The sequence below is a fragment of the Psittacula echo genome (assembly GCF_963264785.1).
Source record: "Psittacula echo genome assembly, chromosome: 3".
NCBI lineage: Eukaryota > Metazoa > Chordata > Aves > Psittaciformes > Psittacidae > Psittacula > Psittacula echo.
Genome location: NC_137736.1, coordinates 31,758,306 through 32,003,222, shown reverse-complemented (window position 1 = coordinate 32,003,222; position 244,917 = coordinate 31,758,306). Strand labels below are relative to the sequence as shown.

General features: G+C 38.9%; 2 protein-coding genes across 2 annotated transcripts; one reads left to right on the top strand and one right to left on the bottom strand.

Annotated features, from left to right (window-relative positions):
- Positions 1–26,380: 26,380 nt before the first annotated feature.
- On the top strand, positions 26,381–147,018 carry HLCS (holocarboxylase synthetase; the record flags this gene model as incomplete). The annotated part of the gene is made up of 11 exons (XM_080612191.1): positions 26,381–26,605; positions 29,509–29,661; positions 35,822–35,984; positions 38,023–38,969; positions 41,971–42,153; positions 68,472–68,743; positions 138,078–138,145; positions 139,124–139,284; positions 142,360–142,474; positions 146,086–146,299; positions 146,850–147,018. 11 exons carry the CDS (start codon positions 26,381–26,383, stop codon positions 147,016–147,018), a joined length of 2,670 nt encoding a protein of 889 aa, XP_080468317.1.
- A 7,893-nt stretch (positions 147,019–154,911) lies between these two features.
- Positions 154,912–214,414, bottom strand: SIM2 (SIM bHLH transcription factor 2; the record flags this gene model as incomplete). The annotated part of the gene is made up of 11 exons (XM_080614038.1): positions 212,508–214,414; positions 203,705–203,787; positions 200,814–200,903; positions 193,440–193,548; positions 177,931–178,016; positions 175,446–175,645; positions 171,606–171,712; positions 166,156–166,303; positions 164,091–164,259; positions 162,550–162,958; positions 154,912–155,639 (listed from the first exon to the last, which is right to left on the bottom strand). Exons 1-11 carry the CDS (start codon positions 212,680–212,682, stop codon positions 154,912–154,914), a joined length of 2,304 nt encoding a protein of 767 aa, XP_080470164.1. The 5' UTR covers positions 212,683–214,414.
- Between the last annotated feature and the right edge of the window lie 30,503 nt (positions 214,415–244,917).

The following is a 244,917-nucleotide window of genomic DNA, read 5'->3' as shown; positions in this document are numbered from 1 at the left end:
GAAAAGAAAAGAAAAAGCAACATGGCATCTCAAATGTTATTTCAGTTTCTAGACATGAAAGTGATGCCCTTGCAGGAAGAGAAAAAACTTGTTTCAGCAGTAGTGAAATGGAGTTGTCTTTCTCCTTGAGATATGCAGGCACACTTGTGCTGTTACCTAATGCATTCTGAAGGTACAGGCTGTCTTAAAAATATTTAAAGCATACTGTGGAATGCTGTCAGCTTCATTTGATGATCTTTAAAGTAATCATTGTTTGTGATTGAGGGGTATAAGCAGAAAGGTAAGTAACAAATTACTCTAGATACTTTATGGGAAAGTTCAGATACCAGTAAGTGCCATCAAAGACTGTCTCATATGAATCAGAAAGCTGTAAGGTTAGATATTGTTGCTGCAAGCAGCATTTCTGTAAAGTTAAAAATTGTCCTGAATCGGGCGGGCTCAATACTGCCCATGAAGCGCGTAGTGTGCCTGAAGCTTTTCTAAGAGTAGGAGCAGGGAAAATGTATGTTTTAGTTCCATAGTGCAGATCTCTCTGGTAGTTCATTGGTACACTTCCACACGAGGTGGTCTATAAACATTAAAAATGCAACTCTACCTCCAACAACAAGTAAAGTGTATACAAGGAATGATGGTAAAGTAATAGTAATAGGTTTTTGCATTCTTTTTAGTGGAACTTGAGATGCTGTGAGTTAAATTAGGAAAACTTAGCTAAAAATATACCTTAAGGAGGAGAAGCCGTTACTGTAGAAACAGTGAACTTCCCAACTCTCATTCAAGATGAGAATGGAGGTAATGGTGAGGTAGTCTAAATAGTGTTTGACTCTTCTTCCTCTTCTCCCGTGCTCCAGCATTCTGTGCCATGAGAGTGTAACATTGATATCTTAGCTGGATCTCTAGCAATTCAGTTTGATAAGTTTCATTAGAGTAATAAGAAGTTATGAGATTTTTGCCTTAATACAGTGTTTCTCTAATACCTAATTCACATTCATGCCAAAGCTCCCACCTACGGAAACTTACCACTAAAGCTCTTTTGAAAAAAAGCTTTTTGAGTACTTGCTTTCTTTACCAGGCAGTTTCTATGGACCTTAGTTTCATTTTTGGGTGTAAATGATAAAGCATTTCTGACTTACAAACAGGACAGTTAATAAATGATTTTGTGTAAATATATTTTAATATATGCATCTTTATTAAAATAATGCATCTTTTCCATCGGCATTTGAGTCTGAGTGGCTAAAATGTTTAACTCAAAGTCCTGCTTGCTGCTGTACTATTAGATCTCCAGTCAGCTCTAAAACAACTGAGATGAATGGGGGTTTTTGTATGCCTCCCTCTATTCATGAATGGAAGTGTATTCTGAGGAGAAAGTTTTGGAAGCATTTAGTCTTGTTCTGCCAGTTCCCTTACAGAGAAATTGCCAAAGTAAATTTTGTTGGCATGCTGTGCAGTTTCTGTATCAACTTAAATCTCAGCCTTTTGCTAAAACCAGCTGATAGTTTAACCCAGTCTGAAAATCACAATATATTGAATGTAATTTTAAATAGTAGATGTTTCAGAGAAGGGGGTGAACGTTTAGTCTGACCAAGGACTTTCTGAGTCTCATGCTCTGCCAGGGAGGAGGGGAAGCCGGGAGGAAGCAGAGACAGGACACCTGACCCAAACTAGCCAAAGAGGTATTCCATACCACAGCACGTCATGCCCAGGATGTAGAACTGAGAGTTACCTGGAAGGGCACTCTCTGCTCGATCGTGCTCATTTTGGCGAATGGTATCGTATTCTCTTCCCTTGTTATTTCCCTTATCATTATTGGTGGCAGCAGTAGTGGTTTGTATTATACTTTAATTACTGGACTGTTCTTATCTCTACCCATGGGAGTTACATTCTTTCGATTCTCCTCCCCATCCCTCCAGGGGGGATGGAGGGGGGGGGGGGTGCGAGTAGAAACTACGTGGCTGACTTGCTGACAGGGCTTAAACTACGACAATTACTAGTAATAATTTAGCATTATTTATGAAGAATATTCAAAGAACTTAAATGTCATGCAAAGATATTATTCCCTTGGATCTATGTATCCTCCAAGATCTTGTCTTGGAAGATCTTAGAATTCAAGACTGTTTTATGAAAATACTTTAATTTTGATTTTTCGCATGAATACATGCAATAGAAATATAAAGGCATAGGCATTGTCTGGATAACTCCCCAGCATTCATGTACAAGTGGAATGTGAACTTGTCTTTTGCTCTTGTAATTTTAGACAAAGGTAATCAAAAGGTAGTATTTGCTGGAAGTGTTGAACTACTAAGTAAAGTTGTGTGGAACAGAGATCTTGAGCCAACAATTTAATTTGTAAAATGATGTGTTTCTAGTCTTTCAAGTAGTAAGCTCATGATGAACTCACTATTTGGGGATGCTTTGTTATCTTTTTCCTGTAAATGATGGATCATTTTGAGGTTACTGAAATCTTAGCAAAGTCAAATTGCAGATGAAGTAACAAACCAGAACTGAAAGCTGAAAGATAACTCCAGCCAAATAACAGAGATGCTATATTTTTATTAGTTCACTTTTAGTCTTAATTATTAACAACCTGTAAGGGATCACAGTGCATATTTTATTTAGTGTGCAAATAAGGTTACTTTAATGTTGTAACACGAAAAGACATTTGACAAAAAAAAAAAATCTGGCTTGACAGGAAAAGGATGATACAGGTTTGGCTTCGTCTAATGATTGCAGTTAAATATTGCTAGTCAGGTAAATAGTACAGTAATATTACCTTAATTTGAAATGGAATTTGACAATAACAGGAGAAACCAAACACAATGTGTAGGAGAGACTGAGAAATAGAGTCAGTTCAGACCAATGCAGTGTTGTCAGACTTAAGCAGTTGTGCGAGGTGATTTTTTTGAATATTTCTAACAGGCTTTGGCAATATTGTCATTCACTATCCAACAGTATTTTTCTAATAACAGTGTCTGTTCTACTGCTTTAAAGAACACATTTTTATTAAGATAGTTTTTTCTGTTCCAGAGGTGTGGATTTTTAACAGCACTTGCTTATGTCATCTACATCTGATGCATCCGGGATGTAGCCCGTTTGCGAATATTAAAATGGCTGTTTCATGGGAGACCAAAGAGAAATATAGCTAATATCCTGCCTCCAACACTGGCTAATGATGCCTGCTATGATAGTAACAGCAAAGATTAGAGAAAGAAGCTAGTAATCTTTCCCCAGCATGCTTCCCCAGCCTGCAACAGTATACAACATCTGCTTCAGAAGTTTCGTCTTTATATATGTTTCTCATGAAAGTCTTTAATTTACTTTTTATAAGTAGATAAACTCAGTTTCAACAACATAGCGTAATCACAAGTCGGGTTAAGTATTACTTGCTTTTGTCTTGAACTTGCTTCTTACTACTTAAATTTCATATTCAATCATTCTCTCCAAGCCACTCAAGATAGTATAGACTATGTTTATCATAGAATCACAATCATAGAATGGTTTATGGTTTCCATGGGCTGGAAGGGACCTTAAATATCATCTCGTTCCAACCCCTTGCCATGTGCAGGGACACTTTCCACTAGACCAGGTTGCTCAAAGCTGTGTGGCTCAAACCTGGCCTTGATATACTTAGTCACATCTTCCAGGCTGATAAGTTCTGATCTGTTTTGTTGTTTGTGTAATCTATGTACTTGATCATCCTTCCCCCCCCTCTTTATTCTGTTCATGTCAGATATAAATATAATTTTCCAAGACACAGCAGACCTATTGCTCTGATTCTGGGTAGCTGGTCTGCACTTTCTCAGTGGCCACTTGTCTGGGATTTGCTGTATCTGGAAATTCTGAACAAGTTAAAAATGTTCAGATTCTGCCTGAACATGTTACCAGGAAATTTGGAATAAGATGCTCTATCCAGTATTGATGTGGTTCTGTTAGTATGTACGGCCACGGCGTACACTGTATCTTGTGTTCTTGCATTGCTTGTTTTACTAGTTACCCCACTGGAAGCTGCTCCGACTGACCGACACTCCTAGAAAATAGTTATTACACTGAAGGCAGTGCTTTCTATTTCTCAAAATACTCAGAAGACTTCATCAACCGAAAACTGACTTAGGACCTGACAGTGTTCTGCCATGCTGCTGCCAGCAAGTCCAGAAGGCTTTTTCGCACATCTCAGTGAGCCAATTGCTGGTGCAGACTGGTTGACCACCAGCTGTCTGGAGTTAATAACCAGCCCTCAAGATCAGCACATAGTTCCACCTGTTGATACTTATCCCTCCAGCTCCAAAAATCTCTCCTAAATGCAGGAAGATCAGTCTCAATTGCAGGTGAAGCTGGCCTCCATTTATGTCGTGTGTTCCTACAGCTGTTAGTTCCTCATTGCTATCCTGCAACAGTAGTAACACCCACTCCTGCCATGCGTCTGTGTCTGCAAGCATGCACTGGTCAGAAATGGTTAGAAAACTGGTGCTTTCTAAAGATGGGACCACAGCCCACTGCTTGGCATCTGCAGGGCAGGCACTGAAGCTATAAAGGAGGAAGTAAGAGGCAGCATGGTCTCAACAGAAAGGTAAGGGTTAGCAAGGAAGAACCTACAGAGTGTTCCTTTTATGTAATGAATTCGTAAATGGTGACAATGTCTGTGTAAGGCAAATGGCTCTTTACTGTTGTGTGTTGGGAAGCACTGTGCTGTGTGGCGATTTTGTGGTAACTGCTGTTTCCACAGGGCATGGAGTTGGTTCCTTCAACATACCCCTCCAGGTTCCAGTAATCCTCATGAAGGCCTGAGAAATTCAGCAGTAACCAGGTTGGTTTGGGGCATAGCACAGATTAATAGAGCTGCACAGGTATCTTAAGAGGCGAGAAAAAGCCCTGTTCAGAGCTCTAAGGTGAGCATGGAACACCAAATGTCGAGAATGAACTCATCTGAGCACTGATGGAGACAAGAGCTTCTTGCAAGGAAGAAGTTGGGGCTTTATGTACAATTTGACTGCTGTATAGAATATGTCATCACCAGCCTGTTAAGTGATCTTTGATGCTTTGCTGTTTGTGCTACAGATTGAATAATGATGAAGCTGGGGCATAAGTAATTTTAGTATACCGTACAAGAGAAGTGAAAGACCTTTAAAATATCTGTATTTTAGTTCTGTATGTTGGGACATGAAGATGTGGAGATGGTGAATGGGTGAAATGTGAAAGTTGAATTTTCATGTGTCACACCAGGGTTTACAATTTCAACTGGTTTGTGTAATTTCATATGTTATAGGATGTTGTCATCTTGTGTAAATTTAATTAATATATCTACTTTTTAGTATGTAAATTAAAATTGTAAAAAAATCCTCTCTTCTAATATGTTAATTCATTTGGAATCTGAATTTGCTATGCTAAGAATTTAAAACACTATCACGTTGTTTGATATTTCATTGTACTAAGAGGAAGACCTGACACACAGGGTAAGTGGCTCTGACAGCCATCTGACCTACCAACAGTAGCACAGAAAAGATCAAGAATCTTGGATTCTGCCTTTGCCTTGTCTCTGGAGAAACTATGGAGGGAGCTTAGTTAGAGATAAGATACCCAAAGCATAGTAATTATTGAAACATAGCAGGGCTAAGTAGCTAATCCTTGAGCTAAATAAAAAATGCTGGCACAGCAAGACAAGTACTGGCAAAATCTCTGAGCATACACAATTAATGCAAACAAAAGGTTGACTGGACCAGGTTATACCAATTCTCTGAATGAAACAAACTGTGCTGAAAAAGCAGGTTTTGCTAGTGAAATAACAGTGTCGGAATAAATATGTCTATGTTTACTGTAGATAATTATGAAAATCAGTAACTTAAGTCTTCCTGAACATTAATTTAAAAGAAATATCAAGGTAGGAAGATACATATTTAAGCCCCACCAGATGAGAATGAGCAGTAGGTCAATTTTATTAAAATCATAGATTCAGGCACACTAAGCTATAGAAATAAGATTTGAATATTTTGGTGAAGACAAAAAGGTAGCACATAGTGGTTTAACATGTCGTTCATAGTTTTTAATAATGACTTTTTTCTGACTGACACTAAGGCACTTCTCTGATGACAGGGAGGAACCTGATGTCAGAATAAACAGTCCCCCAGAGCTAATAAGCAATAGTCTTTGCATTTTAACTAGTTTCTTCCTTAGATTCAAACATTGTGTTTCAAAGCTTTTGGGTTATTTTGGCTCTGTACATTATATTATTTTGCCCCATAATCAATTCTATTTTCATTTTATCAGGACTGCAATGTAAAAAATAGTAACTAACTTCAGTGCTCTTAGTGTTCTTAATCCATGCTACATCAACCAACCTGATTCAGACCTTATAATCTTCTGTTCAGCTTCAGGGTTTTATTTAAAAGTCTCTGAAAACACAAAAGGATTTCCTCTTAGTTTCCAGTTGCATTGACTCATTCTTGGTAAGATAGTTATAAATACTTCAAGCTTTGATGTATTTCTTTGTTTGGTCAGATGTTTGTCCACATGTTTCTGACAGTTCTTTTTTTATCTTTTGATTTTTTTCATTTTTATTTTGTGTTTGTCAAGGCTGACCCACTGCTCATTCTTAGGCTGAACTGATTTCTTCTTCATCTTCCTCAGAGTCGGTGTCATCATTGTAGAAGTGAATTGTGGCTTGTACTGGAAAACTTGCCAGAACCTTCTCTCCGATGTTATTAAGAAACTTTTGGGATTTGGACTTGGGCAAATAAAGTCTAGTAAGAAAACATATTTTAAAGAAAAAAAGTAAAACTATGTGATGCTTTCGCAGCTAAGCTAAACTAGCCTGAGTGTTAAAGTCTATTTTTATCTTTCTTTTGAGAGAGAAAAATCCTAGGGTTCCTCGTCTCTTAAAATAAAGTTGCTTACTAAAAGGTAATGTTGATTTTAAATTATCTCAGTTGCTTTGGGCATATGGCGTATTGGATTTATCTAAGGCCCCACCCTCGTAAAGTGTTGCCAGGGAGTGATGCATGCTTGGGATTGTTTGGTTTGGGTTCTAGCAGAGTTCACAATCGAAGTGTCCCATGCAATGGGTGAAGTTTGAGGAATGTTTTGGGATTCTGCAATAAGACACCAGGTTAAGATTGGGGTGAGCTGCCCACTGCACAGCAATTGATCTTAGTGAATTTTGTGTCTCCAGGTGGAGGAGGAGGCATACACTGAGAGAGATTTCTTTCAAAACTCATATTGTTTTGTACTGAAATCATAAACGTCTTAATTTACATTTCAGGTTTTCACCAGCTTTCTCAGTAAAGCAAAACTTATGTGGTCTGTACACATATGCATTTTTGTGTGCGTAGGTATCCACTTTGTCCCTATTTCAGTTAAATTTTACAGTGATAAAGGTTACACAGATTTTAAGGTTCTACAACTTGTTTACAAGTGCATGTAAAGAAGAGGGATACTCTATTAATTTTCCTCCTCTAAACTAAAGTCCAAATCATGAGTTTCTACATAATTAAGCCTTAAAGAATCCAAATGTTAGTGGAAACCCTTATAAATCCCCCAAGCATAGGAAAAGTTTCACCTGCAATTCAGCTTTTATTCAAGAGCAAATTTAAGCAACCTCAAGACATGGATCTGTAACAAGTCACATTCCATTAGCAGCTGCTCACATTAATTATTTGGGCTTTGTGGGCTTCTTATCATATTAATAAATGTAAATATAAATTAGATGAGGCAGAAGAACATCATTTCTTTCCAGATTACTTTTTTCTTATTTTTATTTTTACCATGTTGTTTCGGGTTCTGTTCAGCCTAGGCATCAGTCCTCATGGAGGGACAGAAAAAATCCATGGAGTCTGGTGAATAGATAAACTCCATTATTAAAAAGAGATACTCCAGGAACAAGGTAATACTTCTCCTGAGAAGAAATATATCTTTTCTTGGAAGGTGTCACTTTTCCTGTATCTGGTGATAGGATTTAACTCACCTCACTGGATGTTGAAATCCCAGGGCTCCTTTTGATCTAAAATTTACTAGTTGACCATCCAGTTCTGACTGTAAAGAGACATATTTATTACTTAGAACAGGCTAAAAATGAATATTTCACTTTTTATTTCTACAGGTAACCATAAAATTCTACAGCAGTGTTGCCTTTTTTTTTTTTTTTTTTTTTTTTGCTGTGCTGTGTGGTGTTTTACTCTGGCTAAATGTACTTCAGAGAATAAATGTGTCCACAGTCTGCTAATAGTTGTACATTTATCAAAGGATTTGAGCTTGTACATCTTATGAGTCATGAAGCTGTACATTTTGCTGAAGTTCTTATGGAATACTGTAGTGACTGGTGAGCTAATAACACCACCAAATGCAAGTTCAGTGACTGGAAAAGGAAAAAACTATTTTCAGTCAGTTTAGAGGAATGGGAAGTTAGGGTTTGTCCTGATTTCAGATGGGATAGAGTTAATTCTCTTCCTTGTAGCTGGTGCAGTGATGTATTTTGGCTTTAGTATGAGAATAATGCTGATAACATGCTGATATTTTAGTTGTTGCTAAGTAGTGCTTACTGTAAGTAAAGGACTTTTTTATTTTCTTGTGTTCAGTAAGGAGGAGCGCAAGAAGCTGCTAGGGAGCATGGCCAGGACAGCTGACCTGAACTAACCAAAGGGATATTCCATACCATAGAACATCATTCTTGGTATATAAACTGGGGGGAATATGCCAGGAGGGGCCAATCCTTGCTCAGGTCGGGCTGGGTATCAGTCAGTGGATGGTGAGCAATTGTACTATGCATCCACTTGTCTTTCTTGGGTTTTATTTCTGTCTTTCTCTTTTCATTGTCCCCCTTTTCATTACAGTTGTTATTATAATCGTTATTATATCTTATTTTATTTCAATTACTAAACTGTTCTTATCTCAACCCATGGGTTTTAGCTTTTTTCTTATTCTGCTCCCCATCCCACTGGAGAGGGTGTGGGAGAGCTGCAGTAAGCAAGCAGCTGCGTGGTACTTAGCTGCCAACTGGAGCTAAACCACAAGAGAGTTTTATAAAATACCTCTTAACTACACTGACTCATAGTTTGGACTTGGAATGTTCAAGCTTAATTGTAACCAAAGATCACACGAGCATGTTAAAGAGTCTAAACAGTTAAAATCAAGAGACAACTGGCATCTCATATTTCTATGCAACAAGCAACAAAAAGCAAGCATTTGGATACAATAGGGAAGGTAGAAACATATTTTAAGTATCAAATTTTAATTTAGCACAAAATAAATTCATTCAAATTAAGGTCAGAATAAAACTCAATAATTTGTAATTGTTAATGTTAATAAATCCTGTTAGGATTGTAAACCTGAAAGCATCTCTTAAAATCACAGGGCACTTTCTAGGATCCTCTTCTAGGCATGTATTTTCTTCTGTATCTTAAACCAAAAAGACTTCTTTTTTCCTCCTATCAAGCTGATGTTGCATAAAATACAGAGATTTAGCTATGCTGTAGTAGAACTCCTGGTGAACAGAATCTAGAAACCATCCACTCTACTACAAACAAAGATGACTTTTGCCAATGTCAGAGTAATTCATCTATCTTTCAGTGGAAGTAGGCTTCAGCATGTATATTTTGGTTGGCCCCCAAAAGCCCCAGGCTATGGACTGAGCAAGAGATCTTACAGAATTATCTCTGCCTTTTATGTTGGCCTGTTGCTCTCATAACCACCTGTTTGTCTTGTAGCCAAAACGATTTGTCTTTGGGCTATTAGGGTTTTGCTTAAGGGTTTTTTTCTGTTTAATCAGGAGACTTATTTACTTTGTTTCCACAGTACTAAGTAAAATGGACTCCTGATCTGGCTGAACACTGTAGATGTGATCATAATGTCTGTGGTAAATACCATTTTTCTTCTTTCATATTTACAATAAAATTAAACCAGCCTTTTTTATTGACCTGTATTTTTTACCCTCTTCTCTTTGGAGTATATATTATTTTCTAATAATTCTATACATAATAATAATATTTATTAAACACACATTATATGCTTTTTCTTCTCATGCTAAAATAGACCATTTCTGAAAAGCAACTCTAATAAAAGCCAATTGCAACATCTAACTCAGTTTCTCTACAGCAGAAAATGTTCATTTATGTTATGTTGTAGATATACAATAGTAAATTTAAATTACTTTGTCATTTTTATTTGGTCATAAATAATGTAACTGAATTTAGGTAGCAGGAAAAATGTTACTTTTATACAAGGAAAAGGATGCTATGTGTAGGTAACTATAGGGAATATTGTAACACATGTTCTAGGCAATAGAGGTAATATTGTTTATTTTTTAGCAGTAGTTTCATATTTTATCACTTTTCTCTTGAATCAGTTTCTCAGGTTAGATTCTTATATGTATATTCTTAAATATTATTTTTGTAACTACACAGAGGATATTGAAACTTCTATTTGCTTCACTCCAGTGTTTGGAGTGTCTACTGATCTGTAAAGCATTGGCATTTGTATGTATGCACTGCAGAAAATAACAGCAGCCAGCATGCAACTAACTAGCAAACTATTGTGTTTAATCCATCTTTGAAGGCCACCACACAAAGTATCTAAGCATCTTTCCTCTTCTGTAACCCAGTTAAAAACCATAAGGGCTTCCTAAAGCCCTCCTTCAGTCTTCATTAGGTCCCAAGCTACAGAGACATCTAGGATGCTGGAGCAGTGTGGATGTGCCATGAAGTGTAGTTGAGAAGGATCTGAGAAGCTTCTGGCAGGAAGGAGAAATGTTAAAAAATTGAAACCAATTGTTACAGTTAAGCTTGGCTTGAAACAATGCCACACTGTGAGCACCAATGTGGCCAACTTCATATGTGGTTTGTTTTTCTCACTCAAGTGGGTGGAATCCTGAGTGTAAATTAAAACTTTTGAGCTGGTTGAATAAAATTTTCTCCAAAACCATAACCTCAGTAATAAATCACAACTTCCTGATTTCAGAAACTTTAGTGTCTTGAAATCTTCCTTGTAAGCATGTGCTCTCATGAGTCAGATGCCTTTTATCCACAGCAATTTACAGGTGTCTCTGGCAAAACTTGGAACACTGCTGGGAAAGGCATTCTTCCTTAGGCTTTCCTAAGGCGCCTGCAGGGAAGAGTAAGTCACTCCTTCAGATCTGTACAGTTACAATCTCCATCATCAGCAGATAAAAAGTGCAAGGTAAAAAGGTGCTGCAGGTGTTAGAATATAATAATAGAAATTGGGAATTTTTAAAGACTTGCACTAAGGAGGCTTTAATATGCTGAGCCTTTGGTAAAAAGTTGAAGATGTAACTGTGTATCAAATGCAACAAAAACTTACTCAGGTGCTTAGAACTAAGCAGGGGAGTAGCACCATTTCAATAGGTTCAAAAGTTTGGGACCTAAGTTGAATGTGCTTCAATCTGTATTTTTGTTCTTTGAGCCTAACAAATCTTCCTGGATGAATAAATAAATTTAACAATCACAGTGCCTTTCAGAGGCTCTTGGCAATTAAAAGCTGCTTTAAAATCCAATTTTGTGTGCATTTCCTAGCTGGTTTAGCTATAGCAATATCCCTCCAAGAAAAAACAATCAATAAAATTGTGCACCTGAAAGTATGGGGGTTTTTGAAATTCATCTTAAAGTCATTTTCATTCCAACTCCCCCTATACACAAAATAGCACTACAGAATAGGCCTGGAAATTTCAAACTGAAGATACTAGTATTTTTTATAATTAAGTAAATGAAAACTGCTGTTAAAATAAGAGTTGAGTAAGCAGTGCTTTCTGCAGCTCTTTAAGAACTGATAATGATTCTATATGTGATACAAAACTAGAGATACTCCTAGCCGTTATCATGTGCAGAACACTTTAATTTGAACCGTAGGTTCAAATCACTTCCTGTGTTCAAATAGTTTTGATTTCTGCACCTGTTTTCTATAAGGGTTATTTTTTTCAGAATTTAGTCTCACCATTTGTTGGTTCTCTGTCATCTCACTGTCACTGGCTGTGAGCGTCCAGGGCCTCCATAAGGCAGGGCTGCTGAAAGATTAAGATAGAGTAGTGCTCCTACAGTTAATTCTTTTGGAAATATCCATACAGTACAGCTTCTTTTGTTAGAGTCTGCTGGCATCTTTTGAAATAATGTGATTTTGTCTTTTCAACACATTTTGATTTGGTAAATCTGATTTCTGTGGCAATGTTAGTCTCTCTTCTGTCCACAGTGATTAAACAAACTAGACAATTGTTTGCACATTTTTAACTAAGGTGTTATTTCACAACTAAAAGCAGCTGCATTGAATTCCAAATGATGATGTAATTAATACTGAAATCTTTTTATTTATGCAGCACTGCTACAAAATAAAAAGTATCTGTCCCTCTCTGACAGACTGTCTAAGTACAGATTCCATGTTGGCATTGAGTGGCTGATTATTTATTGAGTAAGCAACTCCAGCATTCAGCTGATATGGGCAATCCGATCTAATTAGTTTAAGACAGCATGTGCAGTGGTGGATGCTACATATGCCTCTTGTTTGGCAGCAGGCACTTACAATTAAGGATGCTCTTTTTAACACTGTTTTCCACCTCTGCTGCTGTGTAACAGATCCATACAGTTGGGGAAAGATGCGAAGGATAAATAAACATAATAATAACAACAATATTTTGTTAACAATAACAACAGTAATTTGCTATCACAACCTTAATTTTCATTTACTTCCATTTATAAGTTCTGAAATATTTGACTGAAAAGGATAAAATATCAGCAAAACAAATAAAATACCTGTTCCAGGTGAAACATTTTCAGGAGCATTTTGCCCTTCTGAAATTGGAAATTATTTTCTGTCTATTCAACGCTGAAATTACAGTCAGTTTTGAAAGGAAGCTGCTGAAAAAAGGTCTCCCTGTGCCTGCCTTACCTCTCTGGGTGCTCCCTTGGCCGGGGTGGTGGGTGCTGCTGCTGCTGCTGGGTGCCCTGGGAGCCATGACAGACACATTGCACTGTGGTCTGGAGCAGGAGACTTGCAGCTGCACCTTCCATGGCATTTGATGGACTGAAGCCTAATGGTTGGGCTCTTGCCTGCCTGGACCTTTCAGCCCCTCCTTTAACTTAACTTACCTAAAACAAACACGGCCTCAGGTAAAAGGGGAGAAACTGTCCTTAATGAGATTTCTTTTGACTCACTGAAAGAGTTCAAAGATAGGGCTCTCAGGTTGGTAGGCTGTCCTGGGGACAGCGCTGCTAGGGAAACAGAGGCTTTTTGTTAAGTTTGGTTAGCAAATCACATGGAAAATAATCCATGCCTTTACCTTTCTGTCTGTTTTACAAACTCTGTATTTGCTTTATATGAAATACACGATGTAAATACACTTTTTGCATGTTCTGAGAAAACTCGTCCGTACCCTGTCCTAAAAAAGTGTAACAGAGACTCAAAGAGAATTTAAAATGTAATTTTTAAATTACTGAAGTATTTTCCACATCTTAAGTTTAAAAGAGAAAAAGATACCAAAAATTAGTGAAGGTGAGAGGATTTAAAGGCATGCCTAGTGACTTTGTCAAGACTACAGGGATATTCCTTTAATTTGATTGCTATCTGTTGGATGGAGTAGAAAACTTATGTCAAGAAAGATTACTTTGTTTATCAAAGAATCAGAGGTATGAATGCAATCAATTTGAGGAATCTTTTCTTTTAAAGTATGCAATATATGTTTTAAGCCTACAAAGACTGAATAGAAACAGACTTACAAACTTTCTTCCCACTGTTTTCATTCATAACATGTATTACTCATAGCCTGTTACACTGTACAAGAACAAATATTACCTGGTGGCTGACATCCAGTATCTGAAGGGGGCCTACAAGGATGCTGGGGAGGGACTCTTCATCAGGGACTGTAGTGACAGGACAAGGGGTAACGGGTTCAAACTTAAACAGGGGAAGTTTAGATTGGATATAAGGAAGGAATTCTTTACTGTGAGGGTGGTGAGGCACTGGAATGGGTTGCCCAGGGAGGTTGTGAATGCTCCATCCTTGGCGGTGTTCAAGGCCAGGTTGGATGAGGCCTTGGGTGACATGGTTTAGTGTGGGGTGTCCCTGCCCATGGCAGGGGGGTTGGAACTAGATGATCTTAAGGTCCTTTCCAACCCTAACTATTCTATGACTATCTGGTTTTTATTGTGATGGTTCATTGCTACAGTTCACTTTTTTTCCTTTATTTCCCAACAGCTGCAGATATGTGAGTGGATTATAAGAACCTAAAGCTGAATTGTCTTTCCATTGCTGCTAATATGCATTGACATCAAAAGGAACAGATTCAGCTCCCAAATATAATTGGTTTCTACTGTGAACATTCTTCCCAGAAAGGAAAAAAAAAATTTGTTTACTGAACATAGAATGTTCGTTGATTTTTAGTATGAATTAGGTCCCTTCTAGCTGATGTAGCTGAAGAAACCATCAAGTCAGTCAGTTTGAGAGGACCCTAAAAATTCTCGATGGGAGTCAGATCCCTCTGAGGTAAGCTCTGTGGGTCTCTCTCAAGTTGAGATCCAGCTGGAAGGAACACATGTTCAGTCAGCAAGAAGGAAAGGAGTGGCCAGGCTCACAGATGAAAACCACTGGATACATTCTCTTGGAAACGTTATTTTCCCCTGAAATTGTTTTGTCAGGACAACAGCATATCTCATGCACAAGGGCCAGCTTTGCATGTAGGGCATAGAATCATGGAACAGTTAGAGTTGGAAAGGACCTTGAGATCATCTAGTTTCAACCCCCCTGCCATCGGCAGGGACACCTCACACTAAACCATGTCACCCGAGGCCTCATCCAACCTGGCCTTGAACACCGCCAAGGATGGAGCATTCACAACTTCCCTGGGCAACCCATTCCAGTGCCTCACCACCCTCACAATAAAGAACTTCTTCCTTATATCCAATCTAAACTTCCCCTGTTTAAGTTTGAACCCGTTACCCCTTGTCCTGTCACTACAGTCCCTGATGAATAGCCCATCCCCAGCATCCTTGTAGGCCCCCTTCAGATCCTGGAAGGCTGCTATGAGGTCTCCACGCAGCCTTCTCTTCTCCAGGCTGAACAGCCCCCACTTTCTCAGCCTGTCTTCATACGGGAGGTGCTCCAGTCCCCTGATCATCCTCGTGGCCCTCCTCTGGACTTGTTCCAACAGTTCCATGTCCTTTTTATGTTGAGGACACCAGAACTGCACCCAATACTCCAAGTGAGGTCTCACAAGAGCAGAGCAGAGGGGCAGGATCACCTCCTTGGACCTGTTGGTCACGCTCCCCTTGATGCAGCCCAGGATGCGGTTGGCTTTCTGGGCTGCGAGCGCACACTGAAGCTGGCTCACGTTCATTTTCTCATCGACCAACACCCCCAATTCCTTCTCTGCAGGGCTGCTCTGAATCTCTTCTCTGCCCAACCTGTAGCTGTGCCTGGGGTTTCTCTGACCCAGGTGTAGGACCTTGCACTTGGCATGGTTAAACTTCATCAGGTTGGCACCAGCCCACCTCACAAGCGTGTCGAGGTCCCTCTGGATGGCATCCCTTCCCTCCGGCGTATCAACCGAACCACACAGCTTGGTGTCATCGGCAAACTTGCTGAGGGCGCACTCAATGCCACTGTCCATGTCACCGACAAAGATGTTGAACAAGACCGGTCCCAGCACCGATCCCTGAGGGACACCACTCATCGATGAGACACCACTCAATGTTTTCGTATTAAAAAACATTGTATATACATATTTGCACGTGGTTTTTGGGCATTCTACCGATCTTGCTTAAATCTAAGTATCTTTCTTCTGACAAGGAGGAGCTTAAGTCAGATTTGAAAGTCATTGTCTTACACTGGTTCAAGTTATGTGGCAGTGTTGGGTACCTGGTGCTCCTAAGACCACTAAAAGCAACAGTGTGAGATGGGTTCTGATGTTTTTGAAGTGGTCTTCAGGAACAGAGTTTGGAATTCAATTTGTTGAGGTCTAATTCTTACATCTTGGGTCATTTCCCGAGGTGAGCGGCTCCAGAGAGGAGCCTTCAGCACCGGAGCGAGGGGAAACCCTGCCTCCCGGAGCCTCAGCTCTGAGCGGCGAGAGCCAGCGACGGAGCTTCGAGCCCTCGCCAGGCCTTGCCCAGGCGCCGCAGCTCCGCTGAGGCGAGCAGGGACTCACAGGGGGCGGTGCCAGGAGGGACGGCCCCGCCCTGAGCGGGGAAAACCCGCCCCGGGGAGCGAGAGGTCTCCTTAAGGCCGGGGCCCGCTCGGGGAGCTCTGCTCCGGCTGCGCCGGCGGGGGCAGCGTCGGCACCGGACAGAGGCGGTGAGAGGGGAGGCTGCAGCGCGGAGCTCGGGGTGCAGGAAGTGCCTGCACTGCTCTCCTGAGGCGAGGGTGCGCAACGGGCAGGGCTGCTCTCGGTGCTCTGGTGGAGGCCGTCCCCCAGCAGGGGCTGAGCTGCGGGACGCTGTCAGCAGCTGAAAGATGTCAGGGAAGCTGAGAGGGAGCTGGGCTGCTTGCTCCGGGACCAAACTGTGCAGGGGCCACAAGCGTCCATCACAGCGCATACAGAAAAGGAGGAGGGCAGGGAGCTGGGAGCTAGTAACAAAAAAAAGGGGAAGAGGCGATTGTCCTGCTGTAATCAGTGCTGGTGCAGGCGCACCTTGAGTAGTGGGTACAGTTCTAGACCCCACCATTTAGGAAGAACATGAAGGTCCTTGAATGCATCCAGGAGGGCAACAAAGCTGGTGACAGGGCTGGAAGGCGTGTCCTGTGGGGAGCGGCTGAGGACACGGGGATTGTCTGGTTAGGAGGAAAGGAGGCTGAGGGGTGACCTCATTGCTCTCTACAGCTCTTCCCAAGGAGGGGAAATGGAGAGGGAGATGCTGATCTCTTCTCCCTGGGATCCATTGATAGGACGTGTGGGAAGGGTTCAGAGCTGCGCCCGGGGAGGTTTAGAGTAGACATTAGGAAGTCAAGGGGGTTTCAGCACATAAACCGCTTTCAAAGATACAAATCAGAAAGGTTACAGGTGGAAAGTGTATTTTATTTATTTGTAAATAAAGTTATTTATCTTATTTTAGTTTAGTTAATTTTAGCCTAGTTTAGTTTAGATTATTGTTTCTTTTTCCAAATCCCTCAGAGCTGATGCTCACAAGCATTAACACGATGCACATGCGTAGCCAACAGCAGGATGACGCATCCCTTGCAGCCTGACAAAGGAAAGCCAGGGCAGGAGCAGTGCTATGGTGGTGCGAGAGGAGCGCAAGAACCCATCCAGAAAGGGCCAGGGAAGACCTGACTGGGGGTGGTGCTCAGTGCTACAGAGGACAGCAGCAAGTCCCGGGACCACACTGGGGCCACCCTGGGAGTGCAGAAGGCTGCGTCCCCCCGGATCTGGGGCACGAGGGCCACCTGCGTGGAGCACAAGCAGCTGCCTTTGGGCCACAGTAGCCCAAAGGAGCCCCATGAAGGGGCTGCGCTCGGCTGCAGAGGAAGGCAAAAAACCCCGGGGACACTTGATAGTCCACCTGGGGGCAAAAAAGCCTTTCCCCCCCCAGCTGCAGGACACGAGGGGCCACCTTCGTGGTGCATGAGCACCAGGCGATAACCCAGAGCACCAGAACCAGAGGAGCCTTGACAAGTGGTCATGCTCAGTGCTCAGAGGAAGGCAAAAAAACCCCGGGGACCGGTGCCAATCTGCCCCGGGGAAAAATTCCTTCCTGACCCCAACACTGGCGATCGGCTACTCCCTGAGCATGTGAGCAAGACCAGCTCCTGGTCCACGGGCTGGTTATGCCTCTAAGGGGACACTGGCTCTGCCTTTTCTGCCTCCACCTGGAGCCATCTGAGGGGCTCCCAAGAACAGCAAAATGCTGCTGGCCTGATCTACCCTGGGGTTGAATCCTTCCTGTGCCTGGCAGTGGGAGCTCCAAAGCACTGGGGGAGGGCACTGGGCCATCTGTGGATCCTATTTCTTATGGCTACTGCCACTAACTCCCCAGAAGATGAGGGCAGCGAGCTCCCCAAAGACTGAAGCAGGATTTCCATCCTCAGATGAGCTGTGAGCATGGCCCCTCCAGGAGCTGGAAGTGCAGCAGAGAACCTCCCACAGCTTCAGGCAGTCTTCCCCCCTCTGCCCCTCCAAGTAATTCCACCAGTGCCTCAAGGACTTCCTCTTGGATGCCTTCAGGCTGCCAGCTCTGTCCTGGTGGCAAAGCCAGGCACTCTGGCAGTGGGACACGAAAGGACGCTGCCTTATACTGCCCCAGAGCATTGTGATGCTGTGTTGCTGGGTGCTGGCACTATGACACGGGGGTGACAGGGCCCCTGCAGCCCTGTCTGCTGCAGCCCTGCTGCTGCCCTTTTGCCCAGCATCCCTTGGAGAAAGGCCTTTGGGATGCTGGCCCTGAGGCAGTGCCTGTGCCAGGAGGCCCAGGGAGATGTCCCGCCCATGGTGGCCACACACTGGGCACCGCTGCAGGGTGTCCCTGTAAATTAATCTCTATGTTCAGATGTGTCAATAAAGGCTTTTATACCACATACAGTCATTTGACAGTGGCAATTGCAGAGGTGAAAGAAAGGGGGTTTGGGTTCCTTGGCATGATCTTTGCAGAAAAGCAGAGAGCATACAGGATTTCCTCACCATTCGTTATCAATACTCCAAGCGGCATTTGCTACTGTGCTGCTTATGGTGAGATCTTCTTCTTGGAAAGAAGAATTTAGGAAATCTCTTCTGTGTTTATTACACAGGGTGTTTAGATATTTGCTTGTGTTTGTTAACATTCATGTGTCTAGTTTGGGGGTTTACCTCTTGTATTACTACATGAATGCAACACTTCACTGACTGCTGCCTAATTCCATGTTTTGATAGCTCAATAAAGTGTTTTGATCCCAATTTGGTTTAAACCGCATGAGCAGCTTTTCCCTGCAACAATCAGGAAACACTAGTAACTGACCTAGTTGTGTAGAACAGTTTTAAAACCCTCAGCTAAGTATCATGTAAGGGTACTGTATAGAGGGCAGAGATTTAGAGATTGACAACAAATCCCCCCAGCACATTTGTTCAAATCCCTGAAATGCAGAATGACCGCTGGTCTCCCTCCCATAGGCTTATTTCTTGAGTGATCTACCGGGGGGGGGGGAGGAATGGAAAGTCACTGAGTTTATTGGAGATGTTAGTGTAGGCTGCAGAAGACAGCCCTAGCTGGGTTCCTATCTGAAGTGAAGAAACTTCTGTGTTTGTCTGAGCAAACTGTTCTTTTAGGCAATACACCCATGTTTTTCACAGGCAGTAGTAGAAAATGCTACTGCCTCTGCCCAGTTCTGGTAGAAAGTGAGCTTAATCACCTCTTGGAAACACACCAGACACCCAGACAGAACCAATGACAGGGGAGGCTGCAGCGCAGACCTCGGAGTGTAGAAAGTGCCTCCACTTGTGTCTTGAGGCAAGGGTGCACAATGGGAAGGGCTGTGATTGATGTGCCTTGGTGGAGGTCCTCCTGCAGCAGGGGCTGATCTGCGGAACACTATCAGTAAACTGAAAGATTCTAAGACCCAGTTAGAATTAAAGCTGGCAAGTGACGTGAAAGATAACAGGAAGGGCTTGTATAGGTATGTAGCAAACAAGAGACAGACTAAGGACAATGTGGGCCCTCTCTGGAAGCTATTGGGAGAACAGGCTGCCCTCGATTTGGAGAAGACTGAGGCTTTCAATGACTCCTTTGCCTCAGTCTTCACCCACAAATGCTCTGACCACACCACCCAAGTCTTGGAAGGCAAATGCAAGGACTGTGAGAATTAAGACCTTAGGCCCACTGTAGGAGAGGATCAGGTTCCAGATCATCTTAAGAACCTGAACATGCACAAGTCTGTGTGACCTGATGAAATCTATCCGCAGGTCTTGAAGGAGCTGGCAAGTCAAGTTGCTAAGCCAATATCCATTATATTTGAAAAGTCATGGCAGTCAGGTGAAGTTGCCGACAACTAGAAAAAGGGAAATATAACCCCCATTTTCAAGAAGGGGAAAATGGAAGACCCAGGGAACTACAGACCAGTCAGTCTCACATCTGTGCCTGGCAAAATCTTGGAGCAGATTCTCCTGGAAAGCATGCTAAGGCACATGAAAAACAATGAGGTGGTTGATGACAGCCAACATGGCTTCACTAAGGGGAAATCCTGTCTGACCAATTTGGTGGCCTTCTATGATGGGGCTACGGAACTGATGGATGGGGCAAAGTAGTTGGCGTCATCTACCTGGACTTGTGCAAAGCATTTGACACTGTCCTGCATAACATCCTTGTCTCTAAACTGAAGAGACATCAATTTCACAGGTGGACCACTCGGTGGATAAAGAACTGGCTGGATGGCCACATGCAAAGAGCTGTGGTCAATGGCTCAATGTCCAGTTGGAGACCGGTAGCAAGTGGTGTCCCTCAGGGGTCGGTGTTGGGACAGATCTTGTTCAACATCTTTGTCAGCAACATGGACAGTGGCATTGAGTGCATCCTCAGCAAGTTTGCCGACAACATTGTTATGTGGTTTGGTTGACATGATGGAGAGAAGGAATGCCATCCAGAGGGACCTTGACACACTTGTGAGGTGGGCTGATGCCAACCTCATGAAGTTTAACCATGCCAAGTGCAAGGTCCTACACCTGGGTCAGAGCAATCCAAGGCACAGCTACAGGTTGGGCAAAGAAGAGATTCAGAGCAGCCCTGCAGAGAAGGACTTGGGGGTGTTGGTCAATGAGAAACTGAATGTGAGCCAGCTTCAGTGTGCACTGGTGTGGCGTATCAAAGACAAACTCCAGTTCTGGTGAAATCTGAAATCGTTTATTTCGCATCTCACATCCCTTTTATAGTCTACTAGGCGCTAAGCAGTAACTTTCCACTCTTCTACTCCCTTATCATCCCGATTTAGCAAAACTACTAAGGGTTACAAATATTCACACTGTTTAGTCTGCCTTTGAGATGCGCATCCTGCTTTATCTTGCAAACCGCCTGCTTTGTTTTGCTAACCGATCTTTACGCATCATTGTTCTCTTTACAGTTCCCAAGGCTTAGGCCCGAGCAGGGCATTAACACATGGTATTTTCTTCCCGTTCCCAGGGCTCAAGCCGGACCAGGGCGATAATGCCTGAATCCATTTTGTTAACTATTTATATCCATCGCCCACACGCTCACAGCCCAGAAAGCCAACCATATCCTGGGCTGCATCAAGAGAAGCGTGACCAGCAGGTCCAAGGAGGTGATCCTGCCCCTCTGCTCTGCTCTTGTGAGACCTCACTTGGAGTATTGGGTGCAGTTCTGGTGTCCTCAACATAAAAAGGACATGGAACTGTTGGAACAAGTCCAGAGGAAGGCCATGAGGATGATCAGGGGACTGGAGCACCTCCCGTATGAAGACAGGCTGAGAAAGTGGGGGCTGTTCATCCTGGAGAAGAGAAGGCTGCATGGAAACCTCATAGCAGCCTTCCAGTATCTGAAGGGGGCCTACAAGGATGCTGGGGATGGGCTATTCATCAGGGACTGTAGTGACAGGACAAGGGGTAACGGGTTCAAACTTAAACAGGGGAAGTTTAGATTGGATATAAGGAAGAAGTTCTTTATTGTGAGGGTGGTGAGGCACTGGAATGGGTTGCCCAGGGAAGTTGTGAATGCTTCATCCCTGGAGGTGTTTAAGGCCAGGCTGGACAGAGCCTTGGGTGGCATGGTTTAGTGTGTAGTGTCCCTGCCCGTGGCAGGGGGGTTGAAACTAGATGATCTTAAGGTCCTTTCCAACCCCAACTATTCTATGATTCTATAATTTTTTCCTGTTCTTTAAAACATCCCTTCTTGCTGTGACAAATAGACATGTTTTAAACTCAAACGCCAAAGCCATTAGATGCTGTTCTGGGAAACACTGACAATCTGTAATAGAGGATTTAAAGTCTAAATCTACTGCCTTCAATGTTCAAATGCTGTGGGGTGTTTGTAAAGTTGTAACTAAGTAAAAAATACCCTATCTAAAAGAAGAAAATATATGCATAGTCTCAACAATTTTAAACATCTATATATCAAAGTCCGTATAATTATTAGAATGAAGAATATGGTGAATTATAGTCAAATAATAAAATTATATTAAATAGCAGCATGGGTCCTGACAAAAAAATGCAGACTTCTTAAGTAATATAAACTGTAATTAAATACCTTCCTGAACTTCAGTCTGAAATACACGTATATAATTTCATCAGCTTAGTTTTATTTAGATCCAATTTAACTTGATAGTTGAAAGGGAAGCGTGCATTACACAACTGATGTCTATAGTCCTGATCTTGCAATCAGATCTGTAGGTGAGGATAATTGATTTATACCTCTGGATAGAATCTGCCAACATGGATATTTGTGCAGGACTCAAGCCCAAGCTACTAACATAGAGCTGTCCAGAAGATACAAATTTATCCTCAATTAAGTCTGTTTTTAAAGCCCTGCAACACCAAATTTATTATGGAATTATTGAAAATATTATTTTGTTAATGAAGCTATAAGGTCATGTAATAGAATTACATGTGACATTGTAGAAAAAATGTAAGCCAAAACTGGGACAGTATTACATTATTGTACTCATTAATTGAAGTACACAACTTTAACTGGCATTTTTATGGAAAGTGTTAGCTAAAATCAGATCTGTGGACTCCAGTAAAACATAAGCAGCTGTAATAATGTATTGACTGTTGTTTCTAAAAAAGAAAAAAAACCAGTAGCAGTTAAGCCAGTCATAGCTGTCTCATTTTAACAACTATACTACTATAGTTCTTAAAATTTTTGCAATATTCACTTTTTAATACAAGGTGCTGTACTTGGTGAAGAACACTTCACAATCAGAAAACACTGATTCTATTACAGTTGCTCATCCATTTTTACCCAGAAGTCAGGAGTATTTTTCAGACTTCTGATACAACTTGAGATAAACTTTGACAAACTTGGTTTTCTACAGAGACATAAGCTATAAGATAATTATTTTGTGTTAATTGGAAGAGGTTTATTATCTTTGTGGGAAACCTGTTTTACTTTTTTTTTCTTGTGAAAGCACTTGTGCATTTGCAAGAATAATGAGAATTCAATATAAATTGGCATAGTCAAGGAACAGGATATTTCTACAGCATTTATAATTTTGAATAATACCTGGTATTTAACAATGTGACATAGGAATTTTTAGCCACTAATAGCATGCAAAGGTCCTCAAAGAGAAATTGTTGGGAAAGCTTTTATGGAATAGATGGAGGAGGAAATTGAGCCACTCCTGAAGCACAGCAAAGCCAGTCTCATAATACTCCTTTAATGTAAAAAAGAAACACTCATCTATGCTGGGGTTACATGGTACAGTTGTCTCACTGTTCTGAGTGGCCCCCTTTGGGGGCCTTCCCATGTGGACTGTTTGAAGAGTTAAGGGAGATTTCCCGCCCTTCGACTGAAGCTAGCCTTTCACTCTCACTGGGTGGGGGTAATTCTCCAAGTTTGTGGGCAGAAATGCAAAACGTGGCCTATTCACTTTCTTCCTCAAGGTTTTTCAAATTCTCTTTAAAATTTTGTGTGTGTGTGTGTGTGTAGCATTTTGCAACATCTTTCTGTAATATTTTCTCTACGACAAAACCGTAAGTGTTCTGGGAAGTCTGAAGGCTAACATTACTCACTGTTTCTTTCCAAGGCTTCCTTCCACCCTTCTATAGAGAGGAACTGATTGACATGATTATTTTAGAACACCTATTTTAGTAAACATCCTGGTGCAGACAAGGCTTTTCCTTCACAATAATAATAATAAGAATGTTTCTGAATCTAAAATTCTTGACCTTTTAATCACAGCTTGTCATGATTAAGTATCAGCTATACTGTAATAGAAACTAGAAAACCTACAGCAACTTTATGGCTTCAAAATATTCTAATTGAGAACATGCCAACATACATAGAAACTTGTCTTAAAATGGTGTCTGCTTTTCCTGTATATTGTTCTGCTTTAGATTCCTTTGCATCGTGAAGTTTTGATTCAGTTTTCTCATTTACATATAAACTTTTCCAGGTGAGGGAACCTTAAAATCAAAAAGGCTCATAATATAGTTAACTGTGCTCGATGCCACTACAGGATTAAGCAAAGCATGTTCCTCATCGTGCAAAGGTTATATAAACAGTTGGGTTCTGCACTGTGCTCTAAAGGTCAGCAATGCTTGTGCTGTTGAACTCTTACAGAGAAAGTGAATTCCGAAGCTGAAAGCTTTCTTTTGAGGTTGTATACTTTGCTTGTTTTCTTTCTTTTGATGTGCCTGGGTAAGTATTTTGACTTCCTGCAGAAGATAAGGTCACACAAAGGAACAGTGTATAATACCAAGTTAGGACTACTGGAGGCTTTTTTCTTCTCTGTGGAATATGTACAGGATATAACAGCAGCACAAGGCTGGTATTTCTTATGCTTGGGATGGAGAATTATTTGGATGATTTGACCCTCCAAATGAAACTGTCACCTGTTTCTGCATGCATTGTGGAAATCAAAATTATGTGAGTGATTCCTACCATTTTGGATAAGCTTCTGCAGACTTAAAGAAGTAAAAATGGCTGGTGGTGTTTTTCATATTGATACCTGCTCCAAAACGCACAGGGTCAATATTTTCCTTGTTTATCTACAATGAAAATGTGTTGTTGTTGGAGATCCATTTAGGAAATTCTTCTTTTAGAATACCTATTACAGTAATTTCCAAGTGCAAACAAGGCCTTGAGTTTGGAATATCAAAAAACAACGTGGCTTCATGCCCTGTTCAGGAAACAATTACCACGTATAAGCCAGCTGCAACTCTAATGTATGTGTTGGCTTCTTTCTTCTAGCCTTCTTGCATTTTTCCTCTTGTGGTTTTTTTTTTTTTTCCTCTCCTTTCACTCACCCACTAAAATCTGCTGGGATCAGAATGATACATGTGTTCTTTTCACAGAGTTCAATGTTGTGAGTACCTTCCATATAGAATATAGAAATTATGTAATAACTTGCATGCATTAATGTACCAGAGGACTAAAGGGTACCTCTGTTTCATCTTCTATAGTGGCAAGATGTGTTTGCAGCACACATGGCACATATAAATCCTACAGTTTTATTGCCTGACTCCAGGTTCAGTGACCATTCTGGCTGAGCCCTGACTCTTTCTTGTTCTGTGAATCCAATTAATCATCTGAAACCAGATGCGTCCTTTTGCACCCACTTTGCCCTCTGGTGGCTGTGCTGGAACACATGTGAGACCTGGAGTCTGGTATCTTCATCTGGGTCTGTGTTGGAGGGGATGCAGCTCCTCTAGGAACCATGGACCCTGAAATAAGGTCAGGCGGCAGTTTGAGGCCATTTCTAAGGAAGATGATGCCGTTCTCTCTTGATGCTCGGAAAGAAGCAACGAATACTCCAGTTCTTACTGTTTTGCTTACTGCTTTACTGTGACCCTTAACAGCGAGGTCAAATGCAGCTGATGGAATAGCAAACAAGTCTCTGTAGTGCAGATGTGAGTCCAGCTCCCTGTACTGCATCCATGCCTTAGATGGCTCCTTGTGTGACTTACAGAGCTGAAGGGCAGGTCCCATGAGCCCTGACCCTGTGGCACTGAACTGTTGCATTCATCCAAAAACGTTGCCGGTAAGGACTGTGTTGGCTTTGGAAAGCAAAAGCTGTAAGATTCCCTGAGGAGCCAAGCTGTGGTGCCTGGGGCAGCTGGACATAGACAGCTTCTCCTCACTGCCCTTCACACTGAAGCCTGAGAACAACTAACATGGTGCAAAGAGACAAGTCCTCTGGCCAGCCCTTTTCAATGATAGAATAGTTTGGGTTGGAGGACATTCAGAGGACATCTAGTCCAACCCCCCGGCAATGAGCAGGGACATATTTAACTAGATCAGGTTGCCCAGAACCACATTCAGCCTGGCCTTGAAAGTCTCCAGGGATGGTGCACCCAGTGCCTCTCCAGGCAACTTGTGCCAGTGTTTTACCACCCTCAGTGTAAAGAATTTCTTCCTCACATCCAGCCTGAATCCCCCTTTTTTTAGTTTAAAACCATCACCCCTTGTCCTATTGCAACAGGTCCTTGTGAAAATGCTCTTCCCAAATTCCTTATAGGCTCCTTTTAATAATCTTAACGACTTTTTGTCCCTGTACACGTTGTTTCAAAGCAGAACGTTGTTTTTTACGCAGCACCAGGCGCCCCTTCGCCTCAGCGGTCACCATCACACATCAAACCATCCTCCCCTCGCGCTACGATCGTCCGTAGCGCGAGGCTCCTCAGCTACCCCTGCCGAGGCTTAAAAGGGGCGGGGCGTCGAGGGCCCGAGGCCGCCAGCCAATCAGAGAGGCCGGCCGGCTCACCCAACCGTCTCTCCCCTTTCTCTTTGGAGTGGGCGGGGCTGAGGCCGGGGGCGGGGCGGGGCCGCTCGCCATGCTGATCACGCTGTGCTACCTCTACCTATGGGTGCGCTGGGGACCTTGCTCGGCAGCGCTCATCCGCCGCACCGTGCACCGCCTACACCACTCCCGCTGCTCCTTCACCTTCTGCTGCTGCGCCGGCACCCCGCCGCTTCTGCAGCCGCGCAGGAAGGTGCCGCCAGAGGAGCGAGTCTGCCTCAGGATAGGGAACAAAGTCTTTTTCACGGACGAGACGCAGGTACTGCCCTGCGCCGTGGGGCTGAGGCTGGGGAGGTACCTCGCCTAGCGCTGCCCGAGCGGGGAAGGTGCCGTACGGGAAGCGGCCTCCCGCGTTACCGTGGCAACGGGGAACCGCCTACCCCTGCGGACCGGTGCCGCCGCTCCTTGCCCCGCGGCGAGGAGGGAGCTGCGCGTACCCCGAGGGCTGAAGTGGCGGAGCCCGGAGGAAAAGGGGAGCCGCAGCTGTGGGGTTTGGGGCTGTGTTTTCCCTGTGGACGTGTGACAGCGAGCTTGACAGTGGCGAGCTGGGGCTTGTGACCGGCAAAAACAGTAAGTCGTGTAGCTTCCCAGGCCTGTCACAGCCCTGCTTGTCAGGGGAAGGCCTTGGTAGGAAACCTTAATACGTCTGCAGTTGCCTCCCTGCACTATTGAGAGGTAACTGCATTCAGTTTGTGGGCTGAGGAGTGTTTTTTCCTATGTAAAGCGCAGCTTTGTAAGCACAGCTATGGCAATAGGAGCACTTGGCTAGGCTAGTACTTCCATAGCACTGGAAATACTAGCACTAGGCTAGTATTTCCATATTTGTAACATTCTTTTAGCACATATAAGGCTTTAGTCTAAAAATAAATGCTGTGTTAATGCACTCGAGGTTTGCGCCGGACGGTTAAAACGGAGCCGATTGAGCTGCTGGTTACAGAGAGCTGCTGCTCCCGATACAGAACATTGTTTCAAGTGAGGAAAATGACAGGAAAACCACCATCCATGAAAAATTACCTCTTTTTTTTCCCCAAATGGCTGGTGCGGGAGGAGGGTGGGGTGAGGCTGTGGTAGCCTGTGACAGTGGAAAAATACTGTACATGAACCACGCTTCACTTGCCATCATATGAAGTAAAACTGAAAGCAAGCTTGCTTCTGACTTTCAGATTTAGAAGCAGAGCTCCTGCAGCACTTCCCGCCAGTCATCTGAGTTATTTAAATTAATGTTGGCTTTGTCTAGTTTTGTTACAAAATAACAGAATTCTTGTGGACAGGAGTCTTCTTGATCTTTCCTTTTTGTTATTCTTTATATGTGTGTTTGTGGAAGTTATTTCGATGGTTAGACATCTTACTTAGACGTGTGTTACTGAAATGTATTTATGAAGCATGTTGTTGACTAAGTGCTACTCTTAAGAAGCAGAGCTTTTCATAAATTCAGTGGGTAAAGAAGATGTTTTCAGTGCAGTGAAAACAAGATCACGAATGCTAATGGAGTTGGTTCAAAAATAGTGTTTTTGCTCTCTAATGAGCAGATTATTTCATACTTCAGAATCTCTCACAGCAAACTAAAATACTTAATTCAGATTTTGAGAAAGCTCATTGTCCTGGTTTCAGCTGGGATAGAGTTAATTTTCTCCCTGGCAGTTCATGTAGTACTGTGTACCAAAACATCACTGTGTGTTTGCTCTCTAATGAGCTTCAGTAGTTCAGTCCACTTTCCTGTGAAAGATAGCGATGTTTACTCTCACAGCTTCTGTGCTCAGTAAAGCTGGTTGAATTGGCAAATTATCCACATAGGCTTAATACTGTGCAGTTTCATTTTAGATGTGGAGTGAGGTACACATTTAGTGTGTTATAGGGAAATTCTCCTATTTCCACATAAAATTACTGAAGACATGCAAACCATGTGTTTCTAGTATAGTAGTAGCAAAATACCTATTTCTGATGTTTGCCATTTTTAAAATATGGCAGAAAAATTAAGTTCAATGCAATATCTACATCCCATAAAAGTTAACATATGGGAACAGATTACATATTGAGAAGTTTTGAGGTTATTAAACCTGTTCTTGGTCTACTGATTCCAGCTTTTGAGCTTTGTTTGCTCCTTTGTGAGGACAAGAGAGGAAACACTTTTATAATTTAATGAAGGAAGTGTTTGCCCAGTGGTCTGATAAGTGGATAGACTACCTTATGGATGAATTTATTTTGAATGAGTTATTTCTTTAAGCTTAGTTACATACTGAATTTGTAATTTTGATGCAAATGCATGGGGACTTAATATATTTAAAAAAAAAAAAGTACCCTCTTTTTTTATTTCAAATAATTTTCTTAGTCACTTTTTTTTCAAGTCACTTTTTAAAGAATTTGTCCTGAGGTTGTACATGCCCACAAAATAGAAATGTCTTTCTATAACTGGCTTTACAAAGGAAGTCCTGAAACTTTGGAAATTAGGTCTAAAAATCAGATCTATGTAGTATATAGTTCTTGGGTCACTTATGGCTCACAGGTTGGTTAGTCTTTTGTCAGATGGCTGTAGAAAAGGTGTATATGGCTTAGCAGTGGGACTGTACATTTCCTGGAGGATTGTTACCCAACTGGAATGAATGCCACCTTTACTATTGTCCAGTTAAAGGGGCTGTAGTATCTGATCAGGCAGGTTGTGCGTTGTGACTGCTTTCTCACTCCCTGCCAAGCAGCAGACAGTGCCCTTCAGCCACCAGAAGTGAGGCAACAGGGCCATGAGTTTGTGTATTTGGGGGATGAAGAGAGAAGGAAGGAAGCAAGAAGCAGGGTGAACTGCTGTGTGAATGAGAGAGGAGGATTGGGTTGAATGAGGGATGCTGCTGGTGGCAAATGGCCCACAAAAGCCACAGCGCCAATGGTACAGTGGTCCTGTGGCCCACTCACTTTTGCGTTCTTTTAAAACTGAAAGCTGGAGTCTCAATTAGCTTAAAAGCTGAGGTTGTCGCTTCAGTTTTACTTCTGATATGTTCCTGCTTAATGGTTCAGACCTTTATCCCTATTTTTCCTCATGGGGAATGTGAAATGGTTCATGTAAGACTGAAGGGTCAGATTTGAATTTAGGCTGGCCATAATTTAAAAATGAATTGTTAAATCAGATGCTTGCTTTACAGACTTATTTTTCTTCCTTTTTCATTTTTTCAGTTCCTTGATGACTTAAACAGGTGGAGTCTACTTTTCATTTCTCCTTTTATTTGTCCTGACAAGTTACTTAAAGCAGGACATATAGCTTTTGTGACAGAAAGCGTTTCAGCTCAGGCAGATAACTTGCAGAAAGTACCTGACTCTTCAAAAGAGGTAAGTAGTTCTCTTTGTTTCTTGTATAGAAAGTGGTACAGATGGGCAATTTGGTTGGAATAAGCATAAAACAATTGAAGGTAAAAAAAATCAGTGGCAGATTTTTTTTTTTTCTTTTTTGTACGTTTATAATGTTGTTGGAAATAAAGAGGTAATATTTCCATTAAAATTAAACACTTTTAATACTCTAGTTACTTTTTATGCTTCAAAGAGACCAATAGACATTCTACTGTGATTGTTTTAGTAGCATGCTTCTCTGGCTGGGGATGGGAACTGTAGAATTCCATTGTGACTTTGCGTAAGGCATGTAGGGTTACATACACTGAATATGAAGAAAAATGCTTGAAAGCTGGCATATTAAGACATATCAGAAGTCCATTTATCTGAGTATCCTGTCTCTAACACTAGCTGAAACCAATGCCTCAGTAAGAAGCAAGCATATGTTATGATTCCTGAAGAGCTCTTCAAGCCTTCACCAAGTGATGGTGAAAAGTTGTAAGTGAAATAGAAGTCTGTCTTGGAACCTTTCTTTCACTGTGATTTATAAATACAAGTTAAAGTATTACACATTTGGATTATTTTGTCAGCCTGCAGGAGTAAGACCAAAATCAAGCTTTCAATCTTTTAGCTTTTCTATAAAATGCAGTGGGGGAGTGGCAATACTTCTTGGTTGGAATTTATAAATTGTGTTTGCTTTTTAATGGATAATACTTATAAAATAGTTTTGAGGTGTCCAAATTTAAATTGAATTGGTATTGAAGTCCTTATGGGAAGCATACTTATAAAACATTCATATCCTGGATACTCAAAAAATCAAAAAAGTGCCTTCTCCACTGCTTCTCCCCTACTATTGAAAGTCTGAAGATGTGGATTTAGAAGATAATGTTCTGAAACTTGAATTACTGAATATATAATATCCCTAAACCAATTATGCATAAGAATAGTATCCAAACCCTATCAAAACATACTATGAACTTGAGATAATGTCTTTCTCTGCCCTGTTTTTTTACTGCTTTTTTCCTCACATGAGGAATGCTTGCTGCCTAGGCCCCTCAGCTTGGATGCAGGTCTGAAGGAGGAGAAAAGTTGTAACCCAAAGCAAAAGATAAAATTACCTTCCAGGGTGGAAAAATCTTCCAAGTGGTACAGGTTGGCCTAAATCCTTCCTAAGGCAGACAGTTGTGTGAGCTATATGTTCTCCTTAATGAAGACGGCAGAATGGACCCCGTTGCCTACTAGAAAGAGGAGAAATGGAAATACACGTATACTAGGATATTTCTGTGTGGGCAGTAATAAAACATTCAGCCTGATCTCTAGGGTACCATAAAATCGACAGAGCCTCCACATTAAACAGGCTATGCCACAAGCTGGGATCACCGTCTAGGGGCAGTCCATAAGGTGTCTTCCTAAATGGCCCCTGCCATCCCCTGTCATCCTTGCTTTCTGGCATCAGGTTTCAAGCTTCTTAGAGTTAAAGGAAATCTGTCACATACACAGATGCTTGCTGCCTGTCTGTTTCCCTGGATGAGGAATATATATTTCCCAGCTCACTTGTTCTGGGAGATAATCCAGGAGTCCTCTGCTGGAGTGAACATCAAGAGCAAAGTGGTTGGTAAATAGACTTACCTAACGAGTGCAGGAACAGAAAGACAGATTGGGAATGGGCACGGTGCCTGCAATAGAATTTTTAGTACCTTCACCCACATTGGATGCCTCTCAGTTCTAGAACAGAGCATGTTTTTGAAGCATGTTAGACTTTGACCTCTAGAGGAATGATGTCCAGGTGAAGTGGTACATCAGGCAAAATCATTATCTCTATGCAGTTCAGAGTGTGAGGACTGCAGGCACTGAAAGCTTGTTGAGAAAGCTGACAGCTTTTATGCTGAAGTCTTCTGACTCTGCTTCCACTGGCCTCATTTTTCTTTGGGGCACACAGGAAGTAGCCACACTGGTTTGTAAATGTTTTTATTGCCTTTGATATAAGACTGTGGAATCCATCCAGGTGGGCCCTGCTGCTGGGAGACAAATTAGACAGGATGTCTGCTGTGCTCTATATATTGTTTTAGAATGCACCTGGAGTGTGCTGGACCAACTCATAAGGTAGAGTTGTTTGGGGTTTTTTTTGGGGGGTGATTTTGTTTGTTTGTAGTTATTTTGTTGTTGGTTTTTTGTAGTGTGTTTTTTTTTGTGTGTGTGTGTGTTTGGTTCTTTTACTTTTTTGTTGTTGTTTTTATTGGGAGTTTTGTTTGGTTTTTTTGGAGGGGGATTATTTTTGGTTTTGTAGCAGAGATATCCACAAAAACATCTGTTTTGAAGCTCTAGTTTGTTCTTTTGAGGTTTTTTGTTTGGTGGACTTGTTATATCTTGTCAGTTTTGTTTGCATTTTCTTTAGCATATAAAATGTTTGCATTCTTATGTAGATATTAATAATTAATTTGATATATCAACTTCAAAAGTGATAGTCCAGGCAAGAGACCAAAACTATTGTTTTATTTTGTTTGTTGTTCCTCTGTGTACACGTCACTTCTAGTGAGGTGCTCTGAATTCTGCTACGTCTGGCTGTCAACATAGACAGGGACTGTAAGAGTAGGTTGCTCCTGTGACCTATGAGAATTTTGAAACAGAAAGCCCTACAAAGAATGGCTTATCAGTGATCTGTGACTGGATTCAGCTGTGCTGGATCCAGAAAACTGGAGTATAAATAATTGCTCATCTCTTGCTAGGAGCTGGCCTTTCATTCTGTATTCTGAGAGAATTTTGATGATTTCTAGTCATAGCGGGAAAGCTTGTCCTGTTTCAAAATATTCTGAGGATTTTTGTTCTGTTGTGAAGCAAATGGATCATTGCATGAGCAGGATTACAGGTCATATGTCTTGGCAAAAGCCTTACTTTGTGAGGTTCTTCTGTGCATTCACTTTGCTTGCACTAGACAGCAAAAACTAGTTGTTGTGGCTTAACCCCAGTTGGCAGCTAAGTACCTTGCAGTCGCTCACTGGCTGCCACTCCTCCATGCTCCCCCCAACAGGATGGGAGGAGAATTGAGGAAAAAGATAAAACTCATGGGTTGAAATAAGAACAGTTTAATAATTAAAATAAGATATAACAAGAATTGTAATAAAAAGAGACAGCAAAGAGAGAGAAATAAAACCCAAGAAAGGCGAGTGATACACAGTACACTTGATCATCTGCTGACCAATACACAGCCCGAGACCCAGGCAGAGATTGGCCCCTCCCAGCCAACTCCTCCCAGTTTGTATACCAAGCATAATGTTCTATGGTATGGAATATCCCTTTGGCTAGCTTGGGTCAGCTGTCCTGGCCATGTTCCTTCCTGGTTTCTTGTGCCTTTCTTCACTGGCAGAGCATGGGAAACTGAAAAGTCCCTGACTTCGAGTAAGCACTGCTTAATACATTTATGTTTTAGTTGTTTCTATGAACGTTATTCTCATGCTAAATGCAAAACCCATGACACTATGCCAGCCACTAGGAAGAAAATTAACTGCATGCCAGCTGAAACCAGGGCACTGCTTTTTACTTGTTAGCATGTCTCATGTTTTACTTGGTGCTATGAAAAAAATCCGTTGCCCTCCACCACAGAGAGTGGCTCAGAGTTATGTGCTGAGTAAAATGGAGAAGGAAGCTGGTATCTTATGTCATAAATGTGTGTCATGTTTGTCACTGGTGATCATGAATTGCCAACACTTAGCAGCAGGCCCTTAGAGTTTTGTGCCTTATGACTGCAACTGAAGAGTTCCATTCCAAGCTGTGGGTGTTGTACCAATAGACTGAGCGCAGTTGGGAATACCTTCCATCTGGAAAGTGATGGTGTTGTCCAGGTCACCACTTAAGACAATTGGCTGGGGCAGTTCTGGCTGACTTGGTCAGACATCCACAGTGACGCTGCGGTGAAGTCTTGACTGATGTTGAAACTACAGTGATTCATATATATATATAGGGGTTTGCTATAACTATCTTTCAGAAGGAGAATTTGTTCTGCTTCAGAACTGGATAACACTAGTGTGCTCAGAAATATATCCTGTAACTTCAGAGGTGGTATTTCTTCGTGGTACAAACATGGAGATGACCTTTTTACTTTTACTTTTACAAGTGAGTGGTTTTTACTAATGAGTGATCCAGACATTCGGGACCTGAGTGATACATCTGTCATGAATTTGAGGGCTGTCTCTCACCAACTGTGTGTTCTGGAATGTCTGATTTTAAGCTGTTACTCGTTCTTGTGTTAGAGTTGTAGTGTAACCCATAAGTTAAAGCATGCAGCTGACCTTGTGGTAAACACAAACACACTGCCTATGTACTGTTATCTTTTTCTCTTTTTGAAACTGAGTTTGTTCACTAAGGGTTAGTGTAGGTAATGTATCAGAACATACCCAGCCAGATTTCTTGTGAGGTATCCAAAGGTCACCTATATGAGTATGGCCTGGATGGTCTCATTTGGACTGTGCTAATCAGAAACTGTTTTCGAGAATGGCTTAGAAAGGAGACATGACCATTAAGGTTATATGAAATCTCAGTTGCTTCTTTCTTCTTGTTCCCTTGGGAAATATGTGAAGTCAAAAGTTGGAAATAGATTCTTTTGGATATTATGTAAACCACTTAACAGCAGTAGGTGAAAAGGTAAATTTAGCTGATAGTCTGATTCTGAAAAACTAAAATACCTAAGAGCTCTTTCTCATTTTGTGCATTCATAAGAAGCATTTTTTCTTACTGTGTTTAATCAGTATTCCATGTTGTGTATAGTGATAAAAGAGTGAACTTCATGAAAGTGGTTTGGTGATGACAGTATCAAAGTGCTGGAGTTGCCATGTGGGAATTGAGATTTGTCTTCTAGTATTGGAACATATTACATGGCAAAAGCTAATTTTTCTTTAAGGTCATCAGAACAGGTGGTGCTTAATTGTCTCTGAAAATGCCTTCAAAGAAGAACAGTTGGTCTGTGTATCCTGTAAAGGATAAAGACTGAGATATCGTTCACAGTTTTCAATGAAATTGGGGCTTTACTCAGTTTTTGGTTTCAGAATTGACTCAAATCACTGTGTTTGTAAATTACCGGAATGTTGTTTTGTTTGGTACTGTTGTTTTATAAATGTAAGGTTTAGAAGGGGTCACTTTCAGTTATGAGTCAGTAGATAGATTTGTAGTCTTTATTAATGTGTCTGCCTTTCAGAAGGAAACCAAAACTCTTTTCACTTTTCCTCCACCTGTGTCTTATGTAGCTGAGCTTGTTCTCAAAGGTAGCACAGCTGTGTAGTTTGGGTTTAACAAACGTTCTTGAAGAAAATAATCTCAAGTGTCACATCTTCACAATGCTTCTTTTCTGAAGAATAGAATTTTTTGAATCTTACATGTCCAGTTATGCTTCTGATAATCAATGTGTACTTTTAATAAATCATATAGTTTACTTTTGCTCTTTTTATCAGCATTTTTTTTAGAATTTGTGCTGAAAGCCCTGTCTTGGAAATAAATACAATCAGAATTTTACTTATAGAATGGGGTAATGCTGCCCTGCCATTTTCTGTGTTACTTGAAGCTTTTATAGCCTTGATCTTTAGGAAAGATGTATTTGTACTCCCAACTTGCTATCAACTTGGTGTGGATGTTGCTTTGTTTACTTCTGTCAGGACTGAATCTTGTAGCAGGCATTGCTTTCTACATGATCCTTCCTCAGCAGGTTCTTTTGGTTGTATTCAGTCTCATACATTGACCCTTGTAGTCATGAAGGGTGCACTTTTTTGTGAAAGGAACTCTCAACTGAAAGCCTTCTCTACTTGAGATGTGTTGTCTTATGATACTATTAAATGCAGTAGTTGTTTTAAACACATCAAGCATCACAGAAACAAGTCCTAAAAGTGATTCTGCCAATTTAGTATTCTATAATCCTAGTAGCTACACTTTTTTTTTTTTAAGTACTTTCTTTACAATTACTTCCAGTCCTTGGGTTTGCTAGTTGTACTGCTTTGGCTTGATAGTGTCCCTCTCTTGGTTCTGCCTACTGTTGTGCTGCTTTTCAATAGCAGAATCCTTTGGGAAGGAAGAGCAGTTTTTATTTGCAGTTTGTCTTACAGACTCATAATGCTGTTGGTATTTTGATATTTTTCTGTAACCTTTTCAAACTGAAAAACATGCATATGCTTTATTCTAGATTGTGAAGTGGTCAGACTATTGCTCACCATTGGCCTATAAACCTGGTGAGCCCTATAAGTTAATTGCTGAAGCAAGTGTAGATAATTTCAGTAACCTTGGAATAGCATTCATGGAAGACAGACTTCAAATGGATAATGGAATGGTGCCACACAAGATTGTTTGTAAGTATCTTCATGAATTGTTTTTAATGGTAGAACATGTTTGTTTCATAGCTATTTTAGGACTGTGCATATAGTCTTTGTACCATGCGTTTATTTTGACACAATGTTTGCTTCCTGTTGTCATTCTGGGCTGTTGATTACTCTGTAGCACTATTGTATTTTATACTGTCAAATATAGAGATCCTTGAAAAGTTAGACCACTTTTTGAGTGAGTTGGTCTCTTTACAGATCTCTACATCTTTACAAATGCAACAACAGAAATAACAGAAAAATGGATCAAAACAGTTTTGGAATAACCCCCCTCTTTTTATTTAATGCTGCATAAGCTACTGCCAATAGTTAATTTCAGTATGATGAGATCTTTGTTTCATTCATCAGCAGTCTCATTTTTCCTGCCTAGTTGTATCTTCTCAGTTGTCTTGATAAAACTTTGGGTCATGTAGAATAATAAAATAATGATTTTGGCTACAAAAGGAAACCTCTCCCTGTCCCCAACCTCCCCCTAAATAAGGCATATCAATAATGTAGGTCATAATGCTTTGGCAGAAGTCAGGGAATGCCAAAATCAAGAGCAGCTAGACAGTGTGCAAGAGGGTAGGAATATGCTCACAAAGGTATATGATGTGAAATTTTGTCTCCTGGTGCTTTTCTGCAAAAATATTCATGCAGGAGCAGGTAGAAGCTGAGTGTCGCGGTCATTTACTTTTCAGAATGCTTTCTGGCTCATTTGGCTCAGGTACTGTGTACTGCTCCAGTAGAACAGGCTCATGCAGGCTGGATTGATGGAATAGGATATAGGCTGATGGCTATGAAATTCTCCTGGGCTGTGAAAAAAATCTTGCTTCACATTTCTGCTCCAAACTAGGCAAAGGGAATATAGTTTCAAGGGAATACGAGTGTTGTTAAGTGAAGAAGGTGATTAAACTTGTATCTGGTGTTGTGTGCCAGTTGACTGTTTTGTTAATAAAGTTTCTCACTGAATTTTTTTGAGAAATCAGAAATAAAGCCATAGTAAGTTTCTTTGGCCTTATGGGAGCAGAAGGAGATTCAGTGAAATTTTGCAGACTTTGACTTGAAATATTTTCATGGCTCAGCAGCTGAAAAAAATTACCCTGTGAAAAGTATATTTTTTTTCTCTCCCGTTATGAGTTTGCTCTGCAAGTTTCACACTGTTAATAATCATATTTGCCCTTCTTTTTTCACTTGTATTTGCCAGAAGTTTTTTGTCTTTGCATTTCCATCCTTTTCCCGGGGAAGAAAGAGGAAGGTTTAACAGTTTTTCCTATTTGCTAGTTTTCCCTTGGATTCTCAGCTCCCAAGTCTTGCTATGGTGGGTATGTCTCCCTTTCTGCAGACTGAAAGCTGTTCGGATTTTTTTCATTCCCTTTAACTTGTTCCAGGCTTTTATCCGCAGCCTTCAGCAGTGCAAAAAGTGTAGTTCAATGTCTTTATCTTACCCAACATAATTTTATTAGCTTATTTCAAAATAGTTCATTTCAAAATAACAGCAAGCAATTTTTGCACCCTGCCCTCCTTAAGAGGCCAGCATTTTTTCCAAAGGTTCTTTCGTTGCTTCATTATGTTCTTTGTTGGGGACAGAGGGACAGGCAAAATAACAAGCTGGTAAATTGATGCATTTCTGGGAACTTCCTCACCTTCCCACCCATTGATTATCATTCTGTTAAGAATACATCTTCATTGTGTGCAGTACTTGTCATGTTTTACTTTTGTGCAAATATGTTTGTACTCACAATAAATGTTACTTTGTTTAAATGTGCCATATAAATGTTGACTATTGTGCTCTCAGTCAGACTTTCCTGAAACAAAGAGTCATTAGAGTAAATGACTTGTGTAATGAGTGCAAATTTATTATGTTTTTGGGGGACAGGATTAGGATTTGGTGTGTCAAACAAATTCTTGCTGTTATAGATTTTTTGTAGTGAAATTAAATCTAAATCCTGCCACAGTATTGATATTCATCATAGCTCTTTTAATATCACCTTCATAACCCATTTTTCTTATTATTTAACTCTTTCAGCTGTCCATCTACAGGAATCTACTCTGAAGGAGTTGGCGGAGGTGGAACCATCTGTAAAAGAGCAAAGTGTAAGCAGTACACAAATGGATGAAGTAACTCCTTCTGCTACTTTTGGGAATACTCTTAAATCAGGATTAGGAGTAGCAGAGACTTCAGGACAATGGGAAGAGGAGAAATCCAAGCTGGAGAAGGAAAGTGAGCCTGAAGATGAATACAACAGTTTGTCTGACCAAGAGACAGGTGCTGGAGAACATCATCACTTGCATCTTTCCAGCTGTCATGAATGCCTGCAACTTGAAAACAGTACCATTGAATCAGTCAGATATGCCTCTGCAGAAGACATTCCAGAACTTTCTGATGATTGCAATAGCACACTGGAAGAGAATGATGGTTTTCTGGCAAAAGGAATTAAGAGAGTAAACCTTGCTGGAAAGCCCCCTAATATACTGATTTATCTTGGCTCTGAAACTGCAAAAGTGGAATTTGAGCAGGTAAAATCAACCCTTCAAGAATGCATTGATGCAGACAGCTACACCATCTACCAGCTGCACGAGGAACAAGTTCTGAAAGCTCCCTGGGTAGAAAATTCACTGCTGTTGGTCATTGCCACAGACAAGCCTATTTCTGAGGAGAACCACAAACAATTTATGAAGTTTTTATCTAAAGGTGGAAAGATTCTAGGATTTTCTTCATCTTTTACATTTGATGGCATACAAATAAAGAGAAAAAACAAACTGAAGAAGGCTGTTCATGAATTAGTAGTCTCTAAAATGGACAGCACTGAAATGAAGTTAAATCTCTTGGTCAGTGGCTGTATTTTTGAGGAAGTGATGAAGGAAGATACAAGCAAAGTGAAAATACTGAGTCAATTAAATAATGCTGATAAAGACACAGTTATTGTTCATCTGTCTTATGGAGACAGTGGAGGAGAAGCCATTCTTTCTCAGGTACTGCATACAGAAGCATTAATTTGCTGAAAAAGTTCACTTGTTCCCATTGCATGCTCTTGGGGATGCCTGTCAAAGGGAGGTGTAGGTGGATGTCTCAGTGAATGAATAAGGACTCTGCAGAATGTCTTTCACTTGATCCTGAGGAAGCTTAAAGAATGTTAGAGAAATGTCACTGCTGTTTCACTTCCTCCTTTTCACCATGTACCTACGCACATGTAGATCATGCAAGACCACAGTTGGTGGCAGAGAGCAGATTTGCACAGTAAGCAAGCATCTCCAAGAGCAGAGCTACCTTTTTCTGCCTGCTAGAGGTTGTGCAGTAATACAGCTGTGCATTTTGCAGATTTTGGGAGGTGGGAAGAGGAAGAGCTGACTTGGTGGACTTTGGATGAAAGCTTATACTGGCAAGATAAAAAAGAGACATCCTTATGAAAATATGAACTATGGTGAAGCAGAGAGTAAGGAGAGGATGTAAAATAAACCTTGCAAGAAACTTGAAAGATGTCTTTTCTTAAGGTTTAAGGTTATGGTAGCCAGCACTTCTGGAAATCTGACTAGTGAATGAGAAAGTCCCAGCCTTTATTATTTGTTGCATGCCATATCTAGGAAAAACTGCCCAACAATTCTTGCTTGAGCAAGTAACTACACAAGAAAGGTTAATCTCTGACTGCACTGAAACGCTGTTGTTGATCTAGGTCTGTTGGGTCTCTTTCTGCTAGCACTGTCAGGTATATTCTGTTTGCGTCTCAGTGTTATGAATGAAGTGAACCAAGCCATTGGTTTCTTTATCAGCACTTTGATTAAGGCTAATTTTTGGATGGATGTTAGGTTTATGATGTTGGCCTTGCTATTCTGTCATTAAAAAAATCCACAACCCTTTATTAATCTGGAATGTATTTTTTCTGTTTACTACCAAAATTAAAATTCTAAAACTTGGGTTTTTTTGTTAACTTCAACACGTTTTCAGCCAGTAGTATATGCTCCTTTTTTGAGTGGGGGTTGTGGGGGAGAATCTGGTCTGCTGGAAACCTGCTTTTTTGTCTTCTGAGTCTTCCTTCAAGCTTTAAACTTTCAAATGTTTAACATCCTGCACCTAACAAATAGTTCAGAGCACTTGGGGGACAGAAGTGGGGGAGTCTAGAATAAGCCAAAATGTTATTCATTCCACTTTAATAATAATAATGTCCCAGCAAATAGGTACCTCTCCAGTGTTATGGTATTGTGATCTCTGTTAAAAAAACCAACACCCCCTCAAAAAGTTAAACAACAGATTAAGTTCAAGTGTTCATAATCTTTTTTTGTTGTTACTCTCTGTCTTCTTGAATAATGGGTGAGAAGCTTCCATGGATGTGTTAAAGGTAAATGTTGGTCACTGATTATATAAATAGTCACGAATAACCTAACTAATGTTTTGAGTGACAGGAAAGCTGTTAAGAGGTACCATTGAGTTTAGAAAATAAGTCTATGCTCTATAGTATGCATCTATCTGGGTGTATAACCTGTGCTGTTAAACTTAGAGAGATTTCAGCCATTTCATAGAAAAACTTTTAAAGTCAGCCTGAAGGCATCTTGCATGTTTTGAGTTGGCCTCAGTGGTAGCAGAGGTAAGTATTTTATTTTTAGCATGGCTGTTCACAGTTATATTGCTTCATTTACTGTGTCTTTATCCCAGCACATTGAGAAAAACAGAGCAATTACCAGTGTTTAAGTAGATGAAGAATATAATGGAGACACAGTTGAATGAACTTTATGGAAGATTCTAGGACCCTTTTTTACCAATATTTTAATTACAAGAGAACTTTCTCAGGAGCCCATAGCACTCAAATTTAACTGCTCACGTATCAGGTAGCATATACTCTTCTAGCAATTATGTAACGTAGAAATATTCATCAGGTTTCTTAGAAGTGTTTATGTCTGTTTATCAGATTAAATCTGCTGGCTTTTTGGAAACTCTATTATACATAGTAGCATGTTTATAGCTTTATGTAGGAAGCTGTGCCACCCATGTGCTGTGTGCTTGTACTAGAAAATTGATTAGCTACTGTTGCTATCCATTTCTGCAAGTTCGTGGTGAAACCTGCTTTGCTCTACCGTTTAAATTGACCCTTCTGCTGCAGTAAAACTCAATACTGCAGAGGTTTTCCACAGAAAAAGGGCATTACAGTATAGCTTCAAAAATCAGATTAACAGGATTAGTGTGTCATTTTATAATTTTAAATGACTTCCAGTCTGGATTTGAAACGCTTTATTGTTTTCTCTTCAGAGGACAGTGACATCAGCCATTAAATATTCTGTCACAGTCTTGTTGTTTCCCTTTTTTCTGTTCTTTCCTGCCCCCCATTTTGGCATATTTCCTGAATTTCAATAAAGTAGATCAAATATGAAGAACACAATTAAAATGTGCAAAATTGGAGAAATTAACAAAGATAATAGCTTGCAATTTTCATTAAATTATATGCATATAGTAGGGTACAAAGGCTTCTAAATATCACAGAACGGTTGGGGCTGGAAGGGACCATCTAGTCCAATCTCCCTGCTCAAGCAGGGTCACCCAGAGCACATTACTCAGGATTGTGTCCACATGGCTGTTGAATATCTCCAGGGAAGGAGACTGTACAACCTCTTAGCATAACCTATTCCAATGCTCAGTCACCCTCATAATAAAGATGTTCTTCCCTCATGTTCAGGTAATACATCTTGTGTTTTAGTTTATGCCCATTGCCTCTTGTTCTATTACTTGACACCACCAAGAGCCCCATCTTCTTGACACCTTCCCTTCAGTTGTTTATACACATTGATCAGATTGACCTTTCGCCTTCTCTTCTCTAGGCTGTACAGGCCCAACTCCATCAGCCTTTCCACTAGTAACTGGATAGTTCAGCAACCACAGTCAGGACAAAGCTGCTTTTGAAAATACTTAGCTCTAAACTAAAACGTGTAATACCAAATACCAACAGATTTTTTTTTTTTTTTATTCCCTCTGCACATGTCCTGCCAGGCACACTTGGAAGTGGATATCAATTCTATGGATGTCCAAACTGAAGAGGACTTTAATTTGCTTAAGATAAGCAATGCCAAGAGATATGAAGTTCTCAAGGAGATCCTGAAATCACTTGGCCTGAATTGTGAATTAAGTAAAATTCCAATGTTAACACCTATTTACCTTCTCTCTTCTGATGAGGTAAGGCTTTTGCTTACATTTCAGTTATTTGAGATTTACGCTACAAGACAAATTCAGTGTTCACTTAAATACACCTTGTTTCTTATGTGGTATTTTTGTTTGGAGATGTTTACTTATGTACTACAGGTAAGCATAAAGTTTAATTTCTACTCTGTCAGTATTTTGTTACCTGCCAGCAGTAGTTTTGAATTTAAACATGGGAATATTGTGCAGTTAACTTATCAGGTATATTTGCTGTATTTCTGTTAAGAGCTTTTATACTTATTTGCATGCTTCTCCAATATCAAAGCACAAAGCTGTGGTAAGCTACAGAAAGAACTTATTTAAAAGACAAGATTTGGTTTTCTTTTAAAATGAGGCAGAAAGTTCTGTATAGGCTGGTAGGAAAAGGTCAAGCTGAAATTATGGAGAATGGTGTGGCAGACCAAAGCTGAAAGAGCTGAATGAGTAGGGAAGAGTGTATGTGATTACAGAATGAACAGCTTTACTCCTGTGGCTGTTGTAATGTTTCCTGGAAATAGAATAGGTTCTTGTAATTCAAATAGTCAGATGGCTATTCTGGACTTCTCAATTTGAGACATTTTCACGAGGAATTGTGAAGAATATATAAAGCAGTAATTTTAACTTTTTTTTTTTTTTTTTTTTTTTTAACATGACTTCATATATGTGAGGACTATATTATATTGATCTGAAGGGGTGAAAGCAGTAGGTTACTAATAAGCAATGCAGGTTACTCAGGCTCCTTGTTGTTGTTTCCAACCCATTTAGCTCTGTCAATACTTGCTCTTAGTGCACTTGTCTGATTTCTGCTCCTTTTCTGTACCACTCTTATATTAGCACAGAAATGCTAATGTCTGTCTTTAGGGGAATTCAGCTACAGAAGCTCCTCCTTGGGTGCCTGTTTCCAGCAGTATCAAATATCACATCCTTTTTTGGCTACAGGATCAATCAGTGAAACAAGTGACATTATAGCTGAAATGTTTTTTAAATAAATTATGATCTTTCAGATTTAGATTGTACTTTTCAAAATACTGTTTTTTAATCTGAAAGGTGGGTATGATAAGCATTGCATGATTTATAGATTGGGAATATGTGATTTTTTTTCTTTTTTTTAAGTTTGTAAGAGACAAATTAAGTTTTGAGTAATTAATCGGTGACTGTTGCTTTGGGGTGCTTTATGGGTGTGCAAGGACAGAAACAGTACAAAGTTTTCCTTCACTATGGAGAGGAGGAGGATGTGTGCAAAAGGTTGCCCAAGGAAGCTGTGGCTGCACCATCCCTGGAAGTGGTCAAGGCCAGGGTGGATGGGGCCTTCAGCAACCTGCTCTAGTGGAAGGTGTCCCTGCCCATTGCAGGGGTTTGGAACTGAATGATCTCTAAGGTCCCTTCCAACTCAACCCATACTGTAATTCTGTGATACGTGACTTCATTGCATGGCAGGCAAGTCAGTTGCAGATCCAAACTGACTAAGATACTATTAATAGATGTATCTGTAAATTCAAATCTGTATTTGTTTTCTGTGTCTCTGAAGATATTGCCAATACTTTTTACTGGTACATTAAGTAATGCCCTCGTCTAACAACTCAGATTGGATGTAACAATTGATAATAATTAAGCAAAATGCAGAGAGCTTTATTTCTTTTTTTGTTCTTTTTTTTTTGGTGGTTTTTTTTTTTTTTTTTCTGCTTGAATGATTGCTCTTTCATGTGTGTTAAACTCTGCCAGATCCATCTCCACTTTACAATGGTGAAAATACTATTGGAAGTGCTCCTATCCAGCCTTCTGCCTGGAGCAGAGCTGTTGCCAACACTACATTAGATCAGCCATGCCCTTTGGTTGAACCTTGAAAACCTCCAAGCGTGCATGGTACAACCTGTCTGTGCAACCTATTCCAGTGCTGCTGTTCCATTCTATCAATTTTTTTATACTTCTTCCCTGATGTCCAGCCTGAACCTCTCAAGCTGTAGTTTATGGCTGTTATTTTATTATATTGTCTGGCACTATAAAGTAGTATTTAGCTCTGTCATTCTTTTAACTCTCTTAAGTAGTTACAGGTTGTTAGTAAATCACTGCTTAGCCTCCTCTTTGCCAAACTGAATGAACCCAGCTTTCTTATTCTCCTTTTACAGATATGTTGTGTAATTCTAACCCCTTTGTGGCTTCTAACTACCAATTGTTTGCATAAGCTGAAGTCTGCTTTCCCAAGACCTAACTGCTGGTTCCCTTTCAGCCTTCCTCCAGATTTTGTATTCTTGTAGTTACTACAGCCAATGCTGCTGTCTGTGGCCAAATATGAAACAAGTTCTTCCCTGTCTGTGAGCAGTATGTTCGTAAGAATTGATTATCTATTTGTGTGACAGATGTGAAAACAAAACCCTTTTTGCCTAATATTAAATGTGCTCTATACAGAGGACTTGTAGTTTATTTAACTGTTCCTTTTTTGTTCTCCACCTTCACTCTTTTACCATGATTGTTTCTTTCCTATGCACTTGGAATTTGCATGAACAAAAAGTTAGCTAATTTCTGTCCAAACTCGCCATCTAGTGGCGTATCACAGGGTTGCAGGCCATCTATTGATATTTTTGCGATGTATGCTGTATAGTTAAAGTTTATACCTATTTTTCCACAGATTTTTTTTTTTTTTTTTTAATGGTAGTTTTTCTATGTTGGTGTGTGTAGTTCATTTTTAAGATGTCTTTCAGTTTAGCCACAACATGCTTCCAGAATATTGTGTGAAAGGAAGTTGCAATGTGTGTGTAAAAACTTCTGTTAATAATAATGAGGTAGCATATTAAAATAAAAAATGAGTATATAATAGTTTAGCTATATAAACAGTTATTTGTTTTTCTTCGTATATCATGTTCTACATAGGTCATCTTGCTTTCCTAGAGAGCAACAAGGTAACAGAAATGTACCTGAAAGGTGAATAATTTGAAGGAAATACTTAGATTTGTTTAATGTCAGAGTGAGTAAAGTAGTGCTGGAAATGGAATAAACTGGTTTACAAAGTGTAGTACTTTTGGACTTCTTTATTTATGACTACATGAAAAGCTTGTTCTGTACAAGTCACTGGGGGTGTATTAAATAGTATATTCCTTCCCTCAGAGATTATCCAAGGAATGCTCATTGACTTGAGCAAAAATTACTTCTTTTTTTTTTTTTTTTTTTTTTTAATTTTGGACTATTATGCTTTCCTGTTATAAGAAATTAATGATGATTGAGCAAGCTTGATGGGTTGTTTGCAGTTTCACAAATGGAAGAATGGCAAATTTTCTTGTTTCTTGAAGTTGGCAGTTCAGTAATGATTCCTCATGCCCAAACTGGAGGTTGCTTCTGTACTGTTACGTTTAAAAAAAAATGCTGGTAGACCTAACCTGGTCAGATTTTTCTTATTAATTTAGAAACTACAAGCTCTTTTTGCTTATGTGGAAGAAATAATAATTTATTTTGCTCTGCATTTTCTAGTCCATTAAGAAAAAATACAGATTTTCTTTTTTTTTTTCCCTCATTTTAAAATTCTTTAAAGTGTTAATTTGTTTTGTTTTGGTTTTTTTTTTTTTCTTTCTGTTTCTGTAAGCTTCGATTTACAGTAGAGCTGTGCCCTGTTCTGTGTGATTTCTTTGGTTTCTCTTTGCCACCCTCTTTCCTCCTTTGTTACTTCAGAACTTTTATCAGAGATATTTTCTACTATATTGTGGACATGAAATAAAACTTCAACTTTATTATGTGAATAAGTAGCTTCTCTTATCTTTTCCTCTGCCGACAATTCCTGAACAATGTGTCTTTTTTGCATCATTGTTGTGATGCTTTTAGTAATCCCATCAAATCTATTACTCCGATCAGTGTAAATTTGGTTATTAAGACTTTCAGGTCTTCCTGTCTGCTCTCTGGGTCTTGGATGGTGCCTTTTGCAATGCATTTTTGAGCTGCTTCTGAGGGGTGGATTTAATTTTTTTGATTTTTTTTTTCCTCTCCTTAGGATTCACATTTTGAAGGTTTAGTTTCCAGTTTATATGGTTATCATGTATCTTAAAATCTCAATCTTACTACATGGATTAAAAAGAAGACCATAAAATATGAGCAGAACTGCCATTATTATGGCTTCAAATTCAAATAAAAGCTCTAGTATCTGAATAATGGATGATAATGTCCATCTGTTAAGAGGTCCAGATCTTGCCATGTAGAATTGTACTAGTCGAACCTCAGCTAGTGCTTGCTGCTGTTGGTGTTGAGTGATCTCTGTCACAGTGTGCACTTTTTACTCCTAATCATCTTTCTTGTAAATAAAGCATAAGGTAGGGAGTCTGGAAAGTAACAGCACTTGCGGCAACTCTTTCATCACAAGACTTTTTGCACTAAGGCTTGCAAGAATGTTTTGCTCCAGATACATACATAGGGACATTTTCAAGTTCGATTAACTGGGGAAAAATCCATATTACATCGATAGAGTGCTGCAACAACAATGAAGGCAGCGTTTGAACTAAGAGCAATATAGCATGAAAGGCATCTTACTTGTTAATAGTTAGAGCTGCACAACTTGTTGGTTTTAGATGTAATTTTAGAGAAGTATTGGTATTGAAACACAGCATCTTTTATTTTCCTTTTCCCTTCATCTGATCTGAAGCAGTTAAGCAAATTGTAGACTTTAACACTGCTGTAAAAAGAAAATTCTGTGTCAATGTGGTACAGGGTGAATTCAAAGTGTTTTGAAACAAATGGTGATCACTGTAAGCCTGTTGTCTGGCACCCATATGTTCAGTGGCAGCTTCAAGCATAGAGATCTGATTTTTTCTGCAGCTTTGCCTTTAAACGCTCAGATATTTACTCTCTTACATTGCCATCTTAAAGGATAATTTTTCAGACGTAAATGCTAGGATTGTATTTTATTGCTGTAAGTTTCAGCATAACATCTTTGAGACTTCAAAACAAGAATTTGCTTCTTGAAGAGTGAGAGAGATTTGTCAGAATAGTGATTATTTCCATTAGGAAGTGTATTATGCCGACATATTTACCGATCTGAAGCCTCTTAAACTTGACTACTAACTCCTCAAGCTGTATTAGGCTGAGTCACTTCTATCAGCATCTTCCAAATGAGTGGTGGCCAAATGTAGTCCGACTTTATTACTTTGGCTCAGCTAGTAACCATCTTTTAAACAGTACATTTTTCCAGAATAATAAACAGTTAATACAAACATATTGGCTGAAGCTTGAAGTTGGGGGGTTTAACTCTTGTTTGTTGGGGGCAGAAAGGATAATTAAAAAGTGCAACTGAATGTACCTTTTGAACTTCAAACTTTCTTTTAAAGAACACTTTAGGATACAGAATACTGTGCTCACAAGGATGATGCAGTGTGAGGTCAGCTTTGTGTATTTGAATAACTGAATACAGTACAGCACAATCAGAACTCAGTTGGACCAAATTTACGTTTCTTGAGCTACAGTTTTGACTTTGTGATGGCATCGGCTGTTTTTAAATTCCAAGTCTATCACGTCAGCAAAGAGAGTATGAAGTTGCTTCATACTGACTAAATCTTTCTTTGAGGATGGGAAATTTGAACTCTCAGATAACACTATAATGAACCTAGATTTCAGGGTACATTTGGAGACAATTGTTGCTGAAGTATTTCCATGCGTATTAACGTGTATTGTGGAACTTGAGATTCAACTGTGCAACTTCAGAGTTGTCTTTAAATTTCCAGTGCCAGAATCATCTGTAGTTATACTGAAACCCCAAAGCCCTATTTTTATTGTTAGACAAGTTTTCATGCTTAAAAATGAACCAAAAAAGTATATTCTACAAAAAAGGAGACTTGCTTATTTTCTCCTATCATCCTCAAAACGTAAGGATTTAAGCATCGTCCCTGCCTCTTGAGCCGGTAGGACAAAAAGCAGGAGTCCTTTGGAAGTGTTTATTCTAGAAAGGAAATTTGCTCTTTGCTCTAGCAAAAGCAGTAGCCCAAGTTATTGCTGAGAAAAAAGTAACCCAAGAGCTGAGAAAAAAGTTGAATGAATAGCACAGTCTGAAAGAATTCTGTGATCACTGATAAGTGGTGTCTAAATTTTTAACTTTTTTTAACATTTTGTATGTATGATTTCCAGCAAACAGTGCATTGTTGCCAGAAAACTTTGTCTGCACTTGAAAACTTTGGAAGTTTGTCTCTTGGCTAGGAATGAAAATGTCTTTTATGGCAAGTTGCTTCAGGAAAATAAAAAAGGTAGATACAGCAATGTAAATGCAACTGTACCAGTAAAAATGTGTATTCACTGGAACAGCTTATTCTTTTTGGGAAACAGATTTAGGGTATGCTGTGTGTGGAATTCTTTTTGCTATTCAAAGCTGTGTTTCTGCTAGACTGGTTAGGCAATGAAATGCATTTGGCAAAACATTTACCTTCTGGCAGGTAGCATGCTTTTTCTCTTAAGTGGCTTCCTGAAGAATTTATATCTAAAACATAACCCAAGGACTTATAACAAAGTACTATTAATTAAAAATATTTATAATTTAACTCCATATGTTTAGGTTTTTTTCATAATAAATTCAAAGTTACTTGTTGGCTTCCAAGGCTTTGAGTTGCATGTGTGTGCAGGGAGGGTTAGCATGCTTTTGTTCGGTTTGTATTGTTCCACCTCCCCTCCTCAAATTAACTTTTGTTTCTTTGTAACAAAACTTGCAAACCACACAGATTGTAAACCAAAACTATTTCAGTGTTGTTGTCATTAATTGAAAAGCTCTTTGTATCAATGTCTGGATTCTAATACTAGCCCCTACTGCTTCCTGGTGTTAAAGTGTGTGGTTCTGAAAGGAATGGCTCTTTGAGAAGGGATGGTTTGGGGTTTTTTTGTTGTTTTTTTTTTTTTTTCCTTTATTTTGTTTTGCCCTCCATCAGCACTTAAGATAATGAAGGGGCCTTCTCCTGCTGTAATGGTTCAGAGCTCTCTTGGTCAGAGGAAAGCAGAAAGGGTGGCATTAGCTCTCAGAAGAATGGCTGACTGAGGTGTGAGTGCCTGAAGGTTCCTAATTTGTGCCCACTTCCAGAGGTAAGAAGTTTGCCAGCAAAATTCTCTGCAGTTTCAACATGGAAAAAGGCCTGTCGTTGAAGTGCTTAAGCTGCACACGGACTTCTTGGACACCAGCTCAGTCATACTGCTGCGCGTATAAAGAGAACTCAATGGCACGACAGAATAAATTGTAGAGATGATGTATTTTTACCTCACACTTGTGAATGGCTAAATGAGTTATTATGGTTGTTTACTGTGGCTTACTAAGCACAGGGTAATTTCTTGATCTGTGTTATTTTAGTAGAGTAAACTAAAACTGAGAGGAAGGACACTTCTCTGTTTTCTGTCCTTACCCTCTGTAGCATACAGAGGGAGGATGAGCTACTTGAAGGTATGCGCAGTGTGAGGATGGATAGAAATGGAAAGAGAAGGAAATCTGCAGATGGTAACCAAGATACTGGTTCTTGTATCTCAGTGATATTTCCTCTTGTACCTTAGTGAACAGTTTTATAACACTCATCATACAGTCATGTAGTAGATGGAGGTGGAATAAGATGATATATTTTACTGCCTCTTTCTTCTTTCCCCACAGTCTTCTGTTATTCTGCATACCTTTATTAGTGCAGTTTCCTAATAGATCTGTCATTTCTTCAGTAAAAATTTTAAACTTTTGAGTTCAAGCTACTTGATGGAGGTAAAAGCTTGAAAGTTGAGTTTCTATAGCAAATTGTATAGCATACGGTCCAGGGCAGGATGCTTTTCTAAGCTAGTTGTATGCCAAGGCAGCCTGTTAGTCTTGCCTGGCAATAAAGACTGACAGGCTTTGTTGTTGTAGTTTTTACTACAGTGGAACTGCCAGTCTGCCTAAACACCACTCTGACAGAAACAGCCACCATCTTCTGCTCCCCTCCAGCTGGTAGGGCAAGTGGTAGTGAAGAGGCAGGAACTTTTTAGGGCCTTCTTGTAACACCTCATCACCCCCATATAAGGGAGTAGCACAGGGGAGGGCAACTATATCTGAATTTTTGGGTTTCTGCTATTGACTGGAGCCTTACTGGTCTCACTGCCTACAGAAAGGAGCAGCCCTCCCTCTCCAGAGGCTGAAAAGTGTTTTTTCTTGCTTCTCTTCAGATACAAACAGCTTGCTTGGATCAGGGAGAACCATTACATTGACATCTTGCCTTGAAAAATTGTTTTGTTTTTTAAAAAAACATTTTTCCTATGCTGCTGAGAAGCATTTATCTGGTCCTGTTGAGAAAAGCTCAGGGAGAGAGAGAGAAGAGGAAGTGTGAGAGATACCAGAAACAGTAATATTGACTGTATGTAGAAGGCATGGAGGAAAAGACAATGAGGGCTATTGAAGTTAAACTATGAGGCACAGTTAAAGGAAACTAGGCTTATGGTTTCCTATAGTTAACTAATCTTACAGCGCAAAATTACTATGACAGTATAAAAGGTTTTTTACTAACTTTTGGGACAAAATTAAAGCGTTTACTAGAGATTGTTTTTCCTGGGTGCTAACTCAGTGGTCCAGGCTCAGGATCTGTCTGACAGTTGAGCTTTGTTCATGCTGGCTTCTGCATGAATTAGAAGGCCAAATTATCTCTTGATTTGTTCACTCATAAAAGTTTCTTCAGACTTCTACCTGGAGCTGTTTATTGAAAAAGGCTGGCATGCTGCAAGTTTCACTGCACTCACCAGTAAGATGAGACTCCAGTATTGATCAGGGACCCTTCCCAGCTGAGCTGTATTAGTGTTGGCATTATATTAAAATCACTGTGGATCTCTGTTGCCCTCAGAAGCTGTATGTTGTTGCTGCTTTTTTTACAGCTCCCTTAGTGAGAGGAAGGTGTCTTAACACTAGGGGTCACTTATGAGCTGGGTGTAGAGATCACACAGTTAAAGCAAAAGAAAAGGGTGGAAAACTTTTTATGCGTAGTATGTTGTCTACAGACTTGCATTAAAATATCTTTGCATGTTTGCAGTGGCTGTCCTGTATAGTATTTCCTCAATTTTAAAACGACATTTTAAATTACAGAGGAATCAATGGTATGTAGTATCAACATATAGTAAAATATTTTCATTTAAGAAATGTTGATGGGAGATGAAGGGGACTCCAAATGCAGTTGCTAAAGCTACCTTTTGCTTTTCTGTTGTTTATCTTCAGGGAATATTTACCAAATATTTGTGGGAGGGAGAAAGAGAAATATGGCAAACATTTCCTTTCTTTTATACTTATCTAGTTAAAAATGTGTTTTCCTTCTTGCATGATAGCAGCAAGCATGCTGCTAAACATGTTAAACCATGAATCACATTTGTAGGCATGTAATAATGAATAGCATACTTGTATTAAGGTTTGTAAACAACTTTTTGGCTATGTATTGATTTGATAAATGTTTTTGACAATCATTTGGAAAATGCAAGAAGCTTTGAGGAACAAAAGAAGATATCTTGTTTATAGCAGTCTCAATAAGAAGGGTCTTTATGCTCCTGTGAGAACTAGAAGTTAGTGCCTTTTGTACTGGGTAGCATTTAATCTTATTGTAGAGTTAACTCTGATACGGAATTATTATGTGCTGGCATCTGACCAAAGTGCCACTCATTGAAGTGTATTCTATCATGTTTCAAGGCTTGCTTCAAGTCCGTGTGTATGACACTTCACAATCACTTTCTTCAGTGGGCATGTTCTTTTTGTACTTTAGAGAATGGAAAATTTTATTATCCTTTCAGAACGGCTCATGTAATATATATTTAAAACATTTGTGAGCTTGGTTCATGTCTTATGCTAACTTCTCACTCCTGTAATGATAGAGAATAGCCTTAGAGTTGAGTACACTTTCTTGAGTATAGGTCACTCAGCAGAGAGCATTGCCAGTGTGTGAGGCTGAGTTTTCTTAGTTTCAGTTTGTCTTGGGAGTTTGAAATAGGAATGTAAACAAGAAAAGTAAAATCCACAGTGACAGACTAATCCAAATTCATGTTGCCTCTGTGTCTAACACAGGTACACATTCTATCTTAATGTGAAGGCTGTAATTAAAGTGACTGGTCTTGGATTTTGTTTCAGCACTCAAAAGTTGTAACTGATAAACCTTTTTAGAGTCAGGGTTCAGGATACTGCCTTTGAGCAGATGGGTGGTTTTTAGATAGCAAGAATCCATAACTTGTGACAAACGCTCTGGAGATCCGTGGCAATTTGGCATTAATTCGTTTAGTGTGACCTCACTGGTAAAGATCTGACAAAAGTGGAGTACTTCCAAACATAAAAAACTTGAGATTCTCTGACTATCAGTGGGGCCTGTGGCTAATTTATGTAAGTGAGACTGGGGAGATGAGAACAGGCTTGGCATCAGCTGGAGTCCTGTGAGATGCTATCATGTTACCATTGCTCAGAAATGACGATACATTTCCACAATGAGAGATCGTTATAATGGTTATCTAACAATTTAATTAGTGCTTCTTTTGTATCTTTTAAGCAAACTATGGCTAGATAATATGAGATTATATATTATAATCAAAGGGAGAAGTCAAATAAAAATATATAACCAAGAGGAAATAGAACTGTCTTTTTATATTTCTCCTCAAAAAAGATAGAACTGCAAACTTCAGCTGATTTTTTGAAACAGTGCATTTACCACATTGAGGTCTTCTAGATATATTTCTTTGACTCTTAACGTTCTTTGACAATTCATTTGCACAATAATGTCATCAGAGGAAAAAAAAAAAAGACTGCAAAAAAAATTTATCAGGTATGACTTGTGTCAGCAGTTGATAGGGAAGGGACTGACTTAGAGAATTCTGTTGTATTTATCATTTGACAGTTCATTTTAAGAAATGATCTGGGGTTTCTGATATATTGAGGAAATCCTGAAATTCCAGGTGCAGTGGGAACAGCATTTGGCATGTGACTATCTGGCCAACATTATGCAGTTCTTGTAATGAAAAGCTGATTAAAGAACAGCTGTTAGCTTAAATCAGAAAGTTGCTGTAGTTTTTACTACAACTCTTATAGGAAAGGTTTTTTGGTTTTGGTTTGGGTTTTTTTTTTTAATTTTGGGTTGTAGTTGGTCTTCACAAGTGGAATGTGTTCCAGTTCAGTAAATCGCTGTACTCGGTTACTTGGCAATTGTAGTGGTGACATTAATTACAAAGGATTTACATGAATATTGAAGCAAGGTTTTCTCAGAAGAAAAAAAAAAACCGACAACCCAAACCAGAATAAACCTTCTGTCTGTTTTCATGGTACGTGTGTTTCTCTTCTGCCACTAAAAGTACCTCTGTAAAAGTGCTATGTCTGTCATGGTAACCTATATTCTTACAGTGAGATTATACAGAGCTGTGCTTCACAGGATTACATGATGTAATTTTAAGAATTTCAGCTGGTTACCATTTTATCGGTGCCAGCATTTCCTTGTGCAAACACTAGAGGATCTACAACGGTGGTGAAGTTCTGTACTTAAATATGGCACTACGTCTATGTGTAATTATATATACAGACTTGTATAAGCCTGTGTGTATCTGTATGTGTGTTAATATGTATATTTTTAAAAAGTTTGCATATACTTTTATTAGTTATGTTGGCAACCTCAAGTTTCAGAAATTGTGTTTCTTTACCCCTTACTTAATAAATGCATTATATAGTAGAAATTATGAAAGTTACACAGGCCCAGAGAAGATGACTGATCCTGGAGGACTCCAGCCCTGAGAAGTTGAGATGGGAGTTAAACATCTAGTGTGTAAATTGGAGCATGCTCCTTGACTGATGAGGGTAAGAACTTTTTTGAGAGAGAAAAACCTCAGGAGGAAGAGCTAGAGAAACTAGTTTGATACCAGATGAAAGAGAAGACAGACACTGTGTGGGAGGAGGAGTGAGGGGAATGGGGCAACAGCTGAAGAGGCAGAGGTAAGAAGCAAGACTTCATCGTATAGAAAACAACTCATATTACTGCATTTTTTAGCATTTCCTACAGCTGCTAGCTATTATAATGCATATCTAATAATTTTAGCTATAAAATTTTGCTACTTTGGACTGATCATTTCAATAGCATGTAAGACACAAGGCAACATTTGATTTTACAGCTTGTTTTGTTGAGAATCACTTTCCTTATCTACTGTGTATTGTTTCTGACATATGTACTAAAATGCACTCTTCAACTTCTTTAAGAAATATTCCAAGTACTGCTTGAGAAAACATTTGAAAATAGCCTTCTGAATTTGTAAAACCTGAGTAAATGTATGATTAAAATAATTGTTAAAGCCAAGCCTTAGCAGGAGCTGTATTGAAGAAGCTAGTACAGTCTGTCCCTACTTGTTTAATGTGGGTAAGAATCAATACTGCACTTTAAGAGTAGTAGTGGCCATAATAAATTTACAGGTTTTGCACATGGTGAGAACAAAGATTTAAAGACAGAACAATAGATAATTTAATAACTTAAGTCTTTAGAAGGGGGTACACAGACTGCCAAGTCTCAAAACATTCTTTGGACGACCAACCCATGTCCAGACTTTTGCTCAGCTTCTTGCCCTTCAATAGAGGCGTACTTTAAAATGAGTAACATGTTTTCTCAACTTGAGAGAAATTAAATAAAGATAAGGTGATTTTTATTTTCTATGATCCAAATGTGAAGGGATATTATGGATATAATGTATATTACTGAATAGTATGCATGTTACCTTTTTTGTTTATCATCTTTTTTGATGTTACACTTGCAACAGAGTTATTGGTCATCATTTCTTTGTAACTTTCAACTGATGAGCTATGTCATAACTTCAGTTGAAAAGGTTGCATTGTTCTCATTATAAAAATTATTTTAAAGAAAGACCAATATTCAGTTGAAGAAAGTGTATCACATGTACCTCTGCTTTAAAGAAATGTGTCTGGTTGCTCTCTACCTATTGTATAAAGACAACTCTGAGGAATTGAAAAGCATATTAAGATCCTCTGAATTTTAAGATGGAGAAAACTGTTTTGTAGGAGCATATCTCAGCATTTCCATGTAGTCAAAATCACCAAAAACTAATTCTGGGAGATATTTCTGAAATTCTTTTGCAAGATAAGGGAAAAAAAAATAATTGTTTTCATGCATAATTGTCAAGATTTAAATAAAAAATTACATTTGGTATGGTTTGACTTTGGATCTCATTACACAGAATAAGCAATTATCCATGCATTTTTTTCTGGTCTCTAAGATTTACTTTTATCTTTTAAAACTGGAGTTGTAGGTATTACAGTTAGTTCATGTACCACTATCTGTGCAGCTGCAGAGATAAAAGTTATCTAATTAGTTTTCCATTTATTGGCTGCTTTATGTGTATATTAGTACAATGTATTAGCTGATGGAGAAGAAAAGACAGTAGCTGAAAGCAAATCCTTATTCTTAATTTTTGCTTCCTATCGAGAGAGAAGGGCATTTTCCCAAAGTTACCATAAGCATTATGAGATGCATATTACCATAAATATTTGGGCTGCTTATTTGAATTCCTGAGGTTTTATTAGAAATATTAAAAAAAAAAAAAAAAAAAAAAAAAGCAGTTGTACTTTTGTCCCCAGAATACTTCTGTCATTATTTTCCTGATATCAAACATGTGCAGTTAATGTTTTGAACTGATTTCCAAAGATTGTCTTTCATGAGAGAATACTTCATTGGAGCTGTGAGGCATATGCTTTTTGACTCACCTTTGTTATGATGTAGCTTGCTAGAGGAAGAGGTAGTTACTTTATACTTGCTGTGTTCTTTCATACATCTGCTACTGGCTGCTGCTGGAGGAAAGGTACAGATTTAAAGGGGCATAGTGGTAATGGCTGCTGCTTCATATTGTTTGATCAGCAGCAGCTTTCGCAAAGAGCTGCCTTTTTCTGCTATGAGTTAGTTTATCTTTTGAAACAGAAGTTCATCAGCTCTTGCAGTTTTGGGAAGCTTTTCCTTCTACCTGTTTTAGCCACAGGCAACATCTGGGAAGCAACAATGTTTAATGTGGTATTTTAGCCAAAAGGTATGTACGAGTGGCTAGCCATGATAAGAATGTGCTTTTGTTATCTCTGCATCCGACATTTCCTCTTGGAGGTGGGAGTGGACTTTAATCTTCTCTAAAAATTTTCAGACTTGTTTCTATCCTATGTGATCCATTCTGTCTAATGATGGTCTCCAATTAGCCATCCAGGAATAGCAAATTAGACATTTTTGAACTTCAATAAACTGTGCTACAAGTATTGCTATCCTTATTGCTCCATACAAAATAATTTCTCCATCTGCTCGAGGATGTCTTTCTCTTACAAGCATATGATAATTTGTTGGTAGAATGTTACTTTTGCAGTGACTCTCATATTCCAGATTTTATGTAACAACAGTAGCTTGACGAACTGAAAGTATGCATCAAACGATAATTGCTATGCTCAGTCTCCTGTTTTTCCAGCTATTATGTTCAAGAAACAGAGACCCAAATTGTCCCTATTTAACCAAGGATAAATTAATCACTAAGCGTCACAGACTGAGTATACAGATTTTGTCTGTAGCTTGAGTTCATTACTTTATGTGGAACTGTTCTGAAAGTGCATTTTAAACTACTTTTCTGTTTTTTAAGTACTAATTGAAGTAAGCCCTGAAACATTTCCCTTCAAGACAGTTTGTTTTTAGAAGTTAGCCTTCTGGTTTGGGACTATTAATTAAGGTCCTTCAACATAGGTGCTTCATATTAATCACTTAAAAGTTCATCTTCAGCATCAATATGTGCAGAGCTGGTTTTCAGTCTTTTAAAGGTTTTGCTTCATTCTGGCCAGGTTCTTGACTTCAGAAGTGTAGTCTGGGTAGGCTGTTGTAGTCTTAATCCTTATTTCTGTAAGACTTTCTTGTCCAGAATTTGGCTGTTTTTCCTTTTACTGTTACAACATGGTTCAAAAGTTTCACTTCTACCACTTTCTACAGTCAGTCAGGAGCTAGGAAGTGTACAGTACAACCATATGTTTTGGGAGCCAGAATCCCCTTTCACTCACTGGCTGCTTGTGATAGAAGGAAAAATTATGTTAAGCTCTACTGTTACTCCACTTGAAAGCTTTTATAACTTGTCAGAAGTTTGAGGTTTGCCCTTTGCAGTTGCTAACATTTGCAGTAGAATACATTGGTGCCCATATGCAGCAAGCATTTACTATTTACATAGCTTTCAACAAGTATTTCCGTAAGGGTATATTTTGTTGTCTCCTCCAGACCACTGCCCCCCAAGACATTTCCTTACCTAAATTCAATGGGAAAAGTCTAAAAAATGAAGCCATCTTGTTTTTCAGGTATACTATTCAGTTGAGTCTTAAACCAATGCAAGAGCATGTTTCCAAGTATTGTGGTTAGATTTTACTAAATAAGTTCTCTTTGGGCCACACTCTACTTGAAGTGTTATTATTTGCATTAACACTTTTTAAGTATAAATAGGTAAAATTGCAAAATTTTGATTGACAGATTGGGTGTTCCCTCAATTTTAACAGTAATAGAGCATATGTATCCCTAAGCACAGAAACAGGTGGTTGTTCTCAGACACAAGTCAAGGGAATCTAAAGTCCTTCAGAATAAAGAATATGCCATTGTCAAAACAAATTCCGACTGCATGTATTTGCTTCTGTTGACCAATCCTCATATACTACCTCAATCTCAAGTCTGTTCTTGTTTGTTTCTTTGAGTGCCTTGTTTCCCAAAGTTACTCCTAAACCCCTGAATTTCAGTTATGAGCTTTGACTTTGCTTCATTATCTGCAATACTGTAAGTTCTGTATGCCAAGCATGGTCTTTTGGAGTAGAAGCTAGTGGTGTATATGACTTCGCTAAAGTGAACTCAGCCCTAGAGCAGCTAAAGAGTTTGTCTAAACGTTTGGCCTTATCCCTGGGAGGGTTAGTGTGTTGTATCTCCACCTTTAACGGACAAATTAAAATTTTTTGGGTGGGGTTTTTTTTTTTTTCCTTCCCCCCCCATCCTCCATTTGTCTTTAACAACTGCAGAAATGCTTTCAGATAGTTGATGTCTAAGGAGGTTAATCCTTGAAGCTGCATGTATATCAGGACCCTTACAGTTATGGAAGGTGTGTGATCGTCTTACTGTCTCCTTGCTTTTCCTCTGAGGAGAAATCTTTGCATCTCTTGATCTGAAAAAGGTTTCAATTTGAGTGGAAGGAAATGCTGAATCTTAAAGGGCTGAAAGAGGGAGAGAAAAATTACAATGCAATAGAAAACATGCAGCTAGAATAACTGTAAACCTAGTTTGTATCATTCGCTCTTACAACCTGGCATTATAGTACATGGCCATGAATGCTGTATTTTACCCCATGTTTCATGAGAAAAAATTATTAATTTTTGATAAATTGAATATTATTGATGCTTCCTTTAGAGTTCTTGATTTGCTGTCTAAATTTTACATTGTTTTATGTGTGACATATTTACAAAGCATAAAGATTAACTTCTTTGATAGATTCTGCTAAATAAAAAGCATTGGTTTACTTTTTTCAAAATACTTTCAAACTGTTATGCTAATATTTTTTTAGGTCCTTGATTAGCAAGGATATCTTAGCTACAGTAAAAGTAGTTGTTATCTTAATACTGTCTTTTATCTTCAGAGTAGGTATACTGTAAGTAACATAACATGCATGTTCTTGACAATATAGCATACAATTTCCAAGAAATTCTTCCTTTCTAAGATCTTTCTTTTAGTATCTTTATTATTATTATTATTATTATTATTATTATTTTATTTATAAAGTGTTATGTCAACCTGAATATGCTTTAGAAAGGATTACAAAATATATGATACATGTTGAACATTAGCTGGGCAACTTTAGGGACATAACGGTATTGTAGTCTCTGAGTTGTGGATGCATGTGAAAATGTGTTGTGGTTTCGCCCTAATATTTCCCAGACATTTCTTTAGCTCAAAAACCCCCACAGTGTGACAGAATTGGGAGTTCTTACTCAGAAGAGGCAGAAATGAGGTACAGCTGAAAACTTGTTGTTTGATTTTGAAGCGTGTTTGCAGTGCTAAGAGGAGAATCTTTGGCTCCTGTTCTGCTATTTCATATTCATGAACACCAAATTCACTGACATTTTATGTAGAGAAACCTGTTGAAAGGCAAAAGAAACTTGATGGAAAACCTTAAACTAAGAATTGTGTATTATTGGTACTAAGAAAAAATATTTTCTTAAGTTTTATTTACTTAACTTATTCTACTCCTGATTCCAAGATTTTCAACAAACAATTTTATTCTCTGTTAAAAAAAAAAAAAGGTTTGGTACCAAATAAAAATACTACTATGTGATAGCTGTTTAACAGAGCTGGTTTTACCAGCTGAATATATTGCATCTAATTTACTGCCCTATTAGCTGAGAACAAAATTCCTCTGTGGTTGTTTTTTTCTAGTCAATACAGAATACTTTTGAGAGTAATTTAAAATAAATGTGTACAGTATTTAGGAGGTTTGTATCTTGGTTAAGTCTTCTAAACATGACTTTGATTTTTTTTTTTTTTTTAAACCACTTTAATATGCATAATGTTCAAATTTTAGTGCAAAAGTGGAATGTCTTTTCCCTTCTGCCTAATTTCTCTGGCATTACTTTTAACACAGTTGCACATATGCTCAATTTACTGTACCCTTTTCTTCAAAAAAATAACAACAGTTTTGTTACAAAGTAGGTGTCACAAAGAATTAAATGCTCAAACCGTAATTTACCACGGCTTTTTCTGGTAGGATAAATCAACACCTTCTGGTCCTCTGATTTATCAGCCATTTCATTGCAACGCTCATTTTTGTGAAGTGTTACATAGTGATGTTATGTCAAAGGTAGACTTTGTTCTTACTGATCCTTTACCCTCAAAGTCAGCTTTATAGTCTGGTGCAGCAAATGGACCCCAATTACTGTGCTATGTTATGACACCAGTTTGCCTTGCATAGGCAGTCAGGTACTGTTTAATTTCTTAGATTAAGAGCTGCAAAGTCCTAAATGGGATTTCATCCTGTAATTTTGAGTTTAAACTTAAACATTATTATGGATGTTACTAAATTATGCCAAGTATCAAGTCCCTCCCATACATACATTCTTTGTCCCTTTTTTTGTGTGTGTTCATGTGCTTAAAATGGAGTTGCATGGTTACATGCAATTACAATTTTTTAAATTATGCTTGACTTAAAACTTGGTTAAATTCAGTCCTTCAGTGGTTCTTGACAGACCTGGGAATTCTGGGAGAGGTTTTGACATTTGAATATAGATTGATGCATTTGAAAGTTTTCAAATAAAGTTTGAAATTGACTTGGCAAGTGCTTGCAAATAATTTAATACACATTTAATACGTCATCTTGCTCTGCTACCTGCATCATAAAACCTGCAATTTGTTTTATTTTGTTGTTGTTGTAAAACTGGTATTGAGCCTAAACCTCTTTTTTCGACTTGTGTAACATGTTAATGGTGCATTTGTAATGTATTAAAAAAGTAATTATTTTGCTGTTGTTGTATGCTAGTATGGAGCTAACTTATTCAGTGTTAAGAAATGTTAATAAAATATTTTAGAATTTTTTTTAATACAACTATTTTTTTCAATAAAACACAGATTGAATTTTAAATAACTTCTGTTTTTGTTAGAAACCTTGCAAAGGTCTCAAAATCAGCACAAGCCACAGTAAATTAGTGCAGCACTATAAAATACTGCTTCATTGAATTAAGGAGCTTTTGTTTAAGAAGACTTTTGGCCTTTCAGAATGGAATATGGTTCTCTTTCATATGCAATATGCTTTTTCCATATGCATGGATGGCTTCAGGTTTTTTTAAAGATATGCTTTCAGTTCTGGATGACGTTTAGCCTTTGACCCAGCCACTTTCTTACAATAAACAGTTTGTTGATGAGAGCAGCTGCTGGGAAGATTGCTTCCAGACTGTTCTGTTGCAGCTGAGTAAGAAAAGCAAAAGCCAGGATGCACCTTACAGCATTGCTCTGCTGTCCTTCTTGTTCCTCCACTTAGCTCTGGCTTGTTGAAGACATTCTGGTGGAGCCTTCCGAACCTGGCCTTGTCCTGCAACCACAAAGGCAATTACATAGTCAGGGACTGTAAATGGTACTACTTTGTCTAAATTGGAAAACAAAACCAAATGTGTTCTGCCTTGGGCACTATGCATTCACTTTTTTGTTTTGTTCTGGTTTTTATTGTTCCACCCTTTAAAGTAGTTATATATATATATATATATATATGTAACAATAAAGAAAAATGTGAGTGCCTAATTTCCTGTATTTGTTTTGGATGACTGAATGACAGCATGTGCCTTCTAGCCACCTAATACCTAAGCTTAACACTGTACTAAAACCAGCAGAGAGATACTGATATAAAAAAACTTTAAGACCATTTTTCCTTCTCATTGCTAGTTAATTTCTTTTTGTCTTATTTTTATCCTTACTGACAGCATTTTTTTTTATCTACAGAAGGTAACACCTGATATATTTTTCATTAGTGGGTGAATTCTGACTTGGGCCCTTCAGCCTGATTTTAGAATAGACGGCTGAATATTGGATAAATTAATTTTCTGCCTACACCTACATAAGTGCTTTTTAAAGCTGAATTAGTTTTATATTCAAATTCAGGCAGAGATTTATGAGCAGTTGCTGGACATGTAGACTGGGAATGGGTTGAAATCCAAGATGCTTCATGTCCAAACAAATGTAACTGCAATGGAAAGGATAAGAATACCTTGCAACACTTGGTTAAAAATCTTTCCCTTTTTTGGACTAGATATTCCACATATCAGTTGGCAAAATGGACCCACTTCTATATGTGACTGTGTCTACTCCCCATACTGCTGAGATGATGCACTGTGTTAACTGCTTATGTGATATAATGCTTGTTTTTAAAAAACACACTGAAGTGTGAAGACAAAAATAAGGAACTTGGTCTTTGGAATGATCTTTCAGAAATGATTACCTTTTTTTGCCTCTCTTGCAAAAGTATACTGCAGACTAAATTAACTACCCAAACCACTAGGGACTCCTAAAAATCCAGTTGGTTGTGAATTTAAAAAGTCACCAAACCATGCCATCTTTCTAAATGCCCTTCCATATTTTACACAATCAACTCATGTTTTGCACCATATCTGTGTTTAGGAAATACAAAAAGATTATTACTAAACTGAAACAGATTTCCTGTTTATATAGTATTTTGAGAATGCATAGCAAGTGTCAGCCAAGTAACTACAGAAGTTCATGAGAACATGAAATGAGAGTGCACCTCAGTTGTGCTACAATAAAATCTTTATGAAGTTCTTTGGGGGATGGGAAAAGGAGGGAGTGGAGAACTGGGGATTTCTCTCCTTCCTAAGATTTTTATATTATGAACTGGAACACTAAGCATGAAAATAATGGCCCTTTGTGTGCTGAATAGAGTAAGATAGAGGAATAGATTCTGCTCTGACTTAGCCTAGAGGAGTAGCCTCAGCTAAAATATGTCTTCCTATTAGTAAAATATGCAAAACAACAAGTCAAAAATGAAAATACTGCAAGTAATCTGAAGATAAATTGCAGTCAGCCAGTGGGGCTGTGGAGGGCAACTATCTAGCTTGCTCAAGTTTTTGAACAAGGTCTGAACTTTGAAATTAATTGTAAGTAGTTAATATTAAGTGTCTTTGATATGCTTTCTGAAAATAAATTTGAATACTTCGTATATTTCCAGTCAGATTTTAAATGTGTTGTAAATAGCCTCTGTGTTTAACAGTTCTGTTTATTTTGTTACAAACCCCATTTTCAGGCTTACACTTATTTTAGTCTAAAAGGGCAACTATTCAGCACTGCAGGCATTGATGAGTAGTTTGGTCATGTTATGACCAAATGAAAACAATTATGACTAACAAAATCTCTTAACCTGATTGTCTGGTTAGAGATACTGTCTTTGACACACAAACACAAATAATATATCTGCTGTCTACAGCCTTCATAAGTCTTGCTGAACTAGTAGAATGTGGCCACTACAACTTAATTGCCAGTATTGTTTTTCCTTGGAGGGAAGAGCAACCTTTCTCTCGTCTTTGTTTGTGTTTCTATGGAGAAGGTTACAGCAGGCCTTTGAGATTGTCTTCTTTCCTCACCTAATCTATCCAGGTTTTGAGTTCTTCAGTCTTTTCCTAAAGAGAAGGGCATTGTACTGGGTGTCATTGTCCCTCCCCCTTACCCCTTGTAAAAGAAAATAATAGCTTTTTCATGAATGACTGTGGTGCTAAACTTAGTATTTCTAAAATGTTTTACAAAATTTCAGGAAAAAATTAATATATGTATGTGAGGGTTTGAAAGCAGCAAGAATAGTATCTAACCTCACATTTTTTCTGCATCTTCTGTATATTTACGGTAAGGTTTTTTGGTGTACTTTAATATTTATTTAATTTTCAGCATGCTTCTATATTGACTTAAGTATGAACATGATTTTAAAATGGGGCTATGGTTGTGTTATGAATATGTCATCTGCTTCAGATCTCGAAGTATTGCATTATTACAGGAAGTAAAAACACAGGCAGCATCAGAAAAGCATTTTGTGTGCTCATTAGTCAGAAACGTCAGCCAAAACCTTGCCCTCTTGTGCTGATAGCTGACTTTTCCTTTTGTTGGCCTCTTAAGTCACTGGCATTTGGGGCTGGAGTTGCCACTGTGGATGTGTTTTTTGCTGGCACCAGCCTACTGCTTGCTACCACGTTGGATTTCAGTTTGTTTCTGTTGGATTCAAGAGATGCTATGGAAGCTCTCCAGTGGCTAATTTCACACCTTTAAACTTGTAGGGCTGTTGAGCAAAGCTGTGTAATACAAGGAGGATGTATTTTTTGTGTATTATGTATATACATGAATGTATTTTTGTGTTCTAAAGTCGAAATCAGATTCCAAATGTTATACAGTCTGTATTAAAATGTTATTTTCTATCAGTACTATTCTAGAGTTCATAGGAAATAGATACATTTGAGATCATTCTTAAACTGAATAATACACATTTGAAAACAGCCAATTCTATAAAAAAAAAAAAAGCAGGTTACCCATATTGAAGGTGTGATGTCTATAAGTGGCTTTGGTTATGTTCCAGACGGCCAGTTCATGTGCTTCTGTAAAAGACTGGTACAGTATGCCTGTGTAATCTTCACTTTTTTTGCAGTTTATAAACATATAGCAGTACACCAGTACATCAACTGCTAATATGTGTATCAGTGCATCAACTGCATACTCTTTAAGCACAGTGAAGCAAAACCAGAGGTATTTAGTTGGAAATTACTACATTTTAGACAAAGGAATGAGAAAAATTGTTAAATCATGTTCTAGCTATGTATCCAAAAAGTGAATACTTGGCCTCACTTAACAAGCAACAACTAAACCAGAGTATTATATTATAGTCACAATATTGAGTCATCAGGTAGAGCATCATTAGTTAAAATTCTCATTTTCCTCCCAAGAAAGGACAGGTGACTGATGAATAATGTTTGTTTGGCTTATGGCCTTGTATTTTTAGCTTTCATTTAGTTTTGCCTCTATGTTTTTAATAGAAACCAAATGAATTTAGGCTGTGACTGATCCTTCTCTTACAAAGAATTCTGTTAATACAGAGCTGAAGACCTATCGTCATAGAGTTTGGTAGAAAAGATTAGCTCCCAAATATACTCAATGAGAGAGATACTTGCATATATCTCTGTGTGTGTATAAGCATACATAAAAATAAAAAAAAAGAATTCAGATTCTTTCTATATAAACAGAATGTAAGAATAAAGTCTTGGATTTGGGCTTATTTTAAACTGTTACAACTGGAAGTTCATGTGCTTTGTGCATGAGTCTCATAGGTTGATAGAGCCCAGGTGCAAATAAAATCTTCTCCATCAGGAGCTGTAATTTTCTGTTATTTTATACTACAACAGAGAAGGGTCCATATGCAGCTGGTTTTTGTCTCTTATGTCTCCCTCTATTCTCCTTGTTGTTCAATTTCAACCGCTAAGTAAGCATTAGGAAAAAGTGGAACTAATGATTATGAAAATAAAAAGAATTTTAAACAGCAAAAGAAAACTTCTATTACAGAGCAGTTCCTTCACACACCTGACAAAACTCTTAAAATCATAGAAAGCAGATGTTAAATCATTACAGCTTTTACTGATCCTTCTTTTATGTTACAATTACCGTTTAAACTTTAGTTCAGCAATTTGCAATGTCAGACCTCCAACTTCTGATACAGTAACCCCTAATAAACCTTTGTGCTGATCAGTGGAGAATATTTAGAAAGTATGTTACTGATAATATGTGTAATACAGATTTTAGTATGATTGTATGTGTAAGTAGCTGCAGGTATGGTTGGGTTGTCGGTGCGTGATTATGTAACCGCTATAGCTTTTTTGATTGCATGCTCATTTAAAGCTTCTTACCTGCATGTTTTAGGATTTTAATAATGGTCAGGGTAAACAGAGGCCAGGAGTTTGGATATTCCGTTATGTTGTATTAGGTGCCTCGTTTGCCAGAGCTGGTCTGGTCCCAGAGGTGTGGAAGGCCAGACGGTTCCTGAACCAACGCTTTTCATTTAAATGGCCACCAGAGGTTGCTGCAGAACGGTAGACGCAACTGAGATAGGTTATGTGTTCAAAACTGAATTCTGAACTTCGCAACCAATCACAGTTCAGGTTCTGATGTGATTATATTCCTTTTAAATGGAGTTGAAGCAGAGGTTAACCCTGACCTCTTATATAGTTTTTTTCATGATGACAAAATGTACTTCTCTGTGTGCCAGTATAATTGTGGGTACCAAAATGCATTGGTTCAGCATCAATGTTTCTTTAACTTTGTGTGAAGGAGGTTCTTACAGTGAAAATTATTTTTTCTAGTATGTACTTGGACAGCACTTGTAACTTTGCTTTGTTAAAAATGTAAACACATATTTTTTAAGGAATTTTTAAAAATCAGATGCTGTTCTTGATTATGTATTAATCGTGTTTATATTTTGATCAGCTCAATAAATGTGTACATTATGGAAAAAAATAGCTTCATAATTATATACATGTAACAATTCTTAAATGGTTGAGTATGTGTTAGAAATGGGTCAGTATGTGTTAGAAAATTAAATGAAGAGGTAAACCTAAAAACTGTGAGGAAAAAAACCCACCTAAAAGAACATACTCAAGAGGAAAAATGGTAGGAATTGTGTGGCATATTTGTAATAATGTAATATCACATAGATATATGCAATTTCAGGCTTTTCAGAAGGTATACTGTGGTAAAAGTACACCAGACTTTCTTACACGTAGTATCAAGTACTTTCACGTTTGTTTAGAATGTAATAATACTTTAAGCACCTTTATTTTTTAACTCAATGTCTGACTCTTTAGTTCTGTAAATCTGTCCTTATGTGAGTTAAAATTATAGTTTTGTGTCTGGGACGTGCATGCTCCATTGTGCTAAGTGAATTTCTGTGTTTGGGAAGCAATAAGAAAATGCACTTTTTAATTAAGTGCAGTTTTTCCATATGCTACCTGACAAGAATGAAAGCTATAATTTTTTAAAATATCAGTTACAGCTAATGAATTACTGTTGTGTGTGTAAAACAAGAATAATGTGTAATGAATTTAGCAGCAGTCTGTCAAAGCTGTGATATTACACTAAGTGAAGATACAAGTGCTTCATGCAGACCAAGTCAACAAAATGCTCATAAAACCTTTAATGCCACATCATCATTTACAATGCACATGCAAAAAAGAAAACAACCAAGAAAAAGGAAGAAAATATTTGAAGTATATTTTATACCAGAAGTTAGATGGAAAGAGTTCAGATGGAGCTTTTTAAAAAAAAAAAGAAGAAATGAGAAATAATTTCTCTGTAACTAAAATTTAGCTACTGAGTCACTCTTAGATTGCCCTGGGACTTAAAAGCTAGTGCCTGACTGCATTTGGAAAGAAACTTGCTTTCTTCGTGTTATGCTTTGCTACCCATACTACAGGACTACAAACCAGTAAGTCTGCTGACATTCAGCATACAAAGAACATTATGCAAGAAGCAGTGTCCATGTGAAACTTGAGAATGTGTAGTTTCTGAGGATGGAAAATCTATAGAAAGGTGTTAGCAACAGGACCACTTTTCTCACTCCTTCTTAAGGTATAACAATGGGATTTGGAAAATTGGAGTAATTCCTTGGATAGATAACAATTTATAGGAAGTTTGCTTTTAATTGTGGTTTGTGGGTTTTAAAGAGTTGGGCTGGAGCTCAGAGACATCTTATTTAAGGTAAGGGCAAGAGAGCTTAGTCCTGTCTTCAGCACTCAGGGAACACTCATATTCCGGTTCCCAGATATGGCGGTAATGGGAAGGAGGAGCATATGTTTGGTTAGAAGTTTTTTATTTAAAAGTCAAATGTCTTCCTCTTAAAAATTTGAGGGCAAAAATCACTAGTACTTTTTTTTCAGTAGAATAGAAACGACAATTTTTATGGTTTCATATATCATATAAAAACCCACTTTGACTCTAGGAGAGCTCTTAGAAATTTAAGCTACATGCTTAGCAATAAGAAGTGCCAACATCTGTGTTTGTGAACTGTTAACTTATGGTTTCTAAAGACATGGCAAGCATCTCACATCCAAACTCTCAAAATAGAATTAGATATCTCCAGAAAGAGTTCTATGAATGTGTAGCAGTTGTTTCAGGGTGTCACCAGACAGGTAACAATCCCAGTAATTAATCTCTTCATTTCACATTCACAAAAGTGTATTTTGAAACAACCTAAAGGACAGAAAAATCGAAGTTTTAGTACATAGATATATAAAGTTATATATGTATGTACATTTATATTTCACATTTAAAATCTTTTGCACAGAAATGTGTGCTAGCTATGCCACTGACAGGACAACAGATATAACTGTCTTTCATAAATGGTAGAATTTTCTTAGTTGTATGCATTCTTGAGTTACATTATCCTTTTAGCTAGCTAATTAACACCTACTTTTTGTCTATAATTAAGGCAATAGTAGTGATGCTTCATTACCTGAAGATATGAGCCCTTTTAGCAAGTATTCTGCTGAGAAATGAGTAAGTTTTTCTCAGCTGCTGCTTTATCCTTCAAATTGAGTCTTAGCAATGAACTAAAGGATTCCCAGCAAAGGAGCCTACTCTCAAGTCTAGGATTACAGTACCAAGTAGTCAGGCTAGGCTGGACTAGAGCAAGCAGAAGAAGTTGATCTTTAAAGAGGAAATTGAATTAATTTTCTTATTTTGAAGTAGAAGATTATGGCTTGAATAAAAATGTTCTTGGAAGAATGTTTGTGTGTCTTCATATGTGGTGGTCTTTATTTCTTATGCCTTTTTTTTTTCCCTTGCCTACAGGAAATCCATCTCGCTTTTCTGAAATGGCTTGAGGGAAATGTAGATGCTGAAGGATTAAGAGCATCCAGCAAGGTGTCTCTTAAATTTGTTTCATCCTGTGAATCAAAAATGGAGATAACACCATCTCTCATGCCAGTCATCACTGAGACAGGAAGCTTCTCATCTGAACATTTCAGCCTGAAGACGTATCAACAGAATCTTCAAACAAAGAAGCTTGGAAAGATTCTTCTTTTTAGTGAAGTTACTACATCAACACAGAATCTTCTAGATGGGTAAGAAAGTGATCTAGAGCATACCGAATAAGCTTTCTGATCTGGAATTCACAATTATAGTCACACATGATGTTCAGAACAAAAAAAACCCCAGCCAAACAAAGATTATTATCTTCTAGATAGGACACAAAATATCTTTGCTTATCTTTGTGTTCACAGAATATTGATTGATAATATTAAGCCATAAAGGGTGGGAAAATCTGTGTGTGACAACTTTTTCTTGGCACTGTAGTTTAATCATTATTTCTCTGGCAAAGCTTGAACATCACTGTAGGAAAGGTCAAGGTATTAAATATACATATTTAGGAGTTTCTATGCATTTTCTAGTACAAGTTATGTTCTAAGCTAGTTATTTCACAAAAGTAATATAAAGTAGATTGTGGCCTTAATTTTAATGTTACTGTTTTCTGTTTTTCCTTTTACTGAGTATTTCACTGAAATGCTCTTTAGTGGTTTGTTTGGATTTTTTTAAACATTGATTAGGGTTATACTAGGCATTCTTTCATCATCACATAGATGACCCTTGTGTGAATGAGCTGTGGGATACCTTTGAGAAAGTAGTTCATTAGAGTTTTGAATGGGATTAAGTGGTATGAAAATCACAGTTACTAAATCATAGGTTGGAGTCTATGTACAAAGACTATACTGTTACATTTCATGAAATAGTCTTATGGAAGTTGTTGCTCTTCAGGACAGGTTATTCTATGTGTGTTTCTACCTGCAGCTATAAGTTTTATTGGCGGCTACTTTTGAGTATCAGTGTTAATTTATCTGCGGAAATTGCAGATTAATTTTACTGTTGAAAATAACCTTGGGAATTTTGTTTTGGATTATTTTTTTTTTTAAATAACATTGTCAGTTAAATCATCTTGAATGTTATTGTAACTGATTAGTTAACCAGCAATAACAGATTTAGTTCTCGGCTAGAGAGCCTAAATTGTGAGACTGATAAAAGTCACAGAATATGCCTTCTTGCGAGTAATAAAGGTGATTTAGTTTATAATATATGCACACAAAATCTGTAAATGAGGATGAGTTATAACAGTATATAATCAGTTCATAGTCTTACAGTTGACATTATGAAAGAATTAATCAATTTTGATTTATGCTAAAACATTGCAATTTAGAGATAGTTGGAATTAAAAAAAATATTTTAATTGGAAACTATTCTTTGTGAGTGCATATGTACTTAGGTATACACACATTATTAAAATGTTGCTGTCTAATTTTGCTACTTCCCTTCCCCCAAATCTACATCCTCATCCTGCAATTGATTTTGCAATAGCTTTTGGACACAGAGAAATGTACTTGTTGAATAAGATGCCACAAAGAAAAGAGTTATTTTATAGAAGCATTTGTAGCAATTTCTTCTTAATTTTTAATATTCACAACATGTTCGGCCAACTGGACTGAAAGCAGAAGTACTGTGAAGAAAGCAACGAAGTGATAGTAGGTCAAGACCTTTCTTCTTGGATGGTTGTTTTTGGTGGTGGTTCTCAGTAACATTATTCACAGTAGGATGAAGTATATAATTCAGGGTTTTGTGAATTTATTTAGATGTCACAGGCTAAATATAATCATGTCTGGCCAATTTATATGTGGTTATATTATCAGGAAAGGCAAGGGAGCTAAGAGAAGTGGTCTTGGTTTTTCAATGACTGTGGAACCTTTACTCTCTTATGTTTAAAGTGTTGTACCAGCAGAGTGGTCCGCACTGAGGTTGCTTTTTTACATTTAGGTAGTTCAAATGTAATGAAGTGTTTACAGATGTAGGTCTTTGAGATTTTTCCCATCATGATGCAGTTTGAGTAGTCAGTTTTCAGGTAAAATGACTCTAAGTAGTTTATACTGGGAAGATGATCCTAGTCATATTATAATTTGAACAATTAAATCTGTTTTACAGAATGACTTCTGTTTTAATAAATTAAAATATTTGTCATAAGTATTATGTTTGACATTATTGTAAATACTTTGTTGTCATGGACAATAGAATCATGTAGTCCATGTGACTTGCAATTCAGCAAAGAGAGACTTCAAATATGATAACATTTCATAAATCACTACAAATTAATGTAAATACTATTAGGTAATTTTTATTCAAGAAAGAAGTTCTCAGGTTTTTAAGATACTTCCAAATGAACCAATATTAATTTGTTAGGTTATGTGTATGAGACTTTTTTCTATTTGACAACTCTGAGTGAAAGGAGACCCTGTCTCCGAGAAAAAAGATTTTCTTTGCTTGGACGAAAAATAGGTACCTATTGATTAATCTTGATTCCCAGAAAAAAAGGCAATACCACGTTTATGGAATCATGTGTTACAGTAAGCACTTGTTACATGACAGACTCTCTCAGGGTCTCTCAAATTTTACCAAGGTTGTGATGATTGAAAATATGATACAGACACCTCAAGAATTTAATTAGCATGATTAGTAGTAAATTTAGTTAGTAAACTGTTTAGTATATTATAAATAAATCTAGCATTTAACTTTCATTACTTTAGATTTTCTTATACCTTTCCCACCAACTGGATGTCAAACTTTTGTCTCTCTTCCTTTCCATTTCCCCAAACTTCATACCCCCCAAAATTAAGACGTGGAAGCAGAAAGTGGGCTGGAACTAATTTAATGGCTGAGCAACCTCACAGTAGAGAAACAGCCGGAGCCTAATAGGGGTCTTTGTCTGCATTTCCACCCTGGCTGGTAACGTGCCAGTCAAAAGTCAAGCAAAAGAAACAGGTGGAAACTATTAGACCTGTCATAAAGTTTGAAAAATTGATTCTGGAGGCTAAGTGAATAGATTGAACTTGACAGTGTTGTCCTAAAGATTCTAAGGGAAAATTCTGTAGTTTAATTTGGGATCCCTTGATTGTTCATTAGCTCTCCAGATGGCAAGTCTTGGTGGTTTGTGTATTAACATACACACTGTATTATCACTGGTGTACATTTATGTGTTGTAAGGTAACAGACACAGTGTGAATTCACCTGTAGGTATCTAAAATTAAGTGGCACTAGTCTAAGTGCAAAATAAAGATTTATTTAAATGTCATATAGTTTTAAATTATTAATACTGCTTTTATGGTTTCATGTTAAAAGCTCTATTTGAATCTTTTGAGGTTATTTTTTAAAGCATTTCTAATTTTGTTTCTTAAACTAAAATTTAAAATCCTTACCAAAGATTAGAAGCTCCCTTGGTTTTTCCTCTAAAAGGAAATTCTTTCTGTAAGTTTAATTTCAGAAACGTTATCTCTGAAGATATTTTTCCTAATGCCACCTGAACAGGTTAAGCTTCCCAGAAACAGTTCCACTTTCTCTTACCCTTTCTCCTCTTCTCAAAGTATGCCTGGGATTGCATGATTTAAGATAAAACTATTATTTTTGAGGATGCATCTGGTATAGTGATACAGTGTTACACTATAGAGACATTCTTACTAGATTCACAAGATTTAAAATTGATAAAGAAACATTTCTACCACACTTCAAGTGGCTGGAATGATTTCACAAGTATTTAATGAAGAAATAAATTATTAGGTACATTTCAGTTTTATTCTTACCAGTGTTTTATAACCTGTTTTAACATTTTAGTTGGCAGATTTGATTTATACATGATTGAGCCAGCATGTAATACATTCTATATGAAATGCCATTGTGGATCTGTTTTCCCCAGTATTTAGGAAGCACGAAGTGCTGTTGTTAGGAAGAGTTTGACACAGAACCAGTGAATTTTAGTGGAAATGAAATGTAGGATGAAGTTGCTTTCATATTTGCTGAATAGGGTATTTAAGTAAAATGTCAGCTTAGAATAAACAATATCCAAACAGTTAAAAACTTTGAAAAATAAAATCCTTTATATCATTGGTGCCCTTTTAGATTTTTTTATGCTTTTCTAGATTCATATTGTTGAATTTTTAAAAATTGTACTACGGCTCTAATTTTGGAAAGTGAGCATTACAACTCATTTTATTTTAAAAACTCTTTTAATTGTATTTAGTTTAGTTGTATTCAAATGTGTGTGCTACGAATACAGGTACGAAGTAGTTAAAAGTAAGAGTAGTGTATAGTTGAAGGAGATTGGAATGGCACTTCAGAGGCACAAGCAAACAAGTTGAGATTGACAAACTGTATTTTGTATTAGTGATTTTTATTTTTTTCCAAATCCTTGTGATGTTTTACTCTATGTAAACACAAGGGCCTCATGTTTAGTCATTCCATGCACCTTAATGATCTCCCTTATTCTCTATTTAAACAATACTTTAAAAAAAACCAAATTAAAATCAGGGAAGTCGTGAGGAGTGGGTTAAAATGTCATTTGAAGATAGAAACTTGGCATTAACATAGCCTTCGCAAAATATGCCATAGTGCCACACTACTTGTTTTCATTCCATCATAAGGCATACCTGTTTAAAGCCTCCCCTCTCAGATTCTGGCCTCAGAATTCCACAAGGACTGTTAACTCCAAGCTACAATTATTCTTCTTACGGCTATTGGCTCAACTTGATCAACCACTTTCTTAAAAGCTATGAAAATTTTTTTACTACTTTTAATATTATTTTAGCTAGCCATGTCTCATAGGCTCGGGTGGAAGAAGCCGTTTTGCTGTAATACTCAAAACCAACTGCAAGTTGTGTCACTGGCCTTGTGGTTTTCTCTCTTGAAGATGCATAGGTTGTTGAATTACAAAGTCTTCAAAGAGTAATATTTTTCTTCTAGCATGGCAAGACTATCCTAGTACATTAATAGTCTGATAGAAATAAATACTATCACCAAACATTAACATTACACCCCTATGCCCTGGTTCCTCAAGAATGTGCACTGGAGAGCTGGAAAACACCATGGTGGGCAAGAACAATGCCTTTCTCTCAGGAAACAACCATTGCTGTTGGATATTTTAAAAACGTGTGCTGATAAATCAGCCAGTTGTATTTAAATGGTGTTTGTATTATAAATTACATAAATATAATTTATATAATCTTTTCTACAGATAACAACCAAAAATACGATATTGGTTTGGATAATGAGTACTTCTTTCTGCAGAAAGCTCTCACAAATTGCTTTTAAAATATTAGATCCCTTGGTTTGTTTTTTTTAAACTGTAGTGTGGAAGAGGAATGCTTTGCTTGATGAATGTCTAGCTTAAAACATAAAGTTAGATATTAGTGGTGATAGACCCGCTCTTTAAGGAATTTTATGCTTTCAATCTACCTTCCTCTCATTCGAGTTAGCCTTGATATAATATCATCTTCCTTTGTTCTTCATGTCATTTGGGTTACTAACTTATGAATTTCTGATTTTTTTTATTTGTAGGGTTGAGGGTCTTTTTAATCTTAAAAGAAAGAAGTTAGTGCATTGGAATAGCTACTTCCATGCTTGTTTTCCTTTTTTTTTTTTTATATTCAATATTTTGTGCCTTCCTTTGGTGAATAAAGATTAGCTCAAATAACAGAATATGTTTGTTTCCCTTAAATTAATTTCAACAGTAATTTTTGCTAATTTAGGTTTAAATGTATAATATTTCATACTTTATTTTTCCATTCACTTATTGGTAGTGTTTTGTATCATTCAGTGTTAGACAAAGCTGTCCTTCAGGCTGATAACAAAAGATCATGCACAAATTTTTGTAATAAAGCCAACAGTGTGTTTCTTTCCTTGCCTGTAGAAAGAGAGGAATTCGGAAGTTTTTGGCACTGATTTGGTTCTGTGCCATTCCCAGACTCTTCTCTGCAATACCATTTTTCATTACATGCTTGCTGAAAGATTTCTGTATTAGGATTTGTCATCTCTTTTGCATCAATTTTCCTTGCCTTTCTTTCCACCTGTTGTGAACAGTTCTTTAGGACGCTAAACAATTAGGTCCCTATTTTCATGTCACGCACCTTGTGTGTCTGATTTTTCATGGAATTGAAGGCAAAATATGTTTCTCTTTATTTTTTTGTTATGTAAAATCAGTAGATATTCTTCCTGTTAACAAAGTGGGCCCCCTGCTTGCACGGTTTCTGTCAGGGCAGGGGGAGGTTTGGCATTCCCAAAGGGGATTGAGTCATAAAAAAAAGATACCCGTTTTGCAGAGCAATTAACCCATGTTGAACTCTTATAGTATATTGTATTACCCTGCTGCTGGAAGTTCCTGAACAATTCACATTGTCGTATGAATACACATGTAGTTTTGGAGCACTCATCATTCGTCAAATAAAATTCGTCAAACCCTGTAAGAGTGCACAGTTAAAATGAGAGTTAAAGAATGGAAATATTTCAGTAACATTTTACTGTTTTGTTTTACATGGTGCTATTTTCATGCATGCATTTTAAAACAGATTTTTCATATTAAGATGAAAAATTTGAACACTAAAGTTACAAATCATAACTTTTTTTGAAGAGGATTAACTTGAAGCAGTATATATGTAAGAGAATACAATATATAATAATAATTTTTAATATATTGGTTTATATATTTATAATTATAGCATATTACGTGCATATTATCACTATTTCTTTGCTAACTGTCACAATTTTGCCTTTGAATTTTAATTTCTATGTAGTAAAAAGAAATGTTGCTTAAGCTTAAACTACCTAAAAGGACTTACAGATTAATATCTGCACTTTATTGAGAGATTTCCGTGCTTTTTCAGTCATTGCTTTGCAGCATATTGTTAAGTATAATGGTCAGTTCTGTAGTGTCAGTGAGAATGCTTATCAGGTGCGGCTATCCTTGCATTCATCAAATAGCTTTCTTTGTGCCAGGAGACCTGCCACCGTATTGCCACCGGTCCAAGCTTGGAATATAGCCTCTAACAAAGTCATGTGCTTATAGTAATAAGTTATAAAACTCAAAGACAGGCATAAGTCAGTGTCGAACATGACCTATTGACTTAAAAAGGGGAGGGTAAGGCATAGCAAAACTAGATATGTTGTTAATACGGTCAGATGAAAAAACTGCCCCGCCTCCCTAATTAACCTCGTTGTGTAGCCTGGGGCTTGGACAAATGGATCTGCATTTCTCCCCCATACCTTTTTATTGTAATTGTTATGATCATCTGACTAGTAAAAGAATAAATTAAAGATGTTGCATTGAAATAAAAGAGAATAGCATTTAGGTTTCTAAGTGATTTGATAATGTGTTTGATTAACAAGCTGCCCAAAGTATGTGTGGCTGAGAAAAACCCAGATTAGGAACTAATAAAGAATCCAGTTGGCTGGACACTGTACACGTTCTTTACACTTGACTTATGAAGGAGGTGTGCTGGAGATACTCAGCACATGCAAATTCCAAACAGACTCCCTATTTTTTCAGAAAACGTGAATTCTAGAGAAGAAGCGGAGCCCAGTATGTGTTGATTTGGCAACTCCTCTGGTCATTACACTTGCTTTAGGTAATGCATAAGGTCTACCTACCTACCTCAGCCTTGGAATTATACCTACAGAGTAATTTTTGTCTGATTGTTTTAGGAAGCTGATGGGAAGAATCACTATTGTTAGCCATGGAGACAAACATACTGTGTGCTAGGTTTTGACTTTAACTACTTTTATTTGAAACAACAATAAAGATCTGAATGCTGAACTATAACGAAGTGCAGTTGCACAAAGTCTGAATTATTCTCTTGAGATGCCAGTATCTCATTCTTACTACACAGGGAAAAAAGCATAATCAGATTTCTTAGAAACTCAAAGTTAGATCATGGCTTTCAGTTTCCATTTGCACATCTCCATCTCTTCATCTCTATGCCCTTAATAGAAAAAAAAAAAAAAAAAAAAAAAAGAAAGAAAGAAGAAAAAGGGGTTGGATTTACGACAGAATGAAGCCGAGGTAAGGACTAAGAAACTTATGGCATGGCTGTTTAGGGAAGTTTAGACAGCACCTGTTCCAGTGTTGCTAAGAATAAATACGCTGATTTTTGTTTGGTTTTATGCTGCCAGTCAGAAGATAGTGATTTAATTTCAGAATAATTCCCTGATTGTTTCCAGAGCCACAAACTTTCAAAGCTTGTGTAATTTCTAATTTAAGCAGTAAACTAAGAAAATTCCACAGAATCTGAATTCTTTACCTAAATCCCACTGGCCTAATTTATTTTCACTTATACTCCTAGTTAAAATATTTTAAGAATCTGTTTGTATTCAAACGAAGGCTTGCATTTATCACACCTCATATCATTTAGCCTAAAATGTCATGGCCTCTAGAATGGTGTGTAAAAAAAGTGAGGTTCCCCCACTGCAGTTTTGTGATCCCCAGGATTGCTATAAAATGCTGTACCTCATGTTGCTTTCAAAAGGATTTACTGGCATTGTTCTTGTTGCCTAAATGTTAAATGTGGATGAACTTCCAAATGTTTTTTGTAAACTTGAAATGGCACTATTTTACTGAAGATACTATCATTAAAAAAAACCACAGAAATTTTTTAAAGGCTTCTTCACTAACACAAAAGTTTATGGCATATTACATTAAGTAGTTGCAGAATACAACTATAAACTGTCCCATTTTTCATTTGATGTGTGTTTGAATGTATCATCAGTCTGTCCATTCACAGAGGAAGATGAAGAGGCATTCGGAAGAGAAAACAAGAGGAGAAAAAAAATGTAGGGAGACGGAGGCTGAGACCCAGAAAAAAGGAAATAGAAGTAAGGCATTCAAGGGAAACAGTTCTTTTCTACAGAGTATTTCTTTAGCAAATATGCTAAGCTTAAGCTAAAATAATGTGGATGTAGGATGATTGCAATATAAGTTAGGGAAAAATCTACATGTTGTCATAGTGCTGAGCAAACCAAGTACTGATCAAGCCCAGTACTTCTTTATTCAAATGGCAGACTGTCTACTAAAGATAATTTACATTGGGTTTGATTTTTTCTAAAGTCATAAAGGCTGATAATAACTCCACTTAAACATGTGGTAGTTCCATTTCTTTTTTTTTTTTGCTTGAAAATTGGGGACTATGAGGAAAGGGAAGCACTTTATTTTGTTGAAGCTAAATGATAGTTTTGCTTACGGTCATAATTGAATCTGCAAATTATGATGTCCTGCTTTGTTTATTTTTAGTCATCCTTCTAATCTGTTTTACCATCATGATAATAACTTACCAACATCCCGCAAATTGCTTATATTTCATGCTTTTAAAAATGCAGTTTACAACATATTACATTGTACTTTATGGGTATCCTGTAATTCATTAAACTGCATTTTACATGACAGTGGAAGAGCTTCAGAATTCATTCCACCTGACTGTGATGGTTTCCATCCATTAACTTACTATCTTTATTCAAATCCCTAGATATGCAGTTAAAATTTCAAAATGGAATTTCATTCACCCTTTTCTAAGCCCATAAAATTTATTGATAGACTTCAATGGGCTGTGGGCTTAGTGAAAGAGAACAATGTATTTTTATACTGCTGCATCATCTTTCAGCTAAAATATTTCTCCTATATAATCAGTTGCTTTGTTTAAATATAAGACTTGATTTTCTCTTATGTCTAAAGGAGAAACTAACTTGGTCTTGCAGACTAGTTGCTACGGAGCCTGCTTCCTTTTAAGGATGTGTATTCCACAATGTGATCATTGCAGTGAAACTGAGATTTACAAATACTGAAGGAATAACTTGCAGATAATGCTTTAGGGTCTAAACATAATACTTCAGGCTTCACTAAAATAAACCAGGACTTGATGCCCTCAGAACAAATAGTTGTGTGATGTAAATGCAGGTGTCAGGGGTATCAAATAGGCTTACAAGCTGTTTTCAAACTGTGTATTAATGGCATTGGATATAGCTCTTTGATGACGTACTGATCTTGCACCAAAAATATTTTCTTTCCTTGTTGAATCACAGAATCATTAGGGTTGGAAGGGACCTCTGGAGATCATCTAGTCCTGCCAAGGCAGGGTCACCTAGCACAGGTTACACAGGAATGTGTTCATGCAGGTTTTGAATGTCTCCACAGAGGGAGACTCCACAAACCCCCTGGGCAGCCTGTTCCAGTGTGCTGCCACTCTCAAGGTAAAGGAAGTTCTTCCTCATGTTGAGGTGAAACTTATTTTGTTTTAGTTTGTGGCCATTGCTCCTCATTCTGTTGCCAGGCACCACTGAAAAGTCTGGCACCCTTCTCCTGCCACCCACCTTTGAGATATTTATATGCATTAACGAGATCCTCTCTCAGTCTTTTCTTCTCCAGACTAAACAGGCCCAGCTCCCACAATCTCTCCACATAAGAGAGATGCTCCAGACCCCTAATCATCATTGTGGACCTATGCTGGACCCTCTCCAGTAGGTCCTTGTATTGTACTGAGGAACCAGAACAAACCCTAGGAGAAAGAAAAATGTTTCTATTTATTTTCTTAGGGTTTTTGAAACCAGTTTCCTCCAATAAGCCGTTTGTGCTACTGGCTTCTGAAACAGCAGTTTTGTCAAGATCATACATTTGTGTAGTAATACAGAAGAATGCTTATATGATCTCAATAAGCCATCTGTCAGTCATATATTTTAAAATGTTGTCCATAGATGCAGAAAAAAAGAAGAATATTATTTTAGAGCTTTTAAATTTCAAGGCAGGAAATTAGATAGAGTTCTCACTCAAGTCTTGATTTATTAGCGAAAGATAACGTGTATGTTTTACACTGAGTATGGTAGCAGATGTGAGATACAAAAGAAATTGCTGGTGGCCACCTGCTTTAATGTAGGTTTAAAATCTTGTATGGTAGTTGATGTCATGTAGAATTCACAGGATAGAGGATAATTTTAAGTTAGTACACCATGTCAGGTTAGCAAGGATTGATGCTTTCCATCACAATTTATCCGTCTGTTTGAAAAAAGGAAAAGTGAAATAATCACCTTTTGCCAAAGTTTTTGAAAAGCACCTGTGAGTGGCTTATATATGTCTTGTGGACAGGCAGCATAGAATTTTTAATGGGAAAGTGCTGGAAAGTCAGTAGAACACTGTGACTCCAGCTTATTGTCTGTTGTTTTGTTTCCATCTTAGCATTCTGCTGCTGTTCAGTGGTTAGATTTATGTGGTTTTCTTTGGAACTAAGTGCATATTTCTTCTGGAGCATGTTTTCTCCATCAGAATACTGACAATATACAGACAGAAGAAATAGATGGAAGATGTCTTTGCATGCCACAGTACCAGCATGCTATAAAGCCTCAACAAGGAAAGAATCCTTATCCCAAGAGGCTTCTTACTTTTAAGAAGTAATGGCAATTAAAGATTTTTAGTGTAGATGGTTGAAATGCCTGCTGTATGGAAACAGCCTAGAAAACTACATTCAGGCACAGAATATCACCTTTGCAGTGGAAGTGACTATGCTAATCTAGATCCTAGGAATTGAAGTTTGTTTGATTAACTCAAGATTTCCACAGAGCCATGTGCTGTAGCCACAGAGCTGGAAATTGATTACAGAATATATTGTCATAGGTATTTCACTGCATGCCATGTTCCTCAGGGGTTTTTTTAACCCTTCTGGTGGAGCAAGATGAAGAATTATTTTGCTTAATAGCCAAACATGGCCTCACATGCACCATAAATGGTGTTACAAAATGGTGTTAATTTGGTCTAGTAATTTATAAATTATAACTTTAGGTATACAAAACACATTAAAATTTTGAGGTGCTTTTATTCTATTTCTTAATCTCTGTTATGAATAAAGATTGCAAATTCATGCTTATCTTTTGTGGACAATGAAAAGAAGATTTTGTATTATGCTTATTTCTATTCCCAATATTTTCCTCACACATTTCCAGAATTTTGCTTTTATCAGTAATTTTTATTTCCTTTTTTATTTTTTTATTTGATTTCACATTTGAGATAGGTAAAATGTAACTTACTACAATTTAATTAATTAGCATGAATCACGAAACTAGAAATTGCAGAACTTGTGTCTTTTTTTATACGTAATTTCATGTTAAAATAATTCTGGTGGTTGCTGACTCATAAGTTAAAAAAAAAAAAAGAGAGCAGGAATCAGTCTTATTTCAGTTAGGAACTCAGATCTTGACCTAGTATATGCTGGGAAAAAAAAAAATTGGTTTGGTAAACTGTATTGAATTGAGCTTTTCCTATACTTTATTATCTTAAAAATCTTCACTGGTCTGCTTTAAATCCTGCAGTTCTGCACACGGTTTGGAACAAGTAAGATGTAATGATTAAACACTTTAAAAACAGGACAGCTGACTTGAAATGTGTAAATTGTACATACTTCTGATGTGTGTCATCAGGAATTTGCATGCTGCCTTCTCTACCTTCCCTGTTGTTTTTCATTGCTTGTTCTTGAAAAACCAGTTAATACATTTATTATGCTAGAGAATGGATTCAAACTTCTGTCTGTTGTCACAGTATAACTAGGCAGTAGTATCAAGTATGAAATTCAGCACAGTTCCACTTTCTTTTTAACTAACAACAGAAATAGGTAAAAAAATATAAAACCAAAAGGAAAGAATGAACCTGAAGTAGAACTGTTTTCACCTATGGGTTGCATAAATAACAAATTTTTTTTTTCTACTGTTTTATGCAGAAATAGTAGACAAGAAGATACAAACAAATGTCTTTTGGGGACATCCACAAGAATAGGTGTAAAACATTGTATATTTAATACCAATTGATACTATTCTGCAAGACTGATCAGAAAACACAGGATTCTGTGGAAACCAGCTAGTAAAGGGAACAGGGAAACCATTCACTCTGAAGATTTTTAGATCCAAGACAATCAGATTTTTGGGAGTAGGGTGAAAGGAAAATGGGAGAATAAGTAAAGTTTGACTAAAAATGAAGATTTCTTTTTTTATGAAGTCCAGGTCGACTAGTAAGCAGGTCCTGTTATGTGTTGAACATAACAGTTCAGTCTGAGAGAATGTCTTCTGATCATTATTAGCTCGTTGCTGAAGGTATGTTACTGTTCCAGACTCTTCTGGCTTTTATTTCAACATGGCCTGGACATAGAAAGTATAATAGGTGTTTTGGGGAGTGCAGATAATTGGAACATTAGGATTCTATCTGATAACCTGTTTTCTATCTAATGTACTATTTGGAGGTTTCATCATTTGGTGGTCATCAGAACAGATAACATTTAGTCATTGCCAAAATATGTTTCTCTACTAACTGGGGTACAGCTGAACAAAACCTGTAACGCTTTACCTGTGAATAAGGAACAAATATTCTCCAGTTTGCTGAAGCTGTAATACTGGGTGTTCATGAAAACAGAATTATACTGGCTTAGAGGGAAAATGGTAATTTGCTATGAGGCATTAGTTTAATAAACTGGTGTGCCAACAGGAGAGGTTAAGAAGGGTGAAAATGTTGTATTTTGATATTTTGCCAAGTTAAACAGTGAAATATTGTGAACATGAACCAAGTGAAATGGAATGCTTTCTACTTGGATTTGAAACCAAAAATCTCAGTGAGTGACTGACAATTCAGAAGTGGTGGAGTGTAAAGTAGATAAGTAACCTTCCTTCCCTGCTTCCTCTTCCACTGAGGAAAAATTGCTGAGCAAAAATCTGAAGTGCTGATGTGTTTATTTTAACACTGGGAAATACTTATTACTTCAAATATTTGCCTGCTTGTATATCATATCTATTATACCACATGTGCCACATACAAATTAGACATGGCTCATAAAGTGAAGTAACCCTAGATTTTTCAAGATTATGGATGTAAATTTTCCTTTTATTTAACTGTTCTCTAACTCATGTCAGGGAGGCTTCCTAGTGATGGAGGTCTGTAGCTTTTAAATTAAAATCCTCAGCAGAATTCTTCCTGTACTTTAGACATACACTTTATTCAGTTCTGTAAAGAAATATCTTCAGATGATATTAGAACAAGAAATGTAGAAAAGGAAGTTGCATTTTCTAGATCCAGAACCAGGTTCTCTCAATTATTTGGCTAGTTGTGCAGCTGCATTTATCTAGCACGTAGCACACGTTCTTGGAAATAAGGAAGATCTTTTTACAATGATGGTAACTATACAAGTAAAGCCTAAACTAAATTCAGATTACAGATTACTAGATCAGAAATTAATAAAATATAAAAATATAGCTAGTCAAAGTATGCTATATTTTCTTTTTCACTTTTCCTCTTACTGTGACATAATTCAGATGAATATTTTATATGTGTGTTTATCTTGTACTCTATATTTAATGGATGCTGGCATGGGAAACTTCACGTATTAACTTGGCTGAAGAGAAAGTTGGCGTTTTTTTACAATAGCACCCTACTGTGGGCTTCACAGAAGAGATACCAGGCAGCTTTGCAGGCTAGCCTTCTGGGACTACTGGCCCAAATCTAGCTGGCTGTGGAGCCAGCTGGCAGTCACCTCCAGTACAGTGCCAGGTGACACAAGTGAACTGCTGTTAGTAAATTAGGGTGGTTTTTTCCTAATTAAACACAGAATTGCGAAAAATCTTGTTGTGAATGTCTTTACAAGCTTCAACCATGTATCTATTAAAAAAGCTAAGTTGTGGCAGTTGTGTATTATGAACTGTCTTCTAATTTTTAAAAAATCACAAACTTCGACAGTTTTGTTTTGAATCTGTCATGTACTTCACTCTTTCTAAAGGTCTCTTTTTATTGTGCGATATTAATATCATCAAGGGAATGAGCCATAAGGCATAAGTATTTGCCTAGTCTGTGTTTTCAGTTTTATGTGTTCTAGTAAATCTGAGGTGCTTCGTTCTGGTTTTCAGGTTTCAAAATACATTAACCATCTCTCCATCTTGTGCAGTGGCTCATACCCACCTCATTACAAGGAGGGTAGGAATATGATCCCTAGATGTGGTTTTTCCTAAGTAGGTGATTATTGGTGTGTATGGCATTTGTGCATAGATTTCTGCACTGGACCATATTACATAGTATATTAGGTCTTCCTAGCATTAGTTACATTTACATGTAATTTTTTTTTCTGTGTGAACACATTCTGGAGGGTGGTTTTGAAACACTGATATTCGTGTTACTAGAATATGTGTGGTGTCTGCATTATTTGCTAGTAATCTGAGTTGGATTTGGTTTCAGAATATGTGAGCTAGTTTTATGTCCACTCTGATTTTACCTACGTCTGTTTTAAAGCACCAGCTGTATGGCAGATGCTCACATTAAGGTTTTGTGTTTCAAGCAGAATCAAGAAATTCTCAGGATACCTTATTTGCTTCTACTACAGATTTTTCTCCTTCAGACTCAGCCAATCCATAATCATGAGTGTATAACCATTTCAGTCTTTTGTCAAAATCTACTGACTAGAACCTGTTTCCCTCCTTAAATTTCTTCTGTTCTCTGTATTGCTTCTCTTCTGCCAGACCATAATTGGTGAGTATCATCTACAGGGGAAAAGAAATCCTCTTCTGCTGGTTCATCACTATTAACTCAAAATTTTTTCATTACATGTGAGAAATTATGACATGCTTATGCTTTGCTTTGTTCTTCACTATATCCATGTCCGTAGTTCTTTTGGTCATTCAGGAGTCTGAGCTACTGTTTGTCAGTCATATGCAGCTTGTATAAGTAAATGGCACAAGTGATCTGATCCTCTAACAACAAATGCCTTTATCCTGTCCTTCTTGGAGAGCAGCTTCTTTTTTTGGTGACTGCAGTCAATCTATTTGGCTTTGCAATTTTTGTTTCTTTCTGAAATTAGAATCCCCTTGCCTTGCCTTTTTTTTTCTTTCCACTGAACTCTATCTCATAATTCAAAGGCTTCTATTTAAGGTGGTACAACAGTTCTGCAAGGAAGTAGACTCATAAATTGATGCCAGAAATAGTACTGGCCATAAAGTACTTAGTGTAATATTTTCTCTGCAGTAATCCTACTGCTGCTTCAAGACTGACTTTCTCATGTTTTTACTTGCATGTAGAATCGCATAACTTTTTGTTGAGTCTGTGTGTGGTTTTAAGGATACTTACAAAGTAGAACTGGGTACAGCAGTTGTGTTTAAATTTACCTGTCATATTTGTGCCACTTTCCAACTTTCTTTTTCTTTTTTTTTTTTTTTTTTTTTAAACCTACAGTTGTTTTCAGCAGGATCTAAATATATGAGTCAAGGCTACGTGCTCCAACTGAAAATATTATTTGACCTTCCCTAATGTGGGAATTTAACAGTCCTGCTTGGGATTTCTTGAGTAATTTCTTCTTTCTTCTCCATGTCGTTCATAATTTTGCTTCCAGAACAAAAGGCACTAGCTCTCTACATAGATTTATTTTCAGTTTTTAGATATTTTTAAAAAACATAGCTGGTAGAAGAGGTTTTGTTTATAATGTGTTCATGTACACTAGTATGTCAAATGTATTTGGAGTTGAGAGCTTTAATAATGTAAGCATGTGAAGACTTCTTAAAGGAAGCAAGGATTTACTTCTAATCTTTTATATGACAAAATTTAATCTTACAAAGTGGTTTTGTGAATAAGTTGATAAAAAAAAAATGTTACTCTGATTTTTTTATGCTTGGGATATAAGCAGGTTTGGTCCTGTTCTGGAAACTAGCTAGAGTAGTTTTCAAGGGTCTTCCACAGCCCTTTTTAACATGCAACTATTATGCTGTGTGTTTTCAGGGACAAATTACGAAAATGTTGGATTATAACATATTTAAGAAAAATGAAGTATAATTTGGTTCTCATCCTTTAGTTCTACTACTCCGTGCATCTTTGGTTCACGAGGTTTATGAAAGGCTAATATTGAAAAAATTTTGTGGGAGCTCTTTCTTGTGTTGACAGAACATAATTCAGAGAATTACTAAAATAACACTTTATTTCAACAGTTAGGAGAGTTTGAATTGTTAAGTTTCACTTTCAAAATCAGCTAAAAAACCCTGAATAAAATGAAATTTGTGTCTCAAATTTTAAGTTACATCAGACAAGTTGCTTTTTGTATGGAAGATTTCATAGCTGTAAAATGGATGTAAAAAAGGATGTTGAAAAAAGTTGCAAAATAACTCCAGCATAAATGTTTGTGAAAAAAAATAATTTCTTGCATAGTATCTTATCACAGAGATAAAAAAGTAGAAAGCCAAAGGTGCATCCTTTTACAATTGAATGTAAGGGTCAGCAAGCATCTTTCTAAATTATGTTGTTAGGCTGCACATGTTGAATAGATGCGGTCCCTATGGAAACCAAAAGTTTATGTGGATGTGAAAAGCTTTGCAGAGTATAGTGAAAAATATGTTACACTGAATTTTTTTCAATAGGGCACAGTATGATATGTACTTTTTATACCTACAGTACTGTGGATTCTACAAAACAGCACAGAGAGGATGTAAACCAAGTTATTTTTGATTTGTAATGTAGGAGATTTCTGATTAGTTGCACTTCAGTGATTACAAAAGGACAGTGGCACTGTTGATATAAATTGAATACTTGTGTCATGCACAACAGAAGCATAAGCAAGAAGAAAGCCTTGGAAGCTCAGCTAGGAATGCAAATTGCACCCTTTGACCCACTTCCCACCTAATTGAAGTGAGTTTTCTGGTAACAGGTTCTAATTTAATTCTGCAGTGATGTCGCAGAAAACTGCCACTGCAGGAATTGTTTCTGCAGTCCTTCTGCATGGTTCTGCAAGCAATAAATGAAGCTTTCTCAAACTATCCAATATGTGTCTTTGGTCATTCCAAGTATCTTTTTAAATGTAGAACAGCAATAGGTCCAGTTTCATCAGCTTTGAAATTCTGGTCAGAAATTATCCCCCAAATCCCTCATGCCTCAAATCAGTCAAGACAACACCTTGGACATATTGCTGAGGGAAAGGGTAACAGGTCTTCCAGGAAACTCTCTGAACATTGTGAAATGCTGCCTGAAATTTTTATGCCTTGTCACTGTATATCTCCTGAAATATGCTCAAATAGCAGTGATGCCAAAAATTAGGAATATAGTCAGTGGCTACTGTTCTTCTGGCAATTGTAGTTTCCAGCTCCAGTTGGATACATCTCCACACATATGAAACTGCTGTATAAAATAGATGTCTCTGGAGGCCCAAGTTTCAGAGACTATAGTTTGTAATCTGGTAAGGGTTGCCATTTTTTATGTTTGTATTACAGCTTCTGCCAAGTACTTATGACAGAATTATGGAAGTATGAAGTGCTTAAACAGAGACCTTGAGAAAGAATTCCTCGGAGGAAACAATATTTCCTTACTGTGGTTAGGTGACTGGATGACTATAGACCACTATTTCGTTTGCACTGTGTTGAGTAAGTGCTGGTTCATGTGGGTGGCTCATTGGTTTGTTGTGCTAGGGATGCAATATTTCCTTTTCAGGCACTGCTACTACTGATAGATAATTTAAAGGTTGATGTGTGTTAGCTTTTACTCATTTACTGTGATGCGAACACTAGTTGTCCTTTTTAAGAATGAATGTTACAGATGAGTGTCACCATTTTGAAGTGCTGCCCAGTGAAAAACTGAAGATTGCCAAAGAAACCACCTGTCTAGTTCTCTGGGAAAATGCAGCTAACAGAGAAGTCTTTGAACTGTCAGATACATCCAGCATGCCTTTTTTGTGGGAGCATACATAGAACTGACTTTGATGAAGTTATGTTTGGAAAGAGCTAACTGAGAAATTCTGCTGCCCTAAGACAGTAGAACATCAGCCATTTCAAGAGGCATAATGAGCAGCTAGCTACACTCCTAATTCAGACTGCTGTAAATAGATAAAACTCTGTTTTCATGCTCTTAAATTAAATGTGTTTCTCAGGAGAAGGTTGTCTTCTGTTTGGAAAATGTTGTGTCTACTTGCTGATTCTTTCCAAATGGAGATTAGTGGGGTGTAATTTCAATTCAGTGTTTGAACAGCCAGTCTGTGTGAGCTTCTGAAAGTGTCTGAGTCCAGCTGATAAACTGTAGAGACTTTCACTTGCTTGATTTTGGTCAGCTCCAGCAAGAGTAAAATCTTCAGGTGGTGAGAACTCAGCTATCTTGTTCTCAGATGAGTTTGTTTGGGAAACTTGAACTAGAACTTAAGCAGACACCTAACTGAGGTGAGAGTGAAGGACTCTGCTCTATGGGCACAGGAAAAGGAGGGACTGTATGGGTTGTGTATATTGGGGAAAAAGCCTGATTATTTTTCCTTTTCTTCAGCATTTACAAATACATGTGAATGTTCAAACACCATCGTTTTAACTGCTGTTTACATCTCTCATGTCTGTGAGTTGGTGCAAAGGATTGAATGTGGTAATAGAAATTCGCCTTACTTACGTTAGTTCCAGATAGATAACTCATAGTTGCAAAGTTTTATTCAAGAAGCTACCACTTTTGCAGCCATGCAATAAGCAGAGGACCAGAGCTGTCAAGATGATTTCTTTTACTAGGATTAGAGCCATGGTGTTTTAAAAAGATAACAATATTACAATGATAAAAGTCAATAGCATTTTCGTTAAGTGTTTCGGTAAGCTATGTGAACCTTGGTAGCTGTGTAGGTGACAGTAACAGATAATTAACAATTTTAAAATTCGTCACTTTATTTCAAAAATTTGAAGCAGAGCAAATCTGTATTAATCCTTTATGGTGGATTCTCTACTTTAAAAAATCTGTTGATTTAGTTCATATTAAATATGTGCTGATGCAAATGGTGCCCTGCTGACATTAGAGGAGAGAAGGAGGGGGAGGAGGGAGAAGAACTTGAGATTTAACAACCAGAGAACAGGAAATAGAACGACTCTTGATGACTTTCTAGTCAAGATACCAGCATGAGGGAATGACTTGAGGTAGGTGTATAGTCAAATCAGTCTGGATACCAAGCTTTTATGGATTCTCTGAACTAATTGCAAACCAGCATATGCAACGCAATTGTACCTGGTTGAGCCTGGATTCCTTGCCTGAGTTAGCTTGAGAATTATTTTGCTGCCTTTCTTACTATTTGCAGATACTTGAGCTCACTAGTGAAAGCAAGTTTGGGAATCTCACATGAATCTCAATTGCTGCTTTTAGCTTGCTGCACAGTCTTGGATTACTGACTGCATCAGCTGTAAGGACGTGACTTGATTCTAGAAAATTTGTATGCTGCAAAGAAATCTAAAAGCTCTACCTAGCAGTGATGCTTATTGACAGCCTGGTCAGTTATGCCAGGGATATCTTTCTTAATTATAAACATGCCTTCCTTTCTGTCTTGTCTTTAAGCATAGTTTTCCTAAAATGGAACCTAACAGTACATTAATATTAACATTAAATGTTCAAGTCGGCGTTTTTAATAATGAGAGGTGAACCTGTGCACCTCTGCAAAAACTTCTACTTGGAGACTGAGAGGAAAAGAAAATCCCACAGATTTCACTGGGTTTAGGTTCTGTTTTAACTTTTTAAATCACACTTAGGAATGTAGTTTCAAACCTGCAAAAGATAATAGTGTAACAGCAGAATCTAAACTATGGAAGATCTTAACTTTAGAAAGTAGTTGTGTATATCCATTGGTGCACTTGTTAAAACAAGAGGTTACATAAATATTTGAGTTTTTAAAGATCTATCGCAGTCTTTTTTAAAGCTAAATGTTTTACTATCCATATTTTTGTATAATATCTTATTTCAGAAGTGATATTAAGTATGTAAATGGCAGAAATGTGGATTTGTCACATAAGCAGTCATAGTTCTCTCTTGTTTCTTCCTTGGTAAATCCAGCCTTACCAGGAGACGAGGCCAGATTATTTTTGTGCTATAGAAATCATTCCAAAACAAACCCTGTCTGTAGTTACATTATCCTTCAATGTAAGGAACATGTTTGGCTTACATATTGCTGACATCTGCCAAATGTTTCTTTACCAAGTGTTTAGTGTAATTTGCAGTGAGCTGGTGAATACTTAATGGTCTTTGTAGAACTTCATCTTTTATGTCCTCCTCAGTTAAAGCAAATCCTTTCATCATCAGTGTTACCTTTGTGCTGGGTTTTTTTTGCTAGTTAGATCGTGCATTTCCCACACCCAGTTTCTTTGGGATTTCTGGGATTTGATTTGGAAGCCTATGGGGTTTTTTAATTAAGTGGTACTGAATAATATCCAACGAATATAAGTGGTATAATGAAGGGATACATTTTTTCATTTAACTCCTAGTAAAATGTAAGGATTTTACCTTCTTTGGCATCCCATTTTAAGTTGCGTAGGCAAAGTTGGATCAGTATTGAAATGGGAAATTTAAAAAGTTGGTGGAAGTGGTAACGATAGCTTTTCTTCTCTTCCAAGTCTTTATGTGTAGGTGCTGCTAGTTCTGTTTTTATTAGGAAATGTTACTCCTTTTTCTTCTCTCTCCTTCCTCACTTCCCCAGGGAAGAAAAATATTCTGATCAGTTCCATAAAAGCAGGTTAAGCCACTAAAAGTAGCTTTGCGCTGTGAATCGAACCCTTTTTAAAATGGTTTGAATTCTGAGGGGAAGACTGGAGATGGGGTAGTTTATGTCACTAAACTTTCCTTTTTATAGTAGGAAATGTACCTGAAGTCTCTGGAATTACCACAATGGGGTTGTACATTTTTACAAACAAAGAATAATGTTAATTCTATTACCTGCTCAGTCTCAAGTATGTAATTAATGACATTATGCTCAGCTAAGTTCAACTTGAAGATAAAAATCACATGAATCGAAAAACTTAGTTTACAGATTATCAGTGCTAATCTCCAGACTCCTCAGCCCTACAAAATAAAGTTACCCACTTCCTTTACAAGAAATAAAGAAATCCACAGTCCATTTACACTCTTCTAAATGCTAACTGAAGGAAAAATGGCTTGGAAAAAAATTCATAAGACATTGAAAATATTCTTTCTAGTAAGTCACAGGGAAGATGGATAGGGTGATAAGTTTTTAAAGCAGGCAATATTGGGCCAAGCTGAGTAAAGACAAGTCTTTATTGATGGGAATGTTTTCTGAAAGCTCTGATGTTTGCTTTCAGATTTAGCTGTTGTTTGGACAAGAAAGGCTCATATAACTTTTTCAGATCTGTATAAGCACAGCTTCAAGGTTGCAGATATAAAGAACTTTTACAAATTTTAAACTTTCATCTATGTTATACTTAGCTTATTTTTAATTTTTCCGAGTGTGTACTACTACTGATAGTAGGAGGTGCTGTTTAGTGTTTATTTCCTAAGCTGAGCTTGCTCTAAAATGTTCAGCAAAGTACCTGAAGTGGGATCTTCTTCACATTTGGTACAAGCCACAAAATTTTTAGGCTTTCGAATGCAATTTTACTATAGAATCATTAATTTTCCTGTGGTGAAGTAGAACAGGTAGTAATAGAATAGTCTTTTTAAATGGCTTATAATTTTTTTTACAAAGTAATTAATTTCGGTTTTTAATAGATCAGCACATGCCATGAATTTATAAACTTTATTATAAGAATGCAGACCTTGATTTTAGTGACAGACCTCTACATCACAGCATTTTTCTTCCTCCTTTTCATAAATGTCTTCACTATGTTGAAATATTTCAGGTTTGTGTATTACAAAGAGTTTTTCCCATGTATAATCAATATAGTCGAAAACAGGTTCTTGGGAATGTAACTTAATTGGTTCAGGAAGTCTTTCAGCTGCAGGTTACTACTTACAATTGGGCCCTTTTCGCAGAACTTCTAACTATTACAGATCTGGTTTAGAATCATAGAATCATAGAATAGTTAGGGTTGGAAAGGACCTTAAGATCATCTAGTTCCAACCCCCCTGCCATGGGCAGGGACACCTCACACTAAACCATGTCACCCAAGGCCTCATCCAACCTGGCCTTGAACACCACCAAGGATGGAGCATTCACAGCTTCCCTGGGCAACCCATTCCAGTGCCTCACCACCCTTACAATAAAGAACTTCTTCCTTATGTCCAATCTAAACCTTTCCTGTTTACGTGTGAGCCCATTACCCCTTGTCCTATCACTACAGTCCCTAATGAAGAGTCCCTCCCCAACACCTTCATAGGACCCCTTCAGTTACTGGAAGGCTGCTATGAGGTCTCCACGCAGCCTTCTCTTCGCCAGGATGAACAGCCCCAACTTTCTCAGCCTGTCTTCATACGGGAGGTGCTCCACTCCCCTGATCATCCTCGTGGCCCTCCTCTGGACTTGTTCCAACAGTTCCATGTCCTTTTTCTGTTGAGGACACCAGAACTGCACACAATACTCCAAGTGAGGGCCCACAAGAGCAGAGTAGAAGGGCAGGATCCCCTCCTTGGGCCTACTGGTCAAGCTTCTCTTGATGCAGCCCAGGATATGGTTGGCTTTCTGGGCTGCAAGCGTCCACTGCTGGCTCATGTTAATTTTCTCATCAACCAACACCCCCAAGTCCTTCTCTGCAGGGCTGCTCTGAATCTCTTCTCTGCCCAACCTGTAGCTGTGCCTGGGGTTTCTCTGACCCAGGTGTAGGACCTTGCATTTGGCATGGTTAAACTTCATAAGGTTGGCATCAGCCCACCTCACAAGTGTGTCAAGGTCCCTTTGGATGGCATCCCTTCCCTCCAGCGTATCAACCGAGCCACACAGCTTGGTGTCATCAGCAAACTTGCTGAGAGTGCACCCAATCCCACTGTCCATGTCACTGACGAAGATGTTGAACAAGACCAGTCTCAACACCGATCCCTGAGGGACTCGTTACTGGTCTCCAGCAGGACACTGAGCCATTGACCACAACTCTTTGCGTGAGGCCATCCAGCCAGTTCTTTATCCACCGAGTGGTCCACCCATCAAATTGATGTCTCTCCAATTTAGAGACAAGGATGTCATGCGGGACAGTGTTGAAGGCTTTGCACAAGTCCAGGTGGATGACGTCAGCTGCTCTACGCTGTCCATCAGTTTCGTAGCCCCATCATAGAAGGCCACGAAATGGATCAGGCAGGATTTCCCCTTAGTGAAGCCATGCTGGCTGTCACCAACCACCTTATTGTTTTTCATGTGCCTTAACATACCTTCCAGGAAAGTCTGCTCCAAGATTTTGCCAGGCACAGAAGTGAGACTGACTGGTCTGTAATTCCCTGGGTCATCCATTTTCGCCTTGTGTTTAGCACAAAGTCACCTGATTAATTCACACTATAGCTCAAGATAGAAAGTTTACTGGGTGCCTTCTCCAAGAGCCAATCTCAGAAATTTCTGTGCAAGTTAGCGTTCCTGAATTCTGGAGTACTAATGAACAGCTGCAATGGAAAGATCTTAGCCCCTTAAAGCGGTTCCTGGGACTATGGTCAGGGAATTGTGTCTTGAGCAGTTCTTCAGAAAACTGTGTTACTGGGTTGTTCCAGTTTGAGGAAGACTGATGAAGAGTATTTCCAGTCAGTAACATGTTTTAGACTTATTGAACATCTGTGTTCTTGTTCTGACACTTAAAGGGCTACTGACTCCAGTTGTTAAGAATAATTTGCATATTGTTAACCATGCTTTGTAATCAAAACTCATTTGTCTTCGGTCCAGCAAATGAAAATTTCCTAACAAGATTCATAATTGGTGTTTAAAAGTAAAATCAATCATTTCTCCATAATTGCCCAATTTATAACCTTTCCTTTACCTTATGCTTCACCTCATAGAACTATGGCAGTGTGCTGTAGGTAAAGAGGAAAAAGAGGAAGGAAAATGGGTTATTTGGTGAAGCACAGGGCATGTGATTGTTGTTTGTTGTTGTATGAAATCACAATCAAAATTGACACAAGTTGCTATTAAACTCTATTTCCTGTGTTAAAAAAAGTCGGTATTAGCTAAAAAGAAACCTGCAGCAGTAGATTTGCACATAGACCTTAATGAGCCCAATTGACCTTCTGTGCTGTATTTACAATTGCCTTAAAATTGTAAGCAGATGTTTGAAAAACTTTTGTTAATAGGTCCCTAACATCTGTTTCACCAATGATATTGCCCACCAAAGCAGTTGCAATTAGTAGAGCACCTAGTGCATGCATCTTTTTCTTATTGGTGTAGATGATCGTATTTCTCCCTCAGGTATTAAAGTAAAATCTTATTGGCACTTTTATTTTAATAAATTCTACAACATATCTTTTGTAAAGAATAAACTTTTTCCACCAAATGTAATGTAATAGTTTTTCCCTGTGAAGTTAAAAAGTGCATTATAGTACCAATACATCCACTAACACTAGACAAAATGCAGTGGATGGTGAAAAAGCAGAATATGAAATACTGTGTGCAACTGAAACTTTTGATAGCGTTTATCCATTTTTGCTGCTCATATGCATGATAGAATGTGTGTTTCAAGTGGAAAAAAAGAAAATTGAAAGGAAGAAAATCTTAAACTCTTCTGCAAAAAAAGCCAGTGTCATTTGCCCATTAAAGTTCTTTTATATGACATAGTTTCCATTTATGTGAGAAACACAAAAACCTGTCTGCTTGTTCAGTTTATATAGCACTCTTTTCAAAGAAATTGTTATGACAGTCTGCAAGGGTAAAGGTTCAGCTTTAACCTTGTGTTGGTTGCCAGCCTTCATAACTCTCATGGCTTCATTTTTTTTAAATAAACTACAATTTAAAAGTTTTCTTTAACTCCTACTTTATAAAATGTAATATGGAAAATGCAACTGGGGGAGAGCTGTGCAAAGCTGCCAATGAAGTTTCCACTCCAGTTGTTTCCATGTGGACTTTATTTGAGATAAGTCACTGACAGAGGAAAGACAGATAAGTCTTTTCCAAAGAGAAGAATCTTTTTGGAAATGTTCTGCTAGCTCCCAGAGCAGTTGCTAGCCTTTACAAAGTACAGAAGCTTACTACAACATCCCCTGTGTCTTTTCAAACCTGTGAAACGAAGACTGCATTATGCATCAGTCAGAGTTTGTCTAAATAGAATGGATTTTAGCTATATCATTTTGACAATACCAATAGGTACAGGCTGTGCAGCATCGTAAACTCTCTCTTCCTGAGAGTAAGGGAGGGGGCAAGTTTAGGAAAGGAAATTCTTATGAAGTGTCACATCCCCTGATGATGCTACGAGAGAGTTGTGGAATATAACTTGAGATGCAGAACTACGTTATTACAGAGTTGTGACCAAGTGTCTTGCTAGCTTACGTGTATGCTGAATTAATGCTTAGATCAACATTATTAAACTTACCATGGCACTAGTCTTAATTGTATGGAAGCTATATTACCAAGAAGTATTATTGTAACCATGATTTTCTGTGGTTAGCAGCAAGATTAGTAGAGGGAGACTTCTTAGAAAGATACAGTTAGAAAAAGATTTGGGGCTCTCAGTCCCACAATACATGGTGATTTCTACCAGATGTAGAAAGAGTTTGGGGTCTGTTGTCTTTTCTATCCAAGGAAATATCAAGGGCTGTCATTAAAGGTAGTCCCTTACTTTTCAGCTTGTGTTACGAGTTTCTAGATTGAAAAATAGCATGAATTAAAGGAACTTTTTGCATCTTCCCTTCTCTGTAGTGACAAATGAAGATGAGAGTACAAGAATGGGTTACTTATTTTCTGCTAGCATCATTGTTCTCAAGAATGTTCCAATGTGTTGTTTTTCACAAAAGCTTATTTTCCACAAGAAAATTTTTAAGTTGAGTTTATGTAATGACTGTGCAGATGTACTGTTACTGTTTTAAAGAACTAGAATAATCTCTCAAGTCCCATTTTCCTTCCAAGGACAAAATGTAAACCATCTTACTTCCTATTCTTTATGTGGACCTGAAACCATGTGGATAGTAATGAAACAGGTTTTCTCTCAAGATGCCAAAAAAAAAACCCTATTTGACTTGTCGCAAGGGAGACTTTTTTCATTTTTTGTGTAGACAAATGTAAAAATAGAGAACATGGTTATGAAAACCAGCTGATACACAGAGGCACTTCTGCAAACCACTTCTTTTTTTATGTGGTGAAGATCCTTTCATTGATACTTCGATTTATGAAATGGAGGAACTGCATGTTTACTACTGTAAGTCATTTCCAATATCTTTTCTTTATAATTAAAATGTTTCCAAAATCAGCAGTAGAGTTAGTACTCTATAGGTAAATGATATATGCAGTTCAGCTTTTAAAAGTTTTTTCATTGTTTCACCAGAAAAAGCTTCACTTTTTACTTGCTTGGTTTTGTAGCCTCCTGTTTTGAAGTAGGCTAAGCTAAATTTAATCAATATTGTCAAGGAAAAACATTCTTACCATTAAAATAAGACCATAAATGTTTCTATTGTGAAAACCCCAAAGTTTTTTTGCCAATTTTGAATTCAGTCTAGTGGTTATGTAGTGCTTTTTATATTTTAGATGTAGCCTTTAAGGGGGGAGGATGTATGGATGTGCCCATGGGGTGTAGGAGGCTAAATCCTCAGTAAATTCAGACTTTCTCATAGGAATTGTTGGGAAACTGTTTTGCAGTTGATATTTTGCATTCATTGGAGTGTCCTTGGCACCTGTGACTTTGTAATGGAACTCATTCTAAACGTCAGTCTTCTGTAAAAGTCATCAGATTTTAAGACAATGAACAATACACAAGAATATTCTTTAGAATTCCACTTGTATTTACTAAATGTTTCTGTCTTTAGTTTGCACAAATGCCATCCACAAAAGAAAGCTTGTGCAGATATCAAAGGAATACATTACTAGAGTAAATTCCTCTTTTTTTTTTTTTTTTAAAGTAATATATTATCTGTGAATATTAAACTCATTCGATAGACACTATCAATAAGTAATCACCCTCCATATATGTACCAGATTGTAATTAAAGAATTGCACATTTCTTCTTGATATAAACAAATACATGAAATACTGCAGATAGACTTTAGATCAAATATTCATCCATTCAACTTTTCCTCCATTAAATCTGAATGAGAAACAGATTTTTTATATATATATATATTTAAACTTTATTTTTTAGATTACAGATAAGTCATCTGAAATTATTTTATGGTCTCAGACAGAGCATTGTACAGCCTGGAGAAACAGTGAGGACATCTGTGAACTATGTATAAGTCACTGAAGATTCCACCAGGGCCATGGTATCTTATTTCTTTTTCTGCACCTCTAGTTTCTGTGGACACTGAAGATGCAGTTAATGCATTTCTTATTTTAAGGAAAAAAAATGGATGCTGGTTTGAGAGTTCTAAATTTATTTAGTGTGTTAAAAGTGTAGAACTGGTTTAATGTTAAAAATAGTTTTTTTGCAAGAAAAATCACAGAAATAACAAACAGCAAAAAAAAAACCCGAACCAAATTTGAAATAATGTAGAGCAGTCTGATAGATTTATTTTTTTCTAGACAAGCCTGCATACAAGTTTCCTTTGCAGTAGCAGTGTGATTGTTGATATATATTTTCAGTACCAAGTCTCAGTACTGAGGTCACTATGGGAGTAGGTATGAGGTAGAAGAGTGGACACCGCTGGGAGCTGGGCGTTACACCCATGTTGGCCTTCCCTTATGCATCAAATTTTTGTTTAATGAATGATAGAGACATTTATTCACATACAGGTATTGTGCAGCCCAATCATGTTTGTAATTGAATCATTTGTATCTTAAGTAAAAGCTGTATTCAGCCTACAATTAACAAGTGATAAATCCGTTCTGACTGTAGCTTTGTGTATGCACTGTGCTAATTGTTTGGCATTTTCTGACATGAGCTATTTTGGTGACATAAATATGATTAAACCACTTCATTTTGGGATAATGCTAGTTTTGCCTTTCTCCTGTAATGTTTTTTCTGCCTTTCCTCTTATCTGTCATTTCAGTACTTGCTTAGGTAGCATGAAGTTACTGCCGTTCCTGGGGAAGCCTGATAGTTGCGGGTCAGTTCGACAGCTTTAAAGCTATTCCTATTCTTGTCTATAGGCAAAATGTTGAGCCCTGGACACTTGATTTTATTTCGAGATACTGAAGTTTAAAAAATATTGCAAGGCTTCGTATAAGATCAGAGGTGTTACACTGTAGCACAACCTGATGAAGGCATCACTGTACCAATGCACTTACATGTTCTTATAGCCAAATAGGTTGTATAAGGAAAACCAGATAAGTTACTTGGAGAAAATGTGTATTTATTCTTCATAGACATTTTTTTGTTATGAAGCGTTTTGAGATGAAGGTGGGCTCAAGTCCCATTGCAATCAACTTTCCTTTATAGGTTTACAAATGCATCAAATCAAGTGGCATGAACTAAGAACCTGAACTTTCTTTTCTTCTGAAGTCAAACTTCTAAGGTGAGATGTTATTTTGAGAAGCTGGGAGATGGTGAAGTGCATCGATAAGCAGTGCATATGTGTTATGGTTAAAGACAGCTTTTGTTTTTCTAGGAAATAACTTTTTTTTTTTCCTTACGAATTTATACACTGCTATATATAAAAAGACCCCTGAAATGCTGTAGAGGGAATAAGCAACAATTTTGAGTGTACACGGTAGAAAGTCTGACTGAATGTATAGAATTTCATGGTTTCATGTGGGCTGTATGGAAAACAGTAGCATTCATTATATAGTTTGACATAATGTTCATGATTGCAGTTGACTTGCAAATTTCTCTAAAATTACACTTTTGTGAGAAAACAGCTCTTTCAATGTGTAAAAATTACCATTCGTTTCTTTAGTTTTGACCTCTGTTGATCTTACTAATTCTTAGTTATTCTCATATGGTCTACTTTTGCTGGGAGGAAAAATAGGACTTTAAAATATTTTATATTCTGTCAGAGATTTAGGGAGATTATTTCAGAGAGTTATAGCAGCATCTATTAGTTAAGGTAAGATACAGTTCTGGTTTCTATTATAAATCTTTGAGAAAATTCTAAAATTCAAGTTTCTTGAATTCCATTTAAAATTGAATGTGCCAGATTTGAGGGTTTTCTGTACATCTTTAAAAATTAATCCAAAATTTGGTTAAACATTTAAAAAAATGCAAGTAAGAAAATTCAGTAAGCACACTGCTGGTTTTATGCTTATTTGTTACAATAATACAGCAGTTCTAAAAATCATAATGTTAAAACTATATTCTCTAAGGGAGATACAGTTGTTTCTACTTTTTTAATGATACCTGAACTTCTTAACATTTAACCTCTTGTAGCTGGCATGTTATTTGGGGAGATACTGTAAGCTGTGGTGCATGCAGCCAAAAACCTGGTTAAAAGAATTCCATATAAAATCTGTTTTTCCTCCACTTGCTCATTTTGTGAGCAAGTGGAGTCTTGATTTGAAAGAGCTGTGCCCTGGAAAGGCAGTGAGTGCATCTGTGTTGCCTATTTAGATCCGAAGTGAGCTTCTGAAAGGAATGTGATTACACTCACTCACTGCTCTTTGATTCACGTTCCAGTGTTCTCATTGTATGAACTGGACGCCTCTCAGGTTAAGCATACCCAGAAGATGTGGTCTAGAAGTGCAGCTAGCACGTTTCAACTAGTCATTGGCATTCAGTCTTGGAAGCAGGCTAGAGTTACTAGAAAATCTACACCCCAACCTTTTTAGAGCATGAACGTTGCATCCTCATCACCAGCTGTTCTGCTCTGCAGGTCTGCTCGTACTGTGTTGCACTACTTGCTGTTTACACACAGCCAGTGTTACCTGCAATGATAGAGATACTTATAGATACCTGCCGATCTCTTACAGATGTGGTTGACTACAGAGATTTCATCTGTATTTTAGACTGCCTGTAAATTGAGTTAAAGATGGACAAATAAATATTTAGCAGTCTGAATACTGAATTTACTTATGGAAGTTTGTGTTAAGATTTGATATTATAATTGGTTTCTTTTCATGAAATGAATGATAAAGGATCTTTTTTCCATGTATTCATGTTTTTCACTATGTATGAGGATCTCAAGTGTCATGACAAGCTTTTTCTTATGGATTTTGATAATGTACAATCTGTTGTGTCTGAGGGCCTGTCAGTTCCATTATTTAGGGGTTTGTAGCAATGACAGCATAAAAAGAAAAATAAATCAAGTGATACTTTCTCCCAGGTAGGGTTAATAGGAAAACAAAAGAATTTTAAAGAATTTTGTGTTTCTGTGTCAAATACATTGAGTTGTCCTTAATTTCCTTACATTTGTGCCCATCATTTATCTGTCTTCAGTAAGGCTATTATTTCACAAGTTTTGAAGTGCAACCATTTCAACTTGACCCATCACAAAACTTAGAATTGCAGTTAAAAATGAAAGTTTCTATGCCTTTTAACTACTCACTAAAATGTTGATACCTACAACTAGAAAAAAGGTCACTTATTCTTAATAAAATCCCCTTTTTTTTTGGCCTGAATTAAATACCATATCTCACTTCAATTATTGTCAGTTAGCAGTGTCTACCTACTGGGTTTAAAGTCTCACATTCAATACTAAGGTTTGATCTAAACACTTTTGTACTATTTAAACCTGTCAGTCAGAGGGATGATTTATTTTTTTAACCAATGTAGTTGTATTTATATAATTCCTAGAATAAATATAATTATATAGGTATGAGGATATATTTCCTCCAATTTTTCTTATTTCCCTTTCCTGTCTAGCAGTATAGCTGTAACGCAGTACAACTTTATGTATGAGCAAGCTCTTGGGAAAAACAAAACAAAACAAAACAAACAAAACCAACAAAACAACTGAAAAGGTTATTACCTTGTTATATATTTCTAATTTCACTGGCCAAGCTCACTGTGTGTCAGTCCCGTTTCCTTAGTGTCAAGAGGACATTTCTTGATTTGTATATTGCCAACTCTGTGCCAGTGAAGTTTCTGCATTTCTGTAAGAATATATTCTTGAATGAGAAAATCCTGTCTTTTCATTCTTCTCTAAACACAGATATGATAGTTTTAAATTTTTTTTAGTAAGAGCAAGATTTTCATCTTGTTTTTGTATATTATGCTTATAGAATACTTTAGTAAACAAGATTTACTCAATTAATCAAATTTACAGATTAGCTTATTGATCACAACTATTTCATGCTGAAAATCAATGGTAATGTACTTCAAATCTTTAATTGTTAATCCATTTTTGAATTAATATTGATGTTTGTTGGTATAATCCCTGCTCATTTAAATTTTTTTGGGGTGCAGGAAAATATTTTCTTATCCATTAAGGCATTTATGGGAAGAAGAAGACAAAAACCAATTTTCTGCATATAATTGGAAAATGTTGCTCTTAGCTAAAGAATTTTTCTTTGACATAATAGTTGTAGATGTATATTAGGATGCAATGTATTACATTTTATACAGATATATAGGAAAAGTAATACAATATTTAATGTTTAGGACTGGGAATTTGTTCTGATTTTAATCAAGGAGATCAGTATTATCCTGATTACTGTAAACCATTGCTACAATTCTGTAATATTCTAATGTGAATTGCTAGCTATGTCTGGATGGTACTAAATGTAAAATAGGACAAAATTACTACAGATTTTATATCTCTACTTGTGCACTGTCTTGCTTTTACTTAACTAGAACAGTGGATAAGAACAAATGCTGACATATAGGGTGAACAGCAGGCTTAACGGTGACTTGTAGGACCTCTTACAGTCAGGGTCCAGCACAAGGTTACTGGTTTCATCCAGTTGGCTGGAGGCACCAGTGTCTTGGTCTGTTTGGAGAGTGGGCTGCAAATAACGGTGAGGAAAGTGTGCTGTTTTCCCAGTTCCTCACCTGTCTCTCCCCCAGACTAAAGGTCTGCCAAGCCCAAACTCCATGGTTGGCTGATCCTCTTTGGGCAATTTTTTCTGTTCCAGAATGGTGCTGCAAGGAGGTGGGAGAAAGATGGAAACATCCATGCAGCTTAGATCAACCTGACCTCCTGGATCATGCAGGCACGCAGCAAATCCTCAGCCCAGCAAAACATATGGTAGCAACACAGAAAAGGAGAGATAGGGGGTAAGCTAGAAAGGCCTTTAAGCTTACTTGCCCACATGAGCTAGAAATAGATTGTGCAGAAACTTCAAACAGGTTCCTGCTTTATTGGGCAATTAATCTAGTGACACTATCTCATACTACCAGTAATTTTTCTGAGGGTGGGAAAATGAACTTTCAGGGGATCAAAAGTCAGACCAGCATCATGACTAAATCCTCAGTAGCAGCACATGCTATTTAATCCACAGTCTATTTTAATCTCTCTCTTTTTTTTTAATAAATAAAGTTTCTTAGAAATCATTTATATATAAACTTTTAAATCTGAAACTCTAAAAGGGGGTTATTTAGATGGTACAGTGAGGCACTTAGCATAATAGATCCCACATATGCCATTTATTGCATACTTCTGTTTATTGCTTAAGGCATTAATTCCCTTAAGTGAAACACAGTATTTTTTCAGAATTAAATAGAATAATATAAATTGTTTCTTTACCCACTTTTAATGTGTTAAACAGAAAATCTCTCTAGCAGATGAAGAATGAAGTCCACCATCATCATCGGTATTGTTATTGCTAAAAACTCAACAATAAATTAAGTTAGCTAACAGAGAGCAAGCATTTTAGTAAAAGCAAGATAGCTCTCTTACATTTTCCCATAGTTTAGCAGGTGAATTGAATGCCTGCTGAGTCAAGGAAGCAAACAGCATCCTTTGTCATCATGCTAACTTGAAATGTACACATGCTGGGCTTTCATAGTGAAGTGGAAGCCGTCATTGGGCTCTAATTCACTTACAGACTCATCTCTTGGCACATGCAGTGCTATATGGACAGGGACTTTGCCCAGCTCTGAGCTGTCCTTCGATCTGTTGTAATCTTCAGCATAAAACAAAAGAGCAATGAGTCTGCACGAGCAGCTTTGACAGAAGGACTGTGAGGTGCATGCAGAGTAGGCTTGAGCTGGTGAAGCCTTTGCAGATATAGACTCACTGTCAACCCCTTGGAAGAATTCCTATTTTACAGTATTGGGTGCTAAAGCAAACAGATTTTTGCTGTGTTGTAAGAGCTGGAGTTGAAGGATGTATTTAAGTCAGTGAAAGTGTCAGGCTATATATGGATTTGCTATATATTGCTAGATAAAACTGCTTGTTGGTACTCAATTACTAAAAGCAGTGTGGCCAAGCAGTAAAAATCTGATTTTAATATGGTTTATGCCATCATGTGGAAAAAAGCCTTTTATGATTGTTCTTTTAAATAGATAAGAATTGAATGTGCTAAACACATGGACGGAACAACCTCTCTGAAACAAGCTTGGCTTTGGTGATCAGGAGCAGATTCTCACTGAAGTGTCTGCTGTTTTTTTAATGACATACTTGTCAACATGTAACCTTAGAATATAGACACCATGGTAACAGTTTTAACACAGTCTCTTTAAAGAGCATAACTGTATGGAGCACAAATAGAAACATCTTGGCTCTTGCAGTCTTTTAATCCACTTAGAGAAATGCTTTTCAATCCATCAAGCAGCATTTTCTGGGTCTTGTTGAACATCTGTCTGTCTTGAAATTCCTTGGAATAAAAGTCTGAGCAGGTCCTCCCATGCTGTGTTTGCTGTAGACCTTAAAATGAGCATTTAGACATTAGTATTTTGATATTAGATTTGAGTTGAAGAACACTAAATAGAAAGCATTATGAAATTCACTTGGTTATATTATAATAAAAGCATACTTGTTGTAACTGTTCCTGTACACTGAAATGCTTAAGCAGGTATATTTTTTTTAGGCATGTGAATGGCTTAAATGCTTGGTATCTTGTAAAAATCATGCACTTAGATGCATGAATATACCTATGTGTATTTTACACATCTATGCTGTGTTAGAGTCATACTGGCTCATAACTGGCCAGTTTGAGCAGTAAAGGCAGTAGCATAATTTCTTCTGACACAGTGTGAATGTAAAAATGGCTTCATGTGTTGGCAGCTGTGTAATGCTGAATGTTTTGCATAGAATCTGCCTTTCTTTTAAATATCAGAGTACTACAGCAGTGAGAGTATCTTTGGGAAGAGGCAGTCCATTGCTTAGGAATAAGCATTAAGATTCCTGGTTTCTCCTGGTTTGGGGAGATTTTCAGGGCTGGTTATGGAAGAGCCCTACAGGAAGGTACTGAGAGTCTGGACTGGTTATTCTGCCCTTTGGAGAGCTTTCAGGTTTACATGTGAAAATGATATGCAGCTATCAAAATGCAACAGAAATCAGTAACATTTCTGCTAAGTATGGCAGAAAAAAAGGGCCTTGATATGGTCTCATCTGATATCTTTTGTAATTGTAAGTGTGCTTTTACCAAATGCAGTTCAATAACTTACCCTTTCTGGTATTGATGACCCTCTTCTTTTCAGTGATAGCAGTAGTTTATTTCCTGTAACAGGCTTATGTATATAACCTGATAATAATTGATATTCTAGTATGGGAAAGTAAGTGCAAAATGGCAAGCAGTGCAAAAAGAAGTCTTGAAAATTATATCACCATTGTCTACATACTTTTAGAATACAGACTTAAAATTTCCTGAAATATTAGAAATGTGGAAAAAAGAAACTATTTCTCTATGAATAGATTTCTCTATAGATAGATTTCTCTATCTATGTCTGTACCTGTTTGTTTGACAATAACATAACCTCAAAAACGTTTGCTACAAAAGGTCAGACTTGTATATACATTACTTCTTCCATGTTGGACTATTGTGGGCAGTACCTTTTAGATCCACTATATATTGTTGGTCAATATACTTTTTACTTACACAATGATAGAATAACCTCTTAATTCCTAATGGAATTTAATTTCACTCCCTAATTTAACAGTTAGTATGTAAAAATATATTGGCAGTTTAGCAACTGGAAGCAGCACTGTCAGGTTAGCAGCAGTAAGTCCCTTCAAAATCTGATTTTCAGTCTAGTTGTATGAAATCACTGACTTCTCAACAGCACAACCGTATTCTGTAGCTACAGGAACATTTTTACATGTTGTGTGTGTCTTTTAGTTCATGAGAAAATAAGGCATTCCCATGAGCTGACTTTCCGAGAACATGCATAGTTTTGGTGTAACATCAGACTTGAGACGTTTGTGATGTAACTCCTATCTCACTAGCATGTATGTTTCACAATTCTGTTCCCCTTTCTACTTCTTTGCCTCTCCCTTAAAAAAATCAAGTTCAAAATAAGCAATATTTTATTAGAAGGTATATTTTCTATTCCTTTTTCTTTCTCTTTATTTCAAACTGGAGAATAAAAGTCTTTTAATCTTCAGTTATGATATTCTCACTTAAGCTTTATTTCATACAAGGACTTATACTGTGTGGTTTCAATGTTGTCCTGAAGAAAACTATTACATCTTTTCTTCATGAAGATTTGTACAGGTTTGCTCACAGTGTCCTTTCACAAATGTATTCACATCTCATAAAGTGTTAGTTTCAAGCTTTGTATCTTTTACACAAAGAAAATGATATAAAAGGTTTTGCAGAGCTAAATTTTTACCAACTTCCTTTTTCAGTAGTATTTTAAGTAAAACCAATGCATGTGTGCTATGCTGTACAAATTAGTTATATTTATTGCTTCCATCTACTTTTGATCAATAATATCCTTTTGGAATTCTTCTGACAAAATATTAAGGGTGGAATCTGGAAATTCTGGAAGGCTGAGGCACATTAAGTTTCTATATAAATATTTGTAAACCTACATGAAAATAAATACTGCCACAAAAATAACTATGGAACAGAAGAAAGTGGTGAGCTGGAGTGGAATTAACATTATGTTGTTTAGGTTGCCTTCACTAAATTGTCTTTATGGTTCTGTAATAGAATTGTTAAAAATTACCAGCATTGTGTCACTTTTATAAATTTTAAAGTTCTGTTGCTCTGAATAATATGAAAAAAACATTATCTTATTTTCTGGATAGAAGTGTGTGTTAAAAGCTATTCAGCTATAGGATTTTCAGCAAAAAGCCAGTCCTCACTTTTTAATTGCAACACTGAGTACTACATTAACTTTTAATTTAGTTTTTGTTTTTTTACTTAATTGCTCTTAATGGCCTTTTTTGTAGCTGTTTCTCGTGATACAGTTATTTTTGTGAGCAAAGGCTTTATCCCATTAAGCTTAGGCGAACTTAAGCCAGTCCATTGTACTGTGGAAACTACGTGTTTGGTTCATTTCCTGTGATTTTAGAGTGTGAAACATTTTAATGTCAGCGTTGCAATCTTCCACTAGCCCTTCAGTTCCCTTTTTGCAAGACTAAATGGACATCATTTTGGTTGAGGGGAAAAAAATGCCTTGAAACTATTTTTTTTTTTTTTCATCTTTAAGTAGGTCAGTTTGTGGTAGTCAGAAATAGCGGAAAATATTAGTTTGGATTTTCCATCTTCTCTTAAAGTATCTTCAAGATGGTGCTTGTGTGCTGACTGCAGGATTATATCACAAAAGCAGACCCAACCGAATGTTAGTTGTGTGACAGCTTAGCAAAATGTGGTGGTACAAATCCCTTCCCCCTGCTTAGAGTGAGAATTGCCCACTGCTGAATTGCTCGCTTGTCTTGCATGTTATATCCTAAGTTTGTTTATACGTAGATGTCGGCAAGGCATTTTAACGAATAGTGTTGACTAAAAAACAGCTAGATGAAGTATGATCTCAAACAGTCATAAATTCTTTTTGCCAGAGTCTTTTGGCCTAAACAACTAAATTCCATTCCTTTTCTGAATTGAAGGCGGTTGAACTCTTGATCGGTTGTGCTAGCAAAATCATAGCACATTTTAATCACCATGCTAGACAGCATATATTTATGATGAGAGGATCACAAATGAGCTTGTGGAAAGGACACTCAGCTCTGTTGTTTTTTCTACATTTATTGTGTATCAGATTTTATCAGGCTACAAATGAAATGGGCCTTTTCTTACCATAAGATTTATTCTGGAATTTGACAATCAAGAAATATTCTGTGAAGTATAGTTCACTATTAGTGATAAATTTTATGAGCTATGTAGTCTTAAATTAGGAGTGACGAGCATGTGTTTTACTTTCTAAAACTTGAGAAGTGAAAGATAATACGAAATGCATGTTTTCAATGCAGTTTTCTAAAATATTTTGCTTTTTTTTTTCTAAAATATGTGCTTTTTGTCAAGATACCTGCTTAATCCAGTTTTGGTGACATTGCTGTACACTTCTTAGCCTACTTCTATTATATTTTACTTCTATTATATTTTCTATTTTATATATTTAGTGCTGGAAACACCAAAAGATTCTACTTATACGTGAGGCAAAAAGTTTGCTTTTTCATTCTCCCAATCATACTTCAACCTCAAGACAGCAGTGGTAAACAAGTTTGTATTGCCTTTTGGTATGTTTTTCATCTGGAAATGGATAATTTTGTTTCATAAAGATTAACATAATCTAAATTCAGATAATATAGTTCCACTACCCTCTCATAATTATTAAGAAAATTTGCCTCAAAATATGAGCCAAGTGTATTTTCTCTTCATTCCTGTTTTTTATTCTCTGTTTTTACTGATGAATAAGGATTCTGGTTTAGGACTTTCAGACTTTTGATGTTGCTGCCCACAGAGCAGAAGATATCCCGATGATATTGAGCCTGTTCAGAGGTTTCCTTGTTTTATTGCTTGTAGGTGCTTAAATTGCTTAGATACAATATTCAGTTTAAAATCTGAAAATCATCTAACTGTATTGTTGTTTACAGACTGAATGTGTATTTGACGATGCTATTGGCATTTATAAAACTCAACATTGGTGTGTAAGAAGTGCCACTTTCTCAGGTAGTAGCTTGATAATTCTATTTCTTTTTGAAGAAAACAAAGAAACCTAAACATATTTTCATATGCTGTGTTTGCATATGCTGTATACTAAATAAGGTTTTTATGTAAATAGTCGCTTAAAGGAGGCTTCACTGTCCTCTTTTGCAGTGGATTTGCAATGTCATGGAAACTGTGAAAATTTCTATTTACAATGGTAGCATTAATATATGTTTATTTTTATTAATCTGAAATTTTTAGCAGTTTTTAGGGGATGATGCTATTTGCAGGTGCATCAGAAGAGGGGCGTTGAATGTTTTGTATCTGACATATTGTAACAAAAGTCGGTTCTTTAAGACCTTGCACTTTTAATGAACCATCTTATTGTCAACTCTCAGAATCTACTAGTGTGCCTTTTGGTGACGTTGTTGAGAATTTTAATGCATTTTAGTTCTCATTCGGCACGGCCTATGTGCTCCTCACGGGAGGGTCTTTAGAAATAGGATTAACTTCTAGAGGAATGCATTAGCCATGCCACAGAAGTAGGCAAAGCTCTAACTAGCCTGATAGATTGCTCCACGCTTCAAATCCTTCTAACTACCCCCTCCCTCTTTTTATTGACAGCTTCTCATTGAGCGGCTAGAAGCATTAGTGTATTTAGGAGTTAGATGTTTTGTATGATCCCAGGCTGATCTCATATTCGCTTTCTGAAATTAATTCGACACTGCTTTACATGTTAATCCGCAAAGGATTGATTTTGGGAAGGTCAGAGCAGTGCAGCCACAGAAAATGGAAGAAAAGCTCCACTTAAAACAGCTCATTTCAGTTCCCAGAAATAAGTATAGATGCCTTTTCATTGTTACACTTAGCCAGCTGTAGGAGACTTGGTCATCTTACAGAATACATCAAATAGTGGCGTTTGATGGGATCTACAAGGAAGTTGAGCTAATTAAATTTAGCTTCATTAACCAATTGCAGCTTCCAAATGGCACAACTATACTTCGAAAACCTGCAATGTAACAAAAAATTCCTGTCTTCTTTTAACCATCAATGTAACTGCACTGTGAGAGCACTCACACACAGAGTATAAGATAATTTGATATCTTGGTTTTTATTTTCCTCTTGTTTGACTGCATATTTGTAGAATTTTCAGAGCTGCTAAAGGTAGAGATAAATTCATATGGAAAAAACCCTTCGCTGGGGACTGTGCTGATTTTGGACCATTATGGATAAATAGAATGTTTTATTTGGAGCTACACAAAAGTACAGGGGGCTTGAAGGGTAAAGTATTGTAGCAAGAGCAGGATAAGGATATCTAATAAAAGAAAGTACTACAAATATTGAGAAAGTGTAACTGAGTTGCAGCTGCAACTTGCTGAAATGATTCCTTTCATTTGAAAGTAAATGACTCTGATGGAGTGGTAATTGCTTTTGGTATTTAACAACATAGATATTTGTATGAATTCCAAGTCAAGCACAAAACCAGATTGTTCTTTACTGTGTGAATGAGCTTAAAAGTAACTACTGTCTAGTTTATATTAAAATGCAAGAGAAAGTTATTAGTTATAATTCACTTTTGATGTGCAGATTCATTAAAACAGCAAAATTAAAAATAGCAGGAAATTAAACATTTTTACAGTTTGTATTTTCACCTTTCCTACTTTAATTTTCATGAATACAATGTACATATAACTACTTCACAAGAAAAAAAATTTTGATTCACATTTGCTTTGCAAGAGTTCAAACTCTTTTAGGTAAAATTTGTCCCCAGAAGCCTATAAATATCCAAATCTGACTGCATTTCTCCCTGAAAAAGTAGAGAAGTCTTTTATGGAGTTCAGATGTGCTCCATTTTTGTCTTCTCTTTTTTTTTTTTTTTTTTTTTTTTTTTACTCATTTTTTTCTGTTACAATGAATTGAGCTTCATCCACGGACCTCTTTTTCTTAAGGTCAGAGATGATTAAAGGTCCTTGTAACCCTCCCCACCAGCTATGCCAAATCAGTTTAACCATTGTGAATATTATTGTACAATGATGCACACAGCATGGGTTAAATTTGGCACTGAATCTGTGGGCCTTTTCTAGCTTCAGCATAAGCTGACACTTTATTTTTCTTTCATGATCTGTGGGCTGTACCAATGCTTCCTTTATCCAAGAAAGGTCTGTTATTTGATGGTTCCCTTTCAGAAAACATGCTCTATGCAGAACTTTATGATTCCAACTATGTATAATATAATTTAAATGTAGGTTTTGGGGCTGTCAGGAGTGAATATAGTCTCCATATTTACCTGATCATATTTGGTCTTAAAGTGTCAGATGTTTAATCCAATAATAGCTTAATATAAAGAGAAAAAATAAGTTCAGATTTAAAATCATTTCAGATCATCATTTCATGTGATTTTTACATCAAGATAGGTAAGGCCAAACCTCAGGTGAAGTATTTATAGCTGGGAATCAAAGCTTTTGTCTTTACAACTTCAAACTTTAGAAAATACAACCAAATAAATATTAATATGACAAAATTTATTTTTGCTATCAATGTATTTCAGTAGCAGACTCTACCAGAAGGCTAGCAGTACAGATTAGAAAACTTCCCAATACCTTTTTTTAACTGGAGTATTCGATTTGAGTGCAAAAATAAATCCTCGACTGCAAGCAGGAAGATAAATTTGATTTATGACATATTCATGCCTTGATATTGTACCCTTTTTTTGGAGAAAGGAAAAATTTATTTTTTAAGAAATTGCTTTGAGCTGTACCTCACATCAATAGAAGCTGTGGGATTTTGGCTGTGAAACTCAATAAAAAAGGTTTACACTTGAATACAACTTGTAAATACACGCAAAGTAGTTCTTGGCCATCCCTGGGATGCTACTTAGTGTTCTAAATTCATTGAACACATCTTCCTGGAACTGACGTTTGTATACACCTGCATAAATACAGAGAACAGGGATGGCTGGATGATTAGATCATTTCTGATAACAAGACTGCTAGTGCATGGCAATATATAGAATCAATTATAAAGTTACATAGTATGTCTTCTCATTTTTTAAAAGTTTTGGGGACTCCTTTTTTGGTTTTGGAATCTACTAATATGAAATCTTCATCTCTTTGTACAAGCCAAAAGCAAACTTCAAAAAACCAAAGAGAAACATTAAGCAGACCTTAACAGTTTTCTGAATTTGGGTATTTTCTTCCTTCTTTGGTACTCATATGGTGCTCAATGGCATGAAATAAAGAATAAAAATTGAGAGTGACAAGCCAAAACCCACAACTGAATGCTTTGATTTAAAATATTCATTTGTATTTACAGGAAATTTCAGTAATGTTGACTAACATTGAAGTCAGTAGTGTGAATCTTCATTCAGTATTTTGTTTAAGAAAATACACTTGTGGATTAATTTGAGAAAAAAGTAAAGAATACTCTTTAAATAGAAAATACTGGTCGGGACTGGCTTTCTGAAAATGTCATGAAAATCATGGAGCATTTCAACCTAGTATAACTATTTGTTTTGTATTATGCCAACGGAAGAGTTGTCATAACAAGGAAATCTGGAGTCGAATAATTTTGTTGAAGAAGAAATGCATTATCATTGCTTTGAGTAGATCCTGACAGGACATTTTGGAGATACAGATCTCTTATTTTTTGGAGGAGTAAACTGTGAAATACAAGTAATTCAATCTTTGCTGATTTGTCATATTCCCTTGTCTGTGCCTGTCTAGTGAAAAAGTTCCTGAGTGTTACATGCAGTCTCGAATACTCATGATTGGAAAGAGATGAAAACAAACTCAGGAATCTTCAGAAGACAATTCAGTAACTAGATTGGGTGGGTTCAAACTGCAGGAAGATTGCACAGGGTGATTGGCTACATGTTGACCATGATGACATCTTCAGGGATCTACATATACTATGAAAAGAAGTGACTTAGTGTTGTTGCCCTTGAGCTGTTCCTCCCTGATGATTGACGGCTACTAGCACTCTGCAAATTAAGGGTACCAAGTAGCTTTTGTGTTGACTGTTGAGCAGCTTTCTTTCAACTCTTAATTCACTCCATCTTTAACTCTCTTTTTCTTTTGCAGTTTAAAGTCTCCTTAGGTAAACATAATTGAATAAAACAATTCACTATTTATAGTAATGGCCATCTATCATAAGAAATAATGCTTATTCATAAAGTAGGATTTTGTACACCACCACAGGTCTTCTGAGATTATCCTGTACTGTGATCACCCACAAGGGCTGGCAGTGTTCAATGCCAGGCTGGACAGAGCCTTGGGCATCCCTGTCCATGACAGAGGGGTTGGAACTAGATGATCTTAAGGTCCTTTCCAGCCCTAACCATTCTATGATTCTATGATTCTATGAACTGTTGATAGGTATCTTTTCCAAGGTTCAGTCACTTCCTCTGTCCGTTTTGAGAGAATGTAGGAGTGTGACTTAAGAGAAGTGGACTGTCAGTGTGTGAAAGAAACCAGCTTCAAATGAGAGATTAAAGATATGTAATGAGCAATGTGTGTGTACAAAGTATACCTTTTCTGATGCCGAAAAAGTCACTGCTTAAATGCAAATAAAATTGCTGCACAGACACATTCATAGAAAAGAAACACATTTACATGTAAAGATACCGCCTTTGGCTCAGGAAGCCTCTGAGCTGCAAGTTGTTAAAAGCAGGAAGACTGTCCTGGAAAGGTATGGCTTTGTGCTTGCTCCCATCAGTTATTCTACCCTAGCCGTGCTTTGGATCATTATTGTGGTTGGATGCTAACCTAATTGAATCTTTGCTCTAACATAGCATTGTCTTTCTTACATTATTGACTCACCAGGTATTATGGCCAGGTTTGAAAGAATCATTCTACAGTGTGTAACACAGTTTAGCATAGCTCTTGGTGGATGTTTATATGAAAGTTGAAGATAAAATGCTGCCTGAAGGAGGTCTTTCTGATGTGGGAAGAAATTAAAATTTAAGAAGAAATGAACCTTTAATCAGTCAGAGCAGAACCTGATCCTTTAACTATGGTGTTGCCTCTGTACAACAAGATTTAGTGTGAAATTTTTGCCCCAGAGTTTATTTTTTTTTCCCAATAGATTATTCATAAAAAAACCCAAAAGCATTAATTTTAGAAAAATAACTTTGAAAGTATATACGCAGTTACACACATTAAATTTGCCTACTTGCTATGAAGAACTATTTGATTTTGCATTCGTTTTGTGTGCTGTAAATTCTGGTAGAAATACACTGAGGCTGTAATTATTACTTTGCATAGCATTTTGACTGTGTAAACTAGTGCATGTGTCAAGTACAGTGCAATGTTCTAACATATGTTAGAACATCATATGGAGTGCCATAGTTTTATCTTTTTGGATATCTTTTTTGCTTTTTGGAATAAAAGGCATTTTTTAATCCCCTCCTCCAGCCCTGGGCTGTACTTTCAATGTCTGCCACTGTAGCCAGGTTCTGAATTTTTCCTCTTACAATTACCTGCTTCTTATATTTGTTCAGAAATCTTGTTTTAAGTCTGTTCTTTCTTTTAACAGTTCCAGCTTGTGGAATATACCTTCTTTTAGCCTGGATACAGCTGTTTCCCATCGCATAAAGAATTACTGGTTATGTGGGGAGACTTGAATTGCCTTCTTCCCAAAACTAACAGATGGCTTAAAGATACCTTTAATTGAGGCTGTGTTGCCTTTGAGCACTTACCAATTGGTGATTTTGGAAAAAGGGCTTGTTTGAGGAAATCTGATGCTTGCTACAACACATAATTATGCTCCTTACTGAAGGTCTGAGATTCAGTATCCAGCTTTCCTTTCCCCCTTTGCCCTTATCCAGAAAAGGTGGAGAGATCGTTTGACAGAACAGGAGTCATAATGAATAGGAAACATTTCCTAAAGCTGTGGTAAAAAAGTGTAAAGGGTATGAATGGAAGTTACTTGTTAAAAGGTGATTCTGCGTGCAATCCTCTACAGTTACTCAGGCCTTTAATATTAATTACAATCCCTCCTATAAGCTAAAGAGGTTTATTGAGAAACTAAAGTAAAAATCTTCCATGATATCTTCTATTGCTGCCATCAAACATTGCGCATTAGACTTTAGTTTGGGATAGAAATTGTGAGAGAGAGCAATTACCTAATCCTATGGAAAAGCTGGAACTGAAAGATGGGCAGCATAGGCTGCTTCCATTCTTAGTGCTGTATTTCACAGGTGAAAATGGTCAGTGAAAACCTACTGTGCTTCTGTACACCTCTGCCATAGATGCAGCTAGTAACAATGGCTCATGTTTCTGTTTTCTGATCCAACTGATTCTAGGTACTTGCTCTTTGCCCTCCAGGCCTCCTCCTGTGGCTCGACGATGCTTGGTTTCACATAGAAGAAAAATGTTGAAACAGCTGTAAGGAGACTGTTGAAACTATGCAATAGGGAAAAGAGAGTCAGTTCTCTCCTGGCTTTTACCAACATATAAGGAAAAGAAATTATGTTGGTACTAACTCTGTACACTCACTGACACTCAGATTAAGAAAAAACAGCTCATGAGGGTACTTGTTTGGACTTCTGGGTCATGTTTTTCCAACTAACCTATGGATGTGTCATTGCTGTTGTTTTGATTTTTAAACTGAAGTATGTATTTGCAGGGTTTCAGAGGCTGAAGCACCTTAAAAAATACACTCATACCACCACAGTTTGAGGTTTACAACTACTAATATATTGTGATTAATCTGAATTCTTCCCGAGTATGCTGACCACTGAGGGGAGCATCCTTAATCTTAGTTTAGGTTGAATGTTTGGTAATTTTTTTGAACTAGAAATCATCTCAGAAGAATAAAACCCCAAATAATAATTAAGCAAGTATATTAAAAACTTTCCAGTCACAGAAGACGTGCAGTTTACATCTTGTGCGCGTGTGTCCTAGTACCTGTCTCTGGTAGTATTTTTCACACCAGAGAAACACATGTAAAGATGTCTTTCTTTAGGTGCTTTATGAAAACATTTGATTACTGTTCATATTACATTCCCAATTCTGTTTTTTTTAAGTGAATAAATATATAGCACCTCCTCAGATTTTCTGACATCAGCTACCTTGAAATTAAGGCTTCATACAAGATGGAACCAAAGGGGTGGGGTGAGAGAAGAGAAATACAAGGACTGATTTGTTTTAAAATTCACTTTTTCAGCTGAGGGAAATGATTGTTTCTGATCATCATAGATTTTCACATTCTTTTGTCATATCTGATTGCTAGTGTCTAGCACAGAAGGGTGCAGTCAAGCACTTTGCATATGTAATTATTTCTGTATGTAATTATTTCTAATTGCTACTTAATATAATAGGCCATAGTGATCTAAATATTTTAAAATAGTAATAATTATTCTTACATCTCCATAAGCTTCAGCTCTTAACGACTAAATTAAGGCTGACAGATGCATAGGATCTTTGCACAAAGATCAGATTCTGAAAAAATCCAAAGGAATGAAAAATCACTGTTTTGTGACCATGGGATCTTAGTATATCAATAGACAGTACTGCTGCTACTTAGTTATCAGTTTGGTATCCATTCTTTTTTTTTTTTCTGGAAGTCAAACTGTAGACTTCACCTAACAAATTTTGTTTGCATGTAGTATTAGGCAAGTTGTTCTGAAGTCTGAAATCCCATTCAGGGTAAGTATAGCAAAGATAGTTGCAAGCTTCCTGCTTCTAGTTGCTCTTCTAGTGTGTTTCATGCCAAGTCTTCAGGGAGCATCTCTTCAGATGAGCAAAATCATGCTAACCTGCAGAAACGTCAGCAGAGATGCCAGTAATTTGACTCTGTATGTTGCAATATTAACATTGAATTGGAGTGGGTTGTATTTTACGGATAACGTAGCCCTGTATGTGGTTTTTAGGGTAACCTGTACTATTTATGCATTTGGAACATCCCTTTTGAATATTACAAAGCTGCACTTCTGAATGCATCCTAAAGATTTAGAAATTAAATACCAAATTGGTTTTAATAACATGGATTTCTTTTTTCACAAAACCTCATTCTTTTTCATCTTTAGCTTTTGTTGTGAAACTTTCTTTCTGTAGCCTGATTACTGAATATTATTTATTGTTTTGAAAGCTCTGCAAACAAAATTGTATTTTAGCTTGCCTAATAAAATATTTCTTACAAAATTATTCACTATCACCTCCTGTGATTTTTAGTTATGTTCACACAGTTCCCAGCTGCATTATCTACCCCCAATGTAGAAAATTAAGTCAATGTAAAAGTATACTCTGTTTTTTAAAAAGAGGTCACGAATAGCCTTTCTTCCCTTGCTAGTCACCAGTGTTCTTATTACGCTTCATTTATATAGTTGGAGGATTTGGGAGAACCAGCTGGGCCCCCTGTCTGCACTCATCAAGAGTTAATTTCTGAAAGAGGTGCTGTTGTCATGAACAAGTGCAGAAGGTACTCTGGTGGTCCTGCCAAACAACAAGAGCTCTTAATTAGCAGCAATGTTCAATCAGACTGCTTAACCTGCCACAGAGCGGAGGAGGTCATGTTCCTTCCTGATGCACTGCCAGCCTAAAAAGCACCCAAGAACTGATCCCAAACACTGGCATTTTTTTTAACATGTACTTGGTTCCTAGAGGCAAGGAAGGCAAGGCATGATCTGTTCTGGAAAGCTGTCAGCATTACAGTGAAGTTTTATTTTTTGAGGGATGTAGAGATTTCTTCTTCTGTATAGAATGTTCTGTGATTTTTAGGGAAAAATGTTTTTCATCCTAGTACTGACAAATATGAAAATTCATAGACTTCCTGTGGCTTGATTCTGATCTGGGAGGGATTGCCTTGGACTATGGGTATTTTGTGGAAGATTTGCTAGTCTTCAAAAATAAAAGTGGAGGCCAATGATGCTTTGCAAGGCATTCTTTGTTCTCATCAGCAGATCTTGTGATATTTGCTCAACAACTAATGATGTAGAATGCATGTCAAAGTTATTGGAGGGAAGTTTCTGAGAGTGGTGTGGCTGCCTTGGAGGCCTTTAGCTGTAATGTAGAGCACAGGATGTAAAGTGCTAGCTGATGAATTCCTCTAAAAGTCAAATTCTTGAGTTACTAATTATTGTATATAAATTATGAGTGCTAGATGTCTACAGATGTAGGGAAGTATTTTGTAGAATGAGTATAAATAGCATATGAACAAGGAGCTGAAAGTAAATAGCTTATTGCTATATGAGCAGCTCCAAGTAAAGAGGTCCACTAAATCGACAAAATTTTTGAAAGCAAAATGCAGCAGATGCCAGAATATCAGCAATGATAAAGTTTCAAGAACACTTGCCACTTGAAGCAATGAAACTGCTTGTTTGCGCTTTTCAGTGCTAATCAGTAGCTTAAATAAAAACAAATTAAACAGGCAAGCAAGCAAATAAACCAAACAAACAAACAAATAAAGTTACACCTGAGCTAGAACCTAAGGATCCACATCTTTTGGTTTATATTGATTATTTCAGTTGGTGGTCCTCTTCCACTGGCAGGATCTTGGTTAATACTGCAGCAGGAAAAGGCGGCATTTTTATGCTTTCACTTCTTTTCCATCTTAGTGTTCAAAACCTGAAAATTGACATATGAAGATGCTTATATGCTCATTACCAATTAAAAAGGGAAATAAAAAACTGAGGCCTCATCTTAAAGTGAAAGAGTGTCAGGTTTTTTCATTAAAAGATCTCATTATACTGCTTACATTGAAAAGTATCTTACTATTGTAATAGTACAATTTCAGTCAGTTGCAAGAGTTGGATAGTTAAGGGAATGTTCAGCAGGGATTAAAGTTGCAGATGTGGATGATTAACAGGAAAATCAGGGGATGGAGGAAACTGAAACTGTAACTACAGTATGAATAGGTGTGCAGAAAGTTGTCAGTAAGATTGTGTAAGACATTTCAGTTCTACACTCATTTCAACCTTTCTTTCTTTTTGTTTGAAATATACAAAGAATTCTGAATACGGAAAGAATAGATCCCAGAAACTTTTTGTTTGTTGTGTCACAGGAAGATGATGTGAACCACAGAGCTAAAAGAAACTAATTACTTGAAGCTTAATTTTGTAAGGAACAGGCTTAATAGTGTAGAGATTTTATTTTTTTTTCCCAAAAATAGCAGTATTTCTTTGTTTCTAAAAATTCTTTATTTTAAGTGATTGTTAAAGTAACTTATCAAAACAAGAAAAATATTCGCAAGACATGATAGCACAATTTATTTAAAGATAGAAATGATTTTAGTGAAAATTTAACCTCAGTAGGATGTGAAGGAACTAATAAATGAAATGTCAGCAAACTAACTTTGTATTTTGTGCTTTAACAATGATGGGAATTTAAGACAATTAATACCAAGGACATGTATTGCTCTATGGGAAGAATGAGCTGAAAATATGGAATTCTTATTTAATACATAGTTCAAGATTCATGCAGCCGTTATATTTTTATATTTGGAAATAACTATATATGCACATATAAGGGTATATGCATAACACACAATGAGACAAAATTTGAGGGAGATTGGGAAGTCTCTTGTGCTGAGAAGACTCTTTGAAGGTATAAATGGTTACTGTTTACAGTAACATTTAGGGCCAAAATGAGTGCCTGGGCTGAGATTAGCTAAGTGATTTCTCTGGTGTTGCTGTTTCGATGTTAACAAGTCTCAGAACACAAAAATGTTCACTGTTACTAAAATAGTTACCTTACAAAACTGTAGCTGTCTGACAGCTGTTTTCTACCTGTGTAAGAAAAAGTTTCTGTGCTTGCGTTGCTTGATTACTCTCCTAGATTAACTCCTGAGATCGATACATATACTGCACACTATAGTATGTGTTACAACTTAGCAGTGTTATGTACGGGTGAAATAAAAAGGACTGTTTGTTACACTTGTAGAAGCACCTTTTTGGTGGGTTTTTTTATGTTCTTAGAGCCTTGGAATTTTAGGACAGTGATCATCCAACTTCTTTATAAGTAGTTTAAATTAAAAGAACCAGTGCCGATAGTTGTATGTGTAATAGTGACGTAAGTGTATCAGAAATAACTTTTTTTGAAGTTGGTTACATTCAGAATGAAATAAAATTATAATACGAACAAAATAGTCTTTTGAGGAAGAGAAGAGACAGGTTGTTGTCATAAGTCCTTTTTATGAGATCTTTGCTTTGGAGGGAAAAAGCTGGCCCAAAGAGGCTTCTCGTACTGAAGATGTGTAAATAAAGTAGAGTTTAAGTGTATGTAGCATTTTGTAGTCTTTTTTATCTAATATATATCATTTGAAAACAGGACCTTTAATGTCACTAAAAGCAAGGATGATTTCTATAAAATATTATTATGTAAATGTTAATAAATGCAACCTTTCATTTTTAATTTTGTACGTCAGATTGAACCTGGAGAGTAAGGCTTTTTCTTTTTACTTTGTAATGATTTGTGAGATTAAGTAGATTAGAATCGTGCCAGGACAGGTTATTCAGTATCTCTTTTTCAGCACAGTTTGCAGGTGCCTGTGCTCTTAAAATAGAAACAAATAACTGTGTGCCTGCCATCGCTATTGAAGGAAGTGTCTTATTACAAATGGTGGCTTGCTGTTAGAACTCTTGCATTCGCGTAATTATGTATGATGAAAAAAAGACACCATCCATTTTCATAGAGGAAAAGCATGTTGGAAGTCTTATAGTGAAGGTATTGCATTAATGGTTTGGTACATGGGTGTTTATCATGATACATTGTGTACATTGTTCTGGCAGCTTTGTACGGCTCAGAAGAATACAGTGTATGTGCTGAGTAAGGATTGAGACAGGAATGTCTGCTGTTTTCCTGAAAAGCATGAGTGCTCTTTGTTAACCCAGCTTGCTATTTGTAGGATGCCAGTTATTATCTTCTGGGATTTGTTTTTCCCTTCCAGTTGCCATTTTGTCTAATTGTATGTTTTTGTAAGTTCAAATTCTGAAAGATAAGGATGGGAATATGTAGATGGAACTGAAAATAAGCAATTTCACTGCTGAACTAAGAAAATTTGTAAACCTTGAAATTTAAAGTCCTACTTTTAACCTAATGGGAACTACATAATAATTATGTGCTCTTTGTTTGCTCTCCTTTCATAATTGAAGTTAGATTAGGGCATCTGAAAGACTGGATTTCAGATGTCCAGCCCACAAACTGAAGCCTAGATTCAGTGGAAGGCAGCAAGAAAAAGAGCATATGAACCCCTGAGGGAGTATAGTTTTCTTAATTATGGTAAATGTTGTATGGGTTAATCAGTAGATCAAAAAAAGAAAAAAATATTTTTAAAGTTCATTTTATGAGCCTAAATGTACAAGTAATTTTTTGACTATTCGTATTGAACTTGATGTTGAGGTTTTGACCAGTTTTTCCTTTCAAGGTCTTGAAAAGTCTCTTCTAGCCTTAAAGTCTTTCAGAAAAAAAGTTTATCTTTGCCTGTTTTTTTGCCCATCATCTTATTCTTGTTCTGTCTTCTCATCTTATTTTTAAACTGTAGTGTCTTTGAAACAGAGACCAGTTTTACTGTATAATAAGTAACAAAATGAAGTCTCCTTCATAATTTGGAGAGGGTAATTACTTTCAGCCTGACCTTCTCTTGCAGTTTTCAGTTGAAAAATATTTTCCAAAATCCCTGCTGGGAAAAGGAAGGTTACACTGTGCTTTGCTGACAAACAGCTGATGTGGGTTGTTGCTGAGGTGATTTCATGCAATGAGTAGAAGTACGATGTTTGCCACTGAGCTTCATTTCTTAGTTTTTGTACCTTTAAAAATGAACGTGTTGAATGTGCAAATTTCTCAATTTTTTCTCTCAAATAAAGTGAGATACCTATATTTTTAAAATTAAGGAGGATATTCCTTAAGCAGAAGTGGAGCCAGGCAACCATTTAGGATGGATCATGCCCATTACCATCACTAAATGCAATTGCACTGGAATTTTGAATAGGCAGAAAATAATCGCACAGCTGGCATTTAGCCAGGGATCTTGTATTTCTGTAATGTAATACCATGCATAAAGTATTTCATAGAATGAAAATAGAATATTCTGTGTATTGCAATGAAGTTAACAATAATTACTTCAAAGGATACTTGCACTGTAATATGCCCATGATTCACAAATAATTAAAACTTGAAGACCTAAAAGTATCTTACAGCTCTGCACAGAGATGAACCTCTGTTCAATTTCGTCTGTAATTTCACAGCCTGGAGTGAGATTTAAGCATTTTTTTTGCAGTGGCTGTACATGTTTTTTGTGTCAGTATATTGGGACTGGGTTGTGTGTGTTGGAATGCATTTGAAATATCTTCAGTGGTTACAGATGTATTTGATCTCATTTGCGTCATTACAAGCAGAAGAAGTCAAAATAATTCTTTCAAACTTGATTTGATGAGTGTCAAATGTGTATTTTAGAAATGAAGAAGTGGCATGAAAGTTCACTGTTTTGATTTTTCAGCTTGAAGAAAATGATTGAACATTTGATTAGCTACCAAAGATGAGATGCTTGTAAAGGTGGGAAGGCCTGACAAAGTCAATAGTTTCTTTTGTGCTTGTATATCATTTAATGTGTAGTTTAGCTTAAGTTGTTTTGCTGTATTCAATCTTGGATCTCTACTGCATGGATATGAGATTGTGTAGACACCATCTCCAGGAGTACCATACCCATAGTATTCTAAGGCAAAGGCACAGCATATTTGAATGCATGCAACAATGTCATATTTCTGGCACATGATGCATGTGGTTATGGGAGAATAAGAGGTTTTACATAAAACCTTTTCCTATAATAATTTTGCAGCCATTTGCACATCCACTGTTTGATTTGTTAAGGGCTTTAATCCCCAGCCATGGGGTATGTGATAAATATCTTAGTTACAGCTCAATGTTAGACTGTTGTGCTATTGTCTCTGATTTTTAGAAATACATGTTGTTAATCTGTGTCACCCATGGGATTGGAAATAGTGCACACAGGCCTTCACTGCCTGCAAAGTTAGAAGTTCAGAACCTGAACAAGGCATGTCCTTCAAATTGCTTCATATGAGATACTTTGGTAAACACACAAAACTCTTCATAACATTGCTCATGCAGAATAGTAACACAGAGTAGTAGACCAGTAGTGGCCCATGTATCTAAGTCACCAACTGTACCATTTTTCAGAAATGGTGCTGCTATGCTTTTTTTGCTTTTATACCATCATCCCTCTGTGGGTTTTGAAATGTTTCACCAATAGTTATCATTTAGCTTTACAAGATCTCTTAGAAACACTGTAGATAAATAGTGGTTAAGTGCATACTAACATAGGGAAACAGAACCAAAAAAATTATGATTTTACTTTGGATCCTCCAAAGGCATACATGAAAAATTGTTTATGGGAGGATCCAATACTGTCAAAGTAGGATTGAATAGCAAGTAGTGATGTCTAGACAAATCAAATTGATTTTATCTAATAATAGTAGGTTGAAACCAACGTTTAATCCACTCCTTGCATGCAATCTTGAATATTCAAAACTGCTAGAAGAGGGGGACTTTGATCAAAATGTCAGTGTTATTTCCCCTTCACTTTGATTGACAAAGTTTTTCTTATCAAGTGCAGACTGATACTGATGAGTTTATCCTACTCAGCTTCTTGTTTCTTTTCTGTGATTATATATATACACATAAATATATACGTATAATTTTCTCTGCTTAAGTGATGTCTAAACTGAACTCTGCGATGCCCATGCCATCCTCATATGATAGCCCAATACACGCCCCTAACACTAGGGTAGAAAAATGCTCATCAGGACTACAGAGCTTTTGTGGCAATAGAAACTTAATCCCAGCTCGTCTGGGAAAAAGACAGCCATGCGAACAGCTGCATTTCATGAGGCCTCATGGCAAACTGCCTTGCAGATAATGTTTTCACTGAGTTGCAAGACAACCAAAACCATCAAAATACAGTTCAGAGATGTCAGTCAGCCATGCAAATAACTTTGCATTGTTTGGGAAGGCACATCTGTAATTATGTGTTACTTCTTTCAATTTACTGGATTGTTAAAAAAATTTCATTAGAAAAGGCCCATGGGATTTTACTGATGTGCATGTGCACTGCCAACAGAAGGGAGCTGAGGAGGTAACTTAACTTTGACCGCAAACTTTTTTTTTCATTTGCTAGAATGAGTTAATTTTTGCATGTTTATGTGCACCTAATAGGATCTTACAGGCATTGTTTGGACTTACCCTCAGAGTGTCTGTTCCACCTGAGAAGAACTGCTCAAGTTATAGTGAGTTTTGCTTAATGGACAGAAAAATAGAGCATTCTTCTGCTGTCACACTCTATATTTTATGGTCTCCTTTCTCAAATTCAGTCTTCTTTTCTTTGTGAAGTATCCTAAAAGCTAATGAATACAAGGAAATTAAATTATAGGAACTCTTCAATAACACAAATAAATGTTTATGTCAGAGGAGGGATAGAGTGTGATAAATAATCAAAGATGTATTTTATCTTAACTTCCGGGAAATTTTCTTGACAGATTTTAAAAAGCATTTAAAATTGAGAACTTGACACTGTGTTTAGTGATTTTTGGAAGCCACTTTACTTTATCTGATATTGGAATAGCTAATATAATTTTTATTGCTTGAAATATGTAACTTGAGAGAAGAATTTTTTTACTATTAATGGTTTTTATAGTAGCTTTTTAAAATGGATAGTCCAACCATTCACTTGCTGCATTAGATGCGAAGATTTTGGTACATTAAAAATAAAGTCTTTTCATCTCTTGTTGCTAAACCACAGAGAATTTCCAGGTAATGTCACACTGTAAATATGTGCCTCCTAATTTCAAATTGAGAGTTACACTCCTTTTGTTGTCTTTGGCTTGCATTGCTGCATGTCTCAGCTTTCAGGATCTGTATAACAAAAAACTCCACCAGAGAATTAGGCTCTGCCCTGCATATTGACAGAGGTCTTTTTGATCATGTCTGCATCTGATTTTGGAATGAATGTTCCATTTCTTGCTGCATAGCAGTATCTGATGTGTAAAAGTGCTCTGCCCACGCTGAGCATTTAGCATATATATTGCCTGTTAGTAAACTTCAGGCTCTGCTTGTGTTCTGATGCGTAGCTGTGGAATTAGTGTAACACTTCTGCAACTCGATACCTGAAACAGTTTACTCTCTCTACAAGAGAAACACCCCTAGAATTCCAGAAAATCTGTGTGTTTATGATCTGAATATGCTCATGATAAGAACCCTTATATTGGGTGACAGTCAATTCATTTTCTGTTTCAAAAGTCAGTTCTTTCTGTCTGTTCTGCTAATACTAGTGTGAATGTTGTATGTGAGAAAGAATCAGTTCCCTGTGATGGTCTGCAAAGATAAAAAATGTGCCACTGCTGTCTAAGTAAGTCTTGTCTTTTATATGTACTTGACCTTGTCAACCTACAGTATGTAAATTATGGCCCCATTTGAATTTTATTTGTTGAATCATTTGAGCCACCCAAGTGAAGGCTCAGAGGCTACAAGTTACACAAACACAAAATGATGGTTCCTGACCCAGAGCTTACAAACTGTGAATGAGAAAAAGACCTATAGGCACAGGATGACTATGGGATGTTAGATATAATTATAGTGAAAAGGGTCTCAAAAGTGAATGTAAGAAGCTCCTATTTGCTGCAATACAGAAATTGTCCTATAAAAGAAAACAAGGCCGATACAAAGGTGAATTTTACAGGTTTATTCTGGATGGATAGGAATACAGTGTTCTGTTATGTTAGTCTTATGTCCATGGTTGAAAAGTCAAAATTATTTACGGAGTACTTGTTGAAAAAGTCATTTAAAAAAAAAAAAAAGAAAGAAAACCAGCTGCAAGGAAAAATATTTCCTCACCTTATTCTTTCTCAGTTATATTCAACACTAAATACATTGTGAAAGGTGGAGGAGACAGACAGCTGCAAACACATGACATTTACAACTGCAACTTTATTAATTCTATGAAAAAATTCTATTAGTGGAGAAAGGAAAAGGTGATCATGTTTTCTTCAGTGATCTTTCTCCTTTTAGATGCTTAACTCCTTAGTATCACAGCTGAAGTGTTTAAACACCCTTCTTAAAACTAAGACCCATGTGGAGTGTACATTACCAAAGAGCTTCCAACTCTGAAGCAGGTTATGACTCATTGGATCTTGTTTTAGGATGCAGCTATTTATGGGTAAGTGTGACATAGAGTAATAATCAGATGCAAATCATTAAATGAAGATAGGGTGGTTGGGTATCAGTTTTCAAGAGAGGTTCTGGAAGTTTGAGTGAGCAATTGAATGTAGGTTAAAAACCAAATTTAATGTTGTAACAAAGGAGATGAGGACTGAGACTGACATTCATATAAAAGTGCTTAAAAATGTACTACATGTAAAATGTACAGAGTAATCCTTCCAGTTCTACTCAACACTAGGAGTGCTTAGCTGCAGTTATTGGTCCAGTTTTCAGCACCAAGCTTCAAAAGGTGGGATTTGCTGGGTGGAGTACAAAGCAGAGAAATTGGTTCAGAGTTTAGGACTCTCCTTAGATGGGGAGAGTGGGATATAAAAGAACTATATTTCTTTCATCAGAAAAAGACAAGACTGGTATAAAGAATCCTTTAATCAAGTCATTGGTTCCTTACATGGAGAAAATTAGTAAGCATTTCTCAATTTTCAGTGGATGGGGTAACAGTTTAATGCAGAAATGCAGATGTAGTGTTTTTTTTTCTTTAAAATTGCTGAAGAAAGGTAGTTTGCTTGAACAAGCTGGTGCTTCTCTGTCGTTGTGAGTTTTTATGAATAGTGTGGAAAAAGTTCTACCAAACATGGAAAAGGAGGGAATAAAGACTTAGATAGCACTTGAGGTTACTTCCAATCCTCTGTGACTGTGGTGTAAAATTGTATCTTAGATTTACGCTGTAGCTGTCAGCATTGGCCTGTTGTTAGAGTAGGGTTTCAGTTTACTTCTGTGCAGCTGTGGCTCATTTTGGTATGATTATAAATCTGGGTACAAGGAGCCAGCCTTCTGCTGATGGGGTGGATTTTTACTTTGCATAAATGTGTGAACTAGTGATCTTTTTCTTTCTACGTATTTATTTATTTTGTTAACTTCTGACTATTTCTGAGTGGTTTTGCATAGTACCATATATATATGTGTGCTGATGCTTCCCATTTAAGACATTCTTCCCAGCTGATTTTTCTCCATCTCCAGAGCCAAAGGAATTATTTACTGCAGACCACCCTAACCTTGCATAAGACCTTACTGTTTCATTTAAAATAAAATACCACCATGTCTGCTCACAATTTCAGCTTGAGTAGTGTTAAGTGCTGATAAGAGTCATAGTATCGTATAACTAATCCTCCAAGTCTTCCTCCTTCTCTTTGATGCTTGCTTCTGTTGCATGTGATCGAATGGTTTTGCTCATTCACCTACTAGCCAGAACACCTCTAATAAGGCCTCACATCTGACTAAGCTTTAGTACAACTCAAGTTGCAGGGTCTACAAAACACCTGTTTTGTAGAAATGTATCAGTAAAGCTGAATGAGAAAGTTTCTTTTCTACGCCTGTATTTTGCTTTCACTTTACAGCTAAAGAACACACACACAAAAAAAAAAACAGGGGAAGGAGGGCCCGGAGGTCTGTCAGGAGCTTCAGAAATTATTTATGACAGATTTTAACTATTACTTTGTGAGTACTGATTACCTATCTGGTGAGCAAATGCAAGAATGGCATGTTGTCAAGCACATCCCCTGAGAGCTAGTAATGGACATCAGGACTTGTGACCAGATTCTGGCTGTTGAGATACTGTAACAGAGTAATGCTGAAACAGAGATGGGGGAGAGGGAGAAATGACAGCGGATGGGCTGTCAGTTTTCTTTGTTTTTCATACAAGAAAGTTGAAATGCTGTTTATAGTGATACACAGTTAGAATTGGACATGTTACATTTATCAGTACTTGCAAGTGATTCCTGAGATTACTAAGGTAATGCCAGAATGAAAGGCATTTTTTCTTTGGTAATATTTGGTATATTCAGACTTCATCATCCAATATGTGCAAATGCCATTGCTCGGGAAAGTGGCAAGATACCAAGATCCAAGTATAGATTTACCTGGGGACCTATATGGCTTCTTACCCTCTACAAACTACTGCTTAAGCAAGTAGGCATGATCCAGATACATGATTCAGGATGGTTGTGCAGCCCTCCCAACTTGAATGTTGTCTCTTTTCAGCTCAGTGCTTTACCCATTCATCCACCTCTCATAGTAAGGTATTTATACATATTTTATTGTCTTAAACTGGGCATTCCTGTGAACTTTACAGAAGCAGGAAGTTACTGCTTTTCTTGCATTTGAAGAATATAAAGTAAAAAGGCTACATGGCAATCTTTGGGTTTTCTCCTGCCCACCCTGGCAAAGAGAATCCACTGTTTCAGGACATGAATATCAGCTACATTTGTTTTGAGTCTGTGGTCAAAATCTACATTATGATGACTGTTTCTGAAGTCTACAGAGGATACTGTGGCTAGCATAAAGTAACTTCCTTATTTTGAAATTCATTCTTAATCACCCATGAAATTAACTATTGGAGTCTGCCTTCAAGTTGGCACAGTCTAATGGTAGGGGTTTTAAAAATAAATTTAACAACAGAACTTTTCTGTTCTTTATTTATATGGTTTTAGATGTTAGCTCTTGCATGAGAAAAGTGCTGTATGCTTTAATACTGAATTTAGAAATCTTGTGGTTTCTGTTGGCACTGTGAGGGAAGAGCTAGTATAAGACTCTGGTACTTGATGAGAGCATTTTTGTGTGTTAATCATTAGACACATGAATACAGAGCCAACTGAGTTCAGCTATTGTGTTTATTGCCTTTTTTCATTCACCATAAAAAAAAAAAAGGCAATAATTTTTCTGAATTACTATCTTTAACATGATCTTCAACTTGGAATCAGAAAAAAAATGAAGTGTTGTGAGTTCTTTCTTCACACAGAGAACAAGCAATTGCTGGGGTATTCTATTTAGGGATGTTGAAGTGTAATGTTCAGGATTTATAACCCAGCTCAATGCTTCATTTCAAGTCAGCTCAACAACGAATTTGAAGTGCGTATGTCTTTTATGCCTTATGAAGGTTCTAGTTAGGATAGCCCATGTTGCTACTCTGGCTGGTAGCCAGACTCCTCATCCAAAAGTGCCTTCCCCGTGAAGCATTGCATAGCTTAACAAAGAGTAACCCCAAATAGGATGGTAAATGTAGCTGCTTAGTGAAACCTGACACTTCAGGGGGAAACTGAGGCATACAGAAATCTGGTAAAGTTGCCATGGGTAGACATGTTTCAAGGTTTAAATCATTCACAACTTTAATATTTCCATATAGTTGAAGCAACTTATACTTTTGACTAGGCTGAAAATGCCCCCATAAAACGTGAAGTATTTTAAAGGAAAAATGCCTTTTTTTCAGACAAATTAATTCCTCCTTCTCTTAGAGAATAGTGGCTTTTCTGAATTTTGTATTTTCTATGAAAAATTTAAGTATAAGAAAAACATCTGATTGGGTCTTATAATGCCTTTTAAAACATAATATTCTAAACTTCACTTGCTAAACAGTGTATTTCAAATAATAACTAAAATGGTAGAGCTAAATTGCCACTTTCCAAGAACTTCTTTTAAAAATGTCTCTCACTGGAACATTTTTTCTTTAAACAAAAAAATACCCTTTTTTCCCAGGCTTGCATTGAATTTATCATTTGGTATTAATCTCTTACATCATACTTAAGAAATTTCTAGGTGCAACGCATCTAGTTTTTTTAATGGTAAAGGAGAAAAAAATTGACATTTTGTCTGTGGGAGTTTTGCAATTAAATTCTGGGCTTGCTGACATAGAAAGAATACAGTGCTTTTGATTGCTTTTGCACAGCAAAAACACGTTAGTAATACTTAACTTCAAAGATTTTGTATTTCGCAGTGCTTAATGGAAAAAAAGCCATGCAAGTAAAAAAATTGTGCTTTACATGCCAGTCTGTGAACCCAGAGTTGATTTATAATAGTTGTAACACCTGGGCAAAATTATGCAGTTGGAATTAATGAAGAGTAACGTGTCAAATTGCCATCTTCTTGATGACACTCATAACATATATTGTACAGTGAACCCATGTCATAAAAATAAGAAAACGAACAAGTGTTCAGAACTTACAAGAAGTCCTGTGTGTATGTTTAAATTACACAGTGGAAAGGCAAATGAACATTTTAAAATTGAGACTTAGATGATTTTGGCCACCAGTGTTAATGAAGAAATTTGCATGAAATTTTAGCTAATTCTTTCTCACATTAAAAATATTTTACAGAAAGAATGTTTAACAAACCAAGAGGTCCCTCAAAGGTAAAATCTAATCTATAAACCACAAGAAATCAAACAATGGAAAAATATACTACCTCTTTTTTTATTGTAGGAAAACTATAGAGTGTACCTTTAGAAAGAGGAGAAAAAATATTTTTCAGTTAGCAATGGATTAGGAAAGCTAAAACTGTACTGCATCCTAAATTTTGAGCACAATATATGTTGCAGTCATAAAATAAAAGAAAGAAAAACAAATCAGAGAAGAAAATTCAGAGGATTTTCCAGTATTCTCTTACCTATAAATTATTTGTGATTTTTTGTATGATTGGTTTTGATGAAACTTTCAATAGTACTTTTCAGTCACAGTATCACAGTATGCTAGAGATTGGAAGGAACCTCAAAAGATCATCTAGTCCAATCCCCCTGCCAGAGCAGGAACACCTAGATGAGGTTACACAGGAATGTGTCCAGGCGGGTTTTGAATGTCTCCAGAGAAGGAGACTTCACAACCCCCCTGGGCAGCCTGTTCCAGTGTTCTGTCACCCTCACTGAGAAGAAGTTTCTTCTCAAGTTTAAGTGGAACCTCTTGTGTTCCAGTTTGTACCCATTACCCCTTGTCCTATCGTTTGCCACTGAGAAGAGCCTGGCTCCATCCTCGTGACACTCCCCCTAGAGTGTCATGCTCTACCAGTGAGGAGGGGCACAAGAAGCTGGGGAGGGAGCAGAGACAGGACACCTGACCCAAACTAGCCAAAGGGGTATTCCATACCACAGCACATCATGCCCAGTATATAAACTGGGGGGAGTCACCTGGTATGGCAGATTGCTGCTTGAGTTGGGCTGGGTATTGGTGGGCAGGCGGTGAGCAGTTGCATTGTGCATCACTTGTGTTTATTGGTTTTTCCTTTCCCCTTTTAGTTTTATGCTCTCTCCCCTTGTTATTTCCCTTATCAGTAGCAGTAGTAGTAGTAGTAGTAGTAGTAGTAGTAGTAATATATTGTACTTTAGTTCTTAAGCTGTTCTTATCTCAGCCCATGGGGTTTACATTCTTTTGATTCTTCTTCCCATCCCGCCCAGAGGGAGGAAGGGGGAAGTGAGCAAATGGCTGTATGGTGCTGAGTTACTGGCTGGGCTTAAACCGCAACAGCCACCTTACTGAAATGCTGGTTTTCTTCATGTTTGGGGTTACTTTAAGGTTTCCAACCAAAACCATTCTATGATTCCCTCTCAGACAGTAACCAAGGGGGCTCTAAGGATCATCTAGTCCAACCTCTCTGGGACATCTGCAACAAGGAGGGACATCTTCAACTGGATCAGGTTGTTCAAGAGCCCCGTCCATCCTGGCCTTGAACATTTCCAGGGATGGGACATCCACCATCTGTCTGAGCAACCTGATTCAGTGCTTAACCATCCTTGTTGCAAAAAATGTCTTCCTTATGTCTAGCCTAAATCTACCCTCTTTTAGTTCAAAACCTTACTTCTTGTCCTATCTCAACAGACCCTGCTAAGAAGTTTGTTCCCATCTTTCTTATAACCTCCTTTAAGTACTGGAAGGCTGCTATAAGGGCTCACCTGAGCCTTCTCTTCTTCAAGCTGAACTATCCCACCTCTCTCAGCCTGTCCCCACAGGAGAGGTGTTACATCCTTCTGGTCATTTTTGTGGCTCTCCTGTGGACCTGCTCCAACAAGTCCACATCCTTCTTATGTTGGGTGCCACAGAGCTGAACACAGTACTCCAACTAGGGTCTCACAAGGGTGGAGTAGAGGGGTAAAATCATCTTCCTTGACCTGCTGGTCACATTTCTTTTGATGTAGCCCATGATACAGTTGGCTTGCTGGGCTGCGAGTGCACGCTGCCAGCTAACATCCATCAATACCCCCAAGCCCTTTTCCACAGGGCTGCTCTCAATCCCGTCATCTCCCAGCCTGTATCAATACTGGGGTTTGCCCCAGACTAGGTGCAGAACCTTACACTTGGCCTTCTTGAACCTCATGAGTTTCACACGGACCCACTTCCCACGTTTGTTTATCTAATGAAGTGTGATAAAATTGCTGTTAAAAGTTACATCACTACAGGCTGCATTGATCTCTATGTTTTAAATTTTTTATGGCATCTGTACTGTGCCTTGCTTTAGACAAAAGCTGTTGGATCTGGGTTTGATCAATATGTTTTATCTTTTTATTCCACTAGAATAGAATGAACAGAAGATTCTATTCTATCATGTTATGATAAATATGTTTCACTGCATTCCAGTAACCATCCTGCATCTTACATCTTGGTGTTGGAGTTTACTTTTTAATGAAATCTTTTTTATTTCCATTTGTCCTATGTTAGCTTTTCAGTATGCTTCAGGTAGCCTTTTCAAATAAAGGCAATGAATTTAAAAGATTACTTACTATAGGAAAAAAATAAACAAACTGTTCAAAACAATAGAGGTTTTTTGCTTTTCAAATTAAAAAATTGAAACAACTTAAACTCCTAAACTCTCCTCACATCTCCCTTGGAAACTCCCTCTTTTACTATAAGTTTGTGGTCTTGATGATATTCACAGAGAAGGCGATTTACTGAATAAAGAAGTTCTTTAAGTTTTCAGTTTTGGAACATTACCAGTGTGTCTGAACCCAGGTTTCAAATTTTACTGGCATTTTGTTGGCAAACCAATTTTTTGGAGTCCTTTCTTATTTGGGTATGTTTCCTGACACCTTTGGCTGTATGGTACTGTGTTTTAAAATTCTCTTTTTCTTTTTTTTTAAGAGGAAAAGCCTATAAACATATACAAAGGACTAATTATAAAATACCTGGTATAAAAATAGAAAGACAAGAAAATTACCAGCTGAAAAATGCAGTGAGCATTAAAAATGAGCATTTAATGGTAGAGTTTTACCCTGCCTGTTCAGCATGCCGGATTCTCAAAGCAATTCCACAAGCAAAGCATGCACTATTCTGAGGCCATAATAGAGTAATTTAAATCAAGTATGTGGGTGGTAAGAAAGAGGTGGTTTAGTCTTCCCTCCTATCCTCTGGCCTCTTTTACTGTTGCTTCCCTTTTGCCAACAGCAATGTTCATTTATGTTGAGCCAGATTAGAGCATTGATCCAACTGAAAACTAACTGCCATGGCTTTGCTGTGCTTACAGTCTTCCTATGTATTGCAGTTTAGTTGAAGCAATACTGTTCTTAGTGCACTGCTCTCAAAGACTAACCAACTAATGGAAGTATATGTAAGTTGCTAACCTATGTTATTCCTATTATCGATAGATTATTCCTTGCTGAAAATGTCATGACTGGTATAGAACTATCCTTTTGTAGTATATATTGAAGCAAGGTACAAGAAACTAGAAATCCAAAGGTCCAGAACTTTGTTAGTTTTCCACAGGTCTAGGACACTGTAACACTTTTTCATGGTTTAAGCCCAGCTGGTAACTCAGCACTACACAGCCATTTGCTCACTTCTCCCTTTCCCCCCCACCTCTAGGTGGCATAGGGAGGAGAATCAAAAAAATATAAACTCCATGGGTTTAATAACTAAAGTACAATATACTACTACTACTACTACTACTAATAATGATAAGGGAAATAGCAAGGGGAAAGAACGTAAAACTAAAAGGGGAAAGGAGAAACCAATGAACACAAATTATGCACAATGCAATTGCTCACCACTGACTGACAAATACTCAGCCCGACCCGAGTAACAATCTGCCCTTCTGGCTAACTCCCCCCAGTTCATATACTGGGGATGATGTGTTGTGATATGGAATACCCCTTTGGCTAGTTTGGGTCAGGTGTCCTGTCTCTGCTTGATCACAACTTCTTGTGCCCCTCCTCACTGGCAGAACATGAGAGACTGAAAAGTCCTTGATCAGGGTAAGTGCTACACAACAACAATTAAAACATCTGTGTGTTATCAGTGGTGTTCTCAGACTAAAGCCAAAACGCAGCACTGCACCAGCTACTAGGAAGGAAAAAAAAATTACAGGTGAAACCAGGACATCCTTCATCCTTCTTCTCGCTGATGTAGGACTTTTATGTATCTAAGGAATTCTGACAGAATTTGACACTAAATGGTCCTTTCTGTACTAACATTGCTATAAGGAAGCCCACTATAAAGTGAAAGAAGCTATGAATTTTTGCAATAGAACAGAAGAGCACATTCATGTAATAGTGTATTCTGGCACATATTTTGCCTGCTGGATATAGGCAAAGTTATAACAGTGCAGAGCAGTGGGATTCCTACCATTTAAATAAGCCTCGGTAGGATTAACAGTTTAGGTGTTGTTCTACATGTCTCAGCTGTGGGAGTCAATCTTGCTTATTGCACCTGGTCATGTATAAAATACTGCATAGAAAGTAGAAGATGGATAAAACTAAATATTTAGTCCATACAAGAGTGTGAAAATTACTTTAGCCTAGGATCCTACTTGGAATAGAGAATGGGATTCCAGTGAGCAACCTTTGGGCTAAATTGCTAATTTAGTAATTAGTAGCTCATGGCTAGTTTCTGACTGATTTCAACCAAACTTAAAGGACAGCTAGGAACACCAAAAATTCCAAGTTTCTGTACATTTCCTGGAGTCAAAGAATCACTCAGATTGGAAGGTATACCCCAACATCTGTAGTCCAAGCGCCTCCTTTCAAGGAGGATTAGCAGTGTATTCAGACCAGCTTGTTCAGCGCTTTTTCAACTCAAATCTTGAAAATCTCTGGGAACAGAAATACCTTACAGCCTCTCCGGGTACCCTATTCCAATGCATAGTTATCCTCATAGTTCACTGTTATTCATGAAATTGATTAACATGCATGCCATCTTCTCCTACAGGTCATTGGCAGACATATTAAGATAGTAATAGGATAGGTCTCAGGATAAATTCCTGAGGAACTGCAGTTGTATCCAGCCTACAGGTAGATTACAAACCATTACTTTTCAGTCCCAGAATCCAGTCACTTTTTTACTGATTTGGTACTGCATTCATCTAGACCACAATGGCAAACTTGGATACAAGGGTGTTGTGAAAGATTATCTTGAACATGGTTGCAACATTTGCCCTTCTCCATTCATCTGGGACTTACTCTGATCTCCATGACCACAATGATAGAAGACAGCCTTGGTGTGCCATCAGCCAGCACTCTCAGGTGCACCCCATCTGCTTTTATGGACTTGTGTGAGTTAAGTTTTCACAAGAGTTTTATGAAATCAGTCCTTTTCTACTCTTGGTATTTTCTCTTCTCCTTGAACTCTGCCAGTATGTGTAAAGGCCTGGAAGACCTTGTTGTTAAAGACTGGGGTAAAGAATGCATTGAGTAACTCAGTGTTATAAGTGTCCACTGTGCTTTTGCCTCAGTCAGTTACAAACCCACATTTTCCTTGTTTATTGTTATCATATAGCAGTAGAAGTTCTTGCTGCTGTGTTTCTTGCCGATCTCTACTGTAGTTCAGCTTCAGCTTTCCTAACATCATCCTTGCTTGCCTGGACAATGTTTCTGCTTTTTTTTGTTGTTGTTTTTTGGTAGCATTTCTCCTTGCTTCCATCTCTTTTGAACATTCATTCTACAGTCATGAATTCCCTTTTTAGCCAAACCAAACTCCTTGTTCATCTGCTTATTTTCCTCAGTATTGTGATGGACTGCTATTTTGTCTGTGGGAGACTGTCTTTAAAGATGAGGTCTGTTCAGCTCACTTGTCCTTCACAGCTGCCTCACATAAGATCCCATCTATCAGGACCCTGAATAAACTGAATTCTGCTCTTGCAAAATCCAGGGTTTGCACTGTGTTACTTGCCTTTTTCATTCTTAAGATCCTGAATGGAATTGGTTCATGGTTGCTATGGCCAAAGCTGTCACAGAATATCTCCTCCCCACTCAGCTCTCCCTTATTTGTAGCAGGTCAAGTTGATCACTGGAGTTGATCATCTGATATTTGTGTTAAGAGCTTGTCCTTAGCATCCTCCACAAATCAGCTGGATTGCTTGCATCCCACTTCATTTGCCCTTTAGCAGATATTGGGAGATGGAAGTCTCTCCATGGGAGTCAGGATCTGTGATCTGCAGATGTCCTGTACAGTTGTCCAAAAAGACTACTTCCACTTCTACTTCTGATTAAGTGGAATGTTACAGACTCTCACCATGATGTCATTCTTGGTGGCTTCTCCTCTGATCATGGCCCCCCAGCTCTCAGTGAGTCTACTGCCTGTTTTACAGAAGACTTCCGTATCTTTGAGCTCCTTTAGGTATTTGTGTTCTTATGAATACAGGCTACCAAGTAGGAGAGAGAGAGACAGATCAGTGCTGCTAGCAAGGAGTTCTTAGCTACCTATTCTGCTTGGCCAGCACGCTCTCTGGCAGGCCATTCAGCACACAGAGCTTGGAATCAGACATAGCATCATGTAGTTGAGGGCTATGAAAAGAAAATGGAGGGCAATGGAAGAGAGTTTAGCAGAAATATTAGTAGGCAAACTGCTCATTTTCAAATTGGACATAATGGACAGAAACAGTAGATATAAAGTGGTAAAGCAAGGGTTCAGGGCACCTTTTTGTTCAAAATAATACAAGAAACTGGTCAAAAGGTGTATTTCTTGCCATTTGACTAAAAATTATAAAGGCTTTTTTATGTTGCTTTTATAATACTCTATAAACAAGCTATTTGAGAGTGAGATTTTCAGATGAGGAACTTGAAGTAAAGGGATAAATCTGTTCATAACTTACTCTCTTGTGCCCAGGTATTTTAACATCTGGAATGCAATGCTGCCTGTTGTAATACCTCTCCAATACTGTAACACAGCAGGATACATTAATGAGAGTTTCAACCTTAAACCCACAACATCAGTGAAATTTATAGTTGTCAGGCCTTTAACATTATTCAAACATAGTCTCTGTGGTTTCAATTCCCATTTTACGTTCATGTAGGAAGAAAAGTCATTGTTGACTAGCCGTGAAGACAGAGACCTCCTTAGACTTGAAATTTCTATAAAACAATTAAGTACTGTTTATTACTCTTGACAGCATTCATAGGATGCACTACAGGGCAGAGGAAGGGCATTTGTATGAAAAACTGTGCAAGAATCTCTCTCAATATTTCAGCTGGTTTAATATTCTTGAATGCCACAAGTGCCTTGCTCACGTTTTGGAAAATACCACAAAAATATTCAAAGCAGAATATTTTTTTTTTTTCATAAAATTACATGAAATTCTGGTATCATCTTCTACAGTCATGTAGATGCCATCTGATATTCTTCGTGATGGGTAAATTTGTCTTGAGACATTTCATGTTCCCTTACTCTCGTATCTAGTGTGGTCTGTTGACTTATACGTACAGCAAGTTAGTTAAAGAGCCCGAAAAAGAACAGAGAATTTCTTGAAGGAAAAAGTTTTGTGGGGGAAATGTGGTGAGCACTATGATTAAGTCACTCTGCAGAAAAATTAAATTGTTAAATCTGCAGCTGATTAAGTTGAAAGCAAAGAAGGGAAGTCGATATATAAAAAAGTGCACGTACAGTTACTCTTTCTGGTAAGGGAAATCCGAGTTGTTTCTCCCAGAAAAAAACTAACAAGCGCACACAATTTACAAAGCTCTGAAGTTGGGAGGTTGGACGGGGGGAGTTGTGTGGGGGTTTTTATCATCATAGTCTTCATGGTAATTCCAGCACAATCTCAGGAAGTAGTAAAAATAAATCTATCTGTCTCTTGCTGTATCAGTCTGGATATTAACTTCCCCATGTTGTGTCCATTAAAGACTTTCTTCCTGGCCCTTAAAAGTCTCTGCATTTAATATGTTGTTACCTGCTGCCAAGCCTCTAATAGTTACATTCGTATGTTCTGTTAATCATATCTCTTTGTTCTAGAAGCCTGAGATTTGGATTCATAATTAACATTTTTTTCCTGCTCTGATTGATTTCATGCCATCATGGCAGCACATGACTTTTTTTTTACCTATTTAAAAACAAATCTGTAAATGGAGAAGTAACAGAAACCAGTGTAATCTCTTTCTAACTGTACTTCCAAATTTAAATTAGATTTTCTTTTTACAAAACCATGAACTTGGTGTTGTAACTGAAATCACACTGTTCCCAGAAGACAGGGCTGAAGCCTCATGAGCTACGGAGGATTTTCATCAGGTGACGGCATAGGAGGAGGTATATTTTTAATGTTAAAGGCTGGAGGTAGATAGGTGAGGCTGGTATCAGTGTGTAATCTGTAGGGTCCAAAGGAAAGACTTATTGACTTAAAGACTGGAAGGAGACTGGCAAAGAAATCTGACTATTGCTCTTTGACATCTCACTGATTGAGGAGTAGTAGTGTGGGAAAACATTGTGGAGCCTGTGACAGCTTCTGCCAGTTTGAGTTCAGTTATTTCTAATTAGCAAAGGCATTTGTGGTCCAGAATTTGCTTGGGTCCTCCAATAACCTCCCATTCTGATCATCATGAAAACAAGTCAGCCTTTTGAAAGATATTATGAAACCTTAAGGATCCTTCTTACATTTTGCTACTGATACAGTCTCAAGAGTTACTTACTGAAGCCCTGCTCTTTGACCCACGAAGCTGGGGAGATGGATAGTTACTTAGTTTGTCGCTTGCATATAGATGTGTGCCTGTGAGCAGCAGGGAGACACTTCTGCTTGCAGCTGTTCCTTGCTGCCTAGGGTTACTTGCTTGGTTGCAGAACTTGAAACACCTTTCATACACGTCTGAAATTCAGAGGAAATAATTTTGAACTCTTTGCAGACTTGGACTGCACCTATCTGCAAGACAAGATTGCTTTTATATGAATGAACAATGTCGTATTTGTGCCATGTCAGAAGCAGACATTTAGGCTATATGTCACTTTCTGGGTTTATGTTGCTAGCAACATCTTGAATATGTTTTATCTGTTAAATAACTCTTCCTGAAAATGGAGGAGGATCTCAGTACATTTCAAATCTGTTTTAAAGTGGCTTGAATGAAGTTCTCACAGTAGATTTTTTTCTTCTTTTTTTTTTTTTTTTTTTTCAAGTCTCATTTGGTGGTGTTAAAGTGCACTTTCTACTTATCCCCAGAGGAAAGTTAGTATTCTTTTAAGTGAAACTATTTTAAAAGCAGAACACAAGCCTAAAATAAGCCAGTGTTCTCTAGAGTTCTCAGAAGGTGTAGATTTATTTACTGTAGTTAAATCATAATTAGTTCTCAGGGGATAGTGTATCTTTTAAACTGCTTTATTGCCACCATATTGGTTTTCTAAATAATCAGAAACTGCTGCTCTTAGATTCTGTAGTATGAACAAAAATTTGCTGTAAGTAGAAACAAATGTCTAGAATTGCTAGTTGTCACTTACTGAAGATAGTGACACGCAAAAAATAAGCACTTCAAGAAAATGTAAAGAAATACAAAACGTATGTTATCAGAAGGCACCTTAAATAACCTATGGCTATAACTTTTTCCAGCGTAATAGATATAGTAATGTTTTACATTATCGTTTTTCAGTTAATCTTTTTTTAATATTCTAATGCTTTTTGGTCAAGAATAAAAGTTAACTGAAAATGGATAAATGGTAGTGCAATGTTAACATAAAATATTACCTGATATTTAAGCCTAGATTTTCATGAATGTAGCTTAGTGTTTCAGCTGATAAGCATGGGGCTTTTTTTTTCGTAATTGGCAGGTTAATGTTCGAGTTGCCTGAGGAGATGGGTTTAATAGCTATTGCTGTTCGCCAAACACAAGGGAAAGGTAAGTTTCGTTCTAGTGCTAATAAATGTGTCTCAAATATATAAGATATGACATTTTAATGTCACCTAGCCTTAAAGATACATTGTGAGTATTTTTGACAATATAAACTACAGAATAATGTTGTCCTCTTCCCACTTGAACTGTGGATTCAAACTCAAAACGTAAGTAAATAGAGACCAAAGTAAACATTTTCAGGATGTTTGGTGGCTTTTGCAGAAATGATTTAATGGTCTTCTAGTTTCTGCCAAAAAGTCTCCCAGTCTTGGAAACTGCCGCCACTACATTTAGTGTAATAGAAGTCAGGCTTCCAAATCAGAACTCCTTTCTGACTTAACTGGAAGAAGACTGGGTCTTGACTTGCTCTGAAGTAGAGGTTCCTGGAGTCTGCAGGATTTGCCTAAACTGTCATGTGGGCTTTCACAGTCTTTCACAAGTTCTGTCCCTTTCCCAGGAGGGTGCTCACACTGATTTAGAAGCAATACTCATTTTATTAGAAGAGCACAGCATCCAGCCTAACAAGCTCTTTGGAGCATAGAGCTACATGAAGGTGTTTACCTGGCTTTTGGTACAGATCTAGCTTGGGTCAAGTTGGTTCACACTATAGATGGATTTCTAGCTACACATAGAGCATCTTCACAAACACTTCTGCAGATAACAAAGCAAGATTTTTTGAGATGTGTATGTTACAAGATACCAGGAAAATCCTGGAACCAGTCATTTGGGACATTCTAGGAATTTGAGTAGCAGCATACACATTAAACAACCTGCTGGTTTTCTGAGGAAAAAGGTTTGCATGTTAACCATTTTTCTTTCAACGTTAGTTTTGAAACCCCATTACAGGAGTTATGGTAGATTCTTGGATTTATACTATTAAGTCTGTCACTTTTCTAGTTGTCTACACAGTGATTAACACAGTGACCTGTTTTATAAATATTTTTTTCTTGAGTTGAAGTTGATTTTTTTCCTCTCCCTTCCCAGGTCGTGGTGGAAATGTTTGGCTCAGTCCTGTGGGCTGTGCGCTATCCACTTTGCATATCACCATTCCTCTACGTTCCAACCTGGGCCAGAGAATTTCTTTTATTCAACACCTGGTGTCCTTGGCAGTAGTAAAGTCAGTTCGATCAATACCAGGATATGAGGTATGTCATTCTAATTTATCTCAAAATTCCTGTTTCCATTTTCATTACATTCAGATTTTAACTATGTCTTATGTGTAAAATGACTGAATGCATAATATAGTTTTTCAGCACTAATATAGTGGTAAACTTAGCCTTCATACATGCTTGATTATTTATGTGTTTTAGGAAATCTAGTATATATATGATGAATACTGTCTTTTACTGAGCTGATTAAGTATACTGCACTCATTTCACTCAGTCTTATGAAACTTAAGACTCAGTCTTCAGCAGTAAAGAAAATGTCAATGTTGTTTGTTGAACAATTGAGTTAATTTGTTTTGATTTTGAGGGAGTTGGGTAAGAAGGAGAGGGGGAAAATGAATAAAACTGACAAATCCTTTTCTTTTTTTTTTTTTTTTTTTTTTGGTTGGTGCTGTTTCAGTGGTCACTTTATCCCTTTTAAAGGATTTTTCCAACCCTTGTTTAAAGTTGAAAACTGATTTCTAAAGCAAGAACTTAGGAGTATTGCTCTCAAGAGGGAATCAAGTGTCCTGTCATCAGTATTAAAATGAAGAACCAGTCTTCTTCATCACCTCATATATCTCCTTTTTAATGTTACCATTTCCTAATATTTGCTAACTATAAAACTTTGGTATTTTACAGAAGTAGTTAACTAAAGCATATGTTTCCTATATTACAGAAAATCAATGACTTATACACATTTACACATGAACTTTATTATAGTGGCACCCAGTAGCTTTGCTGTAGTTTAGAGTCTGTCAGCCTTTCTATTAAAACCTTCTAACTTCAGTGCTTCATAACTTGACTATAAAAACAAAATGCTTCAGGCAAAAATTTGCAATATAAAATATTTGGCTACAGTGAATAATTTAACCATTTAAAAACAGAAGGACAAGATTTAGTTTTATAAAATATGAGTCTGACTGAGGAAGGAGTTAATTTATGAATGGAGGTGATTTTGCTTCTGTACACCTACCCTGGTATACTATGGCATTTTTTGTTTTATTCCATTCAAGAAAAAAAAAATGTTAGAGGTTTAGACTGAAGTACTATATATTAATATAAAAATAGTGTGTACCAATAATACATGTACTGTATGTAGCACATGTACAATACATAGCTCACTTTAACCAAGACCAAGCTACTGAACATCTTTGATAGTACATCTACCCTAGACAGTGAGTGAAACCAGTGTTAAGGGTCTGGACTCAAACATGTTAAAGCAGGGAAATGCAAAGATTTATTGGGAATCCAGTGCTTAAATTTTCCCTTTTGACTTAGGTAATGCAGGGCTTTTCTTTATGTCATATGACCACCCATGCCATGCAAACTGCAGTAGCTGCAAACAAGGGACTAATCTATAGGTGAGCTTGCATTCTCTTTCCAAATTTCCATGGCTTTGTGGATGCATGTCAGAATCTTAATAATATTTTAGCACACTAAAGTTGTTCGCTATGCTCAAAGTCTATTTCAGGATTTCTATTAAAAATACTGAAACACTTGTGTCTCAGTCATCATTTTCAGGTTTGCCACAAATGTTGACTGTACTAAACAGGTAGCAACTGAGGCCTTTGTTCTGGTTCCTCATGTTAAAAATCCGACCACTCGGTTGGAAGTTTTACTGTCAGATGTTAGTGCTACAAATGCAAATGGCTTTTATATCAGGAGAATGCTTTGCTTTCCCATTCTGAGAATAACAGACATCTCTCTCTAGTAAGTGAAGATAATAACGTGCTCCGTTTCCAGCATATTTTGTGACACCCATTGTTTCTTTGACACATGGATAGTTGTGCAGTACCTTGTAACTCTATTTTGTGGCAAAGTCTCTCCTCTGTGGTTTACACCGTGAGAATACCCAGTTGACTTGCTTGCTGTCACTTCAGTTGCAGAGCTAGTGTCTGGTTTTCTTACAGGTGTATGTTTTCCTTAAGTAAGACCTACTGAATAGCCCTTCGGAAGATCTCTTAACACTGATAATACCGTTTAACTATGTCATACTTTGCATGTCTCAAGAGTCTTCTATAAATCTTTTCCCAGTGCGAAGTCATTTTCCATAATGAATATGAATTGGTGATACTCTCTCTTAGAATGCTTTGATAGCAAAATCAGGTAGTATTTCCTCTCAATGTATGTGTAATGGACTCCCCTCTGGCCTTTTAAATCTGTCAGGAAAGTAGACATGGGCCCAGGTGCAGTTTTCACACATCCTGTAAAGGGATTTCATAATCTACAATAGGAGGGAATGCAACTCTTGTAGTCCTGGAGCACCTCCCATAATTTGCCCCTAGGGGTACAGTCATATGCAGTTTTTCAAACTGCAGGAAGCACATTTGCTTTCTTTTTGTATTTAAGTAGCCAGTGCAAAGTTCAGTTCAGTTCTGTGGTTTCAACAAAAACTTCTCTATTGCACTGGAACGGTGTCACACAGCACAGTTTGTGTTTCCAGCTCCAGGGTGTTGCTTGAGCATAGCTGCTGAAAGCGTGAATATGTTTAGGACGTTACTGAAGTATTTACATAGTTGTGAACTGGAATTTCTCCTTTCTGAAACTCAGGATGTCACTGTCTCCTTGTCAGGGTTCTGCAAGGATTCTCGAATACCGTGTTGATGTTACTGTAGGCTTACCCTGGTTGTTTGTCAGCAGTGAGCCACAGTGGCTGCCACAGTTTGCATCCTTCTTGAACAGATGTTGAAGGAAATGAACTCTATAAAACCTCACAATTTTCAGACTTAAAATCTCTGGTATCCTTAGAGCCCCTTTTGGTTGCTCTAAGCCTTTTTCTTGTCTTTTCTTTTCTTTTTTTTTTTTTTTTTTTTTTTTTTAGGAAACGGATACTTTTATCTGACAGCTGAAAACCTCCTTAGTAAACCATGTAACCATGTTACTATGACTTTTTCAGTAACATCTGTGAAGCACTTAAATAGGTACTCATTAGGAAGAGCGGTTGGCAGTATCACATTTGGTGTGACAAAGAAGTGCAGAAATTATAGAATCTGGAGCGATGAATGACCTGTGTTCTTATAATCGGTATTGGAGGGCAAAGTGTTTCTAAATGTATGTTTTTTGTTTCTTTAGGATATTGATCTGCGAGTAAAATGGCCAAATGATATCTACTACAGCGATCTTATTAAGCTTGGTGGAGTTCTGGTAAACTCTACACTTATTGAAACAACATTTCATATACTTATTGGTAAATGCCTATTTTCAAGCTTTTCTTTGCTTTTTTTTTTTTTCTGAAGAAATTTGTTATTAATGTCTTTATGAGTTCCAACGATAAGGACAAGAACATATAATGACAGCAGCCATAAGGAAGTAAAGAACAGTATTAAATCAGAAGGAAGCACAAAAAGTAAATGTTTTTCATTCTTCTTAATTCTGTAAACATTACAAGAAAAACATAAATGCAGACATCTGGGCTGATGTAGTGGAGTTCAGAGAAAAGAGCATTTCAAGAAAGAGAGAAAATGTCCACCTTGATTTATTGCAAAACTAGAATATTGAATGCCAAAAAATGTATCCATTTTTATAAATTTTCTTTCTTTCTTTTTTTTTTTTCTGGCAACATGACAAATCAAGAACATGCCTTTTAAATCAGGAGAAAAAGAGCTAGTTATACAAAATGCTTTCATTTCTCCTTTCAGAATTAATTCATAACTTGTTCCTGTTGATAACTTTCTAGAAACTGGAATATTGCTAGTGAAGCAGCAGTGAAGTAATGATTCCATTAATTCACTACTTTCTTTAGTTCTCTCTAAAAGTATTTGGGAAGGCTGGATCAGGAAGCAAAGAGCGACAATCTGTTAGTTCATTGTAAGACAAATAGTCTACCTGGAAAGCTGGTTCCAGAAAGGTAGTACAACCAATTTCAGAAAGACTGTACCCGTATTATCCAGCAGGTCCCAGTGCTGTAACAGGGGCAGACATTTAGGTGCGCAAGTAAGTATCGAGATATTTTTATCATTTCAAGTCTGATAATCATCCTGCCATTTGTTAAGGAAATTTTTCCCCTAATCAGCAGCAGCACAAATCTCTTAGACAAGCTTAGAAACCTGCCAGCAGAGCTCTAAGTTCTGGTTCCAAAAACAATTCTCTCTGCTATGTTTAAAAAATTAAATGAAAGTTCCCTAGCAAGTCATAAAGGTTAAAGAAGATGATAATATTTGGTTTGTAGCACAGGAGATAAGTAAAATATCTTGCAAAGAGAGTGTGGCCATGATACCTCCTTCTGTGAAACATGCCCGGCTGCCATTAAATTTTCAGTTCAATTTTTATATCCTCAGTCTGTAAATAATCTGCATGTACAGAATGGAAGTTTGCACTGTGACACTTAAAAAGTCTCTCTGTGCCCCGTCAACCATTTACTGCTTCCGTAAGTTTTTCCAGAGCCTGTTCTGGTTAACACAAGAAAAGAAAAAATGGCTCCAAAAATAGTTCATCTTTTCAAATATCTCTTTGCACAATACGTATTTGCTTTACCTTGTGTTTCTTACGCTAAACACCAAAACATTCAAATTCAGGAAACTTCCTGTATGCATTCCCTATGATGTCCATAGGAGTCATCTTGGTGGTGATAGGTCTGAGGATATACAAAGATGTACATTTTCATCAACGTTCTTTCACCTGGAAGCTTCTAATATTGAAACTTATTTGCCACTTCAAGTCAAGGATCTTTATATCATTTCAGTGTTATACATCACTGAGAGTAGTAAGAGGGACTCATACCTTCCTATTCTAGTAGTAGCAATGAGATCAAACTTTCACAGCAGGAAAGGTAAGCCAGATGCATCATCCCCTTTCTACAGCCATGCAGATTCCTTACCTAGACATCACTGTTGACATGACACTCATGAAGAGTATCCCATATATGAGTGTAATAATGAAAAGCAAAGATCATCTACATGGCTTCACTGCTCTGAGAAGTACCTCAGGAGAACAAGTTGAAACTACCAACCTGCCTTTTCACCTGTGCCATGTGTTCATGGCTTCACAGATGACACAGTTCATGTTCAAACTTTTAAACATTTATTTTTCTTTTTAATGGAGCCTTTGTTTTGGTTTGGGTTTTGTGGGTTTTTGTTTGGTTGGTTGATTTTGTTTTTTTAAGAACTTAGTTGTTGCAGGCCTTTTGGAAGAAGAGCTCTGCAGAAGAATATACTGTGTTAATGTAAGGGCCAGACTCAGAACAGACATCAGTAGCCAAACACAAGTGGAATGCAAGGGACAGCCAATGTGCTTGACCTGCAAAAGCTCTGTCTGCCTGTATGCAGCTAAGGCATATCCAAACAGTGCACAGCTGCTGAAGACAGGGCTACCTCTAGAACTGGAAGATGTGTTAGCCACATCAGCACACTGCAAGATCAATGCTGAATGTTTCTTTTTCAGTCTTCTCGCAGTCTTCTCACTTCTCACTCTTCTCTTTTTCAGTCTCTTAGGGCAGAGATGCCCTAAGAGTCCTCAGCAACTGATATTTTTCAAATTAACTGGCTAAATTTTTGCCATGGTGTTTATCCTGAGATGCTTCTGCCTCAGCTGAGCTCATCATCTCAATATGTCTCTCATGTCTGCTTCAGTTTTTGGATTGCTAACTAGTGATCTTCATATATAGAAGACTGAGTGCCCTGAGCCTGCAGATGGACTCCAAGGCCCCGTTATGCACTGTGACAGTACCAGTCACAGCTTGATGGCCATGGTCACTCTCTCTTCACTTGTACTGTATCTGAGTGTAAACAGCTGAGTTGTTTTTTGCTGGCATGGCACATTTTGTCTTCCAGTTCATTTTTCTTTGTGTCTTTACAATAATACATTTCACCTCTTTTCCATAGGATCAATGGTGCTAGTATCACTGTGACTTTCTTTGCATGCATTCTTCAACTAGTTAAAAGTTAAAAAACCCTTTTCACTGAAGAGATCCTTCTAGATTAGTCTCATAAATAGCAAATTTACAGAACCATGCCTCTGGACCTTCTTGCAGATGGAAGTGTATCATGTCTAAATCTGATTGACAGAGAGGAGTTTTATCCCAAATGTGTGAGGAAAGAAAAATCCAAATTATTAGGAGAAAAAAATAAACAGGTAATACAATATATTTCTTTACATCCCTCAAAGCCTGTTTCAGCAGGCTGCAAAAAAGGCCCCGAGAGCCATATTTAAATAAAAAAGGCATTCTGCCAACCTTATTCTAGCTGGATAAATTCAGTGAGAGACGTAAGGCTTCTAAAGGATATACTGTGATGATAGATTAAGCAAACTGGAGTCTTACACAGCAAAGTTAGATCTTCTGAGCTTTTCAGAGCAAGCCAAACAAGGCTTATCAGAGTAAAAAGGTTTAATTTTTGGAAAATGCCATCAGCTGCCTGTAGTAAGCAGAAAGGTCGCTTAATTAAATTTTAGAATGAAAGATAAAACTCTGTCTTAGAGTATGATCAATGGTTTACTCTCGATTAGCTAATGACCTGTCAGGTTCCAGGGAGTAAAAACATTTCTCACTTTGATATTATTGTAACCAGTGTAGAAATTACCACTTACCATCTTCCTAACCCTCATTGGTAGGATGGTTGTTGAAAGACTGCACTGGATTTGCTTCTAAAACTCTGAGGAGGTATTTTAAGGGCAAAGAACAAGTTAAATCTGGATTTCCCAGTAGTAAGATTTAAAGGTGTAAAAGACTGAAGAAAAAGAGCAACTGGGAGCATCCTTAGAGACGATTGTATCAAGTAGTTGAATAAAGTACTAACTTTCTGGTGGTAACAAAGTGCTAGTATTTACAGATCCTGTCCTCTTCTTTTGGTTTGTCTTCTTCAGGCTTTGGATTTAATGTGAATAACAGCAACCCCACCATATGCATCAATGATCTCATCACAAAATTTAATAAGAAAGAAGGGAAAAATCTGAAGCCTTTAACTGCAGACTGTCTTATTGCAAGAACTGTAACTGTGCTAGAGAGGCTTATAGATATTTTTCAGGAGAAAGGGCCCAATGGAGTTCTTCCCTGTTATTACAAGTACTGGGTACACAGGTAAGTATAATGTTCTTTTCGAACTTTCTGCTAAGGAAGTTGGAAAGAACTCACGGATATCTTGTCTTTTTCTTTTTTTTTTTCACTAGAATGCCTTTAATGCTAATGATTAGTAGTTAAAATATACTCCCAAGTAGGATTTCTCCTTGATTTCTCCAAGTAGGATTTCCCCTTTTTTAAGGGAGAATAAAAATAGCACATTGTAAAATCAATTGGCTAGCACAAGTTAAAGTGTTTCTAGGTATTTTACTCATATCATCTCAAAACAAAGAGAATTGGGAATGATTCATTAAGCTAGTGGTGAACTGCTGTACTCATGTCTTTTCTTTTTTTTAAAAAATAGGCTCTTAGATTTACTCCAGCTGTGTTAATTCCACAGAAAGAAATCAAGCAGGTAGAAAATGCTGCTGAAAATCATTCTTTGTGAATGAAGAACCAGTGGAGTGGGAAATAAAAACATTCTGCTGGACATTAGTCCTCTAAGTTATTTTTAATTGTTTGTGCAGTGTCCACCAATTAATCTCTAACTGTCTGGTTCTCTTATTTGCAGTGGTAAGAAAGTCCGTCTCCACGATGAGGAGGGCCCGATTGCATGGATAGTTGGGATAGATGATTATGGATTCCTTCAAGTTCATGAAGAAGGAAAGGGTGTAGAGTCTGTGCACCCTGATGGCAACTCTTTTGACATGCTGAGAAACCTCATAGTCCCAAAGCATTAATAGCCCTCTGAGCTCCCAGTGCAAAGGGAGGCTCTTTAGTATTTGGCACTAAGCAGCTAAACTTAAAGGTGGGAAGGGTAGTCGATAGTTTGGGGTTTTTTCCTTCTGATTTTCTGATATCTTTGTTCTTTGACATGGAAACTTCAACAGTTAAGAAGAGGCAATTATCTTATTGCTGAAGGCCTTTATTCTTTTCTATTAACTTTAAAACACATCTATGTTGCCATTCTTTATAAGCATCTATTCTTTAAAAGGAGACTCATTGCAAAGGAATACTTTGCAATGAACAGACCTTTCTTTTCATTTGCACTCTGTATTTGAGAAACTGAAGTGGCTAAGTATTTCTTTTTTGTGTCTGTGGTTTTATTGTACTTTAGCACAATACAATACAATCTTTACGTTTTTACTATGTTTTTTAAACTAAATTCTGGTTTATGCGTTGCCTGCCTTGGAAACAGCTAGGAGAGCTCATCATATATTTCTGAATTACCGGAATTGCCACTGTGTTAAACTTCAGGTCTAAGTATAAAGTTTTGCTGATTTGATTCTTCTCCATGTGGGCCTGCACAGCATTTTACCATCCTGTGCTTTGATCTCAGGTCTGCAACTCTCTCAAGGCTGCCTTGAGTTTTTGGATAGTTTTCCATCAGCACTTAAGAACTGTGGTTGGTTATCCAAATTACTTGTATGTTGCTCTTCTTAGTCAATTTGATTTAAATAGATAATCTCATATGTCTTTTGAATCAGAGTCTTCCAAGAGGCCTTAGCCCACTTAAGAATAGCCCACTGGAGTATTTTATCACCTAGTTGCAACCTTCTTATCCAGGTTATTGTAGAATCCCATGTCAGGAGACGGAAGTTCTACTCAGTAGTTTAGAATTTAATGACGATTCTGTTCTAATAGCAATGAAGTTAAGCTAATAAATAAAAAAAAAAACTCAGCTCTTAAAATGCCTGCCATAAACAACTACTACAGTAGAGATAAAGAGAAAACCTGCAGTTAATCTGTGCCCAATTGTCTTCCGTTGTTTCTTTTGTCACCCTCTTTCCCAAGGCAGAGCATCTGGTTTTGCTGCTAAACATTAAAAGCAAGAGGTTTAACACCTGCTGACCTGAAAGCAGCTCGCTTTGGGGGCTGGCTGCCCAGTTGCAGGTTAGGTGTAGCAGCTTGGTCATGACTGGAAGACATCGTGAAGCAGGCATGTGGGAGCTTCTGCATGATGGCAGCTTGTCTGTTTTTTCTCCCAGGCAAGGCGAACTTGCCCCAGGAGGCTTGGCCACCACAGCACTTCAAACAGCTCTCTGCAAATGAAAAGTTTGTCATAGGTGTGATGTGGCCAGCCTCATTTCCTCAAGTAGGCAGCATTGCTTATTATGTTACCTTGTCCCTACTGAAGGTGGATCAGTCAAATTGGTTTCCACAAAGGACTTCTGTCTGCTAGCCAGAAATGGGGTTTTTAGGTTAAAGTTCACCTCATAAACAATCCGAACATGCTAGTAGATTGTTTCAGTTACAAAGTCAAGAAAAGTTGTAAAACAAGGAAACTAGTCTGTAACGGTAATTTAGAGAAATCCTCACATATTAGGGCTTAGGTGGCTTGGCAGCAAGTGCTGGAAATTAAGTTGTCCCTATTACATTTAGAATTTTACGCTCCATATCACAGGAGATTTGTCTGTATGCCAGGTTGTCCGTACCCTGCTGTTTTGTTTCCCTCCATGATCCTTATCATATGAGACAGCACACCAATATTTCATAGAACTGGACAGTGGAGTGCAGACAGCTGTTAATGGGCGTAGTTGAAATGATGCACGTGAACACCAGTTTTTAGTTTTTCCCACCAGATAATTTCAAATCTGCTTTGGGCTGTTAATTTTTGGCAACTATATTCCAGAATTAAATACTGATGGCATATTATAATAAAATGAAAGTTGAGTTTGGTTAATAAAGTATAAATAAAATGGAGAAATCATTTATATATACATATATAAAAAAGGGGGGGGCGGTGTGCAGACTTGCACCTTCCTTGTGCATCTTCACTTCTTTTCTGCTTTTCTTTCAAGCAGTATATAAGCAACGTGATGCTGCAGGTTGCTGTGGAAAGCACAGCCCTGGTACTGTTTTGCCAACCACAGAGCTTTACAAAATTTTAGATCTGTACCTCAATCCGATACGTGTAGCTACAACACTGTCTCTGTTTCAGTACTGTCGAGTGTGCCTGAAGGAAGCACCTTTAAGTTTGCTCATGTTCCAGATAGACTGATGGGTGCCTGTAGAGTTATCTTTAAATAACCAGGTCATACATCAGGTTTCGATGTATGACCTGCTTATAATGATGTGTGACCTTTAATTGTTTCCTTAAAACACACTTTCCCTTTGTGAGGCACAAGTACCATAAGAGAATGATGGGGGAGAATGGTAAAATGTGTTCGTGTGTGAAGGGTAGGATGGACCTGCTAACCTTTACTCAGTTGCACCACCACAGTGTCTGAGCAGCAGGCAGATAGATTCTTAATAGTAAAACATTTCAGTATTTCGTGGCTGCTATTGTTCCTTTTTTTATTTCTTCGTAGCCTTCTTAATGAAAAGCTTGTTCTATTCTCACTGTGAGTTGTAATATTATTCCAGAAAATTTTGCATTGGAAATAAAGTTGACATTAAACTTTCTTTCTGCAAATGAGAACTAACCAAGCGTGGATGCGTCAAAGCATAGTTGGCTGCTGTGGGAGCGTTGCCGCTTTGCCTCTACCTTTTAGTGGCCTATTCTATGTGTATAAAACTACCTGTTGTCCGAGGAAACAGCCTTGGGTGGACAAAGTGTTTGGTACAAACCTGACCTTTCCTCCAGAAGAACCAAAGAACTTAACAAAGAAAATTCCCATCATGTAGTGAGCCACTGTCAAGGGTCCTTCCAAGTGTCAGCTGTTCCTGGAGACAGCCAGTGAAGCCCCCTGAACCATGCTCACTGTAAGGTAGATGAGGAGCACAGCCTATTGTCTTACTGTTGTTAAGCCAAATCTGGCACACCCAGAAAGCCACAACATTTTTGTATGAAAATTGTTGATATTGTTGTTCTTTATATATGGCAGACAAATGTGGTGTAGAGCACATCTGGCCATCAGTATGGAGAGAATCAGACAAGTCCAGATCCAGAAGTGATGCACTGAAAATGTTTAATTTCATTCAACTGTCTAGATTGGTAAAACACCTCTTTTGTTGTGAGGTGATGTCATATCTTAAACTATTTTCATGATGAAGTGCTTTCAAAAATCATTTATTACGATGTCTGTGTTTCTGTGACTTCATTTTTTTCCTCCTGGACTCTGCTTTTACATTTCTCATTACACATTGTGAAAATATTTGTAGGGGTTGCTTACTGATAGGAAAACTTCTGCAGAGCAGGCTGGGTGTGTTGGCACATGTCTGTGCTCAGAAAGAAGAGTAAGCAGGTTGTGTCCAGTCAGTACCAATGCTGTTTCCAAAGATTTGAAAAAGTAATAACGTACTTCACATTTGAGAGTTCAAACCATACATCTTACTTCTAGTAAAAGCCTTTATAAGACTTCAGAGTGCTTTTTAAAATATATCCAACAAATCAAGGGCTATTACCTAAAAATAATATTACATCATTTAATTCTTTCTGCTGCTGCTTCATTGTACAACAGGGTTTTTTCTTCCTTTTTCTGCTTCAGCTGCAAGACATCAGCAGTCTGAAAAATTGCTCTTTGCAACTACTTTGCAGTATATATATATGCAGTAGCTATATATATATAAAATTGAAGTGATTTTTAATATCTGTCACGAAAAAGATTTATGCCGCAGAGAGCTGATACCTGGGGGTAACTGGTTTGATAAAAGCATTTGCATGCGCAAGGTACTGCCACGATGCGCCGCACTGAGCAGACACCAAAGAAATTAAATCTGGACTGAGGAAAGAAGAGAGGTCAAGAAACGGTGGTGGGCTGTGGAACAGAACTGCAGGGAAGAATCATGAACTGATATGTCTGAGCCTCTTGCATTAGCACATCTCATTAGTGATTCTGCGGTATTTTCAATTCTCCAAGAGTCTGCGTTTAAAATGCAACGTGGCTAAAACACAAGAAGTAAAAAAAAAAAAAAAAATCCTTCTATTTTATAGTACATTAACTGTTAAATACAGTACGCATTGCAATTGAAATAAATTTTCAAATATGGAACATTATGTGCAACCTTGTGTTTTGTAGTAAAAAAGAAATCCCAACTCACTTTTCCTTTGGCTACAGGATTTTATTAACATTTTAAAGATTTTGTTTTACATAATAAATAAGCAAAAATGCTTTACATTTTTAGGGAATACATATATAATTCTGAGCATTAATAGGTTGTTTGGTTTGCGTGCTTTTTCACCTACATTTGCCAAATAGCTTTTATCTGCATCATATAAAAAAAGCAAGATCTAATGTTTAGGAAAAAAATGGAATAATAACATTTTAACATATTCTCTGTGTTGTAAGTATGACTGAAAGGGTGAAAAAAATACTCGGGTGTCCTGTTTAGAGAAATACTGGTATTCTGGCAGGTTTCCCATTCATTGGCACTTTCTCTCAGTGATAGCTTCAGTGATTCTACATCTGCTGTCTGCTGTGCTTCATTTCATTAGATTCCTTTAATATCCTTTTTCAGATTACAGAGCTACCATGGCCTGGAGGGAAGTCTGTTTCCTTATCACATTATTTACACTGTGGTGTTTATACTGATAAGATAAAAACTTTGAGACCTCAGCATGGGATTAATGTTTCCAACTTTGCATTTTGGTAAAATATTCCCTCTCCCACTTTCTTTCTCTCTTTCTCCCTATCATTTATTTGCTCAATCTGAACTCCCCTAAGAGTTCAAATCCTATCAAGTCACAGGACAGAGGTGTCTGTAGTGGCTCAGATGAGTGCAGTAGAGAGAAATGAGGTTATTTTTCATAATATATTCCAATTCACACTCCACTTCCATGACATAATTTTTTCCAATTATTAAAACCATCGCCACTGTCATGGCTGTGCCACATTCTGCTCTACAAGTCTGCTATGAACATCTGTAATTTAACTGACTAAAGTAATCTTTTTTCTCTTAATATAATTTACTCACATTCCAGATGTGAACATGCAATTGCTGTTTCTGTTCTGGAGTGACAGGAAAAATGTTTCACACATTTCATTTGCTTTTTTAATTGCGGGTCTTTTCTAAACCCTACCCTGTATTATCATATGTGAATGTGTAATTGCTTCATTATTGCCCAACAGGGAAAGTTCATGTACCTGAATATCACATGCCATAAAGCATCTGTGGGAGAATGATGGAACACCTCCTCCGCTCAGGCTTATTGAATAAAGCCTGGAAGTGTGAATAACAAGGTAGACGCTGGAAAAATATTTTGTGGTATTTTACTGAAAAATATCAATGGCATTTTTTTAACCGAAGCCTAATTTGTGCCTTCCTGAAAACATGTTTTTATAGTGAGAAGTACTTGCAAGAACAGAAAAAAACACTAGATTAACCCTACGTGCAGCAATGCCACTAATGAGGTACAGAGAAAAGTGTAGCATGAAAGCTGTGCATCAGGTTTCTTTTTAATGATGCAAACAATGTCAGTTGCTCCTTTATAGGGCATGGTTTTCATTTAACAGAATTAACATACAGGTCTTAGCATAATTGTATCTTTTAAGGAGGTGGCTCCATTCATTAGTGGCCTTGGCTAAGAAGGCTATGAGCCAAAGCCATGGTAAAAACCAACCTGTGGCTCATTGCTTCAATGTATGAAGTAAGACTGACGATAGTATTCCCTCATAATATTTCTGTCATTCACCCATAACATTTCTGTAGGCTTGCTCACTTCTTTAATGTTAGATGAATGAAGGAGTGCTCAGTTACACTGAGTGAGTGAATGCGCTGCTTCAGTTCTATTCTGATAGTGGCTGATTAGGGTTTTTTTTGTTATATTTTTCATGCAAGATATTTTCTTCAGCACACGAAAAATTCAGACAGCTGTGAACTTCCAAGTGAACACCAGTTGAACTTGATAATAAAGCCTTCTCTGTTAACCTTTTAATAGGAAGCAATATGAATACTGAAAATGGTAATTTCAAACGTATGTCTTAAAAGTATTTTTGTGTACCCATAGCAATAAATATTCAGACATAGTCAGAGATGACTCAATATTATTGCTGCATATAAAAGAGGGAGAACATGATTTTTAGAGGTGTGTATTTGATTACATGCATACATACATTCTGACAACATGCAATCCATGAGCAAATGTTTTTGCATATTGCACTAGCCAGGTAAGCGTTTTCCTCAGTGGAGGTCTCTTTAGAGAGAGTCTGACAAAAGAGAGAAAGATTTAAAAGTGTAAATTAGCCTTGAACTGGGCCAAGAACCAGCTAAGTATAACTGACCTGCATCTACAACAACCTTTATTGTTGGTGTTTACAGCCTGATTTAGGGAGTCATTTGTTGTGTTATCAAGAGCACACAGTGTTTGGTGAAGTGACTGAAAAACAGAACCAGCTGACTGTTGTCAGTTAAAAACTGATGGATCCGTATGCCCCATATGTCACTTGTAAACTTTACAAAGAAGTAAAAAAGGGGGAATCTATTCCTAACAGGCTCGACAAAACGTTGATTGTATGATCATATGCTGTATGATTCTCTCCCACTACGGTTTATGAGCACAAAGGGAGACTTGCAGAGTGCTCAGTCCCAAGCCCCAGTGTGCTCTGGCACTGCTTTGCTTCAAATGCAACTTGGGGTTTTGTGGCTGTGCAATGACTTTCGGCCTTCCAAATTCAGACTGTCCGCTGGCATTATTTGTGAAGTGCACGAATCAGTCAAATATTAATCTCACCTTTGTGCTGACAATGAGATTTATGCCTAAGGAAGCTCAGTGTGTTAGAAGCCGAACCTTGCAAACTTCAGAAGTCTACTCTACTGGTAAGTTTAAAATAAAGCATAAATGTTCATTATTCCCTTGACTATAAAGAAAACATTTCTGGTGCTATTATCAAGATGTATTTTTGACTACCTGGTTTGAAAATCTGCACAGCTTTCTCCCAGAACACTCAGTGAAACACATGTTTTGAAAGTTTCTTTTTCTTACTACAACATTTTATGGGGAATAGTGTTTAGTTCTTGCTACATGATTTGTCCCAATTTGCCATGACAAGACCTGTAACCTTTTAATAGGTATCTTTGTATGTCTTACTTTGTCATAGCATTCCTTGTCAAGGTAAATGGTGGTGGTAACAATCTGAGATTGGTGAAATCTATGTTAAATAAATTCAGATTTTATTAGTTTAAAAACTTTTGGATAATAAATAAACTTGCTTGAAACTCAGTTCTGTTTAGTTAGTACAGCTGTAGTACAGATACTGAACATCACCACTCTTTAAACAAAGTTCGTTTGTCAGGGTGTTTAACACATAGGTGGAGAGTTGATGTAAAGTTTCACACCATTTGTCAAAAGTACCTAAACTAGAGTGTAAAGTTTATGACAATGATAAAAAAATCTTGAATGTATTTTGAGAAGGAGGGGTTAAGGAAAAAAGTGTTCTTTATATAAATCTCTGCATATAACACCTATCATTTAATTTTGTTGCACACTGTAAAATAACAAAAATAAGATCTGTAACATGTCTGTCTTTTCACTGGCACCAGAGTTTATCTGTGATGATGAAGCATGGAAGCTAGATGTAGGGTTTTTTCCTGACCTTGAAGGTACTGTTACACGATGGCTTGCCAGGAACACACCAGTCTGTCCCTCACTGACCTTCAGCTATGCTCAGTAAATGTAACCATGTTTTCTCATGCTTTTTGCAAATCATTACAGTTTGGCTTCTCAATAAAATGTAAGTATTCCTCTATTACCGTCACCTTCCATTGGCTATTATTACCGAAGTTCCAATGTAATGGGGTAGTGCAGATTCCTTATGGGTTTCTGGAGAAGAAGCTGATGAGGGGCTTTGGTTTTTGTAAATAAATGTATTTACTTCTTCGGAATTGTATCCGTAATTTTCTCCTACATGTCCTGTTGCTGTACATGATGAAGTTTGAAATGTACCATGTTTTGCTAAAACATGGTGATAATTTAGAAGCACAAATGGAACTTGTCCAGAGGGTCTCACATCCATCACACGTTCACTTTCAGAGTCATGATCAAGCTTTACAGTCATTCTCTCATCATTGTCCAGTTCATCTAGATTTGTAGCATGGTGACTAATGTGCCCATACTTGGGTTCTTTCATACAAATCCTTCTTGTTTGCTCATATACTGAGGGCATTGGCAGGAGATGACTTAACTGTCCTATAGCTTTAGACTGGAAACATTCTGATTTTGGCAGCAAGGAGTTGGCTATTGCGTTTGAAAAAGAGCTTTCATTAATGCTCATTTTTTCTTGCAGGTCTCTGTTAAAAGCTAATTTGTTTTCTTCTTTAATGAGGTGGTGAGGTGGCTGCATCCTGGTGTCTATTTTGTTGGGTTTCATGATGCCAGAATCGTAAATCTCTTCTTTGTATCTGCTGCCTGGCATGGGTGCTGCGCAACTTGTAAAGTTGTCGGATAGGGCTTCTTGGCTGTATCTTCTGTTTGATATGGGCACTTGCAGGAAAGAGAAAACATGTTAATTACTGACAATAAGCTGATATAATAGACTCTAACACTTTTTATAACTGAACGGTAATACCCATTTGGTTTGGGCCACTTCCAAGCTCCAAGGAAGATGTCAGAGACATTCCCATTTGCTTTGGTGGCTTTGGGTAAGTCTCTTTAAGGCAGTGCTGAAAAGTTGAAAAAAAACCCAGAACCAAACCCCAAAAACCAACCCATTCAGAAAGGCCAACAGTGCTGATCAATTCCAGAAAGTTTTTCCATGTGACATGCCCATTTGTTTATTTGACTGAATAATGATAAATAACTATCGTTATTAACATAGTTAAATAAGGGAAATTAAACCAAAGAAGTATTTGGAAATGTCACCTGCTATCCAAAGCCTTGACCTTAAGTAAGCTTTTTTCAGAGATTTATCAAATGATTTACCAAAAGGTGGGTAGCATTAATTGCATGTCAATGATTTGGTGGTTAGTGTAAAACTGAATTTATTTTTCCTGTCACTTTGGAAGTGTATCGGATCCTTTCCTTGTAAGGAAAGAAGAGAGTGTGCAGTGTTAGGTGCTGATGTGTCAGTGTCTAATTCATGACATGTATATGTGATTATCTAATATCTAAAGTGTGTCATGTTAAAAAGACTTTGCTTTTTCTCTTCGAAAAACTATCATCAGGCATGAAAAACATCTATTGAAAAGCAACATAAATACTTCTTGAGTAATGCTGTATCTCTCCTTTTAAGGAACTATCATGCAATAAAGCGATATGTATAATATAAATTTAATTTACAACATACACTGAGAATGTCTGTGTGAATGTGGGAGCACTGAACTGGGCATGCATGAAAAATCAGAAGCTAGATTCTTAAATTTTCAAGGGAGTGTGAATCTAGGATTTCTCTTCAGGCTTGTTCTCTAAAATCTATTCAGTAAGTAGTTTTCTCATATGCTTCTGCATGGTAGCTGAACTCTTGAAACAATTTGAATTAGTTTTATCATTTTCAGCTTGGCTTACCCAGCTTTTCCATTTTGTACACTCCTATCTACAAATAGCAAGAGAGAAAGCCACTGGTTTACTCCTGTACAATATGGCTAAAATTAGGTGAGCAGTACTTTTTGTGCACTGTCTTGTATGTACAGCTTGGCAGTTACACTGCTCCTGCAAGGCATATTTGAAAGTTTTATGTTAAAGCTTAAATGAGGCACTTACTTAGCAAATTTCTCACATTAAACCTAAACTCTGTTCTGTGCTATGCTCACTGAAAGCCCTGGACACCAAAGTGCCTTTTGTAAAAGGGATTTTCTGTTTTTCTAAAAAATTTATTCAACATCTGAAAAGTTTTGGAGGTGCCCTGTTGTGGTTGCTGATGTAACTGTACCTGCTAATAATTAAATATTCCCTGTGCTATACGAGACTGGCAAAGCCTTCATGTAGAACAGAGGAAGCAGAAATAGCTCAATTGTACCTTTTTTATATGCAAAGCTTCATCAATTTCAGAGGGAGTCGCACCACATAATTAACACCAGAATTTAAACTGGAGTCTGGATCCAATTTCTTCTTGATCAACCCACCCCCCTCCTAGAAACAACAACCCTTCAAGTTATTCTTTTTAATTTCCATGCATGCATTTTGTACCAATAAGTACATGCAGGCCTAAGTAAACTGAATTCTCATCAGCTGTTGAAAAATGGCCCTCGTAGATCACAAATCAAAACAGGGATTCAGCCACATACTTGAGTGTAGCTTGGAAATTTTACCAGTGTAATTACACTGCTATAATTTTAACTCTGTGTTTGGCATTTTTACTGTGAAATAAGTATGCATGCTGAGAGCTACTGCCATATAACTATCATGGCTTAACTAATCTGGTATGCTGATTTTAGTGCTTTTCCCAGTTGAGACATCCACAGGAGTGATGGGTTTGTTCTCTTACTGCAGCATGGAGTGTAGTTGCTTTATGGCCCTTCTCAAATCTCTGAACAAAAGATTCTGCTTTTCCATTTTTAGAGCCCAGACTTGTAAGAAGCAGAAGTACCACAGCAACCGGTTGGCCGTGGTCTTGTTATCTTCATTTTTATATTCTCAAATTCTGCTGGGCTGCTGTCTGCCTTCTTGGTACCAAGAAGTAATTTGCATACTTGGGAGATTTACAGCACACTATCTATTTTGTTCTATCCTGTTTCTCAAAACTGGTTTTCATCTCTTCTGTTGAGGAAGAAGGTAAGCATCTGGTTAATTGTTTGCAGGCTTCCATTAGGGTTGTCAGCACATTTGTGGAGTTAGACCAGACAGTTAAGCAAGTTGTGTCTGCAGTGCAACAGAGCATAGTCATTTCTGTCCACTCACATTCAGAACAGTTTCTGGAGCTAGACTTAAATCTGCTTTTGTCTTTCTTTGCAGACAAAAACTCAAGGATGCCCTGTAACAGATTCCTGCTGCAGAGCTTTTCATACAGAAGTTACTAGAAAGCTGACCAGCTTTTTGTATTGCTGTAGAAAGGCAGCACTCCAGGATTGCTTCTATCCATCTGGTACATTGGCAGTAGCCAGAGTACCTACCTCAGCAGGTGCATGGGGATCCCATGCTTTCTGCACTTCTCCAGTATTGGAAATGCTTTACAGTCCTTGAAGTCAATGCATTAATTTGGGTTGCTTTCTGGACCACTATTCTGCCAGAGCAACTCAGCCACGCCAAGTAAGGTAGATACACTGCACATTTCTAGAAGGCCTTTTGTACTAATTTACACTTCATTCAGAGCAGCCTGCAACTGCAACAGCAACCACAAATTGAGTCCTTCAGGCATCATGTCTTCATTAATTCTTGCCAAATATCTCTGCTTTCCTGCTTGGCGTGCAGGGTACAGCTTGGGCAAGTTGAGGGAATACCTGGAAATAAGAGCCCCATCCCCTGGCAGCCTGCTTAGATTTCAACATCCAACCATCCAAGTGGGAACAGGAAGACTACTCTAACAGGTATTGGTCTTTGTCTAAAAACATGTCTATTCATAGTTACAGTATACTAGGGTGATCTTTCCTCTGTCAAACATAGTGTGCAGTGAGGAGCATTCCCTCCTCACTTTTAAACAGTGTGGTCAAAGATCAGATGGTGCTCAGTGGGGAGAGATGCTCACAGAAAAAGTATTTCATTTATAGACATGCCTTTCTGCACCAAGACATTAATAGGCAGAGCTTCTCCTTGTTCTCTTATTTGTTGTATTTCAGTACAAATGAAAGAAAGGCATCTTGGAAGCAGGTTAAAGCAAAGGGAGACTGGTACTCAGCACTGACTGTTATGTGAAATGTGTGCAGTCCTTATCCGCAGAGTTTTGCATCCTGGCTGTGAAAACCGTTGTCTGTTTTTAGGACACAGTTGAAGCCCTCTTCATGCATATTTTGTCTTGCATATTTTTTTCTTGGGCTTTATGATCTACGCTTATTGCAGAAGAGTTAATCTGACAATTACTGTATGTTTGAAAAGACAATATGCCAACACTTGAATGCTGACACGTAGCCTATATTTCTTAATCCTTCGTACGAGAGGGACTAGCGAAGAGAAGCAATTACCCAGTCACTCTGAGTTTTGCTGAAGACCAATGAGCAGAACAGCTGTACTGCTCAGGTCATGCACTCCTGTGTCACAAAGGCATGTAGATATTCCTGTGTGTCAAACAAGGCAAAGATACAACAGGTCTTAATACTGACCATGCCCATGAATAACACATTTTTTAGATTAGCTAAATAATAATAATAAATCATAATAAATAATAAAGCTCTGTGCTTTGTCCTGGTCTGACCTCTAATTTAAAATCATCTGAGGCATGAGCTGATGTTGTAATTATTACGTTCCCCATTATTGCCCCTCCAAAAACAATAGTAAGGCAACATGATCTTCAAGACCCCTTTGTCTCTAGTGGAGTGCACTTTTCAAAGAAGATGTCATGTGTTTCTTCCAGTAGTCACTGGCTGAACGTGTGGACTTGGTTTGGGGGAGGAAAGTAGACCAGGGCTTTTTCACAGATTTTCTTAGTATTCTTCATAATTTCCTGAGTTTTGGCATGATTAGCAGCACCAAGCTTCACACAGATAATACAGACTGGCCCACAGCATAACTTGATGGGAAATGGGTACTGTAGTAATGTATCCATCAAATGTACAAAGGAAACTTCCCTGGCTAAGAATATGGTTGCCTTCTCTGAAGTGTGTTTCTTTTATGATGACTAGGCCAGCTGGAAAGAAGTGGAAGAAGCTTCAAAACCAGATTCTGAGGCAGCAGCATCTGATTTGCAGGCAGTTTTATCTGCTACGTGCTTTTCCAGAGCTTTGACGGCTTGGCATGATCATCTTAAAATCTCTGATCTCTCCAAAAGAAGCTATTTTCCATAGAGAAAAATGTCTCTGGCCTACGGCATTTTTGGCAGATGCTTCTATGGATGTGATGTGGAATAGCCCTTACATCCAACCCGGTTGCCAGATGTCATACTTGGCATTGCCTTTGGATTGAAGATAATGACGCTAAGCAGATCCACTCTGCTTTGAAGCTTACTGGCTGTCAGTTTTTCAGTGAACCACTGGAAAAAGCAGCAGTTGACAATGTAAGGAAGATCAGATGCCCCTTTCAATTCAAAGCAAAAAGTCGCTTCCAAAGGTTCAGATTTATCCCTGACACCAGCCTCAGCAGAAGCACAACAGGGCTAGTTCTACCTCAGAAGGAAACAAACTCTGGAACAATTAGGTATAAATCCTCTTTGCAGTGGAGGCTCCATTTTAATTTCCCATCTTGTAACATTGTGTGAACTCAAGCAATAACCTCTGACTAGGCCTGAGCTTGACCATATTCTTTTTTTCTTCCAAAACAGTACATTTTAAGTGCTTTTACAGAGAATTAATTGTACCAAGTAATTTTTCATCAAATGTCCCGTAAGTAAAGATCCATTAAAATGTTTCATTTTAATGATCTCCTAATCATTATAAAATCATAAAAGGATCCATTACATGTGTAATGAAAAGAGAACCTACATATTCCAACCTAAGCAACAAAATCTATGTAGAAGTAGAACCAGAAGTAAGAACTATTGGCATCACAGCTCCATTTTCCTGTTCATAAGGAAATTGAAAACTATTAGTTGCTTGTAGTCTTTTGTTGGGATTTTTTTTTACCCTAACATATTTAACAGTGTTCCTGTGGAATCCTTCTGGCTTTATATTTACTAGGAGTTATCTGCCCATACCAACCAACCAACAGTAAACTGCATGTCTGCTGCTAAGCTCACTGGGTTTTTCTGGCAAATATTATGGCCACAATCAATTTTACAGACTGTTCTCTGAACAGGCTGTTCTTTCCACATCCATTTTCAGTGTATCTGATGGCACCCTCTGACCAGCAAGGGATGGATCTACTTTCTCGGTCAGTCTCATGGCATCTGTTAGTCTGGAAGCAGAGAAGAAAAGCCGGGCTGATTTCTGTACACCTAGGATAGCTTTGTTCCTGCAGACTTTCTGGGGAGCTGCAAGATTTACTTCAGTCTTTATATATATTCTCAAAAGATATAGCCTTTTCTTCTTTCCACAAAGATACAGCATCTTTAGAAAGGACAAAACCATTTCTTATTTTTGGACTAAAGCTACTCGTTTTCACACCCAGTCCACGACAGCAACAAAAGAAAGCCAGCACATCAGAGGACCATAAGCTCAAGAAGAGCACTTAACCTGCACTAGGCTGTAAGAAGAGCTTCAATCTTGCTCTTTTTCAACCTAAACATAGAACAGTAAAATAAAACGCTACAGCCAGTGAGGTGAGGTCGATCAGCTAGGTGAGGCTGAATGGTCCTCTGAAGGACAAAGCCCTGGGCAGAAGTTATTTGCTCCTCTGTGGGAGACACATTCAATGTCTGATACCATTTTCTGCCTGATGTAACAAGCTCAGCTTTTAACATGGGCAGATATTTCCTTCAGATCTAGGATTTCATGTCTCTAAGTGAATAAACGCTTGTTTCTGGTACTCAGGAATCTCAAGCCTGTTTTTTCTATAATTTTTATTTTAAATTTCCACTACTACCTCCATCCCCTCCTCAGTGAGGCTAGAAGAAAGGAGTGTTTCCATCTAACTTTGTAACAATATGTCAACCACTCAGCCCTCATCAATGATTTTTTAACTAATCAAAATGGTGTATGCAGATAGATGTAATGTATATGAAATCTAAAGATTAGAGTGTATCTTAAGCTTGCTTATGTTAAGTTACTTTATGGTTTTGCAAGGTTATTTCTTACAGGTTGTCACCTCAGAGAAGCCAGTGTCTTTAGTTCTTCCTTTGAAGTATTTGAGCTGACCATCTGCATGAGTGAAAATGCAGTTGGATGGGGAGGAACACTGAAGACATTTTCAAATAAAGCAGAAGACAGTGCATTTTATTTACTCATTCACTGTAGTAACAATAATGTAAAGCCAGACAAAATGGCTTCATATTCAGAAAGGACAACCTTCAGTTTTTATAGAAATAGATCACATTTATTTTAAAGTCTGTATAGGATCTGAAGTATATTTGTTTCTTTCTGACTTCAGATGGCTTACTGGAGCAATTGCACTGAATAACTGACTGATAGTGCAAACACAAAGATAAACTGTGCTGATATTGAACGAGGTGTTGTTTCTGCCCTGTTCTAAAAATTATCCTGGTGATTACATTTTTTCAACTGATACCTTGATAATATTCCTAATCAAGTGCTGATGGGAATTGGAAGAGGGATATAAATACTATAAACATAGTGGTTGTTACACTTCGCTGTTTCTGATTTTCTGTATTTCCTAAACACCTTGTAATTCTTGTTTCCAAACTACAATTACAGATCTTCCCCAGACACCCCACAGCTTTTCTTTTCTTATTTTCTTTTTTTAAAGTGACACCCACCTTCATAACTCTGTGCAAGATTATGTCGGATGATGTTCACTGGCTGATCAGGAAGATTTTTGGATGGTGACTGGCTGTTGGGTACCAAGGAGTTGGCATAATGCCACTGGCATTCTCCATTTGTCTGCAGCGTACTCAAGAAAAATCGAGCCACTTCACAAGGTGCTCCTTGAGACTGACCAAACTTTGAAGGCAGCATTTGCTTTTTGCTACTGAAGACATGAGAATCTACAGGGAAGTGTCCATAATGGTAAGAGAAAGGCAAGCTATATGACGGGGCATATAAAAGTTCACTGTTTTCTGAATGGAAGTTTTGTTCTTGAATGGTGGCGGCATTCACTGCAGGGCTGGATCGCCAGTTTCCCACCTGGCTGCATTCCAGTTTGTCTGTTTGGAATGAGCTGTATTGCTGGGGGGAAGAAGAAAAAAAGGGAGGGGAAGAGAGTTAAATGACTAGCTTTAACATGAAACTGCGTAACATATCATACAGGCAGCCAGAGCTGGGCCTCCTTGAACTCCAAGCTCACTGGCGGAAGAGGCTGGCTTACCAGTGCATTTGAAGTTCCTTGTCATCATGATAACTACTTTCACTTAACATAAGAACAAAAAAACCCCTATTTTTTCATCCTAATTTTAAGGGTTTATTTGATAGTTTTGCCAGTTGCATTTAGCTATGAAGTGCAGGCATTTGTAAATGTTAGTGGGTAGAAGTTTGTCACAAAGCACAGGAAATCGCTGATTTATGGAGTAGCAGACCATGAATATGATTTTGCGTATGTTGGCATGACAAGATTTAGAATGGTAGGAACACAAAACCTGATCAGCTTCTATCACAGTAATTTTCTCTTCCCACTCTCTTCCACTCTCCTCTCCAGGCTTCAAATGCTTTTTGGGCTCTCGCTGTTCTGAATGCAGTATATGTACTAGCTGCACTCACTGCTTGTTTAAGGTAATAGTAGCCCCTTCCATCAACGTTCATTGCGAAGTCTCAGAATATCTCATGGTGGGTGTCAGTCTCACCCACCCAGTTTCATGGACAATCTCCAGTTTCCTTTCATATCTGGTTCTAGCTCACCCAGTGACAGAGAGATATTCCAAATCCCACTCAATTCTCTGTTTGCTAGGATTCATTCTTATAACATGTTCTCCAGCATAAGGAAACTGCTAGTACCTATGTGACACTAAGAAATTTGCATATCAACAGTGAATGAGATGCATTCTACAGCAGCAGTTTCACAACACAGCTATTCTTACTACATGTTTTTCTTCTTTTTACCAAGAAAGCACATTGGTTTTGAAGTACTTTATACTCCATATCCAAAAATTTTTGTGTTTGTATCACTTGCCAGCGTTGGTTTGTACTACATGTGCTCTCCATCCCAAGAACAATAGAGTCTAATTGCATTACAGCCTACAAGGGAGTTCCTGTGGCAGAGCATACTATAGTCAGTTCATACAGTAAGTTCAGTTCTGGATGATGTCTACCTTCCCTCAAGCACTCTACAACAAGAATTGGTAAGAAATATTGCTGAAAAAGTTACCTGTTGCGGGTAAGGCGTTGTTCTGAGTTTTGCCTTCATTTTATTACTTTTGGGTTTCACTATTTTCCTTGTTTCCTGTGAGGTAGATACTGAGTTTCTGCATGAAAACTGTGATTTAGAAATGGTAACCTGGTCCAGTGACAATTGAAGTTCCTTATACTCAATATCTCTGCAAAAGAACAGTCCAATAAATTACATACTCAAACAGCACAATTCCAAAATAACTCCTTTGAAAATATATGTTAGCTTTCACAACATTTTCATTTTCATTCTGCAGAGATTTTCACTGAGTCTGCAGTGCGAGCCTGGGAATGCCAGCAGGCAGTGGATCTTATGGTCTGAGGCCATCCCCAAACAAGTCTATCAGAAGTGTTCCACTGGGAGCCACATTAACACCTTTGTACTAAATGTCTCCACTCTCTGAACCTAAGCTATGCCAACTTCTCAGCTATCGGTGGCACCCTGCAGTTTGGAATCGCAGCCATGTCAGCTAATGGAGAGACACAGATCAATTCATCTGTCTACTACATAATCAGGAATTGGTCTCTGCTCTGGCTCTCACAATTATCCCTGAGAAAAGGAAAGGGAGCCATGTTCCTCTCCTGTCAGCACAATGTGCTTGTAACTAGATCACATGAGATGCAATGTCATTTTTCTGGTAGTCTCTAGATCTTCATTTGTGCTCTGTTCTGTTCAGTTTTTTCTGCCCCCCAGACAGGGAAGACCTTTTGTACCAAAGAGGCTAAAAAAATCAAGAACAGACTGTGGATAGTATTTTGGAAATATTATTTGATACAGTTCTGATGTTTAAATGGTCTTCCCTGGTTTTGTCAATAGCAACAGTGGAGCATATTTTTGAAAGGGTAACTAGTAAAACTCCCTACTTCTCTCTTAATTTCTGTATAGAGCTCATTTCCATCAATTTTTAATGGGGGATAACCTGGAAGTAAATTCAACTCAAGAATATGCTGTTCCATCACTGGTACAGTGTCCTCCTTTTTAGTCAAATCACTTGCCCCAGCTCTTGGGACTCAGGCAGGTTGCAGGGCTGTGTCTTCCCCTCATGCTGCTGGCTCTCACATCTGTACAGAAATGAGGGCAGCATTTGCCAGTGTGTCTAGGGCTGAGTTTAAGGAAACACCCTGTGGGTTCTTAACTCATACACGTTAACTCCCCGAAGTCAGTTTACCAGAGACAACATTGCAATATGCAAACACATATGATCCTACCACATATATCATGCAAACACATCTTACTTTCAGTCCAGATAAGAAGTGGACCAGTCTAGTAAAAAGAAAAGAGTGTACAGCTCTCTGCTTTTTTACACTATTCAACACAAGGGGTGTCCACTATGCCTGTTTTTCTTCCCCCACCCAAAATAGTCTTTTCAGTCACAGCCTGTTTCACTATTACTCATTTCTCTCATTCAATATAGATTTCTGTCTCTCACAGGTTATATCGGGATAGGAATTTTGTAGCACCTTCATGACTTGAACTAGAATTCATAAACTGCAGGTCCAAAAAGCTGTACTTTCACAAGATCAGTGGGAGCTACTTGCCACTGTGAGAATGCAGTTTTACACTCAGTATCTGTGCAAGCCAAGGCAAGTCAGGGAATCCTCATTGATTCAACTGTCCCTGAAAGAAGTAATGCTTCCTAACACATCTCTGTCTCCCAGATTGACATCATAAGCTCTGCTGGGTAGCAGTAGCTGTCACTTTGTCTGGACAGCCCCAGCACAGTTCTGACACCAATTACAGAACTGGGGCCCAGATCTAATGCAAACAGCTACAAGTAGGATTACATTCAAGCATATGGTGTGTGAAATAATCATCAGGAATACTAGCTCTTTTTAGCTCAATGTAACTAAAAGAGGGAAGATACAAGAAGAAGAAAGTGGCTGTAATACACAAGCACAGAATAATACACAAATGCAGCAGACTTAAAGGATTTAATTAGTAATGAATCAATTACTGGTAACACACAAAAAGAATCAATTACTGATAACACACAAAATTAATCAATTACTGATAACACGTAATGGTACAAAGTATTTTGACTTACGTAAGGACATAATTGACACTCACTATGCAGTGAGGCCGTGATGAACGGCTGTTATGCACGATAGTAGCGTAGCTCTGTACCCAAACCCAGCCTCCATGCTTGGACAGTAGTCGATAGTACTTGGTTGTGACTTGGCCTTTCACCAACACTGTGAGTACAATACAAAAAAGCATTTCTTATTGCTTGGCCTTGTGACCACTTCCTGGAGAGATTTACCTGCAAGGAAGGGACTTCTGTCTCTCATTTCCCTCCCTTAAACCTCCTTGTTCTCCCACCAAACTTTAAATAGCACCCCTGCAAAGACATCTGTCCTGCCTCTTTCACAAGGTAACATTATTTTTCACAAATAGTATGTCACAAACTATAAAGGTTTGTCTTCCTTCTTTTCCAGGTCACCCTGCTCCCTTACGCTTGGACTGCAAAAATACTTATTGTTTCTAGTCTTCTAACTGAAAAAGAAAAGTTTAAGGCAGCAAAAGTATTTTGAAGGGGACACACCAAACTTGAATTTTTCCAGTGTATTTGGGAGTGCTTTTGTCATTCATAGGTTGATGGCTTATTGTGTATTTTGCAATGTATTTTATGATATGATGCTTTTTCCTCTGTAAGCTCTACGTTTTGAAGTTTGATTTAAAACAGTAAATTTAAAGTGGTATTTGGTTCTTCAGCACACAAATAAAGATAAAAACAGAGATATGTTTATCTCAGAATAATGATATGTTATATCATTAAATATGTTTTTTTATATTTAATATATAAAATTATATTTAATATATTAATATATTATATATTATAATAATACAATATAATATAATATAATATAATATATTAATATATATAATATAATATATTAATATATATAATAAATTATAATATATAATAATTATAATATATTAATATATTTAATATATTAATATATAAAATTATATTTAATTTTTAATATATTAAATATATCATTAAATATGTTTATCACAGAATAATGTTTAAAGATAAAAACACAAATAAAGATAAAGCGAGCCAGTTATCTGATAGATTTCACTAAAAATGTAATACTCTATACTCCAAATTGGGTTCACTGTGAACAAAGATGCTTTGGCATAATTCTATGCTATAATAAGGGTTGTGTAGCATGTCTAAATATTTAATCTAGCCACAGATATTTCTGGTTCAGTGCCAGGCATTTGTCTAATGATTCACTAACAGATAATGCCCAGCCTTCAAAGGTTGTTCTTCTCTTGTGTGCCCCTGGAGCATTCCTCCAGGAAATTCAAACTTCTTCTATGCAATGAGATATTTATTTTAAATTAGGAAGTAAGGGACTGATCTTGCTACATAAACTATATTCAAAACCAGTGATCAATAGCAGCAATTTCTTTATACATGATTTAGAAATAGAATTAATAAATTTGCAAAAGTAGGGCTTGCAAATGTAGGGCTTTTATTAGACAACTCAGCAGCAAAGCTCTCTGTAATCTTGTTCTCTAATGGCACATGCTTGGTGCAGAAGCAGATACAAACTAAGGAAAATGAACAACAGCTTTCGCTTTAAGCCAACTCTAGTAGAGTAAATGACCACTTGAAATGGAACAATATGGCCTTTGTAAATAGTACTCATAGGAGATTTTTCTGACAAGGAAGACATTGAATATTAAATTGAGGATTAAAAGGTGCGTAATCTTTGAGTATTTGTCTACTGTTTGGTAATTAACTACGTGGCTATCGGTCATCACTGGGGTTGACTTTTTTTTTGTGTTCAGTTGTTACTTTGGAGAGTAGGGAGTTGTAATTTCAAAAGTAATCAGAGACTGCAGTAATAGTAAAATATAGACCGCAGTAATGTGAATAATGTGAATAGACCAATGCTTACATTTTGGCCTAGATCATCTAACAGATACTTTTTTTTAATGTGGTTTAGGATTTTCAGAACTGTCTTCATGCTAGTTTAATGCTCAGGTTTCCCTTGAATTCAAAATGTCTTGCTACTCAGTCTTCCAAAATATAAATTAATGTTGTAACGGATCTCTAGCTATAACAAAATTCTTCCATGTGCTTTGGGATTAGTTTTGACTTTCTCACACTGATTTTTTTAAAATCCCTGTTTTAGCTCTCCAGTTAAGACAGTATTTTAAAAGATGTGAAAACCACAGAGAACTACAGTGTTCAGCTTTCCTTCTTAATTATATGGATAAACCAATATTTCTCCTGAGACAGGGGAGGACTCCATGTCTCCTGCATTTTTAGCTATCTGAGGAAAGCCTGACCTTGGCTAGGGGACAGTAGCTGTGCTTCTGATACAGTAAATGAAGTCAATTTCCCTTTGGCTCTGTGTTAAATTACCATGTTTGATGCTGATTGGGAAACCTCAGAAGTGGGAGTGAGGTAAATTCACTACCAAGACAATCTGTGCAGGCTCAGACTTCTTGGTGGCCTCCGCTGAAATCAAATGAGGAGGATTCAGTGGCTTTAGCCTTGGCTTTTAGATGTGCCATTTGTAACTGGGTGTTCCACTGCTGTGGTTCCCTCCTGGTTTAGCAGGCAAACTGAAAAAGGCACTGGGCTGGCTGGGCTGGTCTGCCTGATCTGTCATGGATGGCTATTTTAAAATGCTCCATCAGGCTCCCGGGCATGTGGCTGAGAGTTCCTAGTCTGCATTTAAGGATCCAACTAAGAGAAATGAACTTCTTGGTTCTAAGCTCACAGCAGTTACTAGTTTAGCTTCCCTGGCACACACAACCTAGCATGTCATCGGCCCAGACCTCAAGCAGCACGGTCAGTGGATGGTGCCTTAGAATCTTCTAAGGCAGAATCTTCTACAGTTCTTCTGCCCTCTTAAAAACCTGTGGAGCTCTGTCAGAAAGGCTGATTGCTGGGGAAGTAAAAGTAAACTTAATGCCACAGACAGAGTGTAAACTGTGCTCTGCTATAAGATAGGTTCTATAAATACATAGGTTGACTTTCAGGAAGCAGCAAAACTGTGTGGTGATGACATCAGTTGGGGCTGGGGCTGGAGCTGGGACTAGGGCTTGGGCTTGGGCTTTGGCTTGCCTTGCCAAGGCACAGAGATTGACTTGTGAAAGTTCCCATGGGGGAAAAGCAATGATGTTATAACATGTGGGATGCACAAAATCATCTGCGCAGAAAGATAATGGTACAAATGAAGTGGCTTCTCTGAGGCCAGAAAAATATTTTGTCTATACTGGAACAGAGGGATATTTTGTCTGTACTGGAACAGATTTTCTATCCTGTCTTTTAGAATGCAATATCCTTAGGCAGGGACTCATTATTTGTGCGGCCATATTTCCCCAGTTGCAGAGCAAACACTGTGTATATTGATGGTGCTATAGAAATAAACAACACTAGTTCAAACACCAGAAGCTTTTTCATACAGCTGGAAGCTAATCAGATGTTTAAAACAGGAAGCACTGTGTGCTACTAGCACCCCTTAGGCAAATATTCATATCTACAGTTTCTTCATGGTCTGATGTTCTATATGTTCTGATATCCCTTCTAACTAGTTCTCCTCGCTGTTCCTTTGTTTTGTCCTCTGCACTGCCCAACTTAAAGTTCAGTTATTTCAGGTCTTCAGTTTGGGATTTTTTTTCTCTTTGAAAAAGCAATTGCTTACCCTAGTTTAGGATTTCCTTTTTTATTTTTCCCTTTCTTTTTTTTTCTTCCCTTAATACCGTTATTAGGTGTAAGATGTTTCTCTCCAGATTTCTTCATCAGATGACACTTAATCATCAGATTGCTTTAGAGAATGGGATGTCAAACTTGCCAACCTTTTACTGTTCACATTCCTCAGACATTTACTGATGGATTGTGGGGGAGTTATAACAGTGATCCCCAGAGGAAATTTGTACATTTTACATCTGTTTTAATAATTCCTATTACTTGGTATTCTAACCATGATTGTACACTGTTCCCACTGTTGCCCAAGCATTAGCCATTATTTTTTGCTTCTTGGTATTTATTTGCTTTGAAATTTTCATAAACTTCTATGCATATGGCTCACATTTTTCTTCTGTTTGTTTTTAAACTTACAATCAGTTACCTTTGTAATTCAGACAGAGTACCTAGAGAATGGCTTTTAGTTATCCTGCTTGGCTGAGGATTTCTTTTTTCTTGGGGGGAAGGTGTAATTCAGTAAACATGTTTTGTCTCTTTATTTAAAACTCCAGTTGTACATGGATCAAACTGGCAGCCAAAATACAAGTCTTCTACCACACACAGAATTATTCATCATTCTGTTCTAAAATGGAAAACTCTTTCCCAGAGATGATTGCGGTATCTCTATGCTGGTTAACATAGGTATTCCAAATAGTCTTGTGGAGACAGTGAGTGGTGTTTTATACAGGTCAACAGTCACGGCCAGGTGGAGCCGTTAACACCACAAAGAGAATGCCCCCAACAGAGCATTACTATGTACCCTGGTCATTCTAGTTTTTAGTTTGCAATAGCCCAGAGCATTCAGTGGTGTTCTAGCAAATATGAACTTGCTATGAAGACCAGCTTCTGCTTTCCCAGGTGTAATACACACTGCCATCAGCAGAATTTGGCATTTGGAATTTCGGAACTGGCTGGCCAAATACAGCTACAATCTCTTTTATATTCCAGATCCTCATGAATAGCCCACACTAAGGTGAAGAACTGACTGCTTTCTCCTTCAGGGAGCCTAAAAGAAGGATTTGACTCTGGCTGCTTTCAGCCTACAGGAGCAATCTGGAAAAAAAAATTCACTGACACTGGGTTTTGGATGTCGTCTTTGCATCATATGGGCTGCGATAGACTGAGCCAAATCCAGAGTTCAGCTATTCCCTCAATTTGCTTCTCAAATTAATGTGCTACTGAATGAACTACTTCCCAGATCCAGATGTCTGAAGATATTATTAGTGTCTCTGTTGGAAGATGGGAAATTATTAAATGTGTAATTTTTTTTCCTGACACTCCATTCTCCAAACCTCACCCACATGCTATTAATGAATATTAATCTAAGGAAGTTTTGGTTTTGCAATTCACTTCAAACATGGGATGATTATTAATAACATCTTTCAGGGGCATGGGGAGCTGTTGCATAATTTTTACTTCAACAACAGAGGCCAGGAAAGCTCAGATTTTCCCCTCTCACTCACTCACTTGCTCTTGGTTTTTTCCCTTCAGAAGTTCACCACCCAGAACCAAGCCCAAATTTTCAAAAGAGCCCAGATCTTTTAAGTTGACAGATAAAAGTGGCCAGATATTTTTTCTTTTTATCCCCTCCCCAAGCACAGCACGTTGAGTGTCTCGCTTATTTGCAAAACTAATGGTTTCCTTAAGTGACAGCCAAGCACTTTAGAAAATCTATCTACAGTCAAGATTTGGAAAGCTCTCTCTACTTTCCAGCATAGCACTTGCTCTCTGCAAAACTTCTCACTCTACTTAACATATTTCAGTCTAGCATTCTTTTTACTTACACAAATGATGAGCATATCGCAAATGGAACACATCACAGCCATGAACATGGTGGTAGAGGGTTTTTTCTATCAGGTCTTGGGGCTCATATCCAGTTAATTCAGTCACCCTGGAAATGGAAGGTTCCATAATAAGCAAAATCTCTAGGAATATTCAATTTCATTAACCTAATGTTTGATTGTGCCAACAAATCAGGTGCCTAAAAATTGCAGGACAAAATGTTAGTTTTGGACAGAAAATCCTCGTCTTTATAAGAAAATAAACCCTCTCAACCCAGCCAAAACAAGGTGCAGCTAATTCTCTGGCCAGCCTTATGCACAGGCAGGAAAAAGTTCTTTTACTTATTTCCACTTTGGGCTTTTGCCACGGCCATGCATGATCCTTTGCACAAAGATCCGGTTGAGGAGCCATTCATGAAACAATAGAACTACTCTCGTGGACTGCTGACACATTTTCATTTGCTTTTGTAAATATAAAAATGTAGCATATATGTTAGCCCATGGAAGTTGTGATTGTGGTCTATAAATAAATTCAGGTTAACACCTAACAGAAGAAGGAAGCAGGAGCTTATTCCAGCTGAGAATGTGGAAAGACAAGCAGTTGTGAGGATCACAAGCTAAGAAAAGGAAGGCTGAAGGCAGACTTCACAAAAATGTCCTATGATGGGAATGGGATAATGGAACAAATTTGAAACAGCAGCACCTCTTTAGATGTTAAAGAACCAGACTACACCTAGTCAGACCTGAAGAGTCAAACTTCATGTTTCAAAATGGACTTTTGTTTATTTAGCATAGTTGCTCGAGAAAAAAAATCCTTAAAATATAAAGTACAACTCAGCCATAACGTGGCTTGGTTACCTAGTGTTGCTGGGGATGTTTTATGCTGTCCTGGGCTTTCTGCACCTAAAAAGGCAGAACAGAGCAGAACATGCAAAGGCATGTCTACAATAATAAGCAACACAGTCCATTAGCAGGCAATATGTAAAGTAAAATTGCTACTGCTGAGGATCTACTGCTGCAGCAGCAGGTGCATCTGCATAGTTTAATTTTGGGACTTTTACCTGGGACTAGCTCCAGTCTTGACCTATGGACTTGGAGTGCCTTCGGCATGCTCTTAGAGGCTGTACTCCAATTTAGATTGATTCAGAAGGAATACAGTTCACATGACCAAGGCCTCTTTATAACTAGTGCAATGACTGGGGATGGTCACAACATTCACAAGTCTGAAACACTAATAAGATACACTATCAGGGAATAACACAGTAGTGTCTACAGAAATGGATAGATGGGTCTCAAGCAGCATGTGTCATTGGGGGGCAGCAGACAATTTGATTACTTTTTTTTAATTAATTTTTAGTGACTATTATGCATCCTGTTTACTCATACCCTAACGCTCAGCAATCATGTGGGGACCCACGAAGACTGGGGACTTTACATTCTACTTGAGAGAGAGCATTGAGGGGGAGGATTCTTCTGAAGGAAATTGATAAACAACCAGGAAAACCAATAATATCTTCATGGTCTGATGTATTATAAATACAGTACATTTACATCCATACCTCCCCTAGCTATGCCTTCATCTGGGGAACTCTTGCATGCCTTTGCTTCAGTCAGGGACTGCCACTGTGGGGTGAGCACGTGGTCTCTTTCTACAGCAGGATATATGAATATATGCTTGTGTTTCTCCTCCACAGTGTGTGCTGTCCCTTGTAAGCGTGGCTTACAGTTCTAGAGGCCCGAATTCTCACTTAAGCCTGCCAGCATGGTGAAATACTGGTGAAAGGTCCTGATCAAGTTTCAGTGCTCCTTCTGACTTCAGTGCAATTAAAACAAAGGTAGCAGTTTTAGTCTACTCAATTGGTGCGTACAGAAACAGCTAACCCAAAACCAAACAAAACGCCACAAACCTAAGCCAAGTTAATTTTTCTGGCGGCACAGCCTCGCTTTTGAACCGGATTTTCCCATGGACCAAAAAAACCCCACCATCATTAACTGTTTTGCAGACACCCAAACTTTTGAAAACTTTGACTCTAGAAACAAACTCAGCTGCTCGACCTCCTTAACACAAACCTAGCCCCTCAATAAGCCATGCTAGGGAGCCTGGGCTCTAAAGATTGTTCTTTGCATGTGACAGGGCACACAAAAGGAAACACAGTTTGCCTCAATGATCAGTTCTGTCCTTTAAAGCCTTTATAAACCGTATAGCAGTGAATGCATAGGCTGCACCATGAAACTCAGAAGCAGCAGATCACTTTGGAGGGAAGTGTCTCCCTTTTCCAGTGACCTTCATAAATGAACTCTTGCATATTTTAGGTGTCTAGAAAAGCTTATTTAACTGCTCCTTCCAATGGTTTTCATACTGGCCTGTCTGCTGTGACTGTTACCTCTAAAGATCTAGCAACAGTTTTCCTTGTATGGATACCAGAAGCAAGCCTGAAAACAGTTTTGTCTTATTCCTAATATGTCCCTGGTCTGAGCAAATATAATTTGGTTTGCTCAGCTGGAAGAGCAACAGGCTTTGGTAGTGCTTAATACCCCTGATTGTCCTGTGTGCAGACGACGCTCATCTGCTCTTTGGTAAACTCAGCTATATGCAACCACCCTGGTTCTTTCTGTGCGCCTGTCAACACCTCTGGTTATACAGTTTCCTTTGAAGACACTATGTCTCCAGGCAGTTCCTCTTAGGCACATAATTTCATTTTTTGTGCATGCAAGGACATGTTGCTAACCCCCTTGTGCTTCTTTGTAGCTGTTACATAAAGTAAAGCATGCCAAAAAAAGGAAGGATTCCAGAAACAACTGGTTCTTTGTATTTTAGCAGCTGATGGCCCACTATCTCATTGACTCAGCATGGCCAAAGAGCATGCTCTTACATGGTTGACCTGCCATGCAAAATTTCCTCGCTGGATACAGACTCTTTTTCTCTATTTACACATGAACATCATTTCTGCCTCTTGCAAATCCCGCATGCCAGAGAAATGACAGAGTATGTGACATACTGCTCCACATGCAGGGATAGTTTGAAGAAAGATTATCTTGTCAATAGCCAAATCTGTTTTATTGTGTGGGAATTGGGGTTTTCCCCTCAAGTTATCTGGAACTGCACAGTACAAAGTATCATTGTACACTAAAAGATACCATGTTTCAAAAAGAGGGAAATGAATCATTTCACAACTCGTTCAGTTCTGGTTTTGTGCTCTTCTTAGCTGGTATGTGAGCTACATAAGACGAGAGTGAAGACAGGGTTCTCTTTCCTCAGCAACAGCCATTTTGACAAGTTTTGTGTAAGATGGCAGTGTTTTCATGTAGTAGCCAATTCATTTTTATTCTAACCCCATTAGTAGGGTTGGTTCCATCGTTGAGGCATTACACTGAAGTGTAGAAGACTGTTCTTACTACTCTGTCAAAGACTTTCTGGATGACCTCAGGAAGTACTTCAGTTGGTCTTGTTTTGGGCTTTTGCTTGTTTGTTTTGTTTTGTTTTGTTTTGGGATGATGGTACATCCTTATTCCTTTTGCTAGCTTAGTATGTTCTTTAAGGTAAAAATATGTTACTACTCATCTATCAATTACTCACAGCAGGAAGGCTTTAGTTGGCTTTCTGAAACTGTAAGTAACTATAAGTTAAATTGTACATGCTTTTATATGCTGGCACTCAAGACAAAGTATGGTCTATCCAGATACCTGGAGGGCTTTGAAGACCCATATGGGTTTTGTGTCATGGATCTATTTTGGATCGCTTTATTTTTTCATGGATATTTTGATATGTTTGGAAACCATTGTAGCTTATGAAAACACTTGATTTTGAAAACATTTTATGCTGGAAATGAAATAGCTGCTTACCTGGAATCTAGGAATATTAATTTTAAGTCCAAACTTGCTCTGAACATAAACATGTTACTGTGAAGTTTGATCTCAGTGATTGCACTGGGAGGTAAAGATTGACCTACAGCCACCAGTCCAACGATTTGGTAACAGGAATCATACAGAGACATATCTAGCATATATTGTCGTATCTTCAAATAGCCACTGCAGTGGATCACCTGGCATGAGAAGAAAACACACTCAATATCTGATGGCAATGGAAGAGGCTGCAAGCCAGCTGACCACCCAGTTTCAATGAAGTTACAAAGCAATACATCCTTATAACAGTTGCATACTGCATAGTCTATTAAGCCTTCAGAAGTGCAGTTATTTATAAATGGAGATTAAAACACAGTAAATGCAGGTCTTGTGTTTACTGCCAACATGATTAATCCAGTATTAAAATACATGCTCTTTGGTGACTATCTAGACATTTTCTAGTTAATACTTTAAACTCTCCTTAATATAGATTTCTCATAGATATAGTCAGAATTCCTGTTATTAATCAAAAAATATGGAAGTCGCTTTTTCAAATGGCTCTCTCTCTCACACACAGAGGTACATATAAGCATTTATATTTTAATGAGTTATTATTCTGATGAAAACCAGACACTTTAAAAATCCAGTGAAGATTAATGCATCACATTTATAAAAATTAACTGCTGTACATGTAAATGCACTAGAAATGAGTTCAAGTAAGTTCTCCAGTAAAGTTCAGATGACATTCTTTTGACATATGACCAAGCCCAGGGTCTTGAGAGCAGACTTTTGAATCCCCATATACAATTCCTAATCAGAGGAGCCATAACTTCAGTGTTAGACTGTAAAAATTCACTATGTCAGCTAAAGAGAGGGTAAAATTGTAACCTGGGGACTATCCAGAACATAAGATTTATTTAATGTAGTGCTGGTGTTTAGAAATCGTTTGTGCTCCTTCCAATTTTCTAGTCCAAACAGCAGGCATACTACACATCATTCAGCTTAATTCTGTATTAGCTTCACTTTTCACTATGTCCAATGGAAATGAATTAATTTCTACTTTCAGGGGTGTTTAGTACCCCTGAATAACCTACTGAATAGTCAGCTATAAATGGGCTCCTCCGGTATAACCTTCATTCCTCCTCTAATCACCAAAGTGATTAGTGTGTTTAGCAAAAGTACAGTAGCAAGAGAAACTTATTTAAGATCTCTCTTCAGATCCTACTCATTCCCATACTATTTGATTTATGAGGTTTTCTTGTGCTTCAGCTAATCAGGTGATATTTTCAAAATTAGTAAGTCCTGACTCTAAGTGCTGTCAGAGAATAAATTTAGGCCAACTTCTTTCTAGATTAATACATCCTCAAATATTTCACTGTGTAAACTTTTAATAGTGAGCAGAATAAAAAAGAAGGTGATCCCTATGTTATAAATGGGGAGAAAATAAATAAATAAAAATTTAAAAAGAAGAAGAAAAAAACCCACTTACAAATATACAGAGATACCACCATTACAGACTCTCTTGCCTGATTTCCAATTCAGCTTTGGGACAGAATCATTCTTATTGGGAAGCAGCTGAGCAAACATGAGTCCATGTAATGAAGAATTATCAGTCTAACCAGGTAGATAGCAGTGTAAATAGACAGATATATGCCTGGACTTCGAACACATTCTTTTAAAGAGCTCTGCTTCTCTTGTGTGCTTTCCTTTTTGTTTTTGAATGACTTGAACAAAATGAATCCTCACCAGACTGCATATGAAGTACCCTTCTCTCCTGATGCTTAAGGAATAGAATTATACTGTGCAGCTCAAAGAGCAGCAAATGCACACTGTGGAGCTGAAAATGAGAACTACGTGAATGGCAGGTGTTATTATAGAATCTCAGCATCTGCTGTGGCTTCTCATTTAATGTAATAAATAGAAAACTAACACAAATGGTAAGATTTATAAACACACTTGGTGGTTTAGTACAATTCAACCCCAAGTTGATAGCAATGATTGTTTGTGGTAACATTACAGTCTCATTAATGGTGAGGTAATTCTGGTCAGGCCAATGAAGTGACTAGTATGATGGGTTGGCTGCTCAGCCAGAGCACAGTAACACCAAGGCAGAGGGATGCAGGAAGACTTCTAAGTTCCTGCCTCATCCGCGTCCAGTTCCACAGGGGAGTGATACCCATCTGTGTGCTCTCCTTGCATGTCCATGGCTGTCCTCCAGCCAATTCCCCAGTCTTGAAGATCAGGAATCAGTATGTGGGAATGTGCCACAAAAGTAAACTCTAACACATTGTGAGAGTGTAGGCTTGCATTACTAAGGGAACCTGCAATCAGCAGTGGCAAACAAAAAACCTGTTCTGATTGTTTCCATCACAGATTTTGTTTTCAGCTACACATAGGGAAAAACCACTACATAAATCAACTTGTTACTTCTTGAATACTTGGGGGTGGGGGCTAAGAGAGGGGCTGCAAAGCTTATATACATTACCTTGTAGCCACTGCATGTCAATCCCGCATTCCTCTTGGCTAGGACACACTTCATTCTCAGGAAAAATGACCTCTCAATTTCATATTCTGAAAGCACAAACCACACTGATCATTTATTACTGAAGATTTCAAAACTGTCCGTAATATTGCCTTTCATTATTTAACAGATGTGTTTATGTCTCAGTCTTTGACAGCTGTAGAAGTCAGCCATTCTACTTTCCTGCTCAATCTCTGCCCTCAGAATTTATTTCACCTTCATGTTAGGATTCCCTGTGAAAGCTGTACAAGTCAGCATGACTAGGTCTCCAAATTTCTGGTTTTACCACCATAAGGCAAGCACCTTGTTTCTGAACATCTGGGTACCAGCCCAAATTAGTAAAGTTAAGGAAATGTATCCTTTGGAGTGCAGGTAAATGAAAGTACTCTCCAAAATAATAATAGAATGGCAAACAAGAAAATTAATTGGTTTTGTAGTAATTTGAGTATATGTTGATAGTCATGCGTAGACTGGAGAACTTCTGACCTCCATATGCAATATTATTACCTGTTTCATTGACTTCCAAAACCATCTTGGTGGATAGCTTTTAAACAAATGTCTTCATGGGTAACCTTCAGAAGTGTTTAAAGTTAACTATTGCTCAGGTACACACTTATTTTCTGCTAAGAATAAGTTACTATTATTTTTAGCATTAATTATTCTTAATAACAGTTCAGACATCATTAATTAGTTCAGTTTTTTACTGAAAGCTGTGGTTTTGCAGAACACAACTGCATCAGGAAAAGACAAGTCATTTGGTATGTTTGTGAACAGAAAAATCAGGGAAGTAGAGGAGTATTCAGATTTGTTGTAATGTGTATTACCTCCTACTTCCCCACAGAGTTTGATCCAAAGTCCACTGTAATCAGCTCAAGTCTTGCTTCAATTTGATTCAATTGTTGTGTTTCTGATTTTTGTGCATCCATCACCCAATTAACACCTCTTAGCCACACACCTGCATTGGCTTGAGCCTCAGACCACTACCTGGAAACCAATAAACTCTATGTAAAGTTCTGAGTTTAAAGGTCTGAAGATACAACCACAGAAAAAGGATTTAGTGAAAAGTGTGATGTGTAGTGCATCCCAACTAGAATCAGCCTTCTTGAGGATGTGAATTTTCCATTTATCTTCCCAATGCAAATTACATCCATATGGGGAAAAGCAGGCATTTAAATGAACTGGCATATCTACTGGAGTTTTAAATACAAATGTATACATTTTGGTGGGAGGAAGCCGTACAGTACAGATTGCTATTGCTGAAGCATGATCTCACAAGTAAAGAATGGATTTGAGAGTTGGGAACATGCAAATCATGGCTTCAATACAGAATTTCTGTGTGACTTAACACTAGTTCTTGCTCTCTTTTTGCCACAGTCCCATACACACAAAATAAAGATAACTTTCTCTCTTTGAGGGGGCAAGAGAGAAAAATAATGCACAGTAACAAGCATATAAAGACCATCCTTGCACATGGACTGAGTTGCTAGCAATTTAAATTACTTTCATTCTTCTATAAAAAAAGATGATTAGTAGAAAGGAAGCAATGCCTTAAACTTCTCATATGTCCTGCTACAAGACCTAAAAGGTTCTCTTTCAGTGACAAACTTCTTCCAGACACTATTCATTAGCCTTCTATTTGTTGCTTACTTCATTTTTAAATGTTACTGCAGACTGGTGCACTGCTACCAGAAACAGCCAGCTCTAACTTCATTCTTCCACCAGGAATAGGTTCTGAAACACAGCATGGTTTTTAGGCATCTATAAAACTAGAGTAGTACCTAGACTGTAGGATAATATTTTACTTTTATTATTGAAAATTGGTCACTATTGCATTATTTTAGAAGAGATCTTGTGTCTCTGATTTCATTATGGTAGATTGTAAGCAAGAGGTCCCCTGAACGCCAGTCGTTGTAACTAGTTACAGGCCCTCTAGGAAACCAGTAGAGTGTTTAAAACAATTCCAGGGCAAACATGTTTTGTGGTGTAGGAGGCCAGAGTAAATAGCACTAGAGTTGCCACCTACTTCTAAGTGGTGTGGGGAGGGAAGATTGATAGAATTGTGATTCGATAGACAGAAGAGTAATAATCAGTATCTTTGTTGTTATATGCAACCAAGTGCAAAAATCTGTACCTGCAATTTAATAACGATGTATTTATTAATTTTTGATCATTGAATTAATAGGGGTTTAGTAGTGTGTTGCTTAACCAACAAAGTCTAGTCTCTTAAATCAATTTATCATATACCTGCAATCTAAAGAGGGAAAATTTACCCATGATGTAACTTTGGACTCATCTGGGAGCTTCCATTTTTGAGGCTTTATCTAGCTGATATGAAAATGCCTTAAGTAAGCAAAAGGAGAGATGATCCATGTGGCCAAAAAGAATCTGGGCCCTGACTGACGTACTGCTATACCCGAACAGGCCAAAGTAACATATACATGATGATAAGTGTTGCTCCTCCTATGTGTATTAAGGGTGATTGATTGTGTTTGTGTGGGAGCCCCGTGGTGCTGCAAGAGTTGCTTCCCCACACTGGGGAGGAGGGCAACAAGAATTGTCTAAGGAAGAAAAAGAGAGACTGACCATTCCGAGATGGTCTGAGACCATAAGAACTGTTAAAGCAGTTATTTAGTAATGCAGTGTCTATAGCACAGGTGGATGCAGAGCCTTACAGCTGGGATTGTTACAATGGCTGGGTAAGGCTCACGGTTGTGTCAAGGTGCCCAATGAATAATGTGCAGGCACCACATGGCATCTGGCATCTTGTTTGCAAGATTAGAGTTGAAGAACACAAAAGTTACCAGGGAGAGATCCTTGTAGGTGTGTGTGTGAGTGTATAAAATCTACTAGCAAGCTTTGAGACTGACTCACTGGCAAGGAAGACTACTTATATTGTTCATGCTTACGTGAGTGCCACTAGCGTGCATGTGGTGCCTGTAAAAACACTGTTCTTCTGTGTTGATCTGTCATTGGTGGGCTCTGTGTACATGTATGTTTGTGTGCACCTGCTGGGAATAAAACCATCTCCAGACTTTATCAAGAGATTGCAAAATACGAAGAAACAGTAAGACCAAAACTGTCACATAAAAAGCCTAGATGTGCAAGACTGTGAACAGTGTGAATTAGCATTCATATTAACCGATACTTTTGCCAGTGTGACTCCCCAATTACCTGCAAAGTAGCAGAAGGGGGTAGCAAAGCAAAAATAGAACTAAAGTAAATTTGTAATTGTAAAGCTGATTAGGAAATAAATAGACCCCAGCATCCTGCTGGATGTTAATACATCCATCAATATAATGCAAAACTTAAAATATCACATCTAGGCTGTATCTGATGCAATTAAGATGGTCTACTCTGATGAAGAGAATGTAGAAAGAAAATGAGGTACATAAAGGTTTAGCAAGCCAAGAGAGAGATGCTGAATATTCAAATAGGAGAAATCAGATGAGTTGTGAGAAGAGTGATTACTAATGCATGCTGTCCTGCTGCAGAGGTTAATCACAAAATTGTGGGGAGATATTAGGCATGAAAGCTCAGTTATAAAGCAGGACAAAAAGCCTGTAGCTTAAATAGCCAGCACCTGCTCTAAAAGCAAAATGACTGGAGATGTCCAGGGATGTAGAAAACTCTCGAATTAAAGAAGATAGAAACCCAGTAAATGTAAAATATTCACTCCAGACTTAAGTAAAAGGTGAACGTAACCAACTATTGTTAAGAGTTAAGTGATTTTATCAATCAGAATTATGTTTTGAAAAAATTCAAAAATATAACAACATAGAGCACCTAGACATAGTAATGTAATTATTGATATCAGTAGCGTTTTTTCAAGCAAACATGCAAGTACAGCACATGTAAATAACAGAAAGAATCTTAGGCTATCAAGAAACTAAATGAGGTTTGAAACAGAGAGTAAACCAATTCAGTTCTACCAGTTCTTAAGTAATTAAAGACTGTGTGTTGAACACTGACAGGCTTGGGGCATCAACCACCTCTCTGTTCCAGTGTTTGACCACCCTTTCAGTAAAGAAATACTTCCTAACATGCAGTTTAAACCTCCCCTGATGCAGCTTTGAACAATTCCCACACATGCTATCACCAGATACCAGGGAGAAGAGCTCAGCACATCCCTCTTCATGTCTTTTCCTCAGAAAGCTGTACAGAGCGATGGGGTCACCCCTCAGCCTCCTTTTCTCCAAACTAGACAAACCCAAAGTCCTTAGCTGCCTCTCACAGGACATTCCTTCCAGCCCTTCCATCAGCTTTGTTCCCCTCCTCTGGATGCATTCAAGCACCTTCACATCTGTCATGGGCTGAACCCAAGACAACATCCTTCTTAAATTGCAGGGCCCAACACTGCACACAGCACCAAGGTGAGGCCACACCAATGCTGAATGCAGGGGGATAATTGCCTATTTTAGCTGGCTGGTTATACTGTGTTTGATGCGCCCCAGAATGCGGTTAATCCTCTTGACTGCCAAAGCCATACCCAGCTCAGCATCAGCCAGCACGCCCAGATCCCTTTCTGCAGGGCTGCTTTCCAGCCACTCCTCTCCCAGCCACTTGAGGTTTAAAAAAAATGAGCAGTCACCACATGGAGATAGCCAATTTTACGGCAAATCATGCTAAATTTCACCGTTGTTGTATCTTATTCAGCACTATTTCTCTGAAATATCTACTCTTCCAGCAACTCCACTACATATGACAAAATCTGCCCATTTAATTGCACCTTCTCTAGCATTTGCTACAGCCATCTGTAATTCTGACAAACAGCTGTGTACTGCTATGAAAGGTTTTACTGAAGTTCTCCTTTACATGTGTAAGTATTGCAGAATGCATCTGCTTTTCCCATCTTCCCCATTACTTTCTATGCCAGCAACCATTTTCCCTCTTTACCTAAACGTGACTTGTTTCCCCCTCCCAAACAATTTCAAGATAATCAGGAAAGTGATCTTTCTTTTCAGAAGTGAGTTGTATAAATTTCAAAGTTTGTACATTCTTCCATTCAAGTTTTTTTTCAGAAGATGAGTCAAGAAAATGTCTGAATAGCTGCTATAGTTAAAAAGAAACCTCCGGCCCCACTTCTAAATTACTAAGTATCTTGAAAGGCTCTGATGATAGCTTCTTGAAAAGCAGACCAACCATCTTAGTAAAGCTCTTAACATTTACCAGAACTTATTGACGTTGTGTTTATCTACTACAGGAATTAGAGATGAAAAGCAGAGCTTTAGGGTTCTTTCTGAATGTTTACCCTCCCATTTTTGGCATAGTGCTTTTCTTTATCCAGTTTAGATTGGATATAAGGAAGAAATTCTTTACTGTGAGTGTGGTGAGGCACTGGAATGGGTTGCCCAGGGAGGTTGTGAATGCTCCATCCTTGGCGGTGTTCAAGGCCAGGTTGGATGAGGCCTTGGGTGACATGGTTTAGTGTGGGGTGTCCCTGCCCATGGCAGGTGGGTTGGAACTAGATGATCTTAAGGTCCTTTCCAACCCTAACTATTCTATGATTCTATGTGGAACATGATCAAAGGTCTATTTTTCAATTCCAAACAGTTCCAATATTTGTTATAACTTGGATTTACTGATGATAGGAGATTTCTGAGTATTTTTTTTTTCCCTCCCTGTATCAATGTTTAAAACTTGAAAGTGATTTTCCTCTTTCCACTGCTCCACAAACTTTCATTGAAATCTTTTCAAAAACGAACGGTGAGACTCTCAGTTTTTATCCTGGAATTCCAGTTTTCCATTTTTCCCCAACTGGGTGATTGGTAATAGCTGGAAATGAAAGCTGATGTAAGTAAAATACTAGTTTTGATCAACTTGATTGTATTCTTTGAGCAGATTTCTCTATCTTTTCTGCTGCTCTTCTTTGGAAAGGTGTAACTGAGGTTACTGAGATTCTGACTTTTTCAGTATATCTACTAGCAGATATCTTAATAAAATTGACATGTCACTTGTAATGAGTTTTATAGGAGGAAGCACTGCAAATCAGAGTCCATATCCATGTTCAAGATGCCCATTTCAAATAAATCACTGTTTATTTTTTAACCAAATTCTCTGTTTCCCTTATCAGATGCAGAGTTTTTCTGTTCTACCAATATATTAGTGTATCTTCTGATCATTATACAGAGGATCCCTCCTTGAAGCACTGCTACAACACAATTGAGAAGATTCAGTAAAAGCTATAAATGAGGTAGAGAGTAAATGGCTTAATTCAAATCCTAGCCCAAATTCATCCATGTTAATATCCTCACAAAGCTGAAACACAGCAACCTGTGAATGAGAACATAGGAAAACATTGCTGTCTATGGATATATGTAAGTTGGATGTCTTTCTCACATCACTGAGTACCATTTCTACAAAGTATACCTTCTCCACTAATCCCTTGTCTTTTCTTAGCTTAGTATATCATGCAATACAGTTTGACTGCAAGCACTAGTCAAGAACGAAATAGCCTGTTTATATTTTTCAGATTTGTATTTTCTTACTCTCATACCAGAATAAATATCTTGATAAATAAAATTTTTCTTGCTATTTTGGATAAAGAATTTGTGCATTTCTTCACTCATACTGCACATGACTGCCAAACAGGATTCTCCAAGCATTTCTGTGAAATTATGGTAAGCTTTATGGAAGCCAGAGTTGTCCATCCCTGGGGGTACAACTATGAAATCCATCTTTACTTTCCAGTACATCTTTCATCTCTTTTGAAAGAAAACAGTCACAAAATTCTGTGGTTTGTATACTGCTTTCACAGTGGACTGAGAAAAAAGATCATTGTAGGGTTTTTTACAGCTTCAATTCTCATGCCTTTATTTTCCCTAAGGTAAAAACTACTATTTTACATTTCTTTCCCAAAGCTCCCAACTTTTGACAGTAGCAAAATATGATATTGTTTTGTTGCAGAGCCACTTTGCAAGTTAATATATATCAGCATGCAAATGGTACACTGCAGCACCATGCGCTGCTTTAAGAACGTATGTCTCATTTGTCACTACGAAAGATACAAAGCCACATTAAAACTGGTATCTCTTGGCACAGTTAATGATCCGTGTGCACGCTACATGGCAGCTTGGGTGCAATGTCAAATTTCAGCTATAGTGTGGGAGAGGAAACCTATTCTTAAAAGGCACATTTAGACCAAAGCACTGTGCATGTGATCACCTGCTTCTACCTTCCCTCCAGTCCAGCATGTGTGGAGACACGCGCCTGCTAAAGCTAGTGCATTCCTCTGGAGACAAGGCACATGTGTGATAAACTGCACTCTATGTCCCTGCTGGACTGTTTTACAGGGTGGAAACACAGACACCACAAGTTCGTGTCTGGATAACACTTTATAGCCCATCCCCCAAACACTCCGCATGTTTTTGCCTTTTCAGTTGCTTACTTTCATCTCACCCCCTCTATACTATGAAGTCCCACATGTTCTACTCTTATTCTTGTTTAATCTGCAAAGCATCTGGGTCCCACACAGCATGTCACTGACTAGAAAAACATGCGAGTATCTTGGCTAGTCTCCTGTAAGTGTAACAAGGCTTTTGTGAGACACAGGAAAGATACTGCCACAGCTTCTACCCCTTAATTCTGAATGAGGGTGACACCAACTTCTAGAACAAATAAGAAGTAAAAGCACTGTGCAGCGCATACAAAAGAAATGCTTGCATGATAGCATACACAATTTTAAGGTTGTCCTTAAAGCTGGGAATCCAGGATTGACCAACAGGGCCAGCATGAGAAGGGGGTTGCAAATGCCTTTGGCAGACTTTCCTTATGACAAGTTCAGAAGCAGGCCTGGAGATGAGTTAGTAGAAAATGAGGAGTTAGACACATAAGCCTGGTGCATACTGACTATCTTTATTATCGCTATGCCGGAAAGAACAGGGCAAAAGTGAGGTTGTAACTGGAACAATTCTTCAAGGTAAATCCTGCATACAAAGACATATGAAAACAACATTCCCCTATCCCTCTTTAGTATGTGTGGTCAAAACTGATTCCAAGTAAGAGAGAAGAGACAAAATGGTTAGACATACTTTCCCTTCTCCCTGTTACACTGCAGCATCGTTACCTGCAACACGCAGGTTACATGCATAAGTATTAGAGAATATTCATTTTTTTGACAGATGAGTGGCACCAGCTGAATGATAAAATGAAATGCCTTACATGGCAAAATTGCAAATTATATGTAGAAATAGAGCAAGTTCCTATGCACACACTAAATTGAAAACTGAGCTGGTTTGCCCTGGTAACGCTCCTGCTGTGGTAGGAAAGCAATCAGTTCTGTTGTTAGCCTGTGTCCTAGAGTTCCAAGCTTGCATGAACTGCCCAGCTTCCCTCCCCATTTCCACAGTTTGTTCTGTGTTGCGACTGTACTCAGAATCCTGTCAGAGCTGCACAGGGTAAATTGTCTCCTTTGTCATTCCTGTCATTCAAACTCAGCCGTTTGCTAGCATTTGCCCGAATTTTCCTTTGCTCCTGTAAGTGTTGCTTCCAAACTTTTCTTAGTGAGGAATCTTAACAAGACAGTAGGCAGAAAGGAAAAGAACAGCTTTTGCAGTCTGAGACACTCTGCTCTCTTTGGTATATTTTACTGTTAATTACCAATGGAGAAAAATAAAATACTGGGGTGCCAGCAGTCTGCCTTCTTTTCCACTTTCGTACATTCGAAATGATAACGAGTAGTGGTAAGAAGATCATCATGTTAAACCATTTCTTTCAATAACAGTTCTCCTATAAAATATTTTTTAACTAATTCAAACAAAAATTCCTATCAACATTTGTCATTTGTGTATGTACTACTAGAAAAAATACTTCAAAACTTAGGATAAAAAATTAACTTTCCAGATGTACAAATTTCTATTCCCTTTTTGTAATATTGAACAGAACGTATGTATGGAAGAGGTTCTTCCAGGAGAGGAAAAGTACACACTGGCGTTTACTTCTTTGATGACTGAAATAGAGCCCTTAAGGCATCAACTGGAGTGGAAAACCTGGCACAATGTATGCCACATTTCTTGTGTAACTTATATTAGGGTTATAACTAGTCATATAAGAATTATCAAGTCATTTGTAGACAGTTGGAATGTCTACAAAAAATACTGTATTTCTCTTTCCCTTTGTCTGCTCTGGGGAATGTTAATACATATTGCATTTAGTATACCGTGCCTTGGTGTGCAAGTCAGCAAAAATTGGAAAGCTATAGACATTTTAAAGGAGTGAAATATCAGAAAAAGCATATGAAACTAATAAAAAAGACACACAATGTCTGACTCCAAATACACACATGGAAGAGCAGCACACTATGCTGAACCCTTTTCAGCATTGCTTCATTGCTTGTCTCAGTTAACCTGAGGTACAGATACCTCTAATTTCACTTGCTTGCTTGCATTCAGCTGCAGTGATGACAGATGGACTGACATGTCATACTCAGCTTGCTCTACCCTGATATTTCATGCTAAAATTTCCTTATCTATTCTTACAGATTGGGTTCAGGAGGTGCAGCATTTCCCAAAAACCTCCAGAAGGTTTAGTAAATGTTGCTGCTACAAGCCCACCACTCTGTGCTGCTGTTAAAGAAAAAATTCTGCAAAACTGATTTGTACAGACATACTTTTGACAGCAACATCATTTGAGTTCTTAAGGTAGCGACTTCTTGTAGTATGTGCATCCCAGCTTGTGTCATCATGTTGTTTTCTCTAAAGAACGCGCTAGGGGGAGGTGGGTGCAGTCAGTAATCCCAGTGCAATCCTGAAGACTCAGTCCCTGAAAGCCAGCCACTAGTTCAGACACATTCAAAATGCTTATCAGCTCTGGACAAAGCACTTTGTAACAGTTGCTTCACAAATCTCTCTCAACGTTTTATCCCCCACCATGCTAGTACCAGAATGCTTTGCTGCTGAGCTGTAGCAGCTTGGACTTACTAGCCTGACAGACATTTAGTCTTATGCTACAGATGAGGTGAGGTGAGGTGAAGTGAGGTGAAGTGGAGGGCAAACTCCTCACATGCCTCCATGAAGTTCTGGAGCTATTGGCTAGCAGAATATAGGCAGAATCTTGCATGGCACCACAACCTACTAGGTCTCCTGCACTAAGCAGAGGAGATATGCAGCATGCACTGGGTCTCTACAGTCAGTCATATATGTAACCTTAAAGTCTTCCAAGATTCAGAAACTACTGTTATCTAACACCCCCACATTTTGGAGTTCAACCACCCTGCTGGATGACTATCTTCTGCTCCAGCAGGAGAATCGCATCCAGTGGACCCAGTTTGTTATTTCTTGAAGGAACAAAAAAAGAAGGTCTTTCAGAGTTGTAAGTGCACAAGGAGAAACAGCATACATCAACACAACTTCTCTATATCCTAAGAAATCGGTTTCTCAGCCCTACACCATGGAACAATTCCCAAATTTCTGTTAGTTAAGTGTTGCATATCTTAGGATAGGGCCCCAAGAATCCTTTTATCAGCCTATGCAACATATACTGATGGTATAGGGAGCAGAAAACTGAGGTGTAAGGCTTCACAGGTACAAAACTAATCCAGAACACACTAAAATGCTGCAGACCAATAATATATTAAGCAATGTTTGGAATGGTATGAAGGGATGAATGACCAGTGAAGTCATCTGAGATCTGCGCACAGCCAGTACACATCATTTGGAAAAGATCAATTTCTTTTTTTCCCTACTAATCTATCCCAGTTGAATATAATGGATTAATTTTGTTACAACTGGTGCAAAGTTGGCCTAAAGTCTCATGTGAGGTGATTCGCTAAGGCATACCCTACCTTTAATATCTGTGTGAGAGAGATTATTCTTTTCCCAACTCCAGATCCCCTCAGAAAGAAAGTCCAGCTGTTGGTTTCTTTCATTGAAAGGGATCAGTACATATTGCTTTACATTTTCAATGCTGGTCATGCAAGTAAAAAGGCAGTTTAAAGACTTTGTAAGTTACAGCTGAAATTCTCCAAAGCCTCCACAGATCATGGGGCTTATGGCTTTCATTGAGTCATAGCTTGCACAATTTAAAGGCCAGAAAGAAGCATTAGATCATATGTGTAAACCTGTACAATGAAGTTCATTAAACTTCAGTCTGTTACCCCTGTGCTGAGCTCAGTAACTTCTGTTTGCCTTAAGCATATCTTCTATAAAGACGTAGAGCCTTGATCTGAAGACATCAAAAGAGGAAGAAACCATTGCTTCCTTCAGTATTTTGTTCCTGTGGTTAATCAAACTCCTAGTTATAAATGCGTATATTATTCTAATTTGAGCTTTTGTGGCTTCAGTTCACAGACATTGGCCCTTGATATGTTTTTTCTTCTGAAACAGTCCTTTAGTTCCCAGTATTTTCTTCCCTCGGAAGTATGCATAAACAGTAATCAAGTCACCTCCCAATCTTCTTTTTGATAAGCCAAACAGATGGTGTTCTTTCATCTCTCCTTACAAGCCTTTCCAGTCCTTCAGTCATTTTTGTGGCTCTCTTCTGTACTTTCTCTAACTTGTCTTTTCTTTTTTTAAAGTGGACAACAGAATCATACAGAAAAACCCAGTATCCATTTCACTAATACTATTATTCATTCCATTCAAAATTACAATTACTCATCTTTGTTATTCCTCCTCACTATTTCCCTGGTTTTATGCCCAAGGATTTCCTATTCCGCCTTTTGCCACAGCTTCACAACATGAACTCACACCAAGCTGTTTGCACTTTATGACTTTTAAATGCTTCTCAGCATTATCTAAAGAGTGATGACTCAACAGCCAATTCACCAACATTCATTTTCCCGAATTCTATTGCATTTAATATTGCTATGAAGTCTGACAGCATATGATTACTCAGGAATGTTTACTGTCCTTAGGAAAAAAAAAAGAAAGAAAGTATCTACTCTCTGTGCTTGAAGATGTGCCTTGCTTTACCTGAAACATTAGGATGTCCAAGGCAAATGTGAAAAAAGAATTAATAAAAGCTATAGTTTAAGAAGACTTTTGCCTTTTAAACTAATGCATCATTTCTGAGGCTCAGTTATCTGAATGAAAACAGAGAAACCCATGCTACGTCTGATTTTATGCAGTGAGCAATAATTTGCATTTCCCTGAGAAATAAAACTCAGACAAGTAAGATTTCTAGAGCTCAGCAGCTGCAAGACTTCTACCTTTCTCATGGCTTTCAGGTTTGGTCTTTCAGGAAAGCTTCTATGGAACTGATGAAGCACTGGACTACAAGGGAAGGTTTGAAGAGAATAATGAAGGACAATGAGGAAGATTAAAAGCAAATGAAAAAATCAATAAAGGTACAACATCAAACTTTACTAAGACTGTAAACCTGGAGGGTAAATAACCTGTACTCTGGGTTACTCAGTACCAGTAACAGAATATCACAAAGTATAGATATGTATGTTCATGTTTGTGATTCTATTTCTATCATAACAGATCTTATCTAGCAACAACTGCTGAAATAGCAACTGACCTAAAAATGTGCATACATATCTGAGAATTAGCTGAGAACCCAACTTGAGCAAGTAAAGTTGCATGAGCCAAGCTGTAAATTTGTGTTATAAATGTCTGTGTCCTCAGGGCAGTATTCATTTAACTCCTGAGTAATAGCACAGATTGCAGAGATCTATAACACAACAAAGTTATAAAAGGAAAGTTTTTATTAGACCCACTGACTTGATGATTTATATGTGGTTTAAAATATTAAAAGAGATAAAAATGACAAAAAAAGCTCTTTAAGAAGTCTGTTTTCCTTTTTATTTAAAAAAAAAAAAAAAGCCACTTTCATTCAACTTCCCTCGGTCCTAAGTTATTTGTAGAACTCCGTGTTTTATTTAAATATTCAAAATACCTATGAAGATACAGACAGAAGTTGCTTCATTCCTGTTAAATAGATTTCAGGGCTTAACTGAAGAAAAATGGGAAACCTGCTTTGATTTCCACAGGCCAGGTAGTTTCAGTTTATACCTCCAGATATATATATAAAATGGATATGCTGAAAAGAAAAAAAAAAAAGGAAAAAAAAAAGAAAAGAAAAAGAAAAAAAAAGGCACAGGGCAGACAAATATAAATAAATATTTGGTCACTGTTCATTTTAAATGATTCATCTATGGATTCTGGATATTTTAACATACACACCCATGCATCATGTGAGGAAGACACACACAACAGATTTACATAAAATAATCCCTATACAAACCAGAACTCAGCTTAACTCCTTTATCTTCTCCAAGTCTAGAAATCCAAATAAGATCCCATTCTTCTGAGTTTTTTATCAATTTCCTCTGCTACTCAAAATTTTAGACAAAATATATGTAAATGGATCTCAATTCAAAGCGAATTTTCTTTTACCTTTGCACTATTGAAAAACCAGAGTTTGATGTTAATAACAAACAGCATCTATGTAGAATGAGGTAAAGAAAGCTAGAGAGAATGAGGCATATATCTTGGGCTAATTATACCATCAGAAGAGCTTCAGACTGAAACAGTTGCAAGTACTTAATTTAACAGTTTGAAAAGTCTTTTCAGACACAAACAGATCAAAATTACTCTTCACATTGATGAGAATTTGTTAAGAAATAAATTTGACCATAAGTAGCTAAAATGAGAGAGACCTGACTGTTTCAGAAAACTAACGCTAACAGGCAAGATAAGCATCCAGAAACATACAAATATAAGGAAGAAACAGGCAGTTCCTAGCTCTGGACAAAAAACCTAAAGCCTTCTGGAACTGCTGTACTAGTGTGCTATCTCACTGCTTCTAGTAAACCAGAGTCATGACAGTAAACAGAGAACAGGAAGAGTTGCAAGCTTGTGTGCATTTGCCACAGAAATATTAATTCTGATCAGTGGCCAATGACTTCAAATTTGTAAAAAATATCCAACTAAATTTTTTTTTAAATTGGAATAAAGACAGAAGGCTATTGCCATTGATAAGAGAGTGGGTATATATCAGAAGAACTGCATGAAAAGTTACAGATATATATCAGAAGCATCACCTTTGTTTATCAATAAGGTAGGAAAAAGGAAAAAAAATGCTGGGTTTGTTTGGGTTTCTTTAAAGTTAGCATTTAAAAAACCCAACAAACTCCCTGCCTGAGGAATGAGGAAACTATGAAACAAGCAAGTAACAACTTCAATCAGAGAAGTCCATGAAAATTAAGAGTTTGGTTCTCAAGACACCAAGGGTACACAAGACAACCTCTGATGTTGTTGGGAGGAAGAAGAGAGAAGGAGCCTAAAATAATTCTACCATTTACACCACTCAGAGCAGTACGTCTGCTTCCAGGCACAATAAACTTCCCCACATGCAGAGGGTACAAGGTTCTGCGCTGATAAAATCACAGTGGTCAGGACTGTGGTGAGATCACAAGGTATAGAAAATGCACAGGCACCAGAACTGATTCTTGTGTAGAACTGTTACAGAACCGTAGTGCAAACCCAAAGCTCTTCATATCTTTAGGAGATGTGCCTTAAGAAGGCGAGTAAAAACTAGCAGGATGTGAGCCCCAACTGATTAAGCAATTATGAAATGTATGTGAAAGCACATTTTACACGATGGGAGCCAGATAATTTTTGATATTTTAAAGTTCAAAGTAATTGGCCCAAGGAAACAAAAGCTACTGAAATAGTTAGTGCAAAGATGAGCATATTTTTGTTAGTTATATAGTAGTTACAACACTGAAGTAACAACGTAATACACAAAGGGTTATGTTAATATTTATGTGTGGCAGCTGAGCACAGCCAGTGTGGACAGTCTCATCCAGGCGTTCACATAATCAATTAGAGTTCTGCTGTCTTCCCTGACACTCCACCCAGCTTAGCATCATACTGTATGGATACAGGTGGATGAATCATCTGCAGCACCTGAACAGGATGTGTGAAGAGGCTTGGTGAATCAGTGATCCAGTATCAAGGCAAGAGGACATTATTTTCCTGGAGAGATCACTTTTTAGGGGAGTTTCTAAGTCTAGGTCATTTACAAAACACATTTTTGCTCTTCCTACAGTGGAGGGTATTAGGTCTGGCTTTTTGTCCAAGCTTCAAATTAAACAGTTGTTTTTAGAACATTAAAAGTGTCCTGGGTTTAAAACATTAAAACTGTCTTCCTATTTCCCAGTTTCCCAGACGGGTTTTTTTCCCTCTAAGACCACATAGCTCCAGCTGTGCACAGCTAGACCATTGCAACATTCCTGCAACCTCAGCAATGATGACAAAATAAAAGAGACTAAAATATCACTGAGCAAAATCTAAAAACCTGTTTAAAACTGCATGGAGTCCATGACATGAAAAGCATCATTTAATCTAGGATACCTTATTCCCTTTAGTACAACAAAATAAAATCCTGGGTCACAGTTTCAAGTTCATGATCCTCCTCCATTCATGTGCATAGCTTCATACTGAATAAATAAGAACTTGTCACATTTCAGCCTAGGGTTATAACTTCTTTTAGTTTTTCAGTGGTAGTTTGATCACAGATCACACAAGTACCTTGTAAGAGGTGAGGATGAAGAGGCTGGTGAGCAGTAAGAACAGCTGTCATCTCATCGTGATCGGAAGGATGTATGTACTCATAAATGCTGTTACCAGTAAGCTCCACCTGTGAAGAGACATTTAACACGTGAAGCAGTGCAGCTGGCTAATTTTCTTTTTCCTATCCCAAAAGCATTTTTAAGTAACCTGCATACACCACATCTGGGTAACTACACACCATTTTTAAAACGTAAGTTCAATGTACCAAAACCGTGCTCTTAATTATACCCATTACACTAAATTAATTCCTTCTTCAGCAGTAACTAATATTAAAGGGGCTTCTGTGGGAATTTCTGGTGATGATCCAGATACAGAAAAGATGCTATTAGAGAGAGCTGGCAAATGAAGTGATAAACTAGAGCAGCTGCAGAAATTTCAGATTGCTGCAAAATTGGATAAAATCTCTGTGAATGGTATTAATGTTTCTTAAGAAGACAGACATTTAAAAAAAAATAAGTTTCTACAGGTTCCCAGAGACTATCACCTGCATTCAGCTGGCAGCTGAGATTTCAGAGCCAAACCACTAGACTCACACAATTCCTTTGTGTCTTTTCAAAGATGATCCACCACACTCAATCCACAGTAGTGCAAAGAGCTCAGAACAGTAGCCAGTGAATTCAAAAGGCAGACTTCCATAGATTTTCATGGGCACTGGATTGAGTCTTTGCTGCTTTAAGAGCACATGCACAGTAAAGACTAGATCTATCTTAAATATCTGTGTATTCCCTCTTCCCACTTGAACTTTGCTCGCACAACAATGTATTTCTGTCTTTCTCACTGTCATACCCATAATAACTGTTACACAAAATAAATGAATAGTGTGCACCGTATGTCTTTTTTGCTAACTCTATTTGCCACGTATGAAACTCACCAACAAAAGTCTCCAGATAGATGCAGTAATTGATTTAAGGAGTGAACCAATACTTTGAGCCTGTGTTTTAAATTAGTGTCAGGCTGCCCCATTGTTCAGTGTGGCCTGATGTGCCTTGGGCCCCCAAGATCAGAGACAGCTGAGAGGTGAAGTAATTTAACCTATTATTCTCAGCCAATCCTACTGATTTGTTAAGATGTGCGAGTTGCCCTTTCTTTGGAATAAATGAAATTGTCTACCCCACAAAGCAATCTTTTCCGAAAATATTTCTCATCGTTCCATTTTCTGCATTATTCATGGAATGTCTCTTCCCAAGACTATGCAAACTAACTTTCTTTTTCTAGCCATCTATTCCCCACTGCTTCTCTGCAACACCCCCTCCCTGCAAAAACAAAAACACCAACACTGTTTTGATATTCTAACCAGAATAAAATTTCACTAAATAAGGGGGGACAGAAGTGGGGGGCAGAGAGAGAGAATGAGGGGGAAAAAACAGAATGGAGAGATGGAGAGAAAAAGAAGGAAAGAAAAGAGACAAAGATGCGAAGAAACATAAAGAAAGATGGAAAGAAAAGAAAGGGGGAAGGGAAGGGAAGGGAAGGGAAGGGAAGGGAAGGGAAGGGAAGGGAAGGGAAGGGAAGGGAAGGGAAGGGAAGGGAAGGGAAGGGAAGGGAAGGGAAGGGAAGGGAAGGGAAGGGAAGGGAAGGGAAGGGAAGGGAAGGGAAGGGAAGGGAAGGGAAGGGAAGGGAAGGGAAGGATTATCTACTTTGCTTCATTTATATAATTTTCTTTAGAAGTTCTCCTGAAAAAACACTGGCTGTTCCTTTCCAGGACTGTAACAGGTGGGGACCTGTTATAGTAACACTTCATATTCAAACTTTACTGGAGGGGGAGGAAGGAGAATACATAATCTTACTGTGAGTTATGCTTCTCAATGCTTTTGTTTTTAACAACATGGGAAAAACATGCTGTGAATGTTCATAGTTCTCCCCATAAATATCATAATCACCTACAGACACATAAACCAAATTAAAAAAAGTTTCTAACAATTCTTACAGTGATGTGCATTTCATTGGCCTGGATGCTTGGTAAACCAGAACACGTCTGGTTCAGTTGATATGCTGGAGGGAAGGAATGCCATCCAGAGGGACCTTGACACACTTGTGAGGTGGGCTGATGCCAGTGTCATGAAATTCAACCAAGCCAAATGCAAGGTCCTACACCTGGGTCAGAGCAATCCCAGGCACAGCTACAGGTTGGGCAGAGAAAAGATTCAGAGCAGCCCTGCAGAGAAGGACTTGGGGGTGTCGGTCAATGAGAAAATAAACATGAGCCAGCTTCAGTGTGCGCTCACAGCCCAGAAACCAGCCATATCCTGGGCTGCATCAAAAGGAGCATGACCAGCAGGTCGAAGGAGGTGATCCTGCCCCTCTGCTCTTGCGAGACCTCACTTGGAGTATTGTGTGCAGTTCTGGTGTCCTCAACATAAAAAGGACATGGAACTGTTGCAACAAGTCCAGAGGAGGGCCACGAGGATGATCAGGGGACTGGAGCACCTCCCGTATGAAGACAGGCTGAGAAAGTTGGGGCTGTTCATCCTGGCGAAGAGAAGGCTGCGTGGAGACCTCATAGCAGCCTTCCAGTGTCTGAAAGAGGCCTATAAGGGTGCTGGGGAGGGACTCTTAATTAGGGACTGTAGTGGTCAGACAAGGGGTAATGGGTTCAACTTAAACAGGGGAAGTTTAGATTGGATATAAGGAAGAAGTTCTTTACTGTGAGGATGGTGAGGCACTGGAATGGGTTGCCCAGGGAGGTTGTGAATGCTCCATCCCTGGTGCTGTTCAAGGCTAGGCTGAACAGAGCCTTGGATGACATGGTTTAGTGTGAGGTGTCCCTGCTCATGGCAGGGGGGTTGGAACTAGATGATCTTAAGGTCCTTTCCAACCCTAACTATTCTATGATTCTGTGAAAAAAATTATCATTAAAAAAAAAGTAACAGTGTGGTCAAATTTCAAACCAAAAGGAGTATCATTTGTGACCCTGTTCTTATTATTTTGTCTTTGACTAATAGTGATTTTGCTGAAGAGTATGTTTTGTCTTTGAAATTAAAACAATTGTATCACAGAATACAGCTTCAAAAAAAACCACAAACATTCATGGGTGGCTATATAAAAAAATCCTTTCCCTTCAATGCAAGGCATTTCTTACAAAAGCAACACCAGCCAGACTACCACCTGACTAGCAGCATCAACTCTAGTAATCCAAAAGATCTTGCTGCATCTCTGATGTTACTGAGCATATTCGTAACCACATCAATGTGCATCTACTCTCTTACAAGGTATAATTCGTGGGTCTCTCTTGCTTTTCCAAAAGTCACTACCTATTTCAAAACGACTACTTCCAGAAATACAGGAAGTTCACAGGATTCACAGGACTGTCAAGGTCACAGTTTTATCCAAACTGTAATTTGTTTCTAGGGCTTATACCTAAATTTCAGAACTAAAGTGCTTTGTTAAACTAATGACTAGTTTTTCTCATTACACACATAGGAATATTTTCTACTCTGATGTATGCATTTGCAACCCCAGCAAAATCAGCAGGCGGTGAACATACAACACTGAAACCAAAATTGACCGTAAAAATGTGAGTGGAAACATAAAGCCGCCAGCTAAGAGATGGGGGCTACGTAAGAATCAAATAACCAAAATATGTACACATAATTTTGAAGCTGACCACAGTCTCCTGCTACACATAGTGCATGCAAGCTCTTTTAAAGCCTACAATGAAACACTGAAAACTTACAAAAATAAATTATATGGTTGAATTCATAAACCTCAGGCTTATTAAACCAGCTTCCTTGATGCAGCTTTTTAATATCTGTAAATACCTGCTTACTACCAAATATCGCTGTTTCCTACTAAGAGGTTTTTTATGTGTAACTCAGCTGCACATTTTTTCCTGCCAAGAAGTGATTCATAATAAACATAGGGGACCAAGTAGATGGATTCTAGAGCAAATAATTACATATTTTGCCTTTCATATACTTACTTGATGAAAGAAAAATAAACTTTTGAAAAGTTCAGATGTTTGTGGTTAAATATTTCAATACTTATCAAAAGTCAAAGATAAGCTTGGCTCACTCATGGACCCAGAAAATGGCTGGAATAAGTTTCAGAATTTCAAAATCAAATATATATATAGGCATATATGTGTGTATCTTTCACCATTGTTTCCTAAGAGGATTTTCATCTCCATTCTGTGTCTTTGGACCATAAGGGAAAAAAATATTTGGGGAATTTGAACCTATTTGTTATCCATGAAAAAAAAAAAAAAACCAACAAAAAAAAACAGAGAAGGAGTTGGCTCTCTCCGCTAGTATAAGTCAGTTCAACACTAGTTTGAGGCCAATCAAAATTTGATGGAGGAGGGGGTCCTAACTATCACTATTTACAATATTTATCATTACAACTGAGAGCAAAGGCAGATCAAAATCCAAGCCACAAATAGAGTGATAGGTCCACAAGTAAAGATGCAGCCTAGTCAGAAGTATTGCTTCTGATTCTCTGATGCTGCAGACAGAAATGAGTAAAGCAGTGCTGAAAAACAACCCTTAATGTTGGTTTTGAATTTTAAACTAGCTTAACTACACCAGCCAGTGAAGGGTTATTCAGAAGCTCTAATTTCTTTTTGCTGAAGTTAAACTCAAGATCAACTAGAAGATAAAGGCTACTGTAGTAGGTCTCCAAGAATATCCTGCAAAATATTTTTAAATGTTTTTTTTTTTAATTTAGTTTAAATATATATTTTTAAACATATTGCACTTTAACTGGAAATTGGTTTGTGGACTAGTTAATTGTCAAATTACTTAATAAAAGGGCCTTTCTATGCACACCCTGAAAGATTTTCTACAATCATCATCACTCTGGTCTCAGCTTGTATTGGCTGGAGCTCTATGAGAGCACTTGTTGAGAATATAGTGTGGGATTATGACTTGGTGAGAGAGGCTTGTAGAATTTGCTTCTACAGACCAATACCATTCTTGCTGATGGCAGTGGCAAAACTCCCAGTGATTTCCAGAGAAGTAGGAACAAGAACTCATTTAGAGCCCTGGGAAGCTTACAGGAATATCCTAGTGTTAATGTATTAATATCCTAGTACATAGGAGTAGCCTAGTATTAATGCTAGTACTATTTAAAGTCAAATTGTCCCTTCAAAAATAGAACATTGAGACATAGCAAAAAGAGATAAGATGCTTAAACAGTATGAGGAAAGAGGGAGGAAAAAACCCCCACTGCCTTGTTTAGCTGGGATTTTGTATTTATAAATAAAAAACTATGTGCTGTGAAACTGATGGAGAACTTAGTGTTTTGAGAGTCTAAAACATGCCCTCAAATGTAACATCCCTCTGTCCTCTCTGATCTATAGCCGTCTGGGGAGTTCAATGATACAGCCCATTCATTTACAAATCTCCACTAAAGTAAAGTATTTGTGATTTTGCTTATGAAACTTCAATAAGCAATATGACCAAATACTCTAATTTCCGGCACCTCTTGCACTGAGGGTTTATAGGTATTTACATATGCAATGCACATGGAATTCAGTCTGTGCGTGAGGGCTAAGTATGACTAAAGCCTGTATGATGCTTTCAGTCCCCTCCCCTTGTATGTAGCAAAGTCTTTTTAGTGCCCTACTGATCCCATAGTTCTTTAATTTTACCAAATCAGTGGATAATACTGAGACCCACAAGATCTGATGATCTGATGTTCCTCAAAAGGAAAGAAAAGAAAGAAACAATTTCTGAACAAAACCTGGAAGATCAGTTAACACTTCTTCAAACAGCAAGCAGCATGGGACAATGAGAATCTACTTCAGCAAGGACAGGTGGGAGCGCTCGGTGCTTTGGAACAATTCTACTGACTAAATTAATCTGTTCTAGCAGTCAGCAGCGTGGTGGATCTTTTCAAAAAGTTAGGGTGAGAAGAACTGTTAATAAGGATATCGATTCAGAGTAGAAAATACAGCCATTCTCCAGGACAGTTTGATCCAAGACAAAGCAATATTCAAAGTAATTTGAACATGCATTAAATGTTATGAAACAACTAATACTATACTGTAACAGACTCAACTGAGCAAACTGCTTGAACTAAGAATGTTCCCTGGACACATTTTTTGAAAGTTGACAGAAAAAAAAAGTAGCTACATAGAATACCAGTTCCCAAAATTACTTTTTCTGTAAGAGATTACAAAAACAGGGACTTTATTTTCCATTAGAAGTAGTGTTTCTGATTACATACTTGCATTTTCTAGCTATTTAGAGTTCTATTTTTTCTCACAGGTACTAATTCTAATAGCACTATTACAAACACACCCAAAGAACTTCACAGTTTTTCTAAACCAGAAAACTATTAGTTACTACCAAAGTTGAAATACACGTATAATCTCCACAAATCAGACCCTTCTCTTTATTGAAGAGCCACAAGGCATATTCCCCCGACATTTTCAGAACATCCTGCTCTCTCATCACTTTATTCCCTCTGCTTTTAAGTCTTTACTTCACTTTATTTTTGGGAAGTGTTTGAGATACAATGGATTCTGAAGAAACATTTTTGTTTCATGCAAGTCCCATCCAGGGCCCAGTGAAGTTATTTAGGAATTTTTCTATTGGACTTTGGCAAGCTTTCTGTCAGGTGCTACCAATGAATTTGTGCAATATGTTTACACAAAAAGGTATGGAAACTTGCACTCTGCAATAAATTCAAGCTATTTGCCCTTGTGCTTATCCCAAAAAGGCAAAAATTAGAAATGTTCTTCTAAGAAAAAAAAGAAAAAAAAAAAAAAAAACCACAATAAAACCCCCTTATACTTCTTGTGCAGAACAGTAGTAAACCGAGTTTTATGAGTTCTATCACAACCATATAAAACGCTTTACTGAAAAGACCACTGAGCTGGAAAAACTCAGGAAAAACTACCCTGAATTCCATGTGAACACTCATAAATCTGCCCCCCTTTTCTTTTTCTCCTAAAGCACATTTACCATAAAACTCATGTTCCACATCAGATTTCCTCTCTATTTCATAGCAAGTCTCAATATCTTACACAATTTAAAACATATAGACTTGAATTCTAAACTTTATTTCAAACGTATAGCATTACCATGCAGGCAATAGGTTTGGGTTTCAAGCTCTGTATATATCTGCAATTTGCAGTATCATATTATTTTACCCTTCTTAAAGGTAATGAGGAGTAAAATACAATGAACAAGAAAAGATATAAAGACAGTCATGATGTGGCTGTAAGTAAAGGAAACTTGAATATTTAAGTAATGCCATTTGTCAGAGAATAAAGTTGAACCTTCAAATATACCTAGAAAACAATGTCATTATATACATAACAGCATACCAGTGTTAGGTTCCAAATCTAATATCTGTATTTAATAGATGGACAGAATAAATCACTCATACCTGAGACAAGCCAAGATGTACAGATGCTGTTTCTGAGATGTACATTATTTTGCCATCTGATGCTACCACAAAAACAAAGCCATCTAAAGTCTGAAAGAATGATAAAGATGTAGGTTAAAAAACAAACACTCTGTTTAAACCATTTACAGTGAAAAAAGTTTTTTAAGTCTTTTGGAGGGAGATTGCCATCCAACTTCAACAGCAGCAAATAGCAGCAAAATTTAAGGAACAGAAACCTTTATCTGATGCTGTTCCTACAAACGCTGTGACACATGCACACATTGTAAAACCCAATTCATTCCCCCTACAGATGCTAGCTTTACTGCTTCACTTTATGTTAACATTCTCCTGTTGATTCTAGTTATTTTAGTACTTAGCACAAATCCTGAGCTATGTGGTACTTAGGGGAAAATCTAGTACTACACAAGCTGGTTTTTATGGTATAATTGGCAGACACAGCTTACCACTATTTGCAATATTTAATGATACTGTGAGCAATGCTTTAAATTTCTTTGACTGTATTTTCAATAATGTCTCTCTGAACAGAGGGCTATCTGCTATGTAACTAGGTGAACTTAGAAAAAGAAAGTAAAATAAATCAGCATTCAAAACTTTATCACACTTGAAGAGAGATTTATAGCTCATTAAGCTATATCCATATACTTTGTGAATCTGGACCAAAAATAGGTAACACACAATGCAGACTTGAGATCAAATCCTACTAATTCTTATTGATGAGATATTGACTGGAAAGTGATTATTACTTATATGAGTAAAAACTGAAGTTTAATTTAGTCTTATATGATCCATACAAGAAAAATAATAGGATGCAAATAGTACAGGTTAGGCAAAACTGACCATGATTTGGACATATAAATTATCAGTTTGAGGGTACCTTGATTTTTCAGTGCCCAATTTGAGGCATTTTTTTGGAAGTACCTTACAGCCTCAGTCAAAAAGTATCCATTACCACTAACCAGTTTAAGAAGCTCTGATTGACATACATATGAATATCATTGGAAAATTTATTTGGAAGAAAAAAATCATTTTTACAGTACACAGATAAAACAAATGCCTATTTTAATACATCTTTTAAGTTACTGAATCAGGAGAGAAGCAATAAAATCCTGTATGCTTCATGCTCTTACAGTGCTGCCCCAATAAGAAAATATTCCAAATTATTCTCTGGCCTACTAACAATTGTACAGCATGTAATTGAAACCAGATTACTCCTTGCTTTTACTTTTTTTTTTTTTTTACTTTTTTTTTTTTTTCTGACCATAAATTAAATTTTGAAGAAGTATTATAATGGGAAATAAATTATTGCACCCTTAGCCATAACTTCGCTTTTAAACAGTCATTTCACAATTGTGCTACCCAGTATCATAACTAAAACCATGTCAATGCTTCCATTACTGCATTATATGGTGCAGTAGGTCTCTAACTTGCCTATGCAGGAAAGCATATTGAAGCTGAAACTTTGCATGCAAGGTTTCATTCTAAAAACCTTTAAAAGAAGTTTATGGCAAATATGGGTTTATTAAAATGTGAAGCATTCATAATTCAGAAATAACTGAACTGTAAAATGAGTATTACAGGTGATTAGCATATAATGTTACAGAAGTTCATCTAATGCCAGGCAAAATGTGAAATAGCTGACAGGGAGGAGGAGCAAGTGTGACAACAGTTATGGTATAACTAGATTTGTATTTTCTAGGTATACTAGTGATTCTGAAATGTCTGGCAGGACACCAGCCACTTAGAACAACATTTTCAAGGCTCTGAATACCTCCACATGAGGTAACTTTGAACTTTATCGATTTCCATGGACTTTATGTGGTCAGTAACTCATGCTTCACATCACGCTGACGAAATCGCAGGAGAAGGGGTGATATTTTGCAGGGCTTCGGTAACAACTAGTTTCAAATGTCAGAGGACCTCGCACAGCGAGGTCCCATCTATTAGCCGACCTTGCCGCCTTTTCACCTCCGCCGGTGCTGGCGGCTTGCTCGAACTTGGGGAGGGAGGAACTGACACAGAAACCGAACGAGGCTTGTGCTGAGGTTTATATCCCCAGCAGAGTGAGCGGCTACAACAGCTCCACCTCTGTGACCAGGAATTAACCTCCCACAATAAAAACCGCCGTTAAACGATTGCAGTTTACTAGGTCTTTAAAATCGGGGGAGAAGGACCCTTGCTGTATGAAGTTCACGTATAAAAAAAGTGGAGCTAAACGTATTTTACCTTTTTTCCCCGGCTACCACTTCCTAAACTCTCCTATGCGAAGTGTGTGTGGGGAATTCAACGGGGGGCGGGGGGGGGCGGAAACTCAGAGGAATACCAGAGCAGATCAGCGGGGATGCGAACAAAGGCATGTTCAGGTGCTGACTCCCACGGGGAATCTCACCCCGACGCTCGACCACCACCTGGGAGCCCTGCCCTCTCTCACGAGTTTCCTCTCCAGAGCCACTGGCGAAAAAAGGCGATCCCGTTTCCCGGGTGTCTGGCGGCCTTCCGGCCTAAACCGCGCTCCCGGTTGCCACTGGTCGGCGGCTGCCGGCGGGACATCCCCAGCAGCTCGGAGGAGTCTGGCTATCGCTCTTGCGGCTGGGGGACACTTTCTGTGCACAGAGATCAGTGCCACGGTAAGCTGCAACCTCTACTAATATCAAAGGCGTAGGGGCGGGAGTGATATAATAACTGAAGTTGTTGGTGTCTCGTTTTTTCTCCCCTCCAAGCCGGTGTGAGGCTCTCGGGAGTAAGAGGAAGGCATTACCCAGCCTCCTGTCGTGGTGCTGAGGAGAGGAAGAAGAGGAGGAAGAGAAGAGGCAGGAGACTGGTCGCACCAAAACACCAGGTTTCCAACACGAGAGTAGAAAGGGGTCCACTACCTGAAGCAAGTGGGATCCGAGCTCCATGGCTACGTTATCCAAGGGCCCTATCCTGCTTGGCTGTCCCCAGGCGTCGCCCAGACCTGCAAGGGAACCAAGGAGCTGGTTAGAGCGAGAAGCGGTGCCGGGCCCCCTGCCTCTCCAGCGGGACACGAGCTGCCCGCACCCCCCCGCCTCCCTTGTCCCACAGGGAGCGGGCCAGGCCGCGGCGTAGGGTTCAAAAGGTGGAAAAGGCTGACTCCCTTCTACACACACGCGTGAGAAGGGACTTACTCTATTTCTGAGGGACGACGGCTATCCCTACGGATGAACTTTCTCCTTCCCCGGAGAACTGCCGCTCTCCAGCGCCCCCCTACCGCTTCCCTTCGCCCGCCATGCCGGTACCTTCCTGTCAGCAGCACCGTGCCTGTCCCCGCTTCCCCCGCGGCTAGGGTGAGTGAAGAGGAAGGCAGGCCACACACTGAGGACCTGAGGGACGAGCCTCCCTGAAGGCAGTCGCGAAGCACCTGGCTCACCTGCAAACTCCCCAGGCACAAACCAGAGAGGGGTTCCCGCACGGAAGGCACAAGGAACTGAGAGACATTCTCCCTTCTTCAACTGCTGCCCCGGCCACGCTTGCTCCCCGTGGGAGGTGCGGCAGGACGGGCCCAGGCACCCGGCCCCGCTGCCCTCCGCTCCTGCAGAAGTGCCGGTGCCTCCCATGCTGGCCAAGGCAGATCCCTGCTGGGGAGGGTGCTGAGATGGTTAAAGAGGGCCGGTGCTCAATTGGTGAGAAGCTGCCCCGACGACCTCTTCACCTGCGCGCTGACGGGACGGAGCTAATGCACAGCTTCGCCCCGACGGCCCTTGCCCGCGGAAAGCCCGGATCCCGCCGAGCCCCGGCCTCTCTGACCTCACCGGTCCGACCTGGCTCCTCTGTAGCTTCGCCCGGCGGGCTGGGGACGACGAGCGCCCATCACTGCCCTGGTGAAGGCGAGAGATTATTGATAGGGCTGTGCCAGGAAAGGGCTTGGGACGGGGAAACAGGTCTGGGGGTGTTTTGTTTTGCATTTCTTCCATGCAAAGGAGGATTGCACCAGCTCCCCAGTGGAGCTGAGCCCACTACTCATGCCAGCCGAAGAGCTGGAGACTTATGCCGGCACCGGATGGCGGGCCCTGCAGCGTGCCGTTGCCTGCAACAGCGCACAGATGGGGGGAGAAGGGAGGAGAAAGGGAGGAATGGGACCGCATCCGTTTAATGCCTCATTTTCGCAGAGAAAGGACAGCTCTCGGCGCCACTGCACCGCTTCTGAGAGGCCACGGGGCACGAAGGGTGTTCCTGCGCGTGCTTCCCTGCAGCCGAGAGGCGCTGCGAGGGGCCGATGTCAGGTGGGAGGCGGGGATGCTCGGTGCTGGCTGCCGCTAGCCACGGGAGTCCCATCTATAGCATGCGATGGGTGTACAGCCCTGCGCCCTTTAGCCCGGGCAGCCCTCAGCGTCTCTTCAAACTGCTGTGCCGCCGTGAAGCCGAGCGCCAGCTTTTCCTCCGGTCCTCTCTCACCGATCAGGTGCCTTCAAATGAGCCTTCCACTACAAACTTTCAAGGGAAAAGGCGCTGCAGCGTGAACCCCTCTCGGCTCCGTTTCGGGAGGCAGAAGTTGGCACCCAGGCGGGAAGCCCTGCCCTAAGCTTCAGCCGCGGAGCATGTTTTCTAACACCCCACCTCAATCCCACCCGGATCCGGGGATCATTTGGCAGGGTGTCCCCAGGTAGCCCTGGTTTAGAAACGACGGGAGCCTTTCTTTCCGCTTTCGGGGCGTCCCTTGAATACCCAGCGTGTCTCCCCAAACCGCAACGCAGAAATGCCCAGTATGCGACTTCGCTTCCCTGTGGGGCGGGAATTACCCCTTCCCTTCACCGGGAGAAGGGCTTGGCCACGCACTGAGAAAAACGCTTTGAAGAGCCAAACGAAAAGCAGTACTTTTCTAGCTCCGTTGCCCAATTCACAGTTTGGAGAAGGCTCCTAACTTCCAGGGACCCCTCAAAATGTGATTTCAGCTGAAACACTGCTTGTCCCGGGTCGGAAAGTTTGAGGATGGCAGGGACATCCTGCAGCCTCTGTCCTGAGACGGTAACAAACGCAAACAAGAGAGTCTGTCCTAGTGCTGAGTGGCTTGCCCTTCTTTCGATTTACTAGTTGCAAATCCCGAAACACGGGATTGTAGCCCTACAAAGGGGCTTACACATAGCTGTATGAAAACTGTTCTGAAACGAGCCCTAACTTTCCGAAAGACGAAGCAGATTTACTCTTTGAGGCACTGACGACGAAGCTTTTCACTACCGAACCGTGTTTCTGGGTGGCAACCTGCTCCGTCCAGGTACGGTTTTACAGTATCCCCCAACTCTCCACTACTTTTGAGATTCTTTCCTAACCCGGACCTCCCCCCCAGAAAAAAACAAACCCAACCAAAAATCACTTCCTCAGATTTGTTCCCTTTGAATATTTAAATTGGAGTTGCAATTGCTAACTCTCATCAAACGTAAACGTGTTTGTTGGATCAGCTTGGCATTCGTCGAAGCTTACTTTAAAGCCGACGATTTTATCGTTTAATCCCCCAGCAGATCGCTTTAAAGGTGGAAAAGAAACGAATAAAACCTTCCGTTTAGATAAAGGACTGACGCCCATTAACTTGTCTTCCGAGAGATTTGCAAACGTCCTGCAAACATGCGGATGCAACAGGCTCCTCAGAGCCGCTCCTGCCCAGCCCGGGGATCAGGCACATTTTCACTCACTGGCCTGGAGCGAAGCCAAAAGAGCTCCCGAGTCAAACCGAGCGCTCCCTACATCGTTCAAACTAGCAGAGATTTGTTGGGGCGGCCCCGGCCAGGAAAGCTCTCCGGTAGGGTGGAATACCTGTATCCAACACAGCTGTGAGCCCGTGCTTACAGGTCATTTCGAAGGAAACGTTGAAAAACGCACCGTTGTAGTACGAATTACCTGCGACGCTGGCCCAGAAAGCCACTTCCTTGCGAGCGAGCATCTTTCACGCAAGTGCTAAGACACTTGTGGGATGGGCTGGTTCCCGACTACAGCCACTTTGCCGTGCCTGGGGGTATTGGATAGCCTACGGCCAGCGGCTCGGGCCGGCTCCAGGCGCTGCCGGTAGAGTGAAGCCCGGGGAGCCAACGCCAGGCTCAGCGGGCAGGAGCAGGCACTGCAAAGCGCTGCCTGTGGAGAGGGTGACTAGTCTGTCCTAGACACAACCTCCTCTCTCCTGACATTCCGCCTCCGGCAAACATAGATAAGAAGAGCCCCTATCTTCGTTTTTCTCAGTTTACTGAGGTCTGTAACAGCCGCTGGTTCAGTCCCCAACGGCGGAGGACGAGGACGGGCACTTAGCGGTGCCTGGCAGGCACCGCCAAGGGGGAAATAACCGGCCCTAATCGCACTGTGCTCTCCAGGCTCCGAGAGACTGATTTGGCTTCGACAGGGACAGAGAGGGGCCTTTGCACAGGCCCCCCGAAGTTCGTGCTGCTTCTGCCTTTGGAAGACGTGGTGGTTCTCATACAAACGCGTCCACCTCCCTTCGTCAAACCTGGGCACAACTTTCCCCCCGCTCCCCGCCTTTTGACATCTGTGGCTGTTTTTCAAGGTACCTCAACATTCACTTTGTACCGTTTCCCAGTTTCCAGGGCGGAGGGTGAGTTAAACTGTAATAAGATCTAGAAATACTTGGGAACAACTCCCACCTTTGCTCTCCAAATACATAAATTCGTAGACACACACGTTTGAAAGCCCGGTAGCTTTTCTGTTCGGGATTCTGCTAAAAGAATTACTTAGCGATGTATTATGTTAAGTATCGGGTTGCCCTGTAACTTGGAGTATTTCCTCTGTGTCTACTGTACTCCCCCGGAGCGCGCCGTCCCCCAGCGCTGTTCAATCGCCATCCTTCACACGGAACCTTGGGTCAGCTGCAGGCGCCGGAATTTTCAGGGCTGCCTCTCCTGGGGGGATTTCTCCCCGGCAAGGTTGTGCCTTCCTCGGCAGGGAGAGCAACAAGGAAATTACCGGGGGGGCGGAGAGCGGCCAGTCCCGGCGTTTGTCGGGGACGGGGAGGTGGTGGCCCCTGCCCTCGATCTGGGTTTGTCTCCGTCGTTTAGGCGAGGCACTGGGTTGGCTGAGGAGAAGGATGGGGTATGATAGCTCGCGGCATGGGCAACCAGCAGAGCTGACATCTTGCCCCAAGCCCCCACTGCAGCAGGGGGCTAGGAATCTCATCCCCGACGGCGCAGGGGGTCGCACCGCTTGATAAGCGGTGCCGAGAGGCCGGGTGAGGAGCAGACGGGGAGCCTCCGGCCGCGGCGGGGATAACCTCTGCTAGGCAGGGGAGGATCCCAGGGACGCTTTGGGAAGGTGAAGGGCTGCGGTAGCTTAACTTCGGCAGAGATGTGCCGGGCCGCCCGCCTTCTCTCTGCGAACTTCAGCGTCACCGGCTGGAAAGGAGGCTGAGAGCTGGGCGACTGGAGAGGTGGGTGTAAAGAGCAAGAATTTAATTATAGAAAAAAACAAAAAAGTACTAAAGGAAAGAAAGAAAAGAAAGGAAAAAAACCCAAACCCCAAAACCAAACCAAGTCCCAGAGATAAAAAAAAATAATAATAAATTAACAAAACAAACACTAAAACAAACTACAAGAAAAAAAAAAAAAAAAAAAAATCCCAGAAGAAAACCGCCCTCCAGCCGCCTTCAGGACACTCGTACAAACCCAAATCCGGCTCTTCCCGGCCCAAACCCCTCTCTTCCCGGCAAGCCAGAAACACCAGATCGTATTAACAGGCCTGAAAGTGGACGCGCGACAAACAGGTCCAGGGCAGCTACCACGCCAATGACCCTTTCCTTCCCTCTCTCGCATCAGGGCAGGAGAGGCCGAAGCGACCCCGCCGCCGCCGGCGGTGGTTTCCACAATGCCCCGGACGGCTGCCGGCTTCCTCCGCCTGGGAACGGCCGCGCAGTTCCATGGAAGCCCTAATGGCACTTTTGTTTTAGTAAGACCTTTAATGCCACTACTAGCGGTTGGTACAATAGAGGCAGGGTTTCGAGGAGGGAATACTCACGCCATTGGCGGGGGCTTTATTTATTTATTTATTTATTTAATTCATTAATGTGCCTCTTCCGAGTATGAAAATGAGATGAAATAGCTGCAATTCTCAGTGATTTTCTTAAAATATACATTCACAGCCAGGTTTAAATAGGGACCGAAAACTCTGCATGCTTCTAGTAATTCCTGTTGTCTGCGTCTAGGCGTAAGGAAGGGATCTAAGATCTATCGCTCTGTCATTTTATTCAGGTCATTTTGTATAGCGCACATTATCTTTGTGACACTTATTAATTAGTTTGTTCCCATCCGCTTTAAAGATCCATAAATGTGCAGTTTTACAGTCAGTTTTGGCAATTGCGTCGAGGATGGGGGCAGGGTCACAATTTAAACAAGTCTGCCTCTGGGCAGAGAATCGCGGGTTTTGAAAGCGATTTATTCTCTCGTCTCTTTCTCTCATTAGCTCATTTACGAAACAAAAAGACCAAACAAAACAACAAACCCAAAGCCAAAACAAACAAAAACATAAAATACTGACAGTCAAGACAGAAGTCCCGTGGTGTATTTTTGTTCTACAGCAATAAATGCCTTGGCAAAAAGTCAAAACACTAGAGAAGACGATCTTACAGAGCGGGACCGCGGGGGAGGCTGTAGGTTGCTGTCTCCTGGTCTTTATTTCGTTAATCTGAAGGTCAGACAGACACCACGTATTTGTGATCTCGGAGCAAAAAATTATGCTTTCTCCGCACCTTGAACGGAGAAGGGAGTAGAAACGAGAACAGAAATCTCCGTTCTTGCAGCCTAATCGGGCGTCTCCGGGGGGAAAACCTGTGAGTTCAGTCCAAAATGTGCATCTTTGGGAAAACCCTGGCCGGGCCGAGCAGGCAGAGACCTGTCTGAACCCCCTCACAAGTCCCGTCGAAGCGCTGCAACCAGACGCCTCGGTGAGGGTTCCAAACTTTGCCTAAACTATGTGTCAGCTTGCTCTGGAAATAAAGCGCGAGGGGAAGCCATCCACTGGAGTTTTTAAAAACACAAACTTTTCCCTCTCTCTGTTCCCCTCCAGTCTAGACAGAGCTGGAAGACAGTTTTATAGCTGGACAACGTTCCTGATCACGCTGGCTGCAGTTACCCCGGGCCTAGCACATGCTGGAGGCGCCTCAGGCCTGTCCCCTACACTGCCACCGCGGGCTGGAAGAAATAAACTCCCTTCAGCCTTAAAGGGGTGATGCTCCGGAGCCGGCTAGTGCGCTGGACCGGCGGCGGAAGCCGCTATGTGATGACTCCCGGGGGAGCGGGGCGGCGTGGCTCTCACTGCCTGGGCAGCAGAGGCTGGAGGGTGGCAAGGGGGCTGTTACTTGCCCGCCTTTATTTCAAGTCCCAGGACCTCGGACGTGGATTCCCATCTGGTGTCCCGTCCCTTTCCGTCTCCCCCCCCCCCCCCCCATCTGCTCCAGCGTGCTCTAAGGGGCGTTTTCCCCAGGTGTTTCTGCCCCAGAATTTAAGACGCGGAGCAGGGCAGCCCTCTCAGGTCCCCGCCTCCGCCACCCTCCCCCCCAGTAAAGCCAACTGGAAACCACCAGCCGGGTATGGGGGGGAAGAAAATTCTTCCCCTCGTTCTGCAGACAAATCTCGAGGGAAAGGCAAATTGGGGTACTGCAGGACTGTGTGCCGCCGGGCATCACCCCGCCCGGCATCAAGCGCCCTACTACAGCCACCTGTCCGGCTCACTTCTCTACCCTTCACCCTACCAGCCACTAAACGCACGGTTCGGAGATCGGAGGCAGTTACTTCCCCGGCCTGTCATCCCTGGATGCAAAGCTTTGGTTTTAAACGTATTTCCACCCGTACTTAAGACGATGAAAGATCAGGAATTCGCTCTATGCATTTAAACGTTGCTCTTAATAAGCAGAGTGTGCGGAAGCGCACGCCCGGCCTGTTTAAGGAAGACAGACACATAAAACACACCCGAGCTGTGGGTATAAACCTGCTCTCGGGGTCGTCTTGTTGCTCTTGAGGATCAGTAGGGCTGCAAAAGCAGGAACACACCCGGCAGCATCTCGAAACGTGCCACTTTTCTTCCCTCCTAAATCAAAGCCATTGGAGGGCATGCTCCCCAGCCAGGGCCGGCGAGAGGCCCCCGAAATTACGACGCTCTATTTCTCATCGGGAAATTCCCCGATGAGGGATAATGGCTGGAAGTCGCAGCGGAGCAGCGCGTCCTTCCCGCTTGCCCCGCTAACCGGGCTTGCTGCGGGAGCACAAGCCAAAGGAGCCCTGGCTTTCCCTAGCACGGCTAGAACGTGCTCTCGAAATTACTGAATTAGATGGCCAAAACGGTAAGCTTCTCTCGGTTTGGGAGTGGGGGTTTTCCACCTCCGCTACGCTTATTTTCATATGTATATATAGATTTAATTTTATCTGCAGCCTTTTAATAAAGCTCCTTAGAAACCGCGACGGAGAACAGACTTTGCACTCTGGAATTTGCTAATTCCTTCAACATCCCCCCCTCCCCGTCCGAAGAGGCACAAACAAATGACAAAGGGGGGAGCTGGGCTTTATTTAGCCACCCGCAGACACTAACCGGGGTTTCATTTCGAGGCTCAGACGCAGCACGGAAAGAACGGCGGGCCGACGGCTCCCATGGGGTGCCTGCCGGCCTCTTCTCCTCGTCCGAAACGGCCCGACCTTGCGTTCTTTTGGGTTGTAGGGTGGGAGGCTAGCCGGGATGGTTTTCTACCAAACACCGGGGAAGAAAGGAAGGAAGCTGAGCGGGGTGTCAGGCCTCCTCTCCCCGTGTCTCTGAGAAGAGCGACAGGAGCCCCCGGCGCTCCCCGCACAGCACGGACCCTACTCCTCATGGTCCCAGCTGGAGAGCAGCGGGGTTCTGGCCCCGCTCGGGGCAGGTAGGGCTCGAACAGGTCTCCCCTCGCTCTCCCAGGTCCCAGGAGAATGCGGATGGCCTTCTTGAGAAGCCGCCGCACCTTTTTTCCCAGCCTGCTTCCCAACCCCCAGAAAACTCCAATCAAAACAAAATAATAACACCACCACCCACAGTATGTTTTTCTCCCAGAGGTCGTGTCTAGGCACCGACAGGAGCGCCGTGCCGGGGGGCCTACCCCAGGGCCCGGTCCGGCTGCCTCCCGGGGCAGCAGACACTGGGCACAGCGGAAGCGAGCGGAGCCCGCTTTCCTAGGGACGGTCACCCCAAGAAGATGGAGCTGAACCAGCCGCAAAGGAGGAGCTGGGAGAAGAGAGGGATTAACCGGACGGCTCTGATACTCCTCCACCTCGCTCCGCTGCCACCCCGGCACAACTGCCAGCTGGGGTCCTCGCATAGCCCGCACCACCGGCCGCGGCTCCCGGGGGCTGGGAGGGAGGGAGAGGTTTGTTTTCGCACGTGCGGCTGCAACGAGCTGTTCTTGGCTTTTGGCCTCACAGGACCAGGGCTGCTCCTTGCAGCCCGCCCGCCAGCTCTGTGTCATGCCTTGGCTTTCGGGCACCGAGCGCAGAGCTGCCGCCTCTGCCCCGGCAAGCCGGCTCCTTTCTACTCCCGGTGGCTTTTACCTCGCTAGCACCCCTGCGAGCACCCTGCTTTAGATGCGGGCTTGTCTCGGATTATGTGTTCCCCCTCCCCCAAACCCCTTTGGGGCCGCTGGGCTGCCCCATGCCTCCAGTACGGGCCGGGCGCGAGGCGGACGGCCCCTTCCCGGGGAGCCGGGGTGGTTACCTTCGGGGAAGACTGCTCGCATTTTCAGGTAGCTGGTGGTGAGGCGGATGATGGATGCCTTGTCCAGCTGGGAGGTGATGGCCGAGGGCAGAGGCAGGAGTTTGGCCAGTTCGTAGAATTCTCCATTTTCTTTTTCCCGTCTAGTCTTTGCCGCGTTCTTGGATTTTTCCTTCATCGCGACTACTGCAAGGCGAAGATGACACTGGCATATTAGAGCCGATTCTTCTGAATTGCAGGGGGCATGGATTTCGGCTTCAGAGTTAGTATTTTCGTTTAAGTAAGAGAAGGAGGGAATTCACCCAAATCAAATCAAATTATAACAATAAAAAAATAAAAGTAAAAAGGGAGGAAAAAAGGGGAGTGAAAAAAGTCAAACCAACAAAACAAAAACACCAGCAACAGAAATGGTGTGAAGAGGGGGGAGGCGATCTCTGAGTCACAACCACGACAGGCAAGGAGCTCAAGAGAAGGCAGTTCTGTTATAACCCTGCGATATCTGCCGCTTGGAAACAGAGGTTGAAAGACCTACAGGAACCCCGGTCCTCTGCCTGCAGCTGGAATCGGAATCTTCTCCGCAACGGAGAACAAATCACCCGGTTCCCTTCAATAAGGGATTTCTTCTACTCAATTCGGCCTCGTCTAAAAATAATAAAAAAAAATATTAAAAAATAAAGCGCTCACGCAAGAAGTCATTGGGTTAAGCAGGCTGGACCATTTTTGGACACTTTGTCTCTTGGAAAAAAAGAAAAAAAAAAAAAAAAGAAAGCAAAATAATGAAAGGAAAGACCGAGCTGCTCGTTTAACGACGTGCCAAACGATGTGGTCCCTGAGAGCGCGATGCGAGGAGACGAGCAAGGAGCTGGCGGGGCAGCCCCCTGCTAATCGAAAGTCAAAGCCGGGGCGGAGGAAGCTGGCGGCTGGAGCTCTCCGAAATCACAGGCTCGCATTTCCTTCCGACGCTTCCCTGTCGGTCAGCTCTCGGCGTCTTGCGGTAGAAAGACGCTTTCCCCGTCCTCGAGAGGCTGCTTCAGCGGCGCGGCGCGGGGGGCGCCGAGACCCGCCGGGCTGCGGTGGCGGCGGGGCCGGGTGGATGGCTGGGCTGCGGGCGCGGGGGCCTGCTGGCCGCGGGGTTGCTCCTGCCGCTCTGGCCGCTGCGCCCAGCTCCAAATGTGGTTCTCATGCGGAGTCAAATTAAAGGATCCGTTTTCCTCGGGACCAGTGCCACTTCAGCGTTGTCTCTTTCCAAACAAGTCCGAGCGCTGGCAAAGGAGCGGGATTGATTCTGTTGGATTTATTGTTTGTTTGTTTGGGGTTTTTTTTTCCTTTTCTTTCTTTCTTTTTTTTTTTTTTTTTTATTTCCCTTCCTTTTAAAGAAAAAGTATTAGCAAGATCAGGAACTGTTTCTTTTTATTCTTCTTATTTGTCACGCATTTAAATTGCAAAGCGGCGGCTCTTTGCATAGACGTGCCTTTCAAAGGCAGAGGGAGGGTTTGCTACATTCATCTCCCGCAAGGAGAAGCGATCCTCACCGTACAGCAAGGATCGAAAGCAAAATTCCCCTCCTCTCGGAAATCCAAGCCGCCGCGCTCCTTGCCTGAAAGCACCAGTATCTCCGGGTTTGTTTTTCTCTCTCTCTTTTTTTTTTCTTTCTCTCTCTCTTTTTTTTTTTTTTTTTTTTTTTTAAGAGGCAGAAGGAGCTCTGAAGTGGACCCCTCTGTTAATTCTTTAGCAAAGGCTGCAGAAAGCCAGGAGAGCCTCAAGAGGGGAGGGGATAATGTATCCGTGACGTGTCCTCCCGCGCAGCGCCCTCCGAGGGACCCAAATACAGAGGAGCCAGAACAGAGCCGCAGTTAGCACTTGCCATCGGACGGAAGGCCGGGGCGGGGGAAGCGGGGGGCGGAGGCCGTTTGCCTGCGGCAGCCCCAGCCCGCTGCCCCGACCTTCCTCCGCAGCCGTGAAGAGCCGGTGAAGACCCGTGGTCCCTTCCCCCGTAACCTGCCGTCGCTCACGTAGGGGCTTGATGCACCGGCCGTGACCCCGCGGCTCCGGGAGGGGGCTGGCTTCCCCCCAGCAGGCACCCGGCTGCCGTCGGGGGCCGGGGCATGCGTGAGGCCGGGACCCGCGTGGGCCCTCCATCACCAGACCCATTGTACCACCATTAGGTCGTCCGAGCACTCTCCCCTTGCTGCTCTCGCTCTGGGTAGAACGGGCTAAATGTACCTGAACACACATACCTATGTGTGTGTGTATATTCATATGTAGCACACGTTTATACTATATATGAACATTACATATATATACTGCATGTATATATGCATGTACGCAAGTAAGTACGTTTACAAACGCACACATACATATATATTTACGCGTGCCTCCTCGAACTTCTAAGTGCGGTGAGAGGAATGTGCGGGGCCTAGCTCCGGATCCCCGCTGCCCCGCAGACCCCCTCGCGGGTGCCGTACCGGCGGCCGCCGCTCATCAGCCCTTGACGTGACTCTCCTCTGTCCGGGGGGGCCGCAGGTGATCAGGGCTTAATCCCGGAGCGGCTTTTCGGGGAACGGTGAAGAAACTCCCCAGGCGCCCGGGCTTTGCTGCACGGGGCTCAAGGGCCTGTAACCGCGGGGGTTGGGGGCATCTTTGCAGAGGTTGTCACAGCTGCCGCTACAACATGAGCGGTGCTCGGGTCACCCCTCCCCGCCAGAGATAGGACTAACCCCTGGCCGGCCGGCTTCGTGCCCGGCCGTGCTTTGACGCGGCTCCTACCCAATGGAAGCCCTTCGTGCTCCGAGGGTACCGTCGTGATGCTGCGGAGGGCACGATGGTCGGGACACGCACGTATGTAGACCCACTTCCACGGGGAACCGGCTTTACCAAGTGCCCCTTGGAGGGGGCTGGGCTGCAGCCGGTGACTGAAGAAGCAGTGTGGAGGAAACCCTCGGTGCGAAGGAAAGGAGGGACCGGACAGAGCGGCTGGCAGAGCCCGGAGGGACGCGACTCCACAACAGCGGGCACGGGGAGGGCGCCGAGAGGAGGATGGGGTCGCCCATTTGCGAAGTACAATGCACCGGTCCTTAATATTAATCCCCGCGAGAGGCCTAGCTGGCGGGCGAGTGTGTTTGCTTAAGATCGCCCGCCCCTCTGTAATTATCCTATTACACCAGAAAGGTTGTCGAGGGAAAGGCCACGCTCTTTAACCTCCCCGCCGCCGGCGGAGGCCCCGTCTCCGCGAGCAGAACTTGCGTGGCCCCCCGCGCCCGCATCGCTACCCCGGTTCTGCCGTCCCGGGTTGTCCCGTTGGGGAAGCCAGGGGAGGCCGGTTGCCGCACTACTTCTTGGGGATGGCTAGAGGGAGGCTGGGGCACCCCTCCAAGCATTCGCCGCTTGAAACGGGGGCTAAAAGGGGGGACAGGAGCCCCGAGGGGCTCTCGGGTGTGCCCGCCCGGGCTCTTGTCCTGTCCCTTCCCGAATCCACCGCTCTCCCAGCGCAGGTACCCGGTACCGCGCCGTCCTCGGCTGGCGTGCTCGGGGGAACAGGGAAAAGGATCTCTGTCCTGCCGTCCCGGGTGGGTTTAAGCTAAAGCTGGCTTCAAGGTCAAGGAAAGCTTGAGAAAAACGGTTGCACAAGGGAGCCCAGGCGATGTGACCCGATTTTTACCTTCCTGTACTGTCCTTTTCGCACACAAAACAGGAGCAGGCTCGCAGCGCTCCCGCAAGGTCACTCGTCGCATGGGGACACTTCTGGCTTTGGGGACAACAGATGTAAGCGGCGATTAAACCCGCCGCTATGTTTTTTTTTTCTTGATTTTTTTTTTATTTTTCCTTTTTTATTTCTTTTTCTTTTTATTTTTTTTCCTTTTCCTTTTAATTTTCTTTTTTCTTTTTTCTTTCTTTTTTTTCTTTTTTTTTTTTTTTTTTTTTTTTTTTCACTGAATTATGCTCTGGCTGGGACTTTTCGCCAAGCAAAACAAACCAAAATTAATCTAGAAAAAAACCCCACTAGTCGAAAAGAAACTGCAGCCTTTCAGGGAAATTCTCAAAAGTCAATGCAACCTCCGCCCGTCGCCGAAACTGGACTCATTAGCACAGGTAACAACAAATATACGGGGGAAAATATTATATATATATATACGCTAAAAAGTAGCTATATTTCAAGCAGGTCCTAACGGGTCCGATAAATGAAGCTTCACAATAGTTAACCCGAGAAAGAAACAGTAAGGGACATTTCTGTGTCTTGTAAACAGCATATAGGGACAAGAAATTGGCTCCAAGGCAAGAGAGAGGGGAGCACGTTATGTTTCTAACAAACGACGGTGATTTGGAGAAAGGGCAGGTTTGCGAATATTTGCAAAATAATTCCGACAGAAAAAGAAAAGTCCCGGTTGGTACAAGGGTGGCCCAAACCTATCGAGATGCATTCGCAATATTCAACTCGGGGAGTCTGAGGTGACTGCAGGGACCTTCGGGGACGGGTTTCCCTCCTTCCGTTTTAGTAAGAAACTTCCCTCCAGGGAGGAAAAGAAAGAAGGAGAAGAAATAAAAAAAATTAATTACATAAATATTCAGATCATATTTTCGCTGATACGCTATTGAAGCATAAATCGGGCGCATATACACACACAAAAACACTGTTACTTAACAACATTTTCCCGTGATTCGAAACGGCGAAACTACCCCGGGTGGGAACTCGAAGGCAAGCGTTTCTTTCCCAAGTGAGCTGTGTTGTAGAATATTTCACCTTTTGTCTTTTTTTCTTTTTTTTTTCTTTTGCCTCGCTCCTCCCCCAAGGGTTTAAACTAAAAATGGAAAATAAAGACGAAAATGTGTGGATAAAACCAGTCTCCAGCACCCCAAACAAACTCTACCAGCAGCTCCTTCTCTGCTGTTCCCGCAATGCACCGGGAGGCACGGGGGATTGCGCAGCGCGGCCGAGCTCTTGCGCGCCCCACGGCTCGCGTGTGTGCATGTCTCTGTGTGTCTGTGTGCGTATCTGTGTATGTCGCTGCGTGTGAGGTGTTACATGGGTCCGGCGAGCGCGCAGCACACGCGTGTCCAGCACTAGCAGACGAGATGCCGGGGCAGGCGCTGAAGAAGAAGCTCAAGAGGAGTCGGGTTAACGCCTTTTTTCTGGGGGGAGGGGGTAATCTTGAAGGCAAGTAGCTTCCAGCTGAGGGAGTGGGTCCCAGCACACGCAAGACCCCCCCGGTGCGCGGTGGGGCGGGCATCCCACTACTACCCCCACCCTTCTTCCCCCGTCCCCTGCCCGGCGGCGGCTGCTGCTCCAGCCGGGAACCGCTCAGAGCGGGGTGTGTGCTGGTTTCAGAGGCGCTTCAGACACCGTTTGCAGATCTCGGTGTGTTTTGGTAGGGATGCTGATAAGGTTCCAGGCAGGCGGCAGGTCAGGGCTGGGCATCCACTCGTGTCTGTGGAAGTGGTGCCGATATCAGCTGGTCAACTCTTTGGACAAGCACCTTTGCAGGACCGTGGCTTTGGTCTTCCACATTTGTGTGATTTCCTGTGTTTCTGTCTCGTGTTCATATAATACATGCAGTGGTAGATGGGTCCAGGCTGGGGAGAACAAGGCTGTGAGGCCAAGCACAGTGCAGGTCATAACTTTTGTCTGATGTGCTTAGCTAATGTATTAACTGTGAGAATTCTACCAAGTTCCTCAGGAAAGAAAATATCATCAGAGATTTCAACATTTACAGGCTGCAACATCAGCATTGGTATGAGCTCAAGAACTAGCAGCTCTTATTGTCCCCAGAGGAATCCCTTGTATTTTTTTTTCCTGTAACTACTGTTCCCAAGTGTGGATGTATACACACACACGCTCACACACATAAATCCTATAAATGCTAATAAAACAGATTCCTCAGGATTTGTTTAACTTTCTCTGGCACCGCAATCTTATATTGATATTCAATGGGGTTACTAGTGTGCATGAGGATTACTAGTTAAGTATAGACTGTAGGATCAACCTTCTAGTATGCCACTTGAACATGTCCCTGCAAATAAGTGAGGTAGGAAACATAAGCATTGACAATACGATTAATTTGCACTGCAGACTTGAAAGGAAAAAAAGGAAGTTAAATCATGGTGCTAGAATTATTAAACTATGCAGAATTGAGGCCTCCGGTTTCAGGGGATCATTTTCAGCTCTTTACTTGAAGCTGTGTTACTGCTATTGTCCAACCTTTGCTGGCCACATGGGACAAGGTTTGGCAATAAGGGAGAAAATTATTTCTACTGGGCATGAACTGGAAATATCCAGCTGGGGCATGGATCCCATTTCTAATCAGAGTGGAGGGAAGGAAAGCTTAGTGTGCTCTCTCATTACTCAGATAGCATTTTTAGTTTGTCAAAAGCAGTTTGAGCTAACTATTCAGAAAAATACCTGCTGCTTAAATAAAAATAAGGCTGTTTTGTTTTGGCTTTTTCCTTAGAACTAGTAAATATGTTTATTTTTTTCTGTACATGAGGTAGAGCAGGGTACGTGGTGTACACAATGTACAGTGCCTTTACATAACATACAGTGATAATACAGGCATGAAACACTGCGGGAGCTGTCAGAGTTGATGGACTGATCCAAGTGGATGACATTTGCAAAAAATATGTTGAAGTTAAAAACTCTGAATGCCTATGTTTTTGAGTCGGGTTTTTAATATCATTTTTTTAAGGAGAATAAAGTTATTTTGTTAAGGCAAGCTTCATTCCTTTTTTCAAACTGGATCTGGAATTTGATGAATTTTCTGAAAGTATTTTCATAAAATTCAGATAATTGATATTAATTATCATGCCCAAACTTTCATGACCATACTTTTGCTTCTGCTAATATAAACTGCAAACCGTATTTCAAATTTTAGCTGCAGTAGAGAGTTTAAAGGGTAAAACCTGTCCTTGGGAACAGGAGAGGGAATGTATTAATCACAGAGAGGAAGCTTCTAGGATCAAGAAACAGGAAAAACCTAGGAGGAAAAACACACAGTGGAGCATTTTTACTGTATCTGTCTGGAACCCTTTGAACATTATGAAAGTCAAAGTAAGTATTTTTATTTACTATTTTAAAGTTATGTTCAGTGACTCGAACTTGTTTTCTCAGTGGTCCTCAGCTCATATGAATAGTGTGACTAATCTAGTGGAGATGAGTAATGGATCTGTGAGGAATAGAGGAATTCTGATGCAAAAACATCTCTCTGTTTTCTGGTGGTATTTTATGCTTCTTGGCATTCAATATATTATATAATGGCTGTCATAAGAACTTCAGTAATACTTTATGGTAAAGTTTATAAATACTTTAGTCATGATTTAGAAATGATGAATGGAAAACACTATATGTAATTATGTGATGTTTTACAATGTTCTAAGAACATTCACAAGCAAATGTATATGCTTTCATTAACTACTGTACCTTTGATTTGTTGTTACATCCTGATTCAATATTTTTGTACTTGACCATTGAATGCTTTGTAACACATGTAATAGCTTATTTCTAAACAGTTATTTTGCCATGTCTGTGCAGAGAAATTTAAGTAAAGACTAGTCTATTCACGTGGGACTGAGACATTATTGCAAGAGAGAAGGGATGAAGAAGGGAAGTTGAGGTTCTAGTGAAGGTTGCTTTTGTGAACTTAAGACCCTAGCCCTGCAAATGAAAGTCTATCAGCCAACTGTCCTAGCTTAAAACAGCATGGAATAATCACAGCAGTGCAGTCTCAGCAAGGCATGACAAGGCACTGAGAAGAGTGGGAAGAGGGGGTCTGTCTACTTGCAAGTGTGGTTGAGATGATTAGACAGGTCTAGCATGGGTATGAGAAAAGCAAAGATTCACGAGCTTGGCTCTTAGGGAACTGGTTCAATGGGTGCAATGCCTTTTGGTTCAAAAGGCAGAGCAGAGGACAACCTCATGTTTTGTTCAAAATGGGTTGCAAGTCTCCCAACCTTCATCCTTGCAGAGTCAAGGCTTTTTGTGGGTGTAAGGAGCCATTTGAGCTGACCTCACCAAAGGCAGAATTCAAGAGATGTTCCCTGCCTCTGTTCATGTCTTTCCAATATAAAAACAGACAGTTGTTTGCTTCTGGTCACCATGAGCTTCCCCAGTAGCAGTGAGATTGAAAAGTTATGCCATTTGGATAGCAATTGCCACAATGCAACTGCATTTGCCATTCAAGCATTTCAAAACCATCCTGCATGGGCACACAAGGTATTTGCTTGTATTGGTAACTCACCCCTCAACAAACTCACACCAGCAGGTTTTGCAGCTGAACTGCTAGTCAGTCACCAAATGTATTTGAAAGGCGAGCTACTCTCAGTATAGGAACTTGCTGCTATTTCTCATTACTGTTTCCAGCTTTGGCTATAACTCACATGCCTTCTTCCTTTTGTCAGGGTTCATATTATCAAGGTTTCCATGCTTTATTATGGGAACTTGGGATATGTTCGATCATTACTGAACAAAGATGACCTAAGTTCAGTCTCTGTTAACATCGGAAAGATACACAGAAGATACTGCCCTCTAAAATGATCTGTTTGACCTTTAGACACTGATGCTGAAATTTGATCCCCAAGACCCACCAATACCAAAGAATTAGACACTTCAGTCAGTGGATGCCATTTAAATGTGCTCTCAGTTTCAGAGCTCAAAGCCAGATCCAGAAAGGGACTCAGGAAGAATGCAGATGCTGAAGTCTAAAATGGGAATGCTGAGCACTTCCACTCAGTCGCTGCCTAATTATGGATATATCTAAAGCCCAATTTTCATCATCACAGCTCCTCAAACACACCCCCAGTCACATCTCAGCATCAGCAGGGCAGAGCTATCATGGTACCTAATGCAGACCAAGGAAGCAAGTATTTATCTGCTTCTCTCCTTCGATCTGTGCCCAATACAGTCAACAAATGCACTGTGAAAATGCGCTGAAAGCTTCTTCCTCTCCATGATCAATAGGAGAAGATGTCCTCATGTATAAAACAAGGAGGGTCTTGAGGATCAAATTTCAGGTGTCCCTCCTATGGGAATCAGTCCTCTGGCGTCAGTTCTTCATGATCTTCTCCAACCTGAGTACTTCCCACAGGCTGCAGTTCTTCACAAACTGCTCCAGCATGGGTCCTTTCCACAGGGAGCAGTCCCTCAGGAACAGGCTGCTCCAGCATGGGTCTCCCATGGAGTCACAAGTCCTGCCAGCAAACCTGCTCCAGCGTGGGCTTCTCTCTTCATGAGGCCACAGATCCTGCCAGGACTCTGCTCCATCGAGGGCTTCCCACAGGGTCACAGCTTCTCCGGGAATCCCCCTGCACCAGCATGGGATCCTCCTTGGACTGAAGGTGGATATCTGCTCCACCATGGACCTCCATGGGCTGCACCACAGGTTGCAGGGGAATCTCTGCTCTGTTGCCTGGAGCACCTGCTCCCCTCCTTCTGCACTGACCTTGGAATCTTCAGAGCTGTTTCTCCCACGTATTCAGCTCTCTGGCTGCAATTGCACAGCTATTGTGTCGTGGGTTTTTTTTCTTTTTCCTTTTCTTCTGTTCCCCCCCTTATATCTGTTATCCCAGAGTCACTATCAGCATTGCTGATGGGCTTGCTCATGGACAGTGGTGGGTCTGTTTTGAAGTTGGCTGTCATTGGCTCTGTGGACAGAGAAGCTTTTAGTACCTTCTCACAGAAGCTACCTCTGTAGGCCTCCTACTACCAAAACCTTGCCATGCAAACCCAATACACTTGTCTATTGAGAGTATGTTAGAGGTATCAGACCATGGTCCACTTGAGTGTGTGAGGTGGGTACTTTCCTGCTGAATTAATTTCATTGTGCATAGAAGAATCAGGATTTACTGGGGAAACTTTATATCTTTTCAAAGGGGGTTTTATTTGTCTGTTTGTTTTTAATGTTTATTATTTGAGGGCATACACTGAACACAAATGCGTTAAAATTCATTGGGGTAGAATGAGGTGCAGGACTTCCCCCTCCCAGCCAACTGCCCAGCCAAACAGGGTAAGATCACATTATTTTTTCTTCATTTCCTTTAGATTTTCTAGGCAAAGCAGCCTGGAGTGAGCAGGAAGGACTGGGAGTCTCAGCTGTGTTTATGTCCTGCTGTTGGAAAGATGGAGATAAAAGTTTGAACTTCCTCAAAGGCAAATTGAACTTGCCCCTTATTTCACGAATTCAGGATCACTCTGTGGTCTGGCAGGAAGATAAGGAAAACTGGTGCTCTGCTTCCAGTCTCAGAGCTTAAAAAGCGTTTGCTTTTTTTCCCTCCCCTTACTCCCCCCATCTCCAAACAAACAAACAAAAAAACCCAAATTAAAATGTTAAAAGAAATCCCAGTCGGGGAAGCTCGTGATGAGGAAGATGTTTAAGTCTGATGTATGAAAAAGGCGGTAAGAACTGTCCCACTCCCTCAGCATCTCCCTGTGAAACACTCGCTTATGTGTTTCAGTGCTCAGCTTTTTTATACATTCTCTTCAGTAGAATCCAATTCCATAGCAAATTAGGTAGCTAACTCTCAGTTTGGAAATGATGATGGGATTTGGATTATTTACCAGGAGCTGCAACACCTAACTTTATGTCTTCAAAATAGCATTTTTTTTTTTTGCGTTTTCCTACCTTAAACAAACAAAAAAACCAACCAACCAAACTAAACCAAAACCAAGAAAAATCTGTTTTACATTACAATGGAGGAATACATTAAATTATTCTGCTATTTTCTGATGCTTCTTAACTTGGAGTTCCAATATTCCTGACATCATATGTTCTCATATAACCATCTCCATATAACCAACCTCAGCCAAATAAGATTCTTGGGCTTGTCTCCCAAATGGTGGACACCATGCCACAATGGAAAGAAAGACACCTCCCCTCCACCCCTCCTTCCTTCCAAAACAGTGTAGAATTTTCTTACATTTCCAGACATGCAATGTATTTATTTTCTGAGATAAAAAATCAGCAGATTCTCCCCATCAGCAGAAAATGATACATACTGTAGTCTACAAACACTCCTTTTGTCACTTGAATGGTTTCAGAAAGGCTTTTATTTCTTCACCTCCTGCTACCTGATATAAAGACAAAATCTGAATGTGCTTCCTCCTCTCTCCTCCCTTTTGAACTCAGAGCCCTTTCTGTATTTATTTTCTTCCAAGTTTTCTCTGATTCAGGGTTTCTCCAGCACTGGAGACATGCTATGAGCATATCATGGGACACCTTCTTGTGGCGGGGATTGGCAGACAACTGTTTACCCTGAATAGATTGCAAGTACCGCACAGTGCAAATACTCACAGTGGGATTGATTACACTGATGTCTCTGACCCTCTGAACACGTGCAGCATGGACCAGAAAAACCAGAGGGGATGTTAGACTGAGCTGAATATTTGTGCAATTAATGCGAGATAAATATTCTCCCAACTGCCTACTCAGTGCTTTACTGACTGTTAGAGACCTATCATTAAGGAAGTTTGTAGTCTAATTCCATAAACATATAGGATTTCAGGCAGGTCAGTAGAAGAGACTTTAAACTGAGACATATAAAAGCAAAGTGAGAGGAAATAGGAGCAAGAACACAGAGAATATTATTTATCATGAATGCCTGAGAGAATCATCCAGAGAGCTGAAATGAATTTACAGGGAGATAAAGCTGACAGATAAATCTTAACCAAATCTGAGATGAGAGAACAGCATGATTGGAGGAATAAAATAGATGTGGTGATGATAGCCTCTAGAAGAGGAGTGAAGCTCTGCAGAAGTTCAAACCCATTTTCAATAAGATGTTTTATCTCTGGGGATTATTCAACCAGAAACTACATCTCCACTGAGATTTGTCTCAACACCAGTAAAAATGCAGAGGTCTAATACTGCAAACAGAGTTCCTGGGAAGAGGCTAAACTCCTCATGAATCAATATCATGGTCTTCAGTATTAACATGGCTTTCAGTCAGTGGAGGCTTTTTCAAATGATGTAATGTTTTTAACTTGATATCCTACTCTGCAATCCTAGCAAGGACAGAGATTTTGCGGAACCAGGCACTACTGGAACAGTCTTAGCTTCCCTATGAGCTTTTGGTTAAATAGTTTAATGATTTCTTAGGTTCAGCACCTACGACATACAACTTGTCTCAAGAGACTGATGTTTACTATCTAGTGAAATCAGAACTGATGCTGAAATATTAAAAAGGAGGATTTCAGTCCTGCCTGCCTGTGTTCTGGTCCACCACAGATATTCAGTTTTGGTTTTGATGTCCTCTGTTTTTGTAAACCAAATGAAAACAATATTCAGACTGTTTGTGTATTCACATCTACGTACGCATATGTTTATGTAGGACCTTTGATAACTTGATTTTAACAAAAAGTCAAACTAAGTAAGGAATTTCAACTCTTAACTCTAAATTTCCCAGGGTTTGAGAGATTAAATCAAATCCGTAAGGGCATTTTACCGTAGTATTTTTCTGCTCAAGTATGCGATTTATGTCCTCTTGTTATTACATGAACCTTTGTCTCAGTACTATTGGATTTAGTCTACTAAGGGGTCTCAGCTGATTTTATTTTACTATCTGCAAATTCTTGCACACAAAACTAGACAAATGCTGTGCAGGGGTAAATTAAATCGTGCAATTTAGTAAAAAGGCAAGTTTCTAAGAAAACAAGATTTTAACTGTTGATCCAAAACAGCTTTGCATGTAAACAATGGATCCTTGGTGTTTACTGTATACTATCTGTCTAAATACAAGGATTACTGTTTCCTCTGGTGTAGCAACTGGCTGGAGGTTCTCACTAGTAGCTGTTATTAGTAGCAATGACACATTAATTGAACTTCACTGCTTCCAGGTGTGTGGCACACTCCAGGGTCACCCAGTGCACTACAGTTTCATGTGTATTCAATTACTGTAGCGTTATGAAGGAATGCAACATGTCATGCATTAAAATGTCAATTACCACTTTTTATGGGATAGCAAGTAAAATAAACCAATGAGCTTTTCATAGCGCCAGTTTTGTCTGCTTGGTTGCTGTAAGCATCCGATGAAGCATGCCTTCATCCCCTTCCTCATCTATGCAAACAAGAAGAGAGAAATGTGTTTAGAAATTACTGCTCAGTGTCAGAAATTGTTAGATTACTTGTGTATGAATAAGTGGCTTGGACGGATCATGTGGTATTGTTATTAGTGATGCATCATAGAATGGTTAGGGTTGGAAGGGACCTTTAAAGCTCATTTAGTCCAACCCGCCTGCCATGGGCAGGAACATTTTCAACTAGATCAGGTTGCTCAGAGCCCCATCCAACCTGACCTTCAATGTTTTGAGGGATGTGGCATCCTGTTATGAATGAATCAGTAACGGTCCACCTCAGTGATTTGGTCTGAGACACTCAAGGTCATGGGCAAAAACTCTCAGGTGTTTTCAGGGACACAAAACCGTTGACACTCTGCCCTCTACCTGAGTCAGCTGTAGCATCCTTGATAGAGCAAATCTGGATGTGCTTCATAGGTTTTTCCTGCAGTTCTTACAGTGTAAATGTTCACACCAGAGACACCCTAGGAAATGTCCCCTTTTAAAGAGAAATGCCTTTTTTTTATCAAGGTGTTTGTTCTCCCCAAGAAGGTCTCTTTCCTGCTGTCCCTTTAAGTGAGTTGCTGTTGGGAAAACCCTTAAAATCCCACTTTTTGGATTAAATAGAAGGCGGAATCTTTGAAAGCAAATTTGAACTAAAGGATATGGAATAAAAAAATATTCTTACAATATTACTATTGTATAATATTTTCATATCTCTCAATATTACTATTGTGTAATATTTTCATACATCTAATTATGTTCCATGACATTTGAATGCTCACAGTCTTTACTGGTAAACTAGTTTTAAGATCTATTTTAAAATTATTTGTTTAATATGAAGTTCTGCTTAAGGAGTGAATGATTACCAAGCCACATGGGCCATGCCATGGTCAGCTGAATATTTATCAGCAGCACTTTTTTGTGTCAGTGCTTAAGCCAAAAGTTGTTGCATAAACGTTACATAAGTAGTATTTATATATAGAGCTTCGTAAGGATCAAGATAAGTAAATTATTAGATAAAGGTAGGTATTTATTTTAGCATTTAAACTGTGTAGCTTTTTAGTTTATTTCCATAGACCTTCCTGACCTTGGAAGCTGGCAGGCATAGAAACTTTTATGGTGCTGGTAAGGACACTGGACCAGCTTCTTACATCAATAACATCCTGAAGAAGTATTCTTCCTGCTTTTAACTAGGTCTTTCAAAAGCTATTGTAAACTGTGAATTAAGAGAGTGAACCTTTTATATGAAAGCCTGGGAACAGTGGAAAATAATGTGGTCTGCATTCATACGTGATATGTTTTGTACCACATTAAATTTCAATTGAATATGTTTCCTAAATTCAATTGAATATGTTTCCTACAACTACAGGAGATTTTGAATCTGATTTTGAAAGTTCTTATTGTGAAAAAGAAAAAAAACTAAAAAGCAAAAAAAAAAAAAAAAAACCCAAAAGAAAAGATATCAGGCTGGAATCACAAACATGCAGCAGACCCAAGGTTGAGAATAATAACTGAATTCCAATAGTTCCTTAGTTTCTCCATTTCTCTGCTGGAAATGGGTTCTGATAAAGTATCATCCCAGAGAGGCTCCTTGTCTATCATGCCAAAGCCATGTGGTATCTGGCAGTGTGATGTAGAGTTCAATCTAGGAGTAAGACAATTTTTACTAAGGAATATGATAAATTTCTTGTAACTTGAGGCCTTTAAAATTAACTTGGGTGTGCAGATGCATAGCGCACTGATTCAAAACTCCCAAGTCTTATTTCTAGCTCTTCAAATTTCATACCACTCCTATGAGGCTAAACACACTAAAGTCACAAGGGTAGCATCCTGTAGCCTGGATCCTGCTGCAGATTCAGGAAGATCTCTGAGAAAGAGAAAAGAAAACTGTAATGATCCCTTCCAGTCTTAAAATCTACAAATTTGCCCTGAATCATACAGGAAAATGCTTACAAAGTTAAAAAAGCACTCTTGTTTCCCAGTCCCCTCTTTTATCTGTAATCACACACAATACCTAGTTGCCTACTGGGGAAATATATATAAGCTGAATGAATACATTTTGTCAGTTTAAATCAACCAACCAACCAATCAACGAACCAGCCAGCCAACCAACCAACCAAAGACAAAAAAAGATGCCAAAACAGGCTAACAGGCCTGGGTTTTTTTGCCCCTGAGTGTCAGAAGCAAATATATTTTCATGGGTTCTTAAAAAAAATGCAGATGCCTAAAGAATTGTATGCATCCTTTCTGCTGTGAGCAACCTTCTGAAAGATAGAAGGATAAACACATTTTCACAGTCTATAAAAATATCTCTACACATGCACATGCATATAAATACATATATGAATGGTTATGGAGAGCATTAAGTTGCACATCATTACTTTAAAAAGCACATAAATGGCTCTTTCTAATCCCTGTTTGTGAAAAAAACCCAGACAAACCAAAACCCCATCAAACTCTAGATCACACAGCATTTCAAAATGAAAGTGCAAAATATAGACTGTGACCATTTCTTATTTATAAACAAGTGCTATAAAAAGCCAGAATATACACTTTATTTTTAAATTCAACACACAAGTGGATATTGTTTTAAGTAAACATTCAAAATAGTTCCCTTGAAACATTAATTCTCAAAGTAAAGAATAATATGGGTAATTTGAATAGTGCCATTGAAAGGAAGGCAATTCAGAGACAGCCTTTGGCTTTGCATGGTTGTGGTGAATTCTTTGATGCAATTATTTCCTGTTGGCACAGATCAATGATATGACACAGCACTTTGCCTTGTGGGGTAGCAGAAGACAGATAAACATCTTTGGAAAATTTTCTTGCCTTTTTACTTTAGATGTTTCACCTGGACAGTTAAGTTAGAAGTGTGGGTGCTCAGTATGAGCCATCAAAGGTGTTAAGTTTGGTTCCTCAGAGCACCTACATAAGGGATTTTGCATGAGATTCTGTCTCAGTCTCTCTAAAATATATGCCTCTTAAAGGACGAGACTTTCCCCTCAGTGAAATCTCATCATCTCATTTCACTCACTTCAGCAAAGAACTTTTCCTGCTCTATTAAATATCTATTCTGTCATTGTATTTTAGGAGAAGACCATCCATCCATTAAGAACTGAGCACTCGCAATTTGGACGAGAAACGTTAATGTATTTTGTACTCTGTTGACTGAGGCCTCTGTGCAGGCAGAATATGCCTAATTTTAAGTGGTCTCACTGACTTTTGGGACTGCTGACATGATTAAAATTAAGCACATGTTTCAGTCCCTTCCTGAATCAAAGTTCAAATGAGATTCTAAATGGTTGCTTGACTTTACATCACATTAACATTAGCAATTTCCTGGCTATTGTTTTTCTTCCCCCACAGTGGTGACTTTTCCAAAATAGATCCCTCATCTGACTGTAAAGGTAAATGAAAATCAGGCCCATTAAATTTACTGTCTGTAAAGCACTAATGCCTAACAAACAGTATCTTTACATTTAGATGGCATTTTTATCCTGAGGAATCTCAAATCACTCTATAAACCCTGACCTTGGTCCTAAAGTCACTTACAAACGTGAACAACTTTATATTGTATATCAGACAGGATTACACATAAATGTGAAATTACTGATAAGTTAGTGTTCGCATATTGGAGGCTTTAATGTATAAGCGTCACTCTGGAAAAAAAGTTATTAAGATTGTACTTTATGCATAAACAATACTTTCCATTAAGGGTTCAACCAACTTGCAGAAATGTGTGCTGTTTATCATATACCAAATAATGTTTCTTGTCTGCATCCTTACAGCTGTTGCCTTAGCATTTTTAAAGGAATGCAAGTAATTCCAGGATTTATTGGCAACTGTCACAAGGAAAATGTTAATGAAAATCAGAACCGCAAGTCACATAAACTAGGAATCACTTAGGGTTTTTCACATTATATTCTCAAATACTGTAAATACCAGATTAAAATTCACTAAGCATGTGATGACATCTGGCTGTTTTGCCCGATTTCATAGTCCTATTATATTGACTAATCTAATGGAAAGGTAAGTTGACGAAGTCTGTAACAGTATAATTCATAACTGTAACTTCTATACATTCTTCTAGACTGCAACCTCCATGTAATATCCAGACAAGGCATTCTGATTTAGAAAGCTTTTCCTAGGGTATCCTAAAATTATTATAATTTTTTTGGGGGGGTTGTTCTGCTTGTTTGGTTTTTTTTTTTGTTTGTTTGTTTGTTTTCTTGATAAGAACACAAGAATTTGTATCAGAAAGCTGAGCCTTTTGTTGTAGACACTTATATTATGTAGCGACCACACTGCCCCTTAAATGCAGCTAGGTAACTTTTTAGGCTCTTTGCAATTCCCCAATCCATTTGCTAGTAAATTCCTATCACTTTCCAGGTATAGGGTGACAGCATATTTACAACAGAAAAAGAGGTTCTTACATGCCAGCCTAAAGGGAATTGACTTGTAAGCTGCTACTTATATAATCCTTTAAGTGACAGCTTTTCATATGCTGCCTCCAGGGTCCTTTTGAATTAGGAAAGCACCACAGCATCATGCCCATCTTTTAAAAGTCCTGAACACGCTGTAAAATACCTGTTGACTTACTCAAACAAATGTCCTGATGAAGGTAGACTTAATCATGTTAAAGCAAGATATAAAAGACAGATTCTTTTCTCATTTCTTTTGTTTATCTTGACACTTGACTATCCTGCCTGTGCTAGGGTCACCATGGGTTTTGCTGTTTTACTCTTGTTGGACAACATTGCTCATGGTGGGAAAGACCCTGAGATTAGCAGCCGCCTTTGAAAAACAAATACCCTTCCCTCCTTCTCCTTCAGTAGGTCAGTCAGTCTTTCGTTTGGATCCACATATAATAAAAACAATGTTACAATAGCAGAAAATATTCTGTATCAATTACTTGTCTTACAGGAATTCAGTGGAATAGAAATTGTAATTTTTTTAACTATATAACTTAGGATGCAATGAACAAGAAGGGCACTCATACTTTTATTTTACTAAACTGTTTTAAAAAAAAATCTATTTTCATCCAAGAGAAAATATTTGATGTGATTCCTCTATTTGCTTCTGCAGAAATAAAAGCATTTGTCAAAACCATCCAGATAAAGTGTCTTCTTAATTTGCCTTATAATACATAGTATTTCACACACCACATAAGATACAGTCAGATATCTGAAGGTCTCTGTCTGTATTCAGAACTGATACATGTGCTAGATGCTGATTATTCTACTCAAGCACTTCTCATTATTCTATTTAAGTACTGATCACTCAGCATAGTCGAAAAATGAGATAAAAATCAGCTTTATTTCTTATTCTGAGAAAAGCTGACATCAGGATCAATAAATCCTGACAGAAGCTATTAACATTTTAATGAGTTACTCAATAATATTCTAAAGATGGGTTGGCAAGTCAAGCCTCCTTTGATTAAGGACAAATTTCTTAGACTACTGTAAATATATATTTCAAGGTCCAGAATGCAAAGCTGTCACTTATCAATCAAGAAAAAAGGGCAAAAGTCATGACTAAAGAAGCTAAGGAAGAGGCTGTCCACATGATTATAATGATTACTGTACATGACGGAACTTTTTAAGATGTCATTCTTCTTAACCAAACAGAGTAAAATATTAGTCATGAGCTTGTGTGTTTATTGTCATACAATTGAAGAAAAGTCTTCTTACAATGTAGAGAAACCCCATGATGTTGGGAGCAGTTGGACATATCTACACATGGTTGAATGGAACAGCAAATACAGGCAATAAACCAGATGAATGGGAAAAAAAGTGTCTCTGCAGACTCTGCTGAGCATCAAGAAAAAGGCACAAGGTGCCAACAGGAAAATATACTTATTTAAGGGTGAATTTTGCCCTTTAGATTTCATGATTTAATCGTACTAAAATAGATCAGGATTTGGCCTAAAGAGAGATGCCACCTGACATAGTTTTAAATGTTGCAATAAATCTGTTGTCAGGATCATGCTATTGAGTATAATGCCAATAACTTACAGGAAAATCCTGGCTGGCTTGCCATGCTTACAGAATATTGACTTGAGTGCAACGTTTTAATAAACAAATATGAGTCTTTGAGCACAAAGTCAGATGTGACTTTTCTAGTGGAGGCAGTCCAAGAAAATCCAGAGTACTGCAATAAAGCTGGACGCAACAAACGGCTGTAGAGAAAAAGACAAAGAAGAAAGCTGGGTAGGTCACATAAAATCACATTAGCAAGTCTTCACTGTAAGTATGAACATATGGACACATGAATCATGAAACCAGCCAAAAAAAAACTCGTGTTATTAGATAAGCTCCTCCATGGGTCTGCCTTTCTCACAATGAAAGCATTCATTGATTTCAGTAGGAGGTATTGCTCTGAACATGAGATCAAACTTTTGTCAAAAAACAAATGAAAAAGGGCTGTAAACACAGAAAGGGCAGCAAAATGCTATCAAATATTATGTTATTGATGATAAACACCTTTAAGATATCTTATGTTCTAACACCTGATTTTCCAGTTTGCAATGTAAGATGTATACATTTGTTATCAAGAACTGCAAAAATATCCAAGACATACTTTCTGCACCAGCAGAGGATGCTGAAAACATGGAATTGAAGCTCTAGAGTCTGATGGCTTACAGTTCCTAAAAAGCAAATTTAGACAAAGACTCAGAACTGTCTCATCCAGTGTGGAGCACTTTGATGTTTTGTAATGAGAAAGCTTCCTGTAATGGAGGACAAGGAAAAGGAAGCAAAATGAAAAAAGGAACACAAAATTTGAACATGTTATCTATTCTACACAAAATTCCCTCTTTCACAGGTGCCCATATTTCTGGGCTTAAAATGCTGCTATATGAAAGTGCTCTATTCATTCATCCATTTCTTGATAACTTCTGACAGATGTTCTGCTCAGAAATGAGGAGCACTTGGACTTCATAAGCAAGAGCATCATGAGACTTGGGTAAATTGAAAAATCGTTCAACAACTGAGGCTTTATTGCGATCAAGTTGCTGTTGGCACTGACTAATAGACATGACATTTATTTACCTCTCTGAAGGCCTCAGTGCCTCATGACATAAACCAGCATTTACAAGACTAAGTCTAGAAAACAAAACCCCTAAAAGAGTCATCAATGCCACTTCAGTATATTGGGTGCGTGGCAAAGGGATGGATGTCATCCCCAAACTTATTGATATGCTCTTTTTGTTTTTCCTTTTGTTCTGAAATTGTGGTCGGACATTCATTGCTCATAAGTATCAGCAGTCAGCAATAACTTCACACACAGCTGTATTTTTTTAAATACTATTTTGACTGAAAGGTTTGTCTTGCAGTCTATGTATGGACAGCACTGAAGATTTGCTTGGTGAAGCACAAGTTGTTATGAAGATTGATTACTCTCTTTTTTCTATCAAAGTTTCTGCACTGAATGGGATCATCCACGTCATCCAAAGGTGAGGACCCAGTTCACATTCATGTAGAGACTAGATAATAAAGAGTTCCTCACCACATAATTTTTCAGATGCATAAAGTCTTTGAGATCCCTAAATCCCTTCTTCTGCAAATGTCTAGAATGCCTGCAATCACTACAGAACTGTGCAGGTGGGGTTCAGGCCCTTCCTAGGAGCTACAGAATAGTTTTATCCAGTACAGACGTCATGCATAATGTATTAGCAAACCTAAGAGCTAGGCTAAGTCCCTGTCTCTGTCTTCCCACATGAGGAGCCCGTGCACCTGATTAGAACATCACTGTCCTTCTAAACACAATGACTCTTGAAGGCTTTTTGTGTGTGTGACCCAGCAAACAGAGGAGTGTCCAACCTCAGCAGCAGCTCTGTCACCAGGGTACCATCTTGCTAAAGCCTTGAACAACCTGTGTCCTGAGAAGTGCTTCAGCCGCTGAATTAGAGGACAAAAGGTTATTGTGATGACTGCAACCTCTTGCTCTTTTTTAGCCTGTTTGATAAAAGCGAAGAGTGACCTCTTGCTACACTGCTGAAAGGAACAACAGCCTGGGTTAAGAGCCTAACCTCTGAAAGAAGCAAAATGCATGAGATGCTGCTCTTTATAGCATTCTTCACTAGCTGATTTGTGTGGCTCCCTGCTCAGCGTGCTGGGCTGAGTCCCAGAGAGCACACAGGGGAGCCAGCATGTAACCAGGGCTGGTCCTGAGCCACGAGGCAGAGGAGACAAGGGCATCTACATCCCTCTATGGGCCTAATCTAAAGGCCCAATTCAGATGTCACTTGAGACACGTGGGTTAGATTCAGTTTTAATGCAAATGGGTTCTGGTGACTTCACTGTAGCTGCACAGATAAGATCTCATTTCCCTTCACAGCTTTATAGGTTCTTGTGAAAGTCATGTTTTTCAAAAACATCTCATTCACTTCTGAGGAACTTTCAAAGGAGATGAATCAAAATCTTCCTCTAAAAAGCTTGAAGCTCTTTCCATCAGATAGGTACAATTTATCTGTAAAAAAAAAAAAATAATAAAAAGCAATTGGAAATGAAAAACCCAATCCCTATTAATGCTAATAGGCCTTGAATAAAGGAATTGAAAACTCTGAAATATTTAAAAATTATGTTTAGATCTATTCTTTTTTCTAGATTTTCTTTCTAAGTTTTCCTCCTTTCATTTAACTTTTTCTATATCTCTGATTATTGACTCTTCCGTTTTCTGAATTTCCTCTATTGATTCCTTCTGTGGTGGAAAGGATGGATCACCTCCCCTACCCTGCAGGTTCTGCTCTCATCCAACCCCTGAAGGGCATTCACCCTTAGCAGAGTGGACCATGGTTCATCTGATGATCCACTATAGGTCAATGAGGTCTGATCTTACAGAGCCACCATCCATCAGTCTTTCCCTGTGCTGTGTCTATGCTATCCCCTATGTAGCACTTTACCCTCATTCTTACCAAATTAAATAATTTTAAATGCTATTTCTCAGGTTCATAGCCGTATGTATAATTCAATTTCACTATTTCACTATTTCAGTGTCTTCCCAAACCTGAGTCTTCTGCAAATGTGATTAGCACATTGCTTATTCAAGTCAGTAATGAAAATACTGACGTACCAGATCCCAGGGCAGACTTCCGCAAAACTGTCCTCAGCACAGCTTCCCATGCCACTACTGACCACTGATAGCTACTGCCAGGGACACCATTCCAAACATCTTTGCATGCACCTCATAAACTTACTATGTTTTCTCCTTTTCCAATCTTCCAGTACATTCTGGAATGGGGGAATATTTCCTCAACATCCTCTGTCAATAGCTTTCCCATTCTGTTCAGTGGTCTTCCTTTTGCTACTCATGTAGCAAGTATCACTCTTGCTGCCTACCACCCTCTACTTGCACCCTTGGTGCCAGGTTGGAGTTGGAAGGGTATTTCCCTTCCAGAGATCAGACCATCCAAGACTATCTCTCCTCTCCTCTCAAGAGCATGAAGCATTTTTATACAATGTTCTGGAAGTCACAAGATATTCTGTGTTACTGCAGGGTCCTGGGGCAGAGGCAGTATGCTTGGTCCTCTTCTGCCCTCTTCCTGCAGCACAGAAATAACTGAGTTTTTGGCAAGAGGACCTAGATTTTTTACAGTGCTTTGGGTAATGTTTAATGATTTAAGATTAGTAAATTGAATCAATGCTTCATGGACTCTTTCAGACCGGACATTTGTTGTAATACAGGGAGCCGAGTGATCCTTCACTGTCTGTGTTTTTCTGCATCAGATATTTTTGGTGCCCCATGTGAACTGCATTAATTTCATACCTCAGCCTCTCTGACTTTGTCACTACATGGTTATGCTACGTTTCTGTGCCCATCTGGAAGTACCTGATTTAGTTTCTAACTTTGGTACACTCTCTCTTTGTGTTTCAGGCCTGTGAAAAGAACTCAGAAAGACCATCTTGGTCTCATCTACACCATTTTTCCATTCTTTTCATCTAGTGGTGTGTTTGTAAGACCATCTGCTTTCCATTCCTTTGATCCAATTTCTTGGGAAAGTGATCCTACAAAGTCTCTGATTTTGCTGAAAATCACTTTCATGAATGGATTCATGGTTTATGTTTTATTGCTCTTCCTTCTCCTTGATTGTGAGCTGTGTCATTTCAGTCATCTTTACTCAAGTTACCTTCTGCATGAACCAGTTCCTCCCCAGCAGCTAGAACTGCATCAGGAAAACACTTCCCCTCTAATATCTTTCTTTTCTTTTAGAATATACAGATTAAAAAGAATGTGGACAACACTGTGCCCCCCATGTTTTCTCTCCCTGAAGAATTTTTGGTAATTAAAAAACGCACAGGTCACTGAACTTTGTGCCCTGAATGATTTTTTTAGCTGCCCAACAAAATACTCATCCACTTGACCTTCCTGATTTGGCAGCCCAGGTTGGATCTGCAGACCCATTACTAAGCCCATTCCTTTTCTTATTTTATAATTACCTCTCTCACCCTCTGCTCTGCTGGCCAGAGTAATTCATACTTCTTTGCATGTTGCTTTTCTTTCTTTTGTCCCAGTTTAGATCTCTCTTCATTAAAGTAACAATTGGTGTACAAAGTTGCTCTTCTCCTTTCTCATGATGTTAACTCCCTCCATACTTAACATCCTCACATGGGATGGGATGGCCCCTGGAAATGTCATCTGTGCAGCTACACACAAACACTAGCTCCTGGCAGGGGAGCTGGAGGGACATATTGAGAGCAACACCTGAACCCCTAATCCCTTATTCCTGTGACTTTGGGATTATTCTGTTGCACTCAGGGTGACTCCTGGCAGTGTCATTGCTGGTCAGAAAAATGGAAGGCAGAGATGCCACAGAGTTGCCTGATGACTTCACAACTTTTGTTTGACTGTTTCAGATATAAGCTCCTTGTAAGCTGCAAACCTCCTTGAATGTGAAGCTTGGTCTGCTAGTGTCTACCTTTGTTACATCTTTCTTCAGAGCAAATGCCATCACCTTGTCTTTCTTTTTGAGAGTGGTAGTGATGAGTCCCATGATCTTTATGACATGACTTTCGCTTTTCCACTGCCCTGTCCTCTAGCAGGTTCATTTCCTATTGGAATAAGAGAATAACCTCCACATCCAGGGGACACTTGCTCTAGGTCAATCTCAACCTTTTGAGGTTGGCTAATTCAGATTAATTATACACACACACACTCATCTAATACACACATAAATTCTGTTAAGAAAACTTTGTCTGTTGCTGGTGACACAACAGACATCACTCACTGCCTTTGGGATATAACCTCCTACATTTTGCTGCCAATTGTTATTACTCTTGCAATTGTTACTAAATCTCAGCTGCTTCTTCTCCTGCTGCTCTCTTATTTACCTTCAGAGATATTTCTCCAGCAAGCAAACTCTATGCTAGGTATCATTCCCAGCCTCATTTCACTGCAGTGACTTTGGACAATCCCAACCCACAGTTTGGGTCTTGCCTCTCAAAGGTGCAGGAGAGCAAGACTTCCAGAATATAGTTCTCTACTTAGACTGAAGCCATTGTGAACCATCACTCAAAAACATTTGTAAGCCATCCAAACAATATGTGACCATTAAAAAAATGTCTACAGAGGTGTCAGGATATTATTTATGAATATGTGGGCCAGATACTGTAAGTTCACTAAAGCCAACAACACTTCACAGTCGCATTGACTGATATGATCTGTCTCTCAGAAACCTCTGCATTTTTGTGCATAGTAAAATAAATGGCCTATGCTTGGGCACCAGAGAATGACTATCACAGTTTCAAGGATTAGCAGCAGCTCACAAAATACCTAAACCTTTGCTGTCTCCATTTTGAGGAAAGGCTTCAGTGGGCTGTAATTACATTCTACCAGCCCTGGCCGCTGCTTTCTGAGTCTCCCTCCTAACCACTCTCCAGAAGGGTTCTTTGCTGTTTTTTAATGTAATAGCCTGAACAAACATCAAGCTTCCAGAGAGGCAATGCAATGCTGGTTACTAAGCAGCCCCTGTAAAGAGCATGCACTGCTTAAACCCGCTCCCCCTTTTATCACTTAGATGTTATCTACACAACAGGTCCAGTTGTAAGCAAATGCAGACATTACGATATGAACAAGCTTTAGCTTTCTGCTCCCACATTATGCTTTTAACATGCAATTTATTTTGAGGGAATTGAATAAAATGATGGTGACTATTCTTAGCTAAAAATATTGGTTGCATACTGTCCAAGAAATCTAACAAAAACATTTAATATGCCCCAGGAAATAAAATTTATAGTGCAGGACAGATTTAGTGACTTCATTGCTCAGATTACCAGTTGGATATCAGTTTCATCATCAGCAATCTCCAATTTCCTGTTTTGCTTATCATAGAATTACTGTTCTCTTTTTTTAATGTTTGCATAACGCATTTGGCAACAACTACGCTAAGATTAGATGCAAGGATTTTCTATGATGGATTAAAGACCATGTTTGTTTTATGGTATTTTAAGAAATAATAAAAAAATCAAGAGCTGAATATATATAAAACATGAATAGTGCTTATATGTTTTTCTTTTTTACTATTGAAAAATGAATGATTCATGGCAGTATGTGCTTTAGTACTCAGTAACCATTGCTGATTTGTGTCCTGCTTTGGAACTGTTCCTTCTTACTGACTAATAAGAGCCACTAGACCTCTGGCAGTTCATAATAATGTTATATATTTCTAGTCTTCACAGAAACTTATCTGTCTCTTTGGTCTTTACCTGTATGAATCAGACACTGTGTAATCTCTTTGTACTTAAAAAAACTTTTCTATTCATCTTACAAGTTGCCTGGTCTTGCAAAAGCCTGATCCACTGCATTGTTTCACTCACCTATGAACCTCCCTTACTGCAGTTTTTTTCTTTTTTTTTTAAGGATAAATGTATTTCTTTGTCATTCCAAATCATTCTGTGAAACTGCAGCTTTTCCCTCTAATACAGAGCTTCAAAGCCAATTGACAAATCTCCTCAAAACTCCTTTCAAGCTTTAACATCTCATTTGACTCTCTCAAGGTCCTTAGAAGGCTCCTGAGCAAAAGGTTTGTATCTGCCTGGAGATTGTCCAGACAGACTCACACTGGTCACTGCCAGGGATGTGCGGGCTGCCAAGGAAAGGACTTTTACCTAGGAATGGTGCACTAGATATACATATCTCACAGCTTTAGGTTGGGTCTGTGGTTCCTTTACTGAATTTTAATGTAAATTTTGAAAAGTACAGAATGCTGCATTCTGAGCAAAATGAGAACTCTATCCAGGTGTCTAAAACCACACTTACGAGTTCTCTATAGTGAAGGAAGAAGAAAGGAAAAATATGTGATCAATTTGTGGGTCAGCCGGTTGTGACGTTGTGCAGTTATTAGATAAGGCATATTTACCAAGTATGCATATTGACTGTATCAGGCAGATAAATACATTTTCAGTTTTTATCTAGGATTAAAAATAGAAGGATAATAGAAGTAAAACTGCTTACTGAGGCAGTATGAACCTGACTTAAAAACCCCAAATCTTTCAGTCCCTTTTACCAATTGATTGGAAATTTCTCTAATGTTGTATTTTTCATTTAGAAAAAAATACATTGTAAGATATGCTGAAATACAAACCCAATATTAATGCACAAAATGTATTCTCTTTCATACCTATATTAAGAACTTATAAAAATGCAGTAGGTTTACAAATAAAGAAGGCTACAGAAAATGTCTCTTGTTCTCTTGCACGCATAATACTCTCCTGGTTGAAAAGTAAACATTAGCTAACAGACATTCAAACTAAAATAATAATTACTCATGCAAGTAATTTTTTCCTATTTGCAAGATCTGACTCGTCTACTTAAGCAGTTACAATACAGTTTTGAGGCTGTCTTCTGCTTTTCCTTAACGAACAATACAGCAGTATTCAGAAAATTTTCCCCTCTGGTGTAGGTGAAGTTCAGTTCACAAGACCATGTGTGGGCTTCCACATTCATCAGTTTGGGAAAACAAACAGGATCAAGAAATTTTGAGCAGAAGTCAAGTTAATATCAGTGCAAATCCTTTTCCTACGTCTCCTTTGCCTTTGTGAAAAGACGGACTTCCCAGTAGGCATTTTGCAGGCAATTCTGCTAGCTGGATCAATAAGGGGAAAAAGTAGCAATATTTGAAAATCTGCCACCTAGGGTCTCCAAAAAGACAACCTCTGCAGCTTTTATTGCAAGCACCAAATAATACATTTCATAAAAGAGGGAAGAGAAATCACATGTGTACACATGTCCACACTTTTCCCTGTCTTCCTTCACTCAGACATTCAGTCTGTCATGTGAATGTGGCTGGTACTTGCATTTATGCAAGTAAGAAGGACTTGAGCCATAGGTCATCCCAATGAGCATGTTGTTAGCGTATATGACAGAAAAAAATGTTAGAAATTATCTGCTCTACATTAGAAGATTTCCCTTGCCTTGCCTTGCCTTGCCTTGCCTTGCCTTGCCTTGCCTTGCCTTGCCTTGCCTTGCCTTGCCTTGCCTTGCCTTCCCTTCCCTTCCCTTCCCTTCCCTTCCCTTCCCTTCCCTTCCCTTCCCTTCCCTTCCCTTCCCTTCCCTTCCTTTCAGACTTTAGCAACAGAGTGCTAAAGCCTTGTGGTGTATTAAATTGTTAGACAGCAGTGGGTTTAGACAGGCAAGAAAGAGGTTTTAGCACATTGTTTTTTGGGATTAGCCTATTTGACACCAACAATAGCTGTATTTGTAATATCACTGTGACTCTAACAATGTTTTATTTGTCTAAGTGAAATAATGTTTAATTTATGTAATAAATTTCTCTAAATATATTGTAAATGTGTGTATTGTAAATATGGATCTAAATATATGGCTATAAATAAGCATGACAGTAAATTGTTTTCAGTGATAAAGGATGTCCCTGACCATCAGCTCTTAAAAGCTTTTTCCATAAATTGTGAAAGTCCAGGGTAAATAAACTGATGTCAAGATTCTGCTTTTCTGGGTGGTTCTTTGGTTTTTAAGCATGTATTAAAGAGGAATTGAATGGTAAAGTAACCTAAGTTTCTGACCCTCTGCACAAAAAATATTGCCCACAAATCACACTTTAGTGCCCCGTGGATATCTGTCACCTTTGCTGCTTGCCCTGATAAGCCAAGGTCCATGGACTGTGGTGGTTTTTCAGCCTCAGTCTTTAGTCAAGAGAATGCTAAGAAGTGAAAAACTTACATTCACAGCTTGGCACTCACTTTTTTATTCTGCTTTACCCTTTTACTAAGTGTACCTGCTTAATTCCAGATAGTCAGTTTTCCTAAACCTTTCAGTGAGCTTGAAATATCCAGTGTTAATGCATAGCCGGTAGAGGAGAAAGAAAAAATGGTTCTGGTGCGAAGCCAGAATCCACAGTGATTAGAGGGCCGTGCAACCCATGCAAGCCATTGATGGGAGACTTCCTTTTAGGCAGTGCTGAATCACACTCAGAAACCTACCCTATGTTTATTAGGCAAAGAAGTATAAAATCATGTGTCCCTCTACTGTATAAGTGTGCTACATGTACACAGGTCTTTCACAGGTTCTGTAAATTTTCTAGCTATGAGTGGAAGAGGAGATGCCAAAATGACCACGCTGAGGTTTTCATGAGGTACCAAATACCTCATGAAAAAGTTTGCTTGCCTGTTCAAATTATTTGAAATTCGATCAATGTATTGAAACACTACTTTTAATATATGCTAGCCCAACCATTTATTCAGTAGCATATCGTTTCAGATTCTGTCAATGTCTTGGATCATCTTCCCCCCAGCCCTGGGCTCTTGGTGAGGACCCAGCTGCCTCCTTAGCTTGTGCAGAAAGAAAATGATTCCTGTTTTCATGTGCTAAGCATATGCCCATGCTCAGACATGTATGTGGTCTTACCTCCACATTGCTACTAAGGATTGCCACTGCAATATAGTCTCTTTTGCTCTTTAACTGTATTTTATTTCAACAGGTGCCTTTTGAGTTGAGCAGCAATTCAGCTAGCACTCACCTCCCATCAGGGCACACGTCTGCAGACCTGTAGCTGCTTATGCCAAGCCACATTTGTCCTACTCACTGTATATTCAGATTGCATTTCTGGTAGGACTTACTGCTGAAGAAACAGGTCAAGCATGCAGGAATTTTTGACAAAGACTTCTTTAAAACAGCCCTATCAATCTATTGTGTACTGTATTTCACTCACACGTTATGAAATAAGACTAGGGAAAATGTTCATCTATGAAAAATTCCCCAAAGAGAGGCACGTCAAGACTGCTAGACTTTCCATATTGTTGTGAATGAAACTCAAAGTTTCAAGTATCAACCCTCAAAAGAAATCACTAGGGATTTCCATGGATTTCCACCCCCTCTCAATTTTAAAGTAACTGCATTAAAAGTATGTGTATTTATACATTAAGGCATAATGCATACACACAGAACAACGACTGCTGCTCCTGATGCAGTGAATGACCAAAAAATTGGCTGTGGTTCAGAGAATACTCCATGCTTTGGAGACTGTCATGTCAGGCAGGGATTAGATTTTACATGAACGGTGATGAGGATACTTCTACTGACATGTGGGGGCTGTATGCTTTCTTGCCAACAAGGCTGAGCCACGTAATCCATCTTTCTCACTGAGGAAGGAGCACATCGGCTACAGAGACTCCCTATTTACATAGGGAGGACTACATGGTGCACAAATTGAGTGTAGCTATATGTTGAATCCAGCATAACAGATTATTAAGGCTAATTGTCTCCTTGTTAACTATTTAGAATTTCTTACCTTTTGCAGCTGGCATTGATACAGACCAACTGTTGTCTAAACACAAATAAGCAAAAATATTAACCCCTGCAGATGTATAAATATACTGTTTTGTTTCAAGACTCATCATCACTTCTTATTTTGGCATTATTAATGAGTTATAAGCAGTGCTGTACAAGACATGTCCCTAATTTTTCTATAATCGCTATAATTTTATTATTTCTTTCTCTTAATTTCTACTTTTCATACCTTGAGAATGTATTCTTGTTGGATGCAGAGCACCCAGATAAATATAGGAAGAGCTGCAGCATCAAATAGTGCAAAAGAAGTTGTTTATTACAAGCCAGTACATATATTTTTATGGTGAAAGTTTACTTTAGATACCTCATCTAGAATAGCACAAATGCAAAAAGTCAAGTGTTTCCATTCTGTATTATATTTGGTATACGCCTTTACCAGGAATATTTTTAAAGAGTTTATTTAAAAGCAGTTACTGATAGTATGTTGGTTTTGCAGAGTGTAGATTGAGTGGGCTAGACTTTTTTTTAACTGATCAACACTGATTTTTCTTGCTGCTTACACATGTAATACAATACTTAATGAAGGTGGGAAGCAGTTAAAAACCCCGAGTAAACATGTTTCAGCTTCTATCAGAGTCACTGTATGACCAGGCAGGTTTATGTTTTGGAATCTTTCCCCAAGCCATGCAAGCCATGATGGGACTTTTGGGCTGTGCACTATATAGGTATGCCATGAGCAATTTCTGTTCTACCCTCCATTTTTTTAAGCAGCTCAAATAAAATAAGACTGCACTTAGACTCTAATACCAAACAATAAAAACTTGAGACTAGAAGGCTTTAAAAATGTTATCTGTCATTGCAGCCTGGCAATTTTGGATTTCTGAGTTTGAGTAAGATTGAAAGTGATAAAATAGGTAGAATAAAAGAGACTGTTCTTGTGATATATCCAGAGTGGCCAGAGAGTAAATCCCACTAGGCAAATAGATTTCCAGCATATCTCTAATGTCTCGAGCTCTAAATAAACAGAATTATTTTATTAGGATTCACTCATTACTTTGGCTGACTGACCCAGTACCTGTGTTGCAAAAACAGGCATGGCCTCTGTATGATCTTGTAATCTTCAGTTTTGAGTTTATGGTTCTAAAGAAAACAAAACTTGAAAACTGGAAGCTTAGCTGTTGTCTTGTTTTTTTCCAGTTTCCACCCCATTTAATGACTTAGCTCATGTTTGCTTGAACATTAACTTATGCTTATCAAAAACTTGCCAAACCTAGCCCAAATGTGAGGTTCAGTTGCAGCATCATGGTGGCAACCAAAGTCAGGATGCAGTGCCATGGTATTAAGCACTATAAACTAACCAATCTCTATTCAAAGAATTTTAAAAGTACTGCTAAGCTTCTTTTATCAGAAATGGCATGAAACTAGAACAGGATGAGGACTGAATTCTGCTTGGAAAGTGCAGAAAGCCTGAAATGTTTTCTAAGACAGCAAGAGCATGTTTTGGGAACATAGCAGCACATGTGGAACACTTTCCTCTGTCTCTGGTAGCCAGATTTTAAAAGGAGTGGGATTCATTTAATGTACCATGTGAAAGCATCAAAAAAATGAAGATTGACCTATAACAATAAGGATATGTCTGCACTGGAAACGGGCTGAAGATTTTGTGCATTAAAGGATCCACAGCAGCTGTTGTGCAGGCAGTATAGAAACACACAACTTACTCCCATCCTTATAGTGTTTCTTGCACTATGTCTTGGAAGATTTCAACAGAGAAAGGGGCATTCCTCTGTAGTGCAGCAAAGTCTGGCTACTGACCATGGAAAATATACTCAGGCAGGGTTTTGGGAGTGATATCACCATCCTCAGAAGGCTGAATTGCTTTCTGCCATGAGAAACAGGTCTGCTAGTTCTCTGGTCCGTTGGGTGTATCCTGTTTAACGTTTGCTGTGGTGTTCTGGGGAGCTCTGTATTTGCCTCTCAGGCAGAAGAAAGGAGGGAGCGGTGCCTTGGGGAGCTGCAGATTTCCAATGCGATGTATGGTTGGTAGCCTGAAAGATTTGTCTTTGACATCTGAGTTGGAGGCCAATAAATCTCTGCCTGTTACAGCAGCTGCTTCAGAAGGAGAAAAGACCATGTGGTAATTGACATGGAAAAGGGACTTTGGTATGCAAACTGACAGAGAATAACACCCTAAGAATTTCTCCCATCAATTTAAGACCCAAGATACTGCAAATATATAGCTTGATATGTGTGCAAACCAAAATCAACGATTGCCTAGTCTACGAGATTATCATCCACTGGATCTAGCTGAGATCAAGTGCTCCTGGTCACAACACTGCTGGCCACAGTAGAAATGGTTACTAGAAGATGGCTAGTTTTTTGAGGAAAACCAGCAAAGAAGACAAAAGATGCTAGAAAAAAACAAATGGCAATTTTCTTGTTACCCCCACTTTAAAACTGGAAACCTGGGCAAAGAAAGGTTAGTTTGATTTGTATCACCTACAGAATCTGCTGCAGACTTGAGAACCATGTCTGGTATCTAAGGTCCAGGTCCAAGTTCCCTAATATAATCTCACTTCCTTGCTTCTTGCTTCATTAAAATTGCTTGGCGGAAGTCAGAAGTACCATTGCCAAAAT